Source organism: Canis aureus, chromosome 36 (assembly GCF_053574225.1).
Source record: "Canis aureus isolate CA01 chromosome 36, VMU_Caureus_v.1.0, whole genome shotgun sequence".
In the NCBI taxonomy this organism is placed as follows: domain Eukaryota; kingdom Metazoa; phylum Chordata; class Mammalia; order Carnivora; family Canidae; genus Canis; species Canis aureus.
The window spans coordinates 14,150,213-14,438,570 of record NC_135646.1 but is presented as its reverse complement, the minus strand read 5'-3'; the positions used below and the strand labels follow the sequence as shown (position 1 = coordinate 14,438,570).

At 38.0% G+C, this 288,358-nt stretch overlaps 3 protein-coding genes, 1 long non-coding RNA gene and 1 pseudogene across 11 annotated transcripts in view; 2 read left to right on the top strand and 3 right to left on the bottom strand.

The window, feature by feature from the left end:
- Positions 1–8,714, bottom strand: part of IDH1 (isocitrate dehydrogenase (NADP(+)) 1) — a 19,155-nt gene extending 10,441 nt beyond the window's left edge. Inside the window, exons 1-4 of one of the 2 annotated variants that reach the window (XM_077885535.1) lie at positions 8,549–8,714; positions 7,468–7,534; positions 4,622–4,759; positions 1,744–2,035 (exon numbers count right to left, since the gene is read on the bottom strand). In XM_077885535.1, the coding sequence (XP_077741661.1) occupies positions 1,744–2,035; positions 4,622–4,743 (414 nt within the window). In that variant the 5' untranslated portion in view covers positions 4,744–4,759; positions 7,468–7,534; positions 8,549–8,714. Of the gene's footprint in view, positions 1–1,743; positions 2,036–4,621; positions 4,760–7,467; positions 7,535–7,655; positions 7,943–8,548 lie in introns of those variants that run through there. The other variant, XM_077885536.1, reaches the window with a different exon arrangement.
- A 4,365-nt stretch (positions 8,715–13,079) lies between these two features.
- Positions 13,080–14,689, bottom strand: LOC144306081 (uncharacterized). The gene is made up of 4 exons (XR_013373113.1): positions 14,372–14,689; positions 14,124–14,174; positions 13,634–13,866; positions 13,080–13,400 (listed from the first exon to the last, which is right to left on the bottom strand). It is a non-coding gene; the product is annotated as an uncharacterized LOC144306081 (long non-coding RNA).
- Positions 14,537–97,959, top strand: PIKFYVE (phosphoinositide kinase, FYVE-type zinc finger containing). 5 transcript variants are annotated; one of them, XM_077885360.1, is made up of 43 exons: positions 14,537–14,656; positions 19,102–19,282; positions 21,650–21,802; positions 22,066–22,101; positions 24,408–24,526; positions 25,275–25,446; positions 30,960–31,167; positions 33,200–33,289; positions 43,191–43,329; positions 44,857–45,014; positions 46,255–46,366; positions 47,302–47,449; positions 47,977–48,144; positions 53,822–53,881; positions 55,423–55,552; positions 55,974–56,154; positions 57,044–57,118; positions 59,196–59,303; positions 61,706–61,846; positions 62,918–63,044; positions 63,326–64,488; positions 66,437–66,537; positions 68,933–69,004; positions 69,670–69,841; positions 72,576–72,754; positions 74,388–74,501; positions 74,880–74,988; positions 75,087–75,241; positions 76,157–76,247; positions 79,381–79,441; positions 80,275–80,412; positions 81,443–81,563; positions 83,312–83,407; positions 84,908–84,991; positions 85,813–85,910; positions 87,784–87,948; positions 89,456–89,515; positions 90,144–90,320; positions 91,145–91,248; positions 91,979–92,107; positions 93,201–93,462; positions 93,863–93,937; positions 94,679–97,959. In XM_077885360.1, exons 2-43 carry the CDS (start codon positions 19,111–19,113, stop codon positions 94,792–94,794), a joined length of 6,339 nt encoding a protein of 2,112 aa, XP_077741486.1. In that variant the 5' UTR covers positions 14,537–14,656; positions 19,102–19,110; the 3' UTR covers positions 94,795–97,959. The 5 variants fall into 5 exon arrangements, with proteins under 5 accessions (XP_077741486.1, XP_077741485.1, XP_077741487.1 ...); XM_077885359.1 differs by lacking the exon at positions 14,537–14,656 and adding an exon at positions 14,659–14,797; XM_077885361.1 differs by lacking the exons at positions 14,537–14,656; positions 22,066–22,101 and adding an exon at positions 14,659–14,797.
- A 36,302-nt stretch (positions 97,960–134,261) lies between these two features.
- Positions 134,262–280,059, top strand: PTH2R (parathyroid hormone 2 receptor). 3 transcript variants are annotated; one of them, XM_077884854.1, is made up of 15 exons: positions 134,262–134,363; positions 156,366–156,468; positions 165,474–165,584; positions 165,723–165,844; positions 173,850–173,947; positions 177,854–178,043; positions 179,516–179,669; positions 188,699–188,759; positions 191,765–191,831; positions 199,652–199,746; positions 207,373–207,511; positions 209,200–209,241; positions 210,648–212,075; positions 235,711–235,858; positions 279,788–280,059. In XM_077884854.1, exons 1-13 carry the CDS (start codon positions 134,289–134,291, stop codon positions 211,041–211,043), a joined length of 1,653 nt encoding a protein of 550 aa, XP_077740980.1. In that variant the 5' UTR covers positions 134,262–134,288; the 3' UTR covers positions 211,044–212,075; positions 235,711–235,858; positions 279,788–280,059. The 3 variants fall into 3 exon arrangements, with proteins under 3 accessions (XP_077740980.1, XP_077740979.1, XP_077740978.1); XM_077884853.1 differs by having other exon boundaries at positions 156,366–156,474; positions 210,648–212,066; XM_077884852.1 differs by having other exon boundaries at positions 156,366–156,474.
- On the bottom strand, positions 213,931–218,456 carry LOC144305799 (elongation factor 1-alpha 1 pseudogene; annotated as a pseudogene).
- Positions 280,060–288,358: the final 8,299 nt, after the last annotated feature.

Here is a 288,358-nt window from a genome sequence, read left to right as displayed (position 1 = left end):
GGTCTTCCCCAAAGAACTGGCCACCTGTGGATATCGGAGTTAATTCTGTTGTGATCGGCATGTACTTTGTACGGCTGCAATCTTTAAAATTTCCTGAGACTTGTTTTATGTCCCAGCATATGGTCAACCTGGAGATTGTTTTGTACGCACTTGAAAAAAATCTGTGTAGCTGTCGGGTGGAGTGGATTCTATGAGATCAGTTAGGTCAAGGTGGCTGATAGAGTTGTTGAAATCTTCTATACACTTAACTTTCTCTAAGTGTTTTAATCAATTTTTTGAGAGGATACTAAAATTCCCAATTATTATTAAAAAAAAAAAAAAAAAAAGAATGGTCTTTCCAGGGGGCACTTGGGTGACTGAGTTGGTTGGGCATCTGCCTTCAGCTTGGGTCATGATCCCAGGATCATGGGATCGAGCCCTGCATCGGGGAGCCTGCTTCTCTCTCTCCCTCTGCACTCCCCCTGCTTGTGCTCTCTATCGAATAAATAAATAAGATCTTAAAAAAAATGTTCTTCCTGGGATTAGTGAATTTGTAGTTCTTCTGTCCACATTCTTACTCCTGGGCCTCTGGAAGGTTTGGCCAGGATGAAGGGATAGTTTGAACCACAGAGTAGAACAAAGTGAATGATCCTCAAGGACTGACCCAGTGACCCCTCCCCAGGAACAGAGTGGTCTGCTTTGGCCACACTATTTTTGAGGACAGCTACATCAAAGCCTCTGGATTTCAACATTAGAGATTGTTTCTAAGGCTCTTTCAAGACCTAAGCTGCTTTTTATGAAAGTCTGAAACCTCCGTTTCAATACGGATTTTGTTTAGTTGGCAGTTTTTCCGTTTAATTTGGCAATAAGCTTACTGGTACAAAAGTACAGAAACTTTCTTTTTTCCAAGTAGGAAAGGAATATTTAAAAGAGAATACTTTCACAACTACTAAATCAGTTTTTCCTTTTATGCATAAAGTGATCACATTCAATATAATCTTTGATGGTTCTCAACCCTACCTACACACTGGAATCACTTGGGAGCTTTAAAATATCTGAACCCCATGGAATTCAGGTTCAGCTGGTATAGGGTAGCACTCATTCACTGGAATTAAAACAAATAAAAACCAAAAAAACTCCTTAAAGGGATCTGTTGTATAGCTAGGATGAAGAACCACTAATTTGGTTGAACTATGGGAGATTATACAAAAATGGAAATCTCTTATGGTTTAACTTTATTTTTTTAAGATTTTATTTATTTATTCATGAGAAACAGCGAGAGGCAGAGACACAGGCAGAAGGAGAAGTAGGCTCCTCAAGGGAAGCTGGATGTGGTACTTGATCCCAGGACTCTAGGACCACACCCTAAGCCAAAGGCAGACACTCAACCACTGAGCCACCCAGGTGTCCCTAGGTTAATTAAAAAAAGGGGTGGGGGATGCCTGGGTGGCTCAGTCAGTTAAGTGTCTGACTCTTGATCTCAGCTCAGGTCTGAATCTCAGGGTCATGAGTTCAAGCCCCACATTGTTAAAAAAATTAAAAAAACATACCTGAAAAAAATAATTTGTGTTGAGACAGGTACCTCTCTGTATGTATATTTATTCCTACCTAAATATACAAACAGACACATAAACATTTCTTGATTTTGCACCTCACTTAAAGGGAGTAGTCACCAAAAGAATAAAACATACAGATCAGAACTGCTGGGCAACCAAGGACAGGAAAAAGGAATATGGAAAATCAAATGATGCCAACACGACTTACTTGATCCCCATAAGCATGACGACCTATGATGATGGGTTTTACCCATCCGCTCACAAGCCGGGGGATGTTTTTGCAGATAATAGCTTCCCTGAAGACAGTGCCACCCAGAATATTTCGGATGGTGCCATTTGGTGATTTCCACATTTGTTTCAACTTGAACTCCTCAACCCTCTTTTCATCGGGGGTGATGGTAGCACACTTGACACCAACGTTGTACTTCTTTATAGCTTCTGCAGCATCCTTGGTGACCTGGTCATTGGTGGCATCGCGATTCTCTATGCCTAAATCATAGCTGGGAGGGAAAGGTCATTAAGTGTTAACTCTCCAGACAAACTGATGAGTGACCAAGGCACCAGTCTCTGTGTGATGGCGCACAACGCCTACCCCGAAGAAAGGAAAGGCTCAAAACATACCTAAATCTGCCAACTTTTAGGATCAGAGCATCTCAGACACAGAAGATGGCTGCCAACCAAAGAAGGACTAGGAGAGGCTAGATTGTGGGCCGCACCCATCTCGGGTGTGGGAAGCTGTCTAGAAGGAAACTGAATGGAAATCATTGTGCTCTGCCCCTTTGTGTGCTCTTCACCATAAAGATGCAATAATAGCTCAAGCAACCGTTTTTGCAGACTTCCTTCCATAAAATTACCATAAAAGCGTAAGCCTAAGTACCTTATTTTCCCTTAGTAAATACTGTGCTTTAAAAATAAAGGGGTCAGAAGGTTTAAAGGATTGTTTGTATTCTGGCATTAAAGTGGTAGGAGCTGTAAATGCAAGTCAGTGCCCAAAATGCTACTGACTTCATTAGTCAGAAGATGAACCTTTCCCTAATTCTTAGGCAAGTCTCTTTGTTTTGGAAATCAGCCTGCAGTGTGTTGGGTAAGTAATGGAATCCAGTGACGGAGTTAGAATCATATCCACCAATGCCCACACCGCAGGTTATTCAGAACTGGAAGGAAAGAGGGTTGATTGGCCACGGAGCATAGAAAACGACTAAAGCTTTATCTCAAGTATCTCTGTTGGAAAACAGGAGAGACCAAATAGTAATTAACAATTCATTTTGTCCTCCAAGACTTTTAAAAATGTTTTTGATTTTCAACTTTCAAAACCTGCTAACCCACAAAGTGCCTAGAATTCTCTTTTCAGTTCCTTTTAGTTTTTGCATTTCCCTTGCCTTCGCTATCCTAACTCATGATGCCGATGCAAAGGTAGCAATCTTAATGTATTTCCAAATAACAATTATTCCAAGCTGCTTTGACCTTAGATAATTCACAGACATCTAACGAATCCACTGACTCTCTTATCTTCTGGCACAGGAAATGCTGAATATTACAAATGTCTAATCCTAATTCAAACAAGGGCTGTGGTCAGCACTTTCCACGTTTGTAGGAATCATTTCTTCTCAGAAGCTACCAGTAATTAGTGGAATGTTTGCTTCTCTTCTTAATGTTTCTAACAGAAGAGAATGAATAAGTGGCCTGGGCTACTATCTAGCCCACGGAAAACAAAACAAACACATCACTCTCCACCCTTCCCCTCAGAAAGAACAAGTCATGTAATAATAATAATAATAATAATAATAATAATAATAATAATAACAACAACAATAACAATAATAATAGCCATTTTGGAACAACTTAAAACTTGTCTGAGCCTCCAAAAATGTTTTATTCTGTAGCTAGCGATGCTTTTCCTTCTAGGCATAATGACTGTCTTTTAAAACTCCTTATACCTCAAAGGCTAACGAGGAAAAATTCTGTCTCTACCAAGTGCAGGTGTACAAAGAGCACGAGCAAGTTTAGGAAAATCACAGGGAACAAAGGAGGTGATCTCACAGAGACTTCTGTATCTAACTCCAAACACTTTAAAGACAGAGCAAAGGCTCAAATCCTTAGAACACCAAAGGTGTCAGGGATCGTCGATGGAAAACTGGGGGTTGTGTAAGATAATTTCAAGGGTTCTTTCTGTGCTCTAGTTATGTGAGAAGTGCAAAAGGTTGGGAATGAATGGGGCGGGCGGAGGGGGGACAAGGTCCACTGACTAGTGAAGTAGAGTGACATAAGAGAGGTGGGTAGAAAGGATATAACTGTGGTAACTACATTTACTCTACTATTCAACAGAGACTGCACCTCTATGACTTTCCCTTCCACAAATAATTCCTTGCACTGCTCTGAACCACCGAGTTATAAAAAGAAAACGATCACAGGAAATAGAGGCTTAGCTTTAAAGAGCAGAGAATCATGTGGTTCCCAACACAATTCTTTTCTTTGGAACAACAGTAAGTCCAGTCTTTCTAGAAGTGTGTTAAAATTAAAATAGGAAGTTTGGGGCACCTGAGTGGTTCAGTCCATTAAACATCTGACTTTTGGTTTTGGCTCAGGTTCTGATCTCAGAGATCATGAGATCTAGCACCACATCAGGCTTTGTGCTCAGCGGGGAGTCTGCTTGAGACTCTCTCTGCCCCTCTACCTGCGTTCTCTCTCTTTAAAATAAATAAATCCTTAAAAAAATGAATAAGCGGGGCACTTGGGTGGCTCAGTGGTTGAGCATCTGCCTTTGGCTCAGGGCATGATCCTGGAGTCCCAGGATCAGGTCCCACATCAGGCTCCCTGCATGGAGCCTGGCTTCTCCCTCTGCCTATGTCTCTGCCTCTCTCTCGGGGTCTGTCATGAATAAATAAATAAAATCTTTAAAAATAAATAAGGAAATAAATAAGAAAATAAAGTTAAATGAGAAGGTTCATGTACTTATCTTTAAGCATCCCTCCCTCAGAAACTTTATTCATAAGATACAGCGATAGCTATGCAAACAGCAAGTTATACCCTGAAATCACTTCGATTAGGCTTTCTGACTTTACACTTTGGAAGACTAAATCATTTACCTGTGCAGGTCCAGTTCCACGTAGGGAAAAATGAGTTTTTCTTTAATCAACTCCCAAATGATTCGTGTCATTTCATCTCCTTGCATCTCCACCACAGAACCACCACGGATTTTTTGTGACATCTTGACTTCAAGAAACCTTTAATAAGAACAAATGGTAAGACACAGGTCTTCTTCATTTATTTCATTACTGTGTAAAAACAAAATACAATTTGGTGACTACTAAATACTCCCTCACCACAGCACTATTGCATAAAAAGCTAGTGACGATATATTTACTATTAGAATTGAGCACGTTCTCTATGTAAAGCGTGTGTGGCTTTTGAGGCTGCTCTTACAACCCTGTATGATGGGAATTATTTTCCCATTTTACTTTGACAGAAGGAAAATAGCTTTCCCAAGGCCGGTTCCCTAGATCGTGGGGGGAACCTGACCCTGTAACATGTTCTTAATAATGTTATATCATTATTCTGACTGTTGGTTCATCTTACACAATGAGAGGATTTCTGCAATGTCATGTTTATTTGAACCCTTCTATTCAGCCCCTCATTTTACAGTATCCTCAAGATCAGCAGAAATGATGGGTGCTAGTATTTCTCCTCTTTTAAGAGGCTGTTTTGGTTGAAAATAAAGAACACCAAAGCTATGCTTGGGCAATTCAACAAGTTCCTATATACCATGTTTAAAGAAACATGAAGTCTAAAAGCAAAAGATAAAGAATTTCTCATGGGATTATGTTTTCTTAGAGACAATAATGGATATTGGGGATATCAAAAGTGATTTTTTAATTTAGAAAACTCTCTATATAGAAGGGCTACTACTGCCCAAGAGCCAAGCATGTCCCTGTCCGATTCCTCAGTATCCCAATGCCTGGACTGTTCTTGGGCAGAGGTAAGCTACCAGTAGGTGGGACAAAGAAATGGAATTATTTCAGGAAGGCATGAATTCCTGGGATATGAGAGTAGCAAATACAAATTAATCTGATTTCCAGAAAGGGGTGGGGTGCACCCTCTGGAAGAAGCAAAACTATGAGGTTTCAGGGAAGACCACAACCCATGTGTGTTCCCTGAGGAGTAGAAGAGGCCCTGAGCCCAAAGAAGGTATCTGCTCCCTTCATGATGCTGTAATGGAAAGGTTTTCCCTGGGAGAACATAAAACTACAAATTGCTTTTATTCCCTTAATTATGGCTGAGGACTGGAAAAGTCTGGAGAATGGACTCAAGACAATTCTTAGGTAAGAGGCCTATAAACAGTATCACTTGACAAGCTGAGCTACAGAAATTTGATCTTTAAATAACAAAAATGTACTGGGGGGCACCTGGCCAGCTTAGTAGGTAGAAAGTGTGACTCTTGATCTTGGGGGTCGTGAGTTCAAGCTCCACGCTGGGTATAGAGATTACTCAGAAAAAAATATCTAAAAAAATAACCAAAATGCACTCCTTAGAAGACTGTGAACCTCAGTTCCTTGTGACCAGGCAGGACATATTCCTAATCCTCAGGCCCATTTTCACTTCCCAAATTCGTAATTATAGAATCCGCTTATTACTGTTTAGGAGGTTCCCTATAAACCATTACTGGGGAACCATCTGGAATTCAACGACTCTAGTTGAAGTGAACAAACTGGTGTGGAGGAGTTAATTATTTCTGATGTATAATTTCAAGTATAATTCATAGCAGAGCTTTAAGTATATGATTCAGTCATGCTGAAACCCACTGTTACTTCTGTCCTTGTATTTAAAACAAAACAAAACACAAAAAGAGGCAGCAAACTGATCTTGGTTTTGATATAACATTTCCACGGCTGCATTCCTATGACATATTATACAAGAGTTATGACTTGGCTATTTTTCCTTGATGGCAAATACAATTGATGGGTCATAAGGCATCCTTGAATATGTCCTGCCCTGTCACAAGGAACTGAGGTTTACAGTCCACTAATGAGTACATTTTTGTTCTTTTTTTTTAATTTATTTTTTTAAGTAATCTCTATACCCAAAGTGGGGCTCAAACTCACAACCCCGAGATCAAGAGTCCTCCCTCCCCCAGTACATTTTTGTTATTTAAAGATCAAATTACTTCAGTTCAACTTGTCAAGGGAAACTGTTTATACCTAATAATAGCATTTTTAAACTTAATTTCCTTCTCAGTTGAGGCAAACGTTTTCTGCAGTAATTTTTCTTTATCTCATAATGCACAACTGAAACATTTCAGGACTTCCTCACATTATCCATTAAAACTTTAGCAACTTTTAGCTAAAAAAAGTAAAGTTTTTTTTTTTTTTTTGTAGACTCTTGCTTACCACAACATAGGGCATTATTTATTTCTTTTAGATTTAAATTCCACAGGGGAGGCTTCAGGCTCCCCCCTGGAGATTCACTCCTCTAAGCCTTGCTCCTCAGGTTCTCCCTCTCCACCCAAACTCCGACTTCAGAAGGACTTTTCCAACAAGGCAGCTCATTTAGTCTGAAAGCAGCTGAATTCCAATCTCCTGACACACTTGTGTCATTCCAGAAAATAAACCTGGACTAATACAGAGTCGTTTAAGAAGAAAGAGTTGCTCTACCTTCTCAATTTTCTTTTCATCAACCCCCCAAGTTTTAGCCACATTTTTTTTTCTTTTTAAGCGGAGTTCATGAACTGCAGTAATTTCTAGGCTAAAAACAGTCTCTTGTAGGGAAAGAGCTATATTGAGAGAAACAAGGAAGCAGTTGCAATTTATTGTTGTAAATATCCCTGACTCATTCCCTCGCAGCGCCTCCGCCTGCCTCAAGACCTCCGAGGCCCATTACGCGCAGAGCTGCCGCATCAAAAAAAAGTTCAGAACCGGGAGACTCGGCTAATTCTCACCTTTACAACTTCTAATCGCCCCAACTCCTTTCAGCCTTTGCAGACTCAGTTGACTGCAGTTTACTTCCTAAAACAAAACAAAAAGGAGAATAGAAAGACAAGGTTTGAAACATGCTGGTCAGGATTTAGCTCTTAATGCCGGCCAGACGGCCGGGTTTATCTGGTTTAAAGTTCAGCGCTGAGCGCACCCAGAGGACCGAAGGGCAGTTTTAGGGGCGCAGGGTCCTTCGAAGTCAAGGTGAAAGGAGCACAGGTATCTCGGCCTCGCACCCACGCGAGGGTGCGTCAGTGGGCGCGTCCCGGGGTCCCGTCCGTTAGCTGGTCTCGGGGTTTGCACGCCCTTAGCTGCCGCGGTGAGCAGCGGGCTCTGGGCCTGCACGTCCTTGCAGCCGTTGTGCAAGAGGGGCTGCTGCACGCGCAGCGGGCTCCGCTAGCTTCTCCAGGCGCCCACGCCCGCCCGCCCCTTCGCCCAGCGGCGCAAGAACCTTTCCCCAGGGGGCCTGGAGCCCCGCGGTGGAGGGGGGAGGCTCGCCCAGAACCGAGGATCCAGGCGGGGGCGGTGTCTCCTCCACCCCCTCCCGCCCCCTCCACGCCCCCAAGAGGACGCCTCCACCCCCGCGCCGCCGCTTCCAGCCACCTGAGTTCGCTGCGCACGCCCAAGTCCACGGCTTCCCCTTTCTTTGCACCCAACTCCCCACTGCCGCACGTTTCCCCCCGCTAAACCCAACACTTAGTCTTCCACGCTTCCTTGCATCCTCCCACCACTCGATTTTCCTTTCTGCAGGCAGACCTGGGTTTCTGCAGCAGCAACTTTCCGCCGCCCGATCGCTCCCTTCGGCGCCCTGGGGTGGGCCTGGTCCACATCCAGGCATCTAGCACCCTCTTCGTCCCCCCGTCTCTTCCCCACGCCCAACCTGGATTTCCGCCCCTTCCTTTCGAGCAGGGCCTGCTGCTAAATTCCGCCCTTCCTACCCAAGATATGAGCTTTCTCCCTTTTTCTCCCCATTCCAGCCGCGGGCGGGCTCAGAGCCTCGCGGCAAAAGCCGGGGGCTGGGGGCTGCCCCTCGAAGCCTGCGGTTACCTGCAGGGGAAGGTGGGCGGCCGGGGGGCTGGGAGCGCCACGCCAGCCACACGCTGAAGCTCACAAGCGTCTACACCGGCGATCCCAGCTGGGCACCAGCTGTTTCGGCTGCTGACACCGCCTCCGCACCAGCCCGGGAGCCTGCCGGCAGGGCCGGGCTCTGGCACCGCCACGCTTTTGTCCCCTCCCAGGCCCGCCCCCTCAGCCCACCTCCCGGAGCCCCGCCCCCTGCACGCGGCCAATCGCCGCGCGCCGCCCGCACGGGTGGGCGGGGCCAAGGGCGGGGCCCGAGCCTGGGGGCCGAATCCGCGGCCCCTTCGCGTCCGCTCTCGCTGTAGGGTGGGGGGAGGGGCTGCAGCGCCCCCTGGACTCGGCCGCCGCTCCCAGCAGCGGAGGCACCGGAATGCCACCTGCGGACCCGGGACCCGGGACCCGGGACCCGGGGCAAGCAGGCATGCCAAGGCAATTTCCAACACCAACGATTAAGTCTTCAGGACTTCTGTACCTGTGATTCTAATTACTACTAAGTACATACTGTAAAGAAACCCAACTGCCATTTGCATTAGAAGATAAAGGCAAGAGATTATTGTCTGGATTCCGGTGAAGCCGGAACAAGGATGTGAAGCCTTAAGAAAACAATGGAATAAAAAAAAAATAAATTCTGTCCCCTGCAGGGAAATTATTTTTTGTACATTCCTTACTCTTGAAAACATGGAGGAGGGGTATTTTATTTTGGGGGGAGAAGGCTATGTTAGGCAGTGATTTGTAGCGAGTGTAATGCTTGTGTATTGCTGTCCAGGATTCAAAGTTCCAAAATTTATTTTTAAAATTTTCCTCTAGCGTCGGAATATTACCAATTACTCTTGGAAGATAAACCGCTAGGACCGGCACTGCACAAGGTGCATTTTGGACACTAGAGGGCGCGAGTATGTTTCCCAAGAGAAAAGTAAGAAAATACATAGCATCGCACTTGTTGATTTTTTTAATTTTAATTTTAATTTTATTTTTAAAAGATTTTATTTATTTATTCATGAGAGACACACAGAGAGAGGCAGAGACACAAGCAGGCTCCATGCAGGGAGCCCGACGTGGGACTCGATCCCAGGACTCCAGTATCCCTGGCCTCCGCTGAAGGCTGCACTAAACGGATAGGTCAACGGGGCTGCCTGATTTTTTTTTTTTTTTTAAGATTTTGTTTTTAAGTAATCTATACACCCAAGGTGGGGCTCGAACTCATGCCCTGAGATCAAGAGTTGTATGCTCTACTACTGAGCCAGCCAGGTGCCCAGCACTTGTTGATTTTTTTTTAGGTGGATTAATGGAAAGTAGCAGTCACCTCCATTTATTCCTGTGGAAATGATTATAGAGATGTGTAAGCTTGTATTTCATCTAGAATCTGAGACCCAAAGTCATCTAAGATTGTAAGATTGTAAATTTACTCCATTTCATGTCAGATTCACATTATCACCCTTTGCCTACTACAAAAGTATGATCATCTTAGTTTCAGAAAAGATTTAGGACAGCCTTGAGGGTACATACAATATAGCATAAAACATTGAGCATATGTGAGTCAAAGAGAGAATAAATATAGGAAATTATACAGAACCAAGGTGAATTTAATCACAAAATGGATTCCATCAAATCCTAAACACTGCTGGAGATGGGCTGCAAATTTGGCTCTGAGCACATATGGGAGGCAAAATCTCAGCATTCGTGAAAGTGTTTCCTAAGCTAGTAATGTAGGAACTCCTTTTACGTTGAAAATATTTTTTTGTAGATCCCTAGAATTGACTTATAAGATGCGTATACATGTATGCATAAAACTAGATACATGCTCCTTATGCTATTAGCTCTTATACAACTAAAAAAATAACAAAATTTTATAGACAAAATGACGAGAAACAAAAGTATAAAATAATACATCACCCATTAACAACATTAACTAGATATAACAAATACTATTTGGCTGAAGTTGTTATGGATTTAAATGTGACTATGGAGTTCATTGCTTATATTCTTGTTCTTTTTTTTTTAAAGATTTTATTTATTTATTCATGATAGAGAGAGAGAGAGAGGCAGAGACACAGGCAGACAGAGAAGCAGGCTTCATGCCGGGAGCACGACGTGGGACTCGATCCCGGGACTCCAGGATCATGCCCTGGGCCAAAGGCAGGCGCTAAACTGCTGAGCCACCCAGGGATCCCCTATATTCTTGTTCTTTTGAATTTAGCTTGGCTATTCTGGGTGTCACAGGAGGATTCATTTAGCACACCATCTTTCTTCATTTGGTTGATATTGTATGCCTTGACATTATTTGTTTTTCATTTGGACAATAGAAAATCTGAATATTTTAATATTAGTTGATACTATTTACCATTGTAAACATAAATAGAAACATGGGCTATAAAATTTCTGTCATTATTTGGTTATAAGATGCTCATTTAGATAATAGGGGATTCTCATAAATACATTAAGGCATTTGTGTTTTCAGTTTGATGATCTAAAGAAATGAAGTAGAATGAACAGTTACTCTACCTTGTGGAATTTCACTTTGTTGGAATTTATTGGCTGTGAAGATTATGGGAGAAAGAACAGTGCAGGTGATTTCTGGGCTTCAGGTTTGGGTGACTGGGTGCCCTTCCACAAAGAAGGGCTATAGAGGGAGTCACAGGTTTGATGGCCAAGATAATGAGTTAAGTGTAAGGTTTGTTAAATTTGAGATGCCTGTGGGACAGCAAGATAGAGATGTTAAGGAGGCAGTTAGCCACATGTATCTGCAGTTCAGGAGGGGTGTCTGAGCTAAAGAGAGAAATTGGAGAATCTTTAGCATTGTTAAGGGCTAAATTGTGTGTCCTTCTTTTCCCCGAATTCATATGTTGCAGCTCTAATCCTGCCATACCTCCGAATGTGACTGTGTTTGGAGACGGGACCTTTAAAGAGGTAATTAAGATTAAATGAAGTCATATTCATGGGCCCTAATCCAATCTGATTGGTGTCTTTATCAGAGGAGGAAATTTAGACACACAGGATGTGTGTGCACAGAGGGATGCATATGTGAAGAGGCTGCAAGAGCATGGCCATTTATTTGCAAACTGAGGACAGAGGCCTCAGAAGGTAGTTACCCTGAAGTCACCTTGGTCTTAGACTTCCCAGCCTATGCCTCCAGAATTGTGACAAATAAATTTCTGTGGTTTAGGCCATCCAGTCAGTGGCATTTGTTATAGCAGCCCTAACAAACTAATATAAGCATGTATAATAGTGGAAGCCATGGAATTTATGAGGTCATAAGCTAGAAGAAAAGTCTTCCTCAGTGAGAACTCCATGGAATACTTAACATCTTTAACAGCCAGGTAGAGGAAAACTAGTCCTAAAAAGAGAATGGTAAGGATTGTCTGGGAGGTAGTAGAAAAATCAGCGCAGACTGATGGGAACCAAAGAGAAAGTTTCCAAAATGGAGGGGTTACTGCAGAGAAGGCAAGGAAGACAAAGTCTGAAAATAATGTTGGCAAGTCAGAGGACCTCACACAAATGCAGCTTGAGAAGAATAATTCTATTAGGATGATTCTGAAAGAAGTCATACTATAGGGGATTGAAGTTTGAATGAGAGGGTTGTGGGGGGGAATGCCTGGGTGGCTCAGCAGTTGAGCATCTGCCTTTGACTCAGGGTGTAATCCTGAAGTCCCAGGATGGAGTCCCAGGATGGAGTCCCAGGATGGAGTCCCACATTGGGCTCCCTGCATGGAGCCTGCTTGCTTCTTCCTCTGCCTGTGTCTCTCTCTCTGTCTCTCATGAGTAAATAAATAAGATCTTAAAAAAAAAAAAATTAGTGGGAGGGGGGAACAGAACAAAATTCTTGCAAGAAGACTGACCATGAAATGACGAATATTGCTCTATAAAGTCTTTGTATAATTTTTAAAGACTGCGTAATTGTCCATTTGACTGTATTACTTTCATGTTGTTTGTGTTCGTTAGATATTTGTTTCCTTTTTATTTATTACTGTTTTAAATAACTGTGAAAAACATATTTCACTACATTCTACTTTGCACTTGAATTAGTTCCTTAGGCATAATTGCTAGAATTGCAATTGAATTGAATCAAGAGGTATAAACATTTTTAAGGTGTTTGTTAGATCCATCAAATCACTTTCTAGGAGGGATATACCTATTTATGTTTTCACATGCAGTGTGTGCCGATTTCATTACTTCCTAGGCAGAACTGAATTTCATGATTTTTAAAAACATCTTTGTGTTCTCTACTAAAGGCAATCAGGGATCCTTACAGAACTGACTAATTATAGACCTGGAGCAAAGATGGTTCAAGGTGAGTCTGGTATATATTATTGGATAAGAAAGGAAGGAAGTGCTCAAAAAGTGAGGAAGGCATGTCAAAGGTATAGGAGCTCTGCTTGAAGGGGATCTCACTGGGCTAATCAGGGAAAACTTGACTGTCAAAAAGTGGCACAGTAATGAATTATAGTGTAAAAAAATCACGAATCTGTACTGATACTGTTAAAAAATGAACTGAGGCATATTGCAATTTTTAAGAGTTTATTTGAGCAGGGATTGGGCATTGCCAAATGTGACATGATTGGAAGCACTACAATGACAGGAGCTAGGAGAAAGACTTTTATAGAGAAGAGGCAAAAGCAAAGCAAGCAATTATTTGCTTGACGACAGCTTAGGCAGTTGCCCTACTTGAAAAAGCCTGGGTGGTTTTTTGGTGATTGGTTATCCTTAGGTCTCAAATTCATAACCTCGAGGCATTCATTCCAGGCTTAAGTTTGGGTTTGCTTCCATGGGCTACCAAGGCATCAGAGCTCTCTCAGTCTCCATGGCCTCCTTGTTTAATCAACTGGATAACAGGAATCGATATTAAGAAAGGAAAAGCTATTTTGAGTACAAATGCAACTAATACCTAATAGAGCAGTGTAAGCAAAGTACATACTAGGCACAGTGATCTATTACAATAGATTGCCACACAGCATCACCACAATGAGAAGACTCCGTAAGAACCATAAATGTGCGCTGCAACGAAGCGGTTGCTGGGGGGGGGGGGGGCACACCCAAGAACCCTGGCTTTCTCACTCAGGTAGATGAGATTCTCTGCTGAGCATGATAGTCCAGGTGCTGCGGCGGGGGGAGGGGTGTGATGGGGGCCGGTGGTGGTAGAGGAATGGACGGGGAGGCTCGCGGCTCTCGGGATGATTGCCAAGGAGGGTGATCCGGCTTTCCTTGCACGCGTAGGAGCCTCCAGCCTTCGAGGAGGCCAGCTCCAGGAAAGCTGGGTGGGGATTTGCCAAAACTCTTGAGGACAGGACCTGAAGCATTTAATTTAAACAGTCTGTCACTATGGGTTTCCTTTCTGACCGCCCCGGCCCAGCCCCACGATCGGGGGCCGCGGGTTTGGGCAGGTGTTCTCCAGCTACGCGCACAAGGCTCCCGGCAGGCCCCGGGGGCGCACTACCGCTGGCCACCCCGAGCCACGCGGGCCTGGCTAGACTTCTTTGCACCCAGTCTTGGTGCAGCGCGAAGCCCGAATGAAAAGACGAGCTACAGAGCTCGCTTCATCACTTACTCGGGGTCAGGCACTGTGCCAAACGCTCTCCACGCAACATTTGACTTTATCCTAAAAAAAAAAAAAAAAAAAAGAAAAAAAACCCCCGTGAAGTGGGTGTTCTCAGCCCCAATTTACAGTTAAGAGGGCAGGAGCTTGAAAAACGTAGTCATTTGTGTAAGGTCCCACGGCCAGTGATGGGAGGCGTCAGTCCCGCGGAGCGCGGAGCGCGGTAACCTCCCACGGGGCCCACATCTTCGGACACTTACGGTAACCGCAGGGGCCCGGCCAGCCCGCGCCCGGTGACCCCGCACGCGTGATGCTCACGCGCGCAGTCGCCCTGGCGTCCTCGGGGAAGGCCGAGGCGGCCTAATCCGCCCGGCGGGCCCTGACGACTCTATTTGAGCTCGACTCCTCTGGCCTGGCCGTCTGATCCGAACGAGGCGCGGCCGGGAAGGAGGGGGCGGAGCCGGCGCCCGGGAGAGTTGCCGATTGGAGCGAAGGAGCAACAGGGGGCGGGGCCTCCGCGGGAAGCGAGAAGCCGCATCCACCGTGTAAGTGGCTTCGCTTCCTGCCGCAACCGCCGGCGGCCCGAGGACCCCCCCGTGCGCTCCGGGGCCGCCGTCCTGCGCCTGAGCCGGTGAAGCGGCGGCTGGGGAGGCGGGCGGCCGGCGGGGCCGGGGCGGGAGGCGCAGGTAAGGGAGGCGGCCTGGCGCGCGGCCGGCTGGCTGGGGAGCGGGGCAGAGGGCCGGCCGGCGTGGGGGGCGCCGGGGCCGGGGCGGAGGGGAGGCCGGAGCAGACCCTGTGCCCGCGGGCAGCCGCCCCCCGCCCCCCGGCCCCTCGGACCCCCGGCTGCCAGCTGCCCCTCGCCCGGCGGGCGGGGAAGGGCGCGGGGGGCGGCTGCTGTGTTGCAAGAGGTTTCCGTGGAGACGCTTGAAGTTCCCGAGCCCCCCCCGCTCCGTCCCGTGTCCCCGAGCTGGTTAGGGGGGTGCCCGGTCCAGGTGGTCCCCCCTCTGATGGCTCAGCTCGTGGTCTGTGCGTCCGCGGTGCCTCCGTGGACGGAGAGGAAAGTTCCCGAGCTGCTTGCAGAGCACGACGCCGGCAGTGGGCTTTGCAGAGGAGCCCCCGCCTCCTTAGAGGATGGACCGCTTCTGCCCCGCTTCTGCCCCGCTTCTGCCCCGCTTCTGCCCCTCGACGTCCTTCTGTTTCTCCCTGCGGCTGAGGAGGAGGCTTGGTTTCCCACTGGGTATTCTTTCCCGTGTTGGGGACGTGCCCGAGGAAGAGGGGAGGGTGGGATGCGATGGTGTCCTTAGGGGGATCGAGAGCCTCCTATCCCACACGGGGGTTGTTAGTTTCAGGAGGGCCAAGAGCTGTGGCAAGTGTGTGATTCCGTATGAAGCGGGTTGTTTATGTTTATCCGAAGCGTGCGGGCCTCTCCGTGTTAAATCAGCACGCATGGGATCAGCCCGTCCTCGGCCTTAAAATAAGGGCCCTACTGAGGGTAGGGGTAGTTGGCCTCGGGGTACTGCGCCCTCTTATTCCTCACTTACTTAAATCTGCTTTCCTGCTGCTTCAAAACCCTCAACTCCGTCAGGATTAAAAAATGACCTTGTTTTTTGTTTTTTTGTTTTTTTTTTTGTTTTTTTGTTATTGATTGTTCTCTGTTTTGGTTGGGTTTTTTAAAAAAATATTTATTTATTCAGGAGAGACACAGAGAGGGAGAAAGAGGGGCAGAGACACAGGCCGAGGGAGAAGCAGGCTCCCTGCAGGGAGCCCCACGCGGGACTCGAACTTGGGACCCCGGGGTCACGCCCCCGGCCTAAGGCGGCATCAAACCGCTGCCCGGGTTTGGGTTTCTGACTCAGATTGGGGCAGGTTAAGTCTCTTCTGTGGAGCAAGACTACATTCCCTTTTTCTTCCCCTCTGTGCTCTCCTTTTTCCTCTTTCTGGGAGGAGTAATACGGATCACGCGTGGTCTTGCTTTAGTGTATCTGTTGGCATGTTGATGAAAAATCGAACAAAAAAAATCTTTGTTGATGGAAACTGACATTTCTGGTCTTCAGCTGACCTGCATTGTTTTGGATATGTTTTTAAGTAGTTTTAAAAACCGTATTCAGAAATGATTCAGTTGATGGTTTTTGTTTTTTTTTTTTTTTTTTTTTCATCTGCTATGTTTTGAAATTGGCTAGATCAGGCTTATTTTCTCTGCTTAACACCTGATTAGCCTTCATGTTGGCTCAATCAAGGAGATAGTATGTGATGGGTCCGTATATACCAGTGGCCACCAAATGAAAAGAGGCAAAGGAACTGGCATGTGGGAGAGTAGGTTCCTATTTCTAATTAATTGCTTATCAGCTAGCAAAGAGTCCTGGTGTACATCACAGATAGTTATTAAGCTGCCAGAGAATGAGAGTTGTAAAGCAGTTTTTTCAAGACCCCAGTGTCAGTATGGAATTTTTAAGGTGAACTCTGTGACTACATTTATGTTTCAGAGATTACACTTGCTGAGTGTTGTCATGGTAATTTTTAGTACATCTCTAAAGCTTATTAATTGGTTTTGTTTGTGGGTGACCCCAAGAAGTTATGCTGAGGTTCTTTATGCACATTGCTAACTCTGCTTCTGATGTTACTTGTGTCAAAGTAAAATGTAGACTGTTTTCCCAGGCCTGAGGGTTATTGTAAGCACATAATCCTTTTTTATTAGTGCTCTTTTTTTTTTTCTTCCCCTTTTTTTCCTCCCCTCCCACCCCCTTGTGAGTCTACACTTAGTCAGCAGCTTGCTTCAAAATCCTTTATGCTGGAATATGGATTGTTGACTACTCTCCCCCATACAGGGTGATATTAGAGATCTCCATCTCTCTCTCCCTCCCTCTCCCCCTTTCCTCCTCCTTCCCCTCCCTCTCCCCCTTTCCTCCTCCTTCCCCTCCCTCTCCCCCTTTCCTCCTCCTTCCCCTCCCTCTCCCCCTTTCCTCCTCCTTCCCCTCCCTCTCCCCCTTTCCTCCTCCTTCCCCTCCCTCTCCCCCTTTCTTCCTCCTTCCCCTCCCTCTCCCCCTTTCCTCCTCCTTCCCCTCCCTCTCCCCCTTTCCTCCTCCTTCCCCTCCAACCCCTTCCTTACTTCCTTCCCTCTCTGCTCTTCCTCAACACTCCTTCCTCTTTTTCTTCCTCCTTTCCTCCCCCTCCTCCAACCAATAAACATTATTGCCAAATCATGTTCAGGTCCATGGTTTCATTTCTGCTGTGTTTAATTAATCAATTATTAATCAGGCTGTGTCTTGAGTAGTTAGAATTCAGATAGGCTAGAATTGGAAGTCTATGAAGAGCTACAAAAATCAGTTTGATCTAAAGAGGAATTTCAGGATGAAACTTTGGGGTCTAATTACAGTTCTACCACTGAATGTGTGACCCTCCAGACTATTGTTTTAGGTTCTGTGTACATTGGTTGGCTCAAAGGTAAAATGTATTAATAAGTCTAGCTCTGTGTGACCTCCAGGATTTTTGTAAAAGTAAAACGGGGTGGTAGATATGATTTTGTTTTGTTTTGGTTTTTTTTTGTAGATATGATTTTGAAAGTGAAAAACATTTTGCGAATATGATGTCCCCTTTGTAACATGTAAATTAGATGACAAACTATAGCACTGTGATGACTAGTTATGCGTGGTTTATGGTTCTCATTTATTTGAGATCTTAATATGGCAGGAAACAGATACTGGTATTTTCCTGTAACCTCCCTCTGGTGAGGAATTTTAGGTATTTAGAAAAAAACCCTTTAAGATCTTCATTTTAATGTCTTTGTGAGTTTACTCTTAAAAGGAGAAAAGCCTGGTTCATGTGCTTAGAAGAAGAGATGATAGGAACAGCTTGTTGATTTAGTCCTTGACGTGATAAGACATAGCTCGAGTTTATACAGAAGTGTCATTAAGGGATGACTTTTCTTTCCTTGGAAATATTTATGTTTTACCTTTTTTTGTTTTTAAAAAATTTTTTAAAAAGATTTATTTATTTTAGAGAGAATCTCAAGCAGACTCCCTGCTGAGCTTGAGCCCAGATGCTGGGCTCCTGGTCTTATCTCATGACCCTGAGATCATGACCCGAGCTGAAATCAAGAGTCAGACGCTTAACTGACTGAGCCACCCAGGCCCTGTTATGTTTTAGTTTTGGGGGGTAAGGGGAGAGAAAGAGCTTGAGTAGGGCAGAGGGAGGGAGAGAGAATCCCAAGCAGGTTCCACGTTCAGTGTGGAGCCCCACACGGGACTTGATCTCACAACCCTGAGACCATTTAATCAAGAAGAGTTGGACACAACTGACTGAGCTGCCCGGGTGCCCCTGCCTTACATTTTGTGTAAAAGAAAAAAATAGAAATAAGTTCAAAAAATTTTGAGGAATTAACATGCATATATAAAACCAGTTTTCTCCTAATACTTTACTTTTATTTATTTTTAAGATTTTATTTATTCATGAGAGACTCAGAGAGAAGGCGGAGACATAGGCAGAAGGAGAAGCAGGCTCCCTGCAGGGAGCCCGATGAGGGACTTGATCCCAGGATCCCTGGATCAGGCCTTGGGCCAAGGGCAGGCACTCAACCGCTGAGCCATCCAGACGTCCCTTCCCTATAATTTTAAAGAGCTATTGAGTAGCTGTCTTTCCAAAACGAATCTTAAAAGGAAAAAGATATGTTATGTCAAAATGCTTTTTTTTTTTTCCTGCTCACATTTATACTGTGCCTCCAAACTGTTAATGATCTAGATATTTTCTGTAGATTGAATCGCAATGGTGAGAGTTAGATTAGCTGTGTGATCATAGTTTCAGGCGATTGAGACCCTTACGATCTAGACTGCAATGTTTTTAATCCTCAGTTTGCGATGTGTGCTAAATCAGATCGATTCACTCTTTGGTTTTCGGAGGTCTGAATTTTCAGAGTCAGATTTTCCAGACATTTAGGGATGCTGTTTGGAATCAACCTTTGAGCTCACGTAGGACCCCCCCGTTTTTTGTTTTTTAGACTCATGAGATGGCCACAGATGATAAGACTTCCCCAACATTGGACACTGCTAATGATCTGCCGCGGTCTCCTACTAGTCCTTCTCACCTCACACACTTCAAACCTTTGACTCCTGACCAGGACGAACCTCCTTTCAAGTCAGCGTATAGTTCTTTCGTCAACCTCTTTCGGTTTAACAAAGGTAGGCCTTAACAAAGGTAGGCCGTGTTCTCAGACGGGGTCAGAGAACCTGCAGGTGTGAGTCTCTGAAATTCCCTTGTTCAGCTTTCAGGCTGTGTCTTGGCAAGAATGTGGACTGTCAACAAGGAGACAGCTTTGGTCATGGGCTACTGGGGTTTACTGCTCAAGAGGAGAAAGCTAGAATTTTCCCTGTAATCTTACTAATTATTGGTAACTGAAGATCTGAATTGAAAACTAATGTTAAAAAGAGGCATCTCTTTGAGGTTAGCATTTTTTCCTCTCCCAGCCCCCCTTCCTTAATGTTTCAACTCTCTTAAGTTCACAGAATGGACTTTGTTCTTGTAGGGGTTAATAGCCAAAAGTTTTTTTTTTTTTTTAAAGATTTACTTATTCATGAGAGAGAGAGAGAGAGAGAGAGAGGCAGAGAGGCAGAGAGGCAGAGACGCAGAGACGCAGAGACACAGGCAGAGGGAGAAGCAGGCTCCATGCTGGGAGCGCGACAGGGGACTCCACCCCTGGTTTCCAGGATCATGTGGAAGATCTGAGCCGAAAAGGTGGCGCTAAACCGCTGAGCCACCCAGGGATCCCCCAATGGCCAAAAGATTTTAATTAAACCCATAAAACTAGAAGAATCAGCATATGGGAGGAAATGTTCTTATTTTTCCAAAATTGAAACTGTCAGCATGCCTGTTGACTTAAACCCATTAGATTAAGGTGTAAATGTAGTAATACCAAGAGAAAAGATGCTTTTAGCTTAAAGATACTGTTTATTTATTTCAGGAAATTTAATATCAATGCAGTACTTTTTTTTTTTTCAATTTTATTTATTTATTTATTTATGATAGTCACACAGAGAGAGAGAGAGAGAGAGAGAGAGAGACAGAGACACAGGCAGAGGGAGAAGCAGGCTCCATGCACCGGGAGCCCGACGTAGGATTCGATCCCGGGTCTCCAGGATCGCGCCCTGGGCCAAAGGCAGGTGCTAAACCGCTGCACCACCCAGGGATCCCAATGCAGTACTTTTATTTAATCAACAGTCTGTGTTCCAAACAAATGCTTGTCCTCAAAAGAAAACTTCCCTTCCAGGATCCAGTCCAAGGTCACATATTACATTTAGTTTTCATCCATCTTTAGTCTCTCATTCTTTGTCTTTTGTGAGACTGGCATTTTTGTGGAGAACACACCAATTATTTTACAGAATATTTTTTAATTGGAATCTTATTTTCCTTTTTTTCATTGAAGTATAGCTGACACAGTGTTACTTTAGTTTCGGGTGTACAGCATAGTGATTGGACAAGTCTTTCCATTATGCTGTGTTCCCCACAGGGGTAGCTCCCATCTGCCGCCATGCAGCACTATTACAGTACCACTGACTATGTTGCCTGTGTTGTGCCTTTCATCCCCATGACTTGTTCATTCCATAACTGGAAGTGGAAAGGTACTTTTTAAGTGAGCTCTTTTTAAGTAATACATTTTTTACCTGGAAAAAATTTAAAAAGAAATATGGCCTGTATATTTACTTTTTATTTGGGCTGTATTATTTGACATGCATTAGAAAATAATCCCTCTTGTTGTAAGGAATTTGAGGGTTATTCAGGAGAAATTTTAATAGTAGTAACTGACTTTTAGTAGTAGTCATATTTAAAGCCGTGTAAAATCTCCTATTAGTCCATTTTTAAGATGATGACTTTTTAAAAAATCTTATTGTTTACTTTTAGATTTACAGAAAAATTGGGAAGATAGAAGAGAGTTCTCATATACTCCCATACCCAGTTTTCCCTATTATTATCAGCTTACATTACTGTAGTATACTTACTATAATTAATGAACTATCTTTGACACACTGTTATTAAAGTACGTGTTTTATTTATACTTCTTCAGTTTCTACCTAAATTCATTTTTCTGTTCTATGATCTCATTGAACACATTATATTTAGTCACATTAGAGCCACATTATGTTTAGTCATTATTAGAAAGTAATCTTTTTATTCACCAAATGTTCATTGAGCACATACTACTACCCACTATTACATGGTTTTAATAGTGCATGGGATCTATCTCAAAAACAAAACAGATAAAAAAAAAATCTCTGCAGTCATGTAAAGCTTGCAATCTATTTCCTTTAATATGCTCAAGATATTTCTAATGAAAAGTAAAAAAACTGAGGATCACATATACCAAGGATGTAATACCGGCCTATAATTGTGCCATTTTCTTTGGATTTCTTTTTTTTTTTTTAATGTAATTTTTAATTACACGAGTAAATACATATATACATTATTTTCTGAAGAATTTCATCTATTCCTTCTCTTTGCTATACTTTGAGTCTTACTTTTTTCAAATAATGCCAAGCTTTCCATTGCTACAGAGCGAGCAGAAGGGGGCCAGGGAGAGCAGCAGTGTCTAAGTGGAAGTTGGACCAGCCCTCAGCTCCCTTCAAGAACACAGTCTGTGAGGTCACCTACACCTTATAAAAAGCAGCTTAATGAGGAACTCCAGCGACGATCGTCAGCCGTATTAGGTGAGACAGTATTTCTTGTTTCATTTCTCTCTCGTGTTAGATTTTTTCCAGTCACAGTGTTTCCCAGGTTGTTTATTAACTTTACTTTTCTGCTGTTTGGAATAGTCAGGTGCTCTTCAGAATTAATGAAACTGTTACCTTGGTAGTGAAAGAATTCGTTGGTACCTAAAAAAAAAAAATTCTTAAGCATTTTATTAAATTTTAATTTAGGCCAAGCACAGATCTCTTGACTGTTTTTTGATAATTACTTGCTTGGGTTTCAGAAGAGAACAGTTTGCCACATCCCCAGGAGAACACAGGTTAGTTAAAACTTTGTGAATGAATTCTGCATCTGTTCTTGGGATGGCTAGTGTCATGTGGTATGCATGCCTCTGGCTGCGGAACTCTCAACTCCGTTAGTGGGCTGCCACTTGCTCTTGGCCATCTGTCCTTGTTGGGGTATAGACTGTCATTGTGGCTGGATAAGCTGAGCTCTTGCCTGTTTGTTCTCTGTCCTGGTGTACTATAGTCATCTCCTTCATTTTCATGTTCTTCTGATGAGTATAGGGCGGGGATCAGTACCTGAATTGAGAGACAAGGCAAAGTGAGTTGTTTTATGTTTTATTTCTATTAGAGTATTAAACTCAGCACAGTGGTTTGCCCTGCTCAAGGTGATAGAAGAAAGGCAGTGAGAGGTGGCATAATAGAGAAAGAGGTGCAGCATTGGAAGTCAGGTGTCCCTGAACTCCAGACCTGTCTTGTCTGGCCAGTCTTCCCCATGAGAGAGATCCTCGAGTGAAAAGTAGGCAGGCACAGGTAATGGGTGTTGGCAGAAGGGTATCTAATAGCCGAGACTTGGTTCAGAACCTCCTGAGGACTGGAGCAGAGCTGGCTACATCACCTCTGCCTGTTTCCTAGGGCAATGAGCCTCAGCCTGGGTTACAACAGCCAGTTGGAAGGAAGAATTAGAAGGTGGGAAGGGAGGGAGAGGGAGAAAGAAGCTCTTCCTTTACTCCAAATGGTTGGAAGGAAGAGACCATCCCTACTTTAACCTTTAAGCTCAGTAAACGCCTTTGCATGTGAACCTGACCTATGCTGAATTAAGCATAGAATTTCTTTGTTTATGGAGAAGGACTAGACTCTATTAGGGATTACAAACTGACAGCCTGTCACACCTTGCCTTAGTGTTTGGATAAACTTAAATTTAAGTATCACTAGGTAGAGCTTGTAATGTCTAGTTTGCTGCAATCCCCACTGCTCCTTCAGCCTTAGCTGCTAGAGGCAGTTAAGCTTTAGAAGCCTGATACTGACCAATCAAGTTCCTTTTTCTACTAAAAGGCTATAATTCCACAATTTACTAGCACTGTGACTTTAGGAAAATCATTTAATTATGTAATATCCATTTTACAAGAGAAGCACCTAAGGTTATTTAGGGCAGAGTGCTAGACCAGATTTTCTCTCAGGACTCTTTCGCTTTCTTCTGAGACCTGTGATTCTGTTGGTTCCAGGAATAGCCTTGCTCTTCCTCTTCTAGCGAGTGATGCTGTTCGTATTCTTTTACTTCTAAGGAGCTAAATTCAAGGGCCTTCATAATTATTTGTTGTCCCTGCATGGGAGCACAGCCATTGCAATCTAACAGCTTCATCTGCCTTTTTTTTTTTTTTTTTTTTAACTTACAAATTATGGACACTTGCTTTATATTGTGATACTCAAGAAAAATTTGGTCATTCTAATACTTACACATTGTTTTCTAGTGATAACACATGAGGTATCTGCTGAAATTAGCATATTACTATTTATAGAAATACAAAGTTTTTAAAGTTTTTCAACATAGGTGCACTTTCGATAATTATTTGTATTACTCAGTTGTCTTGGGAAGTTCTTTGTCAATTTAGATTTAGAGCAGAACCTCTTATTTTTTGGTAATCCTTTCTGTCTCACCCAACCAAAAGTTGTAAAAAAAAAAAAAAAAGTGTAAGTGATCCCTTCCAGTTTGGAGATACAGCGTTGAGGAGGTGGCAGAAAAGGGTAGGATTGGAGTTCTAGCAATGCTTTGGCATTTTTCATCAGTTTAGACCTTGTGAAGGGAATTTTATGGGTAAATTACCACCCTGTATGTTCTGAACACTGTCAGTCTTTGGGGACATGGTTATTAAAGTCCTTTCTGATCATCTGCTTCATGAGGCTTTAGGAACTCGGTCTGTAGGCTAAACTGAACTGTTTGACTGGAGAGACTGAGCCAGGTTAACTCAGCGATTGCTTTTTCTTCTGCTAAATTTCTAGCAGGTATTTGTTATGGCTTAGGACTAAAGAGCCTAATAAATCATTAATGAATTTTGGGGCCATTTAAGTAGTGTGTCTGTCTGAGGCCTCAAAACCGTCAGTGATCTTAGTGCTTCTCTTAGATAACTCTTGCTTGTGAAGCAGTGTTTTACATGGACTTGCAACAGCCTTGTACCTTTATAAAGACTGGTTTTAACTATCAATCCATGTCACTGGCTGGGAGAACATAAAGGCACTGTGCATCACATATATACCTTATTTTATTTTGTACAGGTATTAGAACGAATAACCAGGTTGCTTTTTGTTTGGTTTTGTTTTTTTTTTTTTGGTAAATCTGGCTCAGACACAAGAAGGAAAGCAGAACCTACCTTTGGAGGTCATGACCCTCGTACAGCTGTTCAGCTTCGAAGCCTCAGCACAGTATTAAAACGCCTCAAAGAAATCATGGAAGGGAAAAGCCAGGTACTCTCTAGGGGCTTTAGAAGATTATTTATTAAACACTTATATGGGGCTTGTACTATACTTACTAAAAATGGCATAGTGCTACTCGACTCAAAAGAATGTTTAGTTAGTACTTCCTCCAGGTATGAACTCGTAGTTTTACATATAAATTCTTAATTTTAATTTACCAGTTTTTCCCCCCCTTTATAGTTAGTGCTTTTTGTTTTTTTTTTCTTTTTAGTGCTTTTTGTTTTAAGTTAGTGCTTTTCTGGTTAGGAAGTATATATTTAGCCCAGAGTCAGTAAATAGTCTTTCATGGTTTTTTGAAGAAACTTTATTATTCATGTGAAGCTTTGGGGCCAAGCTTTAGTTTTTCTTCATGCATGTGTAATTGCACCTAGCACCATATTTTTTTTTAAAGACCATTCTTCACTGATTGCATTATAAATCTTGTCATAAGTCCATATACATGTGTGAGGGTGTGTCAGGGCTTTCTTTTCTGTTCTAGAATTCTATTTTTTTCTATCCCTGAACGAATTTTCAAATTTTCTAGTTTTAGAGTAAGTCTTAATGGCCAATAATATGTCTTTCGACTTTGTTCTTGTTTAAGGCTGCCTTAAAGGTCTTTTTAGCCTTTTCCATGCCATATGAATTCTCAAAATAGTTTGTCAATTTCTGCAGAAAAATCCTGTGTAGGATATTGATTAGCATTGCATTCGTCCTTGAATCTTTTCATATTTTCAATTTCACATAATTGTTACTGTTACAGGATAGCGACCTAAAGCAATACTGGATGCCAGACAGCCAATGTAAAGAGTGCTATGACTGCAGTGAGAAATTTACAACCTTCAGACGCAGACATCATTGCCGCCTATGTGGGCAGATTTTTTGTAGTCGTTGCTGTAATCAAGAAATCCCTGGAAAATTTATGGGCTATACAGGTAAATGCATTTTATTGATAGTTTTACAGTTTTTAAAGGTCATAACTATAAAATAGTTGTAATACAGGACCGATGTTAAGCCAATTTTTATTTTGGGTTTCATGTGTGAGACATGGCGGGGACAGAAGCTAGGGAGATGCAGCTTTGCGTTAAAGGACTTTACAGTCGAATAATAAAATAGATGGAGAGGTTCATAAATAACTAGAGTAAAAGATAGTGTATCATAGATGCTAGCGAAAAACCACAGGAACATTAATATTTATTAGACAAGGTGGCTAGGATAGATTACTAATATATTATCACTATAAGAAATTTTATTCTACAAAATGCAGATCATCCCCAAGTTATAGGACACTGTACTTGAGCAAATTGCATCTTATTCATATTCTTTCATAAATTTATCAATATGGAAATTTTAAATTATTTGTTGAAGCAGAAAACACTAAACAATGGTGTGTGGATTTATACAGTGATTTGGGAGTGGAAGGTGGGCAGAAGTTACCAAAAGGAGGACGCTTTTTGCATCTCTCAAATTATTTTTGTTACCATGCAAATCTTCCTCTTAGCTTCATTCACTCCCCCCGCTTCCCTCCCCCGCCAAACTGTTAGGGGTTTAGAGCTCAGTCATCTTTTATCAAGATTGTGGCTATAGCCTTGCAAATAATTTTTTTAAAAAAGATTTTATTATTTATTCATGAGAGACACACAGGGAGAGAGAGGGAGAGGCAGAGACACAGGCAGAGGACGAAGCAGGCTCCATGCAGGGAGCCCGATGTGGGACTCGATCCCAGGTCTCCAGGATTACACTCTGGGCTGAAGGCAGTGCTAAACCGCTGAGCCACCTGGGTTGCCCTCAAATAATTTTTTACCCTTAGTTTTTTCCTACCTCTAATTCCTTTTGCACACTCTGGTCATTATTCTTTGTTAAATGTTAATTTGAGCCCATGGGGTATTCCCCTGCCTAAAACCCTTTCAGAGCTCCTGTTACCCTGAGGATAAAATCTTGTTAATATGGTTGTGTTAGTTTCTCCAGGCTGCCATAACAAAATGCTACAAGCTGAATTGCTTAGAACAATAGAAATTTATTTTCTCACAGTTCTGGAGGCCAGAGCTACCATAATAGCTCTCACTCCATAGGTCAGGGAACTAATGTAGGGACTCAGACATTTGCTGAGAATGTTGATTCCAATTATATATTTTATAACTGAGGAGTAACCACAGAATAACCACTGAACCCACTATCCAATGGATCTGAGCCAAAACTCTGTTGATCACCTGACCTCTATAAGCCCCTGTTCTAACTAATAGATTATAATAAGATTTTGGGTCTCCTGGAATTAGACCAAAGTCCAATAATTCCCCAAAGGTTTGCCTGTTACCTTTTTCTCAATACACAGTTACCCTGTAAAAGGCTATAGGTCCCTTTGGGGAAGGCTGGTAGAAAGATTAATAGTAAGTTTTTGGCAGTGTAGCAAGGTTCTTCCTCAAGGGGACCCAGACTCCCTGCTCCATTCAAGAAATTCTGGGTCTGTAAATGGCTCAAGTCTTAGAATTAATTGAGAGGCCATGACTGTTTTTGATTTAAGTTAGACTCCTGTCCACTTGATCTAGAGTTCTTATACAAATCTAGTTAAGAATTTAGTAGACTGCCCATCGACTTCACTTCTGGGAATACCATGATCAGTGCCATAGGTCACTACAAGCCAGACTATTCTGATTGTTGCTTTGACTCTACTGTCTATTATAGTATCCATGCCCACCTTGTCATTGGCATGATTAAATGCCAGCATTTTGCCCCGGCCACCCTGGGATCTAATGGTCTCCATTGCATTTAGGTTTCCCAATTCAATGGCAGCAGTTCCCACTGTAATTTCTGACCTACAGAGAGGAGTGACCACAAAGCTCTACAAGGATGCTGGGGCTGCCCTCACAAATTTATTTCTCATGGTCATGAAAGGGATATGCTCCAGATCCTCCTGGTGTGAGTGGGTAGGTCTTACTTGGTAAAACCTTGCTTAACGTTTAATCTCCCTAATTCTTTGGATCCCTTCCTTCATAGTATACCAGGGCAGCTCTGGCCTTTCAACTTCTTTCAGTATAGTCCACTTTTGGTCCATGTTTCAGCCAACCAGTCAACCAATGAGACTGTTAGGGCCCCTTTTTACCTCTTAAACTATGTTACTCAATCGAGAATCTCTACTTAGTGGGCTCATATCAATAAATTCAGCTGGGTCCTACTTTATGTTCTTTCCACTCTTCTTCTATACCTCTGATATATATCTACATACCTATTCCCTGGGTTTCTGTCTATATACATTGGAAAATCATGTGGTTCTTTTGGAATGTAGTGTACCTTCTCGTGGGTCACACTATATCTTACCTTTCAGGGCTTGCTGGGACTTGAGTCCCAGCCTGTTATAGTTCTAGAAACAAAGAGGGTAGTGGGAGTGGGTCCTGAGTAGAATAAGCAGTGTCTTGCAAGGTAGCAAACTCAGGCCATTTTGGATTTCTCAGACAAATTAGGGTTAATCTCTGACAGGGTGCAAAGAAAGGCAAAAGAAGACTCAGCAGAATTTTGGGGTTTAGTGTCCCCAGCTTCATCAGGATCTTTCCATATGTCCCCTCTACTTTTCAGGATTCCATTCCTTACTAATCAGCGCCCTCATTTTCACAGCAGTCATACTGCAAGATTAGTGATTCAGTGTGTGTTGTAATTAGCCACCTACAGGATGAAAGTCTTAGTTTGATTTTCAGCTCTGTGGCTATAGGGGATGATGATTTCTTTCAGGGAAGACATAGAAACTTCCAGGTAATTTGTACAGCTGGGAATTTGAATTCCTGAGTCATCCTTTCTCCCTTACCCCTCGACTTTGTCTAGTAATAGGAGCAACCAGTTAGTCTCATTATACCTGCTATTTTGACAAAAATATTCTAAGATATGAGGCATACCCACTTTATGGAAAGTGATCTACTTAATTAAAGCCAACAGATTGTCTATGTTAATTATATGTTAATCAAAAACCCTTCACAGTTTTGACCAACCAGTCTCCAAGTTGACAGATAAAATTAACCATTGCAAATGGGATAATATTTGCTGCACACAGTTGTATATTATAGCCTTGAGTAATTGTCAAGTACTTAGAACAATGTATGGCACATAGAAAGGGACAAATGAATATTAAGCAGGTATTGGTGGCAGTAGCAATAATACCTTTGCATCTGTCATACAACTTTTTTTCAAGAGATTTTTTAGTTTATTCATTTGAGAGAGAGAGAAAGAGCATGAACAGGGGCAGAGGGAGAGGGAGAAGCAGATTCCCCACTGAGCAGGGAGCCCGATGTGGGGCCCTATTCCAGGACCCTGGGATCACGACTTGAGCTGAAGGCAGACACTCAGCTGAGCCACACAGGTGCCCTGTCATGCAACTTAATTATATGTGTGTCTTTCACCTTAGCGGACCAAGTTCTTTGGTAGTGGAGCTATGTCTCCTCAATCTTTGTATCCCATCATATAATATAGGCAAGTGTTTAGCAGGCACTTGCTGATGAAGGTTCTTTATGGAATGAAAACTTTTAAGTTCAGGTTTGACTGTGTCCTGATCATTTTCATTCTAATAGCTGACTGGTTAAGGGAGATTTCCTTTTTTTTTTTTTTTTTTTTAAAGATTTATATATTTTTTTTAATTTTTATTTATTTATGATAGTCACAGAGAGAGAGAGAGAGAGAGAGAGGCAGAGACACAGGCAGAGGGAGAAGCAGGCTCCATGCACCGGGAGCCCGACGTGGGATTCGATCCCGGGTGTCCAGGATCGCGCCCTGGGCCAAAGGCAGGCGCCAAACCGCTGCGCCACCCAGGGATCCCGGGAGATTTCCTTATAGTAAGAAACTAACCAAGCCTTTGTTGTGGCAACTTAAAGACCTTGCTGCAGGATGTGATTTCACTTTCTTACTGCAGTTCTACTTTGGCCTGTTGGTGGTCCTGACCCTCATTTATTCCAGACTGGATTCACTTTTTTTGGTCCTGTTTGAAATATTTATGTTTTTCCTTGGTTTTGGTATATTTCATCTGTTGATTTTTGACATCGGAAATGAGTAATGCAACAGGTGATACTTAATCTTAAAATATATGCATAATTTAACAAAATATATGCATACTTTAACAAGATTGAGGACTACATACTTGTAGTCTTAAAATGAAAAAAAAATGGGGTGCTGGGGTGGCTGAGTCAATTAAGTGTCTGTCTTCAGCCCAGATCATGATTCTGGGGTCCTAGGATTGAGCCCCAGGTTGGCCTTCCTGCTCAGTGGGCAGCTTGCTTCTCCCTCTTCCTCTGCCATTCCCCCCTTACTTGTGCTTTCTGGCTCTATGTGGCAAATAAATAAAATCTTTAAAAGAAAAAAAAATTAAAATGCCATTTACTATATACTTGGTTATAATTACAGTAAAATCAGAGTACAGTTGCCTTTAAGAAATGTTTTGTTACATGTTACATCAGTTTTCTAATGTTAATTGTAAAATAAAAATTAAGGTAAAATTGTTAAATAACATTTGTAAAGTTTAATTATCTGACCTTTTTGGTTTTTTTGGTACACTAAACTTACAGAATTACACATAGTTACCATAAAGTAGGATAGAGATGAAAACTTCGGTTTGGGCAGGGCTGCATTTTTTTCTAAAAAAAAAAAAAAGACAGCATATGAAAGTATTAAATTACCTTGTTGTTTGTCCTCTGAAGAATATTTCATTGTCAACTCAACTTTTGCTATAGGAAAAGTTTAATATTTTCCCCCACATATTTCATATTGTCTGTAAGCCCATTTTCTATTTGTTTTTAAGACGGTGCCCCCTTGTGGAGGCCACTCAAAGGCTTCACAAAGGAGACCTAACATTTTCTTCCTTACTTCCTGCCCAGGGACAATATGTTGTAATAAACCATTGTATTGGTTTATTTATCTATTTGAAACAATTTTTTGCTCAGACCTACTGTCCCTTATTTCATTTTTAGAACCTTGAAAAATACTTTTATTTTTTTAAAAAACAGTCTTAAACAGAGTTTGCTGGTATCATTGGGTGCTAGTTTCTTAACTCATTAATAAATATTTGAGGTGGGATCCCTGGGTGGCTCAGCGGTTTAGCGCCTGCCTTCGGCCTGGGGTGTGATTCTGGAGTCCCGGGATCGAGTCCCGCGTTGGGCTCCCTGCGTGGAGCCTGCTTCTCCCTCTGCCTCTCTCTCTCTGGTCTCTCATGAATATATAAATAAAATCTTTAAAAAAAAATAAATATTTGAGGTAATTTGAATGCCTGGATGAATTTATCATAATAATGGTTTTTAAAATACATAAATGAACCAGTAAAATTGTTTTGCATTTTGAAAACATTGTTTTTGGTAGTCTTGACTTGAAAACGTTTTCCGTTACTTGAAAAACTATTAACCCAAGGATTTAATGTGTTCTGTTAGGTAACCTATTATCATTTTTTAAGTTAATTTTCTTGTTTTGTTTTCCATCCTAGGGGACCTCCGAGCTTGTACATACTGTAGAAAAATAGCCTTAAGTTATGCTCACTCCACAGACAGTAATTCCATTGGGGAAGACTTGAATGCTCTCTCAGATTCCGCATCCTCTGTATCTATACTTGATCCAGGTGAACCTCGAACACCTGTCGGAAGCAGAAAAGCCAGCCGCAACATATTTCTAGAGGATGATTTTGCCTGGCAAAGGTAATATCACTTAAAGACAATTTCATTTATATTTGAGAAATACAGATAGTCTTGTGACCCATGAGTGGCTTCAGTTAATATTTATCTTCTTTGAATTATTTCCTATGAATTCCCCTCCTTTTTTTTTTTATTTTTAAATTTTTATTTATTTATGATAGTCACAGAGAGAGAGAGAGAGAGAGAGGCAGAGACACAGGCAGAGGGAGAGGGAGAAGCAGGCTCCATGCACCAGGAGCCCGACGTGGGATTCGATCCCGGGTCTCCAGGATCGCGCCCTGGGCCAAAGGCAGGCGCTAAACCGCTGCGCCACCCAGGGTTCCCTCCCCTCCTTTTCCTTTGGCTTGCTTCCAGAAGGATCACAGAATGTTTACAGATAGTGATTATACTGACTAATTAGAATGTAAGATCTACGATTAGAGAGACTTCTATTGTTATTGTTCACTGTTCTACCCACTGGCAACAGAGTGTATGGCATATATATGCTCTGGATAATGTTTGTTGAATAGGCAACAAAAGTGATTGAGATTAATAATTTCTAAGGTAGCCTTTTTAGAGAAAGAAAATGCTCATAAACTTTGTATTCATATTGTTTGTAAATGAAATTAGATTTTTTCTTCCCTAAGTAACATTTTTTTTCCTTCTAAGGATCATGTTTTTCTGTAGGTCTAAATATGTATACTGCCTGCTGGTGAAGGATTTTACTGACTCTTGCAAGTTACATGGAAGTGTTTGAATTACGGTCCTAGATTTATCAGTTTCTGATTGTTTTCTTTTTCTAGCTAAGTTATATTCTTCTAAATAATACTAAATCTGGCCATATCAAAGAGCATAGAGTTTTAATTAACCTCGTTCCAATAAGTTACTTTATCGATCACCCCTTAAAGGTGTGACGAATTAATAGGTAACCAACGAATTTAAACAGAAGTCAAGAATGAATTATAGCTACAGTCTACATATATGACTCTCAGGGACATAATGTGGAACAGAAAAGAAAGGTGTGTGTACGTATATTACATACATATATATACACGTTTGTGTACATATGTTATATACACACACACACAGTGATTACTTATGAAGTTAAAAAGTACACAAAATAAACCCACTGTCCATATACAGATGTGCTAAACTTAAAGGAAAGGAAGAGAATGATAAATATAAAATTGCCAGTAGTAGTTTCCTTGAGGGCTCAGAGTGGAATAGGATTGGGTAGGGGAATACAGGCATTTCAGAGTCATTGCTAATGGTACATTGGTATTTGTGGCATCGTGATTCTTTATATATTATGTATATTTTAAAAATTTTAAAAATTGATTCTACATTTAATAGAGCAATAAAAAAGTATAGGGATTCTCACCTCTTTCTTACTTTAGCTAGTAATGCCTTTTAGGTGTACCTGGCCTTGTGTGAGTCCATAATTGGCAAATTTCCTCTAATAAACTAGATTTGAAAGCTTTCTGAGAGATGTCAAAGATAGAATAATTTTAGTTCTGTGCTAATTGTTTCATGTTCATTTTCTTTTAGTTATCATTATCTCTGGGTAGGCATAGCTTTCTTCTTTTGAACAGATGTAGAAGCTGAGGTTTAGAGGAATTAACTAATAGACCTGAGGTCATACAGCTAGTGAGAGAAAGGGAGAGCCTGTACTTGAACCAAAGTCTGACTCTGCAGTGCTATTCCAGTGGGCTATGTGAACTGAAAATAAAATACTTGAATTCAGAACTTCCTCCCCAAATCCTCCCAATTCTGTGTATATTATGGATGAATGAGCTCTGTAAGTACCGATCCAACCAATGTTATTATTTTAAGAGCGTATCATATACTTAATAAACTACCAGTTTTTTGGCAGTTGATGTAGTTAATATAAAAACCATAGTTTCTACCTTAATTAAAAGAAGAAAACAAAACTGACCCATAATCTCATTATTGCAGGGGAAAACAATCAGCTTTTAAATGTTAAAGCGCTTCATTGAAATTGGATTTACTTGTTCCTGTCCCAAATTATCTCAGTATTTTTCTTCTTTCTTTGTAGTTTGATTCATCCAGACTCCTCAAATACTCCTCTTTCAACAAGACTTGTATCTGTTCAAGAGGATGCTGGGAAATCTCCTGCTCGAAATAGGTAAACTGCCAAATGAAATCTTGGTATTCTGTATTTGATTTTTCTTTCTTTCATGGTAATGAGAAGAGCAAACAGATAAAAATGGGGTAGTATTATTATACTTTCTTAGCTCCAAAAGCTGAATTAAACTATGTTTTGCCTTTTTGCTAGTCAGCTCTGGCTTGCATTCCTTCAGTATCTCTTTTTCAGTGTTTTCCACTGGCTTCAGGTCTCTGCTGGCTTCAGAGGAAGCCTACAGTCTTATTTTCTATTATATAGCGAAGAGAGGAGTTAAATGGGCACTTCCTCAGTTCTTACCACCACTTACCAACTTAATAACATTTAGAGTGCATCAGTTTTCTTTTTTTCTGCCTCTTATCCAAGCTAATTTTCCGTTTGTATTATGGATCCCATCTCTTCTCATTTTTTATTAATTATCCTATTGATGTTTGTACCTTCTACCTCCCCTTGCTGACTCCTTATGGTTGTCATTTAAGCAAACTTAGATCACCTCTTAAAAACAACAACAAAAAAATTTCTCCTTTGTGATTCATCTATTTACCTATATTCTCAATTATTTCTTTTCTTCTTAGTCAAGAAGAAATAATTGCCCATAATCATTCTATACCTGCACACTTCCTCCTCCTTTTTCGGCTTCCTAGATCTTACTGATATCCACACCTCTTCACTGAACAGTGAAGTTTACAAGTTTAAGTGGTGAATAAGTAGCTATTAATCTGGAGAACTAGACATTTGAATGACCTTGGTTTAACATACTTTCAATTTGTTCTTCTTCCAAGTATTAAAGTACCTAGAAACCAGGTACGTGTAATAGAGCGGTGAATCAAACAAACATTTAATGCACAAAAAAGCAATAAGGTATAGGGGTAGAGATTGGCATTTTAAATAGTGTAATCAGAAAAGATCTCACTGGGAAGATGACATTTGAGCAAAAACCTGAGGATGTGAGGGAATGAGCCATGTGGACATTTTGTAGAAGAGTGTACCAAGAAAACAGGAAATAGCAAATTCCTAGAAGAAACAAAGCTGTCAAAGAATAACAAGAGGCCCTCTGTACCTGGAGTAGAGTGTTCTTACAGTTAATTGTAGGACTTGGCCATTTACTCTGGGTGACCTGGGAAGCTACTAGAAAGTTCAAGTGTGTAAAAAACTTCTAAAATTATTTTGAAAAAATTTCAAATTTGCAAAAAATTGCAAGAATAATGAATTTTAATATATTCTTTTTTTTCAAATTTTTATTTATTTATGATAGTCACACACAGAGAGAGAGAGAGGGGCAGAGACATAGGCAGAGGGAGAAGCAGGTTCCATGCACTGGGAGCCCGATGTGGGATTCGATCCCGGGTCTCCAGGATCGCGCCCTGGGCCAAAGGCAGGCACCAAACTGCTGCGCCACCCAGGGATCCCAATTCTTTATTAAGGTTCATTAATTTACATCTTCCCATGTGCTCTGTTACTAATTATATACTTTTTTTTTTTTTTCTGAATCATTTGAGAATAAGTTACAGACATCAGGATCTTTTGCTTTTTTAAAAATAAACCTCATTTTTTAGAGCAGTTTTAGGCTCACAGCAAAATGGAGTGGAAAGTACAGAGAATTCCTTTGTACCCCCCACCCCCTAACCTCATAACCTCCCCCATGATCAGTATCCTGCACTAGAGTGATATGTACAGTTGGTGAGCAACTGTAGCGTATTATTACCCTGCATTGAAATATTATCACCCAAAGTCCATAATTTAGGGTTCACTCTTGGTGATGCACTTTTGGTGGTTGGGACAGATGTATAATGATATGTATTCAGTATTGCAGCACAGCACACTGTAGTTTCACTGCCTTAAGAATTCTCTGAGATGAGGAGTCCAAGATGGTAGAGGAGTAGGAGACCTTAGTTTCATCTGGTCCCAGGAATTCAGCTAGTTAGCTATTAAGTCCTTGTGAACCAACTGTGAACTCAACCGGAGATCTAAGAAAAGAATAGCTGCAACTCTACAATGGAAGAGTGACCACTTTTCTACAAGGTAGGAGGCGCAAGAGGAGCTAATCCGAGAGGATATATGGGAAGATAAACCTCACGGGAAGAGCCTCTGTCAGCTGGCTGCCGGCAAGTGATAGAGCAGCCGCAAGTGATAGAGCAGCTGAGTGCAAAGTTGGTACTATAAGAAGTCTGCTCTGGTGAGGGACGTTCCAGGTGGCGAAGCAGGGCAGCATCCTGCGTGGGACAGTGTGGTGTCAGGATCCTTGGGTTCACAGGAGGACTGGGGGTGCCCAACTGGCAGAGTTCCTAGGCATTGGAGCAGGGAAGCTGGCTGCAGTCAGCAAGCCCACGAGTGGGCTCTCAGCTGGGGGATGCCATAACCCGCAGAGAGCGGCGCAGTCTGCGTGACTGCTCTCTGAGCAGGGGCCCAGCGAGGAGCAGAACCAGTAGATGCCCCCTTCCTCGCCCCTTGAGACATGCGTGTGTGCCGCCGGAGGCTGCAGGGTTCGGAGACTTGAAGTGGGGTCGCGTGCCTGAGCTAGAAAGGCCCAGTCACAGGCTGGGTAAGCACGAGAGCAGACCCAGGGAGACAGGAGGGATTGACTGCTTTTCCCTGAGGGTGCACTGAGGAGTGGAGCCTTGAGCTTTTGGCTCTGGGGCCGGAGATTGGGGGGAGGCTGCTATTTTCACTCTCATCGCCTAAAGCAGCAGCACAGAAAGGCTTCAGGGAACAAAAGCCACGTAGAGCAATCCTGAGCAGACTGGTTAGCCTGGCCCTCAGGCAAGGGCAGTGCAGTTCCACCGGTGTCAAAGATGCTTGAGAAGTAGTGCAGCAGTCCCCTCCCCGAGATTATCAGCGAGAACATCCAGTCAAGACCAGGTCTACTGAACATTGAGAACCGTAAAACTCAGGTGCCAGGGGAATATAGCATGTAGAATTTATGGTTTTGTGGTGTTCCCCCTCGTGCCCCCCTGATTCTCTAGTCTTTATTTTAAAGATTTATGTATTTATTTATTTTTTCATGATAGACATAGAGAGAGAGAGACAGAGACACAGGCACACAGGAAGAGGGAGAAGCAGGCTCCGTGCTCGGAGCCCAATGAAGGACTCGATCCCAGGACTCCAGGATCGCGCCCTGGGCCAAAGGCAGGCGCCAAACCGCTGAGCCACCCAGGGATCCCCTCTAGTCTTTAATTTTAATTATTTTTTTCTTCCCTTTTTCTACCAATTTCTTACTTTATCAACTCTATTTTTAAATCTTTTTTTTTTTTTTTAAGATTTTATTTACTTGTTTGAGAGAGCACACGAGCATTCACACAAGCAGGGGGAGACGCAGAGGAAGAGGCAGATGCAGGCTCCCCACTGTAGGGAGCCTGATGGTGGGCTTGATCCCAGGACCCTGAGGAGTGGAGCTCCATTTTTTAAAAACCTTTTTTAATTTTCATTTTTACAGTTACATTACCTTTCATTGTATTTAATTTTATCTTGTATACATAAAAGTTTTTCTTTCTTTACAATTTTGGGATGCAGTTGCTTCGAAATCACCAGAATATACCCAGAATGTAGTGTATGGCTCTCTTCTCTTTACCTGTCTAATCATATTCGTTTTTGTTGTTTTGTTTTTTCTTCTTTCTTTTTTGGTTTTTCTATTTTGTTAAGTCTTTTTTAGTTTTCATCTTTACAGTTATATTCTATCCTTTCAATGTATTTAATTTTATTTTTGTATATATATTTTTTTCTTTCCTTAAAATTTTGAGGTGTAGTTTCTTCAAACCAACAAAAATACATTCAGCATATAGTGTATTGCTCTGTTCTGTTTACCTTTCTGTTTATATTCCTTCTTCTTTTTTTTCTTTTTCCCTGTCTTTTAATTTTCATTTTTATAGTTACATTCTATCTTTAATTTGTACTTAATTTTTTTTTTTTTTTGGCACATATGAGTTTTTCTTTGGTTATAGTTTTGGGATTTTGTTTTCTAACAAATGGACCAAAATACACACAGGATCCAGTGTACTGCTCCATTCTGTCACCTATTTGATTATATTTTCTCTCTCTGTGTTTTTGTTTTTGAGTCTTTTTTATTTAGTGTGTATTTCTTTGGGGTCTTTGCTGCCATTTTAGTATTTTGATTCCTCGTCAACTCTTCTCTGGATAGAATGACAAGATGGAGAAACTTACTTCAAAAAAAAGAACAAGAGGCCTGGGGACCTAATCAGTATGGATATAAGTAAGATGTTGGAATTAGAGTTCAGAATGATTATAAAGATGCTTGTGGGTCTTGAGAAAAGCATAGAAGACTCCAGAGAATCCCTTTCTGGGGAAATAAAAACTAAAATTTAATGAAGTTGAAATAAAAAAGGCTATTAATGAGATGCAATAAAAAATGGAGGCTCTAATTGCTAAGATAAATGAGGTAGAAGAGAGAATTAGTGACCTAGAAGACAAAATGATAGAGAATAAAGCTGAGAAGAAGAGAGATAAACAAGTACTGGATCACCAGGGAAAGATTTGAGAGAGAAGTGATACTATAAAGCAAAACAATAATTAGAATAATTGGGATCCCAGAAGAAGAGGAAAGGGGGGTGTGCAGAAGGTATATCAGAGCAAATTAAATCAGAGAATTTCTCTAATCTGGGGAAAGAAATAGACATCCAAGTCCAGGAGGCACAGATCCCAGCTCAAAATCAATAAAAATAGGTCAACACCCTGACATATCATGGTGAAACTTACAAATTTCAGAGACAAAAAGAAAATCCTGAAAGCAGCTGGGTACAAGAGGTCTGTAATGTAAAATGGTAGAAACGTTAGACTGGCAGCAGATCTAGCCACAGAAACCTAGCAGGCCAAAAGGACTGGCATGATATATTCAGGGTGCTAAGTGAGAAAAATATAGAGCAAAGAATACTTTATACAGCTACGATCTCATTCAGAACAGGAGGAGAGATAAAAAGTTTCCAGGACAAATAGAAACTAAAAGAATTTGTGATCACTAAAACAGCCCTAATAATAATACAAGAAATATTAAAAGGGATCCTCTAAGCGAAGAGAAAGCCCAAAAGTAATGTAGACCAGAAAGGAATAGGGACAATATACAGAAACAGTGACTATAGGTAATACAATGGCACTAAATTTATGTCTTTTAGTAGTTACCCTGAATGTAAATGGGCTGAATGCCCTTAATCAAAAGACACAGGTTATCAGATTGGATAAAAAAGCAAGACCCATTGATATGCTGTCTGCAGGACATCATTTTAGACCTGACACAACCAGACTGAAAGTGAGGGGGTGGAAAACCATTTATCATGCTAATGGACATCAGAAGAAAGCTGAGGTTGTGATCCTTGTATCATACAAAGTAGATTTTAAACCAGACTGTAATAAGACATGAGGAAGGATACTATATCATAATTAAAGGGTCTATCCAGCAAGAAGATCTAACAGTTGTACATATTTATGCCCCTAACATGGGAGCAGCCAGTTACATAAGCCAATTAATAACAAAATTAAAGAGACACATTGAGAATAACAGTAGGGGACTTTTAATACCCCACTCACTGCAATGAACAGATCTTCTAAGCAGAAGATCAACAAGGAAACAAGTTCTTTGAATGACACTCTGGACCAGATGGACTTTGCAAATATATTCAGAACATTCCACCCTAAAACAACATAATACACATTCTTCTCGAGTACACATAGAACATTCTCCACAAGAGACCACAAACTGGATTATAAGTCATATGTCAATCAGTACCAAAAGATTGGGATCATTCACTGTATATTTTCAGACTACAATGCTTTGAAACTGGAACTCAATCACAAGAGAAAATTTGGAAAGAATCCAAATACATGGAGGTTAAAGAGCATCCTACTAAAAAATGAATGGATCAACCAGGAAATTAAAGAATAATTTAAAAAATTCATGGAAACGAATGAAAATGAAAGCACAACTCTTCAAAAACTTTGGGGTGGAGCAAAAGTGGTCCTAAGAGGGAAGTATACAGCAATATAAGTCTTTCTCAAGAAACGAGAAAGGTCTTAAATACACAACCTAACCTTACACTTAAAAGAGCTGGAGAAAGAACGGCAAATAAAGGCTACCCCCAGCAGGAGAAGCGAAATAATAAAGACTAGAGCAGAAATAAATGAAATAGATGCCAGAAGAACAGTCGAACAGATCAACGAAAATAAGAGCATGTTCTTTGAAAGAATAACATCAATAAACCCCTGGCTAGACTTATCAAGAAGAAAAGAGAAAGGACCCAAATAAATAAAATCATGACTGAAAGAGAGACCACAACCAACACTGAAGAAATACAATTACAAGAACATATGCGCAACTAGATGCCAACAGATTAGACAATCTGGAAGAAATGGATGCATTCCTGGAGACATACAAACTACCAAAAATGAAACAAGAAGAAATAGAAAATCTGAATAGACCCATAACCAGCAAGGAAATTGAAGCAGTTATCAAAAACCTCCCAACAAACAAGAGTCCAGGGCCAGATGGCTTCCAGGGGAATTTTACCAAACATTTAAAGAAGAATTAATACTTATTCGTCTGAAGCTGTTTCAAAAATTGAAATGAAAAAACTTCCGAACTCATTCTGTGTGACCAGCATTACCTTAATCCCAAACCAGACAATCACCTCACCAAAAATGAGAATTACAGACCAATATTCCTGACGAACATGGATGAAAAAAATTCTCTCCACATGAGAATATATGATTGTCTTTCTGATTGACTTATTTCTCTTAGCATAATATCTTCTAATTCCACCCATGTCATTGCAAATGGCTAGATTTCATTTTTAGTCAAAATGAAATTTAGTGTATGTATATGTATGTGTATACATATTTGTTTTTGTATATATATATATTTGTATACCACATGCTCTTTATCCATTCATCTGTCAGTGGACATCTGGGCTTCTTTCATAGTTTGGCTATTATGGTCACTGCTGCTATAAACACTGGCGTGCAGGGGTCCCTTCGGATTACTACTTTTCTCATGTAGAATTTAAGAAACAAAATAGGATCATGGGGAAAGAGAAAAAGTAAAACAAGATGAAATCAGAAGTATAAACCATAAGAGACCCTTAATCATAGGAAACAAACTGAGGGTTGCTGGGAGGGAGGAGGGTAGGGGATGGGGTAATTGGGTGATGCACATTAAGGAGGGAATGTAATGAGGTGATGTAAGGAGCACTTGGTATATATGAGACCTGATGAATCACTGACCTCTGCCTCTGAAACCAGTAACACATTATATGTTACTTAGTTGAATTTAAAGAAAATAAACAGAACAAAATTCTCTGTGCTCTGAAGCTTCTGCATGGCTCAGTAGGTTAAGCGTCTGACTCTTGATTTCGGGTCAGGTCGTGAGCTCAGGGTGTGGGATCTCTGCTCAGTGTGAAGTCTGCTTACCCCTCTCCCCACTCATACTCTCTTACAAACAAACAAACAAATAAATAAAATCTTTAAAAAGGAAATTCTCTGTATTCTCCTTTTTTCATTTCTCCCTCCTCCTCAACCCACGGCAACCACTGATCTTTTTATGGTCTCCATAGTTTTTCCTAATCTAGAATGTCATATAGTTAGCCTCATCCAGTATGTAGCCCTTTCACATTGGTTTCCTTCACTTAGTAATATTCATTTAACTTTTCTTCATATCTTCTCATCGCTCGATAACACAGTTCAGCATCCATTATCTGGATATAGCACAGTTTATCCACTTACCTGCTGAAAAATATCTTGGTTATTTCCAAGTTTTGACAAGATGAATAAGGCTACAGTAAACATTTGTGTGCAGGCTTTCATGTGGTCATGTTTTCAGTTCATCTGGATCAATACCAAGGAGTATGATTGTTGGACTACTTGTTAAAGAGTATGATTAGTTTCATAAGAAATAGCCAAACTTGTCTTCCAAAGCGGCTGCACCAGTTTGGATTCCCTAAATAGAAGAAGGGTTGGAGATGGGAGTTGTGCTGTAGTGAAGGGGGGACTGCAGCAAGGGAGTGTGGAGTTAGGGCAGTTTTTTTTTTATTTATTTTTTATTCATAGAGATGCAGAGAGAGAGAGAGAGAGAGAGAGAGGCAGAGGGAGAAGCAGGCTCCATGTAGAGAGCCTGATGTGGGACTCGATCCAGGGTCTCCAGGATCACGCCCTGAGCTGCAGGCGGCACTAAACCACTGCACCACCGGGGCTGCCCAGTTAGGGCAGTTTTTAAAAAGATGGGATGAATTGCAGTATTTCTCTTGGCAGTATACAAATGGAGAAGTAGCTGTGCTAATTTACAGTGGAATTCCATGCGATTTGAATTAATGCTAAGATTGATGTAAATCTTTGGGAAAGATATAGTTTAGTACTATCTCTAAATAAAACTTCAGCCAGCATTCTTACAGTTAGGCTACTTATTATTTGACAGTATATTTGACTAATTTTCTTTTGTTCTTGTTACTTCTGTAGCAGAATATGTGCAGGGATAGTTAGAATGTTAGAGAAGCAGAACACATGGATAATAACGTTCATTGGAAAAGACATTTTAATTAATGGAATAAGACATCTAGTGGTGACATTTCACTAAAAGAATTGTGCCAAGAAATAAATGTTTATTTGAAAAATCTTCTTTATTTGATATCAATGGTTTCTCATAAGCTGTTAAGAATAACTTTTTATAAACTTGTTAGAAACCTGTGAATAATTTCTTACATTTTTTTTTTTTAAAGATTTACTTATTTGGGGAGGGGAGGGAGTGAGAGTGAATCCTCAAATATACTACCTATAGAGTGTGGATCCTGTAGCAAGTCCAAACCAAGAGTTGGACGCTCAACCGACTTAGCTATCTAAGTGCCCCCAAATTATTTTAAAATTATCTTTATCTTCATGCTGGGGAGAGCATAGTTTTTCATTTGACACCTGGTTTTGATTGTCAGCCTTGTTATTATTAGTTGAGTTACCTTAGACAAATTACTTAATCTCTGATTCTTGACTTCTTTATCTGTAGAATGGATTTAGTAGTACCTATTCCATAGTATGCTGTGAGAATTAAATGTGTTTGGTGTCTAACTCATTGTAGATACTTCTGCCTTTTTATCCTTTATTTGGAAGCTAAAATTTGGTTTCATTTTTTTTCTAACTAGAAGCTAACTAAAATTTCTAGCTACAATTTTTTAATAAATAAAAGCTTGCTTGATGCTATAGACATTCCACTTACCATTTATCTGGTAACTTTGCCAAGAGGCAAAATTGAGGATATTATATAAGTGATAATATAACAAGAGAGGAAACACATTTTCACTCATTCTTTTATTGATCAAATTCAAAATATAATTGAGGACAACAATGCAGTTTTAAGAAAGGAATTATTTTTTCATTTGCTTAATTGGGGTTCAAAGTTAATGTTTTTTCTTGTTAGAACATTACAGATGTTCATCTAAAGACATTCTTAGTTCATTGGTTATGCAAAAACTATTTGGCCTGTGGGCCATAGTTTCCTGTTCCTGATCTGCAAGACTATTTCTGCATTTAGTCTATGATTCTTCATATTTGTCAGTTAAAAAAAAAAACACTAGCTTTCAGCATTTTAACAAGAAGAGTTTGTGTCTTTTTCCTTTGAAATATTAATGATCAATTAACTATATCATTGCGTTCCTATCTTTTTCCATAGCGACTTTGCTTTACACTTATTCTGAAATAGTTTTAGACTAACAAAGAAGTTGGACAATTTAGTATCGAGAATTTCTGGATACTCTTTTAATTTCTCCCAATGGTGATATCATACATATAACCATCATAACTACATTTAAAAGTACCCTTAATGTTGGCGAGTAATAAGCATTAATTTAAAAATGAATTTTTGCTATAATTTTATTAATGAAGAGTTTACAACTGTGTTTTCACTTTTTGTTTTTATTTCCAGATCAGCCAGCATTACTAACCTGTCACTGGATCGATCTGGTTCTCCCATGGTATCTTCTTATGAGACATCTGTCAGTCCCCAGGCTAACCGAACATATGTTAGGACAGAGACCACTGAGGATGAACGCAAAATTCTTCTGGTACTGGTCCAGTATCTTTGCTATTTTTGAGCATAAAGATTATGTATCTCACTGATTTTTCTTTTTAAGAAACCTACAAATAGCTAGTTAGCATATAAATTAATAAAGGAAATAATTAGCTTAAGTTTTTATTAGGACCACCTAAGAAAGTGGTCAAGCATTCCATGCTCTTATAATGCATTAATATTTTCTTCATCTTTTTCATCTGGTAAGATAAGAATTCAGGTGCTTACATAGTAAGAGAGCTGAACTTTTAGGTCCCAGAGTGCTTTTAAATTTTGAAACACGCACATGGAATGCTTTGTATACCTTTACTACTGTATGTTTATATGAGATAATAATCAGTTTTTATTGAATTTATCTTTTGTAAAATACTGTGTTTAATCCTGAAAGTGACTCCAAAGAGATGGAAAATGGCTTCTTTCCTCAAGCTTAAAATTTAAAAGGTAGAAATAAGGCTGATGGGCATATCCTTAATAGTAAAAAAGTAATACTTTATTAATAGGAAATAGATCATTAGTAGTGAGGGCATCAGGAAAGGCTTTAAACTGAAAGCTTGGCTTGGACCTGGAAGATGGATTTGGGCAGGCAGTGAGGAAAACAAATCTTATTTAAAGGTATGACAAGGTATAGAGGTGAAAATATGCATGACATATTCAATGGACCAAAGTAGGATTTATTAGTTAGGAGATGTTGGGAGAGTGATTAAGTTGGCGTGTATGAGCAGTGAGAATGGAAGTTACTTGGGGTTACCTGGTGGAACATGGTGATTTCAGCCTTTACAAGTTTAGATTTGAACCCATAGGTGCTGAGCAATGTTGGAAGTTTTTTTGAGCAGGGAGTGATTCACTGAAGGCCTTTCTTTAGGAAGATTCGCCTGGCAGTTGGTTACAGGTGAGAGGAGTGAGAAGCTGCTGGAGTGAAGGCTACAAGAAATCAATTGGTGTGATTGACTGTTCTGCCCTTTCTCTTGCCCTGTTTCCAAAGAGGAGGAGATTTCGCAATTTTGTATTGCAATTTTGTATTTCAATAACTAGGAGACTGATCATATATGCCATTGAGTGAAAAAATTATTTGGGATCTTTTTTTTTCTTAAAGATTTTATTTATTTATTTATTTATTTATTTGTTTGTTTGTTTATTTATTTATTTGAGAGAGAGAACAAGAATAAGCAGTGGGTGGGGGTGGGGGCAGAGGGTGGAGCAGGCTCCCTTTGGGAGCCTGACATGGGGCTTGATCCCAGGACCCTGAGATCATAACCTGAGCTGAAGGCAACCACCCAACCAGCCAAGCCACCGAGGTGCCCTGGGATAGTTGGTTTTTAAGAGAAAAAGTTACATTTGGGATTAGATGAGCTAAGTTCAAGCTGTTCCCCATGGACATGTCCTTTCTATTAAATGGTATGAGTTGGCTCTGACAAATCTGAATTGAATTTCCTTTTATGCATTTAAAAATCACAGGAAAGAAGCTGCAAAGGTATATAGCATCTTTCTCAAGAGTAATTATTTGCTTATAATGTGATTTCAGGACAGCGTTCAGTTAAAGGACCTGTGGAAGAAAATCTGCCATCACAGTAGTGGAATGGAATTTCAGGATCACCGTTACTGGCTGAGAACACATCCCAACTGCATTGTGGGAAAAGAATTAGTTAACTGGTTAATCCGAAATGGACACATTGCCACAAGGTAATGTGATTGTAAGAAACATTTTTCAATATTATTAATTACTTTATTTTTAATGAGGCCATAATGTTACAGATATAAGGGGAGCAAATTTTGTAAATGGGATGCTGTTTGTTTCCTGCATTGGTGCTTGGGTGCTAATGACTCACCCCTCCTCCCTTCTGGGTTTTAACCAGTAGTGAATAGATGCAAGGAGCAAATGGGGTCACAGTTTACCTTACTTATTAAAAGCATAAGTGTGTAGTAGTTCCCCAACACAAAGCTCTCCGATTAAGCAGGATTGGGGAATGTACCTAGATATTAAGACCACAGTGGATTCTCCGGCTACAGTTTCCTAATCTGGACATTGCAACCTGTCCAATGAAATTGAGTTCATAAGTTACACTTGGAGTGTCCTAACTCGCCTCAGGAATCATTTATGAGAAAGAGACAGACAGGTCCTATTGCCTTTCAAGGCAGCATGTCTCTGAGTTATTCTATTGATTAGATTAGCTACTCCTTTCCTGGAAGAAATGAGTATGTAAAAAGAGAGAGTAAAAGCTTTAGCAGTGAAGCCCTGGGGTCTAGTTTTGGCTATTTCTTTTTAGTTTTATGCTTTTACTGAAGTTATTTAATCTCTTTGAGCCTTGAAACTCTCAAATCCAATGTGAGGAGAATATATGGTCCTGTGAAGAAGCTGTGAGAATGAAAATGAAATAATATGGGCTAAAGTGTTTTATAAATTGTGAAGTGCCTTATAAGTTCAATGTGTAAAGTATCTATTTCATGTTTATATGTTTAAGTGTATATATATATATATATGTATATATACACACAGTCTGTTATATACATGTATTAAGTTTTATGTATATGCACATGCATATATAAATATTTTTGTAATATTTGGTATTGTCTTCTTACTGAGATAGTAAGCTCCTTGAGGGCAGGAACCATGCTAGTGTCACCATTTTGTTTTACTCTAGTGAGGACAGGGGTATGCTGCATTCAGCACTTGATACGTGTGTGTCGTAAGTCAAATTCAGTTTTGGTAGGACTGCCTTACCAGCAGGTTCTCTTTGACTCTGTATCTGGGAAAATCTTTAAATTTAGCTTCAAGTCTTGCTTGTTTTGCCCAGTACCTATTCACGGACCATTTGTAATTCCAGCTGTAAATAGAACGGAAAAAAATTCAGTTTCTCTCTCATCTTGTACCTGGGAAATTACTCTGACTTTTAAGTCTTTATTTTCATTGGTCTTAATTCAGGGCACAAGCTATAGCAATCGGACAAGCGATGGTTGATGGACGTTGGCTGGATTGTGTCAGTCATCATGACCAGCTTTTCAGAGATGAGTACGCGCTGTACAGACCACTGCAGGTACTTTTCCACGTCACCGCTCCCGAGAGTATGGGTGGCTTATATGAAGTCTTTCTTCATCGGTGGGAATAAAGAGTAGTTGAATTAGCCAGAGATACATTTTCCTAACACGTTTTCCCTGTTGTTTGAAAGTTAAAAACATTTTTTACTTGGTAGGTAGGAGTGATGAAAAACCTATTGGAACTGGACACTTTTCAGTTGCTTGGCCTCATGGGGTTATAGTTGCTTGTCATTTACCTTTAATGGTTTTCAGTTTCACTGTGTCCGTGTTTTCAGGACCAGGAGAGAGTATGCATAACAAAATGATGGAAAAAATTTAGTATCACCAAGGTGGTAGATTTTGATACATTAGCGGTTTTAAATTGTATAGCAGGGGTAGAACAAGGGATATGTATTTATCTTTTTACTTTAATTAGGGAAGTGGAAATTATTTAAAATAGAACTTTTTTTTTTTTTTAAAAGATAAGCTTTCACTTTTGGTTTATGTTAATTTGATACAGTGTTTAGGAATACCTTTGTGAACTAAAATTGGAAACTCGAAGGTTAGAAAAGACAAATGACCAAAAAGACTGGTGTGGTGGTGTTAAAATTTTAATAGTTGTTTTCCAGAATATGTCGTAGCTTTGGCAGAGGATTAGAATAAATTCTAAACCAGGTTCATTCTCAGGACTGAAAAGGATGAAACACTGTAAAATCCATATATTATGTTTTGCTCAGAATAAGCTGCCTAAACCTACTGATGAATGACACTTAATGATTTTCAGAGTGGAATTGTCAGCATTAATGCTGGCTTACAACTTAATCTCTATTAATTTGCTTATTTTTATGTAAATTTATTTAGTGGTTAGCGTTGTAGAAGTATTGGGCTGGAGTTTTTTGTAGTGTGACAGACTCACCCGGTTGCCATTGAAGTTGAATTACTTGGATCTTTCCAGAGTACAGAATTTTCTGAGACCCCTTCTCCAGACAGTGACTCAGTGAACTCCGTGGAAGGACACTCTGAGCCATCCTGGTTTAAAGACATAAAGTTTGATGACAGTGACACAGAACAGATAGCTGAAGAAGGTGACGATAATTTGACGAGTGAGTGTAAACTTTCTAACATTTTAGTTTTTATGACTCATTACTGTGTATATGTGATGATATGGGTGTTTTGTTTTAGTTGAAACAGTTCTGTTTTAAGTTGTATAGCACCATCTAAATGTAAACATCCGATAGCCATCCTTGTTCTAGATACAGTATTTTCTTAAGAAACCAACTTGTTAGGCTACTGGCGTTTTCAGATTTTGCCATAGTCTCTAGTTTGCAGCAGCTTAAAAATAACTCTGAGCTAATATCGCAGCAGACAACTTTCTCACCTCTTCACTATGATACCAGACTCTCTCTCTGCAGAACCTCCAATATATTTCTCCATCTTAAAAACTCCTATTTAATGTGTCCAAATTCTATGAAGTCTCCACAGAAGTACATGAAAATACTGTATCCATTTTGGTATTGCACATTGGGCTTGTATATTAAAAGAACATTTTTCTCCTTTCCTCCGATACCCTGGTGAAACCCATTTTTACCCGCCTCCTCTCCCTATATCTCTTTCCCCCCGACACTAAAAGACTCTGCCAGTCCTAGCAAGCGCACATCAGTCAGCAGTTTCCAGTCCACAGTGGACAGTGACTCAGCCGCTTCCATCAGCCTGAACGTGGAGCTGGACAACGTGAACTTCCATATCAAGAAGCCCTCCAAGTACCCACATGTGCCCCCTCACCCTGCTGACCAAAAAGGTAGGAGGTAGTTCCCGTCTGGAATCCAGCAACAGGCTGGAGAGCTGGGCCCCAGGATCTCAGGCAGCCTGTCCTCCTGGCTTCCTCTGTCCCATGTGGCGGAGGGGCTTGGGTGTTGGGTTCTGTTCCACCCTTTCTCAGCTTCCCCACACCTCCTCCGCAGACTTTTTTTGGTTGATTCCTTGGATTTCTCGTTTTCTCCCTCAGTACCACCACACCCAATTTAAAGCTTTACTTGTACAAATCTTTAAAAAGAATGACCTCTTTATCAGGAACTACTACCACTGCTCTTCCCTTGGCATAATGTGCAACTTCCAAGGTGGCATTTCTTTGCATTTATAACATGGATGTTCTGCTCTATTCATTTCTCTTTCTTTAACATTTTAAAGCCTATTTGCTTCTGCTATTAACCAGTAACATAGTATTTCACTAAATCTTCTCAGGTGCTTAAACTGTATTGGGAAAATACACGGTCCAAAACCTCTTTCTACTATAATTTAATGTGCTTCTTATGGAAAGAACAGATGGAAGATTCAAATTTCTGTCCTGATATCATTGTATTTTTTCCATGGTTTCTAACCATGATGAAGCTTCTCACGGATGTTTGTCTGCAGGGAAGGATCATGTTGATCGTACTCTCACGTGTACTCCTAGGCCACACAGTAGTTGTTTTCCTTTGTCAATAAAATATCATTCTTGTGTCCACCTCAACAACAAAAAAAGAGCTTGTGATGATGTATATGCCATATTTATAAAAAAAGTCTTTCTGAGTAATACAAAGTGAATTTGTTATAGCTGTTATATAGTTGTCTTATTTGAGGGTTTATTCTGCTGACTCAAAAATAATAATGGCCATATTCAAAAGACATTCGGTATAAAAGGAAAAATAAATCATTGCTAAAATCTAATCTAGTAGTACATAAAAAATGAAATATTTTTAAAAAACGGATGTGTCGAGATTCACTTCATTGGATATAATTAAAAGCCAAATTCAATTTTAGCCCTAAAGAGGTATTATGTAAAAGTAAATAAATAAATAAATAAATACCTACATAAGTAATTGTGAGATTTCATTATGTTGTAGTAACTACTAAAATATCATTATAAAGATGAAACAACTTATTCCATGATTTCACCTGGAACTTGAATTTTTAACATTTAGCTCTCTAAAGTTGGTTTGTTTCCTTAGATTGGAAATGCTGTCTAATTCCTTGCTACTTACTATTTTTGCATCTAAAAATATGGTCAGGAAAGAGAAGCTTTTGAATCTAAACATCTATGTTAAAATAATTGGAAACAAATTCTGTGACTAATTTCTGATGATTGTCAATATTAACCATTATCTTCAAGATGTGGTAAGAAAGCTTTAAGGGTTACAGTAATAGGGGGAAAAAAGAAGAGGGGCAAACCATAAAATAGACTTACCTATCTATAGAGAACAATCTGAAGGTTGATGGAGGGAAGGTGGGCAGGGGGATGGGCTAATGGGTGATGGGTATTAGGGAAGGCACTTGTGATGAGCATTGAAGTTTATATGTAAGTGATGAATCACTAAATTCTGCTGAAATTAATATTGTACTATATGTTAACTAAATGGAATTTAAATAAGAAATTGAAACAATAGCAAGTTATAGTAATAAAAAGGTATATTTTATTAAAAACTAGAAATTTAGAGAGGATGTGGTAAAAGAGGAGACTTGACTAGCATTAAACATGAGTAAGATACATATCTTTGTGGGAATTCTCAAAATAAATCGTAAACATGGTGGAAAACTTTTGAGTGAGTATGAAAGGACAGTGGAGTAGACATGACACTTGGATGAGATGAACTGTGGTTCCCCTGGAGCATACTGGGTGATGCTTTTGTAATAGAAATGACAGATGTGGGTCCAGATTGCACTGGTGGATGGAGTAAATGCCAGTGATGTCTCCGAAAAGATTTTGAAAATTGTGATACAAAGAAAGGACACTACTATGGGGAAGTTGATACAATATTAATTGAAGCTTCTCCCCCTCGCCCCCATCATGATAATTTTATCAGGAAAAAACACATATGGTTAAAAGGAAAGTCAAGTCCAAGATAATGAAGATAGAGAATGCCTGGTTATTTCAAATAAGTCTTTTGCCAGGTTCAGGCAAAATATATATCAGGTTATTAAAAGAATTTAGAGCTGTGATCATGGGGCCAGGGTTTGTTATCTTTGAAGAATTAGGGAGAAAAGGAGGTTCAGATGATTCTAGTGACAGAGGCATTAAAATTTTGTAAAAAAAATAAGTTTTTGATTTGACGTTGGAAGTTGACAATATTGTAGAAAAAATTAATGAAGAGGATGTACTGTATTATTTAGAAAAGGGGTTGGTTGGTGCCTGGGCACCAGTGTTGGTTAACTAAAATAAACAACAATCTCATTTCCTTCTTTTATGGTGGTGTGAGATTGTTAGCTCAGAAGACTGTGGTAGATACTGTTGTCTTTTATGTTTATAAGACATTTAACGATCTCAGTAACCTTGTGGACAGAGGACAGTTTCACATTTGAAATATGTTAAAGGGGGAGTTACAGGCAGTAGTTATATTTACCTTTTAAAAGCACACGTTCTGGAGTCTCTATGAGTCTCTATATAAAAAGCACACATTAAAGAGATTAGTGTGTTTGGCAGTTGTAAGAACTTAGTAATGTCACTATTAATAGAACACATGGATTTGTACTTTGTATAATGATTGTGCCAAATATTGAAAGAGTAACCTGATAGCAAAAGGAGAGGGATGCTCACAGGTTATGCTATAGGGCTGTCTTTATTCCATGTAGCTCAGCAAGTTTTTGGTCAGTACTTTTAATGTTTTCCAGATTCACAAATCATTCAAGTATGGAAAGAATAACATGTTGGATAGCAGAATGGAATCTAAAGATCTTTATTTTCTTAAGCAGTAGACTGAGACCAATAGGATGAAACTTAACACATTTAAATATAAAAGAATGTAATTAGGCTTACAAAGTTTACTATTAGTACTCTGGAGAAAACTGTTCTTGATAGTTGATCTGATGTTGCCTGAGAGAAATTGTTTATTTAGTGTATGGCTGAAGGAAAAGCTAGGTTCAGGAGTTAGCAGGAGTGAGCTTTTGCTGCTGTGTCCTGGAGGTGTTCAGGTGGTATCTGAATGTCCACCTTTCAGAGTCATTGAGGACTGATGCCTACATTGGATAAAAGGTTAAGTAGACTTGGTGACTTCTAAGTTTCCTTTTAACTCTGAATCTGAAATGAGAAATCTAGATCTAGAATTTTAAAAGAATTATAAGAAATGTAAGGAATCCTTTAGCCTATTCAGTAAGGATATAATGGAGAACATTCCAACATCAGAAAGGGGGTAATTATTAAGGTCATGTGCAACTAGGAGTCTAAAATTTGAGGACTTTTAAATCCTTTAATAAAAGTTTCTGGCTTTCACAGTTCCATCCTGTTAGTTTTTAGCATACTAACAAGAATTGTTCTTTTTCTATTTTTGTGAAGTTGAGTACAATAATTTTTTATTTTTTATATTTTTTATTTTTATTTTTTGCTTTGTAGTTAAGATTAACACCAATTACCAGAAAGTAAAGATCGTCACAGTGAAGTGTAGTAAGGTGAAAGAATAATACACTCGTCTGTCTCCGTTTTTCCATCCTCTTAAAATATAAATGGGAATGGGTGATTTTTATTTTTTCATTGAAGTTAAAGGATATTTGTTAAATATTTTCTTAGGAATAATTCATTATCTTCCAAGGCTGAGGAAATTTGGATTTCTAAAATTGACATATCTGTACTTAAAAAATACCTGGTATTTTTTTATCTTATGTAAGCAAACCTCTCATTTTCATAAACTTGTAAAGCTGGAACAGTGCGATCTTGCTTGTTTAGTTTTTCACTATTGGTAAAGCTTGGGGAGTTGTACAGTTAAAATATACTTTGTTATGTGTTGCAAGCCAGATTCTGAACCAGTCTTGACAAGTTAGTGAATTGAACCTAGAGAAGTGAAAATCATAGCTTCTATGAGCCTCTAGATCTAACTTCCCATTTATAGGAAAATCTATAGAAGCAAGTTAAACAGCACCATGAGGAAACAGTCTGGTCAAGTGTAGAATATGGGACATTCCACAGGACATGTGCCCTGAGTTCTTTCAAAATTCAATATCATGACAAAGTAAAAAGGTTGGGGGTTTTCTTTGGACTAAAAGAGAATGAAGGAAATGTAGCATATGAACCTTACTAGATCCAGGTTTGAGGCAAAAAATTTATTAAAGCATTTTGGGGACAGATAAATTTGGAGAATGTGCCTTAATTTCATATTAAAACACTGTCAATTTTTTTTTAAAAGACGTCAATTTTCTTAAGTATGTAAATGATATTTTGGCTATAGAGAAGAATGCCCTTATTTTTAAGAAATGTATACTAAAGTATTGGTGGTCAAGTGTTATGATGTGTATAGCTTCATATGGTTAGGGAAAAATACATACATGTAGATAGGAATCAGATGCTGATTGTTAACAATTGTTGAATCTAGGTGAAGGGTGTACAGTATTTTCTGTATGTTTGAAAATCATCATCTCATATATACGTATATACATATATATACTTAATCTTTAGTATGAAAAGTAAAGCTTGAAAGCCAATATATTAGTTGAACAAACAGGTTGGCATTGCTTATTTCTGTGTCGGAGGTGTAGAAATAAAGTATATAATGTTTTTATTTGTCCACATACTTAATTTATTGTATTCGGCATGGTACACTTTGAATTTTCAATGTAAAACTTTTTCTCTGCTTTCTTGTTGAAAGAATGAGCATATTGGCTTATAAACATAGCAGCTTCTGAAGCTCATTTGCTATAAGTGAAGTCTACTTGGAAAGAATTTTGTGGAGAACCTTTATTTTGAAAGGCTTAAAATACACTGTGGTTTAGTTTGCATAGTAGAAAGAACTTTACTGAGCTATGCTTGGTCACGGACGCAAAAAAAAGTTCATGGGGAAGTAAAGAATAAGTTTCACTTGTAAGAAAAATCATATTCTAAAGTTCTAAAAGAACACTACAAGTGTTCAGTTATGGCAACTATTTGCCAGTGTTCAGTTAGAATTTTGAAAAACTGAAACCCGAATTTGAAAGCTCTTAAACCCTGATGATTTAACTCATTCCTTGCCAATGTCACTTTTGTATTATTTATGCTTTGTAACACGTAGCCTAGAATTTGAAAAACAAAAACAAAAACAGAACCTTTTATTGTTTTGAGTGTCTTCTCTGTCTATGAACTCTTTTGTACATAGAGTGATTATTTGTGAAATCATACAGTTATACATGAGAAAAAATAGTGTAGCTTTTTAGGCTTGTCATACCTAAATTACTGAAGATTTCAATTTTCATAAACTGGCTCAGCCTTATAAAGGGAAAAGCAATCTGTTAAAGATTATCTGGCATTACTGCTTCAAAGTTCTGTTGAGTTATTATTCAAGTCTCTTAAATGTAGCAAGAAGTGTGTGGAATAAGGATAAAGATACATTTTAGCCTAAAGCTTTCTTGAATTGGTGGGGCAGAGTTGGGTTTAGTATGAGTAATACTTTGTGTGTAGGTGTGTTCTCTGTATAATTACGCGGCGTGTTATAGTCATAAGTCTCCTTTTCTTCCTCCTCTGCTCTCTCCCTGGTATGCAGAATATTTGATTTCTGACAATGGAGGACAACAACTCTCAATAAGTGACGCCTTCATCAAAGGTAATTTTATCAAAAGCTGTACATGGGATAGTGGGTCTAATTTGTGAGGATGTACTTGGGTCCTAGCACATTGATTGGCACAGAGTACGTACTGAAAATAAATATTACTTTAGTGCTATGGCAGCACAGGTTTTAATATGCATGGTAACTCTGAGAATGTTGGGAATTAAAAATATAAACTTGGACTAGGTTTGAGAGAAGACATCTGATCTGAAAAGAAGTTGTTTAAAAGCTTTTAAATAGAATTTGAATTTTATTCTTTTAAAGGCATAGTTTATGCTTTCCGAATCATGAATATAATATTAAGTGTTGATACACATATCATCAAGGATTCTCAAACTTGTCAAAAAGCCCCCAGGGAGATTTCATCCTCAGTCTCATCCATTTGAGGATGCTGCTTGTCCTGTGGAATTGGGAAGAGACATGGGGAGAAGAGATAAAGAACTGACTCTGCTGATCAATTTCTTGGGGACGAAAGGCAGTATAGAAGAAGACAGCCTTCTCTTATACCTTCCCTACTTATCCTACTGTGGGGTAAAGACGTAATTAGATCGTAACACTCCACAGCTCAGACCTCAGATAAGTTCTCATAATTTAGCAGTATTGCTGAATTCACCACTGAACATCTGGTTCAACTAGAAGTTTATAGGCCAGCTGTTTACATAATTAAAATGTACGGTTTTTGTACCTCACATACTGTGGACACATGTTTTACTTTGTAATGCTAGACAGCTTGAAAGTCTTTTGGTTGGTTGGTTTGCTTTAAGAGGGGGAAGGATTAGAGAATTTTTGTAAGCATTTCCCACCTCTTTCCGTTTATTCAATCACATTTTTCAGTGATTGTATAGTGAGCATCCTTTTTGCAAAACTTTTAATACAATCTACTTTTTGTCTAAATCCATGTTCATTCTTTTTGAAAAAGATTTTACGTAAATTATTTATCGTGTTTTAATAATTTTACAGTTCACTTTTGTAAAAGCTGTGCTTAAAAAAAAGGCCTTTGTTCTAATATCAAGAAAGAAACACTATAAAAAATTGTCTGAATATATTGTCTACACTGGCCTATATTCGTTCAGATATGTGAGAGCTGAGCTTTTCTCTTTAAAGTTCAGCACCCACACTATCATATGTTCTTCTGCTGGCATTCAGAGTTCTGTTGAATGCAGCTTTTAGTTTGTGATTTTACAGGGAAAGGCATTCCCCTGCCCCTTTTTTAATGTCTCCAGTGAAATGAAAGGACTGTAAAAATCCCTTTTGTTTTTCAAAAGCCATATTTATAATTATTGGCTTGAGAGTTCTAGTTACTTTAATGTAAATTTGCTTTTCATTGTTCTGCCTCTGATTTTGGCTGTTGTGAATATTGATGATCTAACTTACACTTAATTTTTTTGTATATTTACACATGTCCTTGCTTTTTTACACCAGCAGTTTGAATTGGCCAAGTTAAAAAAACTTAAAAAGATAAATTGGCACTTTCTCAGTCTATTAAGTACATGGCATTAAACATAACAGTGAGGTACAATTTCTTATTTTATATTTAGAATCCTTATTTAATCGTCGAGTTGAGGAGAAATCCAAAGAGCTGCCTTTCACACCTTTGGGCTGGCATCATAACAACCTGGAGCTGCTGAGGGAGGAGAATGGAGAGAAACAAGCCATGGAGAGGTTGCTGTAAGGCAGTGAGCTTTTTGATGTTAATTTTCCATTTTTATAATTTTCAATGACGTGATGGGCGTATGTGTAGTTCTTCCTCCTAAGATCAAAAATACTAAGATTACTTAGGAAATAAAGCCTGTTCTGATGAAATTTCTTATAAAACAAGAGTCCTAAACTGCATTTGTCTGTGCCAATTGTAATTTATGTGTTAGAATTTCATTGAATTAAAGGGGTTATCTTAATTGAAGATACAGATTTCATTCATGTGCAAAATCATTAAGGTACAGATAAAGTAAGATTGGCTCAAGAAAATATCATCTTTGCGCATAATTCATAAGCTTGTTTTTTTGTAGGCTGTGTAATGCATCTTCAGAATTACCATCTCTGACAGTAGAAGGTTAACTATGCAAACTTCTTTCTTGTGACATTTTTGTAGTTCAGCTAATCATAACCACATGATGGCACTGCTCCAACAGTTGCTCCATAATGAGTCATTGTCACCGTCTTGGAGGGACATCATTGTATCACTGGTCTGCCAGGTGGTTCAGACAGTCCGACCTGATGTCAAGAACCGGGATGACGACATGGATATCCGTCAGTTTGTCCATATTAAAAAAGTGAGCTCTGCTAGTGCTTTTCTAACGCTTAGAACTGATGGGGTGGGCCTGCTAGTAATTTGTCTTTTAGTGGTAATCTAAAACGGGTTCTAAGTAGGGAGGGGGAAGTTTTTCTCTCTACTCTTTATTAGCAGTGCACTTAGGGGTCATAGAAGCCACCTATAGGAAGTGAGAAGTGAATGGAAGGGGTGAGTTGGGCATGGAGCTGGGAAACCAAACAAATCTGGTTTCTTCCTTTTTTGCTTCCTTTTTCTTTCTTTCTTTTTTTTTTTCTTTTTTTTTTCTTTTTTTTTCTTTTTTTTAAAGATTTTATTTATTTATTCATAGAGATGCAGAGAGAGAGAGAGGGAGAGAGAGAGAGAGGCAGAGACACAGGCAGAGGGAGAAGTAGGCTCCATGCAGAGAGCCTGATGTGGGACTCGATCCAGGGTCTCTAGATCACGCCCTGGGCTGCAGGCGGCGCTAAACCACTGCGCCACCAGGGCTGCCCTGCTTCCTTTTTCTTGACACATCATCTGTGAGAAGACCTCTTCCCACAGATTACTGTCACTGTTCTGAGGAAAAACAGTGGGTAACTGCCTTATTTAGATAGTAGTGGAGTCTTATATGTATTTTTTGCCTATGATGTTGATTTCGTAATGGTTTTAGTTGCCAGTTCGGTCATATGGGTATTTTAGAGTACCAGATGAGATAATAGAGAGCAGGAGGTGGGAAAATAGACAGTCATGCTAGATGTCATTAATAATTTGTTGAAAGGAAGAATTATATTCTGGAACTTTCTCTTCTGATTTAATTATATAATTAAAGTTAAAAATGGAAATAAATAATAGCATCCATCTGACTGGATTCTAATAATATGTCATTGAGTTTTGTTTTCTTGTTTCATTAGATTCCAGGTGGAAAGAAGTTTGATTCTGTGGTTGTCAATGGATTTGTTTGTACCAAAAATATTGCACATAAAAAGGTAATGTGATCTGTTCAACAGTGAAGTTCAGCAAACAATGACACTGTACCAAACCAACAAGTTGGGGTGCCCTACTCACAGGAGAGAAGGAGAATAGAAAGCAAGGAGTGATTAGCAGTGTCTGCTATGGTGTGAAATTTTGGAGGTTCAGGAAAGGTCTCCTAGAGCTGATTATGTTTAGGATTTGGACAATGAGAATTCATGAGACAGAAGAAGGAAGGGAGGATGGGTCAGGCTTCCAGAGCAACAGAATGATAGGATACTGGTATCATTTCTCCCTTGACCCTCCAACATCTTAGGGAGACACAGTTTCTCTAATAGACTAGAGTCCTTTCAGAGGGCTAGCATTTTAAAACATTGTTCTTTCTTCTAAGGCTGAGCTGCAGCACAATCACTGGTGTTCTGTTATCCTTCTCACCTTCTATCTTTGTCTTCAGGCCTGAGGCCTCTTTTTAGCACTAGCATGAAGGAATGATGTGAGATAAACTGGTGGATTAAGGAATCTCTGAGATCCTAAGGTGCAAGATGAGAAGGGGGATGAGGCTGGAGGAAGCAGCCAGAGGCTTTGTATCCCATTAAGAGTCGTGAACTTCATTCTGAAGGTCACTGATTCTCAAAGTGCATGGTATATCAGGGTCGCCTGTGGACCTCGTTAAATATGTAGATCCTAAGCCCAACCCCTAGAAATTCTCATTCAGTCTGAGGGATTGGGAATGTGGGGCTAAGGGAAAGGTGGGGCTGCTTTTCTTTTCTTTTTGTATATGTTTTTATTGGAGTTTGATTTGCCAACATATAGCATAATACCCAGTGTTCATCCCGTCAAGTGGGGCTGGTTTTAAAGTAGGCACTGCAGGTGTTTCCAGAGCCATTGGTTTGGTCCTCACAATTTGAAAAGCCATCGATGTAGCAGTGCTTCAAACCTGCTGTGTTTCTCAATCACTGCGGAAACTCACCTCAAAGAGAGATACCCTGACCCCCCAGTTCTGGAGATACTGATCTGGTCACAGCGAGAGCTCAGATGGATTTCTAGTCTGGGCAACTTGATGGGTGAACTGCAGTCCTCTTTTCATTCTTCTCTAAACAGAGACTAATTCATTTTTTGTAAGGCATGAAGCCATTCAAAAATAGTGACCATAGATAAATAAAACTGCTTGGATTTGATCCATTGTCAGTATTTCTGCATAGAGTCATATTAAAATAGGCACATTACCCATCAAAGTAGTAATTTAAGCCAAGTTAAATGATACCTGTTGAACTAAGATAAATTTGTTGAGCTTATCTCCAGAATTGAAATTTGTATATAGGAGTGGTAGAAACATATGCATGAATGACTGTCTTGTTCCACTGACCATATTTAGAGAGAATCTTTAAGTTGTAGTTGCTTAAGAAAAAAAGAAAAAAAAAAAAAGCCCTGAATGTAGTTCCTCAACTGATGAGTGTACTGTTTGAAGACCATTTATCAGTTTGGAGTATATAAGCATGGTCACTCCAAAACCTCCTTTGCAGGGCCTGGGCTGTCATGCTGGTGGCTGGTTGTGTGGTTACGGTGTATTGTTTGAGTCTGTGTTTCTGGATACACTTTAAGGTTTTCTTTTTTGACTTCTTGTTACCCAGTTTGGCTAGCCAATTTGTAACTGCATGGAATCTACTCAAGAGGTGTTTTAATTCTTTTCTCCTTCCTACTTCTTCAATTTTAGAAAGGTTAAATTATGCTTTCAAAGTTGCTGATCTCTGTGAGTTTGTGAAATATCTTGTCTTTATGCCCCTGTCCTCCATACCCAGAGCTGGATATCTATTCTTGCAATATTGAGAAAAAAACTTCTAAGAGTGTAGAGGATTAGGTTAAAATAGAATCAGTGAAACAAAGCCAATTTTTGAGGAAGTCTGCATTGCTCTGAGCAGTTTGTTTTGAAAAAGTATGTAAGAGAATACCTTAAAAGACCTAAATGAGAGTATTTCAATACGAATATAAGGGGATAATTTAGGAAGAATTATGAAAAGTATGAATTTAAAGATATTAAAGAAAGTCTATAAAGTATAGACTTTAAAAGCTTTTAACAAATTTCATGTTTTGTAGATGAATTCTTGTATTAAAAATCCCAAAATTCTTCTGTTGAAGTGTTCCATTGAGTATCTCTACAGAGAAGAAACTAAATTTACTTGCATTGATCCTATTGTGCTTCAGGTAAGGACTTCTTTCTGAAACAATGATATGGAGGTATCTTTGTGTACCATAGTGTTTGCACACTCTTAAAACTCACTCTAGCTGATTAAGTTTGGCAGGCAGAGAAACTTGATCACTTTTGTTTCATTTAAAAAATTTATCATAAAAGACGTTTTTTATGTATTGCTTTGGAAGCTTGCCAAAACCTCCGTCATTCCTTTTAGAGTTTCAAAGTTGTTCAAGGGAACATAAGACTTTTGGGGAATATATGGAAGAAAAAGTGAAAAATCTGAATTCTGGCCTCTCTGTCCGCTTGGGTTATTGATTTACTTTAAGGATTTTTCTAACTTATCAGATTCCCAGTGGCAATACGTAGTTTCTAATATAGTTTGTCCTACTAAAACACATGTTTCTGGAATACCAGTTACTTTATACATGGTTGGTAAAAGGGGATAGCATCAGATGGAAATTGTGTTGATTTCTGTGGTTTTTCCTAACCAAGGCGACCCAGAATAGCTTCATAGGATTATAACCCTCAGCTGGAAAGAAGAATTGGCCTCACCTCAGCTGCTACACAGGCAGGAACCTTTTTGGCTCTGTTTTAAGAAATTAAAAGTGCTGTCCTGCTCGAAGGACCCTCTCCCCCAGACAGACGTACCCTCAGCCCTGCCTGGATGGCTCTTAATGGCTCCACTCCTCAGAGCTCCGTTTCTAGTTGTACTGTTGCAGTTGCTGTTGTACATTTTAAAGTTCCCTTGACGCAGCCTCCAGCTGTGCTGAGCTACCTGTCTGGGCTGTTCCAAGTTCTTTCTTGAAGTATTGATTATTATTTTTGTTAGTGTACTAGATATGAAGTTGTATCAGTTTAAAAAGTTTTTTGCCCCAATTCCTTTTCTCCCATAAAGACAATTAATTTTCATTTGCATTTGTTCAAAATGGGAGGTTTTCAGGAATGCGTTTATCATATTATAGTAGAAATACTTATATTCAGTTCCAGAAATATTTAGGAAAAGCATTACTTGAAAATTCATAGGTGATAGGCACATTTTCCCCTAGAGCATTAGGAGCAGTCACTTTTGTACTGAAATCATTGACAGCAACAGAAGAAAGAAACTTAATTGTGGTTTATGGAAGGAACTCTGCTCTGTTCCTTAATGAACACTGCTGCTTCCTCTTTGGAATTCAGTTGTGTATAAGTAAAAATCGAGTTTTAACTGGATCATGCTGTCCCTACTATCTCTGATTTACTGTGACTTCTCATTGTTGAACTGAAATAGGGAAAAATGCAATTATTGTTCTTAGAATCACAGATTCTTTGATGCTGGGAGTTTTCTTCATTTCACCGAAGGTGTCAGTAGAAGACTTTTAATAAAATTAGATCACAAGTACATTGGTTGTAAGGCTTATCCTGATTGCATTTGTTAAAATGTGTAAAATTGCTGGTTTTGGATGAACTGGGTAACTGAAATCCATGGTTATACTTAAATGTATCCATTCTATTTTAACTCCATTCTTGCGATTAGGTTAGCTGACTAAAGTCTGTCTGTGTTATAGGAGTATGCTCTGGGCAAACATGTATTTAAGAAATATAATTTAATTCACATAACCTAAAATGTCTTGTTTGTGCTTTAAACCATATTTTATTTTACCTTTAACACCTATAGAAGAAAAAAAAAACACCTATAGAAGATTTTAGTTTGAATTGATAGAATCAGCTGATTTGAGTTTTCTCTCTCTCTCTCTCTCTCTTTTTTTTTTCTGTCCACTCAGTGTGGAATAACCAAGGAAGGAGCAGAAATTTGGGTAGATACAGGCATCCCCCAGCGAGATTGCAGGTTTGGTTCCAGACCACTGCAGTAAAGCCCCTATTGCAATAAAGCAATTGTATTAAGTGTTGTGTTTTAGATCTTTAACTATAGCTCTTCTGGGTAGAATATGATCTGCTGGGAGATTGGAATAAGAAAGAAGCTAAAATAGCATCTTTCAAGAGTTCTTTATTCAGATACCCAAAGAAGAGCTACCCCGGTTAATTTTGGAATGTAATGGGGGAATCTATAATTAAAAAAATAGAAATTGCTTTCATTTGGGGAGTTATGAGGTGAGGTTTTTTTATTTTTATTTTTTTTAACCTCTGAGAGCTGATTGGATTTTGGCTTTCATATTATAAATTATTAAGAACTGAAAATCCTTCAAAATTAGACAGAAAATGGAGTTTCTCTTGAAACTCTCTTTCACTTACTGGCAATTCAGAATTATGAATAATACTCTTAGTTGTGTTTGAAGTAACTCGCTTATGGACTTGTGGATGAAGAGAATTTAGGCTTAGATTAATATTATTAATCAGACTATCCTGATATTTTAATATCTCTAGATCTTGAATTGTACCAGGTATAATAGTTTTGATGTTTTTTTTTTTTCCTCAGGAAAGGGAATTCTTGAAGAATTATGTTCAGCGAATAGTTGATGTTCGACCCACATTGGTTTTAGTTGAAAAAACAGTATCTCGGATTGCCCAAGACATGTTACTAGAACATGGCATTACTTTGGTCATTAATGTAAAATCAGTGAGTGTCATTATTTTTTCATTTTTATATAATATTTTAAAAATCTCAGTTTTTAAAATTTATATGCATGCATGGTTGATATTCAGGGATCTTAATCTATTTGCTATTCCATATTTGAAAGTAGGACAATAAGGCATGACAGCCATTTCATTATTTTAAGAGTTTAGAACCTCAGGCTGAGAGAAAGTGTAATTAATTATATAGTACTCATAGTTGCTGACAAGATCAAAGGTGTAATAGACATTAGTTAATACGTAGTCTTTGTTGAGCTCTCATTTTATTTGGGGAATTGTACAAGTAGAAAACATTCTCTCGGGCAGCCTGGGTGGCTCAGCGGTTTAGCACTGCCTTCGGCCCGGGGCGGGATCCTGGAAACCCGGGATCGAGTCCTGCGTCAGGCTCCCTGCATGGAGCCTGCTTCTTCTGCCTGTGTCTCGGCCTTTCTCTCTCTCTCTCTCTCTCATGAGTAAATAAATACAATCTTAAAAAAAAAATGTTGTCTTTTTTGGAAAATTACTCTCTTCAGGATAGAGGCCAGTTCTAGGAAATTTTCCCCCTTCCCTTCAGTATCCTATGCCAATGCATGATGCTTAAATACCTTTTGATAAGGTCACTAATATGAGTAGTCTAATTTATTTATTTATTTACTTATTTATTTATTTTAAAAAGATTTTACTTATTTATTCGTGAGATATATATATATATATATATATAGAGAGAGAGAGAGAGAGAGAGAGAGAGAGAGAGAGGCAGAGGCACAGGCAGACGTAGAAGCAGGCTCCACGCAGGAAGCCTGATGTGGGACTCAATCCCCAGACCCCAGGACCATGCCCTGGGCCAAAGGCAGGCGCCAAACTGCTGAGCCACCCAGAGATCCCCAGTAGTCTAATTTAGAATAAAAAAAAAATTGTCCTATAGTTAAAATTAAGGAAATTATACAATTTAATTATATAATTAAAATTAAGGAAATGAATTGTGAGGTTTATTTCTAAAATTTTCATATTTTCCAGGTAAAATTTACTGAGAATTTTATTCTCTAATTTTGTAATGTAATATGTTTCTGTGTTCTAGCAAGTTTTAGAACGAATCAGTCGGATGACCCAAGGTGATTTAGTGATGTCGATGGACCAGCTGCTTACAAAACCCCACCTGGGCACCTGTCACAAATTTTACATGCAGATGTTTCAGTTACCTAGTGGTGAGTGATCTTTAGCATAGATTCACCAGAGATTAAGGACAAGAGGAAATGAGTAAAACTCATCAGTACTACAGTGTTTACTTTCTCCCACTAATATCTAATATCCATTAATAATATCTGGTTATAATGCTAAATATTTGTGAGCAGTGGTTAGATGAGGATTGGCAGCTGTGATCTTGCTTAAAGGGTTTCTTGTGGAGATTAAGATGATGAATTAACTCTGTCCGGATTTAGGGCTTGCCAGCTCGGTGTTCTTAAACTTTGTATTTGTTTATTTGTAGAGCAAACCAAAACACTGATGTTTTTTGAAGGCTGTCCACAGCACCTGGGCTGCACAATCAAGCTCAGAGGAGGCTCTGATTATGAGCTGGCTCGAGTTAAGGAGATCCTAATATTTATGATCTGTGTAGCTTATCATTCGCAACTGGAAATCTCCTTCCTTATGGATGAATTTGCAATGCCTCCTACGTTAGCACAAAACCCTTCCTTCCATTCTCTGATCGAGGGACGAGAGGATGGAGGGACAGCTCAAGAGCCATTTAGCGGAAGCCCCCTCCCCCAGGAGCCTGACTTCCCTCCAGAGCTTCTGCCCTCCGATGATAGCGGTTTGCCGGAATCAAGGATCGTGTTTGAGAAGGGTGACCAGGAAAATAAAAGCGTCCCACAGGATGTTGCCTCTTTGAAGCATCAGGAGTATGCCACAGCAGCTTGCCCGGCAGCAGGCATCCCCTGTGCCCTCTTTCCATCCGTCCCAGAATCGTTGCTGCCGCTCCATGTGGACGACCAACAGGATGCCACGGGCACTGCGCAGCCAGAGCCTTCACAGCACACAGATGAGCTACAGGACCCCAAAAGCCAGATGAGAGCCTTTAGAGACCCTTTGCAGGATGACACTGGATTGTATATTACTGAGGAGGTTACCTCTTCTGAAGATAAACGAAAGACTTATTCTTTGGCCTTCAAACAGGAATTGAAAGATGTGATCCTCTGTATCTCCCCAGTAATCACATTCCGGGAGCCCTTCCTTCTAACTGAAAAGGGGATGAGATGCTCTACCCGAGATTATTTCGCGGAGCAGGTTTACTGGTCTCCTCTTCTCAATAAAGAGTTCAAGGAAATGGAGAGCAGACGGAAGAAGCAGCTGCTTAGAGATCTCTCGGGGCTTCAGGGCATGAATGGAAGTGTTCAGGCCAAGTCTATTCAAGTCTTGCCCTCCCACGAGCTAGTGAGCACTAGAATTGCTGAGCATCTAGGGGATAGCCAGAGCTTGGGGAGAATGCTGGCTGATTATCGGGCCAGAGGAGGAAGAATTCAGCAAAAAAATGCAGACCCTTTTGCTCATTCAAAGGAAGCACCTGCTATGGCAAGCAGCAGACCAGGAAGCAAAATTGAGGGTGATGAAGAGAAAGGGTTGATTCCAAGTGATGCAGTGTGGTCAACAAAGGTGAGGCACTTTGGGTGCACTTTTAGGATGTGTTATAAGACTGCTGTGGCAGATTTAAAAAAAAAAAAACAAATATGATAGATTGCAGATTTATTAACTATTTCTTCCTATGCCTTTTTTTTTTTTTTTACCTTAAGTCTGTTGGCTTATGTATTGCTTTAAGTATGAAGTAGGAATATAAAGTAATGAAACTGCGTTTTGAACTTCTCACACTGAGTTCACAGTAAAGTAGGAAGAGCTTTGCTGTAGGGGGAAGGGTGGAGCTGAGTAAAATCTGTGGAAGGCCGACTTGGGTGTGGGTGTGGGTGTGGGTGTGATGTGGCCTTGATCCTGTTCATGCTTGTGAGAGGGAACGAGACGGAAGCTTCCTGCAAAAAATGGATGTGTTTTTAGAAAATATCAGACTTATTTATTTAGCATAAACACTTCACGTTATTTATGATAGTGCCCTTATTCTTTTTAAACAGAGATTGAGGGGAAATTAGATTTGCCCCTAGACACATTATTGATAGTGGTTGTAAGAAAACTAATGAAAAAAAAAACCTGTCTGTAAATGAGGATATGAAATTGTTTAATAGAACAAATAAAAAGATGCTTAATTCACTGAAAGTTGAGGAAGTGCTAAATAATAACAGGACCTTACTTTCTTTGTGGTACACTAGTGTTTGTGAGATTGGCAAAAAAAGGAAAGTGATAAGAGCCATGGTTAATGTGGTGTGAAAAAATGCTTATGTTAAATTGTATGTAAATTTGCGTTTATATACATTTGTGTAAATTTATATAAGGTGATAGGGAGATCTGTTTTAGTTTCCATGTATATATATATACATATATATATATATATATATGTATATATATATACACCATTGTCCAGGATTCCGATCTTTTATAACCTATTCTGCAGAAATAAGTAAGCATTTTATCTAAAGCTTACATTTTGTAGGAATATATGTAAAAGGTTATTTGCTGAGGCCTTGGTTCTAGTTGTTTGCAGAATGAATTGGATCTCATTGAACAACCTAGATAGAGCCCATGATTTATTTTTGAGTGTTAAAAAGCAAGTCGTTTTGTATGTAGCATCCTCTCATTTTTATAAAACAAAATCACCTTTGTATTCGTATGTGGGTGTGTTTGTGTGTAAATGCGTGTAAACTAGCAAAAAGACTGCATGGTTTTTAACTTTAGAGTCAAAAGTTATCGTTTTGGGAGGTGGAGTGAAATCAAAGGAGGAGATGCTTTATGTACTTCATGAAATTTTTCATGTATCTCTGTACTGTTTGATTTTCAATAGAGAGCAAATGTTGGCTATATAATGATCAAGAACAGTATAAAGTACAAGCAAATAAATACCTGAGAATTTAAATTTTTAAGATTGCTGTTATATCCAGCCATCCATTCAGACTGTTTCATATGGATCTAGTTAGTTAACTATTTACTTCCAAGATAATTTAATGGAGTTCTGTAAGTAATGAAGAGTATTTAGGAAAGCAAGCTATTTAGACTTCTGTTTGCAATTTTAAGTTAACTTAAACTTTTTGGTTTGTTTGTTTCAAAAATGAAATGCTCCATTTCCTCATTTATTTATTCAGTTTCTGGCAGTTTTCAGTCTGCATCGGAACCCTTTCATTGATGACTGGAGGTGTCACAAATCAAGGGGAATGCATGCATGGGGAGGCACCTGGGTGGCGTCTGCCTTCAGCTCAGGTTACAACTCCAGGGCCCTGGGATCGAGTCCCAGTCTGGCTTCCTGCTCAGTGGGGAGACAGACTGCTTCTCTCTCTGTCCCCGCCTCCCCCACTTGTTTGCATGCATTCTCTTTCTCTCTCTCTCTCTCTCTCTCTGTCTCTCAAATGGATAAATAAAATCTTAAAGAAAAAAAAAAGGGAACATGCATTGAGGTTGGAGTATGGTACTACTTTTGGGTGCTTATTTGTTCCTCCTCTTTTAGGTGGACTGTCTGAACCCTGTGAACCACCAGAGACTGTGCGTGCTCTTCAGCAGCTCTTCTGCGCAGTCCAGCAATGCCCCCAGTGCCTGTGTCAGCCCTTGGTAGGATTCTTTTCCTCTTGTATTATTACTGTATTTAAGACCTTAATTCTAACAACTTTAAGAAAATTCAGCTGTTAGGATCTGTTTTCAGGTACATGGCATGCTGCCGGGCATGTATGAATTGCTAGGACTTTTAAATTTGTGAATTAAATACAAAATTTGTATTTGTTCATGGTAAGAAGTAAGTGAGAAGTACCTTGAGTAAGAGCGAAAAGGATGTGAGAGATGGAAGAGAAATTTGTATTTATAAAGGTGAGAAATAGTTTGCTTTTTTGAAAAAAAAAAAAGATTTTTTTATTTTTAAGTAATCTCAATACCCAATATGGGGCTAGAACTTACAACTCTTGGAGAGCAGGAGTCAAATGCTCTACTGACTGAGCCAGCCAGGTGCCCCCATAAAAGCTAGTTTTAAGCATTTTGATGATAATGTACAATTTAGGCAGATTTTCTGTAAGGCATCATTCTCATAAAAGCAATCAGCCTTTGGCTTTATTAATGGGTTTTATCCTAAAACTTAATTCTTTTTTTTTTTTTTTTTTAATTCTTTTTTTTTATTGGAGTTCAATTTGCCACTATATAGCATAACACCCAGTCCGTATCCTGCCAAGTTACCCCCTCAGTGCCCATCACCCAGTCACCCCAACCCCCCCACCCACTTCCCTTTCCACTACCCCTTGTTCGTTTCCCAGAGTTAGGTGTCTCTCATGTTCTGTCACCCTCACTGATATTTTCACTCATTTTCTCTCCCTTCCCCTTTATTCCCTTTCACTAATTTTTATATTCCCCAAACGAATGAGGCCATAGAATGTTTGTCCTTTTCCAATTGACTTATTTCACTCAGCATAATACCCTCTAGTTCCATCCACGTCGAAGCAAATGGTGGGTATTTGTCATTTCTAATGGCTGAGGAATATTCCATTGTATACATAAACCACATCTTCTTTATCCATTCATCTTTCGATGGACACCGAGGCTCCTTCCACAGTTTGGCTATTGTGGACATTGCTACTACAAACATTGGGGTGCAGGTGATAAAACCTAATTTTAAGTAGATAGATAGAAAAACACTTTATAAATTATTTGTAGATAGAAAAACACTTTATAAATTACTTGTTTCAAATGATATGATAATTATAAAAGGCTAGTTATTACATAGTTTATCTTTAGTTTTTAAAGTACTATGTACTTTATCTTTTTATTAATTTTTAAAAATTTGTTTCTCCTGTGCTTTTTTATTTTTTAAAATTTTATTTAAATTTAGTTAACATAAAATGCATTATTGATTTCAGAGGTAGAGGTAGAGGTCAGTGATTCATCAGTCTTTTTTTTTTTTTTTTTTGATTCATCAGTCTTATATAACACCCAGTACTTATTACATCACCTGCTCTCCTTAATGCCCATCATCCAGTTACCTGGTCCCGCATACTTTAATTTTAAAAGCTTGTTTTTGGAGCACTGTTTCCATGACAAAATGTGTTCTGTGTTTTATTTTTTTTTTTTTTTTATTTATTTATTTTTTTGTGTTCTGTGTTTTAATTTGGACTCCAGGAACACTTATTTCTACCAGTGAGATCAGGGATTCTTGTAGTGTCTGTCTATATAGCTCTTAGCAGACTTTGACTTAGGGCTGGGGAACCCATAGGCAGGTTTTTGGCTTTTTTTTTCTTTTTTTCTTTTAAGATTTTACTCATTTATTTGAGAGAAAGCATGTGTGGGGGTGGGGAGGGCAGAGGGAGAGAGAGAAGCAGACTCCCCACTGAGTAAGGAGCCGGATGCAGGGGCTCCATCCCAGGACCTTGAAACTGTGACCTGAGCTGAAGGCAGACACTTAGCCAGCTAGGCCACCCAGGCGCTCTCCGTAGGAGTTTTCTGTGGGAGTTTATGGATTCCTTAGGTCAAAGCTTGAATAAAGTGTGGATTACAACAGGGCTATAGCCAAATTCTCTTATTTGTAGGCATTCATAAGTTAGGCATAAAGTCAGGAATTGGCTCTCCTGGAAGAATATGAGCTGCTGTTCTCCATGCTCAGTAAAGATGTGGACCAGAGAGCAGGAGACAGGAGTTCTATTTAATGGTGATAGGGCATAAGGGCTTTGTAGGAAACTTTGATCTCTTCCTAGTTCATATCCATTTTACTCATTATTATTTTTGCATCCTGATTTCGTTTGATAAGATACTAATGGACTGGGAATAGATAAGGAGCTATAGTGTGGCTAGTTCAAACCCCTTTTACCTGATGAGATTAAACCTGTTGTAGAAGAACAAGAGAATATTAACTATTTTAATACTACATTGTAGGCACATCTAACAGGTAATCAGTTTGTAGTCTCATGCAGTGTCTTGGCAGTGTGGTAATTCTTATGACGTGCTCCTAAGAAATACTGTCTTTTTTTAGGATTGTGACAATGGAATTTTATGGAAAGAATGATCTGACATTAGGAATATTTTTAGAGAGATACTGTTTCAGGTAAGAACAGATTTTCTCCTTATGTTCTGTGTATGCTTTTCTGATGCCCAGAATTTCAACCTAAAACATAAAGAGGAGTTGAAGTATTGTGTGGCCTCCACTATAATACCATGTGTCAGAGTACCATACAAAGAAGTCATCTATTTCATATTCAATCCCAGGATGTCTTATCTACTTCGTTTTGCAGATCTTTGAGTGTCTAATTATGCCGCCATCTAAGAGTTTTTTTTAGGATGTGTGTCTTTACAGTGATTGAAATGAGAGGCAGGAGAAGCATAGAGATCATCTAGACCTTGGTTTAAGTCAGAGTTATCACCTGCCACTTTCATGAAGAAGAGCAAGTAATTTTTACCAGCCCCCATTATAGGGAATAACAAGCTCCAGAAGTATCATGGGCTTTCCTAGGTAAAATGAAGTGACATTTTAAAAATGTGAAGCAAATAGAAGGTGCTTAATAAGTGGAACCCATCACTGAGTTGTAGCTGAAGACAGGCTTAGCTGCAGGCTCTGAGCGTGCGAGTGGTGCCTGGAATAGGTCGTCCACTGGCTATCAGTGCTCTAGAGAGGACACTGAGCTTCCCGGACAGCGGTTCCGATTAGCCAGTATTCATTCAACATTACTTCTCGGTTTCATGGTTAACGTGAGGACTTTGTTTTTGTCAAAGGCCTTCTTATCAGTGTCCTAGCATGTTCTGTGATACCCCTATGGTACATCATATTCGGCGCTTTGTCCATGGCCAAGGCTGTGTGCAGATAATCCTGAAGGAGTTGGATTCTCCAGTACCTGGATATCAACATACAATTCTTACTTATTCCTGGTGCAGGATCTGCAAACAGGTAAATGTACCCTGTTACTCTAATATTTTGTACAGCATCATTTATTTATTTTATTATTTTTTTAAAGATTTTATTTATTTATTCATGAGAGAGAGGCAGAGACAGAAGCAGGCTCCATTCAGGGAGCCCAACGTGGGACTCGATCCTGGGTCTCCAGGATCAGGCCCTGGACTGAAGGTGGCGCTAAACATACTGAGCCACCCGGGCTGCCCAACATCATTTATTTATTTTTATTTGTGTAGTTCTTTTTGGAGAGGATGATCTATGTTATTTTAGATTTATTTTTCACTAGGCTCTTATTTCATTTACCTTCCAGGGTAAATTGCATTTTGTGTATTGCATTTAGTGTTTGTTTCTGGAAGTTTTCATCTTGGAATTTATCAGTCATTATGTAAAATATAGATATCTTGTTTGGTAAAATTATGGAGATTATATCTTCACAATTCTCAGTTATGTTTATTTATTCAGCAGACACTTATTTAGCACCATCTGTGTGCTGGGGACTCTGAGGGCCTGGGCATGGCTCCTATCCTTTAGCAGGGAAGACAGACTTGTAGCACAATAGTATAGTACGCTAGGATGTTTGTCTCTGTTTGAGCCTCTATCAACATTTCTATCTTAAGAGATACAGCTGAGACCATGTTTAAATTGACCTCTTGAGAAAACGACCATGTGTTATATTTCTAGTGTGTGCTTTTCTTTTTTCACTCTGGAGGAAATACTTGGTTGACAATATTATAAGCTTTTAATACTCACTTTTTATCCAGATTGTTTGCAGTGAGCATAGGCCAAGTTTAACTTTGTTTACTTATTTTGGAGTGTGCTTTTGGAAGGCACATGTGAGAATTACAGATAAAATAATAGTGTGACCTATATCAGTATCAGTGGTAAAGGTAGGCAAAATCAAAGTCTGTTCCTTTTGCAGTAGCAAGCGTACAGCCATGAGATTGTTTCTTGTAACTAGCTGTTTTTTAATACTTATAGGCCTTTCTTTCCTATTAGATAGCTGGTACTGTTTTATTGTGGAACATGTGAACTTCTGTAGATTGAGCAGTGAATTAAAGGAATAACTTAAATTAGAGTTGTGTATTTTACATGCTTTGGTGTATGTACTTTAATTAATTTATAGATTTTATTTATTTATTCATGAGAGAGACAGAGAGAGGTAGAGATACAGGCAGGGGGAGAAGCAGGCTCCATGCAGGGAACCTGACGTGGGACTCCATCCCAGGTCTCCAGGATCATGCCCTGGGTTTAAGGTGGCGCTAAACAGCTGAGCCACCCAGACTGCCCTGTACCTTATTATAAAACAAAAACTTTTGCCTTTGGGGTTATGTTAGAAAGGAAAAGGTGAATGGTTTTTGTTATACAAAAATGGAAAACTTCCACATGTCAAAAAAGTTACATCATGACTAAATAGTAATATACTTAATATTACATTTCTGTAAGGCATAATAGAAAAAGAGTAAAAGGCATAACAAAGCAGTTTCATACAAATGGCCAATAGACATGTGCAAATAAATTTTACTCAGTAGTTAGAGAAATGTAAATAAAGCCAGTGAAGTGTGGTTTTATTTTGTTTTGTTTTTAAGAAATTACATTGCAAAGCTTTGTAATTCCCAAGATTGGTAAGAAAGTGGGGAAGTTGTTATTCTCAGATATTGTTGGAGATTGTATAAACCAGTACCTTTGTTTTTAAGATTTTATTTATTGAGAGAGAGAGAGAACATGAGCAGGGGTGTGTGGGGGGTGTGGGTTGGGGTAGAGGAAGAGAGATAAGCAGACTCCTTGCTGAATAGGGAGCCTGCCGGGGGGGGGGCTCCATCCCAGGACCGTGGGATCATGACCTAAAGGCAGATGCTTAACCAACTGAGCCACCCAGGCCCTTCCCAATACCCCATTTTGGAAGACTGGCAAAAAGTATCAAAGACCACACAAATGTTCATGCCATTTGGTCTACCAATTCCCACTTTTCTTAATTTATTCCAAGGAAATAATTATGGATATAACACATATGTATGTATACACAAGAAAGTTCATCAGAGCATGATCAGAATAGAGGAAAAACTTCTAATGTCTTAAATGTGTATCAGTAGGGATTGGTTAGATATGTCCATACAATGGGATACTCTATGGCTATTAAAAATCAAGTTACTTAAGAGTATTTTAGGTGGGAAAATATTTATGATACACTGCTAAGTAAAAATAATACAAGACTATGGAGCTAATTATAGGAAAGACTTTATTTTTAAATACAATGGCTGGGTACCTTCTATGTGTTTATACACATATATATGTACATATAAATATATATACACGTACATAGAAATAAAGTAAATATACTAGCATATTGATGTTGGTGGTGGGATCACCAGTGGTACTGCTCCCCCAACCATTCCTAACTCTATCCACTTTATTTTTTAAAAGATTTTATTTATTTTGACAGAGAGAGAGAGCACAAGCAGGAGGAGTGGGAGGGGTAGAAGCAGGCTCCCCTGTGACCAGGGAGCCTGATGTGGGGCTTGATCCCAGAACCCTGAGATCATGACCTGAGCTGAAGGCAGACACTTAACTGACTGAGCCACCCAGGTACCCCTGTATCCACTTTTAAACAATTCTTTTTCTAGTCTTCTTGAGTCAGAGTATATTAGATTTGTATTAGAAAAGAAATTCTTTTTTAAAAAAGAGATTCTCAATATGTAATTACATAACAGATGATTTATATGAATTTCAGGTAACACCAGTTGTTGCTCTTTCCAATGAGTCCTGGTCCATGTCATTTGCAAAATACCTTGAACTTAGGTTTTATGGGCACCAGTACACTCGCAGAGCCAATGCTGAGCCATGTGGTCACTCCATCCACCATGATTATCACCAGTATTTCTCTTACAATCAGATGGTGGCATCTTTCAGGTAAGAAGTCAGAATGATCCTATACACAGTCACATATTCCCCAGAAGACTTTGTGAACATTTCTTTAGTAACTAGATTAATTTGCAGTGTGTGTAGTCCCCATCTCCACCCTTGCAAATGCAGAGGGTCCTATTTTGTGCTAAGAGTTTTCAGTGTTGTTATTTTATTTAATCCTTAATTTAAGAAAGAGTATTATGATTACCCTCACTTTCAAGTTTATAGGTCACTTAGAGAGCTAGCAAGTGATGAAGTCATGAGATGAACGAGTAGATCCACCGCTTCAGATGTTAGTCTTAACCACAGTTTTCTACATGTAGGCATTTGTTAGAATTTTGGCTGAGACATTAACTAGCATAAGGTTACTTGGGTATTCCAGATAGAGCTGAAATCCAGATAGAGCTAAAATCACTAGTTCACACAATGATATTAAGTGGTATTGTGGTATTAAGTGATTTGTGAAAGCCTTCAGGCTCGGCCTTCAAAATATATCCAGAATCTGAACACCCCGACCCTCTCTACCATTCCCACTCTGCGCTGAGCCTCTGTTGCCTTTCGCTCGAGTGTCGCAGTGGCCTCAGCCAGTTACCCTGTGGTCTGATCGCAGCCCAGTGGTCAAAGTGGTTGTGTTAAATGAAGATTGGCTCAGGCCACTCCTCAGCTACAGACCTTCAGTGGCTGTCTCAGTGAGTACGAAAGCCAGAGCCCCTTTATGGGCCTGTGAGTTCCACGTGTTCTGGCTGCTTAGTGCCTCCCTGTTCTCGCCTCCTCCTCCTGTCCCCTCACCCCCTCCTGTCCCCTCACTGCAGCCTCAGTTCAGTCAGGTGGGACCCTGCCTGGGAGCCTTGCATGTGCTCCTCCACTCCCCGGATATCTGCCTACTTTTCCTTCCTTCCTGCAGGTCATTGTTGACATTTCACCTGCCCTGGCTCTTCATCCCTAGCACTCCTACTTCCCTTGCTTGCTTTCTTTTTCTCTGTAGCACTTACCATCTTACACTGTATGTTTTAACTGTTCATTTTGTTTATTGCCTGAGTCTCCTTATTCCTGAATCAGGAGGGCAGTAATTTTGGCCTTTTAGTGCTGTATCCTCAGCACCTAGAACAACATCTAACACAAAATAGGCCCTTAGGAATTATTGGCAGTTAGAGCTTATTTCCTTTTGGAAGCAAGAGCATTAAACATCAATCACTGCTCGGATGGGTGATAACATTTATTAGACAACATGAGCTCTTGGGTAGAAAGGCTCCTAAGGGACTCACGAGGAGTAAAGACTCATGAGGAATCCTCAGGAGCTGGGAAGGTGACTTGCTTCTAAGCTAACTGTAGGAAGGGGTTCCTCTCATTCATAAAGCTTTTTATCCCAGTCCTTGAGGTTTATATGCGTAAGAGGCAGCCTCAGGTGATACATGATGACATCACAGGACAGTGAAGAAACAAACAAGACAAAACCATTCCAGAATTGGGGAGGATAATTATAATGGTTGAAACTTGTCTTCAGTACTTTTATAACTGTTTTAAAATGCTTTTTTGTAGAAACTTTGTCTTGTGTCTCTTAGGATTTACGTTTACCTCTACTCTAGATATGAAAAGATTTTTTACTTTCTTACTATTACTTGTATTTTTTTTCTCCCAGTTATTCTCCCATTAGGCTTCTTGAAGTATGTGTTCCCCTCCCCAAAATATTCATTAAACGTCAGGTCCCATTGAAAGTGTCCCTTCTTCAGGATCTGAAGGACTTTTTTCAAAAGTAAGTTTTAGTTTATTTGATCATCTGTTTTTGTGTAGTATTACCATGTACACATTTTAAAATATCATGTTAGTTCATTTAGCTTTCTTTGAAAACAGAAATAATTATTTTTCTAAATATATGTTGCATATGTCCAATGTAAAAAAAAGAAATGTAGACTGCATAAAAGTATAAAAAAGAAATCAAACCTTCTTAGACATAGCCGGTGTTAAAATTTTGATGGACATCCTTATAGGTCTTTTTGTTGCAAAATTGTATATGATTCTTAATCTGACAAACTATAGTTAAAGTTTTGTGTGTGTAATTTTTCTATTTATGTGAGATTAGAAAGTTTAATTCTAACTTTTCTAAAGAGTTTAATGTTTATGGTTTTATTAGAGTTTCACAGGTATACCTCGCTGTTGATGAAAGACTTGCATCTTTAAAAACGGATACATTTAGCAAAACAAGAGAGGAAAAAATGGAAGATATCTTTGCACAAAAAGAGGTCAATCATTTCTTTGACAGAAACTCAAAATTAACTGTTATCAGAAGTTTCTTTTGGGGTGTATCTCAGACTGCTGGAATTGTTTCTGCTCCCTATAGATGGAAGAGGGTGAGTTCAAGAACTGGATTGAGAAGATGCAAGTGAGGCTCATGTCTTCCTCGGTCGACACCCCCCAGCAGCTGCAGTCCATCTTCGAGTCCCTCATTGCCAAGAAGCAGAGTCTCTGCGAAGTGCTGCAAGCTTGGAATAACAGGTGTGCTTTGTAGTCTGGCATTTCTGTTATATCTTTGCAAAATTTGCTTTGCCTTGATGTTTTTAATTTATAAAGGCCTTTAATTATTATGGATGTTACGTTTTACCCTCCAGTTGTGGAAGTTTTTATTTTTCTGTCACCACTTCCCCTTCTTCATTTAAAACATCTATGCTAATCTTCAGGTAGTTTATAAAGATGAAAAACCGGATGAGAGCAGCTTTCAGTGCTGTTTCAAATACTTAGGAGTGTGTGTGCTTACTGAATATAATATAATTGAATTAGTATTCCATGGAGTGATTATTGGTTTTTAGGTCAGGACTTTCAGATGTATTATTATGTGTCTTCTTAAGCTTTTATGTAAATATTTATTTGGGGAAATATTTCCCCTTAATGCTTATTTAAAAGTTCAGAGATTATTATCTCATTTATTTATGGAGCATCTGCATTATGCTAGGCAATGAGTAAGGCATTAGATAGACATTCCATCTTTTATTTGGTCTTATGAATCCTACAGTGTATATACTGTTGCCATTTTACAGAGGAGGAAACTGTAGCTCTATAAGAGACTAAGACATTTCCCCAAGTTGTGTGGTTATTGTCAGAGCTGGGTTTTGAGCTCAGGTCTCTTGGTCTCTAAAGCTTGTTTTTTGTTTTGTTTTGTTTTTAATTACATTATGCTCATAATAATTTACTATTCTTTTATAACTATAGTCATGTCACTTATATGTCTATAACTCTATAACTCTTGATTAGTTGATTAGAAATAATAAATAATTTTAATATCTATTGTAGTCAAAATAGGAAAATCTAATTATTGTGGCTTCACAGTTGTAAAGAGAAAATTTGTAAACATTATTCAGAATATTAGAAACAAACTGTATTCTCTCCTCCTCTGTCCTAACCCTTTAATTATAGATTGCAAGACCTTTTCCAACAGGAAAAGGGTAGAAAGCGACCTTCAGTTCCTCCAAGTCCTGGAAGACTGAGACAAGGGGAAGAAAGCAAGGTGATGAAATGTGGTCTTGTCTTTGGTTTTTCCTTGATATAAATATTATAATCAATTTCATTTAAGACAAAAGTGGTAATTTAATACTTGCATTTAATAATATTAGGTAGAGGTTTTTATTTCGCAGTTGTGAGGTTTCAAAGAGACATGTCCTGGATTAATTTTTTTATCTTGCTTGAAATAAAATTGTTCATTCATTTCACACATTTATCAAAAGCCACTATCTAGGCATCACTGGAGATAGCATCATGGTTGCAGTAGATGCTATAAAGAACAAGTTGTGGATACTCTATAATAGCATCCTAATTTATTTTACTATGTAGTTTTGTGTGTTTTTTATCTCTGTGCTTAAGTGAGAAGGTTTTCTTAAAGGACCTATCTGTACCGGGTTAGTTCTGCACATTGATTTAATTGGCTTTTCCTAACTATATTGGTTTTTGTCTTGTTGCGTAACAAATTACCACAAACTTTGTGACCTAACACACTAGTGTATCATTTTATAGGGGTCAGGAATCCTGTGTGACTAGGATCCCTGCTGAGTCTCACGTAGTTCAAGTCAAGATTTCAGCCAGGGCCATTATCTTACCTGAGGTCAGGGTCATCTTCCTAGCTCATCCAGGTTGTTGGCAGAATTTAATTCCTGGTGATTATAAGCCTGTGGTCCCACTTTTGTTGCTGGGAGTTGAGCAGAGCCCATTCTCAACTCCTAGAGGCTGCCTGCATTCTTTGCCATGAGCCCCCTTTCATCTTCAAAGCTTGCAACAATGCATGCTTCAGATTTCCTAATTCCTATTCTCTGCCCTTGTGACACAGATCTAAAGGACTTGTGTGATTAGGTCACTACCTGGATAATCTCTCCCCATTTTAAGGTTAATCAATTTGGGACCTTAAATACACCTACAGAATCCCTTAACAGCAGTATTTAGATTAGTGTTTGAATAACTGGGGAAGAAAGATGTGTATACCGGGGATAGGTTTCCTGGGGGTCATCTTAGAATTCTATTACATGAACCATATTTTCAGATAAATTATTATTGTCAGCAAAATATAAGGGGTTAATTTTTTTTTTCAAGATTTATTTTATTTTAGAGAGAGTGTGCATAGGGGCAAGGGCAGCAGGAAAGGGAGAGACAGTCCCAAGCAGACTCTTTGCTGAATGTAGACCCCGTTGCAGGGCTCGATCTCATGATCCTGAGATCACAGCCTGAGCCAAAACAACCAGTTGGATGCTCAATCCACTGTGCCACCCAGGCACTCCATAAGGGTTTAGTATACTGATATGATGAGGGACTTTGAGAGAATTTATTTATATATATATATGTTATATATAAATATATATATGTTATATATAAATATAAATTATATATTTATTATATATAAATATATATATAAATTCTATATATATATATGTGTATAGTATCTGTAGGGAAGTATTTTCATAGAATAATAAATTCAAGTGCCTTGGATCTTGATGCTTCTTTTTCATCTCAGAAACAACTGTGTAGGAATTACTTTTCCTTAAGGTTTAGGTGAGAGTAAGAGTAAGGGTTACCAAAGATGATTTATACATTAGTATTTGCCAACTAACCTAGAGCTATTAATGGCTAACACAGACTGTTAGTGGCTTTTCCATTTGCCCACTGAAGAAACTGCAAAGCTAGTGGTGTAAGACTTTTAATTATAATACATAGATACATAATTGAAAATACAAAATCATTCGGTTAAATGATCATTTTTTTGAAGGTTTGAACAATGATTTGAAACTCTGTAGCATTGCCTGTATTTTCATTCAGAAACTAATTTTTGAGTACTTTTAGGGACTATTCTAGTTTCGAGGCATATAGTTCTGAACAAAGGCCATAGTTACTAACCTTGTGGAACATTTGTCTAATGAGAGAGGAGACTGGCAGTAAACCAATGAACAATAAACTTTTAAAAAACAAATGGAAAAAAGGCTATGAAGAAAGAAATAAGGGAAATGGAGAGTATTGCCCAGGGAATGGATGGTGGTGGCTTATTTTATAAAGGTTGCCAGGAAGATCTCTCTGGTATGGTGAGCAAATCTAAAAATGTTCTAAGTAGCCATCTAAGGAATGACTTTGTATTCAAATTATGCACAGGGTTTATAGTGGTTCGAAATATATCTTACCTGTGGATAATGAGACTCTAATTAAAGTCCAGTGGTTGGGGGATCCTTGGGTGGCTCAGCGGTTTAGCACCTGCCTTTGGCCCAGAGCGTGGTCTTGGAGTCCTGGGATCGAGTCCTGCATCAGGCTCCCTGCATGGGGCCTGCTTCTTACTCTGCCTGTGTCTCTCATGAATAAGTAAATAAAATCTTAAAAAAAAAGTCCAGTGGTTAATAAAAGTATACTAAGTTTGGTGGATAATCATAAGTAATTTTTAGATACTTTAATGTTAGGAAATGAGCTGCTGTTTAGAGCACGATTCTCCAAACGTAGTTCAAGGACCCCTGGGGGTTTAAGTCCCTTTCAAGGGTTCTTTCTGCAAGATTTCCCTTTTTTCAATTACATATCTGTGTGAGGCTAGATTTTCTTTATATTCTTCAATCAATAATATAGCTGAACAGATTAAATACAAAAGCCAGAGATGATTCTTGCAAATACTAGTATTTGCAAAAGTGTTAAAACAGTGCCACCTTTACCAATTTTTTTTTTTTTTTTTGGTAAGTAATTTTTTAATTTAAAAACGTTATTTATGGGGATCCCTGGGTGGCTCAGTGGTTTGGCGCCTGCCTTTGGCCCAGGGTGTGATCCTGGAGTCCCGGGATCAAGTCCACATCAGGCTTCCTGCATGGAACCTGCTTCTCCCTCTGTCTGTGACTTTGCCTCATTCTCTCTATCTGCGTCTCTCATGAATAAATAAGTAAAATATTTAAAATGTAACAAATAGCATTTTTTTGTGTGTGTAGGGGTTTATTATTTTTAAAATGAATTAATGCGTATTCTGAAACTTCCTCAGTTTTGATTTCTAATAAGATAAAAATCAAAAGTTACAACCTATATAAACAAAAGCTGAGTGTCTTAATAGTTCTTAAGAGGCTTAAGGTTAGAAAATCTTAAAAATATGATTTTAATCAAATTTCCTTAAGAATAAAGTATTTACTTCTCTACAGATAAGTGCGATGGATGCGGCTCCGAGAAATATTTCTCCAGGACTTCAAAATGGAGAAAAAGGTTGGTCCTTGAGTAGTGATCACCTCCTATTGGATTTAAAGAAATTTCTTAGTCTATAAGTTGTTTCACTGGCTAATTTTGAGAATTTTTTCTGATGCAGTTGTTATAGATGTGTTTTTTCCTTTCTATAGAGTATTGTAGCACTGTAAGTTTAAGATTATTATAAAGTTTATTATAAGAAAATAAATTAGAGATGGTTGCTGTTAGGGGAAGAAAAAAGAAAAAAAGGAAATTGAAATTTTGTCTGTTCCAAAGTCAGCAGGTTTCACTGCAAAAATATTAGAAAGCTTACGTTTTTATGTCATTAAAATCTTTCCTAAACCTATGTTGTCTTTCACAGTATTTCATTGAATAATTTGATGCCATCCTAGAAAGTTTGTAGAGAAATTTCCTTAGACTGTCTTTGTGGAACATGAGCTCAACTCGTAATTCTTGTCATTTTCTGTTATAATTAAGTGAACTTTCCCCTTGAGAATGAGCATGTGATTTTTTTTCCAGTGATGTCCAAATTTTATTCCCTATTAAACTGAATGAATTAGTGTTTAGGTAGCCATTATGTCCTAGTGGAAAAGAATATTGGACAAGAATCAGACTTGGGTTGCTGGTCCTAGTGCTATCACTAAGACTTGACTGTGGTCGGTCAGTTCATATAACCTGTTTGGATATTTGTATTGGTTTCTAAAATATGTGCTAAAGTGACCTAAGTAATTTTTAGGAAGTTAAAATTCTTTGGCTTAGGAGGTAGAAATATGAGTAGGCATTTAAAAAACATTTCTGTTGGGGGACCTGGACTCGTGTTTTTAAATGACTCACTTAAGTTTATTTTTCTCTAGAGGATCGCTTCCTAACAACCCTGTCCAGTCAGAGCTCCACCAGTTCTACCCATCTCCAGTTACCTACTCCACCAGAAGTCCTTCCTGAACAGTTGGTGGGGGGGCCCCCCGAACTCGATACAGCCAGCAGTTCGGAAGGTGCTGTTAAAGTCCCTTTTACTGTACTTTATCCAAAAAAGGAGAGCACTGTGAATGCTTTGATACAAATGCTTTCTTGTATTTTAGATTTGTAAATTTTATACTTAACTAAATGCTATTTGGGGCACCTGGATAGCTCAGTTGGCTGAGCAGCTGAATCATGGTTTTGGCTAAGTTGTTATCTCAGGATCCTGGGATCGAGCCCCATGTCAGGCTTCCTGCTCAGCCAGGGAAGGAGTCTGCTTGAGAGCTTGAGATTTTCTCTCTCCTTTCCCTCTGCTCCCCCTGCCCCCGCCAACCCCTGGCTTGGGCATGTGCATGCACACGTGCGATCTCTCTAATTTTTTTTGAAAAGTGCTGTTTTAGATAGAGCTTTTTACTATATCACTTGCTTTACTTGACATATAAATATCTCAATCAATTGTTTCATTTGTTTTCTGGGATATTACTTTCTTGAGTCCCATAAAACATATGGTTGTTGCCTTGTAAGAAAATAAGAGAAATTGTAGCCATTTTTCCAACAACTATTTATTTCAGTAATAGCAAATTTATGCCTTGCTTGTGTTTAAGCAGTAACTACTGAAGTAGTACAAACTTTAAAAATAACGTTAAATTGTAGGTAAGCTCAGATGTAACAGCCACAGTATACATAACTAACTGAGAGTTGCAGTGATGACAAGAAGAGCTATGGCTAAATTCACGCAGGCTAAGGCAGTAATTATATTGTGGCTGCTGCCTGGTCACTGCAATAGTAAGCCATCGATTATAGGATGATACCAATATCAGAGAAGTTTAAATGTAAAACAGTTTGCTCCTTGGAGTCTCTGCTGTCTGTAAATGCTTCACTATTGCTTCTTTCATCCCCAAAGAGTCCTTATTCCTAGATCAGAAATTTTGTACCATAATTGGTAATTATGATGTGCATATGTCTGTATTCCAAAAATGACAGGAAATAATATTGATGCTTTATAGTTTTGTTTTTTTTTTCTTCTTGAATATTAACATATAACTAGAATATTTTTTATCCTAGATGTGTTTGATGGACATTTGCTGGGGTCCACAGATAGCCAAGTGAAGGAAAAATCAACCATGAAAGCCATCTTTGCAAATTTGCTTCCAGGGAATAGTTATAACCCTATTCCATTTCCTTTGTAAGTATTATAAAAGTCAGTGACTGATGTTGGTAGTTTTATTTTCACTTCATTTAAAAAAAATCTTTGTATAGAGTTATTCTCCACATATATAGATATGTTTATTTAACTATATACGTACTTCTCAATCCTAAATTATACTTCATCATAGTAAAAGAGAGGTGTCTTTTGGTATAGTGTAATTTGTAGAATTATTATATAGTGATCATTATTACATAGTAGATGATTGGATTAAAAAGCATTAACTAATGTTGCTTAATGCTTAAGATTACCAGTTCTGAAAATAATTGTTTTTATATACTTTTTTATATATGTTTTTTAAAGATATACTGCTACATCTATTGATCCCATAATCATAGAAACATATTACTGATTGCATATGAAGATGACATTACTGACCTAATAACTTATTGGGACGTGATACTTTTCTGTCAGTGGCGATATAGTACAATGACTCATACAAGTTTTCATTTGATCTTGTTTGTACGGGGCTCGCTGAATAGGAAAGAAGACAGGCTGGTGGCTGTGAGTCTTTTCCCCACTGGTTGATCTGTGTAGCCATCAAATGCTGCTCTTGTGTGGTGGTACAAGTGTATCCAAAAAGTGGACATTTGTTAATAAGGACCATTATTCTTAACTGGCTTTTGTATTTATTTATTCAGTCAGTATTTAAATTTCTTGAGTGCTAGCTCTAGTGCCCGAGGATGTAGAACAAGATAAATCAGGAAAATCACCACTGTCGGGAGCTCACAGTCTCAAGGAGGAGACAAGTTGAGATTCGTACTACAGACTGTGAGAGTCCCTATTTATGCTGGGTCAGACTCGAATATCTTAGCTTTTTCAGTGGGTTATTGTCTGTCCTGTTGTGTGGCCTTTGCCCATGCCCACACTTTTTCTTTAGTTGTTAACTCCTATGAATTCTTTCTCAGGAAAACTTTAGACCCTCCCACTTGCTCCCTGCCCTAGCCAGATTAGATCTCTCTGTTACATCCTCTCATGATTCCATCATGGCACTTACCATAAAAGGTGATTTTATTTATTTGTAGGATTATTTGTTTCTTTACACCCCACTGTCCTATAAAGTCTACCATGCCTGTTTTTTTCCTCTAGTGTATTGTTAACATCTTGTGCAAGTTAGGTGCTTAGTATTAGTTTTTCTGAATACTGAGTCTCGTGCTGGCATGGTGGGTGCTCAGTATGTAGCTGTTACACAGATGAATGCTTCTCTAGGGGCTTTAGGATGGAAACCAGGGGATCAAGATTTGGGTTAAAATGGTCACACCATTGAGATTCCATATGATAATAGGAGAGTGGCTGTGTTATATTATTTCTTGTTGGTTTGATAGTACGTTTCCCACAATTTCTAGAAGACTTGTCTTTTATTCTTATGGTAGAACAAAACCTTTCACATTTCTGCTGCTCCATTATAAATACTTTTTGAGATGAACATGGCTCAGAGTCTCAGTAGCATGGAAGGCGTTGTTTGGGATAACTATTCCAGACCCTCTGATTTGAAAACTAATTCTGATGATTTTTAATTGCCTTTAAAAACTTTCTGTTGATAATTTTCCTTGGCTGTTTGGTTCAAATTCTGCATACATTTTGGTGTACTTAATTATATTCTTAGAATTGCCCGGTATCTAAGTGACTTAAAATTGTCTTGAAATTTTCTTATAACGTTTCAGTGGTTTGTATATATCATTTTCTGCTAATTTTGTTCTTATTTATTTATTTAAAAATTTGAACAGTGATCCAGATAAACACTACTTAATGTATGAACATGAACGGGTACCCATTGCAGTTTGTGAGAAGGAACCCAGCTCTATCATCGCTTTTGCTCTCAGGTATTATTCATGGGACTTTTCCAGCTATGATTAGATCTTTATATTTTATGTATATTTATAAATCACCTTATTTAGATCTTTTATAGAGAGTAGAGCAGAATGATTAAATAATATAAGCAAAAAAAATATATATATATATTCTTTGGGCATGATAGCTTGTTCTCTTTGGGTCTGAAGTGTATTCTTTGCTCAAATAATTACAGAATGACTCTTAAGCAAGCTTCTACTAACTAAATTGGCTAGGCAAGTTATTTACTTTATATCCTTTAAACATTCTCTGTATTATACTGTGTATCCATTGTATCCTTTCCTTATTGCATTTACTTTTCATATAATAGAACATTTTATGTCATCAGAGTATCTTTTTAGTCCTCTATTTCCTTCTACTTCTCACACATGCCAAGTAAAGTTTTCTTACTAGAATAATGCCATTCCTATGCCTCAACCCACTTACATGCCCACAGTTATGTCTTTAAAAAGTATATTTCTTTAAAAATATTTATATCTTATGTCTAAAAAGTGCTTTTTAATCACACCGATATCTTGGTAGTGGTAGAACTTAGTCTAAGTATAATCTAAAATGTTTAATTAAAAAACTTTTTTTGTCTATTGGAAGGCATTGAAATTGAAATTTTTCTTTTTATATATTGGTTGCAAGGAACCTGCTTATTCTACAGATATTCAAATAGCTACAATATGTGGTATAGTAGGTATTGGATTTATAGGAATAAATAAGATCAATTTCTATGCTTTAACATTTATGAAGTTTACCGTCTGGATTGTGAGGAGTTTCTTTCCTTTAGGGGATTCCATATGATATATTTTTTTTGTTTCTGCCTTTTGGCCTTTATGAAGTTAGTATTTTTTTTTTATTGCTTTAGTCTGCATTAATAGATAAGAAAGGTAGGAAAGCCAACCAAATAAAAAAATTTCTTTTGTACTGTTAGGAATTGAGTATTCCAGAAGAAATCACTTTCTTCTAATGTCTTGGAAAAATAGTACGTGCTTCTCTTGTTCCCTGATATCTGATTTATCTAAATTAGAGCTCTCAGACGGCTAGTCCAAGAGTTTATCTGATTTATCTAAATTAGGGCTCTCAGACGGCTAGTCCAAGGGTTGGATTTGTTTCTTAAAGTTCAGTACCTTTACTCAAGTTCCTTTTCTTGCTGTTATATTAAAGTTTGAAGTTCTATACTTTGAATTGCCTGTTCTATCCCTGGAGGTATCTAATCTAAATGTTAATATATGGCCTTTCACAATCATTGTTTTGGATATTGGTACTGGTTGGTGTGTTGGGTTGTATTTATGCTTTATTATCTGTGAAGATAGCCTTCTTCATGAAGCTTCTACTTGATAATTTTGTTAGTTGACTCAAGTATGTTTAATTATGAACACATAGAATGATTGTGTTTCTATACTGCAGAGTTTATTCTAAAGTATGTGATTTATTTTGGAAAGAAGCATAATGTTTAACATTTTTCAACCTATTTCTACCCTAAGTTGTAAAGAATACCGAAATGCCTTAGAGGAATTGTCCAAAGCGACTCAGCGGAGCAGTGCCGAGGAAGGGCTTCCGACAAATAGGTGATCCGTGATTGAGTAGAATTTAATTCATTTGGCTATGTCATCGTTTTTCAAATGCTCATACTTATTACAGCATAGTATCCGTGTGAAAGTTACTAGAATACTGCCGGTGGCACTCCAACTTTAGCCAACGATAGAACAGAATTCAGGTAGAGCAAAAGGCCTTTAGACAGTGCCTCTGGATAGTTTTCTGATAATTTCCATGGAAGTTTGGTGTATGTTGCAGACTTAGGCTTTCAGCATTTTCAGTTCTCTTTGTTTTCATTTAAAAAATAGTAACTTGTAAAATTAGTAATCTACTGCCTTACTTCGTAATTTAAAGTACTTGTGAATTTTTCATAATCATTAAAGATTCTAAATAGTTTAAAAATAAAACCCCCAAACCAGTTCTTTTAGTATGTTCAGTATTTTAGACATTTAGACAGAAATTGTCGTAGGCTCGTTATTTTGATTCTTACTGAAGTAGGTTTTTCACCTTTACTAATGTGACAGAATTTGATCTATTTATTATCATGTTAACTAGCCTGAGGGATATGAAATTGGTTATTTTCTAATGAACTTGGGGAAATATAAAAGCTTCTGCTTTCATGTATTTTCCATACTTTTATATTCACAACACTTTGCGCTCTTTTTCTTAAGTCCAATAGACATTTCAAGACTTTTTCTTCTATGTTATAACCTGTGTTTACAGAAATTATGAATCATATTTTGGATACCATGGGTGGATTAGGTGGGGAGTAGGTTAATGTAGGAGTCATTTTTTGTCTGAATTGTATGAAACTAACTTTTCCGTTGTTGTTTTTTTGTTGTTGTTTTTTTAGTACTTTAGACAGCAGACCAAAGAGCAGCAGCCCTATTAGATTACCTGAGGTCAGTGGAGGACAGACAAACCGTACAGCAGAAGCAGAACCACAGCCAAGTAAGATTATACATGGAGGAGTACTTATTTATTAGTCTTATTTGTAATTATGGTTTGAAGGAGAAAACATTAAAGAAATGCCAGCTGGCAAGAATTTATTACATCTGGTGTTTATAATATGCATTAAAAATTTTTTATATGCCCTCTTTTATAACTGTTTTGCTTTTCTTTGATTTTTACCTTATTATTGGGTTTGAAACTTCTAGCAACTCATAGGTCTATGCAAAAAGTAGTAGAATCTGCCATTTTAGAGCTTTCAGTTTAAAGTATACAAGCCAAAAAGACTTTTAAAAAAGTTTTTACAGTATCGTTGGCATGGTAAAAATAATTTTTCATGTGTCCTGCTGTTTAATAGCCACATAATAGTTATTTAACATATTCCCATTTTTTGAAAGAAAGTTAAGGCTTAAGTAACTTGCTCGAGATTACAGAGGTAGCTGGAAGCTGGGATTTGAACATAAGTCTCTTTGACTTTGTCAGGAATGTATTTTACTACAAATATAACAGAAAACTCAAGTGACTATTGGGGCTTAAACAAATGACAGTGTATTTTTCTAAAATTGCAATGTCCGCAGGCAGGCAGTTGTTGGCATTGGTTCAGTTAGTCTACATTGTTATGACCAGAGAGGGGGTGTTTCTTTATGATTCTCTTAAGTTTTCCTCATGATCAAAATGTTCCATTTCATGTGTTCATTTAAAATAGAAAGAAGGGAAATAGCTATAAGCTGCAACTGTTTCCTTTAATTAGGAATGCAGAGGCTTCGCCTTTAGTCTCCTTGACTGGAACTGAGTCTCACGGTCACCCCTCCCTGCATGGGAAACTGAGATCGTAGTGGGTAGCACCACCCTAGTTGCTTATACAAATCCTGACTCATTTTCTGGGGTTCTCTGCATTGCTGCCCCAAACTAAATTGCAGTTATTTCAGTGAGGAACAAGGTGGGCTTCAATAGTAAAGAGCCCATAAAGGTGTCTGCTACCCTAAGCACTTTAATGAGTGATATTTTATGTGGATTTTGTAGATGGTAAATGTACAAGGTTATAATCATATATGCTAAGCTCATAAGTCATACATAGATGATATACATATACTAAGCTCAAAACTAAGAATGAAAATATATAGAGTAAGTTTTGGTAATATTTGTGGCCATCTTTTACTAATTTCTGAAAAATGCTGAAGAAATCTTGGATTTTGCTCTGTTAAAAATGTAGGAACACAAATGATAAGGAGACATTATCTTTAACTCTGAATTCTTGTGGGTTGTAGAATTGCTTTGTATTAGTTTAATTAACTATTGTAATAATGTAAGCATTTAGCCTTAAAATTTTTTGCTTAATTTTGTTGCTTAAGATACTATGACTGCAGGATGCCTGGGTGGCTCCATTGGTTGCACAGCCGAATCTTGGTTTTGGCTCAGGTCATGATCTCATAGGTTATGTGATTGAGCTGCACTTTGGGCTCCATGCTCAGCAGGGAGTCTACTTGAGATTCTCTTCCTCCCTCCCTCCCTGCATTTACACTTGCATGCACTTTCTCTCTCTGAAATAGTTAAATCTTTAAAATAAAAAGATACTGTGACTGCCATGTAAAGATATTTTTGAAAGATTTTCTGTAGAATTTCTCACATTTTGACATATGGCTATCTGAGCACTGCTCTTCTTTTATATTTCTGATAATAAAAGTGCTTGACTAATAACCCCGCCCCCCCCAGACCCCGTGAAACATGTAGAATAATAGTCTGCAAATGAAAGTATCAGTGTGACTCCTATTCATTACCCTCATGTTATGGTTACTGCTAACAAAAGAATGAGTTGAAAATCTTTATTTTTCCACCTGCAGTGACCTGTACTTAATATGTTACCGTTTATTTTTAGCCAAAAAGGCTTCTGGAATGCTGTCGTTCTTCCGAGGGGCAGCAGGGAAGAGCCCTGATCTCTCTTCCCAGAAAAGAGAGACCTTACGTGGAGCAGATAGTGCGTACTACCAGGTCGGGCAGACGGGCAAGGAGGGGACGGAGAATCCAGGCATTGAGCCTCAAGGTGTGTTAAAGGAGACCACTGTGCCTGTTTTACTTGCTTGTGTTCTTTAGAGCCTTGAGTCGATAATTCTTCCTGCTGAAACCAGGGCGTTTGCTCTCTTCTCATGCTGTAGCATGGCAGAGTGGAAAAAGCATGGCGCTTGTAGAGTCCCACTGGCTTTAGATGTCATTGCAATCACTCTTTGTGGTAGAATCAGAAATCCTTAAGTTTCCATTTTTTCCACTGTAAAGTGGCAAAAGCAATGTCTTACAAAGTTTACTAAGGACTGAGTGACATTAAACAGGTGAAACATCTATCTCACCTTATAAATCACAGTTACACATATTCACATGTTTTCATTCCACTACCCCCTCAGACATTTCCTTCCTTTACCAATCTCTGTAGGGTTGAGGGCATTGATGTCTACTTTCATTTTGATATTTAAAAATTTGTCTACCTGATCGTGTTTGAATGTGGGGTGAGGCCAAGCATCAAACTATGCTGACCTGTTTTGTAAATAGAGTTGTAGCGGAACATAAGTACGCCCATTCATTTACTAGTTATCTGGCTGCTTTTGTGTCATATTGATAAGTTGAATAGTTGTGACTAAATAAAATACTTCCATCTGGCCCCTTACAGAAATAGTTTGGCAACCCCTGGGATTAGATCATGAATTAGTAGTCTAAAAGGTAGCATAATAAATTGTCATTAGTAACCAAGATATCTGTTTAGTATTCTATAGACTTCCATTGGGCTGTAGTCCTTGGAAGACATTGATGCTTTGAAAAAATAGTTTTGAAATGTGACACTTAGGGGATCACTTCTTCTAGCTATTGAGATATATTCCAAATTTGTAATACTTAGAGTGAATCTAACAGTGGATTTGCCACACAAATCAAATATAAAAAATAGCTCTGAAGTAGATGCTAGTACATTTTATGTATTTTATATATTTAATATATAAATATATATTTATATATTTTATATATTTTATGTATTTTATATATATAAATATATATATATATATTTGAGTATATGACAAAGCATCTCAAGCTATTAGAGAAACATTATTCCACACACAGGGAAAACAGTCATAAACTGATAAAGAAGTAATGGAAACTTAAAAAAAAAAGTAATGGAAACTTGATGTAAGAGCTGAGTTAGTATATATTGGTTTTTTATCTATATTTTTTCTTTCTACTTAAAATCGATTAACATATAGTATGAGTTTCAGAGGTGGAGTTTAGTATATTGTTATCAGAGGAATGAAATATAAGAAAAATTATTCTTCAACCTGAATTCTCTAATTTTCATCTGAAAATTGCTCTTTCAAAAGGAGTATACTTATACTTTGTAATAGTTTATAAAATTTCATTGTGCATATAATGCTTGCTTAAGAGTGACTTGACCAGGATAACAAGAATTGACTTGTTAGTTTTTATTGTTATGTGAGGGGAAAAAGAACAAACAAAATGAACTGATAACCCATTGAAAACTTTGGCTTTCCTAACAATATTATACTTTTTAGATGAGGGAGATGGAGGAGATACACAAAAGAAACAACTCATAAATCCTCATGTGGAGCTTCGTAAGTATGAGATAGAATACTGTTGGTTTGGGGACAGGGACTGTAATTGAGAAAAATATTATTTAAGACTTCTATCTTTATATTAGATAAATATCCTGTTTCTTGGAATGAATATTAAGTCTGTGTGCTGACATAAGCTTTATTTAATCTAGATTTAGTTTATAAAATAAAAATTTATAAAGAAATTTAAATTATAATTTAATGTATCTTATAATTTGATTTAATTACTAATGTTTCACTAATGGGTAATCTCGAGCCATAGAGCCTTGACCAGCTGTCTAAAATTGTGTATGTATAGGTGAGTGGCAAAAATTTATCATCCAGAATAATAATCATACAGTAAAATTTAAGATGTGAATGTATAATGATGAAAGTACGGTAACCAGTATAAATTTAGAAGTGGGTCTTATTTTATGTTTGATTTTCTGTAAGGTCGTAAGATGCTTTTCAGTCTTCCCTAAGAATCATTTTAATAGAGCTACATAAATGGATGTAGACTTAACACGAGAAATGCTATCCTGGAGAAAATGATATGGTTGCATTCGTCAGGCATGGGGAGTGGGCAGGAATGAAGAGAGATTTCTGATTCATAAAAGCCCTCCCCTCCTTTCAACACTTCTGTTTATAGAATTTTCTGATGCGAATGCCAAGTTTTACTGTCGGCTCTACTATGCGGGAGAGTTTCATAAGATGCGCGAAGTGATTCTGGGCAGCAGTGAAGAGGATTTCATTCGTTCTCTTTCCCACTCCTCTCCCTGGCAGGCTCGTGGGGGCAAATCAGGAGCTGCCTTCTATGCAACTGAGGGTAAGTCTTTCTAGTCACTCACTCACTGAGTCGTAGCCATCTTTTCTCCTCAGATAATTTGAATCACTTGAGCTGAGGTTGTATGATACGGTCAACTGTCAAATGAAGTTTTCTGTTTGAGAGGATGTAATAACAATATTTAAAAGAATACGCGTGTATATGATATAACAATATTTAAAAGAATACGCGTGTATATGATGTAGATGATACAGTTAGAGACAGACATTGATCTGATCCTTACTAAACTCTCTCTGGTCCTGACTTGTACAAATGTAAGTAGTGGTAGCGAACTTTTAGAAGACTCAAAAGGATACTTCAGAGCTGATGAGAGAATGATAAAAATACAAATACTTGCCCTGAAAATAGGAAGGCCAAGTTCTTAACCTGCAGAGGTTTATAGAAGTTGATGACTGTTTGTACTTCACATTCCATTCTCCATACCCTGAAAACTAAGTTATCTGAGAAAATGCAGCAGGAAGGATGTTGCTTGATAAGAGCTTATTTCATAACTGTGACTTACTGCATTGTTAACAAAGGAGTTTATAAAATTTTACTTAGTAGTTTTAAAAAGTAGATGATCTAGCTATGAATTTAGGTGTGGTACTGTCAAAGGTAGAGGCTTCTTGACTCTATAAATCCTCAGAAACCTTCTGAGCCCTCAATTCCTTGAGAACTATGTTCTGATGAAAATCTCTGTGACATCAGAAAATCTCCCTTAGAGCCATGAAACAGATAAATCTTTTGGGATCTTTGGAGTGATTTATTGTAAATTATGTCAGGAAATATTGTGACTGAATAAACACATATACACTTCTGCCTTTTAGATGATAGATTCATTTTGAAGCAAATGCCTCGTCTGGAAGTCCAGTCTTTCCTTGACTTTGCACCGCACTACTTCAATTATATTACAAATGCTGTTCAACAAAAGGTAGAAATCCCAAACTTTGGTCCATAATTAGAGTTTTCTGGACTTTTTTACATCCTGAGAGTCCCAGTGGCAGTTTTTTCCATGCTAAGATAAGAGCAGGACAGACTGGATCTGTTATGTTATTAAGGTGTGATAGAATGCAGTTATTTCAAACTTTCTTTCTTACTTCACCAGTGAGAGCCAAGAGATCTCGAGCAGGTTGCATTTAGTGTGTGTGTGTGTGTGTGTGTGTGTAGAAACATTAAGATTGGATGAAAATAGCTGCACATTGTAATTTATAATTTTGTTGAGACAGAAATTAGAAATGTTTGTTGAGACATGAGTATATGGATCTTTAAGTAGAAAGGAAGCCATTGGCTCAGGTTTGCCCACTTGACATTTAGCATTGATCCTCCCAGTAAGGGTATAAAGGAGTCATGTAGATTTTTTTTTCCATTTATGGTTTTGTTGCATGTTTTGGGGGGAAATTATATGTCATAATAAAATTTGTGATTTTGAGAAATTATAAAGCATTATCCTTTGGGGAGATACAAAGGATCTAATGTTTTTTATTAGCAGTACTGTTTTACTTTTTACTTACTCCTGAGATTCAAGGGCTTAAGTTTTTTTCAAGGTCCTTTGACTGGTTATATTAATAGAATATCATGTTTGGATATTACATGGGTAATCCAGATATGGGTACTAAATTACATATAATCATTTTTGATCGAGTTTATCTTTTCTTGATTAGAGGCCCACTGCTTTGGCCAAAATTCTCGGAGTTTACAGAATTGGTTATAAGAATTCTCAGAACAACACTGAAAAGAAGTTAGATCTCCTTGTCATGGAAAATCTTTTCTATGGGAGAAAGATGGCACAGGTAAGGACATTGAACTGTGCAAACCATGTAGCTACTGGAACCTTTAGCACTTCTGGTTCCTGAATATAGTGAATTAGAAAATAGCGTGTTACTTGATAGAATTAAACTTTAACTTTGGAATTGTTGAACCTTATAGGAAAGATTAAAGAATATTGTAGACTGGTCTTAAAGTTTAACCTACTCAATATCCTAGAAACATAGAATCATAGAATTAGAAGACTGATCTGTTTCTGTCACCTGAGTTTTTAAAGTTGAAGAAACGAAGACCTAGAAAAATTAAATTTGTGACAGTCATGCAGATATTCCAGGAACTCAGGTTGTTTTAGATTCTAGAACAGTAGCTTTCAAAGTGTTGGTCCTTGAACTATTTCCTGTCTGTGATGAGGTAAGGAGCTTACACTAGAATATCATTCAATGCACTGCTTTCTTCATTGAGAATGTCTTGCTCTGCTGAACTGAACAGTGTGCTTACTGATGGGATTGTTTCACATTCTGGCACTAGCTCCTTAGGTCATCATGAGCAGGAACAGCTGACTTAGCACTGGTCTGTAGAATACACTTCCTGTTGCAACTGGTCTAGGACCTAAGTCCTCTGACCTTTGAGTGTGTGGCTTTTACCACTCCCAACATTTCTAGGGACATACAGTTGCTTCTGCACTGCCATGAGTATTGAATGGAGTTTTGGTATCAAAGCTAAGTTTCCTAAAACTGTTTGCATCAGTTTTTTAAACTGCTCTATGATCCAGTGATACATTTTTGTAGTTATTTGCTAATGTTTCTTAAAGTTGATTAAGTGGGTTAGTGTATTCCTGAAATGTTTGAGTAATTGAATTCCTAGGTGTTAATTTTTGATGATGAATCATATCACCATTTATGTTATTACCCAATCTTAATACTCGTGTTACATATAATATTATATTTTTAATACATAAACAATATGTTTAATACATTTATATGTTATGATTAAGTTTTAAAGTTAAATTTAGAAGCGTATATAATGGTATAGGCTATAGGGCATCTTTTTGCATTTCCAATTTAATTACATTAATTATGCAACTCATGTATAAATGACAGAAAATTTTCTTTCTGCTAGGTTTTTGATTTGAAGGGTTCACTTAGGAATAGAAATGTAAAAACCGATACCGGGAAAGAGAGTTGTGATGTAGTCCTGCTGGATGAAAACCTCTTAAAGATGGTTCGAGACAACCCTCTGTATATCCGTTCTCATTCCAAAGCCGTGCTGAGAGCCTCGATTCGTAGTGATTCCCACTTCCTTTCTAGCCACCTCATTATAGATTATTCTTTGCTGGTTGGGCGAGATGATACGAGCAATGAGCTGGTAGTCGGAATTATAGGTAAGTCAGTAAGCATACCTTACTTCTATTGTAGATCACGATTGAAGCCAGAGTACATTTGAAGATTATGCTGAATTTGGTCTAGTCATAGCTTATTAAACATTTTCATCAACTTTCATTTGAAAATTCAACAATAGCTTTTAAATTCTAGTTACCTTCTATTCAGCGTCCTCATTTTCATTATCTTTACCAAAAATATCTGTATTCAAAAAGTTCTTCATAAATGACGCCCTAGGAAGTCATTAGGAGGATTAAAAGAATTACTATGGAAAAAAACCCTCGGGACAGTGCTTGGCAATACTGTTAATATTCAGTAAACATTGTAGAAGTAACAGTAATTACTGTTGTTGTCTCCTTATATTTACTAACATAACTTTTCTAATCTCACCTCCTGTAACAGATTATATTCGAACATTTACATGGGACAAAAAACTTGAGATGGTTGTGAAATCAACAGGAATTTTAGGAGGACAAGGTGTGCAGAATTTTTCTTTATTCTTTAAACTGTTCTCTTGTCTTCCTTATCAGTTAACATTTAAAAAATGGGTACTTTTTAAAATTCCCCCCCCCAATAAGTAAATAAGTGGTTATCTCTGATTTTATCATTTCCAAAATGATCAAATAATAAAGGGAACTATATAGGTGGGGAAATAATTGGTTTTAAAGTTGTGTTAAAATGCCAGAATGAAAAGTTACCCAAAAAAAGGCCAAAGAGTGTGAATAAGAGGTTATTTTTAATTAACACTTGAAAGCTTCTGGTTCTCTGAGCACTGCTAGCTCCACTTGTACTTTCATACATCTCTCGCCTGGAGGCAAGAGCTACTAGTCTCTATTTTTAGAGGCCGGGGCTGGGGGTGGGGTAGGGGTAAGGGCAGAGGAAAAGGGGAAGAGAATCTTAAGCAGGCTTCATGCTCAGCACAGAACCTGACATGGGTTCAATGTCACGACCCTGAGATCATGACCTGAGCCAAAATCAAGTCAGACGCTTAACTAACTGAGCCACCAATGCTCCAAGAACTGATCTTTTAAAATGGGAACCCCTACCAGGAAGGGCCTGTCCCACATCGTGGGGCACAGTGGACACTCCCTCTTCCTTTCTGAGACTGTCATGGTATGTGTGTCTTTATGACAGTTTTCATGAAAGAATATAGCTGCTCAAGTCAGTTGTTGATCAACCATGTAACAGCTTTTTCCCTTTGCTCTTTCCTAATCTTAGGTAAAATGCCAACTGTGGTCTCTCCAGAGTTGTACAGGACTCGATTTTGTGAAGCAATGGACAAGTATTTCCTGATGGTACCAGACCACTGGACAGGCTTAGGTCTGAATTGCTGAAATGGAGCATGTGATTTTGAAATGGACCAGGAATGAAAAGGCCCTGGAAGCAAAGGACCAGAAAGGAGCTCCATGTTTTATTTCTTCATCACATTCACCACTGCATGCCAAGGCCTTCCCATTCCGTGCTTGTGTGGGCTGTCTGTAACTGAAGGGTTAAAACTCCGCAGATTTGCACTTTGGCTTTGGATACCTACAAATTAGCTGTCCTTCTGCTGGAAAGTTGCATGAACATTTTCCCACATAAGCTAAAATAGAGGCACATTTCAAAGGGCTAAATACAAATGTAGGGTCAGAGGTGAGGAGATAGGGTGAAACATGGGTTGTCAGATCTGTTACCAATCCTGTTAAGAAAATAATGCTTCCTAGATTGTGGCTTTCCTGGCATCATATTTGACACGTTCTTTACTTAGTATTGGTAGAGCTGGTGTATTTGTTTTGTGTTTCTTCTGTGATGGTGTAATGTTGCCTATTATCAGAATTTCTGAAACCTTTAAAAAATTCTGAATTATTCTGTTCATGGCCAGTTAAACAGATCGACCCTGTCTGTCCTTGTTTGTTTGCGGAATTTGACTTAAATTGGGAATCCTGTCATGTCCTTACCTTGCCCTGTTTTTTGAGTGTGCTTGCTATTTGTCTTCTCTGTGGGTGATGGGAGACTAGCCATTCATCAGCAGCCTTCTTTTGGAGCTGTTTTTAAAGCTTATTTATAACTTTTGTGCAATTAATATGTTAAACTGCACTTCTCTGTACCTGTCTGCATTCTAGGTTTTCCTCCACTTTCAGGGAAACAGTAAATGAGTCTATAATGACTAAATTCCCAAAGGGAGAATTACTAAGGATTTTTTTTTTTAATGTAAAAGAGAAATTAGACCTTATCCAAGAAATTGGGTGAGAGGTAAACACTTGCTTGTTTTTTTTTGTAAAGTGTCTTTTTCAATATAAATAGCAATTCAAGTGGCATCTGTAAAACTAAGGTTTCTAAGTGTGGACATCCGTTTCTTAACTTTCTGCACCAGTTTCTAGGCCAGTTCTGATTATTGAGAAATGTTAAAGAGATTAAATATTTGTAGTAAGGAACTTCTTGTTTAATAGAGTTTTTGTTTGTTTAAAAAGTGATCAGTACTGAATTGTCTTTGAGGAAATAACAGAATGCCAACTATTTCCTCGTGGCTTCTTTCCCTAACAAGGATAATTTGGGGATTTGTAAAGTTTTATAACGTTCTCCTCTTTTCGGGCTTCCTATAATAGCACATTTCTATTGTAACTTTCACAAAATAAGAAAAAGAAATCTGGGTACATTCCAGTTACAGAGACTCTAAGTATGTGAAATAGGAGCATTTTGGAAAGTCTGCTTTAGAGAATGAAAGCAGTAATGAAAGCATTAGTTTGGTGTTCATTGCATATTGGAAACGTGATTTGTCTTGAACTAGAAACAAGTTGGCCAAGGACTTAATGACCTATGATAAGCACTTTAAAACAAAACAAAACAAAACAAAACAAAAAAAACATGTGGTGTGCCTTTTGAAAACGCACAGAACACACTGGTGGTTTTAATTTTGATGTGACAGCCTAGAACAGGACGGACGCCTGCCCGAATGAAACGTGTGGATGGACTGTCGCTAACTGCTAACCTCTTGTGAGTCCAGGAACAGTGGACTTTGCGACTCCTTTTGAATACAAACACTCTTCCGTCAGGATACTTAGGGTTATTCACCTGTGCATTTCCTGCCCTCTGCCATGTCCACCGCCAGGAGAAGGTGGCTTCCCTTAGCCGTAATCGGGTCGTTTCTATGTTTTAGCCTCAACACCCTGCATATGGCAGGCTTGGATCCTCCACTGGAAGAATTCCTGACAGTAGCGTGTGTCACGTTGGTTTTGTTTTCCTTGCCCATGACTTGAACTGTTTTTTACAGCACGGCTGCCTCTCAGATAATTTTGGGGCTAAAAAAAATTCCGGTATACTATAATCTGAAGCAACACTTGCTGCCTTGCAAGGGTGATCTGTCCTTTGGAAACTGTCTTAATGAAAGGGAAATTAATTCATTGTGAGTAGTAGGACGACATCCTCAGCCCCGGTGCTTTTGTTGAGGCCACGGTAGTGTCTGTATATGTCTGTATAAGGTGTTTCAAATATCGTGCTGCTTGGTGTTAAGCATTGAATGACCGCTCACCTCTCTTGAATATCCTTTCGAGGCTTGGAGAACATTCATGTTGAAAAGACTGAGGAAGAAATCTTACTTCTTTCTTCCTTAAAATAAAACATGAATCCTGATAATATCTGATAGCTGCACAAGAAAACTATGTGAACGCTTTGCATTGTAGAAAAATTTTGTTTATAAATATTAAGGTTTCTGATGCTGTCAAAACTCTATGGAAAAATAAAAAAGGTTTACTTTTTTTCCTAGCCAAGTCTGAGACAAATAAGGGGAATCGGGTATTGCAAGCCCTTTTGTAGTCTGTTGAATTATTTAAATTTGTAGACGTTTAAAATTTCCTACAAAATGTGCTGCTTATAATGTTTTCCTCGATCCGGCAGTGAGTGGTTTTCTAACTTTGGCTTTTATTGGGTATTGTAAATAGGTTTGTATTGGTTTTGGTGGCATCAGTGTCTCCTTGGTTTTTTACCCATTAGCACTGGGCTTGTAAAAAAAATTGCCAAGGAAAAGTAATCTACCTGTAGAAAGTTTGCTTAGCTAGGGGAGTGAAAACTCTCTCGTGAATGCGCCTGGTGGTGAAGCAGGTCAGGCCATTCTTTGTTCCTCAAGTATTAACATACTGACTTATGCAGTATTCAAACCATCTAGTGCAATGCCTTTTTGTTTGTTTTTGTAACACGGGTGCAGTGTATTATAGAAAAACAAAAATTACAATCACGAGCAGTTTTAATGCTGCTGTGCTGGTTTTGTAAAAAATGTACATTATGTCTTTTGACAGGTTTAATTTTAACTAGAGAAATGACATTGTAAATCATAATATCCTCTTAATTTAATATGAAAAATTCAATTAACAATATTGAAAATACTTACTGTATTATATTGTATATATTTCTCTACTTTGGTTCTAGCTCTTTTATATGATTGACATGTTATTTAAGAGATAAAACTGCCTTGACCTTTTGGAGACTTATACTGTAAATAAAGAAGACTTACGATAAACTGAGAATCAGCCTCACTTAGTTTTGAGTCGGTTTTCGGAAATTAATGGGGGTGGGGGGGTAGGGGGGGAGATGGAGTTTGGTGTCCAAGCCTCGCCCCTCGCCCCTCTCCCCTTTCCCCTCCACCTCCCGCATTGCCTCCCCCCCCCCCCCCCGCAGTGTTGCCTTCTGTTCATTTTCTTGCCCTTCGTCTCCCCACCAGAGAATTTAAGTCTTTCATTAGTAAATGGTCTTCTTAAGTCCCAGAGAAGGGGGGGAGGGTCTTAAATCTGCATGTTTGCTTCTGCCTGTGTAAGTAATGGCTTTGCCTCTCCTGCCCTCCTTTTCTCCATGTGTTTCTGCTTTCCTGGAGGGACACTCAAAAGTACTGCCCTTTCTCAGCCAGGAATGGCTGAATTCACCTCCTTGGCAGACTCTCTAAGCTATTAATTGGTCCCTGGCATGTTCAGAGGAGTCTGCCTAGAGTGGATCCAGCTGTGCCCCACCTGCAGCGGTGGGCGCACCTGCTCCCCTTCACCAAGCCTGGGCTCACCCAGGAGCAGGAGAGCCTCTGGCGGTGCCCCCCTGCTGTGGTGGAAAGGTGCTCGCTAGGGCCAGGCACCCAGTTCTCTGGCCCACCTCCCTGGCAGCGTCTTGTTTTGGAAAGTCCTTTCTTGTACAATTCTAGGTTAGTGCTTAACAAAACTAAGATTTTTTTTAACCTAAGTTTAAAAATTGTGGTTAAAACCACGCCAAATTTATCAACTTCACCATTTTTAAGTATATGGTTTAGTAATGTTAGCTGCATCCACATTGCACATTATACCCCCCAGAACTTTTTCTTCTGGCAAACCTGAAACTATACCCATTGAACCACTCTTCTTGCTCACCCTAGACTCTGGTCACCTTTGTTTTCACTGATTTGACTACTTTAGCTTCTTTAAACAAAACCATACAAATTTGTCTGTGGCTGGCTTATGTTACTTAGTATAATATCCTCAAGGTTCGTCCATATTGTAGCATTTTCCTCTTTTTTAAAAATTCAGTGACATTCCAGGTTGAATGATGTACCACTGTTTTCTTTATTCATCATCAGTGGACATTTGCTTCCACCTCTTGGCTACTGTGAATAATGAGCATGGAAGTGCGAATGTACTTCAAGATCCTTTGAAAAATTGAAAAATTGTTTTGGATAAATACAGACAAGTGGGATCACTGGATCCCATGGTAGTTCTGTTTTTGTTTTGAGCAACCTCCACATTATTTCCCCTGGCAACTATGCTATTTTACAATCCCACCACCAGTATAGGAGGGTACCAGTTTCTCTACATCTTTTCCAACACTTTGATGGTAGCCATCCTAATGAATGTGAGGTAATATCTCATTGTGGTTTTGATTTGCATTTCTCATGATTAGTGAAGTTGAGCATATTTTCATATGTGTGTTGGTCATTTGTATATTATTCTTGGAGACATGTCTGTTCAAATCCTTTGGCCATTTTTAAATTTGGCTTCCTGGGGCACCTGGGTGGCTCAGTGGTTGAGCGTCTGCCTTTGGCTCAGGTCATGATCCCGGGGTCCGGGGATCGAGTCCCGCATCGGGCTCCCTGCATGGAGCCTGCTTCTCCTTCTTCTGCCTGTGTCTCTGCCTCTCTCTATGTGTCTCATGAATAAATAGGTGAAATCTTAAAGATTCGTTGTTGCATTGGAGGAGTTCTTATATATTCCAGATGTTAACCCCCTTATCAGATGTATGATTTGTTATTGTTTCCTCTCATTCCATAGGCTGCCTTTCATTCTGTTGATCGTGTCCTTTGATGCACAAGTTTTTAAGTTTGACATAGTCCTATTTGTCTCCCTTTGCTTGTACTTTTGGTGTCATAACCAATAAATCATTCCCAAATCCAATGTCTTGAAGCATGCCCCATTTTTTCTTCTAGTTTTACGGTTTTAGGTCCTATGTTTAGGTCTTTATCCCCTTTTGAGCTATTTTATATGGTGTAAAATAAGGGTCCAACTTCACTCTTTTGCATGTGGATAGTCAGTTTATTCATGACAGACACAGAGAGAGAGGCAGAGACACAGGCAGAGGGAGAAGCAGGCTTCATGCAAGGAACCTGATGTGGGATTTGATCCTGGTCTCTAGGATCACGCCTTGAGCTGAAGGCAGACATTCAACCGCTGAGCCACTCAGGTGTCCTGAGTAATATGTCCTTCTTAACAAAACTCATGATCACAGGATGTCTTTCCACTTTTGTGCTGCTTTTAATTTCTTTCACTGGTGTCTTACAGTTTTCAGAGAACAAAACTTTCACCTTTTGGTTAGGTTTATTCCTAGTATTTTATTTATTTTGGTGCTGTTATAAATGGACTTGTTTTCTTAATTGCCTTTTCAGAGCAGTCATTGTGTATAGAAACACAACTGATTTTCGTGTTGATTTCATATACTACAATTTTATTGACTTTAACATTTTTTGTGTGTATATACTCCTTAGGGATTTTTACATATAAGGTGATGTTATTTTATCTTTTTAGTCTTCCTTTGTAATTTCCATACCTTTTATTTTGCTTTCTTGCCTAATTGATCTGGCTGGGGCTTCAATATTGTTTTTTATTTGTTTAAAGATCTTACTTATTTATTCATGAGACACACACACACACACACACAGAGAGAGAGAGAGAGAGAGAGAGAGAGAGGCAGAGACATAGGCAGAGGGAGAAGCAGGCTCCATGCAGGGAGCCCAACGTGGGACTTGCTCCTGGAACTCCAGGATCACAATCTGAGCCGAGGGCAGAGGCTCAACCGCTGAGCCACCCAGGCTTCCCTGTTTTTTAAAAGACTATTTATTTATTTGAAATAGAGAGTGCGTGTGCTGCACTCAGGCATGCATTGCACACAAGCAGGGGGGAGGTGTGGAGGGAGAGGGAGAAGCAGACTCCCCGCTGAGCAGGGAGCCAAATGTGGGGCTGGATCCCAGGGACCCTGGGATCAGGACCTGAGTCAAAGGCAGACACTTAACCAACTGAGCCACCCAGGTGTCAATGTGACTTTGGATGTAAATGCTGAGTGTGGGCATCCTTGTCTTCTTCCTGATCTTAGAGGAAAAGCTTTCAGTCTTGCACTGTGGAGAGCGATGCCAGCTGTGGACATTTCCTATGTGATCTGTATCATATTGACACTGTCTATTTTTAGTTTGTTGAGTGTTTGTATCATGAAAGTGTGTTCAGTATTGCCAGATGCTTTCTCTGCATCGATTGACATGGTTAAGTGGTTTTTATCCTTCATTCTGTTACTGTGGTATATTACACTGATTGATTTTCTTATGTTGAAGCATCCTTGCCTCTTGGGGATAAATCTCATTTGGTGCTGGTGTCTAATCCTTTTAATGCACTGTTGAATTCAGCTCGCTAGTATTTTGTTGAGGAATTTTTCATCTATATTTAGCAGGGATAGTGGCCTATAGTTTTCTTTTTCTTGTAATGTCTTTCTCTGGCTTTGACATCAGGGTAATGCTAGCCTTATAAAATCATTTTGGGAGTTTTTCCATTTCTTCAATTTTTAGGGAGAGTTTGTGAAGGAGTGGCATTAATTCTTATTTAAATGTTTGGTAGAATTCACTAGTGAAGCCATCTGGTCCTGGATTTACTTTGTTGGGAGGTCTCTGATTTTTTTTTAAAGATTTTATTTATTTATTCATGAGAAACAAGCAGAGACATAGGCAGAGGGAGAAGCAGGCTCCATGCGGGGAGCCCGATGCAGGACTCGATCCCAGGACCCCGCCCTGAGCTGAAGGCAGCTGCTCAACCGATGAGCCACCCAGGCGTCCCGGTTTTTGATTATTGATTCATTCTCTTTACTAGTTAGAGGTCTGTTGAGACTTTCCATTTCTTTCTGATTGATTCAGTCTTGGTAGGTTGTATCTTCCAGGACATTATCCATTTCTTATAGGTTATCCAATTTGTTGGCCTACAGTTGTTCAAAGTATTCTCTTATGATCCTTTTTATTTCTGTGACATTAGTTATAATGTCCCCTTTTTCATTTCTGATTTTACATATTTGAATTTTCTGTCTTTCTTTATTGATTGGGGGACTGTCCCATTTTTTTGATCTTTCCAAAAACCCAACTCTTTTGTTTTTTTTCTATTCTCTACTTTTTCTCTGTTGTAATCTTCATTAAATCCTTCCATCTGCCACATTTGGGTTTAGTTGTTCTTTTTTTCTAGTTCCTTGAGGTGTAAAGCTACACAGTTGATGTGAGATCTTTCTTTTTCGGTATACATGTTCACACTTGTGAACTCCCCTCTTCAGCCTGCTTTCACTCTATCCCTGAGTTTTGGTATGGTTTGTCTAATTTTTCATTTGTCTCAAGATATTTTCTAATCTCCCTTATGATTTCTTCCTTGAATTTGTGATTGTTCAAGTGTGTGTTGTGTAATTCTCACCTATTTATGGATTTTCTGTTTTTCCAACTGCTTTGATGTGTAGTTTTATTCCATTGTGATTGGTAAAGATACTTGGTATGATTCCAATCTTAACAATTCATGCCCAAAAGAAAACTTATGTTCTAGAACATGTATTCTGATGTCTTAGGTTGGAACAAAAGAGAAGGGAGATATCCGAGTAAAAAGTTTTGAAATTGAATGTCATGAATGAGACGTGACTACCAGTTGCTACCCTAGGAGTTTTTCTCAATGTTTTCACCTATTGAAAGAAGGCGGTTGGTTTTTTTTCCCTCTTAATCTCTAGCCCTGATTTTTAAGACTGAAAATAAAAGCTATGAAATTATACTCTGGTAAATGTCCTTTAATGCATCCTTGGAGTTAGCTGTCTTGAATTTGGCTCTGATCATTTGCTGTTTGCTGCTTATTACATTTAAAATTCTCAAATTTTTAGAATATGTGTAACAGGGCGGAGGAAACCTTTTAACCTCATACATCCCTACCTTTAAGACAGTGAATGTACTTATATGGCTCTCAGCAAGATATCATAAAAGCTGCCCCTGCTCTCATGGTTGAGGGAGGAAGGTTGAGGAAGGAAGGTATATTCAGGGAGTTTGCTAAGGTTGAGTATGGACCCAAATGAGGTTGCGGTGGTTAGAAGTGGCCACTAGAGGGCTCTGAAGTACTAGGATCTAAAATAATGCGAACTAGCTCTTCAGAGGTACCCCTGGGACAAGGGGACCCATGTGCCGATTTTTTTTTTTTTTACCAGAGTCCTACGTGCCTTGAAGTTACTTTTTGTCAAGAGTCTGTTATATCTTAGAATACGTAGTTTTCAGAGAGAGGTGTTAAGTTAGAAGTAGTTTAGTATTCCCCCCCCAAATATTTTATTTTTTTGAGGGAGGGGGAGAGAGATGGAGGGAGGGGGGAGAGAGAGAGAGAATGTGTGTGTGCAATCAGGGGGAGGGACAGAGACAGAGGGAGAATCAGACTCTCCCCTGAGCAGGGAGCCCAACGCAGCCTCAGCCTCGATCCCAGGACGCCTAGATCACAACCTGTACCAAAGGCAGACACTTAACCCACTAAGCCACCCAGGTGCCCCTAATTTAATATTTTCTACTCAGAATTGGAACTCGTTTTTTAAAAATGAAAGTAGCACTAAAAGCTTTTCATTTGAAAGAGCACATATTTGATAAATTTGATGTCCATACACCACTGAAATAGAGTCATAAGTACAAACAAGTGACTATCAGAAAAAGGGACATTAGGAAGAACTAGGCAAATCTCAAAGGATGGACTTTGAGAAGAAAGCATCAATGTCAGTTCATTAATTGTGACAGGTGCACCTTACTGAATGTAAGATACCAATAGTAGGAGAAGCTGGCTGTATGGAAACTATCTCTACTCTGTGATTTTTTTTCTGAATCAAAAAACTAAACAAGGGATTATATTGTAGATAGGAAGAGCCTCACTTTAGAGATACTGAATTTAATGAAATTAAAGCAGGGGGTCGTTTTTGTCCTTTATTGTTATTATCTTATTAAAATACTTTCTTCCTTCCCCAAGTCAAAAAAACTAGCTGTCCTTTAGAAGAAGATAGGCAAGCGAAAAGAGGCTATGCTTGCATTTCTGGTGGCTTCTCCCCCCCCCCCCCCCCATCCTGCTGTGGGCAGTCTCCTCATGCAGCGAAGAGCAGTGCTGCTGGGCACCCACCAGCTGCAGGTCTCTGGGGCCCTCTCTGGGAGGCCCTCTGGTCTCCTGTACTCTGTCCCACAAACTCAGCTGCCTTGGGTCTTCCCTAAGGAGTAGAACAGGATCCTCCTCAGTTGCTCCTCCCTCTGCGTTGGCCTTGAAACTTTCTGAGCATAATCTGGGACAAACTGGGCTCACCCCATTTGTTTGTCACCTCTCAAGGATCCACTGTCCTTTATTGGCTGATCCCCAGTTTTTTTTTTTTTTTTTTTTTTAATGATAGTCACAGAGAGAGAGAGAGAGAGAGAGGCAGAGACATAGGCAGAGGGAGAAGCAGGCTCCATGCACCAGGAGCCCGATGTGGGATTCGATCCCGGGTCTCCAGGATCGTGCCCTGGGCCAAAGGCAGGCGCCAAACCGCTGTGCCACCCAGGGATCCCTGATCCCCAGTTTTGAAAACTGTTGTTCTATGTATTTTGCCTGGTTTTCATGATTGTTCCAGTAAATCTGGACCCTACTACCTCACTTTGGCCAGAAGCAGAAGCCCAAGTTAGGTGGAATTTATAAAGCTTATATCTAAATGCTGTGTTGAAGTAAGATACAATGTTTTCTCTGTCAAGGTAAAAAGTAAAAATGTTTTTTTTGTAAACATTGTAAAATGTTTGGCTGTTGTAAAAATGATTTAAAAAATCTAATCTTTTCCTATTGAAGTCCTGTTTTCTACAACGAATTAAAATAGAAAATGTAGGGATGCCTGGGTGGCTCAGTGGTTGAGTGTCTGCCTTTGGCTCGGGTCATGATCCTGGGGTCCTGGGATCGGGTCCCACATCAGGCTTCTCGAAGGAGGCTGGCTTCTCCCTCTGCCTATGTCTCTGCCTCTCTTTCTGTGTCTCTCGTGAATAACTAAAAAAAATCTTTAAAAAAATGTAAGTAGGAAAAAATTGTATTTATTTTTTTTGGTGGGGGGAGGAGAAGAGGGAGAGGGAGAGAGAGAGAATATCAAGTGGGCTTCATGCCCAGCATGGAGCCTGATGTGGGACTTGATCTCACAACGCTGAGATCATGACCTGAGCCGAAATCAAGAGTCAAGATGCTTAACTGACCAAGCCACCCAAGTGCTCCTAGGAAAGGAAATTTTAGTTCAATATGCAGAAATATGCCTTGGGGTGCCAGCAGGTAATTGTGATCCTATACACGGATATACAATGTCACCGGGCAGGGCATGTTCTGGGGAGCAAAGAACCCTGAGCCAGGCTCCTGGTATTGCCACCATGTTTCAGCTTCTTGGTTTCTCATCTTGAAAATGCTATTGAACTTCAAGGTTGTTCAAGAATGTTGAACATTAGGCATAACTAATTGCCCTCTAGTTTATTGGTAGCAGAGCTTAGTAGGTAAACTTGTAGATTTTTCCACATAGAATTCGACAGGCATTTCTGTTGCTAACACACTGATGGACCTGGGGGAAACCCAATGGGGCAGCTCCAGCCAGTCCTGCAGACTCTGATTATTGTCATTCCTTGCAGGGATGCCACATAAAGTGCCAAACTGCAATATGTTAATCATTAAGCAAGTACTCCTTAGGGGGAGTCCAGCTCGAGCTGCTAACAGAAAAGCACATCTTGATGTTCTAGAAGTGATTCCTCTAGTACCATCTATTTTGACTGGTCACACCATCATTGTGTAGGGGCCCTGTTGGATCTTTTCCGCCCTCATTTCTAAATACCCAGAGGTGGAAATTGCAGATGTTGCTCTTAATTTCAGAGGTACTGCTTTTTCCTTGTTCACTAGAAGTGAGTGCATCGTAAGTGATGCTACAGAAAATGGGTGTGGTGGCTCTGAGAACTCCTAGCTCTACGATTATGATGGAAGATGGACATGCACTGCCTTAGTCCAGGCCTGGAAGCTGCTATCTGTTGCATTCCATCTGGCTGCTGCCAGAGTGAGATTTTTATCTGCTACTTCCCACTAACATGGTATGTGCTATTTCACAGTACTGAATCAGCAACACTTCCGTGTTGGCTACTGGTGGTAATAAGCACCTTCACTCATTCAATCAAGAAACATATGGAATGTGCACTCTTGACTAGGTCCTGCTGCTGCAGAGATGAACGACCCCACTCTCAGCCTCAAGAAGCTTATGGTTCAGTGGCAGAAATGGATATAAAACAACCATAAGGTGTGAGGTAAAGACTGATAAATATTTGTTTTGTTAATGGGGGTAAACTGTATTCTCTGAGAATATACAGTTAGCTACATGACAAATTTGCTGGTTTGAAGAATGCTATGTTTAAGCGACTTTAGAAGAGATCTGTTTTTTTTTTTTTTAATTTTAGAGAATGTTACAAAAATATTTTTTTTCTTTACGGCGTGAACTTGATGCAATCTGCTTTGTAAAGTGTTGTGTCTCCCCTGTGAATGTGAAGAAGAAAGCTTAACGTGAATAATTTTAAGCCTCTCTCATGGAACTAACTGAATTGTTCAGTGAGGGAGGTTCTCTAAATTTAGGCAGGAGGATAACTCAAAACCCTTGTGAAGACATCTAAGGGAAATCCCACCTAAAAACATACTATTAATAGATTGAAACTGCTCTGTGAAGGCAGAGACCTTTCTTTACTCATTATTGTGTCCCCCGTAACAGTTCTCTGCATAGTTGAACTGGAGACAAAGCGATGACACTCTTGGGACAGAGTGCTACTTATGCAGCCACAGTTTCTTCTGTATAAACTCTCATGATTTTTGTCATGAGACTTGGTGGTTTTCATGATTCTTACTGGTTGACTCCCCTTTCCTTTATGCCCAAAGCGACTCTCCAAATAGGCTAGATATACAGAGCCTACCAGCCTGTGAGATGATCTGGTCTGAGGAGTGTGTCCAGTAGAAGGACTCCATGTTGGATGGTGCCTAATGGATCCAGTCAAATTCTCTTCTTTGGTCATTTGGATTTTCAGAGAAGGCAGTAGAAGCAAGGACTGTGTGTGTAAGTTGTGTGTGTAAGTAGCTGAGGGAGAAGCTGAGAAGGCAGCTGAGTCATGAGTAGAGTGGGCTCAGGAGAGGAAGGAGTGAGACAAAGCTGGCTTCTGAAAGGTTGACTAGATGCCCCTGTCTCCAGCCCTTGCCACTCTCTCCTGAATAACGACCATTTTTCTAGATCTGCATGAGGTCCACAGAGGTCCTAGGGCTTCCTTGCTTTCTCGCATGTGCATAATAAATACCCATCAGGTGAGGTGGGCATCACCTGCTCCTTACAGCCTCTAAGAGTCTCATACAATATTTAGGCAGTAATAATTCTAAAAGGAATTAATGCTTCCATTGCCATATCACACATTGTAACAGCATGCCAGCTTCACCATACTATTCACGTTTAGCCTTATGTTGAATCTGTTTGCCAATTAGTAATGCTTGCATTTTTTTGCCAAGATAATATAGTGTTAAATTGTAATGCTTGAAAAACTGTGATTTTAGTGTAAACTAGCACTTTAAAAAGTATTACAAACCAAATTAACTAGGTAAGAAGGAAATTTTATTATACATATTATTTTGGAATAGTTCTTATTATTTTGGAATAGTTCTTATTTAAATCAAAATGCCTGCTGTTCTATTTTAATGTGTTTTGTACATATAAATAAAATCAAGACTGGCAAAAACATGATTTTCATCAGATAGACTTCTTTGAAGATTAAATGCTTTTGTAAAACCTGTTTGAAGTTGAAATTTCATGTTGCCATGAGAATTGATCAGCAGAAGCTCATTTACAATTGGTAAATTGATTTATAAGAGTACCCGCAGGGTTTCAGCTATTATTTTTGGACTTGCTCCCCAACCCACACAGGCAATTAAATAAGAGCGAGAAAAAAAGAAACACTCATCTGAATCATCTATTGAAGTCTAGGTTACACTTTAAGACACAGCATTTTATTTCTTAGCATATGCATTTGTCATATTCACATGGATGGGCTCTATTTTCTGCAGTAGACCAATTCTCCTTTCACCTTTCCTTAGTATGTAGTCCCCTATTGATACTTGCCTCTTTCAAGTATCTAGGGTACATTTGATTGACAACTGCCTTCAGCACCTAATGCTTCCTCCCCTCCTTCAAGGACTTGAGAACATGTGCCTTTTTTTTTTCCTTTTCCTTTTCCTTTTCCTTTTCCTTTTCCTTTTCCTTTTCCTTTTTCTTTCTTTCTCTTTCTTTCTTTCTTTCTTTCTTTCTTTCTTTCTTTCTTTCTTTCTTTCTTTTCTTTCTTTCTTTCTTTCTTTCTTTCTTTCTTTCTTTCTTTGTTTCTTTCCTTCCTTCCTTCCTTCCTTCCTTCCTTCCTTCCTTCCTTCCTTCCTTCTTTTTTTAATGGGGCTATTCATGAACATAAAACCGGGAATTCAGATTGAAATGAGGAAAAACTCAATTATTCATGTATGTTTGGTCTCCCAGATGGAGCTGGTATCCTTGCTACTGAAGACTGATTCAAGCTCTAATAGAATTCAGATATGTTTTAATTTAATTTAAATATAGAGGTAACTCAGTGGCTGTGACATTCAAGGGTTTCCAAGTAGAAAGGACATTGTAGGGCATCTAACAATGAGTGTGATTTCCCTAGTTTCCACTGCTCTGTGGATTTAAAAGCATTTAGCAAATATTTAAAATGATCAACCCAGACCTTTCACAAGCAAATGTTATAAATAAGTATAACATAAAATAAGCATGTATTGGAAATATAATGGCCTTTTCATAAAAGTTCAAGAATTTCATAAGGACCTGGAAAAATATAGGAAGGCAAGGAGGTAGCCAATTGATTAAGAATAGTTGCTAGATTTGTATTAGGCTCCTACTAAATTAAGTCTTGAAATCACAGGCAAGCATTTATCGCTAGGTCAAGATTATGGAAGTTCTAAACAGAGCCTGATCCACCATTGTGTAGATTTGGGCATTTTTCTTTTCTTCTTTGTTTGTTACCTTGCTTTTGATTCATGTATTTGGGAGATCTTCTTTACTTACTGAAAATAATGAGTCACATACAAGGAAGACCCTCTTCTGCAATGAATAATTATTTCTGTTTCAGTAAAATTCAATAAATAGCCACTTCCTCTTAAACAGGAGTAATGCCAGCAGCACATTACAGAGATACCTGTTCTCAGTAATTCTCTTTGGATTCTAACCAGTTTGATGTAAAAAATTCTTTTGGTGCAATCAAGATTTATGTTCTAACAAACAATCAGTCTACACATTATGGGCATTTTCCATCTTAAACTAGAGGTAAGATCCTGGCTTATTTATATTAATCAAAATACATAATTGTTTTGTTGTTTTCCTGGAAAATAATTTTACATTCATTGCAATTTGTTTGCTAGCCTAATATTATAGATCAGTAGAGCCTACCTTTAGTAATTTCTCTTCTGTAGACATAAACATAGCCTGTCTAGAGAATAGAGAAATTATTGAAGGTGGGTTCTACAGATCTGTAATATTAGGCTAACAAGCAAATTGCATATAAATGTAAAATTGTCTTCCAGAGGGGAAAAAAAGTCTTGTTTAACTTATGACATCCACCCAAGAGATTGTGTTTTATTTTTTCCCAGACCAGTCTTGAAAGGAGAATTTGGTTTCCATAAAGCTTGAGTAAAATATTTTTAGTAATAATTGTGCAACCCCTATTTTCATGAAATCAGCACCATACAAAATTGATTAGGCATATTAAATATTCAAATACTTTAATAGAACAAGAAATGCATGAATGGTGTTAAAATCAGTACAAAGAAAATATTCAGAAAAAATATGGTTTACTTTTGAGTCATTAAAAAAAGATGTTTCCTTTCATTTTTCTATTGCCTTTTTAAGCTAAACTTGGGTTCTTTTTATTTTTTTTTTTTCTTTAAGGAGGCACCATGCTATGATGGAATGCCACGTTTGGTAGGGAAGAGGGGACAATGGCCCTGACTTTCTGTTTCAGCTCCCATCACACATGCACTCTGTGGCCTTGGCAAGTCACCAGAGTCTTGGTTTATTTGTTGATAAAATGGGGGTGATAATAGCTACCTTATCAAGCTAAATAATACATAGGAGTAGAATGGCTATGGTGTGTATTATGGCAAGTATATGTTTATAATTATAAATTACCGAACTGTTTTCTACAATGGTTTCACCATACTTGAGTTTTAAAAGAAGACCTAGATTAGCTACTTTGAGGCCGTATATCCACAACCTTAGAGAATCAAATAGCTTCCTGGTCAGTGCAGGAATTGTGCAGGTAATGCATGGAGACGGTGGAGAGATGGAGCAGGTACATGGAAAACCTGGGCTGGAAAGTTTTGCTTTAGCTTGCTCATCCTACCACCTTGTAGAGTCTGACCTGTACACACAAAGAGATGGATTCTTCAGCCTTCAGGCCCTTTTCTGCTCTAGTTACTGAACTAGCACACAGAGGCAGGAAGGATATATGCTATTTCAGGGAAATGTTGATATTACTTTGTATTTATGGATTCCCTGAATGGCCATGCAGGTCACCCCAGCTGCCAGCTCAGCTGGAGGTTTATTAGCGCGGTGTTGACCAGTACACTCTGTCATTGTGTGAGGTTCACTTCATGCTGTTAGTGTGTGCCCTGGCTCAAAAGCAGGGTCTTCAGCGTTGGTTCTACACAGACTCCTTGCTCTGCCTTCCCATTGCTGTCCCCTTGGGTCCTGGGCTCCATCTTATCATTATTATTAGTCTATTCTGCCTAAGAACTGTACCTACACACTCATCAGGTCACTCTTTCTGTTTCATCCTTATGGAAAGATCTGGGGCTATACCAAGCCTTTTTTACAGTAAAATTGTTAGGTTGTCTAGAAATTTATCAGTGAAAAAAATACTTGCAGGGAAGTAGTTAGAAGCTGTAAGGTGCTAAATATTTTTTCTTTCTTTTAAGTGTAATTCGGATTACACTTTAATTATGTGCACAATGGGCACATAATAATTGCACAGAATTATTATGTGGGCAGAATTGTGTTAAAGAGCATGGCGTATCTTTGTTTGCAGCCCTGGATGAGTCTGAAACTGGTCCCCAGTACATGGGATAAAGGGAGAGACTGGGGAAGGAAGCAGACCATTTCACATTGGTAAGTGGCAGCTTTAATAAGCAAGGGAACTTACATAGGGGACTTCTCTTGGGCACCTGCAAGATGAACCAAACTCTGCAACCCGACCCCTATACCAGACTCCCACCACCCTCATGAGAATCTTAAAAGTTTATATGGAGGCCTTCAGTGGGTTCAGTAAGTGTACCACCCAGGTGGTCTGAACAATACATGATTTTCTCAATGCTGCATCCTTGAAATGGCTCCAGCTGCGGGAATGGGGGACAGAATGTACATTCCAAGGACAAGAGAAAGGACGAGGAAACTTTGATTTTCTGGGTCCAGCTTGTATGGTAATCGGTGGTCATGTCCTCCCGATGACCTCTTCCAACAGCCTGGTGTCTCTGCTGAACCGCTCACACGTAACTGCCAGTGGAGATTTAGGAGAGTCATACACACAGCCGAGGAGAAATAATATTGTCGGGGACCCCAAGGCACTTTATTTTTTATTTTTATTTTTTTCCCAAGGCACTTTAGAGTAAGGTATTCCTTAAATTTTCTGGTAGAATTATTGCAAAAGGTAGAAATGCATAAATGTTTAAGATTCTTGTGACACTCATACAACATGCAGTGACAACTCTAACAATTCTAAAGGTTGGTCTGTTCTGGCTACCTTGTGCAGCATAGAAAAGAAAAGTCATTATTTTTAGCTTCTTGACCTGTTAATGATCCCAGGGAAACAATCTAGCAATACAACATTTCACTGATGTCATGAATGGAGAACATATAGATTCCCAACAGCAACATGCAAACCTAAGCATGATGTATGAGTGTGAGCACGGGTGTTGATGATCCCCCATGAGAACTGTTGTCACTCCCCCGCTGAGACAAGGGGCACATCCCAGTCCTGCACTGAGCATCAGTGGGATCCACATGATCTGGGCAAGACAGAGCTCTTCCATGTTGAATGACTATTTGCCATGACAAAGATACTCATCTGGAGCAAATGGAGGGTGGGACATGGGGAAAGATCAGGCTTTTCCCTCCAAGTAGGACCTTCTCTGTGTAAGCTAGGAGTAGGGAATTAATGTTTCCACCTAATATTACTTTGAAAGGGAACATATCAAAAAAAAAAAAAAAAAAAGAAAGAAAGAAAGAAAGAGAACATATCTGTGTGAAAAATAGAGTCTCACTCCAAACAAGTGAGTGTATGACCAAGCAGCAGCATGTGGGGCACAGAAAAACAAGTGCACAAGCAGTTTAGCAGAGTACTCCCTCTGTGTGGGCCACATGGGTATGAGCAGGCTTCTTGGTGAAGGTAGGGCTTGACCAGGTCCCTAAGGATTTGGATTGGTGGAAAGAAAAGGTGGGTGTCTCACGCCAAAACCCAGCCATGCCAGTGGATTTGAGGACACATGAGTTTTCATGTCAGAAAACCCAGTAAAAGTAGCGTGTGATGAAAAGAAGGAATCCTTGAAAGTACAGAGGCTCTTTCTTGATTTCCATTTGGAGGCATGTTGATGAGGCACTCTGGAAATTTAAAGAGCTACATATGAAAGCTTTTTTAAGATCTGAACTTGATCAGCAGAATGAGTTAAACCCCAAACATCTGACCATTCTGTTACCTCTTTGGCAAGGAATAGTACCCCTGATAACAACTTAGTATAAGAAAAGATTGTTGATTCAGTGCTGAGTGCCGGTTTCTTTATATGCACACATACACACACACACACATTCTTCTTTTGAGAATTTTTCTATCAGACAGATGAATTGTTGTTTTAGACTAAAGTCACTAGTCCTGTAAAACAATAGACCATTTAGTTGCTAACCCTCACAAGGGAGATTATCGCTAAGTATATATAGCAAACCCAATTCTGGTTCAGTGTTTTGGATTGAAATAAAAAAGCGTAAGCAAAAACAGCAGGAACATTTGAGAAACAATCATCTCCCTTCCAACACTCCCTTCTTAGAACAGACATGAAAGCCTTGTGCTTTAAAATATTGGCTAGAGAAATTTTATTTGTGCTTGCCCTTCTCCATGTTACAACACCTGATAGTGTTAATACTTTTATTTAGTACCTTTCTTTTAAAAATACAAGGAAATGACATGTTCCAAGAACTGTGTCCTTTAGCTTAATTGTGTGTGTGCTTTGATTATTTTTAAAATGGCCTGTTGAGTAAAGGACATGAACAGGTCATTTAAAAGACCAGCAGTAAGCAGGGTTAATAAACACATTAAAAGTGTTCCCTTACTAATATTCAAAGAAATGCAAATTAAAATAATGAGATACCATTTTGCCTCTAAAATTAATGCTTTGAAAATTGTTGTGTAAATTTTATGGATGGGATTGCAAATCAACACAACTCTTTTGGCAATTGATGCACATAATAAAAACCCTTATGATTTGCCCCAGCATTTCTACTTCTAGACTTTGCTGCATAGAGCTCTGTGGTCATCTGAGAGAGAGCCTGATGAGGTCCAGAGGCATCAGAACAATGCAATCCTCTCCTGGCTCTTTCTTGCAGTGGTTCAGGCTCTGATTTTCAATATTAGGGTAAGTCAAGCTCCTAAGTCAAATTTATTTGTAGGACTCTGGATCTGAAGGGGAATCGGGCTTTTAGACATGCTATGGCTTCTCCCAGCTTCACACTCAAAGGCCTCTGAAGAGCTAGACACAGAAGATAAAAAAAAAATTCCTAGACAAATACCTTATTGCCGGAATTACCACCCACTAGGTCAAAAGAGCTAAACCGAGGAAAAACTGTAAAGTTTTCTTCTTATTAAACAAAACAGCTCTACCCACCTGAAACACATATGAAGAAACTGCCCACCTCTACCCTGACTCAGAGACTCCAAAATCTAGGCACTCTTTTTTACTATATTCTGTGTGAGTGATTACTTTTAGCAACTAGATCTCTGTCCCCACTGTTGATTTTACCATGTCTCTTCAGATACAGAAAGTCCCAGGAAACATTTGAATCATCAAATCTTTGATTTGTTTCATATATCTGGCACAATAAGGTGTCCTCATTACCTTATGCCAGAGAAAGTGAGATTTAGACTTACATTCTTTATCATATTCATCTTCTGGACATCACAGATTAAATCCTGATGAGTTGTACTCACATAAGTCACATTGATATGTATATACATATAGCACATCGTGCTTGTGTTGTAGTGTAATTAATTAATTTGAGAGAGAAGGAAAGAGAGAGCACATGAGCAAGGGAAGGGAAGAGAAAAAGGCAGAAGGAGGAAGCAGACTCTGTGCTGAGTGTGGAGCCTTAAGTGGGGCTTGATCTCATGACCCTGAGATCATGACCTGAACCCAAATCAAGAATTGGATGCTTAACAGACTGACCCATCTAGTGCCCCTGTGTTGTGATATATTTAGATGTAAGTACATGCAGATGATGATACAGGTGGCATAATATTGTCATAGATACAGCACAGCTGTAGAATTCCATTTATATTTCATATGCATCTAGAATGTATCTAACACCAATATCTTACTGAGTTCTTCTTCCTTTAGTTTTTTTTTAAAGATTTTATTTATTTGTGAGAGACACACAGAGAGAGAGAGGCAGAGACACAGGCAGAGGGTGAAGCAGGCTCCTCCCCGATGGGGGACTCGATCCCGGACCCTGGGATCACACCCGGACCCTGGGATCACACCCTGAGCCAAAGGCAGATGCTCAACCGCTGAGCCAACCAGGTGTCCCTCTTATTGAGTTCTGAGGCATAAATAAGGTGATACATGTGAAACTCTTAGCACAGCACTTGGCACATTGTAATCAATAATAATTACAGAGAGAGCAAGAGATAGAGAAATATAGGGAGACAGGCAGAGAGAGCCAGACACAGAGAGAACCTGCTAATAAATGTAACTTATTTGGTAATATCTTAGTTTGGGCTGCTACAATAAAATATCACAGAATGGATGGCTTACCCAACAGACATTTCTCAGTTGTGGAGGCTAGGAGGTCCAGAATTAGGGTTCCAGAAGATTCGGTTCCTGGTGGAGGCCATCTTCCTGGTTTGGCCACCTTCTTGCTGTATCTTCAGATGGCAGGGAGATAGAGACAGAGATAGAGATAGAGAAAGATATAGAGATACGGAGAGATAGGGAAAGAGAGAGAGAGAGAGAGAGAGAGAGAGATTAGCTCCCTTGTGTCCAAGGGCTAATCCCATCATGGGGGCTCCACCCTCATGACTTAATTACCTCCCAAAGGCTTCACCTCCAAATACCATCACATTGGGGCTTACATATACATTTTGGGGAGACCAGATGTTCAAGCCCATCACAGGTCAGTTGCAATATGTTAAGATTTTGCATTCTTTATGTAAGAATCTGTCATTAATGACAGAAATTTAAGTTTAAATGGCAATTTGTAGTCTGTTCTCTCTTTAAAAAAGTTCTTTTACTTTTCAGTTCTTGAACTTCCATATGCAAAGGAACAATAGTTTGACTAAAGGATTCTGCTTTTGGAAATCTGGATTGTTATTTGCACTATTATAATAATGATCATCCTATAATCTTATATTTGCAGAGATGGCACTTTATATTATTAAAAAGTTTTATGTGCTGTATCAAATTTGGTTTTTCATGATACATTGTACGAGGTAGAAAGGTCATACATGTTTATTTTTCAGATTAGCTCCAGGTGGAGTCTGGGGTAACTTATACAGCTAGAACATAGTGGTGTTAAATCCTAAATAAAAAGGCTTGTTTTTCCAAATGCACATTCAGGTATCCACATCCCAAGCCATCCCATTAATCTGACAGGCAGTACACTATACCCTCAAAGGAACACCCTCCTGAAAGTCTCTACCCTATTATACTTTTTGTCCTTACTTTCCTGATCACTGAAGCTCCTGTGTCTGCTGCTTTGGCTCCTTTAGAAAAAATTCCTGGGGCTTCAGAAATGTGGAGCCACTTAATTACATTAGAACTCTATCCCCCTCTTGAAAGCGTGGCTCTGTTCTTTGCAATTAGATGATCATTTTCCATAATGAAAATCACTGAGACAAAATAACGTTCAGGTGATTTTGCTTCTTTGTTCCCCCATCATGCTATTATTACCTAGAGGATGTCACACCATTGTCATCTTTTTACTTGACTATTCTCTAAAAGGGAGTTAACCACATCTGTCTCAATCACTAATTACAACATTGCAACAACTCTGATCCGAGTGTCCCTCTCCACCCGCCCCCCCTTTTTAAATTAATTAGTTAAGAGAGCGGCGAGGGGTAGAGGGAGAGACAGAATTTTAAGCAGGCTCCATGCTCAGCAAGAAGCTGGACTCAGGACTTGATTTTGCAATCCTGGGATCGTGACCTGAGCTGAAATCAAGAATCCAACACCCAACTGACTGAACCACCCAGGTGCCTCACCCACTATTTATTTTACCAAGAGCAGGAAACTGGTGTTCAAGTGTGAACTTATCTCAGGATCGCAGATGATCCTGGTAGTTTCAGAACCTAGATTAGGGTGCAGAGCTCACTTACTCAAAGTCAGTCCATTAACACTGTGCCATGTTTCCTAGAACATAGGTTACAGAGTTGTGGATAGAGCCACAGTGGACTTGCAATGCTTGAAGACTTCAGCCTTCAATCCACATTGGTCTCAACAGCACTGAAGTTCTAATTCCACACATTATTTCTGTGAGGTCTCACCTTGGGTGATGTTACATGCCATTGATTGACAGTCATAAGATGTTTCTCTTCCACTGTGGCCGCTCTTGAGTCTCATTCAATCAAGGCTTGACATAACCTTTTTAGGTCATATTTATCTCCCTATCTACCTACTTTGTGTTGGTACATAGATAATGTGAATCCTGAAATCCTCTATCTTTGCATAAAATGCATTGTTATGAATTGTGTGCTTTGAATTTTCAAGTAGTAGTAATTGCTATGCCACAGACGTGTTAAGATAAGAATCATATCATTGGGCAAAGTAGAAGTGGTAAAATAAACATGACTTAGAAAGAAAACCTTCAAAGACCTTGGCCAAACTATTAGGAGGAAACACAGCAATTCACTGCCCAGTATCCTTGAACTTCTGCTTCTCTTGGTGTTTGGTTGTAATTCTACCCCCAGTAGCTTCAAATGCAATTTTTAGTGGGCATCTACACAAAAGGAGAGACTACTAACCCGGGATTTGATACCCAGTAAGTGCTCATGGATGTAACCAACACATATCCTGTAGCCCAGACTCCTTGGAGTATAACACACACATAAGAAAGCAGTGGAAGATTATTTGAACGTTTCATGAATATGTTGAATTGAATAAAGTAGCCTTAGTATCAATATCTTTACCCTCTTCTTAGAATCAAGAGATTCTGATTAATAATTACAGGGTGTTCGTAATGAAGATGCTCTCACTATATCCGAATTTAAGCATTAGAGAGTATTATACATTCAAGATATTGGAAAAGCCTAAATTTCTAATTTATTTTCTATTACTCAGAATGTTAGAAGTATGCTATACTTTTTACATATATTAAAAGCAAGCACAAACATAATTTATTAAGAAAACATCTCTAAATAGATTGTCTATACTCCTTAGTGCAGGTCTACAGCATTATGCACCATTTCATTAAAATTTTTCTCATTATTTTTAGCTCTTGCCAATTGTTCTGCTTAATTAACTCAATCAATTGTGGATTACTGCCAGTTATGTTTGCAGAAACTATGGTGGTTTATTAACTCTCATAAATGCCAAAAGATAACAGAAGCACTGGAGGACTGATAATTAAATGCATCTTTTAATTTCTAGCCTACAAATAAGATTTAGCTCATGTTAGTTGGCAGCTTGTCAATGTGTAGACTCTGGAATAGTGCTTTCCTCAATGTCTAGGCTGTATGTGACCCATGAGAAGTTAGTGAATCATGTTAAAGTGACTTTTGCATTACTGCTGACACTGTGTTCCCAACATTGATGTTTTATTGCAAATCAACAATCAGCAAAATTTTAACCTTCTTGAAAGAAGATTTTTTAAAAAAAATTACCCTATTGCCATAATCTAGAAAAGCCACTGGAACATATTAGGTATTCAAAAAATTTTGTTGGAAAGATGAACAAGTTGCTTTTAGTCCTTTCTTTCAGAGGGCACTAATATTTTTCTTGGTCTCCAAAGATCACATATCAGAAAATATTTATTGAAAGTAAATATTTAGCCCTTTCACGAAGATGGCACCGAAGGCAAAGAAGGAAGCCCCTGCCCCTCCCAAAGCCGAAGCCAAAGCAAAGGCTTTGAAAGCTAAGAAAGCTGTGCTGAAAGGCGTGCACAGTCACAAAAAAAAGAAGTTCCGCACATCACCTGCATTCCGGCGACCCAAGATCCTGAGTCTCTGAAGGCAGCCCAAATATCCTCGAAAGAGGGCCCCCAGGAGAAACAAGCTTGATCACTATGCCATCATCAAGTTCCCCCTGACTACTGAGTCAGCCATGAAGAAAATAGAAGACAACAACACACTTGTGTTCATTGTGGATGTCAAGGGCAATAGCACCAGATCAAACAGGTTGTGAAGAAGCTCTGTGACATTGATGTGGCCAAGGTCAACACCTTGATCAGGCCTGATGGAGAGAAGAAAGCATATGTTCGACTGGCTCCTGACTATGATGCTTTGGATGTTGCCAAAAAAATTGGGATCATCTAAACTGAGTCCAGCTGGCTAAAATCTAAATATATATTTTATCACCATATATGTTTGTTTGTTGACTTCTGGTTGGGTTTCAGGGAGGCCATACTATGTATATATACACACTTAAGTAACAGGGATTAGGCAAGACTCTTGGTCTACTTACCCTGTTGGAACACTGCCTTATTACTACACCACACTTCTTAAAATCCCAGCAGTGGAAGCTCAGATATTTGGGGCCCAGATTGGGGTTCATTGTCCTGGGACAACTACAACTTGCCACTGTTGGGGGTGTAAGAAAACAAACAAGAATCCTTCCCTTTATCTGGAAGAGGCTTTGTAGGGAACCAATACACTGAGTTCTCATTAGCATCCAAAAAAAATAAAATAAATATTTATTCTCCAATTAATTATAATACATATGATTTATTATTAGAAAGCACTTTATCTGATCTAAAAATAATGTCCAGCAATAGAAAATTAACTTTTTTAGTCTTTGATTCTTAATATTCTTTAAGCCATAGAAGTCTTGGAAAAAACTGAATTTATGGGATATGTAGGTGGCTCAGCGGTTAAGTGTCTGCCTTTGGGTCAGGGTGTGATCCCAGTGTCCCGGGATAAAGTCCTGCATCAGGCTTCCTGCATGCAGCCTGCTCCTCCTCTGCCTATGTCTCTACCTCTCTCTCTCTCTCTGTGTCTCTCATGAATAAATAAACAAAATCTTTAAAAAAAAACCCAGAAAACAAAAAGCTGAATTTATTACTCTAGTTGTTTCATTCAAAAATACTGGTTTCTTTTTCTTTCAGAATGGTGTAAATGTTAGTGCACATATATCTTCATTATCTTTATTGAAACGGTAATGTTTACCTAATTTTTAATATATAACATCCATATCCCACATTTAGCACTCCTTGGTGTTGTCTTCAAGGATTTGATGCCAAAATGGCCATGAAAGCCAAACACGTGTCTCCTGCAAGAAATGGATTAACACATTCACAGTGGGTGTATAGTAATGATTGTTTGGAAGGGTTTATCTGTTTCTAGCAGCTAAGATCAATGCTCTACCCCTTTCCAATCACCGTGGTGATTGGAATGGATGAGTTAAATCTGTGTCATTAGATACAGAACCTGAAAAAGGGCAGAAAATTACACTCTTGCATTCAAAATGAAAAGCTTTTTAAGGGATATCATTATTTAGAGAGTCATTTTAGAACCTGTATATGGGGAGTATGCGTGTGGTTTAGGAATGTAATTACACCATTCTGCTAAAATTTTTTTTTAATTTTTTTTAAGGATTTTATTTATTTATTCATGAGAGTCACACAGAGAGAGAGAGACAGGCAGAGACACAGGCAGAGGGAGAAGCAGGCTCCATGCAGGAAGCCCGATGTGGGACTCGATCCCGGGACTCCAGGATCATGCCCTGGGCTGAGGGCAGGTGCTAAACCGCTGAGCCACCCAGGGATCCCTCTGCTAAAAATATTTAAGGGGACTTCTCTCTTCCCCAAAGTTGTTATACTACTAATTTTTAGTAGTAGTAAAATTTAATTTTACTAAAATTAAAAATTTTTAATTTTTTTCTTGATTTTGTGCCATTTGATACATGCCTAGAATAATTTGGGTCTTAATGTAGAGAAGAGTTGTCTTGTTGACCCATGTCCTTTGTGATAACACTGCAGAGGTTTGACTTATCAAATTAGACCCTCTTGAATACTAGCTCTTAACCAGCACCAAACTTGACTAATGGTTCAAAAGTTCAGGCAAACACCAGTCACGAATAAAACTGTCTTTTCTTGGAGAAGTCTGAGTCCATTCAGCATGGCTTCTTAAAATGGCCCTATTCTTACACAGTAGGGTGAGCTTTGGTTTAGATTTAATAGACAAGATTCTTCCTAAGCAATGTATGTGGAAACATTGTTCAAAGGGAGTAATTTGGGTTAGGGAATATTTCTTCTTCATAGCCCATTGATTAACTCTTTGAATGATCAACCCTTATTAAGCAACAAACCATATCACCAATAAATCTGCAAATTCTATGTTTTTTTTTAATAGACAACCTACATAATCAAGATAAATCCTCCCAAACATTTTATAGATACCAACCCTCCATCATCTTTCCTCTCCTAGTAAATACCATTAGTAAGTTTCCTGGGACATCTGGTCATCAGCATATGTGCAGGAAAGGGTTAACTGAGCAGGCCTGGGATGCTCAAACCCTGCACATTCCCAAGAAAGGTCAATCTTCAGGACTTGGCCCTGAGCTGGCTCCTGGGTGACCAGATCTGAGTTTTTGGAATACTCTGCTGGATAAGAGGGGTTTTATATGCTTGAGGGCTTGTTTGCCTCAGTTTGACCAGGTAGTTTGCACTAACAATGTGATCTGTGGCAAATGTCTGTTTTTGCTTGAGGTGGAAGAAGGCTGGAGTAGATGAAGTTAATAAAAACAATGGCCATCAAACCTCGGGTGAGCTTCCTTGGTTTGCAGTGCTTTGCATGAGTTGTCATGCTTCATTCTTCAGAGAGTTAAGCTTGTCTGTGCCACTCCACTGGGAGAAGACACCTGGAAGCTTGTGTTTGACTCCTCTTGAACTTTGCATTGTGTGCATTTTCCCTTCATTGAGTTTAATCTGTATCCTTTCACTGCCATGAACTGAGGCCAAGAGTATAACAGCTTCTGAGTCCTATGAGTCCTTCAAACAAAACACCCAGAGTGAAGATGGTGGGCTTGGAGACCCCCCAGTACCGCTTGTTTACAAAGAGATTTGAGGTTTGACCTTCCTTTCTGATAGAAAGTTTGCAGACTTTCTACTTACCTTTTTCTTCTTAGTATATTATCTTAGAGGAGTGGAGCTCCACACCTCTCTGTAATATCCTCCCAGTCCTTTATATCGACATTCACTCACTCTGTCTCTGGAGACTTAAACTTTCATTGACAATCCTATAGGGAAAAAAATTCAATAGCTCTTCAGTTAAATCACCTGGAAAATTAAACTCTTCCTAAATCTCACGCTACTTCTTTTAGTTATTTGGCCCAATTTGCTTCTGCAGAGAATGCTGCGTTTATTGCTTACCAAAATAAATATTATAGTGGTTATATGTCCAGAGGCTGGTAACATACTTGCTTATTGCCAACAAAATAGAATATGAATTTTGAATAGTAATGTCCAAATTTCCCAAAATGTGAGGGATAGAATTGACTTCAGTAGAATTTTCTCTTTTGTAATATTTTAATATCCTGAGAAAAACTTGCCAAAAAATCTGCTCAGTTATTAAATTAGTCATCAGTACCTATCTTTGGGACCACCTAAAATGAAAGGATATGTCTATTTACACTGCAGTGGGATATGTTTATATTTTCAAAAATAGCAAGAGCTATTTGAATTTCCTCATTAGAGCTTTTTTCTTTGTCTTTTTAAAAAGATATTTAATTTAGCCTGGTATTGTGATAAAAACAGCAACATTACTCAGATTTCTAAGGGGTGGTTCATAATAAATTATATTAGGGATTATTTTGGCATTAGGCGTAGTATATTATCTATAACTTTTTATACAGATCCTGTTGATTTCTTCTAATTTAGGGAAAATTATTTTAGACATGGGAAAATCAGTAACTTAATTTTATCTAAGTTTTTTCAAGTTAAGTCAGTAAGAGTTAAATATATAATCGTTAAGAATAGTTTATTTAATTTCTAAAGACTATATTTTATTAGAAATATGTGTTATATATTCACATTACAATATACATTCTATATATATTCACATACTAGAAATATGTGTGTTATATTGAACTAAGCAAGATTTTCTTTTATTGAAAGACATTTGATGTCTAACTGGATATTTAAACAGATGTATTTGTATCTCTTGAACCTTTCCCTACAAGCAAAAAAGTTTTGTGAAGAAGATAAATGTACATTTTATAATAGATCTTAATCAATATTTGACAAGTGTTGACTTCCTGTTTCTGGAGTAGAAATCAACTGGATAGGATACAAGAGGCAATCGATCTAGTTTAGCAGCATTGTGCTTGTACGTTCATTAATTATACTCCAGGTATGTGTGTATACAAATTCTATAAGGAAATCATTTGCATTCTTGCATATATTGAGTTTCTTCAAGTAACTCATCCACTCGTGGTCTCAGCTTCCACTTGTATCTGGACTCTTCCAAATTTAAAATCTGTCTTCAGGGCTCATCTTTGCCCCACTTCCTCTTCTCTAAAGTCACGAGTTGTCCCCCTCCTGCCACCTGTATGCTCTAATGTTACTGGAAAGGCAACATGAAGTGTTAAAGATGAGCATCTCTCCCTTCACAAAACAGTGTATCCTTTCCTGCCTTTGACACTGTCCCCATTCTTTGGTCCCCAAAACTTGCAAAAGGGGATTTTAAAAAATTAAGTAATTTTTAAGATTTTATTTGTTTATTCATGAGAGACACAGAGAGAGAGGCCGAGACATAGGCAGAGGGAGAAGCAATCCCCCCATGTGGGACTGGATCCCAGGACCCCAGGATCACGACCTGAGCCGAAGGCAGACACTCAACCACTGAGCCACCCTGGTGCTCCTATTTATTTATTTTGAGAGAGAGAGAGCAGGGGGAGGGACAGAGTCTTAAGCAGGCTCCGACTCTAATGCAGAGCCCAAGTAGGGGCTCCATCATCCCACCCTGAGATCATGACCCTGAGCCCAAACCAAGAATTGGATGCTCAACCGGCTGTGCCATCCAGGAGCCCCAAAAGGGGATTGTTTTTAACCCCATCATCCCTTTCAATGTCGGTCAGTGACTAAGTCCTGTTAATGTTTTTGTTCACATTTTCTCACAGCGCTGTCCCTTCTGGTGTATTTTCCTACTTCTCATTTTGATCCTCTGGGTTTATGGGTTGCACCGCTCCCTCCTCCTCACAACTGCTATTCTAGAGCCCATCATGCTCTCCATGTCTCCCTCCCTTTGCACACGCTTTTCTCTCTGCCTGGAACCCCCTCTTCTGTGTCCTCCGTTGACTCAGGCACAGCCGCTCTGCACACTCAGTCCCCATGTTCTCTGAAATCCTCTCTCACCTGCACAGGGCTACGTGTCCCTCTTGGGGACACACTGGAGGCAGAAGAGGATTGCTCCCTGTGAGGCTCTGGCATCCAGCTCTGGCCCTTCCTACTACAACTGGTCCTCTGACGTGGCTCCCTGGCTCCTCCTCCTGCATCTGTCCTGCGCAGGCCCAACAGAACGCTTTTTCTCATGCAAACATTTTAATGTCTCAGCTTTGCAGTGGTGCATGATTGGCTGCCATGCCGTTGCCAGTTCTGTGCCTTAGGTAATGAGGAACGCCCAGCCCCTGCTACTTCTTACCTTCCTGTTGTCACTGGCAAGGCCATTTTCTTCCTGCTTCCTTGTACCTATTATACAATGTGGTTCTATCATAGTTGTATGATATACCCAGCTTTGTAGTGAGTTTGGGCCATGGCAAAGCACATAAGTGCCCTCTCCTGTTGTCATATCACCTTAGAAGCTTTGCAAATCTTCCTACCTTCCAGAAGCCTCCTTCGGGTCCCCTCAGTCCCAACTTGATCACTCCCTCACTCTGTACCCCATAGCTATTTTCGTAATACGTTGTTTTGGCTATGTTGGCATTATGCTTTGTCATATATATTCTTTTTTTGTCATATATATTCTTTAGGACACAAATAATATGTTCTGTTTCTTTGTTTTTGTCAATATTTACTTCTTATAGTGAGCTTCGATATCTAGAAAGCTCCTAGTATAAATTGCTAACAAACTTTCACTTTAAAGTCTTAATCAGATTAGCTTCTTCAAGATTCCTTGAACCTTTTATTTTTTTTAAGAGTTAGAGAAAGAACTACATTAAAATTTTCAATGTTCTGGGTGCCTGGGTGGCTCAGTAAGTTAAGCATCTGACTGCAGCTGAGGTCATGGTCTCAGGGTCCTGGGATGGAACCCCATCAGCAAGGAGTCTGCTTGTCCCTCTCCCCCTGCTCCTTCCCCTACTCATGCTCTCTCTCTCAAATAAATAAAATCTTAAAAACAATTTTCAATGTTTTTTTCCTAATCCATCTCCAAATTAAAGTGTCATTCTTTTTCTTATCAGGGTTAAATTTCACTTTTAAGTGTTATTTAGTATATCATTGGGAGCATATGGCTCCTTGTGTTAAAAGGCTCAAAAAATAAATCACTGATAGATATGTCATACTGCCTGAAATGTGACTAATCCTTTGGTTTAACAAGAATCTCTTAAAAAAATGTGATTCTGCTGGAAATTGTCTTTGTGGGAGAAATGGGAAAATAATTGAGAAGTCACTTAGTAGGTTTGTGGAGTTTTACATAGATGCTGAAGTGCATTCCAGAAGGGTAGGGTTGGCTAGTAGGGAAAGTGATGGATGTGGAAACGGAAGACCCAGGCCATGGTCCCTACCTGCTGCCGTGTGTCCTTCTGCAAGTCACTTGGCTTTTCTTTGTGTTGCTCTTTCCTCATCTAAATGGTCCCATGACTGAAATGAGTGCCTTAGTTTCCTCATCTCCTAGGATTGTTTGGGGCATCAGGGATATCTTGTTGACACAAATATTTTGTAAGATATGAATTTATGAAGGGAATTTGTAAAAATTTTATAGAGCACTATGAAATCCAAGAGATTGTAATTGGCAGCCGACTGTAGCCCTTTCATCTGGGCTACTGCTCTGTCCAGTCAGATGCTTTCCATGTAAATCTCACTACCTCAGGAATCTTTTTATTGAGGAAATATGGCTATAGGTTTGTAGAGGTGATTTAAGTATCAGGAAGAAATTGAAAGATTTTTCAAATACTTGTATTTTATGGCATCTCTGGGGAAGAATCACATTTCTCAGAAATTCTTGACAGAAGAATGAGTCAACTTTGAGAAAGCCATATGATTTTGGAAAGACAAAATGGAGTTTTAAGGCAGAAGGGGTTACCTGTCTAGTCAACATTTGGCCAAGATTGAGTCATGGTTACAAATGACCTAACAATGAAACCAAGTTATTCTCATATTCTATGCCAATGTCTAGATGAGATTTTTAAGAAGAAGACTTTATTATTTTTTTAGAGTAGTTTTAGATTTACTTCAAACTTGAGAGGAGGGCACAGAGATCTCCCATATGCCTACTGCCCCCACACATGCATAGCCTCAGTTTTGTCAGTGTTCTAGATTTTGGCCATTCTAATAGTTGTATAGGGCTATCTCCTTACTGTTTTAATTTGAATTTTCTTAGGGACGTGTGGTGTGGAGCATCTTTTCATATGTTTATTTATCACCTGTGTATCTTCTTTGGTGAGGTGACCGGAGAAGCTCTTTGGTTCATTTTTTAAACTGGGTTGTTTGTTCCTTACTGTTGAATTTTAAGAGTTCTTTGCATATTTTGGATGACAGTCTTTTATCAAATGTGTCTTTTGAAATATTTTCTCCCAGTTTGTGGCTTCTCTCCTAATTCTCTTGATACTGTTTTTGCAAAGCAGAATTTTTAAATTTTATTGAAGTCCAGCTTATCACTTACTTCTTTCATGGACCATGTCTTTGGAGTTACATCTAAAAGTCACCACCATATCTAACGGCATCTGGGTTTTATCCTGTGTTATCTTCTAGGAGTTTTATAGTTTTGTATTTTACATTTAGGTCTATAATCAATTTTGAGTTAATTTTTTAAAAAGTGCGTAAGGTCTGTGTGTAGATGACCTTATTTTTTTTTTTTTTTTTTTTTTGCATGTGGATGTCCAGTTGTTCCAGCGTTATTTGTTGGAGAGATTATCCTTGCTCCATTATATTGCCTTTCTCCTTTGCCAAAGATCAGTGATCCTATTTATGTGGTTCTGTTTCTGGGCTATTTGGTTCCGTTGATGTATTGTCTCTTCTTTTGCCAATGTCACAAAATTGTGATCTTGTATCATAATATCACAATTTTGACTACTGTAGCTTTACAGTAAGTCTTAAAGTTGGGTAGTGTTAGTTTTCCAACTTTTTTTCTCCTTCAGTATTGTGTAGGCTATCCTGGGTCTTTTGTCCCTCTCTATAAACATTATAGAGAGATCTCGTGACCACAGGAAAAATTGTTTGATGGTGCAATAGTGTTCAGTTATTGCTGTGTAACAAGCTAACTCAAATTTGAATGACTTAAAATAACTACCACCATTTATTAGCTCATAAATCTCTGCTCTATAGCAGTAGCTGAGGCAGCTCAGCTTGGGTTAGAGGATCCATTTCTGACAATGCTCACTCATATGGCTGCTGAGTTGGCACTGGTTGTTGCCTGGAATATCAGAGATGAGAGCTGAGGTCCTCAGTTGTCTCCATGTGAGTTCCTCTGTGGGCTTTTTGGACTTCCTCAGAGCATGGTGGCTAAATTCCAAGAGTGAAAGGGAGTCCCTAGAAGTGAGAGCCACCAGTTTCTGAAGGCTAGCATTCACTTCCACTGTATTTTGTAGGTTGAACAGTCACAGAGCCCAAAATCAAGGGGAAGAGACACAGAATCCCCCACACAGATGGGAAGATTTTCAAAGAATTTTGGGAACATATTTTAAAATCTCTACAGATAGAGAATATAAAGAGAAAACAGGGGGCAGAAGTCTTGGAGGCAAGGGTAAGTTGGGGTGTGAGTTAGCTATTGGGAAAGAGGTTCACATCTAATTTTCAAGAAACAAATGAGAAATACTGGGCATTTAACAAGCCAGGGAAAAGGGAGATGTGAGCGAGAGGAAGTGTGATGATGTCAAATGCATAATTGTCCAACTTCCTAATTTTCTTTAGGCTTTATCCTGACTGAGGTGGCCTCTGACTTTATTTATTATTTCCTTTAATTAGCCGTAGGAAAACCTTAAGATTTGCTGTTGCTTCCTTTTCATTATTTTCCCTTAAGCTACAAATTAATTACTGAGTATTTTGTAGGACTTTTCATCTTAACAATTATAACTTGAATGTAATAGCTATATGAAAGTATCCTGTAAATACCGACTCACTGTCGTTTGTGTAATTCTGTACAGCTGATAACTTTCTTTGACTTAATTGCCTCACTTAATTCTCATATGAACATTGGAAGCAAGTTATTAATGACAACAACCATCCCAGAGTAAACAGACAGAAAGCCACTTGGATGAGAGCCACTGCACATCAGTTTGTGGTCTGGACAGAAGCCCACTCCTTGTGGAGCACCTCTTCCCTTCTGAGTAACTGACCTACACCTGTGTATAAGTGGCCAGGCTTGGGGTGCCTGGGTGGCTCAGTTGGCCAAACATCAGACTTTGGTTCAGGTCATGATCTCAGGGTCCTAGGATGGAGCCCCTTGTCAGGATCCCTGCTCAGTGGGGAGTCTGCTTCTTCCTCTGCTTACTGCCTTCCCCTGGCCCTTCTGCTCTTCTGCTCATGGCTTGCTTGCTTACTCTCTCTCTCTCAAATAAATAAAATTAAAAAAAAAAAAAAAAGGCCAGGCTTTTCCCTGCTGCTATCTGCCTACTTCCTGAGTTCCAGCCAGAAAGCCCTCAGATCTGAACCTCAGAGGCTTCATTCCTTCCAGCTTTCCAAATCTTAACAGTTACACACTTGGAGGGAACCCTTCCAACAGCTTGACAGGGACCTCTCACATCTGGGTTTGAGGAATGGGATTCTTACCCTGGGTAAAATGGAAAGATGCTCTATTAAACCCTCTGCAAACTCTGCTTTTTTTCTAAGCCCCTTCCAGCATAGCAGCCTCATGTGGGCCTGAGTTTGTGATTTCAGAGCCATCAGCAAACTTTCATCCCTCATCTCTTTTCAAAATGTCTTTCCCATTAAAGAGATGGATTCTCTAACACCTCGTACTGTGTTAACTGGGTAGGTACTTGGGAAAACTCTTGAATCACCACTGAACAAATTTGACTCTTTAAAATGTTAAATGTAAAGTTATGAAATAGTAGAAAATAACTAGAAAAAAATCTGGTGAAAAGCCACTCTAATTTTTAGTGTGCAGTTTCCTTTTAGCATAGAAACTAAGGAAGAACTGTCAGAAAACATTGATAGATTTAGATACATAAAAGTTTTTGAAAAGCTTCTGCACTGATAAAGCATGACAAGTGTTTAATTGTACAAATTAGGCTGAAAATAGTGTTGGGACAACATTTTGGTATTTATGCCAGGGAAAGATTTACTATTCTAAATGTAGACTGTGCTTTTCTGTACTCTTCATACTTTGTTAACTCATTTAACTTTTCCAATAAACTTTTGCCCCAGGTTGCACAGCTAGGGTTTCAAATCCAGGCTATCCGGCCTCAGACTACACGTGCCACTTCGTTTCTTCCATCAAGAGGAAAGAATGGAAGATTTTAAGAAGTCATACAATTGCCCAGTAAACCCACATAATAGTGAACCTTATCAGCAAATTAAAAATTAATATTAAATCAATAATTACATGTCATCTTTGTTAAATGGACAGGATTCTAAACGTAATGCCAATGAAAGCAAGAGGAGAATGCTCTATTGAGACTACAAATAGACTCACTTTGTAAATATCCACAGTAAACTTTAAATTTGAGCATATCTTTAATACAAATTCTGATTTAAAAATTTAAGATAATATTCAGTGATTCACATAAATATACCTGTTCAAGGAAAGTTATCACAGTGATATTTTTGTTTCTAGAATATTTTTATGACTTTTTTGTTTCCAGAATGTTATCGTACAATAGCCATATAGAGAGTATAGAAAACTAAAAGTAATAAAGCCCATCCAGCACAACATTCTTATTGAATCTGTTTGTTTCTCCTCCTTTAAAACATGTTATGTACACTGCAAGGCCAATTTTACTTTAAAATAATTATGAGTAGACACAAGATGAGATAAAGGAAGTTTGGCTGACTTTTGTTCTCTTTGTGATTCTTCTGTATTCTCAAAATTTGCTTTTGGAGTATGTATTGTTAAAGAAAAGTGTGACTAAGAATTTCTAAATATGTATTTTACCTTGCATTTCCAGAAAAAGATGGTGGGCTGGGAATATACATTTATTTCTACTTCCTATTGAAAGCCTCATTAGAATGAGAGAAAATGTATATAGAGTTGACCCTTGAACATCATGGTTTGCACTGCAAGGGTCCATTTATATGTGGCCTTTTTTTTGATAAATACAGGACTGTATATAAATTTTCTCTTCCTTATGACTTTGTTAATTGTATTTTTTTCTCTAGCTTACTTTACTGTAAGAATACAGTATTTAATACAGATAACATACAAAATATGTATTAATTGACTGTTTATGTTATTGGTAAGGTTCTGGTCAACAGTAGGCTATCAGTAGTTGTGTTTTTGAGGAATCAAAGTTATACATGGATTTTCGACTGAATAGGGGACAGTGCGTCTAATTCCTGCATTGTTCAGGGATCAAAATCTGGACTTTTATTTTTATTTTATTTTATTATATTTTTAAGATTTTTTATAAAAAGATTTTATTTATTTATTCAGAAGAGACACAGAGAGAAGCAGAGGCATAGGCAGAGGGAGAAGTAGGCTCCCTGTAGGGAGCCTAACACGGAACTTGATCCCAAGACCCCGGGTTCATGACCTGAACCGAAGGTAGACGCTGGATCACGGAGCCACTCAGTTGCCCCAACTCTGGATTTTTAAAGAATCAAACTTCATCTTACTGGAAAACATCAAAGAATGAGATTTGTGCGCTCAAATTTTTGAGAAATTCCTGGAATGTTAAACGCAGATACACCTTCAAACACATACTGTCACAGACTTACGCACCCCTCACACCCACAGACACACAAACAGAGACACAGACACATTCACAGATACACATAGAGACACATTCACAGACATAGCAACAGCAGCAGAGACCAGACACAAGTTTGGGATTAAAAAGCTTGAAAGAACTTAGAGAAGTCATTAAGGCAATTAAATTACATTGATTAACGAATCTTAATTTAATTAATTATTTTAGCATTTTAGTTGCCCTTTCCCCAAACACAGAGCAGCTGATAGCAGGGACCTTCGCTCCCAGAATAAAGCTTTTCAAATTGTTCCTTAGAGACCGTGTGTGGGTCTGCTCAAGAGAAGCTCAGCAAGGAGCACGGGAGCCTGAAAGAGCAGAGCAGGGCTTCAGGTCCTTCCTACACTCAGAAATGGAAAAACAACAACAAAAACAAAAGCAGTCCGCCTCACAATGCGACTATTCTTCTATAGTTGTGGGGGAGTCGGCCTAACAACCTACTGTCCCCATATCTCCACCTTACAGAGCAGGCTGTTGACCCGTCACCCCTGCTCCTTCGTTGCAGAGGATAGTGCACTTTTCACGGAAGAGAAGTTTTGGGGCATCAGACCTCACAACTGCCTGTGAAGCTCACACCAGCTGCGTGTCCCAATCAGCCTAGACAGTGGTGCTGAAGCTTCATCTTGTATGAGAATCACCCAGGAGCTTGTAGAAATGTGGATTTCCAAACCCCAGCTTTGGAGATTGGGGTTCAGCAGGTCTGAAGGAAAGCTCAGGAATGTGCATTTTTAACAAGCATGCTGACTAATCCTGATACAGGTCGGTATGTGACACAGCGGACCTACAAAAGATAGCAAAACAAAACTGCCAGAAATCACATAATTTCCTTGGGGCTACGATTTTCTTGGGGGTTGAGTCTCTTAATGATCAAGATCCTGTTTTTCATTTGTGAGTGGGGATGCTCAGAACTGTCATTATCTTTCATTGAATTTAAGGATTGACAAGATGTCATTTGCAGAGATTTGTTGGGTTAAGTCACTCCATCAACTTTGCATAAAGGTTTTTTTTTTTTAAAAAAGATTTATTTATTTGAGAGAGAGAGAGAGAGAGAATGAGTGCGAGCAGGGGGAGGAGCAGAGGGAGAAGGAGAGAATCTCAAGCAGACTCCCTGCCAAGTGCAGAGTCCTACACAGGGCTCGATTTCATAACCCTGAGATAAAAAAAAAAAAAAAAAAAAAATAACCCTGAGATCATGACCTGAGATGAAATCAAGAGTGGGATGTTTACCTGATTGAGCCACCCAATTACCCCTACGGGTGTTTTTTTTTTTTTTTTTTTTTTTTATCAGTTTACAACTAAAATACTTATTCCAAGTTTACCCCTAATATCAGAATCATATATTTTATGACAAGAGTCACAAATATCCTGATGATATCACAGCAGTTTTTGTAATTATTTTACCTACCTTTCTTCATTTAGCATAATTTAATATCTTCAAAACTTTATATGCTCTAGTAGAGCCTGTGGATTTTTACCCATTTATATGAATGAACCATTTGTTTTTTGTTTTTTTCTTTTTGAATGAACCATTTGAATGGCGGAAATTTCACACAAATTGATTTTAAGTTCCAATGTATAGGCCTATCTTATTTTATTGACTATCTAGTTGATAAACAGCTAACAATTTGGGGTACCCTTTGTGCTGTAGAGTTTCTCAACCTTATCAGTAATGACAGATATTTCTGTCACGAGAAACTGTCATGTGAATTGTAGGATGTTGAGCAGCATCACTGGCCTCTGCCCAGTACGTACTAGTAATGTGTAGTGAGACACCAAAAATATGACACAACTCAAAATTTCTCCACACTTTGCCAGATGTCCCTGGGGAACAAAATTGTCCCTGGCTTAGAACCACTACTATAATGCACAGTAAATTATTCTCTAGTTTAGAGATGGGGAACAAACAAATGAAAGTAAAAACTCCTGGAAGAGTGTTTCTGGTTTTTGAGGCCTAAGGAATATGGAAAAAATCTGTAATAATACTTTTGCACAAATAGAAGGACACATGATTAGTGGTGCCACAATGATAGAACACCCGGACCTTGGGCAAGTGACTTACTATCTGTTTCCTCATCTATAAATATGGAAAGCAATAATGCCCATCTCACAGGGTTAATGGAAAATTGGCTAATTTTATGTGAAGTACTCCGAAGAGTAACTGCAATGAAATAAAGCACTTAATGCTTTATACTAATAGATAATAGATACCTAATGTATCAGTATTAATACTATTACCACTATTTTCCTGCTTGAGTAGGATAATAGAAAAGGTAGCAGTTCTCATTTATCTATTTTAAAATATTTTATTTATTTATTTGAGAGAGAGAGAACGATCAATGGTGAGGCACAGAGGGAGAGGGAGAGAGAAAAGCAGATGCCCCACTGAGCGAGGAGCCCACCGTGGGGCTTGATCCCAGGACCTGAAGATCATGACCTGAGCCCAAGGCAGACGCTTAACTGAGCCACCTCAGTGCCTCAGTTCTAAATAATTTAACCAAACTGAAGACTTTAGATAATAGTCACCATAGAGAGTGTTATAAATCTTTGATAGAATAGTAGAAAGTGAACTTTACTTGGTAATTTTACGGCTCTGTGCATATGCATATGTTGAATATATTTTGCTACTTCCAAAAAGCACAAGATAGTTCACAATACACACAAACAATGTAAACGATGCTATTAAGCTAGAGATAGGAGCGAACATTTCAGACCTGGGGAAGTGGAAATAGAAGTTACCCGTTTCTAGTGTTTCAGGGTGGCCAACCATTCATAATCTGGAAGTTTTAAAAGCAAACCCAGTTTTCACTTTGGCACTCGTATGAAAGCTCACGGTGACAAATCACAGATCGTCATGGTCAAGCGGGGAGGGAGTTATCATGTTCTGTCTATGGGGGTCACTCTTTCCAAACTGCATCAGATGCTGGGAGACTAAATATTCCCGGACTCAAGGTCCCTAAAGCAAGGTCTCTGGCGTCTTGATGGTTGCACCTATTAGAACAATAAGGGAACAGGCTTTGTCCCAAATGAAGATATTTAAACACACACACACACGCACACGCACACACTCTATAAACAAATATCAGTCGTCTTTCTATGATGCCTGGACCCAAAACTCGCAAAATGATGCAAAGAAATTTCGACCTAGAGATTTCTGCTGGAGTAGACTGTCCCTCCCTCCTTCCGTCTCTCTCAATCGCCCGCCCCCCCCCCACGCACACACAGACTTGATACTAGTGTGGTTTGGAGCCAGGCAGCCGGGAACCGGAGGGGCCGGGAGACGGCGGGGCGGGGCGGGCCGCAGGGGCAGCGCCCGCCCGGCCGCACCACCGGGGCCTCCCGTGAGCCGGGGCAGCGCGCGGCTGGGCACAGGGAGCTCGCGGAGCCCTCCCCGAGCACCGGGGCGCCCCGAGGGGCCGGGGGCCGGGGCCGAGCGGACGCACGTGCAGACGGGACGCCGGGACCCCGACCGGGAGCGCCCCCTGCAGCCCCGCGGGGCGCCCCGCGAGCCGGGCCGGGGGGCCGCGCGCCCCCTCCTCCCACCGGGCCCCGCGGGGCGGCGCGTCCGGGCCGGGAGCCGAGCGGGGCCCCCGGGCGGGAGGGGGGAGGGGGCGGGGGGCGGGGCGGGCCTCGGCGCGGGCCCGGGATCCGACGCGCGCCCCGGGCCGCCCCCGCCCCCGCCCCCGCCGCGCCGCGCTCCCCGCCCCGAGGGTGCCCCGCGCCCGCCAACTTGCGAGGGCTCCGGGCGCCGGGCTCCGGGCTCCGGGAGGGCGGGTCCGGGCATGGCGGGGCCGGGAGCGGCGCCCCAGGCGCGGGCGTGGCTGCTGCTCGGCGGCTGCCTTCTCGCCGGAGCCCAGGTAAGAGCAGGTGCGGCGCTGCCCCTGCGGCCCGAGTGAGCCTCGGGCTCGGCGCTGACCGGCGGACCCCGCGCCGCGCGCCTCCCGCGCACACGCACACGCACACGCACACGGCCGGGCGCTCGTGCACTCACACTCACGCGCACACACGCGCACACGGCCGGGCGCTCCTGCACTCACACTCACGCGCACACACGCGCACACGGCCGGGCGCTCCTGCACTCACACGCACACTCACGCACACGGCCGGGCTCTCACGTGCTCACATGCACACTCACACAGCCAGGCTCACACGCGCACACTCACTGCCAGGCACTCATGCACACTCACACACACACAGCCAGGCTCTCACGCGCGCGCACACTCATACACACACCCACCCCAACACATTCAGGCGCTCACGCACTCACACTCACACGCACACGCACACGGCCGGGCGCTCGTGCACTCACACTCACGCGCACACACGCGCACACCGCCGGGCGCTCCTGCACTCACACTCACGCGCACACACGGCCGGGCGCTCGTGCGCTCACACTCGCGCACACACACGCACACCGCCGGGTGCTCACGCGCTCACACTCACGCGCACACACGCGCACACGGCCGGGCGCTCGTGCACTCACTCACACGCACACTCACACGCACACTCACGCGCACACTCACGCGCACGGCCGGGCGCTCCTGCACTCACACTCACGCGCACACACGCGCACTCAGAGAGCCAGGCGCTCTCACACACACACGCGGACACACCCAGGCACTCGCGCGCGCGCACACACACACACACACACACACACGTGCGCGTCCCTCAGCGCTCGGCAGGCATCTAGCGGAGCCGCGGGGGATGCTTTAGGCGAGCGTCCCGGGCCCGGTACCGCTCGGACCAGGACCAGCGTCGGGGCGTCTGAGAGTCGGGGCTGTGCGCACGGGGGTGTGTTCTGGGTCAGGAGGGCCGGACTGGGAGGCGAACGAACTTTTCTTGCCCGGAGACTCCTTGGGTCCCGTTTCGTTAGTCGAGATTATCTTTGCGGGCGGCTGAGCGTCACTTTTGAGAACTTAAACTTCTCGGATCGCCGGTGACGACTAAGCGGATGAGCGGCTCCCCCGCCAGACAGTCGCGCATCATTAGAGAGAAGACACTTGGCAGAAAACAAAATACAGTGTTAAGTAGGGCTCAGCTTGTTCCTGTGAAGAGCAAACGTTAGTTGTCATTTCGTGTTGCTAATACTGTTTAGAGATTTTCTGGGTGATCTTTTGGAATAGGGCCTCTCTAGTGTGCAAGTGGCAATTCAACCTCACATTTTTTTTTTTTTTTGAGTCAAATAAAATAGGAGGTTTTCACGCAGCTTTTCGGATGAGCTGTATGGACGAGGTGTATGGCGAGGTGGGTGTAAGGCTTGGGAGCCTGTGAATTTAAACTCTATCAACGTCATTTCTCTCTTCTGTTCAGCAGGGGGCGCACCTCGACCGTCAAATGGAGCCCTAAATATTTTGTTTTTGGTTTTTTTTTTAATTATTTAACCGTGAGAATATTAAGGCATTGATTTATGTACTGATACTACCTAAACTTAATATTATGTTCTTGGCTTTCAGACGATCGGTTTAAAAGTCAATTATCCTAAAAGCGCAATTAAAAAAGTATTATTATTATTATTATTACTATTGTTATTTACCATATAGCCCACATAAGTTAAAAAAAATTATAGTACCCTGCCCTGCTAAATACTGGGCTTTACCTAGCATGGCTGGGATGTTTAATGCAAACTTGTTTTGTTAAAAAATCGAACAATATGTGTGTTGTACGTTGACTAAGAATATTAGCAATGGATGCTTGAAGGTAGGGCATGCTCAAACCTGAAAAATTTCACCAGAAGGAATATGAGCAAATGGGAAAAAAAGGATTTGGTGACAGTTATGGAACTCTGGTGATCTCTAATGTACTTCCTACATTTGCATCTTATAAGGTATTTGAATAATATGCTTAAAAACACTGCTCCCTTGCACAAGGGGCAAGTGAACTGTAGCCATTTACCTTATTCAGTGTTCCAGATTGCTTTTGTGAGGGGAATGGGGGAGATACTGCTTAGCACCACAACGAAATATCATTTTGAGATTGTGGGCAGAATATTTCTCTTACTTTTAGTTTTCAGTAAACCACTCAAGACATTGGATAATTTTTCTATAATTTAAACCTCCACTGGTACTGCTGACATTTTGGGCCATATAATTTTTTTGTTGTTGTGAGACTGTCTTGTGCATTAGGATATTTAGCAGCATTCCCGTCCTCTCCACTAGATGCCAGTAGTGTCCCCTCTGCCCGGTTGCGACAACCACAAAATGTCTTTAGATGTTGCTGAAAGTCTCTCTCAAAAATGAGCCCTGGTGGAGATACCTTGCTTTAAGTTGACTTCTGTTTAAGTTTGTTAATTAAGAATGTATGAAATGGTAGTTCATAGTAGTTATTAAATTTTTGGCCCTGGGATCCCTGGGTGGCGCAGCGGTTTAGCGCCTGCCTTTGGCCCAGGGCGTGATCCTGGAGACCCGGGATCGAATCCCACATCGGGCTCCTGGTGCATGGAGCCTGCTTCTCCCTCTGCCTGTGTCTCTGCCTCTCTCTCTTTCTCTCTCTCTGTGTGACTATCATAAGTAAATAAAAATTAAAAAATTTTTTTGGCCCTTTAAACAAAATCTGAAGGTTAAAATAAAGTGAGTTACATTGACACGTTGACACCTTCTCTGGTCTTCAGTCTCTTCATCTTCATTCCTACCTAACATATATATTAAATTTAGAAAATATATTGATAGAACAATGAAGGGAATGTATCAAAGCAGAATAGCTTGTGTCGAACAAATGTTTAATATTTAATAAACATCACAAAATAGATACTATAGACTAGTATCTATTAATTGTTTTTAAAGATCCCTGTGGTTTTTGGTTGGCAAAGAAGAGGCTGCCTTTGCTTCAAAGCACAGTTCAGAACTCATGCGATCACGTACCAGATGTCATTACAGTGCCTCATAATATATTTCTTGAAGTCAGATTATCACATGGGAATGGGGAGCACTGTATAAGTATGTGTAGTATTTTGTTTGCTATGTCAATGGGTCCTTCTGGACGCAGACTCTGAGATGGAGTTAATGGTACAGTAGGTTTATTGGGGGTACTGTGAAAAGTACCTGTGAGAGAGAAGATAGTGAGAAAGTAGGATTGGACAGGGAGAGCCACAGACCAGGACACAAATCTGGCACAGTCTTGGCCAACCTCATGGAGAGCTCAGGATACAGGTTGCCCACCAGAGGAGCCCCATGTGATGATAGAATGGCCAGGTCCTTGTACTCTAACTGTTGCTTACTCATTAGCTCAGGATTGTTTATGTAATTGTACACTTGGTTTCAAACTTGAGACAGATGTTTGAAGTACTGCAGCTGGAGGCTGTCCCAAAACCACACTCCTTCCAGACAAGTAGTTGATTCTTTCTTGAAGGACTGTGTCGGTGGTGCACCTCTGTGTCTGCCTTCCTTATGAAATTATCAAGGAACAATGTTGGTTTTGCTGGGCTTGACAATGGGCTGACCCCATGTGATTCAGTCACCTTCCCCAGGCTCCATGGTTGCATATCAGTGGTTCTGACAGTGTATGTGCCTGAAGAGAGTACAAATCCATCACCATGACAGGAGAAAATTCTCGGAAGATATGACCTATTGAGTGGAAGTATGTAAGTTCTATACAATACTAGGCATGAGCAGATACTAGTGGGCAGGTTTTGTTTTCCAGTAATCATTCATTTTTTGCCTGCGTGGAATACCAACACTCTCGTGGACATTCTGATGTGGGCAAAGAATGGCCTGGGAACCCAAAAGCCACATTCACATTCCTCCTCTGAAAACATGCAACCTCGTTGGGTGTGAAACTTGATGTTTCTACTCTTATTCTGTTCAGTGAGAAGGATTAGTTCTACTGACCTTCCAGTGTGAAGATTCAGTCTTTGGGGAATCAGAAATCTCTTATTAGGGGGGAGGGGACGACAATCAGTGATAATATTTATTTACCTACCAAGTGCCAAATACTGTGCTAAGCACTTTAATCCATTATTATGTCATTTAATTCTCGTAGTAACTTTGTGAGATAGACGCTGTAATTATTCATTTCATAAGTGAGAAAATGGGACTAAGATGTTAGGTGATATTCTCAGGTCACACAGCTAACGAGTAGTCATGATTCACACCCAGACTTCGACCCTGGAACCCCTCCCTCAGGTTGGTGTCCTCATTGTGGAGATCAGTTGGGCACTGCTTAGCTAAATTATGTCTCTCTAGCCCTCTGTCCCAACAATATCCACCCCTGTGTATATTTCCCAAGGAATTTCTTACACAAGTTCATAGTGGTTATTGCAATAATTCTGTGGTATTGGGGTCAATATGGGTATTTATAGTGAGGTATGAGGCAATAAAAAGCAGTGGATTCAATGTACACAAAACAGCATGTATGAGATGTTTCAAACAGAATAGGATATAGCGTATAAACAATGCGCTATATGACACAGTGCTGTTTACATATATTTAAATATATGCACAGTCAAGCAGCCATACATATTGTGTAGACATCCAGATAAGAGATATATGTGTATATAAATTTCACATAAGTGGTTGCATATGGGAAGGCAGAGAAGTAGGAGTGGGGCATAAGATAAAAAAAGAGAGATAGATAGAAAACCAAATAAATAAGCCTGCAGCCACATCTCAAGCTCTGTATCAGTTGGAGATCGTGGTGATAGCAGATGAAACTAGCAACAAGCCATCACTGGTAGATTCAAGGATGAGGACGTCATTAGGACATAGGCAGCTCCTCCGAGACGCTGGCTAAGAGACTACTCTCAAAAACATCGAGGTGAAACTTGGCTGCTGAGTGTGTCTGCATCATGCATACTTCCAGAAGCGCTACTGTGGTTAAAGATCCAGTGGTTCGTTCGTTCTCCTTCTTTCCCTTCGACAGCCAGGACGGTTTTCATTTGTCTGCCGGGCCTGGGTGAGCCTTGTATCCCTGGGGTGCGGCCTTCTGGGTGGCTGCGCCAGCTGTGGGTGGAATCCTCAGCCCCCCAGGGCCTCGGAGCTGCAAGGGCGGGGAGCAGGGGTGGCCTTTTCCTGGCAATGCACAGGGAGGTTTCATTTCCTTGGAACTTCCTCAACTCTTCATGAATAAAAATTGAACATTTTCATCTAACATTCACACATTCCATTTATTTTCCAGTTGTGAGCTTCAGTGGGTTTTGTCATCGACTAGAATCCATGTTCTCTTGTCTCTCTGTTCGGGTTTTGCTTTCTCCCTGAGTTAGGCTTTAAATCTTTTAACAGCAATGTGATTCTCGGCAGTCAGTACCTTCTGAGCCTCCTGTTTCCTCCAATCTATTGTGGCAGTGATGATGGTGTTTATCTCAGGGGATGTGGGAATATTGAATTGAAAAATATGCAAATGCACAAAAGCCTTAAGGTGCCCAATAATGAAAATGCCAGCTCTTTTCTATTAGTAGATTCGTTAAGGGCTTTTTAATGGAATGATTATTAGATTGAGATTATTTCTAAACTGATTGGGAGTCCCTGAAAGATTTTATTTATTTTTAAAAAAGAGTTTATTTATTTATTCATGAGAGACACAGAGACATAGGTAGAAGGAGAAGCAGGCTCCCCGCAGGGAGCCTGATGTGGGACTCTATCCAATGACCCTGGGATCACGACCTGAGCCAAAGGTAGATGCTCAACCACTGAGCCACCTAGGTGCACCCCCCTTGCACTGAAAGCTTTTAAATGGTGTGTGTGTATATGTGTGTGTTTTCTTTCTGCCTCCAAAAATGTGCCTTCTATACCTTACAGTTTCCCCTTTAGAACCCAGTTGCATTCTGACAGCAATTGGACATTTTATTCTTTGCACTGATAGATGTTATAATTTTACAGTTATTAATACAAGTATTGGTTAATATCTGTCTTGCCCTTTGAAGAAGTCATTCTGAAGACAGAGCCATTAATCAGAAGGCAGTTGCAGCTGTTCTCACAATCACTGGTGTGTCCTTGTAGAACTATAGATGCAAGAAGGCAGATGGATTCAAGAGATAGAAGGTACATTCAGCTGAAGGACGAGTGGATTGGAGCAAATACAAGGAGTGAAATTTTTAGATAAGCTGGGAGTGAAATGCCTGAGATATTGACTAGATGGTTGGATATTGGATTTTAAAAGCTTAAGAAAACTCTGGATTTAGCACCAGCACTTTATAGGGAGTACCTGAAACCACATGTGTGAATGATATTCTCAATGAGAGTATCATGGAAGTAAAAGCACTGGCTAACTTGTTTAAAAGAGGGTGTACAGATAGATTTTCTATAAGATTACCTCTAAATTGTAAATTCAAAGGGAAAACTGGACGAACAAACAATTTGAAACACCCTGTGACAATCAGCATGGTGTCTTTGGATAGTAGGTTCTGCAAAAATGTTTGAATAAGCTTATTTGTATTTTTTTTCTTTTTAAGACAATTCATCCTCTTTAACACCACTTGGAACCGAAGGCTCTAATCATTTACTCTGTTTTAATTTAATTTAATTTTATATTTTTCTCTGTTTTAATTTTAAAAGGGTCACTCTCCTCTGAGGGCCAGAGGTCAAAGATCCAGTATCTGGTCATGGAGATGGAAAGACAAGAACTCTAAGAGAGTTCAGTGTTTCGAGAGCTCCCTCTTCCTAATGGCTGATAAAGTAGGCTCAGTGTTGAGCTTGACAGTTATTCCATTGGCTGATGGAATTTTATAGATGCTCACTGAAAGTAAATCATAGCTTTCTGGAGGGGGAAGGAGTATATAAAATGGTTAAGATTATGGACTTTGATATCAGAACTGAGTTTGGAATCTACGTTTCCTTCTCTCTAGCTGTTACTTACATCTCAAGAACCCATTTGAAAAGTGGGGATGACCTGATACCAAATTCATTGAGTTGCTGTATGGATTATACACCATGAAAACCTCAGAAGGAACATTTACTGTAGCACCTGTCACAGAGTTTGCTCACTCTCTTAGCCATTACTGTTGTTGCTATCATCATCATCATTTCTATTATTTTTCTAACTAGCTATTGCTGGTATAGAGACTCAATTATTTTTTTTAAAAAGATTTTATTTATTTATTCATGAGAGACACACACAGAGAGAGAGAGAGAGAGAGGGTCAGAAACCACAGGCAGAGGGAGAAGCAGGCTCCTGGAGGGGAGCCCGATGTGGGACTTGATCCCAGGACTCCAGGATCACGCCCTGGGCCGAAGGCAGGTGCTAAACTTCTGAGCCACCCAGACGTCCCTTGATTATTTTTATTTACTGATTCACACCTACCAAGTTTATTCTGGAGCAGTAACAATTTTCTCCAATAAGTATATCTATTTTTTTTATCTATTGTCTTATTTACTGCATTAACTACAACTCCCAATGTAATGTTGGACAGTAGTAATTATTACGTGCATCTTATCTTGTTTATTACTTCAATGAGACTTCTTCTAAAGATTTATCAAGTATGATATTTGTTCATGTTCATCAGTGCTAATTTTATTAAATTGTTAAATGGTAGGCTATTGTAGAAAGTTCTGAGTTTATATCATGTAGGATTTTTAATTTAAAGCCATAAATGACATGCTATTTCTTTTTTTAAGATTTTATTTATTTACTTTAGAGAGAGAGAGAGAGAGAGAGAGAGAGAGAGAGACAGCATGAGAGGGAGGGGCAGAGGGAGAAGGAGAGAAAAAAATCTCAAGTAGACTCCACGCTGAGTGTAGAGCCTGACACGGGGCTCAATCCCAGGGCCCCGTGATCATGGCCTGAGCTGAAACCGAGAGTTGGACACTGAACTGATTGAGCCACCCTGGCGCTCCTGATATGCTATTTCCTTAAAAATATGTCATATTAATTGTTTTGAAGTTCTGCCACAGACAGTGCCTAACTGGTTCTTAATAACTTTTCTACAGTATATGGTACCTCACATTAGATGATTAGATACTCATTCAATATTGGTGTTTCCATGATCATAGGTGGAGGATGTTATATATTATTATACATTGCTGCTTGAATCACCAAATAAGTCAAATACTCTTCTTAATAATAAGATACATACTGATAACACCCTTAAAAACCTAGCAAACAAACAAAAGTGTTGCTTCGTACTCTATTTGGCCAAATATTTATATGACTAGATTGGAACAGACTTCTGTGTGTGATTGAGGTAACTGCTGCCTCTCCTTTGTGAGACCATTTACATCAAATTGCAAACTGGCTGCAATTTCTTAAATGAGAGTCATTTATACTTCTTGTCACTTTCCTTACTTCTATAATCAGGCTAGTTCTGTTTTCTATGAGAACAAAATTTTTAGTTATTTTTTAAAATGCACTTTCTAAGAGCAAAGATTGTGTTTAAAAAATGCATTTAAGCACATGTTGTGGGCATGAGATAAGCTTGCATATTCTTCTGCCTACACCGCGAGAGAATCTGCCTTCCGAAAGGCGCTCATGCGTGTAACGAGCACCAAGGTGGAATTTCTTTCAATATATATTCTGGTGTCTTATTTCCTAGATGAATAATGTCATAAGACACGACATCCAGAAGCTTTTGGGTAGTCATGTAAGCAAAACTTAAGCATGATTTTCACTTTGATTCATTGAACTTAGAGATACCTAAAAAACTAGAAGAAACCATAAGTAGATATGTGGAGCTTTCCTGCAGTCTTAAAAAGGCCTTTTAAAATCAATCCAAAAGACATAGCATGCTTCTCTTTCCCACCAGATTGGTAATATATTAGTAATGGCATTTTGTTTGTGAGTCTAACACATTTTTTACCATTCGTGCTCATTGTGTAAGAAGTGCCCAAGAGCCATACTGTAGCTCCTGACGTACTTGAAGGCCAGATCCATGGCTTGGGTTTCTTTTATATAAATCTTCTGCCACAATGTCTGTGAATAGTGTCTTGTCCATGAAAGGTCTCAGTAAATATTGTAGAATAAATATACTCGATGATCCTCACTGCTAAACCAGCACAGTGAGTTGTGTAGAATGAGCAGACAACTGGCTAACAGGTTTTCTGTGAGCATAAGGAGGTACCTCCAAAAAATTCTTTTTCCCTAGGTCTTCTCATTTTCACTTCAGCAAAATTGCATTGGACTATTAAGCTTTTTTAATTGTTTTTTTAAAAGATTTTATTTATTTATTCATGTGAGACACACACAGAAAGAGACAGAGACACAGGCAGAGAGAGAAGCAGGCTCCATGCAGGGAGCCCAGTGTGGGACTCAATCCCAGGACTCCAGGATCATGCCCTGCGCTGAATTGAAGGCAGATGCTCAACCACTGATCCACCCAGGCGTCCCTTAAGTTTTGTCTTTACTGTGTAGGCCCTCAAAGTGATTAAGAGATGGCCCTATTCTCCAAGGGGCTTCCACTCAAGGGGGAGACAGAAAGCCAACAGTACGAAGTGGGGCTCTGTGCCTGGCATCTCCTGTCCTGCAGCATCTGTCCATTTTCCTTCTTCCCAGTGTACCTTTTACTCCCATGCTTGTGTGGTGTAGACAGTAAGTCCTCAGCTAGAGATGAGAAGGGCCTGACTGATTTCTGCCAGAGGTTTTCACATTCAGCATTTTTGTCTTTTTGCTTCGTTAAGTCTATGTTGGTCAAGTATAAGTAGAAGGTCATAAAAGTATAGATTTGTTAATACTGGTGAATATGTATACAGGTTTGCCCTATAAAGGCCCTTAACTAGGCACCCTATGTGCATTTTCTTTAATCCTTACAACAAACTTAAGAGGAAGGAAGGAACATTTTTACTGCCTCTCTAACATCCATCCCATTCCTCACCAACTTGGTGGCAAGTGAGTACAAGTGGTTGAGTAAGATGCACTGTGAAAAAATGCAAAACTCAAAATCTCTACCCTTGTGAATTTTGCATTCTCTCGTTCTCCTGAAGCCTGCTCTACCCATGGATGCACATGCACTTGCCAAAACATTTCCTTAGGTTATCCAGCCAAATGTACATTGGCACAGGTTTACATTGAAGGCAAAATAAGCTTTGTGTTTTATTATGCAGATACAGGAAAACAAAAACACCTTATCTATTGACCAACACCTTTTTAGTAAAGCTTCAGCTGTGCTAGGTGAACAAGTTCTAGAGGTCTCCAGGACAACCTAGTGCTAACAGCAATACAGCATTGTTCATTTCCAAATTCAAGAGGATAAATCTTGTAACTCTTCTTACCACAAAAAAACAAAAAACAAACAAAAATCATGAGGACATTTTGGAAGATGTTGGCTACATCTATTACCTTGATTTTGGTGATGGTATCATAAGTGTTCGCATATGTCCAAACCAATCAAAATGTGCCCGTTAAATATATGTATTTCTTTATATATGTGTATATATATATATATATATACACACACACACATATATATTTTAAGATTTTACTTATTTGAGAGAGAGAACATGCATGTGCACGAGCTGGAGGGATGAACAGAGGGAGAGGGAGAAGCAGACTTGGTGCTGAGCATGGAAGCAGACATGGGGCTCGATCTTAAAACCCTATGATCATGACCTGAAACCAAGGGTCAGATGCTTTAACAGACCGAGTCACCCAGGCACCTCTGGTTTTTTGTATTTCAATACAGCTGTTAAAAAAATTGAGCACCTTACCTAACAAACAAACAAAAAACTCCAAACAGGATAAAATGGGTAATGTGGTCAATGGTACAAACTTCCAGTTTGAAAATAAGTAAGTCACAAGGGTATAATGTACAGCATGATAACCATAGTTAGAATACTGTATTGCATATTTGAAAGCTGCTAGGAGAGTAGATTTTAAAGTTTCTCATAAGGAGAAAAAAATTTTGTAAATGTATGGTGACATGTTAACTGGACTTAACTGTGGTTATCATTTCACAATATATAGAAATATAAATCAGTATGCTGTACATCTGAAAATAACTCATATAATGTTATATATTGATTATGTGTCTATCTTTTTTAAAAAATATTTATTTATTTATTTATTCATTCATTCATTCATGAGAGACAGAGGCAGAGACACAGGCAGAGGGAGAAGCAGGCTCCATGCAGGGAGCCTGATGTGGGACTCGATCCTGGGTCTCCAGGATGAGGCCCTGCGCCGAAGGTGGCGCTAAACCGCTGAGCCACCCAGGCTGCCCCAATTATGTGTCTATTAAAACACAACAATTAAAAAAACCCCATAACCTTCTATTCATGACAACTCAGTTCAGCAAGTACTTTGAGGGTCTCACTTATGCTGGACACTGTAATAATCACTGAAAATAGAAATACAGTCAAGCACATGCCCACATTTTCAAACAGATCATGTTCAGCATTCTTAAAAAGGTTTCTGCATTTGAATTAATGTTTAATACAACCTTTGAGTGATGACCTTTCTTTTGGGAGAGAAGTCAACCTGATAAGGCACTGTTATCATTGAGTGGCTCCCTCTGTGTCTCCTCATCTGTCCAAAAGTTTGGGCCCCAGACTACACTGACCTCACACAGTCTTGTCAAATACAGCTCTTTCCTGCTCCCCCAACCCTTGACCCACTAGATTCAGTTTTTTTTTTACTGCCAGTAAGTCCATGTGGACTCTTACTTCTCACTGATTTAGAACCCCTGTATTATTCCCAGATCTACTGACTAAATTCCTCATTACGTGTTACCTTTCCCTATTCCCTGCCCCCTATTACTCATTCAACTATCTAAAAACAATCATACCTTGACCTCCTCTCTCATCCATAAAGCTAACTGTTGTGTGATAGGTGGTCACATCGTTATGTTAGAAATTAGGAAAATCAAAGTTTCATTCCAATATTCATTCCTTTTTTTGATAGGTCATAGAATATGGTTTACTTTACAAGTTCTCATAAATTTCCTTTATTCTCTTAACAGACATGCATAATTTGTATAGCTACTGAGTGCACAGAGTTTCTACTATGTGAAACTTACCTTATAGTTTGTTGACCTTATTATTAATGGTGATTTTACCTCATTGCTGTTGCTCAAAATTAGCCTTCTCATTCCCATTGGATATCAATCATGTTATTTTTCCCAGCCGCTACTCTTTCCCAGGATCCCACAGCTATGCTGCATGACAGATGTGTTGCCTGGGGTGGTGACACTATAGATACAAATGGATGGAATGTTGGCCACTGAAATTTGGCCTGCAGCCTGATTTTCTCTACCTCAAATTCTGGTTGCCAACTGCCTGAAGGAAATAATCATCTTCTTGATGATTTGTTACATCCCCAAACAGGCCAACACTGGTTGTTAGGGTGGGGGTAGCTTACTTATTTTGTATTGCATTTCGTTTTTTTTTCCTTTGGTTGTACAATGTGATTCTTTTAAAGGTGTACAACATGATTTAGTATATATATACATTGTGAAATGGTTATCCAGTTGATTAACAAATTCATCACCTCCCTTTTTGTGTGTTTGTGTGATGAGAACACTTAAGATCTACAGGCTTACCCTGGAGATATTACAGGTTTGGTTCCAGACCACTGTAGTAAAGCGAATATTGTAAGAAAGTGAGTCAAATAAATTATTGGGCTTCCCAGTGAATATAAAAGTTTTATTTATACTATACTGTAGTCTGGTAAGTGTGTAATAGCATTAGGTCTGAATAAAACAATGTGCATTTCTTAATTAATACTTCATTGCTGAATAAATGCTATCATTTGAGATTTCAGTGTTTCATAATCACTGATCACAGATCACCATAAGAAATATAATAAGAAATGAAAGAGTTTGAAGTATCGTGAGAATTACCAAAATGTGACACAGAGACATAGAATAAGCTAATGCTGTTGGAAAAATGGTGTCAACAGATTCACTTGATGCAGGGTTGCCACAACCCTTCAAGTGTAAAAAAATATAGCGCCTGAGTAGTGCTACAAAGCAAAGTGCACTAAAACGAGGTATGCCTGTATTTGAAATTCTGTATTTCCCCATAATTACAGGGACACCATTCAAAGCAAATTTTTAGCTTTTCTATGTTCATAGAAAGCTTTCCAAATTTTCAGTGTGAAATGATTTTTGAAAGCCATTCTAGATGTACCAGCTAGTTAGGTTTTTAAGTAACTAAAACTCTTGTGCCAATTTTGCTGAGATTTGAAAATAGAGCTTTTGACTTGGGAATTGAATGTTGCACAAACCTACTTGACCCTGTGTGCATAGTTCTTAACTTGGCTAATTCTGAATTTGTGTTTTGATGGCAACTTCCCATAAAATAAGTAAATTACTTTTGAGGAAGATACAGTTACTTCACTGAATTGCCAAGGGAGTCATTTTAAATTAGTTGATGATTAATAGTTGACAGTCTCTTGCTTGGGAGATCTAGTAATGGGTGGGAATTTAAAAATTGTCAGTTGTAATTGATTTTCTTTGAGACGGTAGGGAATCTTTCAAATTTATAGGAGCCTATAAATTTTGGGGAGCTACCAAATCCATGATTTTCTTTTGCTCTCAAGTTCTTTGCCAAATAATCTAAACATATTTGAACTTAATTTAGTTTAAACTAGTAGATTATATTGCGTTTAATTGAAAACTTGGTTGGTCTTTCTGTCACAGTTATAATCATTAAACTAAATACAATTCGCTAAAAACTCTTTATTATATGAATGAAGAAAGTATTTTGAGAAAATTGTAGATTCATATATAGTGTAAGAAATAATATAGGGATATTGTATACCTTTTATCCAATTTCTCCCTGTGGTAATATCTTTTATAACTGTAATATAATAGCCCAAGCAGCAAATTGATGTTGATGCAGTCCACATGCTTAATTCAGGTGTCACTGGTTTTATTTGTATTCAATGGTGTGTGTGCGCATTTACTTTTATGCAGTTTTATCACACGTGCAGATGCACGTGACCACCACTGTAGTCAAGATACAGAACAGTTTCAACACAGGAATCCCTCCTGCTACCTTTATAGCTACAGCCTCTTCCCTCTCTTACCGTGTCCCTTGCTCTCTCCAATACCTGGCAACCACTAATCTGTTCTTCATCTCTATAATCATTAGATGACTTAAAAAATTAACTATGCTTGGTTTCTTTCGTTCTTTTTTAGATTTTATTTATTTATTCATGAGAGACACAGAGAGAGAGAGGCAGACACAGGCAGAGGGAGAAGCAGGCTCCCTGCAGGGAGCCCACTGGGGGACTCAATTCCAGGACCTTGGGATCACACCCCGAGCCAAAGGCAAGATGCTCAACCACTGAGCCACCTAGGTGCCCCCTATGCTTGATTTCTAAGGAGTATTTGGAGCTCTACAAATACCTGATAATTTTGAGTGGTTAAAATGAAAAAAGGTTGAATGATAGGTGTGAAGGATCCTAACTGATTTTCAGTGAGGCCACGGATTAATACATTGCATTCTTAAACTGTTTTCAGTTTGCTTCCTGCATGAACAGAGTCCTGGGAAGTTTTATGATTTACTGTCTAATATGCAAAATGGACTGGTCTTTAGATTTAGTTCCGAGTTAGAGTTCAGTTTGTGAAAGGATTAAAAAACTTGAGAGGTATGGACACTTGTGTGGTGGAGTGCATGTGTGCGTGTGTTTATGCTGTGTATTTTATCTACATAACTTGTTTTACTTGTTTGAGTTAAAAAAGGACAAAGGGGGAGACACTTCCATAGTTGATGTTTTAATTAAAGGTGGATGGTTCAATATTTTCTCCAAAGCTATCAGTTTATTATAACATAATCCTTTTCTCTATTTGAACCCAATATTACAGACAGTAAATTCTAAGTAATTAAAAACATATTTCATCTCAGATTCACTTTACAATGTAAAACTTTGGCTGCTCTTAAGGGAATCGCACTCTTAAGAGTGAGATCAGTACTTAAGAAAGTAAAATAAAATATTAATAGGTCTGTATGAACTCTTCTGAGACCTGTGTAAAAACATGGGTAGAAAGTTAATAAAACTGATTTATTATTTGGCTCATTGATACTAAACCATATGACAAATCCTGAATTCCAAACAAAAGTCCTTATTGTAGACCAGCTCACCTTTCTCTTGGGCTGTGGAAAGTAGTCCAAAGAAATGCATTCTCTTTAAACATACTCTTTCAATCTTTTCTGAGTTAGAGCCAAATCTAGTATATGAATATTATAATAGCTTTCTAAGAAGGCATTATGTACATCAAGGAAACTTCACTTTATAAAGGAGATATTTCTGCAAAACTATAGTCATATTTTAACACTTCTTATTTACCTTTGTTTTTTACAACCACCTTGTGGCAGATCCTCATGTACTAAAATGAGGTAATATTTTTATATATATTGTGTTTTTTCAAGTTAGGACAGATTGATTCTTTTGAAAAAAAATTAACTTAGATAATTATAGATTCATATGCAGTTGTAAGAAATAATACAGAGAGAACCTGATACCCTCTACCCAGTTTCTCCCAGTGGTAACATCTTATAAAAGTATAGTAAATATCACAACCAACATATTGACATCAATACAGTCAAGATATCAGGTTTTCTATCTCCAAAAGATTCCCCGTCTGTTGCCATTCTATAGATACACTCACATCTCCTCCTCCTCAACCCCAGGGCAACTACTAATCTGTTCTCCATTTCTATAATTTACTTTGTGCCTTCTCTCTTTCTTTCCTTTGTTCATTTGCTAGAAGTTTGTCAATTTTATTGTCTTTTCAAAGACCTAGCTCTTTTATTTTATTTATTTATTTGACAGAGAGAGAGTGAGAGCGAGCGAGTGCACACAAGCAGGGAGAGCAGGAGAGGGAGAAGCAGGCTCTCTGCTGAGCAGGGAGCCCAATGTAGGACTTGATCCCAGGACCCTGGGATCATGACCTGAGCTGAAGGCAGATACTTAACTGACTGAGCCACCCAGGTGCCCCTGATTTCTATTTTTATCTTTATTGTGTCCTTTCTACCTGCTTTGGTTTTAGTTTGCTCTTCTTTTTCCAGGTTCTTGAGGTAGGGCCTTATGTTATTGATATGAGGTTTTTCTTCTTTACCAATGCAGATATTTAGTGTTGCAAGTTTCTCTCAGCATCTTTTTAGCTATGCCTTCACATTTTGATATTTTGGATTTTCATTTTCAGTCAGTTCAGTGTATTGTTCTGATTTCCTCTGAGACTTCCTTTTTGACCCGTGGATTATTTAGAAGTATGTTCTTTAGTTTTCAAGTGTTTGAATATTTCCCTGTTATCGTTCTCTTTTTGATTTCTGGTTTGAACCCATCGTGTCTGAGAACATAGTCTGTAAACTTCTTGTGATCTATCTTATGGCCCAGGATATGGTCTGTCTTGGTATTTATTCTGTGAGCACTCGGAAAGAATGTGTACTCTGACTTGTTGAGTGAAGTGTTCTATAAATGTCTATTAGATCCTTTCAATTGATGGTGTTGTTGAGTTCTCTATCTTTGTTGCCTTTCTGTCTCATTGTTATATCAATTGAGCAGGGAGTATTTAAGTTTCCAAGTATAATTGTGGATTTATCTATTTCCGCTTTCAATTCTGTCAATATTTGCTTCACATATTTTTTCTGTTTTTTTAAAAGATTTATTTGTTTATTTTAGAGAGAGAGAGTGAGAGCGTGGGCTAGAGGGAGACAGAGAGGGAGAATCTCAAGCAGACTCTCTGCTGAGCACAGAGCTCCTCGAGGGACTCAGTCTCATGACCCTGAAATCATGACTTGAGCTGAAACCAAGAGCTGGTTTACCGACTGAGCCACCTGGGTGCCCCTATTTTTGTTTTTTGATGCATACACTTTTCAGATAGCTATTTTTTTTTTTTTTGGTGGAATGATACTTTTATTCTTATATAATGTCCCTCTTGGTGGTCTGTGGTACTTTTGTTTGCTCTGAAGTCTACTTTATCTGGTGTTAATATAGTTGGGGAAGTGAGAGTATCCGTAGAAGTAAAGGTTTAGTGTCCCCAGCCAGCTGCTGTTGACACCCAAGGTGGGGAGCTCCTTGTTGCTGATGGGTGGGGATGTGAGTTCTCCTCCCCATGTGGTCTCCACTGACACCACAATAGGGTGCCTCATTGCTAGGTTGACTTCCTACTTGGTCTTTTCTGACAGTGCCCCAAGGAGGGTACCTTTTAACTGCCAGCAGGGAGTGGAAGTCCAGGCTCCCACGGTCTCCATTGATTCCTGAGGGGTGATGGCCATGTCACAGACCAGTGGGTGGATGTCCTGGCTCTCTTCTTTGCTCTGAGACCTCTCTGGAGGGAGTGTAGGGTCACCTACTTACAGCTCGCCAAGACTGGGAGTCTAGGCTCTCCACTTGGCCGTGGCTCCTGCCAGTAGGCATAAAAGTGCAGGTTTTTTCCTGTGGAGTTTGGCTTAGTTCGAGCTGTTATTGTGTAAAATTTTTCTATCTAGTCAGGCCGTCTCTTTACCTCCTTGCTGTACAGAGCATGGTTTTCTTGAGGCTTTCTTTTTTTCTTTCTCTTTCTTTCTTTCTTTCTTTCTTTCTTTCTTTCTTTCTTTCTTTCTTTCTTTCTTTCTTCTTCCTTCCTTCCTTCCTTCCTTCCTTCCTTCCTTCCTTCCTTCCTTCCTTCCTTTCTTTCTTTCTTTCTTTCTTTTTTTTTTTTGTCAGTATCTGTTGGTGTTTCAGAATTGCCAGCGTCTCAACTCCAAGCCCCAAATACATAAGGCAGAAAGAAGACAGAGAATTTACCACTGGTGTTGTTCTTTGGGATCTACGGTCCCTGGCTGGTCTGCTTCCTGCTCTTTGCCTTTCAGAATCCTCTTATGTTCAAACATCTAATTTATGGGTTCATGTTTGCTTAAAAATGGAATGAGTATGAATATTGCAATTATAAGAATTTGCATATTCTGACTTTAACCAATCAGTATCTATAACAACAATTTTATTTTCAGGAAAAGACAACATTTTATTTCAAATTGTAAATGGTCACTTGCCCAGAAAAATTACTAATATCTTTTTTTTTAAACTAAATGTGCCATTTTATTTTGGATGCAATTGTTGCTCTTGGATTAACAGACATTGGACATGAAAACTCTTCTGTTTTAAGTATGCTATGATTTTACTGTCCATCTATTGTGAAGAACACTTGTATCTGTAACTAAGGAGGGAGAGAAAGCAATTTAAAAGATGTTAAACATTTCTTTATTCTCACTTGAAATGACTAAAGGCCAATTTAGAATATCATAAATTAGCACAGTCTAACCAAATTTGCTTCTGGTTAAACTGGCCACATTGTGTAGGGCAAAATATCCATAGCAGCTACAGATTATATGATGCTTATGTTCCTGGAAAGGTTATCCCTATACAAAGGCTAAATCTGCAGAAAAGAAAACAAAAAATATATTTATTCAAGTAAAAATGGGCAAGGGATGATTTGCAATGTTCATGTTTGGTAACTGAAGTAAAATTTCTCTTAATCAAATTTATAGTTCTGAAGGTCACAGCTTACTTAGTGTTTTCTAGGATTGAGGTAAAAGAAAGTAACTATTGAACTGAAAATACAAACAAAAACCCAGCCAGAAAACAAAACGAAAAAAATGTGTATGGTGCCTGGCTGTTTCTGGATAATGAATGGGAAGATGTCAGTTTTCCTACAGTGCCCACATTTCATTCTCCCTTTAGGGTTAGTGAGATTTTTAGGGCTCACTTTTAATGTAGGTACTTTTAACTCAAGATCTGCATTGTGTTCACCTGAGGACTAAATTATGGTATGTATTCCAATCCAAAAAATTAGTTTTTGTTTATTATATCTTTTCATAAATATCATTAAATGTGAGCATTGAACTATGAATATTATCTAGAAATCTCTAAAACTATATACCAGACTATTCACTGAGCTACTTTTTTTATAATAAATATATTAGGAAATAATAAACTCGTAATTTTCAGGAATAAGACTTTAAAAAAAATTTTTTATGGGTGTTCAACTTGCCAACATATAGAATAACACCCAGTGCTCATCCCATCAAGTGCCCCCCTCAGTGCCTATCACCCGGTCACCCCTACCTCCTGCCCACCTTCCCTTCCACCACCCCTAGTTCATTTCCCAGAGTTAGGAGTCTCTCATGTTCTGAGGAATAAGACTTTTTTTTAACACCGAAACTAGTTCTTCTGATAGATTTTTTTCTGTATCCTTTATTTCAAGGTAACCTGTCGGTCTGTCATTTTATATATTATTTAAAATAATAATAATCAGTAATCTCTAAGTTTTTATGACTAATAATGCAAACATCTATTTCTAATGTTTAGTCTGTAGTGTCTTATTGCACAACATAAAAAGAGTTATTTTCCCACTTTCCTTAAAGAATGATTCTAGAGAATAAGTATTTACAGCCTGAAATTAAAGATTTGGGGTTTGCAAAAGATTGTATTATTGAGAGTTGGTCACTTAGTTAAATTGATGGATTTTATCATCTCATTTGATTTAAGAATTTCTAAGTCCCTACAGAAAAACAGAATTGGCAAAGCTCTGGATGTTGTTGTTGTTGTTGTTATTATTATTATTATTTTATTTTTATTTTAAAGATTGTATTTATTTATTTGAAAGAGAGAGAGTGAGCATCAGTAAGAGAGCAGTAGAGGCAGAGGGAGAGGGAGAAGCTGACTCTCGCTGAGCAGGGAACCCAACATGAGGCTCGATCTCAGGATGCTGGGATCATGACCTGAGCTGAAGGCAGACACTTAACCAATTGAGCCAGGCAGGTGCCTCTAGACCCTATTATTGTTAATAAATCTACAAAACCACAGTACTCAGTATTCTCTTTCTTTTTTAATAAGATTTTATTTATTTATTCATGAGAGACACAGAGACAGAGAGAGAGAGGCAGAGACACAGGCAGAGGGAGAAGCAGGCTCCCTGCAGGAAGCCTGATGTGGGACTCCATCCCAGGTCTCCAGGATCACGCCCTGGGCCAAAGGTGGTGCCAAACCGCTGAGCCACCTGGGCTGCCCTCTCTTTGTAGAAAATAGATGACCACCTGTAGAAAATTGTAGTTGTTTAAAGATATATTTATAAATTTTTTGCTGTCTTCCTTTGAAAAGGTAGAGATTAATTTCTCTCCTCTTGAGTGAGACTTGGTGGTTTGTTTTAGCTAATGGAATATGATCAAAATGACCATGAATGAAATCTGAGACTAGATCATCAAAGGCATGGTGGCTTTCTCCTTGCATTCTTTCTGGAATTGCTCATCTATGGGAAGGCAGTTGCCATATTGTAAAAACACTCAGGCACCATATGTAGAGAACTGTATGGTGAGGAACTAACATTTCTTCCTCTTATCAGCCACTGAGGAACTTAAGCCCTCTGCCAATAGCTGTGTGAGTGCACCATCTTGGAAGTGGATCCTCTAGTCCCAGTCAAATCTAGGTGAAAGCATCTATAGATGAAGTCCCTTTTTTTTTTTTCCAGATGAACCCCTAAGTGAAATCTCATAAGAGACTGAAACCCAGAACCACCCAACTAAGCCTCTCCCACGTTGTGAGATAATGTTTAAGCCACAGAGTTTAATATGTTACATAGCTGAAAATAACAAAGATCTTTCCCTCCTTAAAATTCTGTGTTTTGGATTAATTCTTGGTACCAAATGAATTATATCATGTTAGATGAAGCATGACTTTGTTATTGAGTTTTCTGGAAATTCAATGTGGTTTAAAGAGATGTGTATGGGTGCCAAGTTGGCAGAGGTGGATTTTGGTGACTTTGTTGGCTTTGTCAACTTGGCTATGTTAAATGTTTTTTTCTAGAATCCACATTCCCTTTAGTTTCTGGTTAGGGTGACACACAAGACATTTTTTCATGAGCACTGGAGAACAGAAGTGAAGCAGCAGCCATTTTGGTTTTTACATTCAGATGGTCAAGGCAGGTACTTACATATCTCACACGTTGTTGTTTATTTGTTGGCTCAGCTCACTGGGGAGAGATAGCAGCCAAGTCTGTAGATGCTTCTTCTTTTCCTGGGTCCTCATTTAACTTCTCTGGTTCCTGGGATAAGTGGTGTTTAGGTCCATGATAAAGAATGCCAGCTTCTGTTGGACACCTACAGTATGAGGGTTGGAGCTGCTAAGAATTTGCATGGACTCTAGAGTGTCCTCATGGTTTCTAGCTCATGCTCATGGTTCCAGTTTGTTTTTACTTTCCCTCTGTTTACACTCATCTTCTCTTTTTTACTGGCTGATCTTCAGATTTCCACATCCAGCATAGGACCCCCTGCCTCAAAAAAAAAAAAAAAAAAGCCTTCTGGAGATTGTTTAACTACCTCCCACAACCATTTAATCAAACCCCTAAAACAAGTACTTATTGTCTCTATCTCTACCTGTATTTCTCTATAATCTACCTTAATCTCTTAATAGTTCTGCTTCTCTGATTTGTAACTTGACTAATAGAATGATCACACTTATTGTGTGCCTTCAAATATGTTCATTCTCAAACCCATTAAAGTTAGTGCAAGAAACACAAAGTGTTCTTGTGAAACATGAGGATTATCAGTCTCCACCTCCAAAAATAAATTCTGATTCACTGAATCTGATGTGTAGCCTAAGGATCTGCATTTTATATGTGCATCAGATTCAGGTGGTCCAAGCATCATGCTTTGAACAAACATTTCTGAATATTTTGTCATGTTTAAAATATATTTCATTGAAATGAAAGTTTTCCAAAGTAGAATTTCCTCTCTATGACTGGTGCTGTTAAAGTCAAATCAAGGTGAACTCATTCAATAAGAAATCATTATTCACTTGTATGTTAGAAGCGTGTTCCAGGGTGAGAATGGGTATCAAGGTGTCTGGTGAAAGATGTCTTGTAAAAAGTTTGACTCAGACAGAAGACTATTCTAGATAGCTGGATATCAAAACTTTAATTTTCAAATATATTAGAAGGTAGATTAATGAAAGATTATGTCATGGCTTAAAAAAAAAGAGGTAATGGGAATATTTTTCTGTTTGTATTTTGTTCATTTCCACAGCTGGATTCTGATGGCACCATTACTATAGAGGAGCAGATTGTCCTTGTGCTGAAAGCTAAAGTACAGTGTGAACTCAACATCACAGCTCAGCTCCAGGAAGGAGGTAAAGGTGCTGAAAATTATGTCTTCTTGTGTTCCTACCCCAATCCTCAAAAAGACTCAAGTTTCCCTTTTAAGTAGTAGCAGAGTGTTCCTCACTAGTCTTTCCATGTTTCTATACGGAGTGTGTAGAATGGATTCAGGCTCTTCTCATTTCTTTAACCGCAAGCTCTTCCCTCCATATGGACAGAATGACTTGCCTGATTTTTGAGTTTCAGAGTAGCAGCTGGGCATGTGCATGTCAGTCTCTTTCTCAGGCCTCAGATCTGTTTGTGTGCAGAGAGCATGAGTACTGGTTTGTCCTTAACTAGGTAGTAGGCTTGGAGGGGGCAGGCTCTGTTTCTTGCGCATATTGCTTGCACTTTTGGGTAGTACAGATAAATATCAGAAGAACAAACAAGGAGGCCCTTTTATATGTACCTAAGCCCTGTTCTCAAAAAAATTTTTTTCTTAGTGAAATAATCATTTAATTTCCATATGCCTGACTCTTTGTGTAATTTTTCAATTAGTTCCAAATTCAAGTGGGGAACTAGGAAAACAAAACAACTCTACAGGTGAGCTTGTGGTGGTGTTGGTGCTTTTGAGTGGTTCTCCTCTTGTAAATATACAGGAACCTGTGGCTTGTGCTCCTTGGGGCCTGGTACTCACTCACAGTTCTTATTGGGGCCATTGAAAAAAGTTACTTATTGGAATCTTTGGAGTAGTAGGTAAATTATAAGAGTTTACATGGGAAAATTTCTTGCCTTGATAGTTGATTATAATTAAGGAATTTTTTTTTAAAAGAGAGGTGCTATTGACTGAATTTCCTAACTTCCCAACAGTCAGAATGCAGCAGATAATGTCTTTAAAGCTATGCCTTACTAAAATTAGCAACTCAGGAAACAACAGATGTTGGCAGTGATGTGGAGAAAGAGGGCCCTCTTGCACTGTTGGTGGGAACGCAAGCTGGTTTAGCCACTCTGGGAAACAGTATGGAGGTTCCTCAAAAATGTTAAAAATAGAACTACCCTACAACCCAGAAATTGTGCTACTAGGTATTTATCCAAAGGATACAAAAATACTGAGTCAAAGGGGCACATACATCCCAATGTTTGAAAACACAATGTCCATAATAGCCAAATATGGAAAGAGACCAGATGTCCATTGACAGAAGAATGATTAAAGAAGATGTGGTATACATATACAATGGACTGTTAGCCATCAAAAAGAATGAAATCTCGCCATTTGCAATGACTTGGATGGAACTAGGGGTATTATGCTAAGCAAAATAAGTCAGAGAAAGACAAATACCATACAATTTCACTCATGTAGAATTTAAGGAACAAAACAGATGAACATAGGGAAAGGGAAGGAAAAAATAAAATAAAATGAAATCAGAGCAGTAGACAAACCATAAGAGATTCTTAGCTATAGGAGACAAACTGAGGGTCACTGGAGGAGAGGTGGGGGAGGAGGGATGAGGTAATTAGATGATGGGCATTAAGGAGAACACTTGATGTAATGAGCACTGGGTGTTATATGCAACTGATGAATCACGAAATTCTACCTCTGAAAAGAATAATACAGTATATGTTAACTAAACTGAATAAAAAAAAAAACAAAACGCTATGCCCTAGGGTACTTGGATGGCTCAGTTGGTTAAGCTTAAGACTTTTGATTTTGGCTCAGTTCATGATCTCAGGTTTGTGAGACTGAGCCTGGGGTAGAGCTCTGCACTGGGTGTGGAGCCTGCTTAAAATTCTCTCTCTCTCTACCTACCTCTTCCCCCACCTCTCCCTCCCTAAAAAGAAAAAAAAAGCTATGCCCTATAATGAAATATCTGGTTTGATCTACTTCATTCTAATCTCCAAATACTTAATTTAAGAATTTTTATTAAAGTTTATAACTTCTACCTCTTGAATAATATAAGCAATTTGAAATATTTTAATTTCTTCCAAATTATATGTTATTGTCATATAATTTTACATTAATAAGGTCATATAGTTTTATCTTAATTATATATTTTAATTTTTCTTCAAAAATTTACAAGAATGTCTTTTTGTAAGATTTCTTTATGTTAGAAGTTGCTTGCAGTGAATACTCTCAGTGTTCGCTTGTCTAAAAAGGTGTTTATTTCAGTCTCGGGTTTCAAAGGTGCTTTTTCTGAACATAGGATCCTTAGTTGAGAATTATACTTTTAGCACCTGAATATTATTTAATCTTTGCCCTAGCTTCCATTGCTGTTGGTGACAAATCAGTTTTTGGTCTTTGTTGATGATTAATTTTTTTTCTCTCTAGTTCCTTTTAAGAGCTTTTCTTTGAGTTTTATATTCTGCAATTTTATTCTGTTATCTAGGTACAGATTTATTTGATTTCTGAAGTCTGAGGATCTGCCTTTAGCCATTGGTGGGAATTGTTTGCTATTTTGGCTTTGAAACTTTTCTTTCCCTCATTCTCTTAGTCTTTCTATCTGGAACACCAATTAGACAAATCTAGGATCTTTTCACCCTACTCTTTGTGTCTTCATGTCTTGTATATTTTTCTTTTCTTTGTTTCTCTACAGTTTCTTTACTTTGTTTCTCTACTGTTTTGGTAATTTCTTCAGATATATTTTCCAATCTGCTAACTCTTTGTTCAGCTTTGTCTAATGGCTGTTTAATCCATCCATTAAGTTAATTTCGATTATCCATTTTTCACTTTCTGGAATCTTTATATTTAGTATTTATAGTCTTTTTTATCTTCAATATCTTTTCAATTTCTTCTCTTTTTTATTAAACATGTTTTATATTCTTTTTTCTTAAAGATTTGATTTATTTATCCATGAGGGACAGAGAGAGAGAGAGAGAGAGAAGCAGAGACACAGGCAGAGGGAGAAGCAGGCTCCATGCAGAGAGCCCGACGTGGGACTCAATCCCGGGTCTCCAGGATCAGGCCCTGGGCTGAAAGCGGCGCTAAACCACTGAGCCACCCGGGCTGCCCTATTGTTTTTTATAATTATCAAATTATAATATTTGATAATTCTAATATTCATAGACTTTGCTTTTCAATACTTATTACCTCACACGGTGGTTTATTTCCTGTGTCTAATGATTTATGATAAACAACTCATGAGGTTTTCATTGAAAACACATTTAAAAAAATATTTTATTTATTTGAGAGAGAGAGAGCACACAAGAAGTGGGGATGGGCAGAGGGAGAAGCAGACTCCTTGATGAGCAGGGAGTCTGATGAGGGGCTTGATCCCAGGGTTCTGGGATCATGCCCTGAGCCAAAGGCAGATACTTAACTGAGCCACCTAGGTGCCCCAAAGACACATTTTTCCAGAGACGATTTCTGTTACTTCTGTTAGGTGACCTAAGTCTACTTTAATCTAAATTTAAACCACATATGAATGTGAGCTTTTAGTTAGAAATTTTCAGAGAATTGTTTCTTCTGTTGTTTTCTATTCTAATTCTACATGGAGCCAGGAGTGAAACAAGCCAATCTCTTTCTGAAGGATAGTTTTGTTTCTTGTTCACTAACTAATGCGGTCATGTCTGGATGGGATCCTGACATTATACATGGAGTTCCTGTTCAATTTCTTGACTGCATCAGGCCTCAGGCTCATCTTTTGTTACTTGAACACAATCGAAATCCAACCTCTAAGCCAACAGATCAGTAAAGGCCTCCAGGGTAAAGCCCTAAATACAGTGCCTGCTGATCCTATGAAATAATTTCTGGCCTCAGCTCTATTCCTTTCATTTATAGTCAGCAAAGCCATGTTTTAAGAAAGCAGGTTTTTATATTAATCCAGTCTTTGTAGGTGTTTTTTCCTAGGAAGGAGTTCTCTGACACTAACAGTGTCAGAAAAGAGATTCATTCATGTACCTGTAAAGAGCACTGATTCTGATAGCTCAAACATGCAGGTCTACTAACAAGGAGTAACATCACCATTAAGGAATTTATAAAGATTATTATCTATGAAGGCTAAATGAACTATTTTCTATAAAGTCCCATGAAATATTGAGCTGGAATATAGAGACTAGCTAGTCCAACATTGTCATCTTTAGTGTCTCTTTAACAGTTCAACAAATATATTATTTGCTCACAGTGTATTGTTTCTGTAGTAAGTACCGGAAAAAATGACCCTATTCTGTCCTTGCCCCATGGAGATGATGGAGATGTAAGTTTAACAATAGGAGTATGTGTGTGTAAGTTTAACAACAGAAATATCACAACTATGGACCCATTGAAAAGGTATCTTATTTGATTGAGGATGATGGATTGGAGGAGGCTTCCTGGGGGAATAATCATTTCATTTTCAGAGTAAGGGGGTGGGAATTAGATGTGTAGAGGAGGAAAGGAAAAAGACATTCCTGGCAGAGGGAATAGGATAGGCAAAGCCAAGCAACGATGAAGAGTCACATGTCACATGAGTGACACATAAAAAGAATAAAGGATCTGGATATAAACTTATGTCTAAAACTTCTGAAGGTGTGAATCATGGGAAACATATAGGTGAATAAATATTTAAAGAGAAAAGGCACTTTCTTTGAGGTCTTTCTTTGTACAAATAGGATAGAATTAAATCTGGTCAAATTTTGATTTACCTTTTAATGAAAATATATGTAATTATAGTAAATTGACTAAAAAATGTCTTCAGTTTATATGTAAAAAAACTAGAATGATATTTTGAATTCACTAGTAATTTAAGAAATTTCCATCTTTAAGTTCTCTTAAAGTTGAAAAAGGTGTATCAAAATGTTTAGGAATGAGCTGTTGTGCTGTCTACAATATACTCTAAAATACCACAGCAAAAAATAAATTAGATGAAATACATATGGGAAAATATTAGCAAGTGTCAATTCTAGGTGATGTATATATACATATATACATATATATATAACATTCTATGTTTTATTTTTGAAAAAAAGTGTAATAAAAAGAAAATACAAATTTTTTCATGACTATGAAAATGAAAGTTTAAATGCAAATACCTATCTATAAAATGATTCAAGTAGTTAAAAACAAAACCCAAAATATTATTGATCCCAATTCGATTTCACAAATGTTTGGTTACACTTATTTCGGGTAACTGTGGAATTGAAAGAGAAAAAGTTAGAGTCTCCAAATTTTAGACCATTCTGTGTAAAGATCATAGTTTGACAAGCATCACTAATAAGTAGTTTGTCCTGGCATACACAAGAGATAACAAGGAATGTAATTAATAGTGTTAATTTATAAAGAGAGATGGGTGAATCATCAGGCAATTAATTAGTTTCTTGGTAACGAATAAAAGTATTTACTCGCATAGGATGTGAAATGATGATCAAAGAGTAGATGTTAATTAAGATCTCTATATTAGCTGTGTGAGGCCATGGCTTCCCCAATCCTTTCAACCTTTGTGAATATTTATTATTCTCTTTGCCAAAGAGCCGCCAGAGAGATGAACACAATCTACAGAAACACTATTTTTTTTTTAAATTTTTTTTTAAAATTTTTATTTATTTATGATAGTCACAGAGAGAGAAAGAGAGAGAGGCAGAGACAGGCAGAGGGAGAAGCAGGCTCCATGCACTGGGAGCCCGACGTGGGATTCGACCCCGGGTCTCCAGGATCGCGCCCTGGGCCAAAGGCAGGCGCCAAACCGCTGCGCCACCCAGGGATCCCCAGAAACACTATTTTTGAGGAATGTTGGTTTTCTGAATTTTGGGGAGTGTGTGTGCATGTATGTGGGGTGGTATAGGGAACTAGAAAACTGTCCCCTTGAGCATGAGGAAAATATCAGCAGATTTGTCTCCATAGTAGTTTAAAAACTACAGTTATAGAATAAATGGTCATTAGGTTTTAAACTTGTATGAACACCTTATTCCATTATGTAACTATTGCCAGAAAATTGCAACATTGCATTTTATCTATTTTCTTTTTCTATCTATCTATCTATCTATCTATCTATCTATCTATCTATCTATCATCTATTTATCTATCATCTATCTATCTATCTGAGAGAGAGAGAGAGAGAGAAAGTGCAAGCAGCAGGGAGGGACAGAGGACCGAGGAAGAGGAGTCCCACTGAGAGGGACTCAGTGTGAAGCCCTACATGGGGCTTAATCTCACAACCCTGAGGTCATGACCTGAGCCAAAACCAAGCATTGAGTGCTTAACTGACTGAGCCTCCCAGGCACCCCTCCAGCATACATTTTAGAGGGGCAACTATCGGGATATAAGAATGTGTGTCCAGGTCCAGTTTTTGTAGAGTGCACGATAGCTGGTAAAGGATTGTAGGTAAATGAGGATGAATGACTTGTTAAAGACAGCGTGAATGAATGGGAAGCCATATGGAGTGGCAGCAAGATACAAAAGAGTGTCTAGGGTAAAGTTGAAGGAGATTGATTCACTGCACTCTGTTTAAACAAGAAAGTAAAACAGAACACAGGTAATGATGGAAAGGAACAGGTGAAGCTGTGCTCCAGCAGCAAAAGCCAGTGTGATGGATTCCTGGGTTGCTTGTGATATGGGAAGCACAGGCTTCTATTGTGTGAGCAAAGTGAGGCTGTTTCCAAGAAAATGTCCTCTTCTGTAAGAACAGTGTGGGCGACAGAAGACATTTCCTTTTTCTTATTGTTTCAGCAATTCCCAAAGCAAATCAAGTTATTTGTTTCCATTCGATATGGAGGACGCTAAAAAGTTAATTTCAGGTTTATGCTGAGTTCTTTTCTGTACAGATCAGGGTTTGTGGGACTGTTCGAAGCTGAATAAACAACTTGACAACATGAACATCAGCTAGAACAAAATTCCTCAGCTTCAGTAAGTGTGATTGGCAATTAAAAAATTGAGAAAGCTGTAAGGGATGGTACTCATGGTAGCAGAATAAGGGTCCCCAAAGATGTCCAGACCCTACTACCTGGTGTTATGCCTGTGTATGCTATGTAACGTGGCACAAGGACGCTGCCGATGGGTTTAGTTATGGGCCTTAGAATAGGGAGGTTATCCTGGATTATCTGGGTGGGTCAGATTTAATCTCTTGTTCCCTTTAAAGTCTCAGAGGAGGGTGGACGAATCAGTAAGGGGAAAGAAGAGTGGAGGAGAGACTGGAAATGTAAGAAGGGTTCAACCTGCCTTGCTGATTTTGAAGATGGAGGAAGGGAGTCATTAGCCAAGGAATCCAAGTGGCTTCTAGAAGTTGATAGCTAGAGAGGAAATGGGGAACTCAGTCCTGGCTGAACTCACTGGAGTTCTGACTTAAAGCAGAATAGTGAGATAATAAGTCTGGGTTATTTGAAGCTGTGAAGTTTGTGGTAATTTGTTATGGTTGCAATAGAAAAATGAATACAACACTCATTAAAACTAATCTCATTTTGAAATGGAGGATATGCTCTTTTCTTGGAAGTTCAATATACAACTAATGAAGAGGAGTCCTGAAGAACGGAGTGTTGACACTGACTGAATATTTGTTAAGCCCTTGCCAAAAACAGACAAAATTCCCCACACTTACTATTGGAATGCGATGAGAATGCAGTTAAAAAATATAGAAGGAAAGGGGATAAGGAGTACTTTGGATGTAATTGTAAGTGGGGAGAGTTTACTCAAAAGTGAGCTGTGAATAAAAGTCTGTAGGATGGAGGGGAATAAGCCTTCAGGCCATTTGGTGAACACACCAAATTGGAGGGAGAACTAGGAGGATCTTAGCAGAACTCAAGTTGAGGAGATAGTGGGGAAAGTGGATTTTGCAGGGCTTTTAGACACTGTAAAGACTTGGCTTTTGCTGGGAGTGAGATGGGAAGCCTTTGGGAGATTTTGGCTTATTGTGTGAACGAATGAAGGGAGAGCAAGAATGGATCCTGGAAGACCAGATTTACCTTTCAATGAAAAATTTCTTCAATGTATGTGTAAAAAACTAGAACAGCATTTTGATTTCAGTAATTTAAGAAATTTCCACTTTTAAATTCTTTTAAGGTTGAGAGCTGCATATCAAAATATTTAAGAGTGAGCTGTTACGCTGTCTGCAATTTACTTTAAAATACCACAGCAAAAAAATAAATTAGATGAAATAAATATGGTAAAATATTAGCAAGTATCAATTCTAGGCGATGTGTGTGTGTATATATATGTGTATATATATATATTCTGCTATATTTATGAAAAAATTTTATAATAAATATTTTCCTAATGTCTATGAAACAAAATAAAATGTAAATGTAAATGTATTTGCATACCTACCTATAAAATGATTCAAGTAGTTAAATTTTGGGAATTGAAAACCCAAAATTTATTGATCTCGGTTTGACTTCACAAATGTATATTACTTGTGTTATGGTTACATTACATTATCAGTTCAGTTATAGAACTGAAAAAAGACAAACTTGGAGTCTCCAAATTTTAGATTGTTCTGTGTAAATATCATGATTGATGAACTTGGACCATGGTGTGGCAATGGAGGTTTTAAAAAGTACTGCAGTTATGGATGCATTTTGTCAATTCAATACCCTCCACTCCAAATCCTTTTATACTTGATTCTTGAGGAGAGTAGAGCTTGTGAGAATTTTGAGATGAGTGTTAGATTCAAACAAATTACTAGAATTATTGGTAAAAAAAAAAAATAAGCAAAGACGTATTGGTAAAAAGGCAAACTCAAGTCTTGGAGCTTACCTGGGAAGCTCAGTCTGTTTCACATATCATATTTTTTAATAGCAATTTTTAAAAATCTCAAGTAAAAAATGTATTTATAACTATGGTTGAATTTTACTAAAGTTGTTCACAATGAATTCCAGTGTTTCCTTTATGTTACTTGCTCAACTCACATATAGTGGAATCACTAAAATGTTTTTAATTTATGCAAACCAAATGTTCCTATTAATAGATCTTTATGAAACTAGGTGGATGACTCTTAGGACATTTGCCTCATATCAACCCCATTCTAGTTTCCACAATCACCAATTTGTTTTACACTTTGCTAAGATGGAGACCTGGAATTTTGTATTTTGAGTGCATCTATTATCTGGTTCCAATTGCATTTTTGTTTATTTGCTTTTTAATTTTTTTCTTTATTAGAGGGAAATTGTTTCCCAGAATGGGATGGACTCATTTGTTGGCCCAGAGGAACAGTGGGGAAAATATTGGCTGTCCCATGCCCTCCTTATATTTATGACTTCAATCATAAAGGTATTGAGTTTTTCTGAAATGATTAAATTGGAATAGAAATGTACTTAAAAAAAAAAAAAAAGAAATGTACTTTTTTCCTCCCCTAATGAGGGCCAAGTGAATTGAGCAATCTCAATGTTTTTCTTCATGTCTTTACAGGAGTTGCTTTCCGACACTGTAACCCCAATGGAACATGGGATTTTATGTACAGTTTAAATAAAACATGGGCTAATTATTCAGACTGCCTTCGTTTTCTGCAGCAAGATATCAGCATAGGAAAGGTAATGATACCTTTGTATTTGTGAGCCCCTAAGGGAAAATGGAATAATATTTTTATGCATTTCTTAATTGTCAACTATCACATATAAAAACCTCTTTATTCTAGGACACAAAGATTGTAAAAGATGAAAGCAAAGTTGGAATCTTTTTAGCTATCCAGTTAAGGAAAGGTGTAGGACCTGAAACATTCTAGTTTTTTTCTTTAGGTTAGAGTTATCTGGCTGAGATATATGCATATATACTTACAAATATGTGTGTATATTGTGTTATAGTATGTTATGTGTACATTATATTTAGCTATACTACATTAGATTATGCATACAAATCAAAATAGGTAGTCAGCACCATGATTTACAATTTCTTGTTACCTGTGAATGGCTACATCTCATTTCATTCTATATTCCTGAAGGAGATTTGTATTCTATTTTATTACTTATTTTATTTATTTTAAAGATTTACTTATTCATCAGAGACACAAGAGAGAGAGGCAGAGACAGAGGCAGAAGGAGAAGCAGGTCCCTGTAGAGAGCCCGATGTGGGACTTGATCCTGGGACCCCGGGATCACACCCTGGGCCAAAGGCAGATGCTCAACCACTGAGCCACCCAGGTGTCCTGAGATTTGTATTTTAAAGATGTATTTTTCATTTCATAAGATTAGCCAGTAGGTGATTTCATTAGCATAAGAAAGATTAGAGTTGTAGAATTAAGGATTAGAAGCAAGGGGCATCCTTTAGGTCTTGCGGACGATGCCTTAATTTTATACCTGAGTCAGCTCAGAGCCAGAGATTAGGTATTAGTCAGAGTGGCCCAGCTCACTGATGACAGGCTTTAAAGCAGAATCCCGATATCCAAGTTCTTCATCAGTGCTGTTTGCAGTATAGCAAACTGTTGTAAACTTTGGAAACTTCTAGATAGTCACTTTTAAGTGATACATGGTGCTTTAAAAGTCATGCTTAATTTCCTATCACTCAAACCTCATGAGTAAAATGCATGATGATACATGCATATGATGTTAAGAGTGAACATGATAAATAGATGTATAAATGATTTTTATTGGGACCCTGAGAACAGTCTGTCATACATAAACTCTACGAGCATTAGAGATTTTTCTTTATGCTTGATTTTTTTTGGAGAGGGGAGAAGCAGGGAGAGCAGGAGGAGAAGCAGTGAGTTACAGATTTCTTTGATTTTGCATTTTGCACTAGTCAGGACTTCCTTTCTTAACTTCCTTCTTTTCTACACAAAGCACTACCACCTTAATGAACTCTTTAGTAAGTTGCTGAAAGACCTTCAGCTCCATTTAGGTCACTGTTGACAAACTTTTTGGATAAAATTAGTCAATGTGAGGAGATGATGTATTCCACAATGGAGCTAAAACTAACAGTGACTTTGTATAAAATGTTTGAAAATAATTTTAATTTCATCAACAGAAAGAAATACTCAATATTTGGTGTACTCTGTGATGAATTTATTTGTACATGAAATGATGAATGCATGTCTTTCACAGCTTTTAAATGGACATTAAGTTAAATCATGGTTTTATTTACACTGAACTCTAATCTTGTAACCACTCTTTGTGATTACTGTGTATTCCAACAATCAAAGTAGCTAAGGATGGTAGTATACCCAAGCATGTATTGTTTCATGTAAACATGATCTAAAAATTAACTGAAAAAAATTGATGAATTTTGTTAGCATCAATGTTATCTCCATAATTAAAAATGTAAAGAGTGTTTTCTCTTGTTTATAACCCTAAGCAATAATTTGAAAAAACTTGAGAAACCTAAATATCCCCTAGTAAGAAAACTGGATATCTCCTGAAATTTTGATATACTCTAAGGCAAAGTGATATTACTTATTTATGAGATATTAATTATTAATGGTTGTAATGAGAATTTTTATATAAGGAAAAAGAAATAAAAAACAAAAATGTGCACATTAAGAATAAACATCTTTACTGGGATAAATAAGACTAAGGTTTTTTAAACATCTATTGTTTTGTTTCTTTAATAATTTCTTTACTGTTGGTTTGACAAGATAAGACAGTTACTTTTAGGAAAACGATGGGAAGGAACACTTCTGATAGGCCAGAAGTTTATTAAATTCATTAGAGTATTATATTTAAAGCAGTAGCAGACTGTAGAAATTACCATATAATACGTCTCATGTTTAAAGGTTAAATGAACTTCTGGATAGCAATTTAGAAATGTATATTACAAAAACTTCAAAGCAGTCATATCCTTTGATCTTATAATGTTATTTCTAAGATTCAAGTATAAGGATTTGAAGTGGGAATTGAATGGACAAAATATTCATTGAACCATTAATATTTATAGTCAATATACTGAAGAATTTAAGTTTCTAGTGAAGAACCTTCCTGAGAAAGTTAAATAAACTCCTATAATTTTTTTTTTGTAAAGAGCTCATGGCCTTAGGAAATTCCTTTGTTATGCAGTTAACCCGAAAAACCCCCAGGTAATAAAGTTATATGTAAATTGGGAATGTAGATGCTCAAAACACTAGAAAATGCTGCATAGAGATAGAATAAAAAGACATACATGAAATATAGTGTTTCTTTTTGGTAGGAATTCAGAAGTTCCCCCTCCCCCCTGCTTTTGTATTTCACATATTATCTAAATATTTTCTCTTTTCTTTTCTTTTCTTTTGTTTTTTCTTTTCTTCTTTCTTTTCTTTTTTAAAAGTAGGCTCTATGCCCAGCATGGAGCCCAATAAGGGGCTTGAACTCATGACCCTGAGATCAAGACCTGAGTTGAGAGAGACCAAGAGTCGGTGGCTTAACTGACTGAACCACCCAGGTGCCCCCAAATATTTTCTACAAAAAGTTTTAGTATTTTATTAACTGATAATAATACGTAGTAAACATTTTTAAAAAAGGAACAAGAGGCAAAATCTTTTGCTTTCAGTTAGGATGCAGGAAGTTGTCACAGTAGGAGTAGATTAAGACATAAAATCAGTTATTTGTAATAACTCATCAGTGAGCTGAGGATGCCAAGCAAGCCTAATGATCCTCATTCTAGAAGTGGGCAAACCCTTCCTATAAGAGAAGTGAGCCATGACTGATATTTATCCCTGGGTTTGTAGCAGAAGAGGAACAACCAGGCCATAGAAGGTGATTGCAAGAAAAGAGCCAAGCTTTTAAATCAACTGTTTATTTATTTGCTTTAGAGAGAGAGAGAGAGAGCAAGTGTACGCATGCACAAGCAAGCTGGGGAGAGGCAGTGGGAGAGAGAGAGAATCCTGAAGCAGACCTTGCACTGCGTCACAAGCCATTCGGGGCATCAGACTTGGGGCTAGATGCAGGGCCAGGTCTCAGGACCCTGAGATCCTGATGTCAGCTGAAACCACGAGTCGGCTGCTAAGCCAACTGCGCCCCTCAAACCAACTTTTAACAGACGAGGGCTGGCATAAGGGCTTAGAATCCCAAGAAGTGAGCCCCATTCAGTGTGCTATCACCCATTAGCCAGTTTTTTTTTTCCCATGGAGCCTTCACTGAGTGTGTGGAGGCCCTGTTGTCAAATTTGGTCTGGGGGCAGCACGGGGGCGGGGGTAGCTAAGACAATTTCCCCGAGAGGTTCAAAACACTCTCTGAGTGAAAGGCAGCACTTAGCCAAAGGCATGGAACAGAACATAGCTGTTAAGAGACATGCTTTAAGGTACATGGTGCTTGCTTGCACAGCCTGCATGCCAAGGGAGGGTGGCAGAGCAAAGTAAAATCCTTAACATCTCAAAAAACTGATGGATGATTCATATAGCAAAAGTTCTGTGGTTCAAAAATGTCAAGGGGACTAAAATTCACATAATGGCCAGTAGGGCCTGCTAGTGCTAAGATCTCGAGGTCAGCTGTATGAGTCCAGATTCTGCTCTCAAAACCTAAAACCAGGATAAAAGGGTCACAAAAAAACATAAAACTACAACAAAGCTCAACTTAGTTTAACAACAGAGTAATCCAGCCTCCTTACCTGATGGAGGAAGAGGCTTGCACTTTTCAGGCAGTTGACATCATACACTTTAGTCTCTACTATTATTTCACTAACAAACAGGTCCTGAAATGTGATACCAAATTATGAGGCAGAGACCCAAAATCTAGAGTAAAAGTAAGAGCAGGAAAAAAACAGATGATCCAGATGTTGGAATTTGCAGACGAGTATTTAATAGAGTATTTAATAATAACTATTATAAACATGTTATATTATTTAGTGAAAAAGGCACGTAAAACAGGTGGGAAAAACAAAGAAATAAAAACCTCAAAAAATAGCAATATAGAAATTCTAAAGTGGAAATTTAGAATTTCCACTAAATTTTTGAATTAATATTTAATTCATTTGATATGAAGCATTCATTTGATATGCTCAACAGCATACTGAATACAGCATGATAAAAAAGATCGATGCACTTAAAGAGAGGTTGATAGAAATTTTCCAACTGAAGCATTAGGAGAAAAAATAAAATAACAGAAGCATCTGAGACTTGTGAGACAAACATTTAATTGTCTAACATAGGTGAAAGTAGAGGTAAAGAGAGAGAATGGGACAAAATAAATATTTGAGGAGACAATGGCCAAGAATTTTTTAAATGGATGAAATCAGTCAACCCACACATTCCAAAAACTTAGCAAACCCTACGCAAGATAAATGAAAAGAAAATCATACTTAGGTACATCATAGTTAAACTGCTGTAAATACAGTAAAAGAAAATCTTAAAAGCGGACAGAGAAAATGGCACATTAATATGCAGGGAACAGCAATAAAAAGGATACCTGTCTTTTAGGCAGGAAACAATGGAGGCTGAAATACAATAGGGTGACATCTTAAAGTGATAATACGCATTAAGATAATGGTAAAATAAAGATACTCTTCAGACAGAAAATATATAAGAGAATTCATCTTCATCATACCTTCAGTATAGGAAATGCTCAAGAGAGTTCTCCACGTCAAAGAGAAATATATCAGCTAGGAACATAGATTGGTAGGAAGGAATGAGGAGGACCAGAACGGTATATACGGATAAAAATGACAGACTAAAATAATAAATGAAACTATATTCTTTTTCTTATTAGTTGTTATATTTATATCTATCTTTATATCTTTAGCTATAATTCATTTAAGTCTATTGACTGGGGTGCCAGGGTGGCTCAGTCGGTTAAATGTCTGCCTTCAGCTCAGGTCATGTTCCTGGGGTCCTGGGATCAAGTCCTGCACTGGGCTCTCTGCTCAGCAGGAAGTCTGCTTCTCCCTCTGTGCTCTTTCTCTCTCAAATAAATAAAAAAATCTTTAAAAAAGTCTATTGACTGCTTAAAGCAAACATAATAGACTCTTATTAGGGTTTATAAATTATGTAGACAAAATCTAAAAGGGACAAAGTCTGGAAAGTGAATTTGAGTATATGGTTGTAAACTTTTTATGAGAAACTTTTTGTGAAATAGTTCGATATTATTTAAGTGGAGGCTCTGATAAGTTCAGGATGCATAATTGCTAAAAAAAAACCCCACAAATGAAATATTAAGAAATATTTGATTGGCCCTCCCCTCCTCAAATAAAAGATAAGAAAGCAGGTACAGAGGAACAAAGAAAAGATAGAAATATAGAATGTGAATATTAATGTGTTATATTTAAGCCCAACCATAGCAATGATTATGTTCATTGTAAATGAACTAAACAGCCACTTGAAAGGCAGAATGGGTAATAAATGTATGACTTAATTATATACCATTTGCAAGAAATGTACTCTAAATGTAAAGATATAGATAAATGTAGAGATAATAGATCTGTTGAAATTAAAGGGGTGAATAAGTCATATGCAGTGCATAGCCTAAGCCTAAGAAAGTTGATGTGGCTAACTAGATTTTAAGACAGAGTACTACTAAGGTGGAAGGACATATCAGAATGATGAAAGAATCTATTTACCAGGAGGAAATAGTGATAATAAATATCCATGCATTTAGGAGCTTCATATTGCATAAAGCAAAAATTGTCAAGGCAAAAGGGAGACATGATCAAATCCCACCAAGTTGGAGTTTATAAAAGTACCATTCTCTCAGTAATTGGTAAAACAATTAGACAAAATCTTTCATAGGATTTCTTTCATACAATTTGATGAAAATGACATTTATACAATCACCAAACACTACAAAGTTCACATTCTTTTAAGTTACAGACTAAAAGTTCTTCAAGATTTAACATATACCAGACTATAAACAAATGTCAATAATTCTCAAGATTAAAATCATATAGAGTGTATTTTCTGACCACAAAAGAATTAATTGGAAATCAATTCAAATGGAATATGTGGACAATTCACAAATAGTTGGAAAATATGTGACCCATGGCAAAAGTCTGAGTAATTATGAAAGCTGAATATATAAAAAATTGGGGAAAACAGGAAAAGCAGAGTTTAAAAGGGGATTTATAGCTTATTATACGCTTAATGAAAAAAGAAGAAAGGTAAGTATTCAGTAATCCAAGGCTCCACATTAATACATAGAATGACCACCAAAAGCAGTATACAAAAAGGGACATCAAAATGGAATTCTGCAAAATGTTCAAGTAAACCACAGGGTGGCAGGAAAAATAAAACAGAGAAGTGAAAAATAGAACAACAGAAAATAAAAAAATAAAATGATGGGCTTTGCCTTAACATATCAATATTGTATTTAAAAAATGGTCTAATTATGCCAATTAACAGATTGAAAGAATCCATTAAAGAGCAAGACCCAAAGGTATGCTGTCTACAAAGTTTGAAGCATTTCACAGATACTGATATTCGTAGGTTGCATACATACCATGCAATGGTATTTAGCCATAAAAAAGAACAAGCTTGATATATACAACAGCTTCCATGGATCTTGAGGTCATTATTGTGAGTGAAAAAAGCCAATCTCAAAAGGCCACATACTGTATGATTCCATTTCTATAACATTTATGAAACGACAAAATTACAGAGATAGAAAACAGATTAGTGGTCATAGGTGTCGGGGATGCCAGGGAAGAGGAGAATATGGGTGACTTTAAAGGACAACGCAAGGCAGATCTTGGACGGGGTAGAATGGTTATGTTGATTGCAGTATTGGTCGCAAAAATGTACATATGTGATAAAATGACACAGAACTGAACTATAAACACACAAATTGCACCATGTCAGATTTCTGCCTTTGATATTTTTTTTGCCTTTGATATTTTAATATAATTATGTTAAGATGTAACCATTAAAGAATACTGGGTGAAGGATACATGGACCTTTTTGACTATCTTTACAAGTTCTTGTAACTTTATAATTTTTTTTAAATTACAAAGGAATGGACTGTTGATTCATGCAACAATATTGGTGAATATCAAAAGTAGTATGTTGCCAAAAATGTATATCCTAAGTATATACTATCTAATTCTAAGAAGTCTAAGAACAGTTAAAAAGTACACGAAGTACATGAACAGATAATGCCAATTTGTGATGACCGAAATGGGATTGGTAGTTACCTGGGAGCGAGTGGTGGGTGGGTTTTTGACTGGCAAGGTGCACAGCAAACCTGGCTTGTCAAAACTCATCAAACTGCTCATTTAAGATCTGTACATTTTATTTCATGTAAATTGCAGCTCAACAAAAAAAGCTTAAGGAAAATGAGAAATAGTATTCCAAAAATGACATTGTTTTTACCAGTTTCCTCTTAAAACAGCCCTGCAAAATGTGTTTTGTTTACTTCAAATATCACGTCTGGTATACAATTCCAGTTAGTCAAAACGACAGTGCAAAAATTCATGAAGGAAATATTGCAACATTTAATTTGGCCTCACTTGAGCAAGAAATTCCAAATATTATTATTACATCTTTAACTCTGACTTGAATTTAGGAAATAAAAGAAAGGCCAGATGAATAACCCACATTATATAAATGTGATAATACACTGCCTGTCTCTAAACAGGAGTGTGATTTGTTAGTTTATTGACATGTACTTGTTAAAAGCTATTTTTCTAATTAAATCTCTTCGCTTTCAGCAAGAATTCTTTGAACGCCTCTATGTCATGTACACAATTGGATATTCTGTCTCTTTCGGTTCCTTGGCTGTGGCTATTATCATCATTGGTTACTTCAGGTGAGTGATTCCCAGCCTCTTTCTCTATGAAGGGACAGATTCTGTGTCCTACGCATAGAAGACAGAGTTGTCACAATTTCTGGCCCAAATACTTTTCCCAGCACAAGTTTTTGAATTCAGCCTAGTGCTATAATATTATTTGGCATTGAAAATTTATTTTTCATGAGGAAATTCAGGGTTTTTGTTTTTTTTGTTGTTGTTTTAAAACCAAAAAATCTTTAAAAACATTAAAGCAGTATAAAACCTAAATTAAACACATAGATCTGCACTGTAGTGTATTTGTTTGCAAAGTGATACAGATTTAGAGCAGAATGAGTTACAAAAATTTTCATTCATGATACAAAGACTTCATTTTTTCCCAAATGATTTTGGTGTAATTGGACAGAAATCCATTTTAAATCATGAATAAATAAGCTCCCAAATTATTATATGGAAAGAAGTCATATTCTGTTATGCTTCTGTTATGGTTTATTTTTTATTCACTGAAATTTTTGTCCATTCAATTCAACTTAATCTAAATCAGTACAAAATTTTGAGCACCAATATGTAGATAAAACAGTGTACAACAAATATGGGAAGTGTGTACTCATGATGCTTGTGATACAAATAGCTGAGAAAATGATTAGCGTCTAGTGTGAGAAGTGCTACGAGTCAGGTGGTATATGGTAGTTGGGAAGGCAGAGTAAGGAGATGTGGGGAGACCTCTCAAATGAAGCCAAATCTCAAAAGATACATGAGTATAAAAAAGATTTAACCAAAAGAGAATACTGGGAGACAGAATTCCAAACCCAAGTTTAGCTCAAGAAAGGCATGGAATAAAAAAAAAAAAAAAAAAAAAAGAAAGGCATGGAATATTTGAGAATTCAGAATTTTGGTGCAAGTTAAGTGTTGGGCAGTGAGACTGGAAAAGTGAGCAGGGTTGAGAGGGTTTTGAGACCTGTAGGTTATATGAAGAAATTTGAACTCTACCCTGAGAGTGATGAACAGCCATTGAAGGATTTTAAGCAGAGGAGTGACATGAAAGGTCACTTGTAAGGTGGAGTGGTGGGAAACATGATAGGAAATCCCTTTGTAAGAGGCTATTATAGTAATTCGGGACAAGAAGATGGTGGCCTGGTCAAGGGCAGTGGCTTTGAGGATTGGATAGAAATGGAAGGTATTGAGGTATATTAATTAAGACAATAAAGTTTTAAGAATTCAGTGCTAAATTATGTGTAGGAAAAGGAATAAGGGTAGATGACATATTTAAAAAACAAAATGTTTTATATTTTGTTTCTTAATATCTTATCATCCTCTCTTCCCTGAAATTTCTTATACTTGTTTCATGGTTTGTTGTCTCTTTTGATTTATCACTGTCTAATGCACTATCTGATGTTTTACATTTATTTATTTATTTATTTATTTATTTATTTATTTATTTATTTATTTATGATAGAGAGTGAGTGAAAGAGAGCATGAGTGTGGGGTATAGGGAGAGGGAGAAGCAGACTTCCTGCTGAGCAGGGAGCCCAGCACAGGGCTCCATCCCAGGACCCTGGGATCATGGCCTGAGCCGAAGGCAGATGCTTATCAGACTGAGCCACCCAGGTGCTCCTTCTTTTTATTTTTCATCTCTCCCTCTAGAATGTACAGCCACATGAGAGTATGAGAGTATGTATGTATGTATGTATTTTTTTCTCATTATAGCATTTTTAGTAGCTGTAATATAATTGATATGTAATGGTGCTTAATAAATACTTGTTGAATTGATAAGTAAATTAGTTTAATATTCCAACTACTTCTTCTAAAACAATTACTCATATTATGGTGATATAGTTTATCTTCCTAAAACTTTTGTTTTATTCACTAGTCCATCTACACAACAAGCATTTTTCTGTACCATATGATAGCCTCTTTTTAGTATTGATGGAGAGGACAAGTTAAGATATGTTACATATTTGAAAAGCAGTATATATGAGAGACTGACTCATTAAATGATTATCAAATAAAATATTGTTAATACCATAATATAGTTTTTATAAAGGGTTTTGGGAACACCAAAGAGCTAGGCTAAAACCAACTAGATGAGAGAAACTTCCCAGAACACTAACATGTGAACTGATACTGCAATGATGAGAGGGAATTCAGTATATTCCAGATGATAGGAACAGAATGTGCAAAACTCAGAGGCAGGAAGGAGCAGAGTAGACTCTGGGAACATAGAAGAGTCCCATGTAATGCACTATTTGATGCAAAGGGTGGAGTGGCCACAGAGCAATGGCCAAGAAGAAACTAGATTCTGTGGCCCTGGCTTTTGCAGGCCCTTGTCAAAGGCTTTGAATTTTGTCCTGTAAGGGTAGAGAATAGGGAGCTAATGAAGTTCTTGAGAATGGGAACACAATCAGATTTGTGGACTTATGGAGGAGTTCCCCAAAACAGCCCTGTAAAACTAGCTTGGCAGTATTATCCCATTTTACAGACCAAGAAACTGAATTTCAGTGTCCAGGATCACAAGGTCATAGGTGGTCTGGCTGGAAACAGAATCTTCATCTTCCAACTCCTATCCAGAGTTCATTCCATTATACCAAGTGTTGCTCTGGTTCTTCAGAATAATAGATGAATATTTACCAAAAAAAGGCTACATAAAATTTCAGGAGGATATAAATCATTAAGTAGTAATTCTTCAATTCACATAGAAATTTATTACTCTATTTAAAAGTTCTTTCTATAGAATACTTTTTATATAATTACTATGCTACATAGCAGAATATTATACAAATTTCAGATCTCTTTTTTTTTTTTCACAAAACAAAATACTTTTTTTTTTTGATAGTAAATAGTGTTGAGTCTTCTAAAAATCAGTACCTATTTATATACTGTGATGGCACTACTCACAGTCAGAAATTTCCACCAATACCTGATAACCTATGTGGTCAAATTCTGCTCATCTGTGAAGACATTCCCTAAAAGAAATCAATCAATGAGGAGGACTATCTGGGCACAACAGACATGCATACATGTCCCTAACATACTAACAAAATAACAATGCCAAAATGTCTAAATTTAGCTCATTCTCATTTGGCCTAGCTCTCCTATATTATGAGATATAAAAATATATTATTGGATTAAAATTTTTCTTACTCCCTTACAGTTGTGGAGTTTGTCCTTTCTGGAAGAGAAGTAGTATTAGTATGAGCATTGTACAGGAAAGTTGTACTTTCTCATGGTCAAGCGATGGTAGAGGGGGGCCAGATTATATAACCTTTTCTTATTGTTTTTCCCACCAAACTTAAGAAAAGGTTTCTTTCTTTCTTTCTTTCTTTCTTTCTTTCTTTCTTTCTTTCTTTCTTTCTTTCTTTTTTTTAAGACAAGGTTTCTTTTGGAATTAGCTTTTTGTACTGAAATTAGTAGTACTGGGTCTACTCCTAAGTGTGTTTATGACTTGTGTCTAATATTCTTTTATAAACCAAACTTTTTATATTAAAGTCAGCTTGTTTACTCTTTAACATTACTAGGACATAAAGCTGTATAATGCTATCAAAATATTTTACTTTTTCTGATAGAGAATGTGCTGAAAATGTGAAAGCTCCACTTTTAACAATATTTATCCCTTTACAAAATGTGGTTCTCCATTATTCATTTATTACTTTAATACACAGTTTCATATAATGCTATAGTATAATAGTTCACTCTGCAAAATTGGGATAAACATGGTAGTAGATGAAGATAAGTTTGAAATTATTCTCAGAATATTTTAGTTTTTGATCCCAGCTGTTTCTATTGGAAATAGATAGTAATGGGTTTCTGTCTTTGTTCAGGTTTACTAGATTTTCTTCTTTTTTGGAGGTGTAAGGACTCATTTATCTATTTTCTTTCCCCCTTTCAAATTTCATTCAAATCTAAATATTAAATGTTTTCTCCCCATAGACGATTGCATTGCACTAGGAACTATATCCACATGCACTTATTTGTGTCTTTCATGCTGAGAGCTGCAAGCATCTTTGTCAAGGACAAAGTGGTCCATGCTCACATAGGAGTAAAGGAGCTACAGTCTCTGTTGATGCAGGAGGACCTGCAAAATTCCATAGAAATGCCTTCTGTGGACAAATCACAGTATGTAAGTGTTTTCACCATTTTCTTTCATTACTGATTCATATCACATTACAGACAAGTAAAATTTTACAGTCCATTAAATATTAACTTGTTTTGGCTTATGTAATCTCTGAATGAACCGAAATAGGTGACCAATTTATATAATGATGTTTACTACCTCAATTCTGTCCTTAAGCTTTATGCCTAATCAGTCATCATGTTAGACAATTAAAAGTCTTGGGCTCTTTCTGCAAGAACATTCTGGAATGGAAACTTCAAAAAAAAATCACATGACTCGAGTGCATTTGATGTATGGTTCATAGTAGCTGTCATGGCTTATGCTGTTCAAAAAGTAAAAAGCCCACTTGCAAAACTAGAAGTGTGATTTATTTATTTATTTATTTATTTATTTATTTATTTATTTATTTGAAGTGTGTTCTTTAAAAGCTCATGATATTTAGTTTCTTTATTGTAGATTCAAAGACTTGTTCCAATATAAAATTCCAGGGTATTTGATTCAGCTCTGAAATGTCCTGGTGTTATTTAGTAAATACAATCACTTAATAATTCAGTTAATTAGATCACTGATGCACTGTATCTGGAAATTAAGTATAATAGATTATATGTCTTGATGGTATAAATTATGTCCTTTCTGTGGCTTTGGCTTTTGTCCTGTAACTTTGTATTCCCTGCTGGTTCTGATTCTGGGCTAGATTTTGTGACTTGTTTATCCAAAAGAATGAAGTGGCAGTGATACTGTACCAGTGAACAGTGAAGGGTAGAGGTCTGTGAGTGAGCTGAGCCAGTATTAGCTGAGCCTGGCCCAGATCAGCAGAATCACCTAGCCAATCCAAAGATTCATAAGATATATTGTTTATTGTTTTAGCCATTGACTTTTGAAGCATAAAAAAGATGAGAATAAAATAAATTTGTGGTAGAATAGTGGCTAATACCTCTTCTTTATGCTTTTCTGTACTTTCTTAATTTTTTCTGATGATCCAGTATTAATTTTATAAACAGGGAAAATTAAGGAAAAGTGATTTTTTTGGTTACTTCTAAAGGAAAAAAATCTTTTTTTTCAAGTTTATTTTTTAATTTTTTAAAAGATTTTATTTATTTATTCATGAGAGACACACAGAGAGAGAGAGACAGAGACACAGGCAGAGGGAGAAGAAGGCTCCATGCAGGGAGCCCTGGACTCGATCCCAGGACTCCAGGATCACGCCCTGGGCCGAAGGCAGGCACTAAACTGCTGAGCCACCCAAGCTGCCCTAAAGGAAAAAAAACCCTTATTTTAAAAATAGAATTGAGCTCATAGTCTTAGAGATGCTGTCTTAAAATAACTTTGTTCTGATCTCTTTCAGTAGTCTGGGCTTTCCTATATACAGGAAATAGATTCTAAAAAAAGAAATACAGAACGACTTGTTCATGGTCTGATGTTGCATGTAGTACAATTAAGAGTTCTAATATGAGGCAATTCTGATTTATTTGTAACAGATTGGGTGCAAGATTGCTGTTGTGATGTTCATTTACTTCTTGGCTACAAATTACTATTGGATCTTGGTGGAAGGTCTCTACTTGCATAGTCTAATCTTTGTGGCATTCTTTTCGGACACCAAATACTTATGGGGCTTCACCTTGATAGGCTGGGGTAAGGTATTTATGTCTCCTTTCTTTTTAAACTGGATTATGATTTCTGTTAAGCTACTGATATGGCAAACAAAGGCAAAAGAAAAAATTAAATTTCCGTACTACTTACAGCTCATTGACAAGTCATTGGAACAGGCAGAGTGACATTTCCTTTAGGAACTCAGCTGCCTCCATGTTAATGCTTTGCTAGGAGCAAAAGGCAATCTTAACATTATGCTGACCTCCAGGATCCTGTAAATCTTCTTTTACATGTTAACTTCCTTTCTCTCTACCCCACAAGATCTATGTTAGCAATCATCCTCCAAGCATATGGCCCACTGCCATACATCTGAACGATCTCAAGACTGAGTTTTTACCAAACAGTAATAAATGATTGTTATTTAATAATAGCTAGCTCCCGCAGGGTCCTGGAAACCTTCTTTCCAAAATTCCTTGGAGGCTTGTGTTGTCCCTAACCACCCCCCAACTTGGAAGTATAGAATCAGACACCCATCACAACCCCAGTGCAGCTCCTTCTACCCATAGGTCCTGTCCTCGTGTTTTAATAAAGCCCCCTTTTGGCACCGAAGACATCTCAAGAATTCTTTCCTAACTGTTTTGAACCCAACATTTTCCTACATGACCTGTCATTAGCATACTTGCAGCATTTTCCTGAAATCTTTTCCTACCACTGGGGAAAGTTATTAAGATCAAGTTTAAAATCCTCCCAGTGGTATAAAATTTTCATGTTTAACTTATGGTTAGTGTTCTTAGGTCAGATTCTTGAGAGAATTTTCTGGTGGAAATATAAGAACACATTGTTAACCATACACACTGAGAATTGCTGTGCTTAGTGTAACTGATGTCAATGTCCTGACTTAGCAATAATTTCATCCTACATATTTTGATTTTTAAATTTCTAAGCTATAGTGATGAATAGTTGATTTGTATTTTTAGGTTGTATGATGAGAACACCAGAAAGGAATTTATAAGACTATCTTGGCTGCATTTAATGATACAAATTCCCAAATAATTATGTAGATTTCCATGTCTTTGGGAAGAGAATGATCCAAATTACTTTCTGCATAAGTAATTTTTGGAAAAAGGGTATTCAGCTCACATTCCAAAAATGCCTTGTCAGCACTAGACTGGACTAAGCACTAAGTCAACATGACACGGGGAAAAGGATGTTGCTTGTTTGTTCAAATTTAAAAGAAGTTGAAATTCATCTGTAGTTACATTTAAGAAGCCTCATGATTAACAATTGCAGATCTCCATTGTTTTTTTAATATCCACATTATAGGTGCTCAGCATAGGAAAAAATTAACTGAGTGGCTCAAGATTAAATTTGAAGGTTTTTTTTTCCCCTTCCTCCAAAATAAGAGTATTTCTTATTTTGCTTGTTTGGCTCTGCTTGTTTGGCTTTAATATTGTGTTGTTTTTTTTTTAAGATTTATTTATTTATCCATGAGAGACACAGACAGAGAGGCAGAGACATAGGCAGAGGGAGAAGTAGGCTCCTCGCAGGGAGCCTGATGGGCATTCGATCCTGGATCCCAGGATCACGACCTGAGCCAAAGGCAGGCACCCAACCACTGAGCCACCCAAGCGTCCCAATATAGTTTTTTTAACATTAGAAAATGTGAAAGAGGGAATATTGAATTTCCTGCTAGTTACTAAGTAACCTTTAAGAAGACAGAGGGTCTATTTCCTATAATATTTCATTTATTATGAAATGATTATTGTGACTCAAGTTTTATTTCTGAAGGCAGCTTGTCTGTTTTAAAGCTCTCCCTTTGACTAGCAGCTACTAAAAATAAAAAAAAAAAAGACATTTTATTTTTTAGGGTACTTTGGAAATTTCCTGAATAGTTTGTGGTAGTTTGCCTTCAAATCAAAATGATATCTGTGTACCCACATAATTACTAGAAGTCGGTAAAGGTGTTGGTAGAAAATTCAACAATGAATGTAGACATTTGTCTGAGATACATTTTGTATTTTGGGTCTCTACACCACTGGTCACACATAATGAATTCATTTTTCCTCTGTGTATTTATTGGGTTGATAGCCAGCTCCTCCAGTAACTCTTAGTTGGTCTCTACTGATGTGATTTGAAGTGGGGTTCATGAGCAAATGGTGAATAAATAATTCTTGACACATTTTTTTTTGGTGCAAAAAGGTGCTTTTATGAAAGCATGGGGACAGGACCCTTAGGCAAAAAGAGCTGTCCTGAGATCATGAGAAGCAATTGATTATATACTTTGCAGTTGGGGGAGGTAAAGACAAAAAAGTTTCCAAAAGGATTTTCAGATGCTAAAGAAAACTTAACAGGATCCTGGAGGCCAAGCTGTTGTCGAGCTAGGGTTGTTTTTACCTCTAGCAAGGCATTAACATTAAGACAGTTGGTAGTTTCTGGATGAAAGTCATACTCTGTCTGCCTCAAGTATTTGTCAATGGGCTGCAAGTTATAAAGAAGTTTAATTTTATTTACATTTCCTTTTGCCTTTGTTCTCTACATCTCTGATCACTCAGTCTGTTCCTCTTTAAATTCAGGAGTTTGTCTCACTTAAATGCAAGAAACTAGTTTTCAAACCTTAGTTCTATGAAAAACAATAAAATATAGTCCAGTTGATGTAAGAAACAAAGGCAGAAGAAAAATTGTTAAATTTCCTTACTGCCTGCAGCCCACTGACAAGTCCTTGAAACAGGCAGAGTGACATTTCCTCTAGGGACTCAACTGACTCAATGTTAATACTTTGCTAAGAGCAACAGGTAGTCTTAGTCAAACCCCCAAGATCCTGTAAATATATTTTAACATAAAAATTCCTTTGGAAATTTCCTTTATCTCTGTGCCAGAAATATATTTTGGTGATCTTGTCCCCCAAGCAAATGACTCACTGATATACATCTGAAGGGTCTCATGACTCAGGTTTTATTAGTTATAAATGACCATTTCCCAACAATAGGTAGCCCCCCTCAAGGTCCTGGAAACCTTGCTTCCAAAGTTCCTTAGGGACTTACCCCTTCCCAACTTGAAATATATAATAGGCTACTCCTTATGACCCCGGTACAGCTCTTTCTGCCCATGAGTCCTGTCTTCGTGCTTTAATAAAATCACCTTTTTGCACCAAAGATGTCTCAAGAATTCTTTCTTGGCTGTCAGGTTCGAATCCTCATGTGTTTTCCTGCATCATAGTGAGCTTCTATATGAGTATGAATTTCTTACCTTTCTATAACAAATTCATTGATTTGCCCACAAGAACTTTGGCATTGGAATGATGACTACAGTAGATAAGCATTATTACTTGAAGTCTTCTTTTCATCAAATGGTTTAAGAACAAACAGAAGAGCAACTAGGCTTTACACAGAAGCTTGCTTTGAAAGCATTTTACATGTGATATATCACATACAATTAACCACAACCTAAAACACCAATAACCAATCTTTATAGAATTACAGTTCCCCACTTAGTCTACCTTCTGACTCTCTCTCTTTGCTACTCCACTTTAAAAATGCTCTAGTTTAGGGCATATATAATTATAGTCATATTCTTTAAAGAATATCTCCCTGCTACTGGGGTGCCTGGGTAACTCAGGCTGTTAAGCACCTAACTCTTGGTTTCAGCTCAGGTCATGATCTCAGGATGGTGAGATTAAGCCCCAAGTACAGTCCTGCCTCAGCCCTGCATCAGGCTCCAAGCTCAGCCCAGAGTCTGCTTGAGATTCTCTGCCTCTGCCCCTTCCCCCCACTCATGTGTTTGCATGCCCATGCTCTTTCTCTCAAATAAATAAAGTCTTAAGAAGAAAGAATATCTGTCCATTACTTAAATGTAGCTCTATTTAATGAAGTAAATACCTAAGTCTATTTGATTAATAGACTATCTTCCCCTTATCACTGACAGTCTGATTTTAGAATATCATTTTGCTTTCTGACTCATTTTTCTAAATTCCTATAAGAAAAATAATGATCAAAACCATTATAGCTGCTTTGCAGGATCTTCTACTAGAGTAATTTGTAGTGAATCCAATTTCATACTTCCTTCCAATGATGTCATTTATTGGCTTCACTAGAGAGGAGTGCTTGGATTCCTTTGTTACTTATTGGACCCAACCATGATAACTTTAAGCTCTCTTCAGCTAAATAAATAGTCAGAACTTTACTACTCACATTATAGTGACATGTGGGGCTATATTACTTACATTGATTTTGCTGATTCTTTTTTTTTAAAGATTTTATTTATTTATTCATGAGACACACACACACACACACACACACACACACACACACAAAGGCAGAGACACAGGCAGAGGGAGAAGCAGGCTCCATGCAGGGAGCCCAACGTGGGACTCAATCCTGGGACTCCAGGATCATGTCCTGGGCTGACGGCGGTGCTAAACCGCTGAGCCACCTGGGCTGCCCTTGCTTATTCTTAAGAATAAATTGGAAGGGAAGGAAATTACAATCTAAAGAGGAGCAGATGCTGCCATATCTGACCTTTAGTAAATTGAAGGCAAATGTTTAAAATAACTGTTTTTCCGCATCTTCATCACAAAACAAGATGTATAGAGGAGGAAAGGCAAATTCCAATGATGACTATATTATTTGTCTTTCAACCAATCACATTCTAAATTTTCCCTATTCTTGCTTCAATTTTCTCATAAATAAGGCACTTTATTCTTGGTTCCATTTTGTTCTTTCAAGTATACATTATTTTTTCTATGTATTTGATTTTGTGTTTAAAAGGTGTCAGTCTTATTTCTTTATCCTTACTTAATGTGGTAATTTGCTTCTATTTTAGCAATCATCCTTAATTCTAGCTGTCAGATAAGATGCCAGAATGTACATATTATCATATAAGATCACGTATCCTGATTATACCATGTAGTCGTATCTCCACTGCCAAGCTTTCCTGTAGAATATTTTCATATTCTGTATTCTCTGAAGATAATCAGGAGATTTATTATCTCTGTATCAGGTGATCTCAATTCAGCAAATATTTTTTGATTATCCAGTTGGCAGTAAATATAATTGAAATACAGATGTGTTAAGTTCTCTGCACACAATTAGCATGTAGTCTGACCCTATAGGTTATTTTATTTTGTGTTTTGCTGTTCTGATCATATATATTATATTCAAAATATTTAGTTCATAAGATCTATTCTCCAAAAAATTTATGATAGTCAATATAATACCTTCATACAATTAATAATTTTCAATTGGCTTCAAGCAAAATTTAAAAATCTAGAAAAGCTATCTCTCCCTTCCCTTATGATTTTTAATGCCATTATTACATATGCTGAAAGTTGCCTTAAAGTTAAAATTACATTTAACAATTAGTTAAAAACGATCAAAATTTTAACCCTACTTTATGAAAGATACAAAAGTTGAATCTCTCTGCTTATCATTTTCCCCAAACTTTGTACATATAATTTGGGGTTTTGCTCCTAAGCACTTATTTTTTATTTTTTTAAAAGATTTTATTTATTTATTCATGAGAGACAGAGAGAGAGGCATAGACACAGGCAGAGGGAGAAGAAGGCTCCATGCAGGGAGCCCGACGTGAGACTCAATCCCGGGTCTCCAGGATCAGGCCCTGGGGTGAAGGTGGCACTAAACCGCTGAGCCACCCGGGCTACCCATGCTCCATTTAAAATTATATAGATTATTACCTCTTCTAAAGAAAACAAATTATAGTCATGTTTAGATTTATAGTCGTAACAATTACGTAGATTTATCTTAGTGGGTTCAGCTGGTTTCAAGATTTCATTTTATCTCCATCAATTCAATCTTTTACACTTTCTGCCCACTGGCAATATTTAATTCAGTAAACATATTTCTTTTTTATTGTAGCTCTTCTGTTTCAGACTGATCTTTTCCCACAATACCTTACTCTATTCTTCTAATAATTCTTCTAATTTTTGGATTATAAGTTAGATATATTTTTAAAATATTTCTTTTGTTTCCTGTAGCAATTCCATCTCAGGAGGAGGTAGCTCTTCTAACTTTTCATGAATAGACACTCTTCTTTATGACAATGGAAGACTTCAAAGGCTTTGCAATTTTCTGGAAAGAGAGATGTACTCATTCAGTACTGGCTTAGAATCTCGTGAGAGTTGAGAACAATTATGCCAAAATCATATGGAGAATGAATAAAACATAGGTGATGGGTTTTGAATTCCAGCATTCTGTGATGAGTAGTGAGGGAACTGGAAGCATAGCCTAGAGCTACATCTCTGAGCAGTCAACATGGATGGATTCCTAGGAGAATCAAGGTTTCTGTTTGGAAAGATACTATATGTCTGTAGCAAAGCTAGGCATCCTATGTCATGATGGGTCTCTATTTTTTAGAACTAACTTTACACTTTATTTATTTATTTTAAAAAAGATTTTTATTTATTCATGAGAAATTTATTTATTCATGAGACATGGGCAGAGGGAGGAGCCAGCTCCATGCAGGGAGCCAGATGTGGAACTCAATCCCAGAACTCCAGGATCACTCCCTGAGTTGAAGGCAGACATGCTTAACCGCTGACCCACCCAGGCATCCCAACTTTACATTTTATGATCAACCTGTGACTTTACAATAGTACAGTAGCACCACAGGAGGAGGGTAAGGGTGTGGTATGGTTCTATGAAGCTTCTGAAAAATCCCAAACAAGATGAAACTACATAGACCAAGGTGAGAAGATACTATTAACCCTCTTTGGCTTCAGAGCATCTCTGTTTTATGCAGCTGGTTGCTGCATAAGTTTTTATTTGAAGAAAAGGTTTAGTTGTGAAAACCTTTTGACTACTATTAGTCCAAAACTTCATTTTAATGGAGCCACACAAGAACCCACATCTATTTCTTTTTAGGCTAGAGACTGCCTCCCTCTCAGAGATACTTATTTATACTCATATTTTATGAATATAACTGCTCTCAAGGTAAATGCATATATTGAGTAACATTCAAATTTACATTAAATTTACTTAAATTAGCATTTAAATTTAAAATAAACATCTAAATTTCAAACATTTCCCCCTGTATTTATGTGTTCTCAATTATGTAATAATATGATACTAAGTTTGGTGATCAAAAATCCTCCAATCCCAGAATGCTTTCAATTTTTTTTTCAATTTTTTTTTCTTCCATGGTTGCGTCTGTGCTAGTTTTGTGAGCGAGAGTATTCCAAGATGACGAGAAAAGTAATTTCATTAAGACATGGTGTCTAATATAAGATATTTGTTCTATCATCTAAAACAGAATTCCAACTCAAGCACCATTGATCAATGTGTATAGAACGTTATTCAGGAAATTGCTTGATCAGGAGATTGTAAAGGAAGCAAAAGATAAAGACCTGGAAATGAGAAAATGTGAAAATTCTGATCAAAGACAGATGCTTTTTAAAGATAGCCAAGGCAGGAAATCAGTAAAGGCATCAGGCCTTTTTGAACCACCCTGTCAGAAGGAGCTCTACTTCATTATACAGCATCATTCTTGTTTTTTTTCTTCATAGTGCTGATTGATAACCAAAGTTATGTTATTAATTTTGTATCTCCTTCCAGAATATGCTTAAGAAAAAAAGGGATATTGTTGATCTTTTTATTGTTTTATCTTCTGAAACTTGACACACACTTAATAAATGGTTACGGGATAGATGGATGGTTGGATAAGTAGGTGAGGAGATATAGAGATAATAGAAAGATAGATAAAATATGTGAAGTGAACCTAAGAAATAACCAGAATTGAGTAGATTTACTTTGAAAAAAAAAAAAAACCACCAATTTCTTGGAACATAGAATTTGAGCATATTTATTTATTATGTTTGAAATTTAGATGTTCTATACAAACAATAAATAAGATTTGAATGTGGAATCATAAAATTAAATAGCCACACAGGCAGGCTGAGGCTAAATTCAATTAAGTGATCACTGAGGAGGCCAGAACATTTTCTATTGCAGTGAATCATCTTATTTTCACTTTTAATGGCATTTTCCTTAATCTGAACCTATTCTTTTCCACTTTTTTTGCTAAAATAAGAGTATTTGAAAAATGACAAATGTGTTTTTAAAAGTGAAGAGTTTAATATTGTGTTCAATAATCTAAGTTAGATTAAAACTTTTCCTGTCCCTTTATAGGTGCTTCTTAACTTCTGCAGTGTTTCCATTATGCTCTCTCTTTCCTTTTTTTTTTTTTTTTTCTTTCTTCTTTCCTTTTTTAAAACCACTTTCATAAATTCCACAGAATAAGAAGTTGTCCATTAAATCCTTTGGTCCTGTTTTGTCGTGTTCCATAAAAGTTATGGTTTGTGAATTTTTGTATGTGATGTCAAGAGTCTAATTAACTATAACATAAACTGGACAGTCAGCCTTTACCATGGGCAGCCTTTTCAGACTTGTGGAAAGTCACTGTAATAGATTTGACATTGCAAGCTCATGAGGTGTTTAACACTTATGAGAGATACATATCTCATGCTCAAATAATCAGATTCACGTAGTGGCCACCCTTTGCTATGGTCTAAATGCATGCAAATGCTTAAGTTGAGCCGATATGAAGCCGAAAGAAAGAAGAGGCTAAACTGATCCAAGCTTCCCAATTTTATAACTTCTCAGTATAGCTTCTTTATGGCTTGCACTTTTAGAATGGCTAAGTTTGAATTTTTTAAAACAGCCTCCCCGCTGCTCCTCATGACATCTGTCATGTTGCTTCACTCCTCCTTGAGAGCATGTAGCTGTCAGGGTGGCAGGAGTCAAAGTCCAGTGCTCCAATCACTGCCTGCTTCTGGCCCCAACAACTTCTATTCCTTCCCCATAAAGCTTGATCCTATATCCCTTAAGGGAAAATTGGGCCAACCTTCAATCTTTAGACTTTCAGGAACAAATGACGGCAAGGTACCTTGTTCACTTAAGTGGACAAGATGAAGACTAAATGGAATTTCTTGTTGATATATCAACATTTACCATGTCTTTCTCTCTTTCAAATTTTAATAGTATATTCTTATGTGTGCTGAGTATGAGATTAAAAATTCCCTTAATATTAAATATGGCCTCTGATTCCCTTTTTGATTGCAGGGTTCCCAGCAGTATTTGTTGTGGCCTGGGCTGTGGCACGAGCAACTCTGGCTGATGCAAGGTGAGTGAAAAAAGGAGAAGTAAAGAGAGAGCCACAGATTTTCTCAAGACTCAGTCTTCCTGCCTGGAATTTACACTTGCTGCTATTATTGATCACATGTCCCTTTAGGGATGTCATGTAGGAAATTACCTTGATGTGATTGTAGCCTTTGATACATCTCAGAGGACAGAAAGACTCATGGACCTGATCAGGAAGCTGGACCTCTTTACTTTATAATATCATTTTAAATGTATTGTGAGAAGCAAGGGGAAAGAGATGGGTAAGTTAATACACAGGAATGATGCCAGCATGTGGAAGGGCCACACCACCTGAGTCCTGGGATGGGCAATATTCAGATCTCTTCTCTCCGTTGGAGCCACATCAGCCTTTCCCACATAATGTCTGATCAAAAATAATGTTTTTATTTATTGTTATTCCATTAGAAAGCAAGATTTATCCTTTCATTAATCCTAGCTAATGATATTTATCCTCTCAAGTTGGTGGAGCCTTGATTCTGCTAAAGTTAGACCTTAAAAATGAGGCTGGAGAAGAAATGGGGGCCAGAATCTTCCAGACCTTTATAGATCATACTAGGATAGTTGGTTTTTTTTTTCAGTGATAATGACAATAAATTTGCATTTTGTAAAGATCATTTCCAGTACGTGGGGGAAAGATTGGAGAAAAATAATAATAAAGATGAAGCCAGCAATTTTGAATGATACATTCCAGGCACTTTCTAAGGGTTCTGCAAATAGTAATTTAATTGGACTTCATTTCAGCCCTATGAGACTGAGGCCAGAAAAGTTGTACCTGGCATTGTGTAGCCATGAGTGGTAGAGAAGGAATTTGTCTAGATGATGGGGCTCCAGAGTCACTCAATAAATACTATGAGCAGACTAGAGGTTTCTATGAAGATCAGTAGTATTTGTTTTCTGTGGAGGAGGAATGTTGTAGAGGGATTCTTTTACGATACCCCGACAGCTGCTCACTCTTCAGTTGTTTAGATACCCCTGATAATGAGGAGTGCACCATGGGCAATGCCCGTTGTACACAGGACAATTTTCATTATATCTACCCTTTGTCCTTCTACCTGTTGTAGTGCTTCCTATTCCCTTAATCAGAAATAGTCCATTGCCTATCATGGACTTTTCAATAGTTCATATTTTTTTTGCTGAGATACGAGTTCAAGCTCGTGCATTTGTACTGCATGGAAGTGTACAACGTTACTAGCACATGTGTTTCTCATTCACATGATAAAATTATATCTGCATTTCGTGGTGTTCAGAAAGGGAAACTATAACTACAAGTACTCTACCATTTCAGGATGTTTCAGATGCGCCACTCCCGCATGTAAAATCTCTCTCAAATTACTGCATTTTGTATGTAGATTCTATAATTATCCCTTTCTTATATACTATCTTATTTCTCTTGATGTGCATGTGTAACTGTCAGATTAAAAAAACCAATTGAATTACAAATGGGCAGGAGTGAAATTCTCTGTTTTATAATAGAGAACTCTCCAATGCTTGCGGATCAGTTCTTAGGGATCTATTTAGCCACTTTCCTCCATTTGTTGAGTGTCTGTTTAGCAAAGAGAATGTTTGACTCCATGCAAGTTGTGAGTTACTAGGAAATGTATATTCTCATCCATTCGTTAATTGGCAGTTTTGGTGTCTCAGCCTTCCCATTTGTAAAATGAGAGTATTCCTGGCTACGAGTAAGATTGAGTTTACAGGGGGTAGATTTGAAAATCGATTAAATCCCATTTATGAAACGGCTTTGTAAACTCCAACTTCTATACAAATGTTACGTTAACAGTTGAGGGTTAATGTTATCAACATTATCATCATTGCTGTGTATATACAATGATACTGGAAATGTCCAAGAAAACATATGTCTGCTAATTGATTTCTTGGAAGTGGTGGGTTGAGTAAGCAAAGAGGTACTAGATAATGCTAAATAATTTTACCATGAGATGTAGAACCGTGTAACAGATTTGGAATTTTAGAGAAAATAAATCCTAAGGCATTTTTTTGGTTCAATCCGCTGATTTGAAAGATGAATAAAATGAGCCCCAGAGACATCAGGTTGCATCTTCAAATCCTGTAGCAATTTTGACCCATTCATTTTGAATTATGCATTATTGTCAGTATTCTACAATGTGTAATAACACAGAATTACTAGAACTTCTGAAAGTGAGAGAACTTTATCATTCCAGTGATAAGAAAAATGAAGTATCAGGTGCACCACATTTATTTGTTTATTTATTTATGATTATTTCAGAGAGAAAGAGAATGAGTAAGGAGGGGAGGGCAAAGGAGGAGGGAGTAGAGAAGCAGGCACCCCACATTGAGCATGGAGCCTGTCATAGGGATCTATCCGTAGCCCTAAGATCATGACCTGAGCCAAAACAAGAGTCAGAGTCGGATGCTCAAATGACTGAGCCACTCAAGTGCCCCCAGGTACACCACATTTAAAAGGTAACATTTTTTTTTTTTGTGGTTCTGGAAATGTGGTTTTGAATCTTGTTGCTATAAAAAATAAACAATATTTATATTTCTCTACCACTAATAGTATGGAAACTAGGACCCATTACACATTTTTTTTTAAACTGGTTTGGGCGTTTTCTGAGATTTCTTTTTGTCTACTTATTTTTATTTTTATTTTTATTTTTATTTTTAAGACTTATTTTTTAATAAGTCTTTTTTTAAATTTTATTTATTTATGATAGTCACACACTCACACACACACACAGAGAGAGAGAGAGAGAGAGGCAGAGACACAGGCAGAGGGAGAAGCAGGCTCCATGCAGGGAGCCCGACGTGGGATTCGATCCCAGGTCTCCAGGATCGCACCGTGGGCCAAAGGCAGGCGCTAAACCACTGCGCCACCCAGGGATCCCTGTATACTTATTTTTAATAAAAAGCTTGGGACTGGAATGTTCAGTAAAACTTAAAATGCTACTTAATTCTCACTGCCTATTTGCTTTGCCAATTTATTCATGAAAGTTCTTTATCATGTCTCAGATGCTGGGAACTTAGTGCTGGAAACATCAAGTGGATTTACCAAGCCCCAATCTTAGCAGCTATCGGGGTAAGTGTTAAAATCCTGTGTCATGGAAAGAAAGAAAGAGGATGCATATTAAACTGCTGCTAAAATGGAGAGACAGTGTGTCTCTCACTTTGTTCTGCAAAGGTTTAGGAGACTCACATTACAGCAATAGCTGTTGGGAGAGTCTGGGCTGGGGATCATATCCATTTTTGTGGCTGGCACTGAGATCCATGCAGAAAGGACATCCTTCCCTTTAATTAGCAAGCACATGGGTTCAATTCAGGTCTTCAAAATATCTGTGAACATTTACATGTTCAGGTAATTGGAAGGTCTTTAAAACCTTTCCCCCTTTACGTCCATTATGTTAGAGCTCCACTTTAACTTTCTGATTACTTGGTAGCAGGTCAGGAGGAGAAGACAAATAGCCAGAGAACAGAGGAATTACTGAGAAAGAGAAAAATGATAGTATGATTCATTATAAAGGATTGACAAAAGCTCTTACTTGGCAAACGTCCCTGAGGAGTTAAGTTAATGCCATATGGAGACATATCCCACAGAATCCTGTCTAATAGGTCACAGGAAAAAGACTGAAGTAAGCAGTGCATATTGTGTGGATCTTTTCTGCCTGTAGTATTTCACCTGCATATAACATCTGTGTTGTGAAAGAAAACAAAGTTATGCTTCTTTGTGTCTAACACAACTCTTTAAAATGTTTACTCTTGACTTCCCTTGAAGATTTTATCTCATTAGCTTCTCCATGGTTTGATGAAGAAATTATACTTGTAATAATTCAAGATTATAAACATCTTAAAAAGAGGACTTATGTTCCCATATTAACTGTTAAATCACTTGAAAGTAATGTGGCAGCCTAATTTTTAACTTTGTCTTTGTTCTCCAGTTTCTTGCTTTCCTCAGTTTGTTTTCTGTCTCCTAATGCATCCCCAGGTTTGTCATTATGTTGCCATGCTGGGTACAGAGGGACGGCTATATTAATGGGACTGAGATTTTGTAAGATCAATCCAGAATCGGAGAAAAGCTTATTTATCTCATAGGAAAAATGCGGAAAGAGAAATAGAGAAGCATGAAAGGGATTCTTCATTTCAGAAGCCCATTGCATAAATGTTTATAGGCGGAAATAAAATATGGAACACTTCCAGAGAGGCTAGTTTGTATCCTTGCTAAAACAGCCTGTTAGCAAATTAGACCTCATTTTTATGTCCTATGAGAAGCTGGAAATGTACTGTGGATAAATGAATGAATAACTTAAATTTGTGAACTCTTAGCGTTTTAATTTTAATGAAGTGCTGCTATCTTAGTCTAGTGATAAACCACCCCATCAAACCATCAGGTGATAAACTATATCCCTGGGGAACATCAGTGAACTAAAAAGACAGAAATTAATTTTATAAAGTAGCATCTGGTGTTTACTACCCTGATTTCCCTTTTATCCACTGATACTGTATCATCATCTGTGTTGCCCAGCCTTTCAGTTTCTTTCCTCCTTGTTCATCCTCCACTATGTTTGCTTGTCCATCACTTACTATCCTCTTTTTAAGGGGATGACTCAGGTTTTACTACTTTTTTTGTGTGCCTGGGTACATTGTACTGAAATTGTGAAATAAGAGATAATTAAATATTATATGAAAATATAGGCAAATTTAAGAACATTGAGTTTTCATTTGATGAAAAGAAAATATGTGTTAAAACTCCAAGAGATCCTTTTAAAAATTAAGAATTGAAGCAAAGGACAGGAGACAAAAGTAAATTCTAGGATGTCTTCCATTGAAACAGTTGATTTTTTATCCAAAGCTTCGTTTTTTTGTTTGCAGATCCTATTCACATTGTCAACATGGATGAGAAGTCTATATGCTGAGGTTTCTAAATTGCAAAGAACAGCAGTAAAGTTAGGTGGTTATAGAGGTTCTAGAAGATTCCCTGTTGGAGAAATAGAGCTAGAAATGATGGTATACTCAGCGCATAAGCATTTTGAAGAAAACTTAGATGGAAGCCATTTTCGTCTTCCTGAACTAAATGATGACAGCTCCAAAGCAAGAATTCTTAAATGTTTTTCCAAAATCACAGCATCCATTTAATCTAAAAATATCCTAGTCATGATCTCAAGGTCGTGAGATCGAGCCCTGCAGGGAGTATGCTTGAGATTCTCTCTCTCTTCCTCTCCTCCTCCACCCATGTGCCTCTTTCTCTCTCTCTCTCTGTCAAATAAATAAGTAAATAAAATCCTTAAAAACATTCAGAGAAGATTCAAGAGCACCTTTTTGTTCATTGAGTTACCGTTTTAGTATTGCAATTCAGTTATTACAGTTTTGTTTAAAATCCCCTCATTTTACTGTAGAATCAGTCTGTAAGGGAAGAGATTGCCCGAACTCCATCCTACTGTTTTGAATGAGGTGCTCCTTCCTCTCAGCTAGCTGTTCAGTGTCCTGAAGCCAGGAAGGACGATGCAAATAATAACAAAGGACGCTGCATTGTATGGGTACTGTTCTGGGTACTTTATTTACACAGATTTATCTAATCTTCTAAATGAGGAAACTGCCCAAGGTCACACAGCTAGTGAGAGGTGGAGTGGGATTCTAACTTCAGGTTCGGTATCCCTACCCAGTGAGCTTCCTGCACTTACAGTAAAATCCAGTGTCCCAAAATAGTCTAGAGAAGACCCTGTCACTCGTGCCTGCACCCTTTACTTGCAATACCTCAGCCACGTTGTTTTCCTTTCAGTTCCTTGAATCTGTCCACCGCTGCCTCCTCAGGGCTATTCCCTATTTGGTGCTGTAGCCCTGGAAGCTTGGGATGTGTTTCCTTCTATTCCTTGCTGTATTTTTAAATTACATTATTTTTTAGATTTTATTTACTTGAGAGAGGGAGAGAAAGAGAGAAGGAGCAGGGGGGAAGGACAGAGGGAGAGGGAGATACAGACTTCCAGCTGAGCAAGGAGCCCGATGTGGGGCTTGATCCCAGGACTCCTGTATCATGACCTGAGCCAAAGGTGGATGCTCAACTCACTGAGCCACCTAGGGGCCACCCCTTCCTTTTTTTAGATTCCTGTTCCTCACTTTAAATGCCACTTCTTCATTGTGGTCTCCTTGATGCGTCCAGTCTAAATTAGCTCACCTATTATAACCCACAGAGCAAGGTGAAGTTTTTCCTTCTCAAGATCATCACAATGTAAAAAAATTATTGTTGAATGTCCATCTTGCTATAAGATTTATGTGAACTACACTAAGCTATAAGGTTTATGTGAACTACAGCCATATTTTCCCTAACCTTCTAGATTTCTAGTGCGTAGCAAGCTTTCTGGCACATAGTGGCCACTCATAAATACTTGTTGAAAAAATAAAACCAGTATACAAAGTAAATGCCTTGGGGAACTGGTAAGAGGGAAGAGGTGAAATTAGAGCACAAAGCAAAGTTCTGTATGATTACAGAACCCCTGAGTCCATTCCATGCAACCTTTTCATTTCTAGAGATAGAAGCTAAAGCCCACACATAAAGGTCACACAGCTAGTGTGACAAAATAAGACTACAACCACATTTTTTTGGCCATGTTCTTTTCATTTGCACTCCAAAACATGTCAAGATTGTTTGAATTTATGGGAAAAAAGATCTTTCCATTTTTAAGGCAATATTTATAGTTTTTTTTTATATATTAACTCTGGATAAAATATTTGTTTTTCAAACTTTTATGTAGTATGGTTTTATATAAATAGATATGCTCCATATATGCTATCAAAAATTATTTATCAATAATTTTATTTATTTAAATTTTTTTAAAAAGATCTTAAATACTATAGAGAGACAGCAAGAGAAAGTATGAGAGAGCGAGCAAGAGCGAGTGAGAGGATGGAGGGGAGAGGCAGAGGGAGAATCTCAAGCAGATGCCCTGCTGAGAAAGGAGCCCGATACAGGGCTCCATCTCCTGATCCTAATATCATGATCCAAGCTGAAATCAGGAGTTGGATGCTTACCTAACTGAGCCGCCCAGGCGCCTCACCAAAAATTTTAAGTATAAGTTTAGATCCCTCACTTATTTCTGGCTTTGGATATTAGATAGCAGAAATCCTATTAATTGGAATTTTGTGTATCTGGGAGTAAAATCTGATAAAATGTGATTAGAATTTCTAAGCAATATAGGAAGGAGTTTGTAAAGGATAAGCATTTATAGGTTCTAATTTGAAGAAGTCCTATCAAGAAAATTGAATTTTAGATATAATCATAGAATTCAGTATAAACTTAAGAGGAACCACTTTGAAATCATGAAATGTAAAGTTATTGCACTGTTGTTGTCTGTGTTTTGTTCCTATGTGTTAAAACTATGCTTAAGAGAATAGAGTCATTAGAAAACATTAATTTTTGTTCTGAAAATAAGTATCTGCAAATATAACGATTTGTTATTCACCTTGCAACACTTAATGTTGATTTGAGGATAATTTTTAAAAATTCTTCTAGAGGGTTTAGAGAGGGCATCTCTCATTCAATCAATTATTCATTTACTCATTTAACAAATCTTGATTAAACACCAAGAACATTGTGGGTGCTGTGTGAGGTAACGGCCGGATATGGTTTGGAGACAGACACCAACCCTGAAGTTTAAGCAGAGTGGGTGAGGCAAAAACTGAAACATGACAAGTGCTGGGTGGAGCTGGAAGAGCTTCTGAGAAAAGCTGACATTCAGCATGAAACCTGGGAATGAGCTAACCTGAGAAGGAAGGGAGTAGGAGAATGATCCAGGCAAAGAGGACTCTAGGAACAAAGTATCAGAGCTAGCCCAAGGGGCCATAGGTTTCAAGTCTGAAATTTTGAGTTGTTTCAATTCATCTGTGGTTCATTTTGAATACATCTTTAAATTTTTAATTGAGAAAGAATCTAATGTTTATATTTGCATTATTTAAAAACCATATTTGCGTAAAATTTATTCTCTGTGTGACTGGTTTTAATGCTTGAGAAGTGGTCATTTTATTCACCTTCTCGGTTTTTTATTTGTTTTATCTGTACTTTGCCTGAAAGAGACTAACGTTAAGCAAAATTTTACAAGGAGTTCACATGAGAGATACCATGACTCTCTAAATAGTTTTCTTTTAGAATTATTTCTACATCTTTTAAAGCAAAATTTAAAATCTCACCAGAAGTTTCCACCTGGTTTTGTTCTTTTTTGTTCCACTTGCCCAATGTATAATATTATTTAACAGGCTCAGATCTTCCTTTAGTACAGGGATTTTCCTTTAACATTTTTATTGATCTGTTCAATTTATCATAATCTTTTCTACAGAGAGAGAAATAAATCTGCACGATGACTCTCAATTCCATGTTACCCATGAAGGCATGTCTCTCTTCATCATACGGGTCTTTGTTCTTTATCTCCCCATTTGGGGAGAGTCTTCAGTGGTTTTCTACATTGCTGAATGTGTTCTCTTGCTTTGTTAAATCTTTTGTTTGCTGTTTCTAATGTTGATTTTAAAACTTGATGATATTTTAGATTCTTTACAATCTGTTCTTAATCCATCCTGTTCTTTAATAAATTTCTGTTTCTGGGGCACTTGGGTGGCTCATTCGGTTAAGCACCTGCCTTTGGCTCAGATTGTGATCCCAGGTTCCTGGGATCAAGCCCTGAATTGGGCTTCCTGCTCAGCAGAGAGCCTGTTTCTCCCTCTCCCTCTGCAGCCCCGCCCGCCTGCCCTGCTCATACACTCATTCTCTCGCTATCTCAAATAAATAAAACCTTAAAAAAAGAGCATGTGTGTGCATGGTATATTTTGTTGACTGATCTTTTAAAGCATCATAGTTTACTGAATCTTACATTTTTCTTAATTCTTTCCATAATCCACTTCATTGTCCTTAAATGCATCTTCTTAGCTATTTAAACTTATGTATTGGATGTGTGTATCTTCTTTAGTCAAATTTCTGCCAGTTTTCAGTATTTATTTAGTGTGGTTTACTGGCCTGAGAACAGAGTTCCTGGTCATGGGCTTTTTTTTTTTTAATAGGAATGGTGTTTAGGGTTGGCCCATCTGAAGCCATCTATAATTCTTCCTTTTCCAGGGATAGGAACTGACCAGTGACACTCTCCAGCTGGCACTGCTTCCATAGCACTGTCAGCTTCAGCTCCTACCCCTTTGTCCTTTGCATAGTAATTATACAGCATTGCTTCCCACCATTTTCACGCCCAGCTGCATCATATTGCCAGGGGCTGTGGTTGTAGGGAGTGAAATAGATGGGGCATGACATAATTGGCCATTCAAAAAGGAAGCATTGATGTGATATCCATGAGCAGCTCTCATCCTCTTATTGAAAAATATTCCGTCTTAAGCCAGATGTTGGAATGGGTGAGGATGAATGGAGATTCTCAGCTCTCATGTTTTGCATCTTTTTATCATCCTGAAGAGAAGGTATAAGATGGTGGTTAAGAATTCACATTACAGACTCACATAGTCATGGTTCAGAGTCCTCCAATAGCTGGGTACCTTAGGTCAAGTCACTTGATCTCTTTGAGCTGGTGTTTTTTTTATCCATAATAAAGGGACATAAAAAATGCTTGTCCCATAACCGTGTGTGCTAAACTCGAGGGCTCCATAAATGGCAACTCTTACTAGCCTGAAGAATCCTTCCATCAGTTCACAGCACACCTCTGTCCTTCCTCCAGAGTATGAGACTCAAGACTCTGCCCCTAGTTATTATAGAAAGCTGCAAAATTAGTGAGAGGTGAGAGGTTCCAATAGTGTAGTCAGTAGTAGGATGGCAAAGAAGGTGGCAGGGGGTTAAGGAGGGGCTGATTCAGTTGATCATCTGTATCAAGTGGGGCACATGAATTACCCAACAACTCAAATTCTCCAAATTCCAGAAATGGTTGAAAACTCTGCAAGACATCTTATTTCCAAGAATGAAAAACTTGATGATTCCTCTCTTCCTGCTCTCTTCCTGCACTTTCTGGACTGCAGACATCTCCCTGAATATAGGGACTCCAAGAGTTCAGGCTTCCACTTCCTTATGACCCTAGATCTGGAGATCTTTTCTTTTTATTCACTCTTCACTCCCCTTGAAGCCTTCAAGCCTCCACAAGTTATCCTACCCAAACTTTCCCTCCATTTTTAAAACCAGAACTTGATTGTCACTGGGGTGCTCACACCTGTAATATTTCAAATTCAATCTAATTGCCTACACTGGGGGCCTTTTCTCATCTAGCATCTAGTTTGTGTGTGTATCTGAGAAGTGGGTTTAAAGAATTTTTTTTTTAAATTGAAGTATAGTTAACATAGTGTTATATTAGTTTCAGGTGTACAGCATAAGGGCTTAACAATTCTATACATTACTCAGTTCTCATCAAGATAAATGTGTTCTTAATCCCCTTTATCTATTTCATCCATCTTCCCACCATTTTTTTAAAAAAAAAAAAACCTTATACTTCATTCAATACTTTTCATATGTCATAAGAGGGATAGTATCCCCCAAACAATTCTATTATTCCCCTCCCTAAAATAGATACAGAAGCTGGGAATTCATTTCAAAAAGGGCAGTTGGCTATATTTATATAATAACTATTATCCTTTCTCCTGCTAGCCTGCCACAGGACTTTATCTAAACTTTGGTTTGGAAATTCCCCATGGATTCTTACAGATCATCCTCTGGTATTCTAGTTTCCAGGGCTGTTGATACTTTTTATCTCTGTGTTTTCATGAGGGCAATTCAAGAATCACTAATTGTCCAATATCTTATCTCAGAGTCCCTCATTCACATTTATGGAATAGGTAACTTTCTGCTTTTGAATACGAAGAAGTTCAATTTGTATAAATTTTTATAAACATCTTGAAGGCTGACTTAATAATTCTTTGTAATATTACCTTCTCTTTCAGCTCAATTTTATTCTGTTTCTGAATACGGTTAGAGTTCTGGCTACCAAAATCTGGGAGACCAATGCAGTTGGGCATGACACAAGAAAGCAATACAGGTAATGTAACTGCAGGACAGGCACCCACCAAAGGAAATATCTGGGTTACTATTTAAAGAATAGATATTAAAAAAATAAAAAAAAAATAAAGAATAGATATTGATCGATCTGAAATTTTTGTTTGGTTTAATTGAATTTAATTGAATTTTAAAAATTAATATGAATTTTCATTTGGTTTAATTGTGCAATTTATCTGAAAAGTGTATGTATTTTATGAAAATCTAAGTAATCCAAAACCTTCTTAATGTGCTTAAATTTTAAGTATTAAGTATATTTATTTTATTTTATTTTTTTAAATTATTTATTTATTTATTTATGATAGTCACACACAGAGAGAAAGAGAGGCAGAGACATAGGCAGAGGGAGAAGCAGACTCCATGCACTGGGAGCCCGACGTGGGATTCGATCCCAGGTCTCCAGGATCGCGCCCTGGGCCAAAGGCAGGCGCTAAACCGCCGCGCCACCCAGGGATCCCAAGTATATATATATATATATATATTTTTTTTTTAAATCTGTTCTTAGCAGATTGGGATTTTCCCATAAACTATGTGACTTCCCGGAAAGTCTCTTGTGGATGATCTTGGCAGACAATTTTACCTGTGTTCTTAAAATAATATGTCAAAACTGAAAATACCAAGAAAGTAGATTTGCTGTGTTGTTTCCAATCTGTCCATCATACTGGCCCGTACCAAATGTAAATTTTTAAGATTATTCCGTCTTTCAAGAAGGAAAGGGCAAATTGAGTGTTTATGATCATCATCAAACTATCTTGAGGGTATACACCTTTTTCCCAATGATCAGTTTAGGAGTTCTGAATAATAGCAGCCTCTATCCAACTGAATACACATATCCAGTAGTCTGGTGGATGTGGATTGATCTGTATAACCCCAAAGCAATCACTGTTTCTGTCTGGAATTGTTATGAAATGCTATCTGAGACACAGAAAGGAAGAAACCATAGTTGGCATTTGGTCCTGTGTCACAAATGTTCTTGAAGCCCTTTGTTGAGTCATTTCCCTCTATGTTTAGACAACATTCACTGTCAGACAGAAAAGATGATGGGTATGGACTGAAGTCTGGAATAGGATGTACAGTATGGACAAACCAGCAGCAGTAGGCTCCAGTCATTTGTATTGTGCTACAAGCAGTAGTGTTATAAAGTAAATTGAGCCTAAGAGTTTACTGTGAATGGCCTTTGCTATATTCATATAGCATGTCTCATGTCACATTCCACTGATGAAGACAAAGGCCAAAGGATGATAGAACGATGGAAAATGTAAATAGTTTTCAGTCTTCTCTGTAAAGAGGAACAGTACAAAGGTTTTTGAAAGCTGTTTATTTCTCTAGCTCTGAATAAAAAGCTCCTTATTTCTCTAGTTCTGAATGATATGAACTTGTACTTTCAGTTGAAAGTTAGTCAAGAGATTTGAAAAACTCTGGAGAGAACAAAGGGTGAATTATCTTAAAAATAGTATAGACAATATTTTGAATTCATTCATGCGGGATTATTTCTCAGAATAATGGAAGAGAAAAATTTATCAAGGATTAAAATAGTCTAGTATTCAGAATTCAGAATAAATTTTAAGTAATCTGGGGCCCAGAATTTTTTTAAGTTTGGAGTGATTAATTTGAACAGGGTTTAGACTAATAATAGGGAAAGTATTTTCCAGCCAAAAACATTAAAAAAAAATAGCCAAAACACATTAAGTATTCTTACTAATATCTAAAGTTAAGTTACAGATAAAAATATTGCGAGGAATGACTCTTGTTGGATAGGAAAATGTGAGTACTTACTTGGTAGTGAATTGTTCAATTTATTATTTAATTTCTGAGGCCTTAGATTACCAAGTTTAAATAGCTTCTCATTTTGTAAATAAAGAAACCTAGAAAAGTGTAATTTGTGTCTCTGTCCCAGTGAAATTCTACCTATGAGGTTTAGCTGAGTATTTAAATTTATACCCACTCATTTTTGTACCTTTAAACTTATATTTCATTTAGTTATTACCTTTGTCAAACAAATGTTCAAATATCAAATATTCTTGCTAACAATGAAAAAATATATTTATTTATATTATATTTATATTTCCAAGTAGTAGCATCTAAAACAGTTTTTAAAACACATTCCTTTGCAATGAAAAAATATATTTATTTATATTATATTTATATTTCCAAATGGTAGCATCTAAAACAATTTTTAAAACACATTCCTTTGCATATTACTCCCTGAAAGACTGAAAACATCTTTCGAAGTTGAGTCTCTCCCAGTAAGCATGCGCATACACAAGACTTGGAATAAGTACATGGTATCCCTGCGTTGATATGATGGTTTAAAAATGAAATAAACTGGGCAGCCCTGGTGGCATAGCGGTTTAGCGCCACCATCAGCCCAGGGTGTGATCCTGGAGACAGGGATTGAGTCCCACATCCGGCTCCCTGCATGGAGAAGCACTCCCTCTGCCTGTGTCTCTCTCTGCCTCTCTCTCTCTCTGTGTCTCTCATGAATAAATAAATAAATAAAATCTTAAAAAAAAAGTTGAAGTATGCATGTATGAATTAATACGAAAGCTTTTAAGAAACGTTTTATTTTGAGAGAATTGTAGAATTATATGCAGTTATAAAAGTAATACAGAGATTAAATAATACATACACATAATAGTTGTAAAAATAATGCACATATATGTAATATATAACATATATACCATTTACCCAGTTTCCCTTGAAAGTGATATTCTACATAACTGTAGTTCACATCAGTTATTTAAAAAAAGTATTAGGGGGGATCCTTGGGTGGCGCAGCAGTTTAGCGCGTGCCTTTGGCCCAGGGCGCAATCCTGGAGACCCGGGATCGAATCCCACATCAGGCTCCTGGTGCATGGAGCCTGCTTCTCCCTCTGCCTATGTCTCTGCCTCTCTCTCTCTCTCTCTCTCTGTGACTATCATAAATAAATAAAAATTTAAAAAAAATCTTAAAAAAAAAGTATTAGGGATGCCTGGGTGGCTTAGTCAGTTAAGCATCTGCCTTCAGCTAAGGTCATTATCCCAGGGTCCTGGGGTCAAGTCCTGCATCAGGCTCCGTGCTCCATGGGGAGCCTGCTTCTCCCTCTCCCTCTGCCTGCCACTTTCCCTGCTCCTGTGCCCCCCCCCCCCCCGTCAAATAAATAAAATCTTAAAAAAAAAAGATTGGTGTGTAAAAAATTAAATAATTTATCAGATTCAACAACAGGACTAATGCATTTTTTTTTCTCTTTTAAATGACAACTTAGTCCCCTTGCAAAGTAAGAGAAGATTGCCAGGATGGAAGAACATGAGACAGGAAAAATGCAAGATTCAATGGAAAAGAATACTTGAATGTTTGGCTAACTTGACTTTTCATTCAGTACTAGCCAAAAATCATTATTTATTATTTATTATTTTTGGAATGAATTAAACCAGTATCTATTATGCAATATGATAGTAAGGAGGACAGATTTTTAGGTTGAATCCTCTACTCATTGTCTAACTTTGGGTGAACACTTTCCTTTTCTGAGCCTCTGTCCTCATTTGGACATGGGAAAATAATGGCTCTCCCACATGGTTGACAGAGTAAAAGAAGGCAACCAGTACAGGATCTGACAAGGGCATGATAGCCAACAGCTTCATTGACTGGGTGCCCTTCTTGTGCCACACAAGAGATTCAAAATTAAGAACATATGGTTTCTACTTGAAAAACAAATTTGAGAGAGGGAGGGAGGGAGAGAGAGAGAGAGAGAGAGTTAGATTAAAGTGAGGAGAGTACTAGTAGAGGCACTTACAAAGTGTTATTTGTATAGAAAAAAGGAAAGATTAATTCAGGCTCAAGAGGGATTGAAAAAGACTTAAGGGAAATAATACTTTTTTAAAAAGCTAAGTTGACTCTTAAAAGAAAAGTAGCAATTTTCCAGCCCTTTTCACCTAGGGAGAGAGATATTGCAAGAATTGGGTATCTATTTTCTAAAGAGGACACTGAGTCCAACAAACCATTTGATTCCTTTATATTCCTCCCATGGCTTTGCCCTTGGACACAGAGCCACCATCATGTCTCCAACAAGCCAGAAGGCTACTTTCAACTGGTGCACCCCTGATCATTTCATTAGACAGCTGTGCCTTTCCAGAGAGCCGGGCTGCAAGGATGTATAGTGTGCATGAGTGACCAGATGGATGCTGAACAAATCAGTGCCCAGGATAGCTGAATGATTTGATATGAGCGGAAAAATCCTTCTTTATAAGTGAACAGACAGATGACCCATGTATGCATTGGCCTGGCACATACCACTACTTCAACTTGTTCACTGTCATTGAAGGATAAATTTTAAAAGAACATGTAACAATAGCTCGTATACAAATATAAATGAACACACTTAAAAGATTTTATTTCACTCATTAATGAAGGAAATGGTAAGGCATTACACACACTTAAAAGAATTATGAATGCTAAAATGAATTTACAAATGGATGCAAATTGTTAATATCTACAGGGCTATAATTAGTGGCATTCCATTGGACACAACTTACATTTCTATGGGCAGGAATTATTTGCACTGCTGTGTAGGCATATTTCTAAGATGCATGCCACCCCCCACCCCCGCAAGATTACCACCTCCCTGGTGTGCATGCCTTATATAATCCTCATCCTCCGCACCCCTTCTTGAGCAAGACCTATGAAGGAATAGTTTCTCCCTCGATTAGGTTACATTATATTGGAAAGGTGATGGGGTAATCACTCCTGTGACTGGCTACATGGAGAGAGATCCTCTGCTGGCTTTGAAGAAGTAATCTGATATGTTGGGAATGTCTGTGGTTAAGACCTGAGGGACTCTGGCTAGGACCTCTCAGCAACTGAGAGAATAAATGGATTCTGGTTTAAGTCACTAAATTTGTGATAATCTGTTTCGTAGCAATAGAAAATGAACTCAATTATTATCTGTTTTCTACAAATTAACTTTTATCTCTGCAGAATTGTAAAAGAGCCTAGTCATAGATAGAAAACCCAGATGGCTGAGCTAGCAGGATTCCCACTACATTTTAGTCTTGGATAACTTTTTTTACTCTTTATTGAACCAAACCGTCCCTAAACTTTTATGTTTATCATTTCACATTGTGTTGCACTTATTTGTCTTTCCCTCCCCTCCCTTCTTTCCTTCTTTCCTTCTTTCCTTCCTTCTTTCCTTCTTTCTTTCTTTCTTTCTTTCTTTCTTTCTTTCTTTCTTTCTTTCTTTCTTTTCTTTCCTTCTTTCCTTCCTTCCTTCCTTCCTTCCTTCCTTCCTTCCTTCCTTCCTTCCTTTCCTGTTTTACTCTAGTTTTTGGCTCCTAGTCGCACACAATAGGACCAATAAAAGTTAGCTTGATTTTGAGAATTGTCTCGGTGGGGGTGGGGATTCATCCATTCATCTTAAAGGAGGAAATTCAACTTTCTTTTCAGAGTCATGTTAAACAAGACTTCTAAAGTTCTGTATGTGTAGTTAATGCTGTCCCCCCTTACCTAATTAGACTGAATTACGATTACATGACACTCACAGTGTCTTGCTCATATATGTAGTGATGGTAAGAGGGTAGTCACTAGTCAGGATTCAGGAGGACAGCATATCCCAAGGAGCCTCTGGAAATGAAAGGATGAGTTAGGTCAGAGAAATCCATTACCTTTTCAGAGATGCTGCCTTGAATGAAACAGACTTAAGGTAGAATTTTCAAATTAAGTAGACTATAGGTTAGTTCATGTAGGAGGTGTGAGATTAGAGCAGCATAGAGAAAGCCTATAGGCCGCACCAGGAAAACTATGGGTGTGAGGCAGAGTAGATGGCTCAGAGCCAAAGAGGAGCAGATGGTTTGGGCACTAGTGACAGATACGAGAGGAAGAGGAGAATGAGATGGGGTAGATGTACAACTCCAAATGCCTAGATTAGCCATTTCAATATGATTTTATGGGACACTCAGCTCCTGCAGGAGCCAGAAAGATGGTTATGATAGGAAAGTGGATGTGTTTGGAAGATGTGCCCTAGGAAAGTCTTAGACTATGAGAGTTCTTATAAATGTCTGGGCCCTGTTCCCTCATTTTAGAGAAAAGAAAACTGAATTATAATCACTTAGAAAGTAATGGAAAATCTGGAACATGAATCCAGTTCCGTTTGGTTTCAGTTCAGTGTGATCTCTACTCACCCACACAGCTTATTTCTAAGAAGAAAACTAAATAAGTATATAAGTAAGTACATAAATAAGGAAGGAGAGAAGAAAAGTAGCTGCAGGAAAGATCAGTAAGAAAGGGAGAGGGTTGTAATTGTTTGAGATTACTGAAGTACAAATGATGTGTAAAGAAGGGAGTATTTGAGAAATATGAAAGAGGAAGCCAGATTTGGCAATTTCTTGGGTAAAAAGTACAAAAGAAACCAATGATGTGCTTGGGTCTACCAGCTGTCTATTGTGCAAATGACCACAAACATCTGTGGCTTAAAACAACACTCTTGCTATTTCAGTTTCTGTAGTCAGGAATCTGGGCATGGTTTAGCTGGATCTCCTGCTTCAGGATCTCTTATAAGGCTCAACTGAGATGGCAGTCAGGACTGCAGTTTTATCCTAAGACTGGGGAAGAATCCACTTTCAAGCTTATGAAATTGTTGACAGGATTCAGTTTCTTGCTAGCTGTTGGCCGATGCCACCTCTCCTTGCCAAATGGGCTGCTCAGTAGAGTAGCTCACAACATGGTTAGTTGCTTCATTGAACCAAACAAAGGAGAGAGTTTTCTCTCTTAGAGTAAAATAAAAGCTACAGTCTTATGAAACATAATCACAGAAGTGACATCCCATCCTTTTGGCTGTAATCGTTTGAAGCAAGTTCCAGGTCTTTGTTCACACTCAAGGGGAGAGGATTAACAAAAATGTAAATACGAGGTGGGGATCATTGGGGGCCATTTTAGGATCAACCAACACCTTGGAAATATGGCATTCCTCCAGATACACAAGAAAATGTATACGAAGAGGTAGTTACAGAAAAATAAAGTAAAATTGCTTAGCTTGCAAAAAGAAAAGAGCACAAAATCTAGAACTGTAGATTTTTGTAGAATATTTGACAGAGGATATTTAGAGAAAGAAAGTATTTACCACTTGCAGCTCATAAGAAAATATGAAGTGATTAATGCAGATTCAACTGTAAGAAGAAACTAGGGAGTAGTTAATTTTAAAATGAACAAAACAAGCCAAAATGTGGTCTGTGAAAGTAGACAGTTAACATGGATGGGAGTAATACTTGTTGAAGTCTCAAATCTAGACGCTAAGAGTTGAAATCTCAAGCATAGATGTTAAAATAAATTTAGGACAGAAAAAAAGGACATTTCATGGCTTCATGATGATAGTATCCTATGTCAGGAGAATGGGAATGAGATTAGAGAGATGTAAGGGATAGTAATCATGGGAAATGAGGATAAATGATTTGATTTAGTATAAAAGTGACAGGGAGAGGAGGGAGGGGAAAAAAAACTAGCAGAAGTTGGGATCCCAAGAGATGGGGAGAAGTTAGCCCCTGTTAGCTCTCCTCGGCTTCATTTTTTCCCCCCAGCAAGTTGTCCCTCCTGATGGGCACTCTCAATGGATGAATAAAAAGGCTTGGCATTCTCTTTCAGGAAACTGGCCAAATCAACCCTGGTCTTGGTGCTGGTCTTCGGAGTGCACTACATCGTGTTCCTGTGCCTGCCCCACACCTTCGTGGGGCTGGGCTGGGAGATCCGGATGCACTGTGAACTCTTCTTCAACTCCTTCCAGGTAGAGAGAGCCAGTTCGTTATGTGGTTCTTCCATTTTGCTTCTCTTCTCCCCTTGCAACTTTGCCCTCTGCCCCTGTCTCTGGCTTTCATGTACCTGTCCCCAGAGGGCCACGGGAGGGCATCATTCCCTGGAGCCCATGCTTTTCACTTCTGACCAGAGGAGGAGCTGCTTCTCACAAACACGCCTGGGCAGCGAGACAGGCAAGCATGTTGTAGAACGTGTGCTGCATGCAGAGCAGGGGCCTCTGCATGAATGTATGGAAAGCAGACAGAAGCCAAAGGAATAAAAAAAGGTAGGGAAGGAAGGGAAAAAGGGAAAGGGAGACAACAAAGAGGAAGTAGCTTCTACACGTTTCATCACATTTGAAAAGACGATCACCATCATCCCTCACATGGCTTTCTGAGAACATCTAATTCCTCCTCCTGGCTACTTACTCGCTGTCACCCCCTGCCGCCTTAAATCTAGTCTCTGTGCAATAGTCTGAAGGATCTTTTTTTTTTTTTTTTTAACATTTTACTCATCCATTTATGAGAGAGAGAGAGAGAGGCAGACATAAGCAGAGGGAGAAGCAGGCCCCATGTAGGGAGCCTGATGTGGGACTCGATCCCAGGACTCGAGGATCACATCTTGGGCTGAAGGCAGATGCTTAACTGCTGAACCACCCAGGCATCCCTCTGAAAGGTCTTTTTTTTTTTTTTTTTTTTTTATTTTTCTTTCCTCTGAAAGGTCTTAAAAATAAATCTGATCACCTCATTTATCTACCAGAAGTACCCAGAGGTTTCCCATTGCACTCAGAATAAAGCCCAAACACGATTTGCTGGTGTGCACAGCCCTGCATGGCAGGGATCCTGGTGTTACATCACGCTTCTGGTCACCCACTAAGTTTGAGTCACACTAGTGCTTCCACACTTTGTTCCTCGAGCTCATTCCTGTCTCAGGGCCTTGCTCCCTTTGTGTGGAAAGCTCTCCCCGCTAATATTCACAAGGCCTGGCTTCTTGTCACTCAAACCAGCTTAAACGCCGTCTCTTCAAAGCAGTCTTCATTGGGCTTCCCATTCAATCTACTCCATTCTTCTCTTTCACACCACTTGTTTTGCCTGGAGAGCCCTTATTATCTCACATTTTTCTAGTGTGGCTAGTTGTTTATATTTTACCCATTATCTGTATTTCCTTCTAGAATGTAGCTCTAAGGGAACAGGGACCTAGTCTGTCTTGATTGAATTGTTTATCCCTGGCATGCTGAGCAGTTTGCCCTGTATAAGCCCAATAAATATTTTTGAATGAGTGAGACAAAAAGTTTCTTTGTCCTTTTACCATATATTAGCATCTGTCTATAATTTCCAGCACTCACAGTATATAAGTATCTTTTACCAACCAGGGGATATTCTGTGATCCTTGAGTGACAACATGAATGAAGCTAATATAATAGAAATCAGTTATTTCTGTGTGTCTTGGAGTGTTTTATTCAGTTACTTGTTTGGTTCCGCTGACACCAAGGAAGGATCTCAGACAAATGTAATATAAACTTAAAGATCTGGAGACACCAGAAGAGAATAGTTCATATAATTTTCTGAAGGAATCATAACACAATCCAGTTTTTCAATGTACTTATCGAGACACAAGACATCTCGGTTGCTGTGATCTTCATGAGTTGTCCACATGCTAACCTTCTTTCTTATTCTCCAGGGCTTTTTCGTGTCTATCATCTACTGCTACTGCAACGGGGAGGTAGGTTTGAAGAACCCCTGAACATCCCACAGGGCCAGCTCCAAGTAAGCTTGGTAAATGGCCATTACAGTGTGACCGGAATCTCTTTAGGATCCCCCGGAGTTACAGGAAACAGTGAGCAGGGAGAAAGGAGATATTTCGAGAAAGCAAGAATTAATGTAAATAAGCTAGAGTCTTTCTCTTCTGGCACTTTTCAATGTTAATTCAGTTGGAAACTCTGATAGCAAAGAGCCACCTTGTTGGAATGTAAATCGATACTTGGAAGGACAGTGCATTTCAGATTCCAGTTAATACTTATACTCAATGTCATGTTCTATAAGAAACTAAAAAATAAGTGTTCTTGGGACAAGTCCATGAGAATATTTCGATATTTTTAGAATTACTTCATGGTGATGCTTTCCGTTCATGTAGGGGTTAGCTGGAGACAAGCAGCCCTACTGTTCTTTTAGGCGACATCAACTTACCAAGTGCCACCGTTTCCCACGGAACTTCCAAATAAGCTCCCTTTTGGTAAATGGCAATAGCAGTAGAATTGAATCTTCAACCACAGGTTGGAAGCAGGAGCCTCTCTCCATTAAGAATGCATTTGCAGGGATGGCTTTTCCCATTTTTTCCTCCTTCGGGATGCCCATGCAAAGTGCTAGTGTTACATTTTAGGTTGAGTACCTTCCATGCCATCCCTGGCACTATTTATCTCTCCTTCTTTCCAATCCAGAATCTTCCTTCTCCCATAAGTCGGATCAATTTCTTTCTCTTCCTTCTTTCTCTTCCTTCTTTCTCTTTTCTTTTCTTTTCTTTCTTTCTTTCTTTCTTTCTTTCTTTCTTTCTTTCTTTCTTTCTTTCTTTCTTCTTCTTCCTTCCTTCTTTCCTTTCTTTCCTTTCTTTCCTTTCTTTCCTTTCTTTCCTTCTTCTTTCCCCTCCCTCCCTCCCTCCCTTCCTTCCTCTCCTTCCTTGGTTTATTTGAGAGAGAGAGATTGCAAGCAGGGGTGGGGGGAGGGGGGAGGAGAGGGAGAAAAATTCCCAAACCGACTCCCTATGAGAGGGGAGCCTACCTGGGGCTCCATCCTGGTCCTGGGATAGTGACCTGAGCTGATGCCAAGAGTCCGCCCCTTAACCGCCTGAGCCACCCAGGCGCCGCAAGCCAGCTGTTTCCACGGGCAGCACTTCAACTTCTGTGCAAACACTAGTCTTGGGTTAGGTCCCTTCACCTCTCGCCGCCTCCCGTTATTCGTCTCCGCTAGCCCACCTAGCTCCAAGGTGTCTTGAGGCTGGGAGAGACTATGTACATCGAGTCCCTGGCGCGGCGGACACTCAGGGATCACGGTCACGGAAGGGCCAACGTCGGTGTAACAAGGCTGCGGGGTCTCGCCCACGGCGCCTGACGCTCCGTGTTTCCCGCCACCTAGGTTCAGTCTGAGGTGAAGAAGTTGTGGAGTCGGTGGCATCTCTCCATCGACTGGAAGAGGACGCCCCCGTGCGGCGGCCACAGGTACGGCTCCGTGCTCACCACGCTGACCCACAGCACCAGCAGCCAGTCGCAGGCCGCCGCCAGCACCCGCATGGTGCTCCTGTCGGGCAAGACGCCCAGGCCCGCCGGCCGCCAGCCCGACAGCCACGTGACTCTACCCGGCTACGTGTGGAGTCACTCGGAGCACGACGGCCCGCCACACTCGATCCACGAGGAGCCCACGGCAGGGAACGCCAGGCTGGGTGACGAGATGCCCGCCGCCGAGTCTCCCGGGCCGGTGGCCTTGAACCCGGAACCGGAAGGAAGCCGCGGAGAGATGGAGGACGTCCTCTGAGGCGACATCGGGGACTTCCGCTTCCGAGGGCGGGTCCTTCCGGTTGGGTCTGCGGAGTTTCCCTGGCGTTTCTCTGCTTGAGCCAGAACTGAAAATTCAGTGTTCAACACGTTCCTTCACCGAAGTTTTCAGGAGGCGACGACTGGATCCTGTAGATACTCAAGACCCAAAAGAAGACGTGTCAGGGGAGTAGTCAGTTACCTTACTCTGGCATCGGCTTCTCTTCTAAATGGTTGTGTGGTACTTGCTCTGTGGTGATTCTTTTTTTTATTTATTTATTTTTTTTCTGCTTCTTTTGAGTAGAAGATGTTTCAATGGCTTGGCTCTAGCTTTCTGTCCGAGATACCACTCTAAGTATGATGGCGGGCACTCCCTGTGTGTTATTTCCCTTTGAAGAAATTAGCATTCTCTTTTTCTCTCATTTTAATGTACTTTGACCATTGCGTTCCTTTTGCCTGTGCGTAGGAGCAATTCAGGTCTGAAAACATACCTTGGACGATGAAAGAGCTAAGCACCAGTAACATGCTAGAAAAAAAGTGGCTGGACTTTGATAAGATAATCAATTTGTGAAATAGTTGTTTCTTTCCAGGAACAGGGAAAATTACTCAAAAGGAATGTTGCACATGTTCCTTCTTTTGAACGTCTCTGTGACCAGCCAAATCTCAGGTCTTCACTTCTGTGCAAACCTTGGCATGCCACCCGGTTTTCTCAGTCCCCAAGCTTGTGTGTGCAAACTGCTTCTGTTTGTGATCCTCTGCGTGGATAGCAAGGCACGCTGCATTTGTGCCTTTTTCTTCTTTGTTCTATTACTGTATTCCAGACGGCTTGTGGAAAAAAATAAAAGTTTGTTTTAAAAATACATTTGGGTCGCTTTTTAAAGATTTTCTCTCAGCATCTAATAACTTTGTTTTTGAGAACCAACCAAATGTTTCTTCTTCAAACTTGCAGAGATCAGCATGTAGCTCCAGCACTTTCCCGAACTTGAAACTTCAGTATGTTGCAGTAACAAAGCATTTATTGAGTGTATGTCAGGTACCCACCATACTGTTTTTTTTTTTTTATAAGCATTAACTTATTTAATTCTCACTACAAACTTATGGTTCAGTTTTATCACTGTCACCCTATTTGTTTTTACAGAGGGCAATGTGACTCGTAGAGGTGGAGTAACTTGCCCATAGGCACAGCTGCATGTTGACAGAAGATGGTTTCAGACACAGATCTACTGACTTCAAGTCCTGTGTTCTTAACCACTGTGCTCGTCACCAATATATATGTTGCCCATTAACCAAAGCATTCAATTTCTCCTCGGTTGAGAGCTTTAAGAACTCTTATGTTTTAGCCTCTGACCTTCATGAAATTTCCACTGTAGTGAGGTAGACAAATATATGTAGGAAACGAAAATATTACAGAGCAATGTGTTTCTAAGTGAAACAACACATGTCAAACTAATCTGTCTCATTTTGCTGAATGACTTCCCCAACATGCAACTGGAGTCATGATGAATAAGGTGCCCTGATGTCTACACACCTTCTTGAAAAATACTATACTTTCCTTCTATACTCATTCTCACCACCCTCTTCTGTACTACACAGAGGTAATTTCCTCCGCATCCTGTTTATGAAGATGCCATTGTGAATATTTAATTCATCTGATTCTATGCATTATTGTCACATTTCACACTGTTTTCTTTTCAGGGGAGAGCCATCATGGGCTGAAAGATTAAGTTCAGTTCGATAGCTAATTTTCTGCTAAAGACTTTTCTAAAGTCTTTATAAAATTGCTTAGCTTCCTTCGTAGTTCAAGTTTTCCATCTCTAAGATGAAGATATTATCTACCTTAGAGAAATGTTCTGATGATAGGAGAAATCACATACTGAAAGCACTTTGTAACATAAAAATTTACAAATACTTGGTTTAGGTTGTTATATTACAGTTTCAAGTTAAGATCTGGCTTTGCCCCTTACATTATAAAAGATCTTATTGGTCAGTGCAACATAATGATTGTTAGAATATCTATCTATATATCTTTTGATAATATGGAAAATATTAAGGTTTCTTACTTTAAAATTTTTTTAAAAAGATTTTATTTATTTATTCATGAGAGACACACAGATAGAGGCAGAGACATAGAGAGAGAAGCAAGCTCCAAAGCAGGCTCTACACTCAGCGTAGAGCCCAATGTGGGCTCAATCTCATGACCCCAACATCATGACCTGAATCGAAATCAAGAGTCAGATGCCCAACTGACTGAGCCACCCACGTGCCCTAAGGGTTCTTACTTTCTATGCTAACCCTACATTTTATAGGTCGCTACTTCTTTATGCTAACAAGTATGAGTATAATCCTCAGAGTAACCAAAATTTTCTTTAAAGTTCAGTTATTCATTAAACATTTACTTAAAGCCTATTATGTGACAGATACTATGCTATGTGTGTCATAACAAAATATGAGGCATAATTGATTCCCTGTAAGGAACAAAGAACCCCTTAGGCACATGCTAAGGTTCTTTACCTCATCTGTGTACACACATTTTTCTTCTAGGTTTTGATGTTTGCATTCAATTAGACAAGTTATACCACTGTTGATTTTTTTTATCATTAAACTTTTGTTTTAATGGGTCTCAAAATTCTGCGACAGCTTTTGGTCAAGTTGTTTCCATTAAAAAAGTACTGATTTTAAAAACTAGTAACTTAAAACTGCCACACACACACACACACGCAAAACAAATGGTCCACAAAACATTCTTTCCTTCTGAAGGTTTTACGATTCATTGTTATCATTAACCAGTCTTTTACTATTAAACTTAAATGGCCAATTGACACAAACCGTTCTGAGACAATTCCTTCATCACTGATAAAGACTGGGGTGGCAGGTATTGGGGATAATATTCATTTAGCTTTCTGAGCTTTCTGGGCAGCCTTGGTGACCTTGCCAGCTCTAGCTGCTTTCTTGTCCACTGCTGTGATGACACTCACAGCAACCATCTGTCTCATGTCATGAACAGCAAAACATCCTAGAGGAGGATAGTCAGAGAGGCTCTCAACACACATAGCCTTGCCAGGAACCATATCAAGACTGGCAGCATCACCAGATTTCAAGAACTTGGGTCCATCTTCCAGCTTTTTTCCAGAATGATGATCTTCTCCTTCAGCTCACCAAACTTGCAAGCAATGTGAGCTGTGTGATAATCCAGCACAAGTGTATATCCAGCACTGATTTAGCCTGGATGGTTCAGGATAATCATCTGAGCCGTGCAGCCAGCTGCTTCCATCAGTGGGTCATTTTCGCTGTCACCAACCACATTGTCATGACAAACATCTTTGACAGCTACATTTTTGACATGAAAGCCCACATTGTCCCCAGGAAGACCCTCACTCAAAGCTTCATGGTGCATTTCAATAGACTTTACTCCAGTTGTAACATTGACCGGAGCAAAGGTGACCACCATGCTAGGCTTAAGAACACCAATCTCCACTTGGCCCACAGGGACAGTATCAATATCATCATTTTTATAGACATCCTGGGGAGGCAGACACAAGGGCTTATCAGTTGGACGAGTTGGTGGCAGAATGCAATCCAGAGCTTCAAGCAGTGTGGTTCCACTGGCATTCCCATCTTCATGAGTGACTTTCCATTCCTTGAATCAAGGCATGTTAGCCCTTGGCTTCAGCATGTTGTCACCATTCCAACCAGAAATTGGCACAAATCTACTGTGTCAGAGTTGTAGCCAATTTTCTTAATGTAGGTGCTGACTTCTTTAACGATTTCCCTATATATCTTCTGGCTGTACAGTGGCTCAGTGGAATCCATTTTGTTAACACCAACAATTAGTTGTTTTACACCCAGTGTGTAAGCCAGAAGAGCATACTCATGGGTCTGCCCATTCTTGGAGATACCTGCTTCAAATTCACCAACACCAGCAGCAACAATCAGGACCACACAGTCAGCCTCAGATGTGCCTGGAACCATGTTTTTGATGAAGTCTCTGTGTCTTGAGGCATCAACAATGGTCACATAATACTTGCTGGTCTTGAATTTCTGCAGGGAGATATCAATGGTGGTACCAAGTTCACATTCAGCTTTCAGTTTACCCAATACCCAGGCATACTTGAAGGAGCCCTCTCCCATCTCAAAACCTCCTTCTCAAATTTTTCGATAGTTCTTTTGTTGGTCTCACCGCATTTGTAGATCATATGACTAGTAGTGGTAGACTTGCCCAAATCTATGTGTCCAATGGCAATGATGTTGATGTGAGTCTTTTCCTTTCCTATTTTGATTTAGGTTTAGCAGTGGTTTTCACACTTGTGTTCTGATGGTAAAGCCTTGCAAAAAAAGAAGCACCGCTCTTGATTTTATCAAGTAAAATACAGGTAGTTGTTAAGGATTGGCTGATCTCGATTCAGAGGTGCAAACTACTGGCTGATTAGCTAAATTTGGTCCATGGCTGCGTTTTATTTCTGTCAAGGGATTGGGATATATTGTTAAGTTGTCAGCCTTGAAAACATGAATGCTTCCACATAAAAATTATATTTTCTGAATTATAAAAATGTCAGACAATTTTATGAACCAACAATCAGCTGTTAGAGCTGAGGTGGCTGACCTCTTCAGATGGAACAACAAAGACAGTCGTACACTCAGTGCCCACCTGGCCTCATCCACTTATTTCTGTTACCTGCCTGTGCTCCAGACCCCTTTAACCTACATCTCTTGACCCAGACAATGTACTTACATAAAACTTTGAGAACAGTTTTCTAAACTGTTCTCAGGGAGTGACATTCTATATAGCTTTAATGTTTCTAATGTTGTTAAGCAACCAAATATTTAAAAAAAATTTTTTTTTTGCAACCAAGTCTTTTTATGTGTGGTGTTATTTAGGCTTGAAATCACAATTATTCTTTGGATGAGCCTATTAAGAGAAAAATTTATCCCATAGTTTCTGTGCTTTCAGATCCCAACCACACTATACTTAGTAATGACTTTCTAAGTCATTACTCTGACTTACTGAAAACAGAACAGATATTTTTCTCTTTGGAAATACAGCAAGTTCTAGATGCAAAAAGGAGTAAATAATATGATGGGTTACAAGGGTGTATGAAGACAGCCATATATGACTTGTTGACATGGAATTAAATTTGGATACCCTATTTTTCCTGTAGCCAAAGGAACTTGACATCAGAGAAAATAAAATTCCACTGCCTTATGTAAACAGGAATGATTTTGGTCATGTAACTCTTACTGTCAGAGCATTGTCTCTTGCTGCTCTTGAGTCAAATGAAGTCAAATGAAACACCTTTGCCAAAGTTGCTGAGAGAACTCCACTGTTTTTGGATCATTGGAAGAAAATGAATAAGGTATGCGTGAGCTGCAGTGTATTATTTACAGCGAAAGATTAATGGTATATAATTCAGAGGTGGTCTTCCTTGGAGATTATGGTAGACAGTATAATGCCCACTTTTCTCTTCTCAAAGATATTTCCCACTAATTCCCAGAACCTGTGACTATGTGGGGTTACTTGGCAAAGATGAATTACATTGTACCTGGAATTAAGTATTGCTAATTAGTTGACTTTAAGATTTTATTTTTTTATTTATTAGACACACACACACACACACACACACACACACACACACACAGAGGCAGACATAGGGAGAGGGAGAAGCAAGCTCCCCACATGGAGCCTGTGGGACTCGATTCCCAAACTGGGATCATACCATGAGCCAAAGGCAGACATTCAACCACTGAGCCACCCAGGTGTCCTAATCAGTTGACTTTAAAATCAATGGATTATCCAGGTAGGCCCTGTGTAGTCACAAAGGTCTATAAAAGTGGAAGAGAGAGGCAGAAGAGGAAGTCAGAGTGGTGTAATGTGAGAAGGAATGCCTCTTATTCCTGGTTATGAAGATGGAAGAAGGGGCTATAACCTGTTAGGCAACTAGAGAAGGCAAAGAAACAGATTCTTCCCTAGAACCCACAGAAAGAGTACAGTCCTATTGACATCTTGATTTTAGCCCAGTGAGCCCCTTGTTGGATTTCTGACAGAACTGTAAAATAATCATTTTGTGTGCTCTTTAAAAAAGATTTATTTATTTATTTCAGGGAGAGTGAGAGTATGAATGGGAGGGGCAGAAAGAATCCCAAGCAGACTCTGCTCAAGACCCAAGATCTCAAGACCCTGAGATCATGATCTGAGCTGAAACCAAGAGTAGGATGCTTAACCAACTGCACTACCCAGACGCCTCTCAATTAGTGTTGTTTTAAGCCATTAAGTTTGTGGCAATACGTTATGGTACCCATAGAAACCTATTATAGATATTTATATAGATGATCCACATGGAAAGAATTATAATGACAAATTAGAATTATACTGAATAGTTTCTGCTTGTCTACTTGCTTCATGAAGATCAATTATTTCACTAGTGTTCATGGTATTTTATGTGATGCAAATACTATAGAGAGGAAAAGTTGCCTAACTCACATTTTTTTTTTTGTGATTCATTTTAGAAACAAAACTTTTCATCAGTAAAAGACATTCTCATCTTTTCTAAAGAGTTATTAAGTAGCTGGTTTTATGAGTTGGATTTCAATCTTTGTCTCTTTTTAGGCCTGCTCTGCCTATGTCCTCTACCCTCAGCCCCTCTCTGTGATTCAATAGGGATTCAGTTGTTCAGTAAAGCTCTTGCCTGCTCATCCGGGGAAGTTGTAGGCTGATAAGATGGCTCACTCCGTGGGTAGTGTAGGAATAACATAGGAACTGAGCTCAGACTTTTTTGCCTATTTTATCATATAATCTTCATAACACACTGTGTGGTTATTACCATTTCAAAAAATGTAGAGATAATCAGAAATTAGATCATTTGCTCCAGATCGAAGAGACTGACTCAGGATTTGAACTCAGTTCAGTTTGACTGTTCTCTCAAGCATATGGGCCGTTTTCCTTTCTTTATCAAGAAACTAATAGTATGCCAAGTCAACCGGGGAATAAATAAGAATTTAACTATTGTGATGGTAAATTACCAACAATTATGGGAATGTAAAAACAGTAATAACATGATTATTGTTTTGGGTAAAAGCATTTTTATATCTCAGTATTTTAGGACTATCAGAATAAAAAATAACTTTTTAATCTTAGCTCTTCTTTTAATTCTAGACAGAAACTCTAACTAGAGGTATAGAGATCTAAATCTTTCTTAAGCTGCCTCATGAGACCATGGAAAATTTGCCCACGTATTGTTGCAAAGATGACTTTGAGCACTTTGTCTTCATATTACTCATCTTTATGGCATTTAAAGAGTTTTTATGTGGGCTTCCACTTACTATTATAAAAATCACGGAGAGCAATGGAAGTATCTATAAATGGTGCAGAAGCCAGGCAAAATGGTAAACATCCTTTTCTCTCACTGACTCTTAGTTTCATGTTGTTAGCACTTAAACTCAGCTCCTACTTAGATCCCTAATCTCTTCCAACACCACATTTCATTTTGGGAACTTATGGGCTCTTTTGATTCATGTTTTAATATACTTATATACTATGAGTTTGTCTAACATTTTTTTTCACATCTCTAGGACATATAGCAAATTCCTGCTGACCAAAGAAATTTCCAAAGTCTGCTACCCTTGACCTCCCCAGAGCATGTCAACAGAGATCTGTCTCTGTCCTGCATCCTCACCCCTGAGTCTTGTGAATGCTATCTTTATTCTAGTTGAGTTTCTGTTCCATTGAAGAGAGTTGGAAAGGAGCTCAACTCTTGTAGTTTTATTGTATTAGCTGGAACATCATCAAGTATACTATAGATATTCTTTTGGGTGCTTCCTTTTTTGACAATTTCCCTTTTGTGACGGTATCAATTTCTATAATGTAATCTAGATCACATATTCCCTTTTGAAATGAAGAAGTCAAAGACAGGCAGCCCTGGTGGCGCCTTTTGTCATAATTCCTTTTGTCATAATTCTCATACATTTAATGATTCACTGATTAAAGTTGGCATTAAGTTATGTGTAGAACTTCTTTGTAGAGTTTTAGGCTGTGCTGTTACAGCCTTGGAAATTTCCACCTGAGTAACAGTGAAATGTAGCTCTTTGATTTAGCCAACATCTATTGAGCTGTGATTGAAAGCCATATATTTAAGATAGGGAAATCATGGACTATCTCTACTCTCAAAAAGCTCACAGTCAAATATAAAGACTATTATGAGAGGGGAGAATTAGTTGTGAGGCCACAGAAAGAAGGCACTTAGTTCAGACATGGAGTAAGAAGCAGGCTTCCTGGGGCAGTAAAGCAGGATCTAAAGAATAGAAGGGGATGCCTGGGTGGCTCAGAGGTTAAGCGTCTGCCTTTGGCTCAGGGTGTTATCCCAGGGTCCTGGGATCGAGTCCCACACTGGACTCCCAATAGGGAGCCTGTTTCTCCCTCTGCCTGTGTCTCTGCCTTTCTCTCCGTGTCTCTCATAAATAAGTAAAATCTTTAAAGAAGAGAGAAGTTCTGATAACTTCTCTTGGGAGGAAGGTGTTCTAGGCAGTTGAAACTGCAAGTGGAAAGCTACAAAAATATGGAAAAATGCAATACTTCAGGGAACTGCCAGGGTTTCATGATGAAGTGTGAGCTGGGATGGAGGAGATGTCAGAGATGTGGCTGCAGAGGGAGGCAGGGAAGATATGAGGAAAGGCTTCTATCCCTTGCTATAATCTAAAAGGGGGAAGAATCCCTGATAGAGGTAAGTAGGAAAGGAGCAGTTATATATTTCTAAGATAACTCTCAAGCTGTGTGAAGAGGAGCTAGAAAAGGATAAATAGGCACAAAAGACAGGAGGTGAGTGCAATGATGTAGGTGACATATGTGAGTCTGAACTATGACAAGGTCAGCAGAAATGGGAGGGAGAAGGTACTTAAGAGGTAGAAGACAGGGGAGCCTGGGTGGCTCAGTCCATTAAGTGTCTGCCTTCTGCTCAGGTCATGATCCTAGGGTCCTGGGAGTGAGCCCCATGTTCAGCTCTCTGCTCAATGGGGAGCGTGCTTTTTCCTCTCCCTCTGCCTGCTGCTCTACTTGTGCTCTCTTTGTTAAATAAATAAATAAATAAATAAATAAATAAATAAATAAATAACTCAAAAAAAAAAAAAAAAAAAAAGAGGTAGAAGGGAGGCAGAGGTACTAAAGAGCAAATCTGGTAATTCCAGGGTTGAATGTGCTGAATTCAAGAGCTCTGTAAGTCAAGGTGGCCTGAGGATGGAAGCAAGAGGAGAAGTCAGAGGAAATTCCTCTAATGCTGAGACATTACTCTCAGTCACCCCTTCAGCAACTGCCAACCACAAAAGTCTACCTTCCTACCCACTAAGCAAGTATTTTCCAGTTCTGCTGGCTATACCACCAAGACTTTCCCAAGTATTATCTATTAGGTTCCAGCTCAAAGAAAAGAGCCATAGTCTAATAATTTAAAGCTGCCAAAGAGGGAACGAAACTCCATGAGAGTGGTGATCTCCCTCCCTCTGGAGGCATTCAGGCAGAGTAGCAACCAGCTGTTAGAAGGTGTAGAAATATTCATGAACAACCAAAGAAATATTAAATAACATAGCCTCTGCACTCCTTTTTGTATTCCTTATTCTGAACAGAAATAGCAAAACTATGTAAATCTAACTAACATCCAAATAAAAGGGATAGGTTTGAATCAGGCTATGATTGACTCTAGTTAAGGGATTAGAAGAAAGATACTATAGAGGTCATCTTTTGCTTGATGCCCAGCATCTGCTCTTTCTAGTAATAAGACCCCAAACTTCCTTTGAGAAACCACCTCTCCTTCATTCTCAATGTTGTGAGTTGAGTAGAATTGACTCCACTTCTAATCCCAGCTGGGACATGTTGGGCTGTAATCAAGCACTTTATTTCTTCCCTCTGGCCAGCTATTGGGTTGGTGATGAGGGTACAACCAGGGAAAAATAGGTTGGGCTTCCATGAAAAAGTAGCTCTCTCCCTTTCCGGACTGATTGTTAAAATGTGTGCCTGAAGCAGAGTTTGACAACGAAGCCAGCCTTGAAGATGCAAACAAAGCTGACATGTGCATCCTGGTGACATTGTTTCAGGTAACAATTCCTTTACCTCGTATATAATCACTTAAATGGTGAAAGCAGTCAATTCATTATTATTATTATTATTATTATTATTATTATTATTATTAATTATTTTTCTTTTGCCAGTGGAGGTTTTTCTGCCATTTTCAACCCAGAGTTATGTAGATTATAAAAAGTATAAAAAGTCACACTTTATTTAGAAGTTTATTTTATTCATTCACCAAATATTTATCATGTGCCAGGTTGTGTCTGAGGACTTGAGATTAAAGCAGCGAACAGATAGACATGGTCTTTATTCTCAAGAAAATTGTATTCTTTGGGAAAAGATAGCATAGACTGTAAATAAATGAAGTCTTGCACAGAAGAGAGAATTCCAGATTGAGTTAGCTGTTATGAAAGACATTAAAAGGGTGATGTGATAGAGAGTAATGTTGGGGGAATTGCTTAAAATATAGTAAGTCAGAGAAGGCCTTTATCTGAGGATGTAGCTTCTGAGTTGAGACAAAAAAGCTAGCTATGGAAATATGTTTGAGGCAGATGACACACAGCAAGGGCAAAATTCTTCATCAGGGAAGAGCTTTGAGTACTCTAAAAACAATGAAAATCAGTATTATTTGAAGATAATGACCAAGAAAGGGAAAAAGGTGAGCGTGGTGTATCCCTCTCATAAGTAAATACTACCTCCTATTTTTAATCCAGATGGATTTCTACTTCATTAATAAATTATGCATTTGACTAATATTATGCCTTTTATGTACCAAGTTATGTGATATATACAACAAATAAAAGAATGAATAACTCAGAATTCTTGTTTCAGAGGATTTCACAGTCTTTGAAAGATCTTTTCACCCAGAGCCTCTAGAACCTCATGTACTTTGCTGTTCTTTTTTTTTTTTTTTTTTTTTTTTTAACTTTGCTGTTCTGTATTAACAGCTCAGTGTTTGAAACTTGAGGTCTGTCTCTCTTTTCACAGTCATCACCTGGTCTACCATGCATTATAGCTTCTGCCCATATCCCTTTTACATCGTCTGTTTGATCTTCTCAGACCTAAACCTCTTTCCTTATGGTTGAAATCCCACTTTCTGGTTTGTAGCAGTTTTCCAATGCAAATATTTATGTGCTATCAGATGGCACAAAATCATTAAATGTGGTGTGTAATTTGTTATCATAGTCACTGGTGATCTTAGCAATGCATGCTTGGCAGTGTAATGTTTTATATGTGTATCTTTTTAAAATTGCCTCAAGTTTGTAACAGTAAATTCAGGAATTCTGTACAGAATCTAAAACTATTTGAATGGTATTAATGAAGATTATATGTTTATGAGATTTTCTAGAAATTTTCTTAGGAGACAAAGCTAGACTGACAGATTATGAAAAGTAACTAGAGAAGTTTTCACACACACAAAATCTGCCATCTAAATCTGCCATCTAAATGAGGAGACCCAGAAAAAGTAGTCTTACCTTTTTGGCAGTCTACTAGAAGATGTTTTATATACTAATATCAGAGAGACTATCAGAAAAGCAGTGACAAAGGCAAACGAGAAAACGAGATAACTTTCATTGGCAAACATTTATCAGTTGTTACTTTATGTAAAGCACTGAAGCAAGATTAATTGACATGGGGCCATTCAATGCGCATAAATCTGTATTTTTGAAAATAACATTTGAAGACAAACTGATGAAGCATCATGAGGCAGCTCCAAACATTGGAAAAGTCTGAAGGCTCTGACACACCAAATCTCACTTCATGTTGTCATCCAGCCATTGTCCAAGTGGAAAAATTCATTGAATTCATGAATATGAAATTAATCTCGCTTTACTTTCCCTCATCTATTATGTAAACTTCCTTAAGTTTCTAAAAAAAAAGTCGTAAAGAAGCAGTAAGCATTCATATAACTATGAATGTTATATTCCCGTAGATAGATGTATTTAATGACAGACCTGTTACCTCCTTTATTCTTTTTTTTTTTTTTTTTATAGTCACACACACACACACACAGAGGCAGGGACATAGGCAGAGGGAGAAGCAGGCTCCATGCACTGGGAGCCTGACGTGGGATTTGATCCCGGGTCTCCAGATCGCGCCCTGGGCCAAAGGCAGGTGCCAAACCGCTGCGCCACCCAGGGATCCCCTCCTTTATTCTTGATTCTGGTAGAAAGCATGAGAAAATGAGGGGCACATCATGAATATTACAATGAAAAATCATGATGTTCAAAAGAAATAACATATAACTTTCCAAAAAGCGATTAAGCATGAAATATATAAATTCAACCATGTAAACTGTGAAATACAAGCTAAAGTTTGATACTGAGTTTATGTAAACACCAAAGCTGTGTGCCAAGATAGAAAGAAAATGCAAAGATAAACACAGATATGTCATCTCCTAGCATGACTTATCAACAGTGACCCAGGTATGCGAAGTTCGTGGCTACAGTCATCTGCTTCTGCTTCTGCCTTGACTTGGTGGGAGTAGGGAGCTCTGCTGTCAGGATAAGGGAAGAAGGTGGTGATCTGAACCCTCTCTTGTGTTACTAATGAGGTACTACAAACTATTTTTCCTTGCATCAAATTGTTACTCTCACCATATGGTACCATCCTGATTGTAACTATGTTTTATTTTTATTTTTTTAAGGATTTTATTTTTAAGTAATCTTTCTACCCAAAGTGGGCTCAAACTCAAAACCCAAACATCAAGAGTCATACACTCCACCAACTGAGCCAGACAGGTGCCCCATAACAACATTTTATTTAAAAGCATCTGTCTGTGTCTGGCTATAAACAAAAACAGACTTTGAAAATTCACATTTTTCATGCTGTTTCAGTGACTCCCATTTCCTTAAAAAGGACTTTATTGTGTTAACCTAAAATGAAATGTACCTATTTTAAGTGTGCTGCTGGGTGAGTTTTGAAAAAAACATATGCCTGTGTACTACTACCACATTCAGGAGTATTTTTATCACCTAGAAGAGTTTAATTTGTTGGCCAATCCCAGTCAATGCCTGTCACTCATGGGACCAGACAACCACTAATCTCCTTTTAGTCACTACAGACTAGATTTGCCTTTCTGGTGTTTTATATACATGTAATCATACACCATGCTGATTTCTTTCCTTCAGCACAATGCTTTTTGACAATCATCCATGTTGCTGAGATATCAGTAGCTTGTTCTATCTATTGCTGAGTACTATTCCATCACATGGATGTATAATACATTTTTTATTAGTTTATTTGTTTATCTGTTTGATTTTTTTTTTTTAAGATTGCATTTTATTTGACAGAGCACAAGCAGGGGAGCAGCAGGCAGGAGAGGGAGAAGCAGACTTCCTGTGGAGCAGGGAGCCAGATATGGGGATCCACCCCAGGACCCTGGGATCATCATGACCTGAGCCAAAGGCAGATGCTTAACCAATTGAACCATCCGGGAGTCCCATTAGTTCATCTGTTGATGGACATGATAGGCATCCCAGTTTTTTAGCTAATATGAATAAATCTATTTGCATATGTAAATAGGTCTTTGTGTGAACCTGTGTTATTTCTCTTAGGTAAATACCTAGGAATGGAACTGTAGTGTGTGAAGTATTTGATTAAATTTATAAGAAACTATTAAATTTGTTTCAAATTAGGTTGTATTACTTTGTACTTGCAGAAGCCATATATAAAGACTTTAACTTGGGCCATTGTCATGGACACAGAGTAATATCTCACTGCAGTTTTCATTAGCAGTTCCATGAATATGAGTGATACTGAATGGTTTCTCATATTTATTGGGCATTTATGTATCTTCTTTTATGAAGTAGCTTCATATATTATTTCTCATTTTCATTTGGCTGTTTGTCTTTGAATCATCGAGTTGTAAGAGTTCTTTATATATTCCATATACAAATCATTTCTAGACAAAAGATTTGTGGCTTTGTGAATATTTTCTTTGTCAGTGCTTGCCTCTATATTTCCTCAATTATATCTTTTGAAGAGTAGAAGTTTTCAATTTTGATGTAACGCAATTTGTCAAAAAAATTTTTTTAATGATTCATGGGTTTTGTGCCCTTAGGAAATCTTGGCCTACCCCAAGATCACAGGAAAGATCCTATTCTGTCTTCTAGACTTGTTAGGGTTTATGATGAGAATTATCCATTTTGAGTGCATATTTGTGTATGAGGTGAGGAAATATGCAGGCTTTATTTTTTTCCCTAACTAGATATCCAGCTGTTACTGTGCCATTTACTGAAAACACTATCTTATTCCAGATTGGCACCATTGTCTAAAAAGTTAGATTTTGATTGGGATTAAATGTATACATGAATTTGAGTATCACTGACCCCTTAACAACATTGAGTCTTCTGACTCACCAATGTGTTATATGCCTTCATTTATTTATATCACCTTTTAAAAAATTTATATCAGCAAAAAAATTTATATCACCTATGATTTTACTCAGTAATATTTTATAGTTTTGTGTGTATGTTCTTACATATATGTTGTTAAATTAATCCTTAAGTATTCATATTTTTGATGTGATTGTAAATGGAATTAAAACAGTTAAATTTCCTGGAGTGCCTAGGTGACTCAGTTGGTTAAGCGTCTGCCTTGGGCACAGATCATGATCCCAGGGTCCTGGGATTGAGACCTGTGTAGGGTTCCCTGCTTAGCAGGGAGCCTACTTCTCCCTCTATGTCTGCAGTTCCCTCTGCTTGCGTGCTCTCTCTCTCTGTCAAATCAATCTTTTAAAAAGTCATTTAAATTTCCAAATGTTCATTGATAGACTTTTTGTAGAAATATTTTTATTCTGATTTTGGAATATTAACTTAGTATCCTGCAACCTTACTCTACATGCTTAACAGTTTGTTTATTTATTTATTTTTATACATTTTTAAGGATGTGTCTTCCCAATCATGTGAACTGTGAATAGTGAGTTTTACTTCATCCTTCTTCATGTTTGACTTTTATTTCCTTCCCCCCTTATTTTTTTAAAAATATTTTATTTATTCATGAGACACACACACACACACACACACACACACACAGAGAGAGAGAGAGAGAGAGAGAGAGAGAGAGAGGCAGAGACACAGGCAGAGGAAGAAGCAGGCTCCATGTAGGGAGCCTGACGTGGGACTCAATCCCTGGTCTCCAGGATCAGGCCCTGGGCTGAAGGCGGTGCTAAACTGCTGAGCCACCTGGGCTGCCCCCCATTCCCCCCTTAATTATAGCAGTGAGAACTTCAAGAGCAATGTTGAGTAAGTGTGATGAGAGTTGGCATCTTTGCTTTGTTCCCGATTACAAAAGGAAAGTGATCATTCTTTTATCATTGAGCACAGTGTGAGCTATAGGTTTTTCATAGATGTCCTTTGTCAGGATGAGGAAGTTTCCTTCTCATCTAGTTTGCTGAGTTTTTATGATGAAAAAGGATTAAATTTTGTCAAATATTTTTTCTATTTCTTTTTTTCTTTTTTCTTTTTTCTATTTCGAATGAGATGTATATCATTATTTTTTTTAATATGGTGAATTACATTAAATGATGTCCTAATGTTAAACCAATATTGTATTCCTGGAGAAAACCTTTTTGGTCATGATATATTATTATTTTTGTAGCTTGCTCTTAATGATATCTGCAGCTAAATTCCTGAGGACTATTGTCCTGTTTTATTTTCTTGTACTAGTTTGGCCTAGTTTTGGAATCAGATCAATATTGGTCTTACAAAGTGAGTTAAGAAGTCTTCCTTTTTCTCTATTGTTTGAAGTAATTTGTGTTGGCTTGGCATTATTTCTTCCTTAAATGTCTGATAGAATTTATTAATGAAGGCTCTGCATGTGGACTTTTCTTCATGGAAATATCTTGAATTATGAATTCAATTATTTTAAAATTTGATATGGGGCAATTTGGCTTTTCTACTTGATTCAATTTGATCTTTGTGTCTATTATTAAGGTGTTTATTACTTTATCTAAGATGTCAAATTTGTTAGCATAACTTTATTCCTAATATTTCCTTAATTATCCTCTTAATGTCTGTAGTTATGCAGTTATGTCCTCTTTCCTTCCTTGTGCTGCTAGTATGTGTTTTCACCCTTTATTTCTTAGTTCAGCTAAATGCTTATAAAAATCTTCAAGATTTTCAAAGAACCAGTTTTTAATTTCCTTGACTTTTCTCTATCCTTTGACTATTTTGTATTTCATTGAATTCTGCTCTTATCGTTATTTTCTTGTATTTTGGGATTAATTTGTTCCTATTTTTGCAGCTACATAAAATAGAAACTTGCTTATTTTAGAACTTTCTCCTTTTCTTAATAAGTACTTAAATTCACAAATTTCTTTTTTAGGTACTACTTATTAGCACCACATGTATTTTGATATGTTGTGCTTTATTTTTATTCTTTTTAAAAAATAGTTTAATTTTTAGAGTAATTTTAGGTTCACAGCAAAATTGAGAAAAAGATACAGAGATATCCTATATTTCCCCTGCCCTACACATGCATAACCTCCCTCATTGTCACCATCCCCTACCAGAGTGGTACATTTGTTACAACTGATGAACCTATACTGGCATGAAATCATAACCTAAAATTCATAGTTTACAGTAGGGTTCATTCTTGCTGTGTTATATATTCTATGGGTTTGGAAGTGTATGATGACATATCTCCATCCCTGCCTTAGGCTTGTCTTCTAATTCTCTTGATAGTACCTTTCATAGACAGAAATTTTTAATTTTAGTCAAATCCAGTTTATCATTTCTTTCATGGATTACAAACCCAAGATCATGTAGATTTTCTCCTAGGTTGTCTTTCAGGAGTTTTATATTTTACATTTAGGTCTGTGACTCATTCTGAGTTAATTTTTATGAAAGGTATGAGATCTGTGTTTAGATTTATTTCTTCCATGTGGATATCCAGTTAGTCCAGTACCATTTGTTGAAAACTCTGTTACACAATGTTGCTTTTTCTCCTTTGTCAAAGATCAGTTGCCTATAGTAAGTGAGTTTATTTCTGAGATCTCTATTCTGTTCTGTTGATCTACTCATCTATTCTTTCATCAATACCACACTGCCTTATGATTACTGTCACTTTATAGGAAGTCTTAAAGTCAAGTAGTAACATTAATCTTCCAACTTCTTTCTTCTCCTTCAATATTGTATTGGCTATTTGGGGTCTTTTGCTTCTTCATATAAATTTTAGAATCAGTTTGGCAATATCTACAAAATAGCCTCCTGGGATTTTGATTGAGATTGCATTGAATCTGAAGATCAAGTTGGGAAGAACTGACATCTTGACATTATTGAGTCTTTCTATCCATAACCATAAAACATCTTTCCATTTATTTAGTTTGATTTCTTTTATAGTTTCATAGTTTTCCTTATATAGATCTCACATGTATTTTGTTAGAGTTATGCCCAAATATTTCATTTTTGGAGGTGCTAATGCAATGACAATGTGTTTTCAATTTCAAATTTCACTTGTCATTGCATATGAGAAAGTGACTTTTATATATTAACTTTATATTCTACAATCTTGCTATAATTGCTTATTAGTTCAAGGAGTGGTTTTTTTTTTCTAATTCTTTCAGATTTTCTACATAGATAGCCATGTTATCTATGAACAAAGGCAGGTTTGTGTTCTCTGTCCCAATGAGTTGTCCTATGGCACAGCATAGGACTTCCAATATGATTTTGACATGGACTGTGAGGGTGAACATTCTTGCCTTGTGGGAAAGTTTCTAGTTTATCATCATTAAATGTGTTAGTTGTAGGTTTTTGGTTATTATTTACAGGTGGAAAGACATTTCCCTCTATTCCTAATTTACTGAGAGTTTTTTTTATCATAAATGAGTGTTGGATTTTTGTCAAATGCTTTACCTGCATCTTTTGATATGATCATGTGATTTATCTTGTCTTTAGTCTGTTCATGTGATAGGTTATATCAGTCAATTTTCCAGTGTCGAAACAGCTGTGAATATCTGAGATTAATTCTACTTGGTTGTGGTATATAATTCTTTTTACACATTGTTGGATTCAATTCGCTAATACTTTAAGTCTTTTTGCATCTATATTCACAAAAGATATTGCTCTGTGGTGTTCTTTTCCCATGTCTTTGTCTTGTTTCGTATTGGGGTGTTGTTGGCCTTTTAGAATGAGTTTGCTCTTTTAAAAATATTTTCTAAACTGGACAGTCACATGCAAACAAACAAACAGAAGTGGACCACCTTCTTACACCATACAGAAAAATAAGCTCCACATGGATTAAAAACCTAAATGTGAGGCAGGAAACTATAAAAATCCTAAAGGAGAACACAGGTAGTAATTTCTCTGACATTGCTGTAGCAAAATTTTCCTAGATATGTCTCCTAAGGAAAGGGAAACAAAAGCAAAAATAAACTATTGAGACTTCACAAAATAAAAAGCTTCTGCACAGCAAAGGAAGCAATCAACAAAACTAAAAGGCAACCCATGGAATGGGAGAAGATATTTGCAAGTGACATATCTGATAAAAAGTTAATATCCAAAATCTGTAAAGAACTTATTACTTACCAAGTAATCCAATTTACAAGTGGGCAGAAGACATCAACAGACATTTCTCCAAAGAAATGGCTGACAGAAACATGCCAAGATGCTCAACATCACTGATCATCAGAGAAACACAAATCAAAACCACTATGAGATACACACCTCACATCTATCAGAAAGGCTAAAATAAAAACCACAAGAAACAAGTGTTGGCAAGGATGAAGAGAAAGGAGAACCCTCTTGCACTGTTGGTGGGAATGCAAGCTGACAAAGATACTGTGGAAAACAATATGGAGGTTCCCCCCAAAATTAAAAATAGAAGTACCTTATGATCCAGTAATTGTACTATTGAATATTTATCCCTCAAACACAAAACCCATCATTAAAAGGGATAGCCCTGTGTTTATTGCAACACTATTTACAATAGCCAAACTATGGAAGCATCATGAATGTCCATTGACTGATGAAAGGATAAAGAAGATGTGGAATGTATATATATATATAAAATATATAATATATATTCATATATATATGAAACATTACTCAACCATAAAAAGGAATGAAATATTGCCATTTATAATGATGTGGATGGAGCTAGAGTGTATTATGCTAAGAGAAATAAGTCATTCAGAGAAAGGTAAATACCATATGATTTCACTTCTGTGTTGAATTTAAGAAAAAAAGCAGATGAACACAGGAAAGAAAAAAAAAGAGAATGAGAGAGGCAAGCAAACTGTAAGAGACTCTTAACCATAGAGAACAAACTAAGGGTGGATGGAGGAGGTAGGTGGAGGATGGGCTACATGGGTGATGGGTACTAAGGAGGGCACTTGTGATGAGCACTGGGTGTTGTATATAAGTAATGAATCCCTAAATTCTTCTCCTGAAGCCAATAATACACTATGTGTTAACTAGAATTTAAATAAAAATTTGAAATGATAAATAAATAAGAAATGACACTGCATTTGGGACACCTGGCTGGCTCAGTGGTTGAGAAGCTACCTTTGGCTCAGGTCATGATCCTGTGTCGAGGGATCGAATCCCACATCAGGCTCTTTAAAGGGAGCCTGCTTCTCTCTCTGCCTGTGTCTCTGTCTCTCTCTGTGTGTCTGTCATGAATAAATAAATAAAATATTAAAAACATTTATTAAAAAAAAGAAATGACACTGCATTTGATAAATTATGTAAATATATAATATAATAAATAATTATATATAAATATATATAATATAATTCTCCCACCGACCTCATTCAAAAGTATACAAATGCAGACACACACATGCACATATTAAAAATGAGAGAGGGAAATTGCCTTATGCTTGTTTCCTTTGTATCTTGGTTTAGCTCTTCCTAATTTAGAGTCATGGATTTTTTCCATTACTATAATGATTATGTGTGTTTATATTACTAATAAATAAGTACATAGACTTTGAATATGAAGCTTCACTAGATTTAGGGAATAAAGTGATTGCTCCCTGATATTTCCTCAAACTTCTTAATCACCCAGGTTCCTGATATTGGAATCGCCATTCAGTTTTTATACATGAGGAATTTAGTGTAATTATACATCCTTTGTAGACAAATTGTTTATCGCTGTCCATGCTCAAATTCTAAATGCACCAGTACAAAGTTCAGTTCTTCACTTTAATGTAGCTCAGGACACCTTCTAACTCAGTATTAATCACCATGACAGGACTTTTGAAGAAAAAAAAAGAAAACCTTTCTTATCTTGTCTATTACTCTATAGTAGAAATTTTAGAGAGAGTAGTAGACAAACCATGTTGTATTTCCTTGAGTTGCAATTCCATGCCTCACTGGAGAAAAAAGAAAACCTGTCTTATCTTGCCCATTACATCATAGTAGAAGTTGTAGAGAGATTAGTAGACAAACCATGTTATATTTCCTTGAGTTGCAATTCCATGCTTCACGATATCCAATTCCTCTCAGACTACTTTTCATTTGGACTTTAAAAGAGGTATTTTGTTGGTTAACAGAGCCATTTCTATGCTTTGAAAAAGGTTACCATGGTTACACATGGGTCATTAGACAGCTTGTTGTTTTTCTTAATTTGCTATAAGCCAAATAATAGTAGGACAGAAATTTACAAAGTGCATGGGCCTTACATCTTAGAATCAATGAATGATTCTCTATAAAATGATGTAACTGCTTGCTGGTTATCTAACTATTCCAATGCTACAATGCCTACCTTAAGTCCTACTTCTTTCAGAAAGTGTCCTCCCGTGTTGGAATTTTTTTTTTGTTCATTATCTCTCAAAATGTGAGCTACTGAACTATCTTCGAATGGAGCACCTGGAATGGTTGCTAAGCCTGCTGATTCCTAGGTTTCATGTTAGGCCTAATCAATCAGATTCCCTGCTGTGGAGTATAGTAATCTAAATATTTAGCAAACATCCAGAAAATGTGCACGGTAAGTTTAAAAAATATTTTTATCATTTTAAACTTACTTTATGAAATAGAATTCTACATATGTAATAAATCTCACAATATATAGCTTTTGCTTTAAACAGTCAAATATGTTTTAAGAAATCTTATATGTACAATTTTAACAAATGTATACACCTGTATATACCTTATCATGAACTAAAACATTTCCATGTCTCCAGAAAATTCTCTCATTATTTATTTCCTGTCAATCTCCCTCCCTGGAGAACTACTCTGGTTCTGGGTTTTTAAAAACATATTTTATGTGGTTTATATTAATGCATATACCACCTCAGATTATGTCTCTTATTGATGTATAACACAAAGGCCACTCTCACAGTTTCTAAGCATATGCCTTTGACTTTTTCCTGGTTGGTAGGAAAAACTGTTTCCACTCAAAATACAAATTTGATTAAGGACTAAACCATTGTTAGCAGCTGGAATGGATTTGGGTGCAAATTGAGTGTGACTATACTGCTCTTCAAAAAGTCAACCGCACCTGCTTCCTTAAATATTTCCAGATGAAAATAAATGGATTATTAATTATTATATGGGTGTACCTTAAAGTATTTCCTGTGAGAGCCCCAAAACTCTCATCAAAAGATGTTAATAATGTGTGCCTCAGTGACTAATATAATATTCTATTCTATACCTAACCATACAAATGTTGATATAACTCCATATTAATTATAATTAACTCTTAAACAGAATTTACATTGTTTTCAAGTGGATGTGGAATATTAGCAAAAATAAGCTAAATAATGTTTCATAAAATAAGTCAATAAATTTAAAAGGATGAAGGAGTTCCACATATGATATTAAATTAGAAATAAATAACAAATATAACTGAAAAGTCTTCCAAATATTTGGAAATTAAATAATAATCTATTGGCCAAACAAGAAATCACAGGAGAAATTAGAAAATATTTTTTGTTCTTTTTTTTTTTATCATGATAAATGTACTCTTTAATCCCCAGCACCCATTTCAGCCATCCCCCCATCCACCTCCTCTCTGGTAACCATCACTTTGTTCTCGATAGTTAAAAGCCTGTTTCTTGATTTCTCTCTCTCTCTTTTTCCTTTGCTTCTTTGTTTTGTTTCTTAAATTCTACATATGAATGAGATCATATGGTATTTGTGTTTCAGTGACTTATTTCACTTAGTATTATACTCTCTAGCTCTATCCATGTCGTTGCAAATGGCAAGATTTCATTAGGTTGAGTAATATTCATATATATTCTTTCTCCTTTCATGTGGCTGTTCAGTTTTCCCAACACCATTTGTTGAAGAGACTGTCTTTTTTACATTGGATATTCTTTCCCATTTTGTTGAAGACTAGTTGACCATATAGTTATGGGTCCATTTCTGGATTTTCTATTCTGTTCCATTAATGTATGTTTGTCTTTATGCCAGTACCATACTGTCTTGATCACTACAGCTTTGTAATATAACTTGAAGTCCAGAATCGTGATTCCTCCAGCTTTGCTTTTCTTTTTCAAGATTTCTTTGGCTATTTGGGGTTTTTTTTGTGGTTCCATAGAAATTTTAGGATTGTTTGTTCTGGCTCTGTGAAAAATGCTGGTGGTATTTTGATAGGAATTGCATTATATGTGTAGATTGCTTTGGGTAGTATAGACATTTTAATAATATTTTTCTTCCAATCAATTAGGGGGGAATGTTTTTCCATTTCCTTGTGTCTTCTTCCATTTCTTTCATCAATATTCTATAGTTTTAAGAGTACATATCTTTTTGTCTTCGGTTAGGATTATTCCTAGGTATCTTATTGTTTTTGTGGAGTTGTAAATGGGATCAATGCCTTGATTTCTTTTCCCGCTGCTTCATTATTGGTGTGTAGAAATTCAAGAAGTTTCAGTACATTGATTTTATGTCCTGCAACTTGGCTGAATTCATGTATTGGTTCTAGTAATTGGTTCTGTTTTTGTCCATGTGACCCAGGGAACCCTCAGACCAAACTACCTGCTCTCAACTCTCTGCCCTACTTCCCCCAGGAGTACTGCTAAGCTTGCCAGGCATGACACAGGTGATGATGCAGACTTTTAAAACTTTGGAACTTTGAGCTCCACTGCTTGTAAAAACTTGTGGTAATCAGACCCTCTTCTTTTCCCAGTCAGTGGTTTTGGGGAAGAGTTTTTCTTGTGCAATCCCCTGCATGCTGCTTTCACTCTCTGTCTCTGTCTCGGTCTCTCTTTCTCATTCCTCTCTCCACAATCAGGGCTCTCTCCCTCCACAGCACCTATAATTCTTTTCTCTTCCAAATTAATTCTGCAGCTCCTACCTTCCACAGTGTGATTGTTTTTCTCTCTAGTGGTGCAGTTTCAGTCTTCAGATCAATTTCTTGGGTGTTCACAATAATTTGATATTTATCTGGCTGTGTTCAAAGGATGAGGCAAGCCTAGGGTCCCCCACTACTCCTGCAGTGTCATTTAGATAGACATGGTAAATATGTAGTGATTTTATTAAAAATTGAAAATTAAAAAATGAAAGAAAGCTTAATTAATGCAGAAATACATTTGAATTTATTTAAAAGCTGTCACATTTAGTGAAAATATTCCCACAGTAACTGTGATTAGTTTTAAAATTTCTGCATAGATTAAAAAATTTGAAGCACCAGGAGTATGTTGCAATGGCACTATATTGGAAAATGATGTATCTTTATCAGATGATGTGCATAATTCTAAATTAATGGCTTGTTGAAAGACATGGTTAAAATATAGAAAGGAGGGGATCCCTGGGTGGCGCAGTGGTTTGGCGCCTGCCTTTGGCCCAGGGCGCGATCCTGGAGACCTGGGATCGAGTCCCACATCGGGCGCCCGGTGCATGGAGCCTGCTTCTCCCTCTGCCTGTGTCTCTGCCTCTTTCTCTCTCTCTCTGTGACTATCATAAATAAAAAATAAAAATAAAAAAATATAGAAAGGATATTAAAACAGAATACTTGAATACTTGTGCATGTTCACACAGAGTGATATTAAGAATCTATAAAAAATGGGAGTCCTTATCCTTGAATAAGAGTAAAGAGAGTTAATAAGTCACTTCAGAATGATGAGAATACAATTAGAACTGGTCTCTTGCTTTTTTTCATTGAGTCCTTTTGGCCTTTCACTCAAGGAAATGATGAAACCTTATGGGAAATGAAGACTTAAACCTATGAATGGGGGAATAAAACACAAAATATATTTAAATACAAGAGATATGACCAATGAGTGCCCCGTGCAGAAAGTCCCTTAATCAGACAGCCTGTCTACATGGAAAAGAAAAAAAAAATCATTTGTTTTCATCAGTCCTTACTGGATTCTCAATGAGTTTAGGGTTCTACGCTAGACATAAGAGCTCAAGGTTTCAAGGAGTTGCAGCAGAGACATAAAATACTGCATTCTTTTCCATCACTGTTTATATGACTATCATTAATCCTATATATAGAGTGAATAAAGTAATTTGTAAACAATAAATAACACCTCTTCTTGAGAAACTGTCTTGTACCAGGTGCTCAGCATTTCATGTGTGTTATGTGGTCCTCACCACAACCCTCCTTTATGTAATGAAATTGGTGCCCATGGTGTGACCAGGCAGGATTCAAAGTTCACTACCCACAGGTTATTTATAAACAATGTTCACAATGATAATTTATTGGCTCTAATTGCTAAGTCCTTGTTCAACAGGAATTAAACCAGAAAATTGGGGAATTAACCTATTTAAGTGGAAGCTGTACAGTACTGGGAGCCACAGAACCTGTTCGAATTCAGCCCTGAAGTGACCTGGCTGTTTGACCTGCTGCATAAGCTTGCAAGATATTCTATTTTAAAACAGGTTGGTCACTTTTCAAGCTTTCTATCTGAAATCTTCATGTCTGAAAATATAATATCTGGATAACATGTAATCTTTCCATTTGGAAAGCAATGTGGTAAAATACTAAACTTAGCATTATATTTTAAATTAAGCTCTGTTATGTTCTATCACAACTTAGGGGGGACTATTTCTGCTCCCCGTCTTAACTTTCACTATTGGTTGCCGTGGTGGTGGGCTGCTGAGTGGAATGTGCTCCTCGAGGAGCTCAGAGCAGTTGTCCTCAACTCAGAGCAGTCTGCGTGTTTTAAAGGGAGCCTTGACTCTCTCAGGCAGTGTGTGATAGCACAATAGCCCTGGAGGTCTTAAATATTTGGTTAATTCTCATGTATGTAGTCATTTGTCTAGTTTTTAGATGACCACAGTGCTATATAGATGAGTAATAATTAAACACTTTGTCAGAAATACTTGGTTGCCTTAAATCAAGAATTATCAAAATATAGTTTAATTAGAACACTTCTTGATAAAAGGATCAATGCTAATTTTTAGGGTATGAATGTGGTATTATTAATGCATATAATTGATGTATATTCTTTTATTTTTTTAAAGATTTTTAAATTTATTAGAGAGAGAGAGAGCACAAACAAGGGGAGTGGGAGAGGGAGAATCAGGCTCCCTGTGGAGCTTGATCAAGACCTGAGCCGAAAGCAGACACTTAATGGACTGAGCCACCCAGGTGCCCCTAATTGCTACATACTCTATTGAAGCATTGAATCTATTCTTTTGATACTAATATGCAGAAAAAGTGATTTACTTTTGACAATTCACTGATAAAACCTTTGATGCCACTTCCTGGAATATGGGACCAACAAGATTTTATTTTGAAGCAAAATGGTCACGTTTAATATTAGGTTCAAGAGAGTGGAGATAAGCTTAATTTCCCTATCTTTGTTGTCAATTTGAATATTACTCCAATCAAGACTTTATTTGGTCCTTGGTAAATAAAACCTTAATAATTTGTAGATGGATTAAAAGATCAACTTATGTGTGTATGTAAGTATATACATTCTCTATTTTAAATAAAGCCAATTGGCATTTGGTATTGCTCTCCTTAGTAATATTTTATTATAAAAATGAAGACTAAATATATTCTCTATCTTTTAGAAGCCTCACATTTAAAAATGAAGTTGATATTTAAAATATTTGTTAAATCAAGGACAAAAGTGATTTTTAAAGTGTACGGAAAATGGAAAGTCTCATGAAATTAGGGCACATGGATGTAGGCTTTCAGTGTTCATTTTTCTAAGTATATGGCAATATTTAATTTGTGTTTTCTTACTATGAATCAGCTAAAGAACTCTTAGGAGTTATGCTGTTCATTTTATCACTCTGAGCAGAAACTGCATTATAAAGAGGAAATTGTGGGGGTGACTGAGTGGCTCAGTCGGTTGAGTGTCAACCTCTTGGTTTTGGCTGCGGTCATGATCGCAGGGTGGTAAGACTGAGCCCCGCATCAGACTCCACACTTAGCAGGGAATCTGCTTGGGATTCTCTTCCTCTCCCTCTGTCCTTCCCTTGTATTTATTAAACAACAACAACAACAAAGCATTAAAGAGGAAATTGTGATATTATGAGGACTGGAAATATCTACCTATCATTTTGTATACACCTACTACAATATTTTATCATGCTCCTAAATGCACTTTCCCAGCAAGTATTATTGTCCAATAACTCAATTTTTAAATTTTATTTTCCATTTCTGTGGGTTATTTTGTTTCTGTGTACTTTTTTCCTTGTCAATTTTTATTCATACAGGTGCAACCACACTACTTCCCATTCCTATGAAAGTGAATGAAACTAGAAAGATGCATTTTAGTCAGGGACTCCACTCTTCCAGCAAGCATTTTACTAAAAGGGCAGGGATTATGCAAAAAAATATTCCAACTAACACTACAACTTGGGCAAATACAAAGTCTTCTAATTTTGCTTTCAGGAACATAGCTTGCCCCTCAAGCATGAATTTTAAGTCCTTAGTCAGAACTATAGGTAGAGAAAATATTCCCTTATTTTGTGTAACTAGGGTAACTCTTCAATTTCAGCTGGTCTACTATAGAGCATAGAGTGTCTATCCTCAAGGTGTGTTCCCAGGATTTCTGGAACTCTCTAAGACCTTTATCCAGGGTCCATGAAATTCTTCTTTTTCTAACTACATATCTCTTTGAGGGTGGATTTTCTTCATATATATCACCCAAAATAATACATCACAATGAATTGGATGCAAAAGCAGGTCTGAAAACTCAAATGTCTTCATTAGACCAGACATTAAATAGATTTTACAAAAATGTAAGAGCTGCTCTCACTATTTTTTGTTTTCTCACTATTTCTTTCCTCCAATTTTTTATTTAAATTCCAGTTAGTTAATATACAATGTAATATTGGTTTAGGTATAGAAATTAGTGATGCATCGTTTACATACAACACCAGTGTTCTTCACAACAGTGCACTCCTAATTCTCATCACCTATTTAACCCATCCACTCACCCACTGTCCCTCTGGTAAGTATTATTTTGTTCTCTATAGTTAAGAGTCTGTTTCTTGGTTTGTCTTTTTTTTTTACCCAACCCCCATGTTCATTTGTTTTATTTCATAAATTCCACATATGAGTAAAATCATATGGTATTTGTCTTTCTCTGATTGATTTATTTTTCTTAGCATGATACTCTCTAGCTCCATCTACACATTGCATATGGCAAGATTTCATTCCTTTTTGTGGCTGAGTAATATTCCGTACTATATATATTGCATTATATATTATATATAATATTGTATATTATATATTATATATAATATTATATATTATATATTATATTGCATTCCCACCAATAGTGTAACATGGATCTCCTTTCTCTACATCCTAGCCAACATCTGTTGTTTCTTGTATTGCTAATTTTAGCCATTCTGACTGGTGTGAAGTGATACCTGATTTGTATTTCCTTGGTGATAGGTGATGTTGAACATTTTCTCATGTGTCTATTGGCCATTTGTATATTTTCTTTGGAGAAATGTTTATGTCTTCTGCCCATTTCTTGACTGGATTTTTTGGTTTTTGGGTGTTGAGTTTGATAAGTTCTTCATAGATTCTGAGTACTAACTCTTCATCAAATATGTTATTTGCAATTATCTTCTCCCATTCCATAGGTTGCCTTTTAGTTTTATTGATTGTTTCCTTTGCTGTACAGAAGCTTTTTTTTTTTTTAAGATTTATTTATTTATTTTAGAGAGAACATAAATGGGGGGAGGGGGAGAGGGAGAAAATCCTCATGCAGACTTCCTGCTGAGTGCAGAGCCTGATGTGGGGCTTGTTTTGAAGACCCTGGGAAAATGACCTGAGCTGATATCAAGAGTCAGATGCTTGCTTAACTGACTGAGCCACCCAAGTGCCCCTATACAGAAGCTTTTTTATCTTGTTGTAGTCTAGTTTATTGTTTCAAAGCATATATTTTAAGGTAGTCTTCATGACGCTAAGTGGTATGCAGTTTTGAAAATATCATTGCTCAAAATCAACAAATGATTTATTTCTTTACTACATTTGGTCATCCAGTTTCCTTCCTGAAAATTCAGTTACCTTCTTTTTTATTTATTGCATACTAGTCTGGATTTGTTCCTTCTACAGATTGTAAGTATCCTGTAGAAAGAGTTGTGGTCAAATTCATTGCCCCTAAAATACAAATCATGGTAATGCACATTAGGTCCAAAATAAATGCTTATTAAATGAACTGTAGGTGTTACAAAACTTGTTTGGTACAATTAAGATTTAACCTAATAAACTCTTAGTTCTTTTCTTTTGGAGAAATTGCATAAATATTGGTAAGACTTATGTGATTAGACCATTCCTTCAGTTTTCTTTTTATAATTGAGTTTCTTATTTCTTCCAAATAGTTACAATTTCAAATTATATTTGTATATATATGTGTGTGTATGTGTGCATTTTGCTTACTGTTTACTTCTTTTTCAAGGTATAATAAAAATATAAAATATCTCTGTGAAATATTTATTTCATGAATTTTAAATACGGTTATTATGATGCTAAAGATATCAGATGGATGACTCAGTAAAATTGAGGAGTTAGCAAAACCACTTTTTTGCTCAAAATATTGGTAAAGCTGGCCAAGTCTAGACTGTTATACAATCACCCTCATTCTAAAGTCCTCTCCAAGGGAATAATTAATCTTATAAGAAAAGCTGATATTTTTCTTTCATTAGTATCTTCCCCAAAATCATTTCACTAAAAAATTTTAACTTAAAAGTCTAAAATTTAAAATAGATTCAACAGTTGATATAGCCTACACAGAATTAGGAATAAAATTATTAAAAGTAAAACCTCCACCAGTAGCAGTTGGAGGGGTTGGTCTGAGTGTGGCAGAAATGGCATCACAACATCCATAACTCTGCCCTATGGGGGAGGGGCACTTTGAGAATTGAATGGAAGTTGGAAGCTGCCACATGCTGCGTTGTTCAAACAGCAAAGCTAGTAATTAAAAGGGAAGGCAGTCAGAGATAGGGAGGGAAGAAGGGAGGGATGATAAACTACAGGGATACACAAAGGAAAAAAGCCATTCCTATTTCTTTAAATTTATGTAAATCAGGGCAGCCGGGGTGGCTCAGCAGTTTAGCTCCACCTTCAGCCCAGGTCATGATCCTGGAGACCCAGAATGGAGTACCACTCAGATTCCCTGCGTGGAGCCTGCTTCTCCCTCTGCTTGTCTCTGCCTCTCAATCTCTCTCTCTCTCTCTCTGTCTCTCATGAATAAATAAATAAAGTCTTAAAAAAATTTATGTAAATCAGAGCTTAAGCAGTTTCATAAGCAAAACCTGAGACTTTTCCTGCCATTAGTAAATTCTCTGATTAAAAAGTAGCAATTATCTCAACACAGATCATCAAGAAACATGAGAGATTAAAAAGAAGATTAGCAAAATTATCTGATTTAAAAAGAGAATCAGGACAGTCTTCAACCAGGTAATTCTTAGTGATGCAGGATTTAAAGCCAGTATTATTTGTAAGGGTTCATATGTAATTAACTGATACACAAATCAATTATATTGTATTTTGTGAGTTATCATTCTGTACTAATGTTTTCCAACCTGTTTTTCATTATTAGCACCATAAGGAGAAAAATTAAATTTAACTTTAATTTCTCCCTAGTGAGAGAAATTGAATACTAAGGAAAAAGATCTTTTTGTGTGTGTAAAATGGAGCTTTGGAGGATTTCAAAACCATTGTAATATATAAGATAACCTGCCTCCTCCCACCTCTTCACTCCCCTGGGGGCAATATTGCTTCACTTGAAAAGACATGTTCTATATGGATTTAGTTATTCTGTTATTTCTGGCATCAATCATTTCAAACTCCCTCCAATTACAGATAAAAGAAATAAGAAAATCGGTGGGAAAAATGACTTATCCTCTACAAACTTATTTGTCATTAATTAAATGATGTTAAATGGCCTAAACTTGCTTTTTTTTATTTATTTTTATTTTTTTAAATTTTTTATTGGTGTTCAATTTACTAACATACAGAATAACCCCCAGTGCCCGTCACCCATTCACTCCCACCCCCCGCCCTCCTCCCCTTCTACCACCCCTAGTTCGTTTCCCAGAGTTAGCAGTCTTTACGTTCTGTCTCCCTTTCTGATATTTCCCACACATTTCTTCTCCCTTCCCTTATATTCCCTTTCACTATTATTTATATTCCCCAAATGAATGAGAACATATAATGTTTGTCCTTCTCCGACTGACCTACTTCACTCAGCATAATACCCTCCAGTTCCATCCACGTTGAAGCAAATGGTGGGTATTTGTCATTTTTAATAGCTGAGTAATATTCCATTGTATACATAAACCACATCTTCTTTATCCATTCATCTTTTGTTGGACACCGAGGCTCCTTCCACAGTTTAGCTATCGTGGCCATTGCTGCTATAAACATCGGGGTGCAGGTGTCCCGGTGTTTCACTGCATCTGTATCTTTGGGGTAAATCCCCAGCAGTGCAATTGCTGGGTCGTAGGGCAGGTCTATTTTTAACTCTTTGAGGAACCTCCACACAGTTTTCCAGAGTGGCTGCACCAGTTCACATTCCCACCAACAGTGTAAGAGGGTTCCCTTTTCTCCGCATCCCCTCCAACATTTGTGGTTTCCTGCCTTGTTAATTTGCCCCATTCTCACCGGTGTGAGGTGGTATCTCATTGTGGTTTTGATTTGTATTTCCCTGATGGCAAGTGATGCAGAGCATTTTCTCATATGCATGTTGGCCATGTCTATGTCTTCCTCTGTGAGATTTCTCTTCATGTCTTTTGCCCATTTCATCATTGGATTGTTTGTTTCTTTGGTGTTCAGTTTAATAAGTTCTTTATAGATCTTGGAAACTAGCCCTTTATCTGATATGTCATTTGCAAATATCTTCTCCCATTCTGTAGGTTGTCTTTGAGTTTTGTTGACTGTATCCTTTGCTGTGCAGAAGCTTCTTATCTTGATGAAGTCCCAATAGTTCATTTTTGCTTTTGTTTCTTTTGCCTTCGTGGATGTATCTTGCAAGAAGTTACTGTGGCCGAGTTCAAAAAGGGTGTTGCCTGTGTTCTTCTCTAGGATTTTGATGGAATCTTGTCTCACATTTAGATCTTTCATCCATTTTGAGTTTATCTTTGTCTAAACTTGCTTTTGTCTAGATAGGAGTTGAGCAAAGGGTGGCTGTGTCTGGAAGGAAACCCAGGAAAAGAAAGTAGACCTCTTCTTATGGATGTCCTCTGTAGGGAAGGTAACCAGTGGATTCCAAGGATGGGTACAGTGATTAGACTGGGAAACAGTAATTAAAAATTAAGTGGTTGCATCCAAGTGATCATCTGAGATGTGGTACCAGGTGTAGGAAATTTTTTATTATTTTAGAGACATTTAACTATGTGGGAAGTTAGAAGTCCTTCAATGCTTCAGTAATTACATATTTTGACACAAATATGAATAGCCACTCTTTTGGGTCTTGTAGCTTCTTGAATCCTGAGATAAAGTCATATTTTTTGTTCCACTCTGTGTGCAAACCTACATTGGGACTCTTCTTATTTCTCTCCTTTCTTGCTTTCCTTAAGTATTTACCTTGAAGTTTAATGTAGAGGGCTTGGAAAGTATTTCTGGTCCACATTTGTGGTCCTCAAAATTGTCCAAGGTTATGCCTATGAAGCATTGACTATGTTTCTAAATGTTCTCTGCCATCTGAGGTTTAGCTGCTATCTCCTTAGCAACAGAAAAATTTCATTCTTCCCCATGAGGGTAACTTCTTGTCAGACTCATCCATAGCCTATGTCAAAAAAAAAAAAAAAAAAAAGTAAGCAGTTGAAGCAACGCTGTTATCACCAAAAAACAAACTCCTGCCCCTACATTAGTTCTAAGTAGTATTAATCCCCTTAAAAAGGAAGCAGACATTTTCTGATACATTAACTGAAGTTTTATTATTAATGGAGAACACTTTGGACAACTTACTTCTCTGGAGTAAATGTCTGAACTATATTAATAATTTCTGGATTACTAAAGATCCAATTAAATTCCATGGGAGATGGTTGTCCAGGAAAAGAACTTGGAATAAGATGATTTTTTGAGAGAAAGTAGAATGAACATGAAGATTTCAGTAGGGAAACCAACTCCACCTGTACTGGAAGATAAAACTGAGAAGGCCTACACTCTCTCCTCCTCCTCTCTCTTGGTCTCCTCTCCCCACTCTCTTTGCTCTCCCTCCCTCACTCTCATTTTCACCCCCCAACCCCGGTCTGGCAAAGATATTTAGGGATTTGATTTGTGTAACTGCCTGGGCTAAAGTATTTTAATTTCTTCAGAAGTCTTCTTCTATAGATTAAGAGAAGAAATGGTTTCAAATTAGAAGTAAAGACCTGTGGATTATCCCAGAATTTAAAACCCTGCACTTACATGGAGACTGTCCCAGAAACAGTGCTCTGGGAATTAACAGAGGTATAGCTAGATGGGTGAGGGACAGTATTTCTGGAGGAAGTAGTAAGGAAGTACTCCCCTAAGTAGGAGACAAATGATAACCCAGGATGCAGATATTCATATTTTGAATGAAGGCAAGAGGTGCCTTCATTCAACCATTAGATATACTGGAGATATGCCAACTTCAGAGAAAAGGGAGACTCCATTCTATCTGACACAGAGGAATAGGTATATCTGACACAATTCCAGGAGGTAATGGGTTTTGTTTTACTGTATTGGCAGTCAATTTTAAATATTGTCTGATGTGCTTTTAAACTGTTATAAAAAGTATAAATAATATTTTAAATCATATATCTTCCATAGATATCCGTTTGTTCTTTAAAAGTTTTGTGTGACCCTAATTTCAAACATTACATAATAGTACACTACACCTGAGCTATCTTTCTTTGTCCAAGTGACATTTCATCCTTCATGAATAAACATTTCAAACTCTAACAGTGGGAACAATTCAGTGATAGAAGCATTGCCATACTTGTATAACAGTGTTAAAACAACCTGTTTGAATATTTTATTTTTTCCTTAGTGTTGAGTGATAATGAATGATTGAAAAATGCAGCAAAATGACTAGTGATACTAATGGTTGGCTTAGAGACCTCATAACACCTTCAAAATGAAGATGGGGTTCATTAAAGTTTTAAAAATAGTATATCTTTCATCCTATTAGTTTTAGAATGAGGAATTGTGTATTAAACTGAAATACAGAATCAAAATTTAAAACTATAAATCTGGAAAAAATAAAACTATAAATCTGGAAAATAATAAGAGCATAGGATTTCTACCTTATGTGTTCCTAACTCCTATGTTACACATAAGATAACTCCAAAATTGATAAAATACTTTTTTAAATTTAAAAATGGTAATAGGAGAAATCATGGAAAACTCTTTTATTATTTCAGAGTGAGCAAGTCCTTTCTAATAAAAGCCAGAATGCCTCAAAGAAAAGATCAACTAAAACTTACAAAAGAATCTGTTTTGCAAAATCTATTAATAACATTAAAAAAGAATATTTTTAATTCACATCTAAGAAAAGTAGCTTATTTGTCTAATTAGTTTAGATATTCCCTAATGTGTGAAAAAAAACTCACTTCAAATAATTTACAAAAGAAGATAAGAGAAGCAATACAAAATGGGCAAAGAATAAGAGAAACCATCTCTTCTACTTCCTAAGAATGAGGAAATATTTTTCAGAAGTTTCCTGTGGACTTTGTTTCACTTCAGCCTTAACTGAATCATGTGCTTATGTCATGAAGAACAAGGGAAAAAGTTTACCATTATGGGTTTAGATCGACCACCTACTGGATGTTGGTTATGCAATCATAATGATCACTTTGGGGGCTCATACTTCAAGCTAGAGATGAAAAAGCAAACAAACTGATTTATATTCTGTTTCCTTATTTGTTTAAATAAAGAAAACTATTTTGATGGAAAAGAAGCTAAGATTGCTATGATTAAATGCCCATTCTCAGGAGGCTTGCGTTGAGGCAAGGATTCTAAAATTGTAAATAAATTTAAAATTTCAGTATCCCAAAATCATAACATCATGAAGTGCCTCCTTCTTCAAGTACTGACACCAATATTTTGATGAAGTCCCAATAGTTTATTTTTCTGGAGACCTATCTAGAAAGAAGTTGTTACAGCTGGTGTCAAAAGAGGTTACTGCCTGTGTTCTCCTCTAGGATTTTTATGGTTTCCAGTCTCATATTTAGTAAGTCTTTAATCCATTTGGAGTTTATTTTTGCGTATGGTGTAAGAAAGTGGTCCACTTCTGTTCTTTTTCATGAAGCTGTCCACTTTCCCCAATACCATTTGTTGAAGAGATTTTCTTTTTTCCCATTATATGTTCTTTCCTTTGTCAAAGGTTAATTGACCGTATAATTGTGAATTTATTTCTGGGTTTTCTATTCTGTTCTGTTGATCTATGGGTCTGTTTTTGCAGCAGACCATCCTGTTTTGATCACTACAACTTTATGATATAATTTGAAGTCTGGAATTGGATACCTCTGCGCCCCCCTCCTCCGCCCCCTGCCCAAGATTGCTTTGGCTATTCCAGGTGCTGATTCTGTTCAAATTTTAGAATTGTTTTTTCTAGTTCTGTGAAAAATGCTATTGGTATTTTAATAGAGATTACACTGAATGTGCAGATTGCTTTGGTAGCATAGACATTTTAACAATTTTGTTCTTCCAATCCATGAACATAGAATGTCTTTCTATTCAATTTCTTTAATCAGTGTTTCATAGTTTTCAGAGTACAGGTCTTTCACCTCTTTGGTTAAGTTTATAACATCTTCCTTATTTCTTGAATATTTGATATCTACAAGACCAGTATATTTTTATACTAAAGGGATGATTTCTCATTAATTGATTCCACTATTCCATTTGAAATTTGATTCAAAGTCCTCTGTGCTTTTTTTCTTTTGGGGAAAATAAAAAGACAAAGTAATGGATTCCAAGGAAAATTTCACATTGTGTAACATAATAGATTCTTTGTTGAGGTCTCTGAAATCTTTGTGGTTTTTTAAATGTAATTTATTGTTATGAATGTAATGTAATTTATTAATGTAAACAGCTCAAATCTAGGATAACTTATTGACTCAATATTCAGAGTTATGAGTACAAATATGAGCAGACAAAGTCACTCTTAAATTATATCATCAATATCTTTATCCTTATTTAGAGAATAAAGTTCCTTCTGTTATATTCTATTGGTCATAGAAAGTCACAAGTGCAGACTAGATGCAAGGAGCAGGGAAAACATCCTATTTAATAAGAAGAACTGCAAAATCATATGGCAAAAGGAGTGGAAATGAAGATTGGAATATTGCATATTGCACTTTGTATATTGCATATTGTAATATACAAAGTCCCTCTGAATGTCCTTTTGTTATTTTTCTGTTGAGAAAACAAGGCCCATCAAGGTTAAACAAGCTATCCAAGATAATGCAGTAAGTAAATCGCAGGCTGAAATGGACTTTGCATCCAGGCCAGGGATCATGTCATTTCACCATGCTGTCTCTCCAAAGGAGCAGTAGCATTTAAACTAATGTATTTGGTGTCTAAACTCTAAAAAGGAAGAGGTGGATACACTTAAGGGCTCATGATAAGCAAACTTGACTACTCATTTTTGAAAGATGGTAATCTTAGACACTAGTCAAATTTCTTATACCATTAGTTCATTTTTTTTACATCAGGCATTTTCTCTGTTTTTGCATGGATAGTAAATTTGAGTCCAGACTAATAGACAGCTATTAGCACTTTTCTTTCCCCCTTTTCTTGTAATTATTATCTAGGATACTCTAAGATTATGCTAATAATGCTATTGCATATATCCTCAAACAGATTAATCTGAGTGGACTTGAAGCTGATGGCTTGTTTCATTTATAAGCAGTTCTGAACCAAATGTTATCTCAGTGTGGCAAGGCTAATATGCAAGAGGGAAAATCTGGGAGCAAGTTCAAAAGGATCTCTTCTCTACTGCACATAATTATAATGCCATTCTCAGTTTTCTTGGAGAGACGCTGCATCTGTTTTTTTTTTTTTTTACCTGATATAATAAATGATCTCCATAATGAGTAAAATAGGTCACACTATGATTTTTTCCCTTTTTCTTCTTTCAGTGGACAATTGGGAAATTCTTATTAATCATAATTATATGATCTCATGTTTCTGAACTGTTTTACTGTATTTCAGCCTCTCTAAAGTTAGGTCTGTTTCATGGCATATTATCCTTTTCTCATGGTGGATGGTTCTGTTTGATGAGCCTCTTATTATTGTGCTGTGAATAACATACTCCAAAATCCTAGGCCAATGACAAGTTCTCTATAGTGATGTTCTCAGACTTTAAAATAAAACTCATCCTCAGTATCTTCGCAAAAGTTAGCCAGTGATTTCCATTTCAAGCAGGAGGTACAAATAAGGAAGGTGGAAGCAGTAGTGATTAAGCATGAACCAATTTCTGGTCCGGTGGTAACTGGCAATGTCACCAAAACCTCAGTCATCTGACTTATGGCTTCCCCTTACCACTACTCTTTGCCATTTCGAGTCCTTGGAGGTGTCTCTCTTGTACTGCTGAGTGATACCTGCCTCCTGACCAGGTTGGGGCATCCTTTCCTTTTCAATAGTCACTGATTGGCTAGTGTGTGCTTCCTGACACTGCTTCAGTGCCTTCCTCTTACTGCTGTGGCCTCCAGCCTCCTTAGGTTGTGTTCCCTTGGTCACCACATTGAGCTAGATGGGAACCATTCCCCTACTCCCCCTCACCACCACCACCACCACCCCTGCCACATCTGTATGAACCTGCTTCACAGCCCAAACAGACGTGGCTTGTGGGTTCTCAGTTTCTCAGGTATTTCTCCAGGTGCTATTCTCTTTGAACAATTATTGATCTAATTCATTATCACTTTCCCTCTTCACATTGTGTCTACCTCCATTCTCCTTCATAACCTTGGCAAAAGTTTCCTAGGGCTGAATCAGATGACAATTTGAAGAACTCAAAAATTATTACTGTATCCAAAAATCCAAATAAAATTCCAAGATCAAATGAAATTTATACACCTAGAGTCTGTTCTCACTTACAATGATCTTCCTCCTCTCCCAATCTTCTACTGTACAACCGGGGAGGGGAAGGGGTAGTCACTGTTTTCTTCCTGGACTACTATCAGCCCAAATACTCTAAATCACTGTGTCCCTTCTAAGGATTACTATGCTTGTTGCAGCCCACCTGCTTCTGTTTAGCTGAGGCATTCCAAGCCACGTAAGAGAAGGCTGTAGTGGTAAGATCTCAGACTTATTAGACTCATCTGAACAAACTCTGTATAAACTCTTCCTCTCCTGGCCATGTTGTCTCTGCTTTGCTAAGCTTTTATCTTAAATTCCTACCCATTGACATATGAGGTGTAACAGAGTCCCCAGATGTGCAATGATCAAATCACTGTAGTTTCTAACAGCTGGATCAGGAAATATCCAACCTTTGCCCAGAAGCCCTGCTCAGATAAATGAATGACAAAATTGATCAGAGAGCTGTATAAATCAAGCTTCCCTTCAAAAATTTAAGAAGGGGTATCTTTAAGCCTGTAAGTTGAAGGGAATTGAGAATAGAGTACTTAGTCTTTCTGTTCTCAAATATTGATTCTGGACAGGGCTCTCTTCATTCTAAAATGGATACATAAAATCATCCAAAGAAACTCAGTTTCAGAGTGCTTTGCTATGATAAAAAAAAATGTTGGAAAACATTTTTAAGTCCTTACCAAAATGCAGAATAGATGGCTTAAATGGAACAGGAGTAGAACCTTGCAGTGGAAAATATGTAAAGTTACCATCCCTGTGTAGGAGAAGAATGTAGACTGGATGTGCTATAATGCTCCAGAAGTGCTGAAAAATACAGCTAACATCCTTTAAATATTTGAATTTGTGAGACAGGAAAATCTCAGGAGATAAAAATTATTAGGAAACTCCTACTACATCATTTGATTGATTTTGTTCTAAACACTTGATTTATACAAAGACTTATTTTTATAGAGTAAGTAATTAAAGAGGTAATCTGGGAAATAGAAGATAATAGAAAAGTGAAAGAAATTGGAAACAGTTTGTGATTAATTGCACTAAAATTTTATTTTTTAATTGGATGTGTCAATTCTGTATTTGCATGCTATCTTAAAATGGTAGTCTAGTATTGGAATAATTAGTTTCTTTGTAAAAAATATTTCATTCTTGCTAGAAAATATATGGTAATTTGTATTCTTCATCCCCTACAGATACGTTTATTTGAAGTTCTTCAAGGAAAATGTTTATTTTCTAGCTAAAAAACCAGTTAGCTTTATTATAGTATACATCATCGTGTGGTAGACTTTTCTCAACTTTATAGCTGCTGACCATTTTGTGAATGCCTTTTACAAAATATTTCTCATGCAATTGGTGTTGCTATCTGAAGTTACAAACCAACTCAGTCTCTCCAAACCACTTTAGTATGAAAGACATGTGATCTGAGGTCCTTCAACCAGACAAACCCACAAGGCTTTCATTAGGCAGTGAATACTCTGAAGAAGCAGGTTCTTCACAGGACAGAGCTTATAGGTTCCTGTCAGGATGGTGCTTCTGGTTAGCATGGGCTTCTGACTTCCCTAGGGAAGCTAGAGATGAGTGAGAGGTAGATGACTATAGCTGTGGGGAGATACTTCTGGAAGGGCAGTCAAGGGACAGTTTGGAGATAAAATGTTGAGTTCTGCTCTTGCCTCTCCCTGACTTTGCTTTGGTGCAGTCATTGTCTGCTTCTTCACTATGCTGCTAGCAGGGAAAAATCAGGGCAGTGCAAAACCTTGTTAGGCTGGACCTTAAGCCCTTCTGCATTATGAAATGGCAGGCAAAGTACCATCAGAGGAAAACACACGTTCACCATCCAAAATTACAAGACCCAAGGACTACAGTTCTCATAAAGGAGAAGTAACAGCTAAGCAGCATATGCCATTTGAAGCTGGATTGAAACAGAACAAAAATATAAAACCTATGAAATATCCTTTAGTAGATAAGGAAAATATTAACACATTAAAATAAGGAATATAAGGAAAATTATAAGGAAATGAAACTGTTCCTTGGGGAAAAAACCTAGTAAAAATAACTGAAAGCATAATATAAAGAGTAGTGTGGACACAATTAAGATTGAAGTAGTCTCCTAGAAGGCAGGAGGAATGGATAAAATAAAAGAAAAAATATATAAAAGACATAATGTGCCAGCATATAGATAAGGGGAGTTCCAGGAGAAGTAAAGAACACATTTGGTTTTTTTTTTTTTTTTTTAATGTATAGTTTTTTTTTATATTTTTTTATTTTATTTTTTTATTTTTATTTTTATTTATTTATGATAGTCACAGAGAGAGAGAGAGAGAGAGAGAGAGGCAGAGACTTAGGCAGAGGGAGAAGCAGGCTCCATGCACCGGGAGCCTGACGTGGGATTCGATCCTGGGTCTCCAGGATCCCGCCCTGGGCCAAAGGCAGGCGCCAAACCGCTGCGCCACCCAGGGATCCCAAGAACACATTTGAAAGAGATGAAAGCATTTGAAGGAATGATTAAGAGCAGGTTCTCAGAGTTTAAAAGCAATATGAAAGACCTCAGACTGAGAGCATTTATGGAATGTCATGTAAGAGAGAGGAAGAAAAACTAATACCCCTATGCAGAATTACAATAAAATTTAAGAGAATTGCCAAGTATAATTTTCAAAAGTTCTTATGTGGTTCTTATATACAGAATGGGCAGTGTGAAATACTTTTTTCAATTAATGAATGAGGGGACTAGTATGATGATAAATTTGTTTAAAGAACATTTGAGGGACAAGGATTTATATAGTGGATTAGGAAAAACATTTCCAGTAAAAGAATGTTCGAATAAGACTGCTAAATTCATACAAAATTAGTTAATGTTTTGCATGACAATAAAACCACAACCTTGTTGTGCCACCCAACTTTTTGCCTTATTTCCCAATTGGATATTTTTCTTCGTAACAGGTCTTGGATCTAGATATAGCAAATAGATTTTCCAAGCTGTCATTCTTTATGTTGACTTCTTTGGATCATCCCTACATAAATCTGTCTTTTGTCATTATTTCTGTTTTTCATTGTCACTTTGGATAAAATGTTCCCCTGCACTGGCCAGATTTTAAAAATTATAATTCTTTATGAAGGAGAGTAGCAGTAGCTGACAATTTCCGAGTACTGTGAACTCAGCAAACCTAGATTTAATTCTTTTCACTGTACCATTTAATAATATAGGAGTTCAAGCACTTTAGTGTGCACTAGACTCCATTAGGAGACTTACTATTTTTCAATTCCCTTTAGTAGATATGGGGTGGTGGTTAGTAACTTGTATTTTTAACAAGAAGACCCAAGAAATTTTGAGGACTATCTACTGACATTTGAGAAGTACTGATTTAGGGTGTCTCAGTAACTTATGAAGCAGGTTCTGTTTTCACTGTGCCCTAGGGTTATTGTTTTAAAATCAATTCCTGTTTATTCAGGTCAGTGTGGGACATAAAGAATGTAGAGGTCACTAGTTCTCAGATTTTAATGTCCTTTGGAATTGGCTGGGAGCATGTTAAAAAAAAAAAGGCAGGTTTCTAGGGCTCAGCTCCCCCCAAAAAAGTGTTATTTAGGAAGGATAATGTGGGCTGGATAAAACTGCATTTTTAACAAGCAGTTCAAATATGATTCTTATGAAAGTGAAAGCCAAACTTTGGAAATGCTAGTGTAGATCAGTAAAATTTGTCAGTAGTACTACTAGTCTTCTTCCCCTCTCCTTCCCCGAAAGAATGTATTAAACCAAACCAAAAAAAAAAAAAAAAAAAAAAAAAAAAAAGGCTTTATTTCCCCTCTATAGGAAGTGCTAGTATGATATGAAAAAGAGCTTGCTAATGAAAGGAAGAGAAGATATGTTTTTGTGGAACTTGGATTAGATAAGCTCTAATGACTTGTAATGTCGTTATAAATGTTTTCACTGTTGTCTATTAAGTTGTTGGAATTATTAATATCTTTCAAAGTCTGGTGATTCTATTTTTCATGTTAATATAGGCTAATAATTCAAATATACCCCAGTCCTAATAGAGAAATGAGTTAGTTTTCTTATGAAAGAAGAAAGTATGGAGACTAAGGATGCTAAAGGTGGCAAGATGGCACTTTGCTAGGAAGACAGGAACCACAGGGCAGCCCCAGAAGGTCCAATCTTCCAAGATGGCAAGAGCACTGACCCAAAACTTCAAAAGTTCCTTTATTACCTAGGATCTCCAGTGCCCTGATGTTGCCCATTACTCAGACTCTTAAGTTCTTTAACAGACCAAATGTCTTTTCCCATTTTGTAATTCTTGAAGTCAAATGGTATAATGTTCTATCTAGTGGGGCTGTTCATAAATGGAATGCTCATAAGATATTCCTAACATATCTTCCACATTCCTGTTAGCTTTTTACAACTCTTACTAAGAATCAATTCTTTTGAAATAGAGTTTCAAATTGAAATCAGTAACTTGTCATTGATAAGTTTGTGTTATGATGCGTATGTCATATGTTTGCACTCAATGACATGTCTCCCATACCTCCCTGACAAGCAAAATGATTCACATTATTCATGATTAGCCTTTGGAGTTCCATGAAGTTTAAACTGTTGTCCTGGATCCAGAAGGAGATCTGTTACTGTTTTTTGGGGAAAACAAAATCCTGACATACATGATTTAACACTTATCAGCAAATTTGGTTTCAGTAAAGAAATCCATCCCTACCTTGCCTGAAAAAAGGAATAGAATGCATTTCAACTAGCAAAACATTAAAAAAAAATTGGTTTCTGAAGACAGGCTAAACAGCTATGCCAGAACCTAACCTTATGTTCTCAGGCTTTCATTGATGTAGTTACTTCTGCAGGGAAGTCATGGTGTCCCTTGTGGCATAGCCAAATCGATATAATGATAACATTATTTCAAGATTAAACTGGGTTATTATTATCTTTTGAACTATATTATGATTATGTCAAATTTTATCTCAGTTTATTCTAAGCACTAAACAGTTTTATAGTAACAGCAGGCACTTATGAAATCTTTCTACTGCAAGTGATACACAATTCCTGTCCACAGATGCAGATTAATTCCCTTTAGGTCCTATGCCTACAATTCCAGTATATAGTCTTTGGACAGAGATGTTTTCTATTAGTGGAGCAGAGTCTATTATATGAGGTTGGTTCTTTCTCTTCAGGGATAATACAGAGACAAAATGTAATTTTTCCGGAAAAAATCTTGCTCAAAAGAAAGAGGTTTGGGAGATATAGACATTCAATTAAAGAATGAATAAGTTACAGGAATAAAAGTTACAGCATAGAGAATAGAGACAGTGGTATTGTAATAGTGTGGTATAGAGGCAGATGTGATGAGCACAGCATAACATACAGACTTGTGGCATCACCATGTAGTACACTCGAAGTTAATGTAACATTGTGTGTCGACTCTATTTCAATTAGAGAAAAAGACAAAAAAGAGACTTCAATTGCTTCTTTAATATGGAAAGTAAATACATAAGATAGAGAATAGAACAAATACTTTCAACACGCTGTTTATCAATTGACTATATTCACTGCTTAATCAAACAGTTTGCCTTCCTTTCTTTCAAAAGCAATCTTCAACCTTTCCACCTGCAATGGTTTAGACAAGCTCATTGCTCTGCTTATTATTTCTATCTGATCTTCATGAGGAGTGTGGGTATTGGCTTCAGCCATTCCCTCTATCACAGTATGTAAAAAGCTATACTCATTTCTTTAGTGATTCTCAGAGGAGGCCTTTATTCACCTACTGCTATTCTATCTACTTACTTGGTGCCTATGAAGAAAAGCTGAGTGGGGTTTTTGGTTTTCAGAGTGACTCTGTTTAGGGGGGCATTTTGGTCCCATTGTAAAAATTTAAAGACCTTAAGGTCTCAGATTGTATCCACAGTACATTTATATACCTTTATTATCATAATGATGCTATATAACAAATAACTACAAAATGTCTGTGGTCTACAACAATAAGCACATTTATGCTCACATGTCAGGGTGGTCAGCCAGGGTGGTTCTGCTGGTTTTAGCTGGGCTGGCTGTCGACTGACCTAGGCTGGTTGTTGTGGGTTGAATGGTTTCCCCACTGGCCCCAACCAAATTTCACCTATAGAGGTCCTACCTCCTTATACCGCAGAATATGACCTTATTTGGAAAAAAATATTGTTTATAATTGTTTTATGCAGTCGTCTTTCAAATCAGATAGAAGAAAAGACTTTCAAACCTTCTATCTGATAAAGGACTTATATTCAAAATATACAAAACACTTAAACTTGATCATGAGAAAATAAAGAACCCAATTTTTAAAATGGGCAAGAGATCTGAACAGGCACTTCACCAAAAAAGATACACAGATGGCAAATAAGCATATGAAAAGGTTTGTTACTAGGAAAAAGCAGCATTTGTTACTAGGGAAATGCAAATTAGTACAACAATGAGATAGCATCACACCCCCATTAGAATGGCCAAAATCTAAAACACCTGGCAATACCAATTCCATGTGAGAATGAAGAACCAAAGGAACTCTCATTCATTGCTGGTAGGAATCCAAAATGTTGCAGTTACTTTGCAAGAGAGTTTAGCAGTTTCTTACAAAGCTGAAGGTTATCTTACTAAAGGATCCGTCATCTGTACTTCTATGTATTTACCCAACTGATTTGAGAATTTACATGCACACAAAAACCTGCATGTGAACATTTATGACATCTTTATCACAGTCACCAAAAATTGGAAGTAATCAAGATGTTATTCAATAGGTGAGTTGGATAAATACACTGTGGTACATCTGTACAATGGAATACTATTCATTTCAAAAAGGACTGGGCTATCTAGCCATATAAAAGTATGGATAAATATCAAATGCACATTTCTAAGCGAAAAAAGTCAGTTTGACAAGGGTGCGACTCATGACATTCTGGAAAAGTAAAACTATAAAGATAATAGTAGGATCAATGATTGCCAGGGATGTGGGGAGTGAGGAAGGTTGGATAGATAAAGCATATAGGATTTGTTAGGATGGTGAAATTATTCTGTATGGTATTCTAATGGTAGAAACATGACATTTGTCAGGATCTATAGAACTTTAATAACACAAAGAATGACTTTAATGTATACAAATTAAAAGAGGCCTTTGGACCCTCAGATGACAAGAAGCAGAATCAGAAATCCACAGAGCTGAAAATATGGATCATTTCTTATGGAAAAGGAAGCCTAACTCAGAGTCCAGATCCGGAAACATAGTAGGCCAACCAGAAAACCATGAAAAAGTACTTTGAGGAAGCAGAACTGGGTTGCATTTGGGAATTGGTGATATGACCATCTGAACTTCAGAATTGCTATGGAAGAATGATTGTTAGATGCCTCCTGCTCCATTTTTTTTTTTTGGAAAATGATTATAAACTCTTGGTAATTGGGCCCTTGTGTAACCTGTTCTCAAATCTGAGTTGGCTCTGTGACTCTTTTTTTGACCAACAGAATGCAGCAATAGTGACAATTGCTTAAGGACTTTTGATGAAAGAATCTGCACAACTTCTTTAGAGAATAATAATTTATAGGTGAATAACTGATATTTAAGTTGTTCTGTAAAAAAAAGAAACAATAATTTAACTGAGTAAATTGTAAGCATCTAAATGGCTTTACTAAACAATTCATGAATCAGTCCATAGCCTAGTAATAGAAAGGAGTTCCTAAAGTCTACAGAAAGTGAAAAGTTTTTTTTAAAAAATTATTTTTTTATTCATGAGAGACACACAGAGAGAGGCAGAGACATAGGCAGAGGGAGAAGCAGGCTCCCTGTGGGGAGCCTGATGTGGGATTCAATCCTAGGACCTTGGGATCTCACCCTGAGCTGAAGGCAGACACTCAACCACTGAGCCACTCAGGTGCCTGAAAGAGAAAAGTTTTTAAAGGCAGAGAAAGTTGGGACAAGGAAGTCATAAATTTTAAAAAGATTTATTTCAGGCAATGTCACCTTTCTTTGAGAGAATGATAGGATTTATAAGGAGGATTCCTTCATTGAAGCTGACCAGAAAATTTCCAACTGGTTGGTTAGGATGCATTTCTGGGAAAGGTTGAGACTGCCGTTGGGTCAGATACTAAATCTTGGTTTGATATTGTGGGCTTAGCCTTAGTGACATCATTTTGGGTTCATTGCTTTTTTTCTTTTTTTTTAACAGCTCCATTTATTTTTTTGTTTTTATGATGTTTAAAAGCATCATAAAAATTATTTTAGATTTTTGTATTTTTCTGAGTCTTAAAGGAGATATTGTCTTTATAAAAGTACAATTCATATTAAGATTTCATTGAATGACATTTGGTAAGAAACAAAATGACCTTCAAAAATTATTGGACTCTGGGCCTAATTGAAGAAAAAAAGAACTTGATGGAAGTGAAGTATTCCTGGGCAACATGATTTTGCTTCAGAGAAGTCATCCATTACTTGAATTTAATCTAATCTAGGGTTATGTTTACTTTTTGCTTTTCATTTGTTTTACCCTTCTATTGAAACAGAAGAACTAGATTCTTTAGTGAATGGGGGCATACCTTTCTAGAATGTTAGGCTTAACCTCAGGATTTCATCTTGAGGGTCTTACAGTAGAAATTCCATTACGAATGGCATCCTTGTGTGAGTCTCATTTGTGGTTCTTCTGAGTCAAGTAGAGAGAAACAAGTTATCTTGCCAAATGCAGCAAAACTACATGTTGGTGGTCAAGATAATAAAGAGAATCTCCATCCCCTCTCCATCCAGGAAAACGAATCACAGCAACAACAAAACAATAAGAAAATACCATAAACTCTCTAAAGCCTAAAAAGTGACCAAGAAATAAAAATTTAGAGCAGCCTAATATCTCCACCATGTAGTAAAGTCCCAGGGGTTGGGTTGAAATCATTAATCATTATTGATCAACAGTCCTTCGCAAGTCCTATATCCAAAATGCTGTTTGCAATATTTTTAAAAGCTGGCTAAATTATGCCTCTCTTCTGAGTATTCCTATAGCTAGGAAGATCTTATCCATAATTTTTAAAAATGTCATCCTGGGCTTCCACAAAATAGAATCACCTAGTGTGCTAGCCATTAGCGCTTATTACTATGAAACTCTAAAATTGGGCTTTTCAAACAAGCTTTTCTTTGTCCAGTAATAGCACCCAGATTTCTTTTCTTTCTCTTTTTTCTTTTCTTTTCTTTTCTTTTCTTTCTTTTCTTTTCTTTTCTTTCTTTTCTTTTCTTTTCTTTTCTTTCTTTTCTTTTCTTTCTTTTCTTTTTTCTTCCTTTCCTTTCCTTTCCTTTCCTTTCCTTTCCTTTCCTTTCCTTTCCTTTCCTTTCCTTTCCTTTCCTTTCCTTTCCTTTCCTTTCCTTTCCTTTCCTTTCCTTTCCTTTCCTTTCCTTTCCTTTCCTTTCCTTTCCTTTCCTTTCCCCTCCTCTCCTCTCCTCTCCTCTCCTCTCCTCTCCTCTCCTCTCCTCTCCTCTCCTCTCCTCTCCTCTCCTCTCCTCTCCCTCTCCCCTCCCCTCCCCTCCCCTCCCCTCCCCTCCCCTCCCCTCCCCTTTTCTTTTCTTTTCTTTTCTTTTCTTTTCTTTTCTTTTCTTTTCTTTTCTTTTCTTTTTTCTTTTCTTTTCTTTTCCTTTCAGAATCAGCTCTGTTACTCCCAGTCCATGTGACTTGGCTCATAGAATGCAAACCTGGAGCTGCTGGTGTCTATGCCTCCTGTAACTTGCAGAGATCCTCTCTGGGAATGAAGCTAACACAGAGGGGTACAGAGAGACACATTTCGATAATACCATTTAAATACTTGGATTCTGTTATTTCTGAAGCTCTGTTGATTCCTGCACTGTTCCTTTTTAAGTCAGAAAATTAGTTTATTTTTAAATGAGTTTGCGTTAGCTTTTGATTATTTGTAAACGTAAGGATTCTGACTAAAGTAGTCACCAAATCAGAATTTTTTGGTGTAGATTATATCAATCATATATTGTTATGTTATGAACAACCATAAAATCTCAGTAAGTACTTTGCTCCCATATCTGTAGGTTAACAGGAGAGTAAACTGATGGAGGGTGAGTTTGGCAGCTCTGCTCGTCTTGTCTGGATATTCATCTGGGAGTCAGCTGGGTTTAGCTGGATTAACTTGGCTCTGCTCCACCCTTGTCTCCCTCCTGCGACTGGCCTTCTGGGTGGAGCAAATTTTCCCTGAGACAGTGGAAGAAGTGCCAGCGTGCAGGCTGGATCACACAGGTGCTTTCAATGGCTCAGCCTGTGTCGTATCTGGTAACATTGCCAAAGCGAGATACATGGGCTCAGCAGAAACCAAGGGCTGGGGAAGGTATTGCCCATCTGTGGTGGGAAGGCATTGCATACTTAAGTGGCAAAGTGTGGAGGGAGATGACTTGACACAACTGTCTAGACTACCACATTGAGACTGAGAGATAGAACTTCTTCACAGGCACTCCAGCTGATTCCATACACCCTAAAATTTGAGAACTTCAGGCTTAGCGCTGAGGTTCTCAGGGCTAACTGAATCATCTGGGGGCTTAAACATTTCTGATGCTTAAACCCCAACCCCCAGAGATTTTAATTTAATGAGACCTAAGCATTGGGATTTTAGCATAAAAAATTCCTGGTTAAGAATTACCCTCCTAGAAGAATTTGAGTTTCAGAGGAAATCTCTGTTAGGTTTCTCCCCTCTGCTGAAAGTTTTAATAGAGATGAAAATCAGGGGAAAGTATCAATGGAGAACCAAATCTCAGAAAAGCAGCTCTTAAAGACTAGTCACAAACAAGTCTTTACTGAATATCTCCTCTGTGCTGGGTGTTTGCTGGCCACCAGGGAAATTGCAGATACTAGATGTACAGAGTTGCCTACATGGAGCTTAGAGAATCCTCAGGAAGATGGATGATAAGTAAATATTTACAAGTTATTAAATAGTAACAGGTATGCACAGTACTGAAAAACACAAGTATAAGCTGCTATGACAACAAATAACAGAGACCTGTTTTCAACTGCAAATGCATTGATTGACAGAAGGAAGAGAGAAAAACTGTAAAGGTAAGAAAGGAATTATTTTAAATAGTCAGTCACAGCTCTATTTTATAACTAGTCTCTCCCCTCAAACTGTTTTGGTGCCCTTACTACCTAGACAGCCTGTCTTAAATTGCATGGAATCAGCGGGAGTCACTTCTTAGGATCTCTAAGAAATGTGAGAACTGGACCATGATAACAACTTTGGTTAGGTGATGAGCTGGAATCTGGGCAGTCTGTCAAATTTAACTTCTTGTTGATCCTGATGGACTCTAGCTCTTTAAAGAGTAAAAGTTATTATATTATGTAATGTCTGTCACATGAACTGCATTTTGTCTAATTATGTGATTCTAAAGCTGACTTTCACAAGAGAGACTTGCTAAAAGTTATCTTTTTACAAAAATTTTTTATTTAAATTCAATTTAGTTAACATATACTGTATTATTAGTTTCAGGAGTAGAATTTAGTGATTCATCAGTTGCATATAACAGCCTGTGCTCATTACATCACATGCCCTCCTTAATGCCTATCACCCAGTTACCCCACCCCCCATCCATCTCCGCTCCAGCAACCCTCAGTTTGATTCCTAAGAGGTCAGGGTCTCTTATGGTTTGTCTCCCTCTCTGTTTTCATCTTCTTTTATTTTTCCTTCCCATTCCCTATGTTCATCTGCTTTGTTTCTTAAATTCTACATATGAGTGAGACCATATGGTCTTTGTCTTTCTCTGATTGACTTATTTTGCTCAGCATAATACCCTCTAGTTCCCTCCATGTCATTGCCAATGACAAGATTTCATTCTTTTGGATGGCTGAGTAGTATTTCTTTGCGTATATATACAACATCATCTTTGTCCATTCATCTGCTGATCCTGATTGACTCCAGCCCTCTAAAGAGAAGTTTTATAGGATGTAATGTCTGTCAAATGAATTGCATTGTGCCTAATTATGTGATTTTAAAGCTGACTTTGTTTAATAAGTGAGACCTTCTAAAAGTTATCATCTTTAAATCAGAGATAGGGTTGGAATTCATTCAATGTGGTAAATCTGCCATTTTGAGTGATATTCTACTGGGTGAGAATCCTAACATAAATTCAGCCAAAAGAAAATTACTGCCAGCAAAAATAGATGTTTTTTTTTAGTCCCAGAATAATGCATCTGCCACTCTACTTCACAAAGTTATGAGACTTTTATTTAGTTACTCAATATTTAATCAAATCTATAATGTTTTTTATTTCATTTGAAATGACTTTATTGCATTACTGATTATTAGAGGCATTAAGGGTGATAGTCTAAAAGATGTTTTTTTGCTCTGTTTTCTGCTGTGAGCATTTAAAAAATTATTTAAACATTTTAAATCGAAAGATGTCAATGAGTTTCAATTTTGCCTAACCAATGATCAGAAAACATACACAGTGCCAGTCAATAGTTGGAGTAAACTTTAAAGTAGTATTGCCACAATAATAATTATTTTTTCCCTCATGGAATCATGACTTTTAAAAAATCTTAACTCTATTTTTAGGTTGCTGCATTTATCAAATTTAACATTTAAATTTGACATGTATATTAGATTGCTTTGCTGTGTAACAAGTTATCACGAGCCTAGGGGCTTAACACAACACACATTAATTATGTTATAGTTTCAGTGGGCCAGGGATCCAGTTAGGGTTTAGCTGGGCCCTCTGTGCCAGGGCTTCTCCGAAGGCTGTAATCAAAGTGTTGGGTTCTTAACTGGGAGCTGTGCCTTCTTCCATGCTCAGCTGGCAAAATATATTTCTCACAGCTGTAGAACTCTGGGAAGTTGACTTCTTCAAGGCATCTGTGTCAGGCTTCACCTTTGAGAATCTCTGATTTAGATCAGGCCTACTGAGGATGGTGTCCCAATTGATTCACTGATTAGTAACCTGGTCACAGAAGCGAAAACCCATTATGTTCACAGGTTCTGCCCCCATTTGAAGGGAGAGGGTTGGGGTGAGTACCTTGGTCGGTGGGAATCTTGGGGGATTCTAGGATCTGAATGCGTCCCCTAAATTCATATGTTGAAATTCTAACTCACAAAGATGATGGTTTTAGGAAGTGGGGACTTTGAGACGTGCTCAGGTCATGAAGGCAAAGCTTACATGAATGGGATTAGCGTCTTTATAAAAAAGGCCCTGGGAAGATACCTTGTACCTTCCATCAAATGAGAACTTGGAGAGAAGTACTTTCGACCCAGAAGAAGGCCCTCACTCAACTGTGCTGGCATCCTAATCTTGGCCCTCCAGCCTCCAAAACCACGAGCAATAAATGTCTGTTTATAAGCTACCCAGTCTGTGGTATTTAATTATCTTAAAATTTTGCTTACCCCAGAGTGAAACTAAGATCTAACATAGTTCTAAAATATTTTGGAAAGGAAAAGTTTTAATTTGGAGTTTTATTTGAAGCTTTTATTAAATCCACATGCAATATGTACTTTATGTATTTACTATGTTTTACTTTGCAATGCACACACACACACACTCATTCAAGAGTGTACTTGTATACTATAGTGCAGTGAACATTCAGAAGAGAATATTTGGAGACTAATTTTTCTTTTGACTATCCTTCAGCCCACATTTTCAAAGCACTTCAAATCAAAGGCCAATTTCAAGGGTTTATAAAGAAGGAATTTAGTTGTTCATCAGCTTGTTCAAAGGCAGAGAGAATACTAAATCAAGTCAATAACCAGTTGTTTGATGAATAAAATGTTTTCATTCAAAAATAACATGCAGCTAAAGTTGAGTCATTTTCTTTTGCAAATATGTTTACTTTGTGGAAAAACAGTCTAAGAAACGAACATAAAACCCAGTAGGAAATCAGTGGAGTCTGATTCGGAATTACTTCTTAATGTGTAAGTGTGTATACATCTTTTCCGGGGGGGGGGGGGGGGAGAAAAGACTTGCCTATTTTTCTGACATCATTATTAAAATATGTTACTAATAAGAAAATACTGTTTGGAAACCATTGAAAATTATTCCAGCTCATAAAAAAAGATCATTTTGGAATTTCATATTCCTATGGAGTTTAACTATTTTCCCAAAGTTGATCTTCCCATGCTTTTTGCAAAAATAAACCCAAATTAATAAGTTAACTTTAATGTAATTATTTGATTGGTACAAAACCTATTTTAGGAAATTCCTAAAAGCAGCTGTGTGAATGATCTGAAGAGGTCTCTTAAAATTCTTTGTATCACAAAATAAAAATTGATATTTTAATAGTTTTCTTATTTGTTAGCCATGATATATAGGTTATATCCTTGCTGATAGTCCACAAATTTAATGAATTAAATTAAGAGAGGTAACAAAAATTAATAAAATTACAAATAAAGAAAGTTGATTGGAAAGTAACAACAGAAAGCAATTAAGAAGGAGGAAAGAAGCTGGAGTTAAGGAAGCTGGAGGACCTACAGGGTAGGTCTTGAATGTGGTAGTAAGCATTCTCAAACCAGTGAAATGGAGAAACTGAATTCTGATATTGATGCAAGCAGGCTGGGTCCAAGGACCCAGAGGCGAGGGTCCCATAGGACCAGCCAAGAGAATCCTTGGCTTCATACAAGATGGAAATCAAATGGGAGCCAGAGAAAGTGAAAACAGAATTGACTGAGTGGGGTGAGTGACAGAGAATAGCAGACAGAGTGTCTGGGAGACTCAGAAAGAACAGGAAAATGAGTCTCATTGTTGCTTGGAATAGGGGTTTATAGTGGAAGAGGATCGAGGGTATGTGTTTCTTTAGGAATTCAGCAAAAATCGGTGTTTTTGTTTGTTTTTTTGTTTGTTTTTGTCATCAATCAAAGGTGAATGTTAGGTGAACAATAGGTGTTGTTCCATAAATCAGCAAAAGTAGAGATGTTGATGCCAGTGTCAGCTGAGGTTTGTTTGAAGCTAACATCCTGGAACATGTTTGGGATATGGCTCTTCTTAGATGTTATCAGGTGTTTGGGACCTAGGACAAAGCTCAGAGAAGGATGAACTTTTTGGCTTCCCCTTGAGGTGGGAACATAGCTTCCTTGGCTTCTTGCTAGACATGGGACCTAGCAGAAAAACTGCAAAGATGGAGTGTTTCCAAAATGGAGTCCCTTCAGCTTCCTTATATCAATATGAATACGGAGAAGATCTTCACCCTCTAGATTCTTATATAATGCCACAGCATGATTCATTCATTCATTCATTCATTCATCCATTCCAAAATTGTTTCTAAGTGATAACTATATGTCAGGTGTTATTTTAGATGTTGGAGTTATGACAGAGAAAAAAAAGCAGGAAATTCCTGCTCTCATGAAGTTTATGTTCACATTCTATTACAAGGCATTTATGTTTACATTCTATTACAAGGCAGAAGATGATAAATAAACTTTTTTTTTTTTGAGGCATATATATCTAATAGTAAGAAGTGCTATGAAGAAAAAAAGACACATGGGAGAGTAGAGCAATGAGTGAGTGGATGGGAAAGTGGTGGTCAGTGAAGGCTTTTGTGATGATGTAATAGGTTTTGGACCCATATTTGAAAACATGAGGGATTGAACCATGTGGTTCTGTGGACAAAGAGCTTCCGAGGCCAAAGGTAAAACAAATACAAAGGCCATAAGGTAAGAGCATGCTTGATGTGTTCTATGAATAGCAAAAAGGCCAGTGCATTTGGAAGGAAGGAGAGCTAAAGATTTTATTCTCAGTGAGATGGAAAGCCATTTGGAAAGTTTAGATAAATAAATGATGTTATTTAACTTACATTTTAAAAGGATCACCTTGGCTCCTGTGTTAAGATTAGACTGTAGAAAGTGAGTGGAAGCAGGGAGATCAATCAGGGTTTTATCAAGATAATTCTGATCAGAAGTGATGGTGGTGTAGATTAAGGAGGTAGCAGTGAAGGTCAAGAAAAGTGGTTGAATTCTGCATATAATTTGAATAGGGGGCCAATTAGTTGGCTGTGAAGTACTCGAGAAAGAAGAGTCCAGGAAGGATTTTGGTTTGGGATGATGAGTTTGAAATGCTGATTAGACATGTAAGTGGACATAAGAAGGAGCTATACATGACTATCACTATCCTAGGTTGAAGGTCAGGAGAGAGATCAAAGATAGAGATATAAATTTGGGAATCATCATTATGTGCATTCTACTTAAGGAACGGGATCAAATGACTAAGTGATGTGAATAATGAGGAGGAAGAGTCCTAAGATTGAGACCATGTGGCAATTTAACATTTGGAGGAAGTAATCAATCGTTGAGCAAGTTGAGAACTAGGAATGGACCACTGAATTTGTTAAGTAGAGGTCCTAGTCACTGGTGACATTGGCAAGAACACTTGCACTGGAATTGTGCAGATAAGATCCAAAGTGGGGTGAGTTCAAGGCAGAACAGAGGGAGAGGAAATAGGGATGGCAAGTAGAGAAAATTTGCTTAAGGATTTTTGCTTCAAAAAGAGCATAGAAATAAGGCAGTGTTTGGCAGGAGAGGGGTGAACAAAGAAGAGTTTTCTTCTAAGATGAGAGATGTTATAGCATGTTGTGTACTGAAAGGAATAATCAAGTAGAAGAAAAAAAGTAATGGAAGATCCAAAGAGAAGAGCAGATGATGCTCAGAAGAGCTTGCTGTGGTGTGCTGCATGAACCTAAGTGAAGGGGAGGGTTGGCTTGATCCTCATGAATGTGCCTGTTCTCCATAACACCCACAGAAGTGAGCAGAACTGCTGGGTGAAACCTTCCTTTTCTGGAGGATGGGAAAGGATTCTTCCTCCCTTCCTGGTACTTCAGAGAGGCCTGGCAGCCTGGCCCTGGCCTACAACTGACCCACAGCACTCACAGTCTGGTCTCATTCTCTATCTTTTCCATATTCTGCATTACAAAAGCTGAAGCCAGAGGAGAACACAGGATTCTCTTTATAGGATGAGGCATGTAAGAAATGGAATAAAGGCAAAATTCTCACAGTTGTCACCACTTCACACAGATAATTGCCAATGTCTCTGTCAAGCATAATGTAGAACTTCACCCTAGAATAAGCATAATAAATCAGTGTCAAGAATGAAATAGTAACTCCACAGGGTGGCTCTGTGAAAGGGAAGTTTGAGAAGCCTTTTTTCCTGGCATCTCACAGAGATTTTAGACCTCAGGCTATTATTAGTCTGGTAAGAAGAGCTCTTGACAGCTCCTAATAATAAGAATGAGTAAGCGGCACTGCCCAAACAGGTCTTTGATCCTCTGGAAAAGAACAATGAAGTGCTTTCTAGTCTTGCTTACTAGGTTTTGAGCCTTTTGTTGGCTTCTCTCTTGGCAGTGCTCTGGAGTGCCTGTAAAATCCCATGTGGTGGCAGAGAGCTCCGGGCATGTAGACAGCTGCCCCCAGGTGCATTATGATTCATACCTTATTAGAATCCTATTTGCTAGGTAAATGCTATAATCAAAAGCTAAATGGAATAAATTAGCTATAAACTCTTGGTGTCTTCTGATTCCTGGGCTACCCCCTATAGCTTTATGATCACAGGGAATTTTGTCTCAAAGTACTAATTTTCCACACCCATGATTTCAGGTTGTAAAGAGCAGACTTGATTGTGGCATTATTTCTCATTCCTCCTCAAATTCTTTTAGCAATGCGACGCTTTTCAAAAGAAAGATTACTAATATAAAACTAATATAAAACAGGTAAGAGCAAATGAATATGACTTCACAGTTTAATTAATCCTAATTTAGATGGAAATGAATCACTGTTTAAACTTTAGGAGAGAAGAAGCATACCCTGAAATCTCTCTTCTCCATATATGTATATATGCCTATAATGTTTTTATGGTTTAAATTCTATTTTCTACATTTTTTGCACAGTTCTTATATGTATGCAACAAATAAGAAAGACGGAAGAGAATTTTCATTTTGGGTCATAGTAGATATATAGTCAAAACACCTCGAGTCCAAGTCCCAAGTCTGCCACTTATGGGCTGTATGACTTGGGTGATTCACTTGCTGACTGGAGGCCAGTCTCTCTTTATTTGCCACCTGAGAGTGTGTGTGCTTCCTTTAGGACTTTTGCTCTTGCCCCACTTCTTGATTTTTTTTTTTTCTCTTATAGAGAGAAAGGAGAAGAGATTAAGGAAGTAAGAAAGACAGTAAATGTTGACTAAAAGAACAAAGTTACACTGTTTGGAAAAAATGTGCAGTGGGAATGTCCCCTCTCATCTTTCTTTTGCAGCCAGAGCAAGTGGGGGAAGGGCAGAGAAAGAGAGAATCTTTTTTGTTTGTTTGTTTGTCAAAGGTTTTATTTATTTATTCATGAGACAGAGACAGAGGCAGAGGGAAAAGCAGGCTCCGTGCAGGGAGCCCGAGGTGGGACTCGATCTGGAGACTTCAGGATCCTGCCCTGGGCTGAAGGCGGTGCTAAACCGCTGAGCCACCTGGGCTGTCCTAGGAGAGAATCTTAAGCAGGCTTCACGCCCATCTTGAAGCCCAACAGGGGCTAATGAGGGACTTGAAATCAAGAGTCAGATGTTTAACAATTAAGCCACTGAAGAACCCCATCATCTTTCTTATTTTTAGGCAGCAGTTCCTCTTTCTTTCCCAGAACCAATCCCTCATCATAGAATAGAAATAAAGTTATTCAAAATTGCATGTACTGTTGTCAAGTGAACACAAATCTAAAAGGGGAAAAATGGAGTTTTAAAAGGGAAAGAGGCTTCCTTCCTTCCTTTTTCTTAGAGTGTTTACTTTAGAAAACTTTTATTTTTGCATTCCTTCTTTATTCCTTTGATATGGATGTAAATCTTTCTAAAAGCTAAAAGCTTTTGCTAGCTTTTCAATCTGAGAATGTCTTTTTCAAGTGCTTGGGTACCATCTCTTTGAATGTAAATATCAAGGAAGAGAAAACCTCTATTTCCCATCTTCATGGGTTTTTAACTTAGAAGGCTGGCTCTAAATTGTAACTCCCTATCTTAGAGATATGATATTATTACTCTTTTGGATAAAGGCAACTAGTGAACATGAATGATCACTCCAATTAGCATGTGAATTTAAGATGAGTTATGGGTAGCAGGGGGTGTTGTTAAGTTCTCCTACTTGAAGATTAGCTATTGTTTATCTTGGGAAAGGTGGTCTCAAGGACACAGCCTTTGACTCCTACGGGAATGGGCCTTAGCCCTGGAAGACTTCCTTACAGTAGGCTGATGTAAGTGTTCTGAGCAAATTTAAGGAATGCTAGGCTAAGCTATGATGTTTGATGGGGTGGATGTGTCAAACACATTTTCAACTTACCCATATTTTCGACTTACAATGGTTTATTGGGACATAATCCCATCATAAATCCAGGAAGATCTAAGTAACTAAAAGTCTTTCTTCATTTTTGCCTTGTTGCTTTAACTGACTATTGCGATATCTGGCAGCTCAGTTCACTCTCTCCCAGCTCAGCTGAGTCCTGAAGACTAAAAGCATTATTTTTCAGACACTAAAGAACAAAGTCTTGCTTACCAAGAAAGGCAAGCATTGGTTGAATTTAGGCCAAAGGAAAGTGCAGGTCTTAAACTACACTTTGGCTGTTAAAGTGAAGAAATATAAAACTTAAAAAATTTAAAATTTCTACTTTAAATGAAAGCTTTTAACTTCAAAGACAAGTGTGATTGAAAATAAAAAAAAAACTTTACTATTCTGTGTTGCATGTGTGCGTATTGGTTAACACCAGTAATTCTTCGGTTACAATGTCTTTGTGACTTTTTTGTTTATAGAGTGAACTGCAATTAAAATATTATGAAATCATTTCTAGAAAATGCTCCTTGATAGGAACTTGATATGCTTATATACTTCATAGCACAGAATCAATCCCTCTCAGTCCAGACATGGTCATTGAATGTTCCTTATGTGTCTGAAACCATTAAGTTTTCTGGTGGGGGAATGGGTTGTTATAAACTTAACCTTTAACTCAAGAGTTCAAAGAAACCACATAACACCACTGAAACAAACAGAGGCTAATCGGACTGTGCTGGCAACACATTATTTAGAGCTTAATTAATTAGAGCTAGAGATTGAGAGGATCCCAGGAATCTAATGGGATTCACAGGGAAGCATTCCTCTTCCTCCTTCTTACTACTTCATCTCTCAACTAGAAATACTCTATTCTAAAAAAATTTTTTTTAAGTAGGCTCCACCCTGGATGTGGAGCCTGACGTGAGGCTTAAACTCATGACCCTGAGATCAAGACCTGAACTGAAATCAGAAGTCAGTTTTAACTGATTGAGCCATCCAAGTGCCCCTAGAAATATTCTAAGTAATTAAAGCTCTAACTGCAAATGGACGAATGGGGGCACATGTTAAAAGGAAGCTCCTCATTGCTTTGGTCAATTTACATGCAATTCCTTATCTTTTCACTCTTTCCACATTTCTATCAACACAGTGAAAGGAAATAGGTTGCGCTTTCCATCCTGCGTATCAGAGAGACATCATCGTCATATCCATGCTTTTCTCTACATCACAGGAGTTGCCTTGCAGAGAGGGAACTTGTGGGTCATTGGGGGTGTACTCTGTATTTCACTCCATATCATTTTTGCGTACAGTAATGTGTTGTTTGGAGACTGAATTGTAGCATAATGCTTGAGTTGGTGTAGCAAAACTGTTTATTTTCTAATTTTGTGCCTCATCCTTGATTGCTGGTTTTTATTAGTTGGGATACATGAGTAATAGTTTTCAGTGGACCAATGGCCCATTATGAAAAATAACCTTTTATCTAGTTATTCTGGTTGTAGACGAGCTTAGTTCTGCTATTTTTGAAGTTATCTATTTTTAAAATTCAATCTACTTAACCATTACTGTAGACTCTTGCCTAATTTGCAAAAAAAAAAAAAAAAAAAAAAAAAAAAAGAACTATTCAGAACACAGGTTCTTGTTTTATATCCAAAGGGAAAATTAGGACAGGAACATGTAGAGGAAGAATTCAAAAATCGTACCTTTTGATCTATGCATCTTCTATTTTTTTTATTTTTAAAAAGATTTTATTTATTTATTCATGAGAGACACAGAGAGAGGCAGAGACATAGGCAGAGGTAGAAGCAGGCTCCCTGTGGGAAACCTGATGTAGGACTCAATTTCAGGACTCTGGGATCATGACCTGAGCCAAAGGCAGACACTCAACCACTGAGTCACCCAGGTGTCCCTGAACTATGCATCTTTTTAAAAAATAGCCATCCTTTTCTTTTTCTGAAATTTATTTATTTCTTTATTGTCTTATTAGCAGTGATTGAGACTAGCTTTTAACTCTCATTGAATCTTCATGAAACTACATTTCTCCAGACAGTGCTTTGTAAATATTATTTATTAATCTTATCAGTGAACTATTTATATCATCTGTTTAAATATTGCATTGCAGGATGTAAATATATGCAATATAGCCATAAAAACTTTTAATATATAACACTATTTTTTTCTAGACTTGTATTCTCAACGGTCACAAGTAAAAGAGGCTTTTGTTGTTGAATACGTTATCTTTATTAGAAAATATAAACAATCTTTCTGAATTTTGGAAGACTATATGTTTTATATAAATAAAATCTAGTCATTAATTATATTTCTCTTGAGGAAGAGGAGCACTTCCACCTTCAATATGCCAGAAGCTGTGTGGTACCCACTGCCCAGCTACAACCCCCTGAAGAAGCAGGAACTTTTCACCTGAGTCGGGCTGCTGCTTAGTCTTGGTTAATAGCAGGCTGGGTCACTGTGTTTCTCTGGAAACAGAGACAAGCCTGCCTGTTTCTCAGGCTTGTCACATTCCTAGGCAGTACCTGATTCCTCAGGGAAGGATGCCCATTTTGTTGTGCTATGTCTTCCACTTATTACAGCAATATTGTCAAAGCAAATCAGCCCCAAATGTTTTGGAGGGTGGGATGGCTTTCTCTGTCTGCATGAGCATTCCTCCATGGGAATACCATAGGAACTTCAGAATTTTCCACTCCTATGATTTATAGTTTGAGAGGAATAGGGGATTTAAAGATGTAAATTTTAATCCATTTGGCCCTGCTTCATGAGGTTGACCTCTACAAATGTTGTCACTTGGGCTTCTGGTTGGATTCAGCTAGCGGGAGGCCCTGGTAGGAGAATGGAGGGTGGGAACCAAGACAGTTTGAGATAATTTTCCTTTTTTCCCCCAACCTGGCCAAATTTTGGGCACAGGTACATTTCTGCAGATAGTAGCTCTTGTTAGTCTTGTTTCTAAGGTTTTCATTCTCACTAGGTTCTAGTTTTTCCCTTTGACTCATCAGACCTGGAATGGTATAAGATTCCTGCTATTGCAAGTCCCTAGGTACCTTATCTTTCTTTCTTGTTTCCTCAATCCTGTCCAGACTTCTCTAAATAGTCTCTTCATTAGATTCCCTTTTATTCAACCCTTTGCATGTTACTGGTTTCCTACCAGAACCAGTGGCTGATAAAGCATAAGCTGGTTAAATGCGTTAAGTATAAGCTCATATATCCTAATGTAATTTTAGTTATTCTTATTAAGAGATTTCATTTATTTGAGAGAGAGAGCACAAACATTGGGAGCAGCAGGCAGAGGGAGAAGCAGACTCCCTACTGGGCAGAGAGCCCCATCCCAGGACCCTGAGATCATGACCTGAATAGAAGGCACTTAACCGACTGAGTCACCTAGGCACCCCTACCCCAATGTCATTTTAACAGGGTTCATCTCTGTAGCAGTTGTATTTACATTAGTAATTGGTATTTAGACTTCCCAGGAAAAGAGGGATGATTGGCAGGGTGGGTTCTGGTATTCCTGGGTCCCTGGCCAAAGTCATATCCTAGTACTGACTAAACATCACCCTTGACTTCCTTTCTTTGTTGTTTTGGAACTTTGCACATTGTTCTGGTAGGTACCAGTCATTGAGTAATAATTGTTAAGTAAGTTAATTTTTGCATATGGTTTTACATTGTCGTGTTCACATTGCATGAGCAACTTTGTATTTTTTTCACTAGGGATTAGACCACAATAATTTCTTAATATTAAAGAAAATTTGATAAATACTTAATGGAAATATAACAGTTCAATATACATATTTTAGATGGCACAATAGATCAGCCTTCTACATTCTTTTGCTAAAAGGAGAAATGCTCATATTATCACTCTTGAGAGAAAAAAACTCCCCCACTTTCTTTGATAGTTTATTAATTCAGAGACTGGATAGTTCATATACACATCATACCGTTTCAATTCTATTTTCCAAAATCAATATGCCAGCCTTCCTCAATAAATAGCCAATGCAGGAAGTCACATTGCTAGTATCAAACTAAGAACAAAGCAGCCAGTATTTTAGAACAAAAAATTGTTTATCCAGGAATAGCAGAGAATTGCAATTCAGAATATGCAAGCAATGGCAAAACCCCAGGCAAGTATGAAGAGACAAAGGGAAGGTGAGCTCTTACTAGATTTTAGGAGGAAACTGGGAAGGGTTGTTTTGAACAGAAATTCATTAGAGAACAAGAGTTAGAGGTTGTGGTGGTTGCAGGCAGTAGTGTGCTGCTGCTGGAAAGAGCTATTCCTTCTTTTTCTTAAAAGCCAGAAGAGAAATTTTTATAATGAAAAGTGTCCTCCCTTGTCAAGAATGATCTTCCTCCTGCCTGCTGGTTGTGTAGGTAGTGATGTATGGGATGGGCATGAGAGGCCCCCCTTCAGAATTTCCCAACTCTAATTTAAATGAGGCTTTTTAAAAACTCAATAGCAGTGAGGGAGACAGAACATGAGAGACTCCTAACTCTGGGAAACGAACAAGGGGTGGTGGAAGGGAGATGGGCGGGTGGTTGGGCTGACTGGGTGACAGGCACTGAGGGAGGCACTTGATGGGATGGGCACTGGGTGTTATGCTATATGTTGGTAAATCGAACTCCAATAAAAAATATACCAAAACCCCCCTGATTGTCACACTAGTTATGTTACTTTCAAAACCCAATGGATAAAGAAGATGTGTTATATATATATATATATATATATATATATATATATATATATATATATATCTCCCCACCATTTGCTTCGATGTGGATGGAACTGGAGGGTATTATGCTGAGTGAAGTAAGTCAATCGGAGGACAATCATCATATGGTTTCACTCATATGTGGAATATAAGAAATAGTGAAAGGGATTGTAAGAGAAAGGAAGGGAACTGAGTGGGGAAAAAATGAGAGAGGGAGACAAACCATGAGAGACTCCTAACTCTGGGAAACAAAGGGTTGCAGAAGGGGAGATGGATGGAGAATGGGACAACCGGGTGATAGCTACTGAGGAGGGCACTTGATGGGATGAGCATTGGGTGTTATATGTTGGCAAATTGGATTTAAATTTAAAAAATGTAAAAAAAATCAATCAGTTTGCATCAGGAAAAAAAAAACACCCAATAGTAGTACGATCATCGTTACAGCCTCACCTGTAAAATGTGTTTGCACAAGGATGCAATAACCCAGTTGAGAGGGCTATTTCTGCACATCACTGCTCTGTCTGAATCCTGCACTGGCCAGGTCTTTGGAGACCTGAGTGGACACTAGCAGACCCACATTAACCTGATCAATAGGAGGCACATTAGTGTGGCACCGGGCTACCCCACAGCTTCTCTTCCCACTCCCAATGCCTGGAATTCTATTTTGAGAGTGGTGGTTCTTGAAGTGCAGAGCTCTGAACAGAAACATAAGCATCACTTGGAAAAATTTTAAGATACAAAATTTCAGGCTCCACTCAGACTTGCTGAATCTAAAAAAATCTGTGGATTGGGCCCAGCAATCTGTGTTTTACAAGCCCTTCAGGTAATTTTGATGCTAAAATTTGAGAATCAATTGCTTACAGCATGGATATTGAAAAGACATGTATTCACTAATGGAATGTGGAAATTCAGAGTCAGTTTGATAGGAGATGGAAGGATGTCAGAGGCAGGATCTAGCCTTGAAGTGGGAAGAGGCCTGATGAAGTGATAAAGAGTAGACTTTCAGGGAAGCAAATGCCTCAGTTTATTTTATTTACTTCACAGAGAAAGCAGCTGAGAAAGAAGCACTTGACAATTATACTGAATTTAATATGGTCCTTTTCATGGCAGGAAATGAAAAATGAGATACGGAGGGTCAATAGGTTCCAGAAGGCAAGATGTTAGTTGACACATGTGTATCCATCTAGGTATCTAGCACTGTGATGTCTGTCCTTTGAAGGGAGGGAGGTTTGTGTGTCACCCCACCCTTTCCAGACTCTCCAAATCCAGCCCACCTGAGCTATCTTAAGGCTGCTTTTCCTTCTCAAACTATTTCTGAAATGCTATGAGGTCTTGGGAGTGCAGGAACCCATCCCTCATTGCCATAGGACCTGCATCAACACATGATATCATATGAACAAAGATAATTGTAGTAAGATTTACAGAAAACTCACTCCTTTTTCTGCCTTGGCGATAGAGTGTGCCCTTCTTGTAAACTATATAGATTACCTCATAATAAGTGCCACATTATTAACATATATAAAGGTAATGATTACAATTTTTGCAATCATCAGTGCTATAATCATTTTGGTCGATAGCCTCTGGAGATCTACTAAGCACTGCTCCTCAGTCATTAATGCCCACAAGAATTACTTGGATCTAGTTATGGTGCAGGTTCTGATTTAGTACCTCTGGACTGTGACCCAAATTGGTGCCAATAATGCTGAGTACCTGGATCACACTTTAACAAAGAGGAAGAATGAGAACCACACCAATTTCTTTTTCCAGTAGAAAAAAATAGAATGTCAATCTCAGGTCCTGCAACTATCAAGAACCTATTATTTCTGTTCATCACAGTTTTTGTGGCAAAAGAAATTTTTAGTGAGTATTATGGGATATGTAGGCTAATTTGTACCAATTTTGCATGGCAATCAAAAAATAAAGCTCAAGCCAGCTTTTATCCTGTACAGCTCTTGCAGAAGCAGTCTACTCTTCAAAGCAACGGGGACAACAATGAAAGGGGCCATTGCAGCCTGTGTATACTAGAAAGCATCAAGACTATGATATTTTGAGGGGCACCTGGGTGGCTCAGTCAGTCAAGCGTCTGCCTTTGGCTCAGGTCATGATCTCAGGGTCCTGGGACCAAGCCCCATGTCCAGCTCCCTACCCAGCAGGTGTCTGCCTTTCCCCATGTCCCCTGCTTGTGCTCTCTCTTTCTCTTTCTCTCTCTCAAAGATATAAAATCTTGAAAAAAAATTAACTGTGATACTTTCTAAATGTCTGGGAAATTAGGTCAGTACTTTCAGATTTAATTCAGGAAGGCCTGCTCTACCAGAAGTCCTGATTGCCAATTAAGATCTAATGCTGATGCTTACTAGCTACTGAGAATTAGCTAGTAATGAAGTTGAAGGTTCGTGTAGTATCATAATATAGATGAAGAACTTCTAAAAATTGAGTGACTAACACTGTTCTTGCATGCTGATGGGATATTATCTAATTGCCTTTCAGGGGCTGCGACACTCAAACAAAATTTTCTTCTTTAGAATTTTACTTAAGGCTATTTATGATGCAAATCAGATGATTGCAGAGTTACACAAACAGAATAAATATCAATTAAAGTAATTTCATTTTTACTGTTACTTAAGTAATGATTACAAAACATATATTGGTCGAACAGATGAGTAAATATTGACTTTATTTTAAAGAGGGAGGCATTGTCCTAATGTCAATGTATTGTATTGACAATACAGGTTGTATTGCATCTACTGGATCAAAATTTAGAGTAAGATGCTTCCAGTGTGGTGCAAAGCATGTACCATGCTGCTCTTCTGGGAAGAATGAATAGTTTAGGTGAGGAGGAGCAGTGGAAACTAACTGGTCATGAAAGCTAGAGTTATATTGCTCTAGTAGTAATCATTTTACTGTAATTCAACTTCAGTAGAATTTTAAAAAAATATTCATTTTATGGTCTGAAATGTTTTAATTTATCCTCTTGGTTCCCTGTTATATATAGATCAGTTGTGGAGGCCATAAATGAGAGGAGGCCAGAGTACTTGTGGTTGGTGGAATTTTAAGATGGTCCTCAAGATTCCCACTCCCTGGTGTAAATGTCCTATATATTCCCTCTCCTTGATGTGGGCAGGGCTGAGAATAGGATGGGGTTTAACTCCTATGATCAGGGTATAAGTACAGAGTATAAGTACTCCTATGATTTTATGGCATAAGTACAGAGATTTGGCAGGTATAATTAAGGTTTCAAATCAGCTGATTTTGATTTCATCAGAAGGGGGCTTATCCTGGGTAGGCTTGAGTTAATCAGGTGAAACCTTTGAGAGACTGGGCCCCTCATAGAGGGACAGATGACCTCCTACTGGCCATGAAGAACTATGTCATAAACTGCTTGTGGAGAGTGACAGCCTCTGGGAGATGAGGATCCCAGTCCTACAGCTTTAAGGAACTAAACTGTACCAACAAACTGATAACAAAATACAGCCTCTAAAATATGTGCCTCAAAGATTTATATCTGAAACAACATGATTCACACTGGTTGAAAACCAAGAAATTGGATATAAATTTGCACTTCTAGCATTATGGATGACTTCCTGCTATAGAGTAAATGAATTCCACCCAGGGAGAGCTTCTCTATTTATTGATGGATATCCAACAGAATACTGTGGAAACAAAACAAAATAGATCTGGGATTGGGGGACAAGGCAGTACTTTTCTGGATGGTGTAGACTTGCCCTGGGGATGAACATGTATAGTAAAATCACTGTTTAGATTATGAATCATGAGCCAAGGATTAGCAAAACCAAGCTGGTATTAAAAGTAGAGATAGTAAGCTTATAATGTAGGAGTAAGGTTGTGTAAAAGTGGTCCCGATGTCTACCAACAGAATCAAATCTTTGGAGGAAATTTTTTCTAACCCATGTGAAGTAATTAGATAAAAATAAATGATCATTAAGCAATGGAGAAGGTGACTCATCAAGTGTGGGATTCAGTAGAAACAATAGGGTATGAGACCTATTGGTCTTTATCTACCTATTTATCATGTTATTTGTTTGCAATAAAGTAATAGTTAATAAAAGCACACCATGAATATTTTTGTGCCAATAAACTTAAACTTAGACAAAATATAAATAACTACACAAATATTTGCAGTTAGGTGAGTCAACTGATTCAAAGTAGAAGGGATGTATCTTGCAAGAATTTGCTGTGGCCAAGTTCAAAAAGGGTGTTGCCTGTGTTCTCCTCAGGATTTTGATTGATTCTTGTGTCACATTCAGATCTTTCATCCATTTTGGATTTATCTTTGTGTATGGTGTAAGAGAATGGTCTAGTTTCATTCTTCTGCATGTAGCTATTCAATTTTCCAGTGGGTTTTGGGTTCTATATTCTGTTCCATTGATCTATGTATCTGTTTTTGTGCCAGCACCATGTTGTCTTGATGATCACAGCTTTGTAGTACTTGAAATCCAGCATTGTGATGCCCCCAGCTTTGGTTTTCTTTTTCAATATTCCCCTGGCTATTCGGGGTCTTTTCTGATTCCACACAAATCTTAAGATGATTTGTTCCAACTCTCTGAAGAAAGTCCATGGTATTTTGATAGGGATGGCATTGAACGTGTAAATTGCCCTGACATAGACATAGACATTTTCACAATATTAATTCTTCCAATCCATGAGCATGGAATATTTTTCCATCTGTGTCTTCCTCAATTTCTTTCAGAAGTATTCTGTAGTTTTTAGGGTAGGCATTGAGGGGGGCACTTAACGGAAAAAAAGGAGACAATATCTTAGAAGGTCTTAAAAACTCCAAGAGTGAAAATTTTCCTGGAATAGCTTCCAGATTCCATTGGTTGTTAGAGGCCTATTCTAACACACTTTCAAGAAGTTGACCTAACCTTAAACAAATCTTTTCAGAGAATTGACAAAGAATTCACTGGTTAATTCTATGTTATTTGTATAACTTTGTTTCCAAAGTAGAGAAGTACAGAATAAAAGAAATTTAAAAAGAAAACAAGCCAATCTTAATCCAATGAGATATGAGGAAGATAATATAACACAATCAATTTGTAGTTTTCCAGAAATGCAAGAGTACTTTAATATTATAAAAATCTATAAATGTTATTCAACACATCAACTAATTGAAGGAGGAAAAAAATATAATCATCACTTTAGAGCATAAAGAAATATAAAATTCAAACCCAATTAGAATAATAATAATAACAAGCTAGGAATAGCAAAAAATAGCACTGATAAACTATATGAACCACCAATGAACGAAAAAGCATCATTCTTAAAGGGAAAACACTGAAAGCAATTACTATAGAATCAAAAATGCGAGGACACCTACACTTACTGTTTCTATTTATCATTAAACTGGATGTTTAATGTAAGTGTTAATGTTTAATGCAGTGTAGTAAAACATAAAAAGGAACTTGAAATATAAGGATTGGAAAGAAAGTGTTATTTTAAAGAGAAGATTATCTACATAGGAAACCTAAAATAATCTGAGAGATTGTTAGAAATAAGAGAGTATATTATCAGAGAGTACACCAAGAGTATGAATATAGAAAGACGGCAAACCTTTAGATCAATATAAAATTGTTTATAAGGAGTACTATCGAACAATGACAATTTCAGTCATATGGATGGTCCATAGAACAGTTTTGTTTTTTAGGGAGATGAATCTCCTTAAGCCAACTGGCAGGACCATCTTTAAAATCCTAGATTTCTGTAATTTTTATTTATTTATTTATTCATGAGAGACACACACACACACACACACAGAGGCAGAGACGTAGGCAGAGAGAGAAGCAGGGAGATAAGCAGGGTCCATGCAGGGAGCCCCATGTGGGACTTGATCCCGGGATATCTGGATTACGCCCTGGGCCAAAGCCAGGCGCTCAACTGCTGAGCCACCCAGGCATCCCTGTAATTTTTTTTTCTTTTAATCTCCCATTCTTCAGACCAGTGGTGAGATTCTCAATACCAGTGTTTCTTCTGGTTTTCTAGTCTTTATTCACTAAAAGTTTATCTTTTTTCCCCACCTCCTGGAACACTTAGAAAAGGATTCTCTATTCTACCAAGAGTTGACTGTCATCATGTTGTTTTCAAAGGAGGCATGTTCTCCCTTCTCAAATATCTCCTTCTTGTGACTGGGAAATTAGTGCTTCCTGACTTTGTGAATTTGTTTCAAAGAAACTTTACTGATCAATGACACCAGCAGAATATGAAGGCAAATACATTGAACTGGAAGTCAGGACCAGGGCTAAGTGTGTCACCACTCTTCAATGCTCTAGGGCTCAAAAGACCTGAGTTCTAAATTGGTAGAAAGTCAATTCATCCTACTGACCTTCTGTTTCCTTAACTGTAGAAAAGGTTTGCTTGTCTTATGGAGGTTAGAAACAAATAAATTATGTTATAAATGTGATTGAATTTTGTGTATTAAAATTCTGAATGAATTGGAAGTTATATGGTTTTATGCATGTGCTGTTTGTTGAGTTAATCCTTTAAACTCTTTTCTGTGCAGTGCTATCCACTAGCAAGATAGACATAATAATTGTAAAGAATAAATGTAGCTTGCCTTCAACTATTGTGTGATGGAATTGAAAGACTAATTGTCCATAATCCTGAGGCACAAATAGGTATCATTAAACTCATTTAGAATCTTAATCTCAGCTTTGCATCTCAAGGAAATTGTGTTAAGGTTGTCCATAAAATACTTCTCCCTATTTTACAGGTGTGAAAAAGAGTAAAATAATTTGCCTAGAGTTTTGGATATTGACTATATAGGAGATGTGTCATCCTGTTTTGGCAAAATTCCTCTTGAGTATATTTTCTTTAGACATAAATTGCCTTAGTCTCAACTTGTTCTTCAAGCACAATTACTTCCAATAACTACTTTGGCTGCTCTAAAGATGATGAAGCTAAATTATTCAGTGTTCTGTTTTACCAACAAAAAAGCAACTAAGCAAATAGACAAAAATGCTTGGTTCTCTCTGTATAATGATGAATTTCTGCCAGTTTCCATGGAAGGCTTGAAAATACTTTATCACTAATGTAACTATAACTGTCAGCTATTTGACTCTTTTCTTCTGATGAAGGCAGAAAATTTAAATTACTGAACAAAACGTTAGCCTTCCAAAGTACACTTCATTGAACAAGTCCTGTTTTCTGGGGAATATAGGTAGATGTTTCATATCATTCAGAGTCCATTCCTTGTTTGAATGTGAGACGCTATGTTACCTTCATTATTAGCGTATGTTCTTATATTTTATTTCAGCATATAAATTAGATTCCATCGAAATATCCTAAATTGAAGAAAGACAATCTTACAAGAATGTCAGCATGAAAAACTGACTCACGTTTGTTAAAATTGTTCTTTCTTGTTTCTTTCTTTCTTTTTTTAAACTACGATAGTCACAGAGAGAGAGAGAGGCAGAGACACAGGCAGAGGGAGAAGCAGGCTCCATGCACCGGGAGCCCGACGTGGCATTCGATCCCGGGTCTCCAGGATCGCGCCCTGGGACAAAGGCAGGTGCCAAACTGCTGCGCCACCCAGGGATCCCTCTTTCTTGTTTCTTAACTGAATATTTTTGGGTTCATTGTGATAATTAAACTGATTGAACTCATCAGCAGTGTTTCTCAAAAAACCTGAGAGTTTGGAAAGAGGAGTGTCAGTTTTACACAAAATAAAATAAAAGAAAGTATTTGTGAAATAAAATTATACTTTTATTTTTTATGACTTTACAAGAGTATAACTTTATTTTTAATTTAGATTTTAAAAATTATATTTGAAGCTTTAAATTATAAAATTATACCTTTACTTTTATAATTATTACTTCATAAAATTATAATTTAAATGTTGAGTTAGTTGCAAAACCATATGGAATAATTATTTTAAGTTACTTCAAACATGTGCTATAATTGTTTATCCCAATAAGGTATATCCTAGGGACAAAAAAAACCTATAAAAATCATAAACTGTTTTCTATAATTATAATGTTTAGAATAGTTTTAGTTTTGTTATTTTGAGGCCACTGAATGTTAATTATATGATAAACCAAATGAAGAGTTGTGAGAACCAGAATTTTCAGTGTGGGTGTAAGGCTACATAGTTGTAATATCAAAATTTAAGTGAACCTTGTAGTCTTGAATTTGTATCAGAACTATCTGTGTGAACTTAAGATGCATTTTATCTTAAAAATCAAACCAAACAATTGGGGCACCTGGGTGGCTTAGTCGGTTGAGCATCTGACTCTTGATTTCAGTTCAGTTATGATCTCAGGGTGGTGGGATTAAGCCTCAGATCAGTAGTCTGCTTGAGATTTACCCTCACTCTGCCCCTGCCCTTGTGCACACTCTTTCTCTAAAAATAAATAAATCTTAAAAAAAACAACAACAACCAAAAGCTTAAAAAAACCCACCCGTTTATTTATATTCATCAAAAAGGCCTAAAACAATGGCCAACATAGTAGCAATGATCATCCCCACTGTGCGAGTTGTAGTATCTAAATATCATCACTCACTAAAGAAATTAGGGGTCCTTTGGAGAGATGGCTGGACCCAAGTTTGGAGAAAAAATAAAAAAGATGAGCTTTGAATGTCTTGTCAAACCAGAAAGTGAAAAAACCATCAAAGGACACAGAAGCCATCATTAAGAGATTTCTATTAGTAAAAGTTTGAACACTTTGAACATCACTAAGACTAATACCATCAATTCATTATTATAGTAAAAATCACTGGTTACATTTGGAGGATATTAAGAAATAATACATTCTGAAAAATAGTAAATAAAGAGAAATAATTGAATATTTATCTTACTTTTTCTTTATGGACTGATACACCAACGAAAAAGGTTCTCCAAATGGAGGTTTCCAGTTAACAAGTAAAAAAGGAACAATAACAGCATTACTATTTTGGTAACCTTAATGAAATAATGAATGCTATCAAGGATTTTCAATAGCCGTTAAAATACAAAACAAGAGATGATCAGGTATTTTCTGCCTTCTGATGGATGTACCCAGCACAACTTAGGAAGTATTCTTGCCAAAATTCAACTCTGAATCTGATCATTCATCTAGATCTCACTACTAATTTATGGGAAACACAGGACACAAATATTAGACAATGTGAGTAAAATCACTAAAACCCACAGTCTGAAAAGCTGTAGGAAAAACAACTCAGTTTTTTTTTTAAACAAATTAATTACAAGTGACAAAAAAAGAAGGTAAGCCATAGATTAAAAGAGACTTATGAAAAAAGTCAGCTAATTTGAAATGTATACCTTCTCTGGATCCTGATTTACAAACAAACTGTAACTTATTTGCCTGTGTGTTGTTCTACTGGGAAAACCTTAGCAGATGGTTCTTCCTGATATTTGTATGAGAGTAGAATTTTATTTCTTTTGTTGGTAGGTAGGACTCATTTTGTATCATCAGATAGATGGTCATTTTCATCATGATGGTGAACTTTTGTGGGTCCAGATTTCCACACATGACTTAAGAGTTCTCCTGGGAAATATAATCAGTCTGGTGCTAACTTAGCTACTGTGGCCCTAATACTTCAGCCACCCAGGCTGCAGCTTTTAGTGATCAAATTCACTGTCTGTGACATCACAGATAGAGAAACCCTCCTAGAGATTCACTATTACAGGCCAGGCCAGTTTCTTTCCAGAGCCCTCAATACATTAACACAGAAGACACACTGAATAGAGTAATTGAGGAGGTTTAATAGACTGTGAATAAAGTTATGGTCAGGGTTTAGAAAAATCAATGAAGGATAGAGTGGGATGTGGAAGCAAGAAATAGTGAGGAAGTTGCCATAATCCACATGGGCCTCACTGATGGCTTCTGCTACAAGGCAACAGATAAATCCATCTGTAATCACTATAAGATGATTTCTTTTAATATGAAGAAGTATAACCACTTGGAAAGAGTCCCTGGGAAGGAAAATTACTTCTTAGTCATTAAGAATGTTGTATGAGACACTTTTCCTGTTCCCTCCTGACTCTTTCACCTTGTCTTGTCTCATTCGATAGATGCCCAACAAAAGTGTAAAGCGGCTACTTTGAAAATGATTGGGCATTTTGCAAATTAGAGCCTCATCATTTTGAAATATTTGATTTGAAAAAGTCTGATTGGATTTTAAGTCCATTCACATGATCAGAATAATTTTCAACATTAGAGTTGTCAATGGATGAAAAAAACAATTATATTTAAGTTCAATTTTAACTGTTAATATTGAATTGCAATTAAAAAGGGTGTTATTTCTTCCAATCTCTAACTCCTGGCAACTACCATTCTTTTCTTTGGTAACTATGTGAGGTGATGAATGTGTTGATTAATTTGATGAGATAATCATTTCACAATATATATGTCTATCAAATCATGTTGTACACCTTAAAACAGCACATTGTACAACCTAAATATATACAATTTTTGTCAATCATACCTCAATAAGACCAAAAAGTACTGTTTTATTTAGGAGGGGAAGGGTAGAGAGAGAGAGAGAGAGAGAGAGAGAGAGGGAGAATCTTAAGCAGGCTCCACGTCCAGCACAGAGCCTGATATGGTGCTCTATCTCACAACCCTGAGATCATGACCTGAGCCAAAATCAAAAGTCAGACACTTAGCTGAATAAGCCTCCCAGGTACCTCCAAGGTACTGTTTTATATGCAAAAATATAGAACGAATTTGCACCAAAGCCTCTATTTTCCCAAATCACCACCAGTTTGTACCAGCATCCTATCAGATTTTATCATTTGCTGTATCTGAAAAAACCTTTGCAAAATACTGCAATAGATTACATAAAGAACCAATGATAGGCTTAAGAGAGAAATTTCTTCCAGGTTTTAGTGGAGCTTTCTTTCACATCAGGTTTCCCACTGTCAGAGAAAGGAACTGCAATAAGGAAGCAGAAAAGACTAGAATGAATACTGTGGTGTTGAATTGGAAAATGGAGGCATCAGGGTATTCTGATAGTTTTTAATACAGTTAGCTATAAAGGTAAATAAATGTTTAAGCAGATATATATATACTGTGTATGTTTTTATGTTTGTTTATGTAAACCTCTGCATCCTAGTTCTGCCTGCTGAGCAAGAGTTGAAGCAACAACACACAGTACCTATAAGCACAGTGCCCAGATCTTGGTTCTGGATACCACTCTTTGATAGAAGGAATCAGGGCTCTGGACAAATGGCTGAAATAGGGAAAGTACAAGATCAATCTGGAACATATTGTGCTGAAAGTTAAGAAAGTGATCAAAAAATGATGGGGAAGGGATCCCTGGTGGCCTGCCTTTGGCCCAGGGCGCGATCCTGGAAACCCGGGATCGAATCCCACATCAGGCTCCCAGTGCATGGAGCCTGCTTCTCCCTCTACCTATGTCTCTGCCTCTCTCTCTCTCTCACTGTGTGCTTATCATAAATAAAATAAAATAAAATTAAAAAAAAATGATGGGGAAGTGTTAAAGGATATAGGAGCCAACTTAAGCCCCCAAGGCCCCCCCCAAATAATAATCTATTATAGTCTATTGAATACAACACAAATTCATGAGTCCATAGTGATACAAATAATTTTTAAAAAATCAATGGGAGAGAAGAGAAACCTCTTCTTTAAAGCAGAAGTCCAAAGTTTAAGTATCTTTAAGATATTGATAAAATTGATTAAATATCTTTGAGAGAATGGTGAAACCAGAAATTGTTATCTGGGAAACACGGCAGTAATTGCTTCTGGCAAGAATCACCAATGGATGCTAGAATTAGTGGCTGAAAGTGTGGTGGAAAACAAAATATTCAAACTGTGTAGTCTTAGTTTATTTGTCCATAAGATGCATATTAATTAGAAAGGGAAAAATGGTAATTTTATGATGGAGAAATAAGACAGACACCACCTGTTGTGGGTTGAATTATATTCCTCCTCTCCAAATTCATATGGTGAAGTCTTTACCCCCAGTCTCCCAGGATTGGGGCTTATTGGGAAATAGGATCATTGCAAATGGAATTAGGATGAGGTCATACTAGAGTAAGATGAGCCCCTAATCCAACATGATTGATGTCTTTACTTTTTAAATTATTTATTTAGTTTAAATTTTAGGTAGTTAACATACAGTGCAATATTGGCTTCTGGAGTAGAAATCAGTGATTCATCATTGAACATACAACACCCAGTGCTCATCACAAGTGCCCTCTTTAATACCCATTACCCGTCTGGCCAATCTCCTGCCCAACTTCCTCCATCTACCCTCAGTTAGTTAGTTATTGTTAAGAGTCCCTTATGGCTTCTCTCTCTTCTTTTTTCTTTTCCTTCTTCCCAAATCCTTCTCTTGGATTTTGGTGGTTTCTTGTCTCCCATTAAGACTTTTCATCCATTTTGAATTTATTCTTGTGTATGCTATAAAAAAAAATGGTCCAGTTTCATTCTTCTACGTGTTGCTGTCCAGTTTTTGCAACACAATTTGTTGAAGACTATTTTTTTCCACTGGATATTCTTTCCTGTTTTGTCAAAAATTAGTTGACTTATTGTATTTTAATTTTTTTTTTAGAGAAAATGTGTATGGGCGGGGTACAGAGGGAAAAGGGGAGAAAGAGAATCTTAAGTTAGCTCCATGTCCAGCATGAAGCCTGATGTGGGGCTTGATCTCATGACCTTGAGATCACAACCTGAGCTGATGACTTGCTAGCAAATTATGCCAAATCATTAGAATCTAGGGAGAGGAATGGGACAGGGTCTTCCTCAAGGCCTTCGGAAGAAACCAACACTGCCAATACCTTGCCCTGACTAGTAGCTTTCAGAACTCTGAGACAATCAATTTCTGTTGTCAAAACCACTCTGTTTGCTGTACTTTGTCATAACAGCCCTAGCAAACTAGTACACAAATATGGGTGGTCATATATTTTTTTAAGATTTTATTTATTTATTAATGAGAGACACAGAGAGGGCAGCAGAGACATAGGCAGAGGGAGAAGCAGGCTCCCTGTGGGAAACCTGATGCAGGTCTCAATTTCAGGACTCCGGGATCACGACCTGAGTCAAAGGCAGACACTCAACCACTAAGCACCAAGTGCCCTTGGTCATATTTAACATCATCAGTGATGAAATAAATGGACATTATGTTTTTCTGATAGAATGTGCTTTAAAAAAAGCACATTATTTCTGTGGGATTTCACCAAAAATGCATACCTGAGTTTCATAATGATAACATGGCAGATAAAGCCACATTGAGGGACATTCTATAAAATAACTGGCCAGTATCCTTCATGAAAGACACAAACTAAGGAATTGTTCTAGATTCAAGAAGACAGACAGGTAACACATAAATGCAATGTTGGTTCTAGATTGGATACTACATCAGAAATAAATCACTTAGTGGAGCTATTGGAAAACTTTCAAGTCTCTAGATTAGCTGATATTATTTTATTAATATTAGTTTCCTCATTTTGATAATTATACTGTAGTTACCTAAGATGTTAATATTCGATGAATCTTGAAGGAAAGGATACAGAAATTCTTGTGCTATTTGACAACTTTTTTGACTTGATTTTTTTTTCAAAGTGAAAGTTAGAAATATTAAAACAAAAACAAAGTCATGTTTTAGATGCAAACAGAGAAAAGGTTTTTTTCCCTTATCATTCTGCAAACAAAAGCCTTATAGTCCTTTGAGTCGATCAGAAGCAATTCTGGAAAATTATGTGTTACCCCCAAGGCCTTAACAGTATTATATTCAAGCCATCACAGCCAAATAATTTGGCAATAAGATTCAAATATTAATTCCTTCTTTTATGTCATTTTAAAATTCTTCCTCCAAGACTTCTCTAATTTTTAAATTATTTTAAACTACTTCAAAGATAGAAATCAAATCTTCTGATTGTCCAAAATTGCATTTAAACATGGTAAAATTGAAGGCACATCTCATTGTCTTGCAAAGGACTTCACTACACTGCCTTGATAGTCACAGAAATGTTTATTGGACTTTCAGAAAATTAGGTAACACTGATGGTAGATAGAATAGTCTTTTAATGAAACCACATGCTTTCTTAACAAGGACAGTCTCTTCATCAGCATTTCTGATGAAGAGAGTTTCAATCTTTTCGGAGATTAGTAACACATTTGGATAGAAAGATTGATGGAATGTATAGTGTGCATAGGAGATAAAGAAATTTCATCCTTGTAAAAGTGACAAGTTTCACTCTTCTGTATATGCTGGACCTCTCAAATCTTAGTTTTGTTTGGTTTTGTCTGCTTTCTTTTTGTTTTTGTGGGACCCAAGGGATATGTAGTAGGGTTTAGGAAAGGTCCCAAACCATAAATGAAGCATATTTAATATAGAGACAAATAATATCTCAGAGTGTGGTTGGTTATTTGGTGTTGTTACCATGGCAGCTTATAGACAGTCCCTACCATTTGGCACAATTAACTTACAGTACAGCTTGTGAGTTCATGTTTGCAATTTAGAGCATGAGAGAGATTGTACACACCAAGACATTCAGGTGGATAAAATCTGAGAGGAAACATGACTTGGGTTGTGTTCTCTAAAAGGGAAAATAATAACCATATCTGTGTCTCCATTCAGGTTGGGATGTCACTAATTTTCCATAAGATTGTGATATGCATCTTTCTGTTAGTTATATCTGAATGTGTCTATTGCTTCTTGGGATAGCCGCATCCTAACATGACCCTGAGTGAGTCACACTTTTGTATAATATCTATCACTTGAGTGTAGGTGGGTCCTGTGACTTTCTTCTAACCCGTAGAATATGGCAAAGGGTGGTGGGATGTCACTCCCTAGATTAGGTTGCACCATATAAGACCTCCACTTAACAGATGGAATAGACTACTGGTGCTGGCTTTGAATAAGTAAGCTGCCATGTGCTGAGGGCCTATGGAAAGGGTTGAGAGCAGCTTTTGGTGAATAGCCAGCAGTGGGACAGGGATCTTAGTCCAAAAGGTACAAAGAGATGAATTCTTCAAACCAGTCTGGAAGGCTGGAAGTAAATCTTTTCCAGTAAAGCCCTAGATGAGAATACAGCCCCAGCTAACCCGTTGATTTTGAGTAGTAAAATCCTGAAGTAGAGAAGCCAGCTAAGCATACCCAGATTCCTGACTTAAGGAAACACTTTTAGTATGGTACAAGCCATTAAATTTGTGATAATTTATTACACATCAATGAAAAAACACCCTCTCCCTACCCAAATCCTTGTATTATGGTGAAATACTCCATCTTACTTCAAAAGATGACCACTTATTTGTCATTCATAAGGGGCACGGAGTGATTCCTCATCATTTATTTGCTTTATCTTGTTTTTGCTAACATATAGGAATGGTAAATGTTTTTGTAAATTTAAACATAATCAGTTGCACACAAACAATGGCACATTCTCCAGCACTAAAAATCATATATTTAAGGAATATTCACTGATATGAGAAAATGCCTGTGGCAAAAAATCATGATGTTCTCCAAATACCCCATAAGTTTTCCACATTTCTCAAACCCCTCCCAGGGGCCATATGATGATTCCATGCCATTTACCATCAGCAGAAATAAGTTTGCTTACAGATGAGGTAGTGAAAAGTCTTTGTATGATGCTAATTCTTTCTTCTCCTGTGATGACAGCTGCTGTGGTCATGGTTCCAGATGGCCCAGCTAAAAATGATGAAGTTTCCTTAAACCTGTGTCCTGGAGACACTTTTGGAGAGGAGTGCCTGCTGTCCTGTATGGTGCATCTAGCATGATGGAGAAATAAAGATTTGTTGTCATTAATCACTGGGATTTGGGGGTTGCTTCCACAGCACAATCCAGTTTATCCTTATTAATTAAACACTGTTACAATAAATTTAAGATTATGATAAAACATTGTTTTGTACAGACAAAATAGCACAAAGAAAGATAGGATGGTATGTTTACTAAAAGGCCAATAGTGGCTATTTCTAATTGGTGAGATGAATGGTAAGATTACAAGCAATTGCTGATTACTTTGTCATATGACAAGTT

Bases quoted from the DNA above. Each gene is read 5' to 3' on its own strand.
- PIKFYVE (XM_077885360.1), top strand. From the start codon at position 19,111: ATGGCCACAGATGATAAGACTTCCCCAACATTGGACACTGCTAATGAT. The intron at 69,005-69,669 runs GTAAGAACAGAT...TTTTTGTCAAAG, and splicing joins TTAGAGAGATACTGTTTCAG to GCCTTCTTATCAGTGTCCTA. The intron at 72,755-74,387 runs GTAAGAAGTCAG...TTTTTCTCCCAG, and splicing joins CAGATGGTGGCATCTTTCAG to TTATTCTCCCATTAGGCTTC.
- PTH2R (XM_077884853.1), top strand. From the start codon at position 134,289: ATGGCGGGGCCGGGAGCGGCGCCCCAGGCGCGGGCGTGGCTGCTGCTC. The intron at 134,364-156,365 runs GTAAGAGCAGGT...TCATTTCCACAG, and splicing joins GCCTTCTCGCCGGAGCCCAG to CTGGATTCTGATGGCACCAT. The intron at 179,670-188,698 runs GTAAGGTATTTA...TTTTGATTGCAG, and splicing joins CTTCACCTTGATAGGCTGGG to GGTTCCCAGCAGTATTTGTT.